This window comes from Ahaetulla prasina, chromosome 4 (genome assembly GCF_028640845.1).
Source record: "Ahaetulla prasina isolate Xishuangbanna chromosome 4, ASM2864084v1, whole genome shotgun sequence".
NCBI lineage: Eukaryota > Metazoa > Chordata > Lepidosauria > Squamata > Colubridae > Ahaetulla > Ahaetulla prasina.
Window position 1 is genome coordinate 55,301,305 of NC_080542.1, and position 254,124 is coordinate 55,555,428.

The 254,124-nt window shown below is 38.7% G+C and overlaps 8 protein-coding genes, 1 long non-coding RNA gene and 3 other non-coding genes across 18 annotated transcripts; 5 read left to right on the plus strand and 7 right to left on the minus strand.

Moving 5' to 3' along the window:
* The first annotated feature begins 1,684 nt into the window (after positions 1-1,684).
* Positions 1,685-14,185, plus strand: TMEM106A (transmembrane protein 106A). 2 transcript variants are annotated; one of them, XM_058180164.1, is made up of 8 exons: positions 1,685-1,953; positions 5,628-5,870; positions 6,232-6,295; positions 6,466-6,625; positions 10,337-10,477; positions 10,565-10,608; positions 12,241-12,294; positions 12,771-14,185. In XM_058180164.1, the coding sequence occupies exons 2-8, from the start codon at positions 5,645-5,647 to the stop codon at positions 12,865-12,867; spliced, it is 786 nt and encodes a 261-aa protein (XP_058036147.1). In that variant the 5' UTR covers positions 1,685-1,953; positions 5,628-5,644; the 3' UTR covers positions 12,868-14,185. The 2 variants fall into 2 exon arrangements, with proteins under 2 accessions (XP_058036147.1, XP_058036148.1); XM_058180165.1 differs by lacking the exon at positions 1,685-1,953 and having other exon boundaries at positions 5,738-5,870; positions 6,237-6,295.
* A 502-nt stretch (positions 14,186-14,687) lies between these two features.
* Positions 14,688-23,985, minus strand: LOC131196815 (uncharacterized). The gene is made up of 3 exons (XR_009154828.1): positions 23,866-23,985; positions 19,992-20,100; positions 14,688-16,027 (listed from the first exon to the last, which is right to left on the minus strand). It is a non-coding gene; the product is annotated as an uncharacterized LOC131196815 (long non-coding RNA).
* A 1,197-nt stretch (positions 23,986-25,182) lies between these two features.
* On the plus strand, positions 25,183-28,986 carry ARL4D (ADP ribosylation factor like GTPase 4D). Its single transcript, XM_058183467.1, has 2 exons — positions 25,183-25,321; positions 27,242-28,986. The coding sequence occupies exon 2, from the start codon at positions 27,296-27,298 to the stop codon at positions 27,890-27,892; it is 597 nt and encodes a 198-aa protein (XP_058039450.1). The 5' UTR covers positions 25,183-25,321; positions 27,242-27,295; the 3' UTR covers positions 27,893-28,986.
* A 62,557-nt stretch (positions 28,987-91,543) lies between these two features.
* PCGF2 (polycomb group ring finger 2) lies at positions 91,544-143,634 on the minus strand. Of its 3 annotated transcripts, XM_058180444.1 has the most exons (11): positions 139,152-139,424; positions 118,466-118,601; positions 112,112-112,208; positions 105,417-105,472; positions 105,060-105,110; positions 104,861-104,969; positions 103,007-103,055; positions 102,260-102,358; positions 99,743-99,823; positions 96,436-96,660; positions 91,544-95,221 (listed from the first exon to the last, which is right to left on the minus strand). In XM_058180444.1, exons 1-11 carry the CDS (start codon positions 139,203-139,205, stop codon positions 95,201-95,203), a joined length of 978 nt encoding a protein of 325 aa, XP_058036427.1. In that variant the 5' UTR covers positions 139,206-139,424; the 3' UTR covers positions 91,544-95,200. The 3 variants fall into 3 exon arrangements, with proteins under 3 accessions (XP_058036427.1, XP_058036425.1, XP_058036424.1); XM_058180442.1 differs by lacking the exon at positions 139,152-139,424 and adding an exon at positions 143,427-143,634 and having other exon boundaries at positions 91,544-96,660; XM_058180441.1 differs by having other exon boundaries at positions 91,544-96,660; positions 139,152-139,423.
* Positions 143,635-151,587: 7,953 nt separating this feature from the next.
* TRNAN-GUU (transfer RNA asparagine (anticodon GUU)) lies at positions 151,588-151,661 on the plus strand. The gene has a single exon. It is a non-coding gene; the product is annotated as a tRNA-Asn (tRNA).
* Positions 151,662-157,150: 5,489 nt separating this feature from the next.
* On the plus strand, positions 157,151-163,836 carry PSMB3 (proteasome 20S subunit beta 3). Its single transcript, XM_058179780.1, has 6 exons — positions 157,151-157,297; positions 159,134-159,318; positions 161,295-161,402; positions 162,109-162,286; positions 162,808-162,902; positions 163,525-163,836. The coding sequence occupies exons 1-6, from the start codon at positions 157,295-157,297 to the stop codon at positions 163,571-163,573; spliced, it is 618 nt and encodes a 205-aa protein (XP_058035763.1). The 5' UTR covers positions 157,151-157,294; the 3' UTR covers positions 163,574-163,836.
* A 5,139-nt stretch (positions 163,837-168,975) lies between these two features.
* Positions 168,976-199,454, minus strand: PIP4K2B (phosphatidylinositol-5-phosphate 4-kinase type 2 beta). 4 transcript variants are annotated; one of them, XM_058179778.1, is made up of 11 exons: positions 198,739-198,878; positions 194,709-194,806; positions 187,194-187,239; positions 185,238-185,334; positions 182,733-182,885; positions 181,092-181,238; positions 179,332-179,370; positions 176,130-176,243; positions 174,977-175,235; positions 173,207-173,310; positions 168,976-170,114 (listed from the first exon to the last, which is right to left on the minus strand). In XM_058179778.1, the coding sequence occupies exons 2-11, from the start codon at positions 194,758-194,760 to the stop codon at positions 170,034-170,036; spliced, it is 1,092 nt and encodes a 363-aa protein (XP_058035761.1). In that variant the 5' UTR covers positions 194,761-194,806; positions 198,739-198,878; the 3' UTR covers positions 168,976-170,033. The 4 variants fall into 4 exon arrangements, with proteins under 4 accessions (XP_058035761.1, XP_058035760.1, XP_058035758.1 ...); XM_058179777.1 differs by having other exon boundaries at positions 187,194-187,251; XM_058179775.1 differs by lacking the exon at positions 187,194-187,239 and having other exon boundaries at positions 198,739-199,454.
* A 23,943-nt stretch (positions 199,455-223,397) lies between these two features.
* On the minus strand, positions 223,398-235,697 carry CWC25 (CWC25 spliceosome associated protein homolog). The gene is made up of 10 exons (XM_058179781.1): positions 235,546-235,697; positions 234,028-234,200; positions 231,902-232,138; positions 229,955-230,024; positions 228,854-228,972; positions 227,677-227,731; positions 227,256-227,410; positions 226,739-226,822; positions 225,817-225,978; positions 223,398-224,257 (listed from the first exon to the last, which is right to left on the minus strand). Exons 1-10 carry the CDS (start codon positions 235,561-235,563, stop codon positions 224,143-224,145), a joined length of 1,188 nt encoding a protein of 395 aa, XP_058035764.1. The 5' UTR covers positions 235,564-235,697; the 3' UTR covers positions 223,398-224,142.
* Positions 235,698-241,390: 5,693 nt separating this feature from the next.
* Positions 241,391-246,776, minus strand: SPMAP1 (sperm microtubule associated protein 1). Its single transcript, XM_058183409.1, has 3 exons — positions 245,267-246,776; positions 243,874-243,973; positions 241,391-241,586 (listed from the first exon to the last, which is right to left on the minus strand). The coding sequence occupies exons 1-3, from the start codon at positions 245,471-245,473 to the stop codon at positions 241,429-241,431; spliced, it is 465 nt and encodes a 154-aa protein (XP_058039392.1). The 5' UTR covers positions 245,474-246,776; the 3' UTR covers positions 241,391-241,428.
* A 142-nt stretch (positions 246,777-246,918) lies between these two features.
* RPL23 (ribosomal protein L23) lies at positions 246,919-250,844 on the minus strand. The gene is made up of 5 exons (XM_058183408.1): positions 250,772-250,844; positions 249,912-249,995; positions 248,602-248,730; positions 247,542-247,655; positions 246,919-247,047 (listed from the first exon to the last, which is right to left on the minus strand). The coding sequence occupies exons 1-5, from the start codon at positions 250,782-250,784 to the stop codon at positions 246,965-246,967; spliced, it is 423 nt and encodes a 140-aa protein (XP_058039391.1). The 5' UTR covers positions 250,785-250,844; the 3' UTR covers positions 246,919-246,964.
* On the minus strand, positions 248,799-248,932 carry LOC131199008 (small nucleolar RNA SNORA21). The gene has a single exon (XR_009155245.1). It is a non-coding gene; the product is annotated as a small nucleolar RNA SNORA21 (small nucleolar RNA).
* Positions 250,845-253,026: 2,182 nt separating the features above from the next.
* On the plus strand, positions 253,027-253,098 carry TRNAC-GCA (transfer RNA cysteine (anticodon GCA)). The gene has a single exon. It is a non-coding gene; the product is annotated as a tRNA-Cys (tRNA).
* The last annotated feature ends 1,026 nt before the right edge of the window (positions 253,099-254,124 follow it).

A 254,124-nucleotide genomic window follows, 5' to 3' on the forward strand; every position in this document is an offset into this window, starting at 1 on the left:
CAAATTTCTGAGACGATCCGGTATTTGTACAAATTCAGAAACATGGCATAAAAATACCAGTAATCTTATTTAGGGTCTGATATATACTACCATATAACTTCAGGAACTTAATCCCAGATCAAATAAGGGAGGTTTCTGTTGGATTAAGTATTCTGGAAAGGATCTATTAAAAATTATGAGGAGAGGGATAATTTTGACAGACCGCCATCAAGATGAACCTCTTGACATCTGAATAAACCTCATTTTTCCTTCTTGGAGCCACTGCCTTCAGCCCAACTCTAGGAAAGTAAGATGCAAGACTTTAGGCAACTCCTCCTTGTTGCTTCTGTACTTCCTTGCATTATAAGCAAAAGCCTGTTACTCCATCTACACTGTAATTACCTGGGGGAAACTAGTTTGAAGATCAGAAATTAAGTACAGGCTAAATCCACCTCCCTAATAGCATTTGGAATTAGGAGGGAGAGGCAGCCTAGTACTCCCACTTGCACTTTCAACAAATGGGCTTCCAAGTGAGAGGACCTTCAAGCAGGAAAATGCTAAATTTTATTTATTCAGGCTTATGAGTGCAAATCCTGTGGAACCAAATGGTAATTCTAATGTGAACATTTTAATTCTGGGAACATCCAGTGGATTATTTTGAGACCCTAACATAACTTGGTTTGCCCAAGGTGGGTCAATTTATTTTGGCACATCTCTGATCCTGAAAACACTATTAAGGAACATTAATGGTTTTGAGGAGAGAACTACTGCCGTTTTACCCTGCCTGAGGCCAAATGCTGAATAGAAAGTAAATTGCAAGAGAAATTCCAGCTACATTTACCTTCCAATTTCACCTAAAAAAAACCCTGCAATCGCGCAGTGATTAGAACAATTGCAGTAGAATCTGGAACGAGGAAATTTACCAAACGCATTGAAAAACCACATAAAATCCAGAGAGCGTATTTACATTCTGAATTTAAAATGAAAGTGAACCAGCGTCTCAGAACAGAAAGCGTTGCGAACTCAGACAAATTTTAGAAAGATCTCTTTATAAATGGAGACAAATACTAAGCGATGGAAGCACAATCCCCATTCAGTGGAGTCTCAGAATTACACAAGCACTTCCTTTCACACCTTTCCAAGGACCAAAACTAATATAAAACGCGGAAGGTAGACGCTCAAGCACGTAGCGTGGGTATTTACATTAAGCCACTCCTTTCATTTAATGCGACTCGTTTATGCCGCGCCTGTACAGCGGACTGTGGCATGGGCTTGCAGCGCATGGGAAGGGTTAGGTTGGTTAAGCTACCAATTTGGGAGCTCTTTTTTGGGAGGAAGAGCTACTGTTTTAACGGGATTCACTTCCATACAATTTTGAAACGGATTGATCTGTTGCAAGGCTCCAATCCTCAACGATATAAGGGGCGTGCATAAGAGCACAAAAGTGCCTACCGTTCCTGTCCTAATGTTTCCTTTCATTATATCAAATTAATAAAATTATTACATACTTTTGCTCATATATATGCTTATATGATATTTTGCTGATTTATGTTGATGCTTGTGTATACTGTTGTGACAAAATAAAATTTAAAAAAATATTTACTTTGGAATATTTCCAAGAACACTTTTGAGTGTCGAATAAATAAGCGTAAAGAATCACGTTGTAAATCACAAGGTTCATTTTTTCAGTCAGTGTTTAACTTTGGTACCTCCCATTCCCGGAAAAAAAAATGCGGATCTGAATCTTTGCTGAGTCTCGGGGAGAAAAATGCACCTTAATAGAACGACTGAAAAAGAAGGGAAGTGACTGTTGAGGGTGGAGCTGCTTATTTCCCACCTCTTGCAGGAGGGTGGGAGTCATGTGAAGGGACGAAGGCTGGCACCATTGTAGTATTTTTTTTTCCTGTTTCATGTGTATCATTGGCTGGGGAGTCCTAAAGATTTAGCGCCCGTCTCTGGCCTTGGCGGGATACGGTGAGCACATACTCTCCTTATGTTCTCCTGCCCCTTGAAACCATATTGCACTGTTTTCTCCCCGCCCACCCCCTCCCTCACCGATTTATCTTCCGCTTCTTTGCTTTTGTTCTTGTTTTCTTTTACTTTTTTACCCTTTCTGTCTGTCCGTCTGTTTTTCTGAAATCTTTTGCTGGGCCTTTGTAAGGACTCAAAAACACTTTATTTCTCTGATTTCATGGCCAACTTCTTTTAGAAGAGTGATTTTTAATATCAATTGTTTTGCAAAGTAATTTGACATTTAACACCATTATGCTAAGCAGAAAAATGCCCTGTTGGGAGAACAAGAGAACTTGGGTGAATTTCCTATTTGCTTGGAAGCAACCAATGAGGGTGATGTTCCTTGTGAAGCAAATTCATTAATTTGTATTCGTTTCAGATTGCATAGTGGAATGAGAAGGCAAAATTAGGTCCAAGATGGCAATCTATCAGCTACTGTTTTTAGCAACATTTCTCAGACATGAACAAGAACTCATATAACTCATATACTCGTATATTATATACTCATATTATATATGATATAATTATATATTATATTATATATTTACTATTATATACTCATATACTCATATAACAAGAACTAAGGGGCATGCATAAGAGCACAAACGTGCCTACCGTTCCTCTCCTACTGTTTCCTTTCATTATATCCAATTTATATAGTTATTACATACATACTCATATATATGCTTATATATTATATAGTTACTTCATGCTTATGCTTATATATACTATTGTGACAAAATAAATAAAATAAATAAATAAATATTAAAGCATAAGCTTTGCAGCTTATGGATCCTAGAATGCTGTGCATATATAATTCTCACGATTAATTTATAATTAGGTCTGTTGTGCAAAACCTAAACATTGGCTTAATGGGGAAAAATTTAAAGCAATAAGTTATGTAAAAACAGCTTTGGTTCATTGTTTTTTTTTCCATCTCATAATTGGTAGGCACACCTCTTTGTCAGCTGACCCCCTTCTGCCCTTTCTTCAGCAATTTGATAGAATCAGTAGTTGAAACTTTTTACAATATTGTTGTCTGCTAATATTTTGAAGTTAGCATATATGTTAAAGGTACAAAGCAGTATTGTAGAGCTCTTATTAGATATGCAGTCTGACTTTCTAAACCATCTTGAAAAAATATGAGCTAACTGTCAATGTATATAATAGCTGTTTTATTTTAAATATAAAACTGAGTTGTTTCAAGTGTAGATAGCTACAAATGATAAACAGAATCAATTATTTACTGTGCTTTATAAAATGTTTATAGAAGACTAATTCAAAGACAAATTATCTACTTAGCTAAGTTTTTATTTTTGTGAGCTGCTCAGAGTTGTGTTTAAGATGGAAGGCCATAAAAAAACGTTTAAATAAACAAACAAAATCTTGAGGTAAGAAGGGCAGCCTATAAATTTTATAAACAAATAAACCTAAGTTTAGGATCAATTAAAAAGCACAAGAGTAGAAGTTTCAAATTCATCAATCAATTCTTTGTCAATGGGATAATACAAAAATAAAAAGTTCAGAAATTAAGTCAAATGCTTGTCATGAGGTAATTAAAAATTAATTAAAAAAAAAAGAAATGATGGGACTGAATTCAGTAGATGATGGCAATATTAGTGTCAGGTTTACAGCTAGCATTCAGGAACAAAATAACTGCTTCCTCTGAGATAATTAAAAGCCATTTAGTTTTTAGTCTGTGTTGTGACATGAGTAAAGTCCTCAAGCTTCTGACCAGCTAGAAAGTAGAATTTAGAAAAATTACAATTTTTGTATCAGCAGAAATGGAACATAATTAAGGATTCATTAGGTTATATAGACAGTCAACTAAATTCTATCTCTAACTCTAGTTGTAAAGGAACAATACTTCAGAAAGAGAGCCCTCTTAAATAGAATAAAATTATTTTCATTCAAATGTTGGCTTTCTCCTAGGAATCAATCGTTTTTCCAGAAAGGTTGCAAGGCACAGTACAATGCAATCCATGATTACACCATAATCAAATGGAAAATGCCTTTTCTGTATATAAATGAACTTTAGGGGGGAAAATTATTTAATTGAAAGAGATTATTTTTGCAAAGTGGGATAAATTCAGAAAAGAATTTTGAAATAATTTGTACTTCTTTGTGTTATTTATTTATTCAGATTTTTGCCAATACATTTGAGCTAGAAAAAAATAGTTGGAGCCATGTTTACCTCCAAGTTTCCTTCTGCTATAATAGTAGTTTCTCTCTTTTTTTTTTTTTGAATGCAGACAGAAGAGCTAAAATGTTATCCCATTCAGATATTTTTCTAAAAATTTGGAGAAATTTCTAAAAATTTGGAGAATTTTTAAAAAGTATTATGTGCATTACAATACCTTTTCTTTCTTTTTCCATTCTCTTATCAACCTTGCTTCTGCAAAGTATGGTGTTAATTAAGTAACCAATCTTCATAGAGCAAACTTGAATATCTTGACAATGGCTGGGAATCTTTATCCTTAGCAAATGCTATAAATTGTCTTAGTACTCCTGATGCTTAGCCCTGCTGGAATCTTTGGGAGTGATCCTGAGATCTGGCTTTCTCTTCTGTCAGGTAAATGCCATGCCCACTTAAGTTTCACCGAAGAATTTTTTTTCCAAAAGCTAGATCCCTGTATTCTAACTGTTGAAAGAAGTAGAGTCTTAAAAATAACAATACTTAGATTGCAATCTACGTAGTATTTTTTTAAAAGCATAATGATAAAGAATCTGTTCTGGAAAACTCAGGCGATTTCTCCTCACTCCTCAACTTTGTATCTCTGGGTGTGGGCATCTTCAAGTCCATGTTGACTCTTGATAATTACAGTTTTCTTAATAAGATTTGGGAAATGATTTGCGATTCCTTTTTTCCCAGGGCTAAGAGTGTGCCCAAGGTCACTCAGCTGGTTTTATGTCTCACACAAAACTAGAATTCGTGGTCTCCTGATTTCTAGGCTAATGCCTTAATGACAATGCCAAACTGGATCTCTTTTTCCCCATTAATATATAACAAATCTGAGACTAGTCTTAAGACTGGAAATGAATACTCACTCAAGGTCAAAATGATTCAAATGTTTCTTCATTTCTTTTTAAGTTATTGCAAGTTCTCATTGATACAATCAATGCTCAACCCCGAAAGCCACTGGGGTTTGGGTCTGGCACTTTCCCTCAGAGCAACATACCTTGAGCACCTGTATGAAAGACAATATATAAATCTATTCAATAAATTACATGAAAAACAATGGTGTACTTAGTAAACAGTTCTCAATTTTTCAAAGTGTTTCTGCTCTTGAAACAAATATTTATTTGAACTTAAAACACCTGTGCCACTCACAGGACTGAATTAGATGAGCTAATTGCATCAATTTTATTATTCCACAGATTGATAAACTTGGGCAGGATGATGCTTATGTATTAATAAAATTTCACTGTTAGCTGAGCTTAAGACATACCTGAATGCAATGAATTCCTGAAATGTGGGGAAGCTTTAGAAAGGAAAGGTATTTATGTAGAAATCACTAATTTTAAATATGCTTTTCAAGATTGTCCGAGTCCTAAACTCAGGAATGAAGTGCTGCTTTATAGAATCAAAAGTCCTTTTTGTGCTCTGATTTGTTAATGCTGCTTGTTTGCACCAGAGACAGTGTTATGTACAATGGATACAGCCATCTTGTGGTTCAAGAACCTGTTTACCAGAAAGGAGACAGAAGAAAGCAAATCGATTATTCAGAAAAATTCATACGCTGAGAATGAAGCACCCCGTTATGCCAGCATTAATGGAGCAGGTGCTTCTGAGGTGTCTTGTGTTCCTTGTGGTAATCACACCAATCAAGGTTTTGTCACTTGTCCTACTTGCCAAGGCACTGGAAGAATCCCCAGAGGTAGGTATATTTTCAAGACTAGTTTTACACAGGTGACCTGGCCTTGTTGATTGACATTCAGAGTCAAACCAGCCACCCTCCTGTTTTCTGTATTGTTTAACCAAGAGATGCATTAACTGGGCTTAATTGTACTAGTCTATAGAGCTGCTTTGGCCGGATTAAAATTGCTGCAGACAGACAGGCAATTCTTACGTAGCTCTTTGCAATGAAAATAGCAAGACCAATACATAGTGTTTTGCACAAAGGAAAGCTTTTATTAAAAGGACAGATTTCAGCAGTTCTGGCAGTTTTGTGTTTTCCTAAAGATTTGATTTTCCAGACTATTCCCTCATTTCTCTCTCTTCTATTGTCCTCCTTCTAGAGCAGGAGCAACAGTTAGTGGCCCTCATTCCATATGGAGATCAGCGGCTAAAGCCTAGACGGACGTAAGCACAGTCTTTTTCTGCTAAAGAAATTTCTCCTCATTTTCTTCGTCTGCTTCATTCTAGTGGAGTTATTGTTCCCATTTGTTAGAAACTGCTATCAGCGATTGCTGTGTATGTTGAGGTGGGAGGCAATTCTGCTTTCACTAACTGCCTGTGATCTGTTTTGGCAGGAAGCTGTATGTGTTTCTCACAGTAGCCATTTGCCTGCTGACAACTTGTCTCATGATGTACTTCCTGTTCCCACGTTCAATTGCGGTACTCCCCTCAGGTCTCAATGCCTCCACCATCTCTTTTGACAATTCTACTTCCAGCATCATCCTGAATATGACTGTAAGTTCAAGGAACAGATTGACAGAAGAGTGAGTTGGGGAGAGACATGGACAAAATTCATCTTATGAATCTTTTTTAAAATTCATCTGAGATTGAATATAATTTGTGTGCTGGCTATAGGAAGCAGGGAGATAATATTGCAGGGCCACAAGCTGAAAAATATGTCAATTCTGATCTGGAAGCCTCTCTTTTGTCCAGTTTCTATAACAGGTAGTTGCTCATTTTTCAAGGAAAGCTTGGTGAATAGGGTTAGAGATAATTTTTGTCAGAAGATCTATTTTAAGACTGAACACTGGTGGGTAGAATAGTTGTTGGGATAAACTTTGCTCCCAAATGAAATCTTAATCTTTTAAAACAAAATAATAGATGACTGAATGAGATTAAAAGGAATAACGTTTAGTCAGTCTCTATTTCTTTTAACCCAGACAAAGCATTTCACTGGGTTTTGTGTGAGCATGGTTCAATTTTTCTTTAATCAAAACTTGAAATCTGCAAATAGAATAGAATAGAATAGAATTGAATTGAATTGAATTGAATTTTTATTGGCCAAGTGTGATTAGACACATAAGGAATTTGTGTTGGTGCATATGCTCTCAGTGTACATAAAACAAAAGATACCTTCATCAAGGTGCAACATTTACAACACAAATGATGGTCATAGGGTACAATTTAACACTTAATGATACAACACTTAATGATAAGCATAGGGTACAAATAAGCAGTCAGGAACAATCAATATCAATATAAATCATAAGGATTACCAGCAAGTTACAGTCATACAGTCATAAGTGGAAAGAAATTGGTGATGGGAACGATGAGAAGATTAATAGTAGTGCAGATTTAATAAATAGTTTGACAGTGTTGAGGGAATTATTTGTTTAGCAGAGTGTTGGTGTTCAGGAAAAAAACGTTCTTGTGTCTAGTTGCTCTGGTACGCAGTGCTCTATAGAGTCGTTTTGAGGGTAGGAGTTGAAACAGTTTATGTCCAGGATGTGAGGGATCTGTAAATATTTTCACGGCCCTCTTCTTGATTCGTGCAGTATATAGGTCCTCAAGGAAAGACAGGTTGCTAGCAATTATTTTTTCTGCATTGATAGATTAGATTTCTGAATAGATAGCATTCAAGGAGAAGGAAGTAACTATATAACATAGTACAAGTTCTAAAAAGCTTGTGTCTGGCCACATGGTCTCTTTTTTAAAATGCTTATTTTATCATAAGTTTCATCTTCAAAACATTGTCACTGGTTAACACACTATGGTTTGATCTTCTCTAGGAGAAGATTTTAAAACTAGAATGAAATAAAGGACCTAGTGCAATGTCTGAATCCAGCATATATGATCCAAGAATTACATATGATACTCTCTTTTTTTTTTTTTAAAAAAAGGGACTTGTGTGGCTCTTGATGGTACCGTTCCAGAAGATATATTTCAAGGCACAATAAAATAAATACATGGTTAATAAAACATCAGGAATTTGTTTCCTACTCAAAAGGGCTAGGGCATGAACAAGGACCTCTATGTTTGTTGATCTCTTAGATCATTGCTAACAAATCTTCTGACAAAAGGAAAATCTAAACATTTGCTATCTAAACATAATTTGTGTTGCAGTCAAAACATGGGGGGAGGGGTGGCTTTAGTGTTAAGCAGTAATTCAATTTATTTTTTTCAGCAGTACTTTTCTAAAAAGTGCAGAACAGCAGTACTTTTCTAAAAAGTAAATATTTTGAGTACTCTATATATGAAGTCTAAGATAATATTCTGAATGCCTAGACATGTATTCATTCATTGAAAATGCCTCAGAGTTGAGAGCCAAATTAATTCTTGTCGCCAAGATGATTGATTGATTGATTGATTTAAATAAATCTTTTATTTATATAATATTTATATAATATATTTATATAATTTATATTTACATAATATATTTATATAATTATTTATATAATATTTATATAATATAATCATTTAAATAAATAAATCATTTAGATGATGCTCTTCAGATATTGCAGACTATGGCACCCATCAACCTAAGCTAGCATAACCTGTTGATTAGGTATAGAAAACTGTAGCCTAAAACATCTGAAGAGCTTTTAAATTGCCTGTACCTGATGAAAATACCAGAATCAGAATTTTTTTAGGAAAGAAAAAATCAGCTTATTAAATTCATATTTTTATTTTGGGGAAGAAGAAAGAAATTGAACTTAATTATTTTTATTTAAGGAATAAAATATAGTACATATAATCTATTATATTGGCAGGTCAATCTTACTGAGTATTTTCAATTATCAACATCATATTCTTAATCTTTGTTCAATATGTTACGTTGTGCAGTAAGTATACAATATATACTCTGTCCTTGTTTAGCAACCACAATCTATTCCTTAAATCAGAAGCAAAATGGTCACTAAGTGAATATGTGACAGAAAAAGGGTGGGAGGGAGAAGGTGGGGGTGTGGGAGGGAGAGAGGGGCAGAGAGAGAGAGGGGGAAGAGAGACAGAGAGAGAGATGATTGCTGTTCTTTCATGCAGCAAAGCCAGCATTACTCTGGCACTTGGTCATAATGCACACATTGGTTGGGGGGAATTATAAATCCAAAGGAATATCAGATCAAGTGTGCAAAGATGAAATTGCAATTCACATAAATCTTTCTCCCTCATTGTCATAACCTGCATAGACGCATATCATCAGCATTTGTACAGCAACTTAGTAGCATACCACACCCAAACATAAAAATGTATGTTGCAGACATTCAAACAGCATTATGCTACCAAGAAATAAGCACAATATTATTCGTGTGTAGAAATGCAAATGAATGTGCTGAAGAATACAGAAAGGACCAAGCAACTGGTCTTCTATAAGCCTTCATCTCATGGACAAGATGAAATGGATCAAAAGGAAGCTGTTCTTAATTTTTTTTTTTTTTTTTGGTTGTTAGTTGCGAAGTTGTGTCCGACCCATCGCGACCCCATGGACAACATTCCTCCAGGCCTTCCTGTCCTCTACCATCCTCTAGAGTCCATTTAAGCTCACTCTGACTGCTTCAGTGACAGTTCATGTTTATTTGTACCTAAAAGAAGCAGGGAATTCACAAGGTTTTATACAATCACCTGCCAAGATCCACAGCTTGGAATAGTGTCACAATTGTAACATACACCAAATATAAAAACATGTCAATTCAATGTTCTGAATAGAGTCTTTTATGCTAGTAGAGCTGCCTCCTGCAGCTCTTAAAAAGTTAGAGCTAAATTTAGTGACTAAAATAACATAGAAAAACTTTAATCCACGACCAACTTGCTACTTGTCCAGATCACTATCACACAATCATTGTATTTTTTCCTTTTGCATTCAACCACTCATCCCCATAAAAGTGAATGGCTACCTACTATATAGATGCTGTACTGGTTAAGACAGGAACCACTGGGGTTTTGCAGCACTTCAGAAATGATTTCAAAAAGGTACGATCTTTGGAAGAGACCTGCAGATGTGGACTGTGTTTTAGCTCCTGTGCACTTTTGAATTAAATCTGAAACTTTGCACAAACCTGAAAACCATGCAATGTTTCATCATGTTTTGCATTATATCTTAAAAAGTAGTAGCAACAGAGGCAGAGTAGGAGCCTCTTAAGGGCAAAAGTTCTGGAGTTTCCTTTTATGAATGCAGACAGTGTGCCAATTTATCACTTTTTCCTGACCACCTGTCCTCCTTCTCTTTAGAACATATTAAATGTGACAAACAACAATTTTTATCCTGTGTATGTGGCTGAGCTTGGCATTGAGGTCTTGCATAAAACGGTGGTGATTGGGAAAAAAACTTTGATGACTCACTTGGATATCAGGCCTTTGCAGAGTGCCCAGGTGAGGACTTGAAGGGGTTTGCTAATTTGTCTGAACACAAACACGAATACACTTTGCAGTAACTTTCTTTTTCTGATATATTTTTAGATCCTTTACAGTGTCTCGAGTACAATCATGGATACCAACACTTAGTAAGTATATCTCCAAGAAATGATCCTGCAGTTAGCTGATTCATTTTAAAATAATGATGTCAAAAGTGAAATTTTATTTGTTTTGACAATTACATATCCATCTTTTAAATCAACTAATTGATAGACTTCTGTGTTGCAGAACTAATGCTTCTAAAATATTTGAAGGAAGGAAGTTCTTTTTTCTCTTTTGATTTATTTCAAAGCAGAAAAGACCTAATTCTAGAAGATCATCCATAATGCTAATTTCCCTGATTAATTTTGGCAATATAGAATTGATTATCCCCACTGCAGTAATTTAAGATAGCCAACAGAACTTCAGATGAATTTGAAATCCAACTGTATTTTAAAGTTGAGGGTTTAAAAATAGTTAATTTGACTAAAAATTGCTTTTTTAACATTCTGACATAATGTTTAACCATAATGACTAATCCATATTTAGTCAACAAAATAATAATCCTTAGCTGCAACAAAATCAACTGTTAAGACTTTAGATGGATATACCTGCAGTTCTCCAGAATAGATTGTTGTGTTCCTGCTCACCCCCATCAGGGCAGTATTAAGCTACTTGACTCCTATGTATAAGTTGGCTGGAAATTATGCCATCATAAAAAAAAATCTTTTCACATTTTAATCCCATCCTCCACTTCGTTCACTTTGATGTATTTGTATTTTCTTACTGAAGCATTGGTCCCAATTGTGGGATTTCCTCACTTTGTTTTTGCCCCCATTGCTAGAATAACAGGCACGTCATTTTTCTTTCCTTTGGTGGGTGTTTAAGGACATAAGGATTTCATTGATACACTGACATATTTCACTTCAACTCCTGTGCAGTACTTGAACTTCAGTTCTTGTACAGTACTTGATATTTTCCCATTTGATGCCTTCATGGGTCCAGTAAGGAAACAAACATGGTTTTATCATTGTTCTTAATACTTAAACTGAAAGGAAAAGGAAAAACTCTTGTCCATTTCACCCCATAAGAGGAAAGAGAACTCCCCCATTTCAGCGCCATCAATGAGCTTGTAAGAACTCATGCAAGCATCACCAATTAACATTTATTTCTGTCCCTTGGGATGTAAGGGGAAACTAGCAAGCTCTAGTCAAGTTAACATGGTTAAAAAAAGGTCCACCTTTAAACATTCCATCTGTGAATTGTTTAAAAATGCCTAGCTTTTCACATTTCCACTGGTGAACTTGTCTGTGAATGTGTTTATGGGTGTCTATACACACATACACAGACTAAAAAGTCCAGCCTTTCACCATTCCATAGTCTAGCAACCCAGCATGAAATGGTGGCTGAAGCTTGGTTGAGGATGATACGTATTCCTGCTCTTAAGAGATATTAATGGCCATCGGCAAACTGGTTGTGCAGATCAATCCTTAAGGATTTTTCTGGTTATTTTCCCAAGATATTTTCATTTATGGATGCCAGGACTTGAACATACAAATTTCTGGGTGCCATTGACCAAAAGCTTTCCACTAATATGGAATATACCCACTTCATCTGTAAAATGTAGGGAAACTAGTCTAATTCAATACACTCCATAAAGGAGTATTAAAATACAAAGTGAATTAAAGTATGATTTTGCATGTGCCACATAATAACAGTGAAATTCCCATTCATTATTTCAGCAAAATTTGCACATGGATCAAAATAAAGGTTCACAACGTTCTTTTGCATATACAGTAAGTTTGATTCTCTTTTCTGTTTTGTTCTCCCCTTATGATAACTAACTCTTGGTCCAGTATTTGTATCTTTTAACCTAAAATCCTAATGGTTGGATGGTCGATTTAGTCTGTAGGCCAAATATTTCATCCTGCTCAAATGAGGAGCATACTTTTAATCAAGAGAATCTTCTCTAACTTAGCTAGCTGTTTCACTCCTCTTGTTTAATCATTTCATCATATCACTAATCAATGTCATTAATGTACTTTTCTATTGTGTTCACTTCTTTTTAAAAACCCAATACTGGTTCTCTCAATAATGACTAATAAATTTCCAGAGCTGTTGTTAAATTTACATTCTCTGTCTGTCCCTTATCCTCCAAAATATACCATTGAGAACGAAGTCTGGGATATAAATTATTGGTAGAAGTGACAAGGAGATATTGTATTTGTAAACATTTTATTATTACCAAATTCCTATTTTTCTCTCCCACCAGAGGTACACTGACTTGTTCCTATCTCTCTCATTCGGAGCAACTCTCCTTTGAAAAGTATCAGTATGTGGATTGCAGAGATGGTGTCCTACTGTCTTGATTCTAAAGTCTCTCATGGCTACAGTAGAGTCCTGGAGGAGCTTCTTTTGGCTGTGTCTTCAGTCCCCTTCAGTGAAATTGCAGTAGCATCTGGGGACTTGTAGTGTGGGAAGAAACTGAAGTTTTGATTCTTTATTGTCAGTTCTACAAAACAGGGAGATGGCTATGGTACCACATTCCTTTTAAGATAGCATATGATGATGCTAATGGACTAGCAATATTCTAAAAACAGAACGGCACCTGACTGCAGAAAACAGAATGCAAGAAGAACATGCTAACATGAGTCAGTTATGCTTCATATTAGAATTTGAATGGACTTAGGCTGCATGGATCACCAAGTGGCTGCTGAATTTGCCCTGATATCATTTATTTCTTTTGGAGGTTACTGTCTGGAACCGGGATCTGTAAATACAATGAAATTTACCACTGTAAATTTTATTGGAGGGCTGGGAGCTGATCTGACGCATTCTCCTTTTCCCAGAACTATCTTCTCCCATTCCAATATAGGAGAAGGAAAACTTGAACTTTTTGAAGGTGGCATTACCATTAAATTAAGGTTTTACTTCTTCTCCCACTAGATTTTCCCCTGTTCATTAGTTCTTAATTCAGAGCTAGTTCATTAGTTCTTTTATAAGTTGTAGGAAAAAGAAAAGGCTTATGAAGCCAAAATAATTGCTCTGTTCAAATGCTGCTTTTCTAAATGCGGAACAACTTGCCTCCAGAAGTTGTGAATGCTCCAACACTGGAAGTTTTTAAGAAGATGTTGGATAACCATTTGTCTGAAGTGGTGTAGGGTTTCCTACCTTGGCAGGGGGTTGGACTAGAAGATCTCCAAGGTCCCTTCCAACTCTGTTATTCTATTCTAGTCTAAATCTATTTCTACTATAGCTTTATTTTGTTTTTTTCCCCTAAACTTTAACTTTTTAAAAGCATAGAATACAAAAAAGCAAAGAAAACATTAAAAGGTTTACTCACTATTGGAGCTAAGAGATGAATAAAATCCTGAAGATATTTTCTCTTGGAGGAGTATGACAATTCATATACAAAAAACTGTCTGTAAAAAATGATTATGCCTCGATAGAATTGCTGGCCGTTAAAATTAGGTAGGTTTGAAGCAAATTATGCAATGCTACCTGGTGATAATATATGGTAGGGAAGACAGGTGGATAAGAAAAACCGGTCACTGGAAAAGGCAGTTATTTACCCATCTTTTTAAAGAAATACTTGTACAATACTTCCTAAATTCTTTCAAGTTTGGTTTCATTTGATATTCAAACTATTTATTATAGCAGTGTAGAGCAGAGGTCTCCAACCTGGGCAACTTTCAGCCTGGCGGACTTCAATTCCCAGAATACCCCAGCCAGTTCCCAAATTCTGGGAAATGAAGTCTGCCAGGATGAAAGTTGCCCAGGTTGGAGACCTCTGGTGTAGAGTAAATAACAGGTAGGTTGAAAAAGAAGTATTTTATTGGGATCTAATGATTCTTTCCCGGCTGCACTTCTTTTTTATTATTATTATACTAATAGATTAGAGACCAATAGTTTATTTTCTTGTTCAGTATGATCTGATTTCCTCTTCATTCTTTTTCTGAATAAAACTATTTTGCTACAAATAACCATGAGACAAATAAGAATGTGTACTTGGACTCCTTCCTTTTGGCTTTTCTGAAACTAGAATTGACAATGGGCAAATTAAAAATCATTGACCAAGACTGTGAGATGGGTGGTTAGTACTTTAAAAAAAAAATATTAAGCACCAACCCCATAGTCAACCAGAAGCAATAAAGTGGGCAGAAGAGTGTTGTGGTTTTTTGGGGTGGGTGGGTGGGATCAGTTACAAAATTCGTTCAGCTGGATTTCTTGGTGAAAGCCTAGAAATGGAAATGGGGAAGGATTTTTCTGGATAAAAGCCTGCTTCTGTTTTTAATTTCTGTTTTAGTTTCATGGAAAATTACAGAATAGCAATGTCTCAGCAGTGCTAAAAGGCTTAGCATGACAACTTAAATCTGTCCTACCAGATTCTTTCCCAGTCTTTTTCAAACCTGTTCCCCAAAACAAAAGAGATAACAGGCCAGTTTGGGCTGTGGCTAAAAGTTTCAGGCAGAAAAGTGGGGAGAGGTCATAGCAAAGTTTCACACAAAGGCAGGCACTGTGGATCTGTGACTCCAGAGAACTTTTATTAGAAGACTTCCCGAAAGATTAATCTTCACTGTACGCTCTGGCAGACTTTTCAGCTCAGACGTGCGGCATTTTGTCCTGCAGCAGTTACAGAACAACATTTCTCCATACAGTTTTCAGCTGTATTGTTGTTACCACTGTTGTATGTAGTCTAAAGACTAGAAGAGAAAATATAGCTCATTAATCCCTAATTCAACACCGCACCCCATCCTACCCAAAGCCAAAGACATGCCAGTCAGAGGAACAGAAAGGCAAGTTGCATTAATATCCCACCTAACGTTTGGTGCAGACAAATCCATTGAGCTTTACAGCAACACCTATCTGTTGGCATAGTGGATAAAAGGTAGTATTCTCCATAGCCTGGAGTTCAGTCCTGACGGGGCGCAAACCTTCTATCCTTCTGAGGTTGGTAAAATGGGGACCCAGATTGTTTTGAGCAATATGTTGACACTATAAACTGCCCAGAGAATGCTGCAAAGCACTGTGGAGTGATCTATAAGTCTGTGCTATTGCTGTTGCTATAGCTATTGCTATTTGTGCGGTCATGTGGACTTTGGCAACAACATGCCTTTTGTTCCCATTTACATTATTAGGCTTCAAGGTGCATTTAAAACTTCAGCCAGGATTCGGTTATGAAATGGGTCAGGGAGGTTGTGAGCACTATTCTAGAAAGAAAAATCCTGAAGCAGATGGACAACAGGGAAGCAGGCATGTTCCCTTTATATGGGAAGTAAAGGTCATAAAGAAAGCTGAATATCTAGGTTATCCAATAGCACTTTAAAAAAATTGCAGCATTCCTGAACTAGACTGAAATGGGTCCCATTTCAGATCTGGGGATAAATAGGTTTCCAGCAGCAGATTTTCCATGAAGGGAAGAAAAACCCATCCTTTACCTCTGTCATCTTACCGTGTATCTTTTGAGTAGTTTACCGCTTTGACTTGGAACATGCTCTGTCTGGCATAGGCAACGATCCTGTGTGATCTCTGCAAATAAGTAAATTTATTCAGGCAGTACAGAAGTTTCATAGATCATTCTATGATTACTTCTTTCATATATACAGGTGAAACTCAAAAAATTAGAATATTGTGCAAAAGTTCATTTATTTCAGTAATGCAACTTAAAAGGTGAAACTAATATATAAGATAGACTCATTACATGCAAAGCGAGATTGTTCATGCCTTGATTTGTCATAATTTTGATGATTATGGCTTACAGCTCATAAAAACCCCAAATTCATAATCTCAGAAAATTAGAATATTACATGAAATCAATAAAACAAGGATTGTACATAGAACAATATCGGACCTCTGAAAAGTATAAGTATGCATATGTACTCAATATTTGATTTGGGCCCCTTTTGCATCAATTACTGCCTCAGTGCAGCGTGGCATGGATGCTATCAGCCTGAGGCACTGCTGAGGTGTTATGGAAGACCAGGATGCTTCAATAGCGGCCTTCAGCTCTTCTGCATTGTTTGGTCTCATGTCTCTCATCTTTCTCTTGGCAATGCCCCATAGATTCTCTATGGGTTCAGATCAGGCGAGTTTGCTGGTCAATCAAGCATAGTAATCCCATGGGCATTGAACCAGATTTTGGTACTTTTGGCAGTGTGGGCAGGTGCCAAGTCCTGCTGGAAAATGAAGTCAGCATCCCCATAAAGCTAGTCTACGGAAGGAAGCATGAAATGCTCCAAAATCTCCTGGTAGATGGCTGCATTGACCCTGGATTTAATGAAGCACAGTGGATCAACACCAGCAGATGCAATGGCTCTCCAAATCAACACAGACTGTGGAAATTTCACACATCTTGCAGTGGGTGCCTCTCCATTCTTCCTCCAGACTCTGGGTCCTTGGTTTCCAAATGAGATGCAAAAGTTGCTCTCATCAGAAAAAAGGATTTTGGACCACTCAGCAACAGACCAGTTCTTTTTTTCTTTAGCCCAGGTAAGATGCTTCTGAGGAGCAGCTTGACAGGATGAATACGACATTTGAAACCTGTGTTCAGGATCCGTCTGTGTGTGGTGGTTCGTGACTTCAGCCTCAATCCACTCCTTGTGAAAGTTCCCAACACCTTTGAATGGCCTTTTCCTGACAATCCTTTCCAGGCTATGGTCATTCCTGCTGCTTGTGCACCTTTTTCTTCCACACTTTTCCCTTCCACATGACTTTCTATTAATGTGCTTTGATACAGCACTTTGGGAACATCCAACTTCCTTTGCAATTACCTTTTGAGGCTTTCCCTCCTTATGGAGGGTGTCAATCATGGTTTTCTGCACAACTGTCAGGTCAGCAGTCTTTCCCATGATTGCGATTCCTACTGAACCAGACTGAGACACCATTTAAAGGCTCAGAAACCCATGGCAGGTGTTATGGCTTAATTAGCTGATTAGAATGGGACACTTTGAGCCTAGAATACTGAACCTTTTCACAATATTCTAATTTTTTGAGATTGTGAATTTGGGGTTTTCATGAGCTGTAAGCCATAATCATCAAAATTATGACAAATCAAGGTGTGAAATATTTCGCTTTGCATGTAATGAGTCTATCTCATATATATTAGTTTCACCTTTTAAGTTGCATTACTGAAATAAATGAACTTTTGCATGATATTCTAATTTTTTGAGTTTCACCTGTAGGTGACCACATTGCAAATATAGTAATGATAATTGGAGGTGCAGGTAGGAGTGGGGAAAGTTTATATAAAGCCCAGAGAATGCAATTTTAGGCAGATTTAATTTGTAGCATCTCTGAGAAAAGAAAGTCTAGTCATTATCTTAGCAGAATTATCTTATGGAACTCTGCCATCCTTTTTACTTTACCTATCTGTTGCATGATGATGTTATGAGGTTTCCTTACACATCTCGCAAGGTCAGCACAAACTATTAGAACATATCTATCAGAACTAGTTTTGTGTAGTGGTTAAGGTATAGAAACTAAGAGATTGTGACTTCTAGCATTGCCTTACGCATGAAGAAAGCTGGGTAACCTTGGGCCAGTCACTTCCTCTCAGACTTAGCAAGGAGACAAACCACTTTCAAAAATGTTGCCAAGAAAACTGCATGGACTAGTCCAGGCAGTTGCCAAGAATGAAGACTGACTTGAAGGCACAGACAATAAATTAGTGCATAGTGGACCAGCACCATCTTTTAATATCCAAGAAATAAAGTTCTCTTTCTGAAAAAGATGTACTTGGTAAAGCTATTCACATGGCAAGCTTATCTACAGTTTTATCTAATTAACTAAATTTCCTGGTTTTGTACAGCATACTGTACTCCATTACATGACCCCATACTAGATTCATAATAAACGTGATATGTTAAAATATGGTTCTCTGATATATGGATTATTATTGTATTGTGTAAAACTCAACTAAATAGCAGGACTATTACTTATATTTAACTGTTTGAGCTCTGTGAGCCTGTCTTTTCACTTTGCTGATGGAAAATAAGTCAAACTTGCTCTCATAATTTTGAATTAAAATTTAATTTTACCAATATAAAATATATAAGGTAGAACTAAAATGGTAATTCCAATTGTTTTGAAATATGACTTCTATAATCCCTGTGTACTTGTCTGGGATTTCTGGGAATGCTAGTCCAGATCATTTTTTGCAATGCTTAAGTGAAGAAGAGAGGTAAAGCAAAGCATCTCATTAGAAGTTTTAAATTACAATTCTACCACCTTTTGCTGTTGGCACTTCTGGTTGTGTCAGAAGGAGCTAGAATACACAACATCCAGAAGCACCATATTACCAAACCAGATGCACAGGTATCTCACTGTTGTATTTGGGTTAATCAAACACTTCCTTCCCTGCAATGTGTCAGTGTTCAGGCTTAGAAGTGTCACTACACACCTAATAATTCTTGTTGGTATAAATCTCACAGCAAGTGCTTCATAATATAATAAAACAATGTAATATGGCCCCTTGTTTTGGAAAAGGTTGCTGGATAACCTGCTGCCTTTGAAAATTTTATGCAGAAGCCTCCAGTTAAGTGATTGATAAGATTTATAAATAATTCACAGTCTCTATGGAAATTAATGTAGCTTTTATGTAAGAAATCTATTTGTTATTATCTTAAAGAGCTAGCAAAGTAACAATTTTGAATAGCCTCTTACAACTTGGAGAAATAGCTCATAGAGGGCAATTCATACACTTCAAATGTAGCTATTTTCTATATTGGCCCATACAAATGAAACGGGTACAAATGTTAACCAACTAGCTTTCTGACTTTTAGCTTCTATTAAAAGCTTCTACTAAAATCAAATCAAATCATGTTCTAAAAATTACTATTTTGTTTTTCTACTAATCCTACACTATACTGAAAATGTATTTATTGGTAGAGCAGATTTATAGCAATTTGACCTGCTCTTTAGCATTACCTCAGCCTTTGTAACTACTACTGTACAATTCAGTTCATTTATTTTATTGAGGTCAATTCTTAAAAAAATAGGTGCAAATATTTTCTCTTGTGAATTTTCTTGGGATGTGGATTAAATCAATTATAGGTAATCTGATTTAAATTGTCAATACTAGCATACTGTGCTGAAAAACAAATATCATAATGCAACTAATAATTGCATACAATGCATAATTGGAAAACTATGTTTTGAATGTTACCATCACAAGTTATCAACATTCCAAAACTACCTCTAGCTCAAAAAAATTGCCTATCCTTACTGTATACTCAAAATCTATCCCAGTCTTCCCCATTCTCCAGATGGAGTGTGACAGAATCCATATCATCCCAAACAAGCATACCATCAATTATCTTTGCTGGGGAGGATGGGTGTTACTGTCTACCTTATGTGCAAAGTCCACGGCAGTTCAAAAAATTATTCTTGAAATTTCTTGGGTATTATTTTCTGAAGGAAAAAGTAAGCAAGCTTTCTTTTGTACTTATCTGCAAAACAGTCTTTCCCCTTCTGTGACATATTTTAAATCCTTTACCTTTCTGTGGCAAATTCTGAGGCGTCATGTTGGAGCACAAAAGGACATTGGAATTTTGGGTGCTCTCCTTTGAAACTTGCTGCTGACTTTCTTCAGAGATTCTGCTCTCCTATGTCCATCCCAAAATAAACCCCACATACATGAGAATTGAGAAATTGCATTTCTTGGCAAATGTCTGTTCAAATTCAGATAATGAAATCTAATAGCAGCCTTCCTGGTGCTTAGGAAGGAATTGCCCACAGGGAGTTGCTAATCGAAAATATTAGAATGGTAATTTTGATTGCCTATTTGTAGTTGCTCTCTTAAATCTTTTTGACCCCTTTGCCCAGGTCTGCCAGGCACCATGATTCATTTAATTTAAAAATGAAAATCTGGGATGCTGTAAATAAAACATCTCACATAAAATGGGATATAATGAAGAAAATGGAGGGGTAGATAAGATGGTGAACAATTGGCTTCCTGCTAAATGGCATTTTTTAAAGTTGGTTATGAGAGCTATTTATGAAGATACAATCAATCCTGCAGGTTAATAGTGTTACTCAAATTCAAATGTAACTAATCATTTTTTTAAAGTTGCCCATTTTTGATAAGGTTGCTTGATATTGAAATGGTATATACTTCCTAGCCTGCCTTTTGGCTCCTCCACCCTTTTCCATCTTTTGGAAACCTCCTGTTCTCAGTTCTTCACCTCTGTTGTTCTGTTGCTGTTTAATTCAATCTACATTTTTCCCTCCTGTATTTTTATAGATAGTTTTAGAAGAACTGATACTACTTTTTCTGAAATTATCCTCAGTTTTCTACATCCCATGTATTTCATTATTCTTCCTTTCTCTGATCCTAATTTCTTTACCATATGGTTTCAGATTATGTTTTTCTTTAGTGCCTGGCACTCAACTTTTCTTTAAGCCCCTCTGCCTTCAGGTTAAACATCTGGTGTTTTCCCAGCCCACATCCAAAAAATGCCAGGAAAACAAAATGCCAGGTCTGCTATGAGCAAAGCACATGTACTTTGCTTTGGAGACAGAAGGCTTGTCACATCCCTAGAATCACAAGATAAGTCACTAAAAACCCTGGCATGGCATGGGCCTTTCCACACCAACACAGCCAGGAATAATACTAGTGTAAGTCAGAAAACAGGTTGACCCAAGTGTTTCCCTACTTACACCTAACCAAGATGCAAATATATCCCAGCAACATTTTGTTCTGCCACATTCTCAGGATGTTGTCTTAGTTTCATCCATTGCCTCAGTCATCTGTATAACTACTAAAGTATTTCGTTAGTTTTAAGGTATATAAAACTAGTCAGGCTTTCTCACTATCTTAGTAATGACGGTGACAGTAAACAAAGCAATAGAGGTAGAAGGAATCTGCAGGGGATTACAAATGTCAGGCTGGTTTTGTTTCATGCCACCCAAAGAGAGGTAGAAAATACTAACTCAGCATAGTACTCTAAGATGGGGAGGGGGAGTTTAGTGAGCAAATCTCATCAGTCAAAACAGTTTATGCAGATATTTTGTCTTTTTTAAATAAGCCTACTTTATGACACAGATAATAGGAAAAGATAGGGAAGCTGTTCTTTTCTGGATCTCTTGAAGTCAGAGTATTACAAAATGCAGTAAAACTCTTAAAAATATCACCCGCTACAGCAAACCCCCTTCCTAGGCTGAAGGAAATCAACAATTGGCTGATGACCTGAACATGTTTAACTGCAGGTTTGAAAGGAAACTACAACCACCTATCTCCACAACCCCCATCTCAGATAAACCAACAACAGCCAAGACTCCTACAACTGACCCCATCCCATGGGGTTCACAACCCCTAGTGATCACAGAAAAGGAAGTGCAAGGCCTATTTCACAGACAAAAGCCAGGAAAAGCTCCAGGCCCAGACAAGGTAACTCCTTACTTAAAAGTCTGTGCTGACCAATTGGTCCCCAGCTTCTTCAATAAATCGCTAGAGGTGTGCTATATTCCTTCTTGCTTCAAATGCTCTACTATCTCCCAGTGCCGAAAAAGCCCACCATCAAGGAACTGAATGACTACAGACCAGTTTCTCTAACATCTGTGGTCATGAAAACCTTTGAAAGGCTAGTGCTGTCCCACTTGAAAACCATCATAGATCCGCTATTAGACCCCTTATTTGCATACTGAGCAAATAGATCAACAAATGATGCTGTAAATATGGCTCTGCACTACATCTTGAATCTCCAAGGACCTATGCAAGAGTCCTCTTGTAGACTTTAGTTCAGCATTCAATACCATCATTCCAGACACTCTTCTAAGTTAAACCAGCTAGAGGTACCTGAACACACTTGTAAGTGGATCACAAGCTTCCTAAAAAACAGGAAGCAGCAGAGGAAGCTAAGCAGAATTAAGCAGAATCCCCTTGAAAGTCGCCAAGCTTGAAAAACACTAAGCGAGAATCATGGTCGGTGTTTCTGAACTTCGTTAGCTTTAAGATGGGTGGGCTTCAGCTCTCAGAAACCTGGGAGTTGAAGCCCACCCGTCTTTTAAGTCGCTGAGGTCCAGTAACACTGGTCTAGCTTTAAGGGAATCTTGGCCCAGGCTTAGCACTGTTCCAAGGATCAACTGCCTCCAGAGGGGGCAAATTCAGACAGGAGTGAATGCATGTCACTACGTAGATTTTGCACATCCCTGGGGGATCCATGGGGGAGCTCCAAGCTTGGAATCACAACATTATTGCCCAGATGACTGGTTCTAGGTTCTACCATATCTCAAGGTCTACAGCTAACATCAAAAATGTCATTAAAAAAGTACAAGGAATGTTCTTTCTGCCAATTCAGAAAGCTCAAACTGCCCAAAGAGATGTTGATCCAATTCTTCAGGGGAATTATTGAGTCTGTCATCTGCACCTCCATAACTGTCTGGTTTGGTTATACAACCCACAAGACAGACACAGACTTCAGAGGATAAAGTAGAACTGCAGAAAAAACAATGGCTACCAACCTGTTTTTGTGGAGGACCTGTATATTGCATGAATCAAAAAGAGGGCTGTGAAATATTTACAGACCCTTCACATCCTAGACATAAACTGTTTCAATTCCTACCCTCAAAATGATGCTATAGAGCACTACCCATCAGAACAACTAGACACAAGAACAGTTTCTTCCTGAACACCATCACTCTGCTAAACAAATAATTTCCTCAACACTGTCAAACTATTTACTAAGTCTGCACTACTATTAATCTTCTCATCGTCCCCATCACCCATCTCCTTCCACTTATGACTATATGACTGTAACTTTGTTGCTTGTATCCTTACAATTTATATTGACTGTTCCCTAATATGATTTGATTGCTTATTTGTACCCTATGACAATCATTAAGTGTTGTTAACACTTTATGATTAACCCTTATGATTAATCCTTTTAATCCTTTACCATCTAACCATTTACCATTTAACCATTAACCCTTATGATTCTTGATAAACCTATCTTTTCTTTTAGGTACACTGAGAGCACATACACCAAGACAAATTCCTTGTGTGTCCAATCACACTTGGCTAATAAAAAGTTCTATTCCATCCTATTCCATTCCATTCTATTCTAAAAGCCTGGACCAGAAGTACCCACACTTAAGACAGGGTAATTTCCATGGGGGCCCTCCTGCTTAGGTTTGATCTGCTTTAAAGATAAAGATATGTATTATAAGTCATCACCTATCTTAGTGCTTTCCAGAGCTTATCCTACAAATTTCGGGAGTTTGAAGAACGTTTAAAAACAGGCAAGGCCTCCAACGATCAGGAAGTTATTCGGTCCCTCCATTTTACTCGCGTCCACCTAATCCTCCTGGCCGCCGCCCCACCCCCCACTCTGCCACTTTATCTGTGCAGGACTTTCCCCCACTCCGACCACCTGCATCAGTCGCAACCGGTGTTCCATTATTATCTGCCTGCGGCGCGCTTCCCAATGGTAGGCAGCCATTCTGCAACGTGCTATTCTGAGGCTTAGCGAGAAGAAACCACCCTCTTTGGTTGCAGTGACAGAGGCCCGGCAGGTGAAAACTCACAATGCTCTGATGCCGGGCAACTCAAGAGACGCCAGCCGCTCCTTCCTGCACGTAGCACAATCGGCCACCAGAGAGCAGCGAAAACCAAGAGACCGGTTTTCCTTGTACTTTAAAGCGAGGAGGGAGATGGAGAGGATGGAGCATTATGGAAACAATGGAAATCTTAAAAGTCCAGATCAAATTCGAGGAGCGAGCTGGCCAAGGCAAGCTCCCCTTCCGAAGTTTCCGCTTTGTAAGTCTTTTTTGTGGAGTTAACAAGAGTTGCGCACAGTGTGGCATTACTGCCAGTTCAAACCATGGGTCTAGTAAGGACCTTTAAATTTTCGTCTCACTTTGCTGGGGAAAGAAGTAGTGACTACGGTTGCTCAGGAGGGTAAGTAAGGTATTATGCTAAGCACATGTTTTTGAACACTGGATCATGATTCCTCCTCAACCTGATCGGCTTGCGACCCTCTTTCCCAATAGCTGTGAGAGTTATTATGGAAATCTTGAGTGCCTCCGATGGCGATTCGTTGCGAAGTAGAAAAGTGCAGACGTAAGTTTAGGAACTACTTCATACAAAAACGGAGCCCCGTAGAGTCTTCTAGGGCAGCGTTTATACCCAACCCAACCCAACTCATTAGGCTGTAAGCCATGGTTTACGGCTAAATGTTTTCGAACACAGGCAGGCGGTCTGTAACTCGGAATTCCTTTGAATAGCAGCTGGTCCCCAAATTTCGGGTTTGGGAGAGCGATTTCCCAGGGATGAATCCGCTTGCCTCTATTCTGGAGTGTTGCCTGCACCCCGATTTCATGCCTTTCACAAGCGAGTCGGGACGACTTTTCACTTTGAAGTAAAACGGGCAGTGAATGCCCGATGTAATAAACTATACGACTGATGGGGGGTGGAATCAATTTTGCACACCTGCCCGGGGACACGCTGTGGCTTTATTTTGCTCTCTCACATAACCTCGGGTTAAGGTACAGATCTGGGAACTAAAAGTAAATCATGCCGCAAGGATGCGCTCAACCCTCGCATCCCTCTCAAACAAATCCTGGACCGAGCGGAGTAGGAGCGAGAACTCTCGCGAGCCTTTAGTCGGCCCTCTCCTGCTCGCGCCTCCAGCAAGGTTCCGCCCCTTTGCAGCCATCCACGCTCCAGACAGGCGCTGACTGGTGCCGAAGAAGCCCCGCCTTCTTTTCTCCGCGACCGCAGCTTCTCCTTCAGAAGCTGACAGTTGGGCGCGTGAGGAGTTTCTGCAGTGCCGGCTGGGTCTTTGCGGACTGCGGGTGTTCAGTTGTCAGCTTGGATCCTTGATGGAGGTAAAGTTCTTGTTAGGCAGATTTGAGTTTGGTCTGGATTTTGGCGTGTATTTTCAGTACTAAATTAATTTGATGTTAGAAATTGAAAGAGAGTTGTAAATTAAAAACTCACCGGAATATATGAGGAATTGTTTCTCTCTCCGGGGAATGATTAAGGACCACACTTTCCCTCGCTCAGTGGTTGTTATCTAAATCCAGGACGATGGCTCTAAGGAGGGCATCTTTTCTAATGTTCTAATGTACACTGAGAGCATATGCACCAAGACAAATTCCTTGTGTGTCCAATCACACTTGGCAAATTAAAAAAAAAATTCTATTCTAAATTCTATTCAGATTCTCTATAAGAAATGGGCAGCTCAGAGATAAAAGATTTGGATCGCTTGCGCCGTCTCCCGTCGCCTACCTGCCTCTTAGAAGCTGCTCCGTGAGATTTGCGGCCAGGTCTCCTTAAAGTAGTTTATAACTAAGGCAACAAAAAGACACCTCCCCCCCCCTTTTTTTTTTTATTGTAGGAAGAAAGCAAAAAATAAAAAGCTCCAGGGAGTAACTTTGTGTGCAGGTCCCTTCTCCGATGCATTTATGGGCTGAAAGTTTGCCGGTCCACGTTTTTAAATTGCAGTCTTAATTATAAAAAGGCTACTGTCGTCGCCTGCAGTTGACAGAGCTAGGTTTGAAGCCTACATTCTGTCTGCTTTCTAACTTGCTTTTGGGTGCAGAGCTTGCTCTTTCTTTGTATAGTTAGTGGGGGAGTCCAAGGGGCTAGATTTTAGCTGAGAGGCATTTAACATATATATCTAAATTCTGATTATAATGTCCCAGTCCAGCTGGATTTAGGAAAGAAGGGAAAATTTATTCTTCTGATTATATGTAAATATCTTTTCCTCCTATATATAAGGGTCCCTGATTCCTTTTAAGGGCAATAATGCAGCGGCTATCATATTAAAAAGCATGATACAGCCTTGTTTTATAGTAAATTTTGTGTATTTTGAAGGCTGACTGGAAAATTCTTCTTGGCAAAAATTGATTCCTGTTTTCAGGTTATGAGTTAACCAAAATTGGAGAGGAGCTATTACTTAATTCTGACTGATTCTTATCTACTTGCCTTTATGTGGATAAGAGATTGTCCTTTAGAATAATAAAGCAAAAATACTTTCTGGTACCCTAATTTTATTACATACACTAAAACCTGTTTGGATTAAATTACATTCATGAAATTTTATATAGTAGTAACATTTTTCATAAGTTCCAGTCCATTTGATCAGAATGGATTTAACCTGGATTTGTTAGAATTTAAGGTGCAAGAACACATTTTGTTTGTGAAAAAATGGAATGTATATATTTTGAATAACTGGGAAAAATTTATATGCAAAAAAATAAAGATCAATCATGTTAGCCATAAACATTCTAAATTTTGTTATAGGCTAATAATTTTTAGGCCAACTCAAAAGCTAGAAGCTTTGGAGATCAGAAGATTCTTTAATGTGGATTGTAAAGAAGGATCTTACTTTAGGAATAGTCTTGACCAAGAATTTTCAACAGAATCTGTGGAATCTCAGCATTTCCTTTTTGTTGCAAAGGAATGCCACAATAGCTATTCTGTAGGTGGCTTCTTTATTATATGTCAGGTCAATGTAAAGTTTGGCTTATGGTATTTGAAAGTTCTGTTAATATAGATTTATTTTGGCTATCTGAAGAATATCCTCTATACATGATATAGGCCCTGAAGAAAAACTACATCAGTTTTGCTCTTAATATCCAAAATAATGGACCCTGCATATGTGGTAAACACTAGGATGATGAAGATTAAAATTAATCTTTAGACATGATCCATGCATAGTTAGCTCAATACAAATACCGTATGCTTTCATGCGTTTAAATTAAGTATTAACTCTAACTCTTCTTCTTGTCACAATTTCTTAGCTGCAGTGAGTAGTGATCATCTATTGGTGCTTTTCAAGAGTCAGTGTCAATTCAATGACTATGGGGAATCAGTTGGCACCTGTGCCTCCTTTCCTGCCTCACTTGCAGGCTCTGCATGTGGTCGTAGTTGGATTAGATGCAGCTGGCAAAACATCTCTGCTTTACCGTCTGAAGTTTCAGGAATTTATCAAGAGTGCACCTACTAAGGGCTTCAACATGGAGAAGATCCGGGTGCCACTGGGAACCTCTCGCATTACTTTCCAAGTATGGGATGTGGGTGGTCAGGAAAAGTTGCGTCCTCTCTGGAAATCCTATATGCGCCGAACAGATGGAGTTGTTTTTGTAGTGGACTCAGCAGAGGTTGAACGTTTGGAAGAGGCTCGAGTTGAATTGCACAGAATTGCCCACTCCTCGGACAACCAGGGAATCCCTGTGCTTGTGCTGGCCAATAAACAGGATGTGGCTCATGCACTCTCTGTAGCTGAGGTAGAGAAGCACCTTGGCTTACATGAACTGTACACTTCTACACTGAGCCACATCCAAGGTTGCAGTGCCATTAGTGGACTAGGCCTACAGCCAGCCCTGGAAAAACTGTATGAAATGATTCTCAAACGCAAAAAACTCCTTCGCAATGGTAAGAAGAAATGCTGAGAAACAATGTTTCCACCTGGACAAACGTTAGTAATCATTCCAAGCATGATTCATGGCAACTAATGAACCAAGTCTTCAGTTTCTTCCTTGGTGGTTTTTAATTATTGGACTAATGGATTGTTGAATATCTAAACATTTATCATGTCTACTTTCCTGTTACCCTAAAGAGAATGAGCATCTATCCAGATTGGGGAAGGAGAAACTTTTTTCAAAGTAGTGGGTTGTGCTCTTTGAGTTCAGCAATCCTTTCATAATTAATTTTACCTTTAAAAATATTTTCTAGGGTTCTTTTCAAAGACACTTGTTTTTTTACAGAAAGCATAACTTAAATAATTAAACAAATTGTTTGCAGACTTAGGTAAAGTATCTTTGTCATCTTCAATATATTAGTCAGGCAACTGGAATGTGAAGGGGCTACTAGCTTCTTTGGGAAAAAGCAAGCATCAGATGGTATTTTCTGGAAGGACCAGTAGCATTTCACCTACAGCAAAGCCCTGCTGGACCTCAAGGCACTGTAGATATCATCACTTAGTTTTCACATTTGCAGATTACATGAACAAGAAGAATGAGGAAAAGGCAGCTGCAACTGTTTATATTTTCTTGAATCGTTCACTTATTCTAATTATGGCAGTCTCTATTTGTTTTGTTTTTTTTAATAAATGAAACAGCCAACTCCTCCATCTCCTTAAGAGCACAGTATGCCTTATTCCTAGGTAGGCTAAAGCTTTGGCATAGTTCATTTTAGAAATAAAATATTGGATATAGCTTTGCCTGAGAGGATGAATTGGCTTTGAATGTTATGTTTGGAGAGAAAGGTAAAGGGACAGAGCGGTTCATGTAATGAGAAGACTATTAGTAGCTGTAAAATTGCAGGTGTTTCTGATAATATTTCACATTTCCAAGTACAACTATCAGAAGACTAGATTTGGCACTTGGCTTATACTTTGACAAGAGTTTGAATTGAGGCAGAACTTCCAAATGAATTTTTCAATGCCTAGGTTCCTCTTATACCGTAAAGAGTAATTTAAAAAAGCAAAGATTGTTACAGGAATAAAATGCATCTGCATATGATTAATAAATTCTTTTCAGTGTGATTTTATGTGTGAGTTTTTTGAAAACATTTTCTATTTATCTTTACATTTCCTTTGCTTTAGTATAGAAAATTAAACATAAGTATAATGTTTTTCTGAGCACATGATCACTCCAGTCAGGCAACTTATATCTAGGCTGAAGGGCAAAGGGAGCAACATCCTTAGGTACAGTTGTGCTTCCAGTAGTTCTAGCTTCCATCAGTCAGATCAAGTAAAATTTTACATGATCAGTTTTGAAATCAAAAGAAATGTACCATCTAGTAGCTTGATGCAATACTACAATGCAATTGGTAGAAACATCACTTTCCAGATGCATTTTGCAAAAACATTTATGTTTATAGTGAAGATAACATTAATTCATAATTTAGATTAAGTGCTTTTACATTATCAAAAATAAGTTGTTTTGCTGATGGATAAGATTTACATTTGTGCTTATTCATTTTAAATTGGGCATATCTTGTACATTTTTTGCAGTCTACAGTGGCAGTTTAACCACTGGCTCCAATTCTTGCTGGATTGTTATTTGGCTTCAGCTGAAATTATTTCTTAGTTTATAGTAGGTTTTTATAAGTTGATACCCTCCCAAATATGTTGGATAACTTCCTTGTAGGGTAGAAATTATACCTTTTTTTAGCTCTAACATATCAAAGATGCCATTAACTTGGAAATGGTTACTGAGTGGGAAAAATCTTTCAGTAAACATCTTTTTCAATTACCCACATTACATTCCTGCTGGAATGAAGCTCACAAGGACTCCTGAACATATATTTTAAAATACTTAATTCCGTCCAAAATTATATATACCTCTTCCATTTGCTTCTAAATGCTTCAATTGTGGACATGAGAGAACGGAACAGTGCAGGAAAAGACTTCTCTTTCCAAAGAATTTCAAAATGCTAGAAGTGACCTGTTGAGATGGATTTTCAAAATGAGATACCCTTGTATACACCTAACTTGAAGTTTAAAAAATACATTAAGAAGGCTACTGATACATTCATTTAAAAATTAGTAATTTCACCCTTTGTTCCAGCTCTATAAGAAAAAGCAATTGTGATTTATACAATGGTGAAGTGATAGCTACTTGGTTTTCTTTTTTGATATGTGTTTTCCTTTTCCTTACTGAAGAACCGCAATGTGGCATTATTAAAACAGGTTCTAAAGTCTAAGAAAGCCCCAATTCAAATGAGGCCCTTTGTGTTGATTCCCTCATTTTCCCAATTAGCATCCTGAAACCATTTTGGGATACAGCGTGCATCTCTCAACCACTGAGCTGATGCCATGTACAAAGATGAGAGTGATAGTACAGTACCTCACTTCTTGAGGGTATGATTCAAGAAACTGCTACACCTGTCTTTCTGATACTGCACCACACCAAAAGCTAAGAAGTGGTTTCGGGTTTCTAATTTAAGGACAGCCAAGAGCAACTCTTTTGTTCACAGTTCTGTGACTTTTAACCAAAAGGAATTTTTGTGTAGGTTTTCCTAGAGAGCATATTCTATCAAAATGAGAATTATTTATGAAGAATAATGCTTCAGGAGGAGGAAGAATGTACCTAGCACTGTGCAGAATACTTTTAAAAAGAATTCTCAAATTTTCAAAACTGAGTGCCTGAAAGATCCGCTGTCAAATAGTCAAGAGCTTGGTTCAGAACTTGGTAGCATCCTCACACAGCGTAGGTACTTTCTCCTTGGGGCAAATATAGGAGAGAAAGCATATTTCAGATGATTGCCCAGACAGGCACTGCCTTGCAATGCTCAAATAAGGGGGTTGAGATGGGACGCAGTAGCTGGAGCATAAGATAATTTAGGGCAATGGGTTTAACCCTGCCCCAGAACACTTATATAAGTGCTTTCCAAATCCAGTCTGCTCTGGCACCACTCCCAGGATTAGCCTTGTTGACTCATGATCCTCCTATGCAGATGTTCCGTCTCTGGTATGCAATCGGTTCAATGCTAAAAAGCTGCCTATACATGCTTTGTAGTGCAGGTAGGGAGATAGATGTATCTTGGAAAACAGCTTTGAAATGTAAGACTGTCCATATAAGGAAACAAACAAATTGGGGTATTTTTTAAAGTGCCAAGTGATATTCATTAGTTAATTAGTTCATCAGCCTCAGATTTCTTAAATTGCAGCTATTAGCTATTAATATCTAACAGTTCAAATTTCTGACTGTAAGTGTGGAAGGGTGGATTATTTTATTTATTTTTAAAATTAAATAGATATGGGAGGCAAATAGTTACTGGCTGTTACTCTGCAATTGGTAACATTCTGCATGAGTCTAGCATGCTCTGCTCTATACTTAAGTGACTTCTCAATCCTAGCATTATGGGCTTTGGCATAAAAAAACAAAACAAAACTGGTCTGTATATTTAATCCTGGTGAAAGGAAGCCCCAGGTAACTTCCGTAGGGCAGAAGGAATGCTGAATTCAGCTATGTGGAGGAAAAAATAACTACAAAGTAGTTTCTTCTTAATTAATTTCTTAGGTTGGAACTGCCTTCCATCTTCAACCTCCACCCACGTCCATGTTGTCCCACAGTAATGGGAAGGGGGCTGCAGGACAGCCTGTTTCATGAATGAAACTGCTTCTTCAGAATATGAGAAGTAATTTCTAACTAGAAGTGGAATTCTGTATGTGGAATATACTAAGAAAAACTGAAGTTAGAGACATTGGTGAATTATTTTTTCTCTCTTCCTTATAAAAAACTTCATGCCAAACCCAACAACATTCATCACTGATTACAGAAAAGTATGTCAGAGAGGAATCTAGGGTGGAATACTTCCTTCCATCTGCAAGCTTTTCTTTTTGAAGGGACGAATGTTCAGTCATATTGGAAGCAATGCAGTCCAGATAGACATTTTCATATTCATGAAACAGTGAACATCAGTAAAACCAGAAGTATAAGTTGTGATATAATTTTATGATGGTTAAACCTGACTCAAATGCTGGAAAATCCAATATATCCAATAAATTTCTAAAATCCAATTGGTCATGCTCTGAACTTCAGTGAAAGTTCAAATAAAAGTGTTTAAAACTAAAGCCCTTTAAAAATGTTGTCTCATCAGTAATGACTCCTGAACTTCCCTCTCAAGATTTAAGACCATATATGCAAAATCCCCTAATAACAATGTTTTAAAACAGTTCTCAAATTGCAAAAAAAATGCTTCAAAGGAAGAAGTTTTTGATGCTCTCAAAGTTTTGATAGATACAGGATAGTGACTAATAACAATGTAAAGATGGGGGTGGGGGTGGGAGGTGGGATTTAGCTATGGCAGTTATGGAAAACTCTATTGGAAAGCTTCCTACAGAATTTGTGTACTGTTACATCATCATCATCATCATCATCATCATCATCATTATTATTATTATTATTATTATTATTATTATATACATTGTTGTTGTTGTATTATTATGTAATTGTATTATAGTATTTCTATTAGAAAGAGGTGGAGAAGAGAGATTGGATATGCTCACAAGACCCGCTAAGGTAAACCACTTGCTATGTAATGTGTGCATGTCATGCTCCATTTTAGCCAATTTTTGTGACTTGTAATATATTTAAAATCTGAAACAGATGTCATTTAATTTTTCTGGAATCAGGACTTGTAATCTTCCTTACAAGAAAGTCTTCATTTCTCAAAATCTCAAAAGTCATGTTCAAAATATAGTTAAAGTGACTTCTGTTGCTAATGTCAGTGATGCACATATACTCCTCTTGTAATCTAATGTCAACATTTTTGACCTGTAACAGAAAAGGGCTGTGGCCGGAAATGATAGGCAGAAATTGTTGACTTCTTGATTTGATCTGCTTTTATCATAAAGACTGAAACTAATATTGAATATACTACAGCCTACATGAAATAACAGCAAAGCAGCATCTCATCCTGGTGGTGTCCAGATCGTTGGGAATTTTGCAACTTGGTAACTCATCACATCTGATTGCCACCAGCTTTGGAAAAGCTGCAGTGAAGAGTACCTCTAAGCACCAAATTTGGTAATGATAGCAACCTGCCAGCACCCTTGGCATGCAAGAAACACAAGGCTTCCTGTTGAGAGGGTTGTGATTTGCAACAACCTTCAGATTTCCTTATATCAGACTAGCATCTCCTCTCAGGGAGTGTTTGTGTATGTGTGGTTGAAACTTGGACCTTGAGATGAGCTGCGGGTGTTGCCTGCAAAGTGTTATCAACCGTGTCTCTCCAAGGACAGGTGTTTGTACAAGCAGGCTCTGCATCTACCATGAATTTAGAAGAACTGTCATAGGAAATGTCTCTTTTGCAAATGTGCAGCTACCTAGGAAGGGATGATGGAAAGAACTTGCAATCCTTTCTTAGTGTTATGTTCCTCCTTGAAGTCTGATCATTCATCAGTCCAGCAAAGCCAAATCTTTCAGATTCCTGCATTAGAAACAGCAAAAGGTTTTTTCAAAACCTCCTGGCAAGAGAACGATCAGGAGCCATAAAGCATGCTGCTGCTGCTATTGCTACCACATCCCTACACAATGTCTCATGCACAGCCTAATTTCAAAGTTATGTGTGGAAACACTGCAGAGTCTTAGAAACCAATTGGATCTCCACCTTTCCCCTGTTTCCTAACCCTGCCCCAGCCTATTGGCACCCCACATTGCCAAAGAGACTTCCTTGCCCCAATGTCAAGGAGTAGTTTTAATTAGTGGGATGCTATCAGATAGAAGTTGCTCAGGCAAGAATGGCAGGAGGTGGTGAGAGAGAGATAGGCTCCTCTGTCAGACATGGAGAAAGATGAGCAAGATGCAGGAATGCAGCTGCACGTGTTAATTATAGTTTCGTGTGCCATTACCAGCTGTCTTCCCACTTGCAAGGAAGGAAATCTTCACCTACAGAGTTACCTCAGAAGCCACTTGTTGCATATTTGAACAGTGATTGCTTGCATTACACAGGCAGAGTCATAAAGTATTAACCAGGAGAAGGATAATATTAATGCATAGGTTGTATTCTCAGAACACAACTAATTAGCCAACCACATCTTAGAAGATTAATATATATTTTCAACCCATGGGAACTGTTTATGGTTCTGGATGTCGACTAAACCCAGAAAATTGAATTAATTGACTCAATCGTGATCATGTAAAAGTGAGTTTTATGAATCAAATAACCCTGGCAGAGTAGCAACATATAGATAGTGTGATGTATGGTTAAGATCTAATAAATATAAATAAATAAATAAAGATGTTGAATTAGGACTTGAAAAAAAATCAAACTCCTGGATAATTTGGCTACGATTACTGGAGAAGGCTAGGCATTTGGACAACTCATTCAGATGGCATAACAGGCACGGTTTACTAAATTAATTCAATTTTATGGATAGCACAACATATTGACTTCTATTGGCTAAATCACAAACAAGGTAACCACATTTCAGTTTAAAAGTATTGTGTGAAGCCAGCATATCTCTCAGCTCAACCTAGTTATTTGACAAGGTAGAGGGGAAGGTAAGCTCCATTTATGCTACCTTAAGTTCATAGAGGAAAAGCCTAATAAATACACATAGTTGTAAATGTAATAAATAAATGACATGAAAATGCTATATGCAATATACAGGTAGCTCTCAACTTACACCAATTCATTTAGTGACTGAAATTAAAATGGCACTGAAAAAAAGTTACTTATGATTTGTTTTCAAATTTCTGATTTTGCAGCATTCCCATGGTCATGTGATCAGAATTTGGGCACTTGATAACTGGCATGTATTTATGACAGTTGTAGTGTCCTGGTGACGTGATCATCACTTGAAACCTTCCCAACTGGTTTCTGACAAACAAAGTCAATGGAAGAAGCTAGGTTCCCTTAACATGATTTACTTAACAGCTGCAGTGATTTGCTTAATAACAAAAAAAGCAAAAAAGGTTATAAAATGGGGCATAACACACCTAACTGTCTTGCTTAGGAATGGAAATTTTGGGCCCATTGTAATTATATCTTGAGGATTACCTGAACAATATTAAATTCTTAACTACAAACAAGGCATTGATGGCTGGAATTGTTGAATTGTATGTAAACAGAGAGTAAAGCCTGGAGCTTAGGCTTCACTTAAGTCCAGGTTTAGCCAGATATTAGCATACCTGTTGCTCATTGGTCCGTTTAGCATACCTGTTGCTCATTGGTCCGTTTGAGCAGTGGGAAATTAAAGCAATGTCAGTGGCTAGACTGCCGGACAGCTTTCTTTAAAAGAGCCCTGCTAGCTAGCCTGGCAGAAGTTTTTCCAAGCTGCAAATAGCTGAAGTTACTTGCTGGAATCTTGCGTCATCTTTCAACTCCCATACTTAACAGGAATAATTAAGAAACCTTTTCTGTTGAAGAATAAAACTACTGAACTTGAACAGGCACAACTTTCCTTTTAGAAAGAAAACAAAAATTGGGTGATTTAATTATTAAGTCAATTAATTACCAGAATATGGCTTGCTTCTAGTACTAAGATTGTCAAATTTTCACCTGACCCCCTATTCCTATATCAGCGACATCAACGGAAGAGATATAAAAGCCAAGATGCCAGTCATGACCATGTTATCAAAGTTCTACTCCCTTTTTTATGTTATTCATATTGTATGGATCCTCTACTAAAGGAAACAGAAATATTAACAAGGGGGTTCAAAAAAGTCAAGATGGCAGCCGCAACAATCTCTACCCCCTTTGTCACATGCAAAATAAAGAACATAAAAAAGGGGGTAGACTTTGATCACATAGTCATGGCTGCTGTCATGGCTTTTTGCCCCTCACCCCCATTGATGTCCCTGATACAGGAACGGGGGGGTGGGGGTCAGGTGAAAACTTGACAATCTTAATATTGTAAGTAATCTATATTTTGAGAGTTGTACCTGCTCAAGTTTGGTAGTTTTATTCAGGGTCAACACCAAGTCATCAGCAAATGCCCTTAACTTACTATATAAATTTCTTTTTAAATTTTTACTCCGATTCTTGCAACATGTCTTACAGTATATCTCTAGTCAATATTTTCAATAATTAAAATAAGGAGGGGGGAGCAATAGGCATCCCTGTCCTGTCGCTTTTTTTTGTATCCATAGTGTTTTGTTAAATCTTTATTGACAACTATTTGTGGTTTCTGTGAAATATAAATCTTTCTTATCCACTTAATAAAATTCTCTCCAAAATTCATATCTTCCAAAATTTGAATAGGAAGGCCTGTTTCAAATTGACAAGGTCTTTCTCTGTGTCTAAGAAAATCAGTGCAGTTTTTTTCATTATGTTGGTCGAGGTATTCCAAAATGCCGACTTTTTTTCTGCATCAGATATATAATACACTGATTCAGAGGACTTTAAAGATTAATATACAATTGAAACCAGAACTTTTCCTCTTAGAACTGATGAATAAACAATTGAGGGAAAAAGTGATGGACCTCTTGACTTTTTAAACCCCCTTATTGGAAGAAGGCAATGACAAACCATTTTTAAACTATTGTTTTTAAGAGAACCTTTTATTTGATGTTTCCTGTTGTATAAACCTCATTAGGGAAGAATACAATTTCTTCTGCTTAGGAATTACAGAGAGATTCAGTTTTCCCATAGCTACAACAAAAACAACAAAAGACTAGAAAGGGAAAGAGAGAAAAACTATCACACTGTCGTGACAAGATCTCTAAAGCACCATAGAATCTGTTACCAGTTGAAGCCACTGCCCATTGTGAATTCCTTTTAAATGAGAAAATTAGAATTGCTTCTTCCTTCCTGAGCAAAGAGGAAATGGACTTGAGTTTCTGAGCAAGCAATTTTTTCCCCCACAAACTGCGAACAACATATTCCAGGATATCAACTGAAGATGGTGATGAGGAAATGGCAGGAAAGGCATTAATGGAGAGTGGATTCTTAAAAAGAATCCAAACTTAAGGAAAAAAGATAAACCATAGTTTTTCTAGAGGAAGAATTATTGTCCTGTAATAATTAATTCAGAATGTAATCTTGAGATAACTTAGAGCTTATGAAGGATAAAATTGAATAGATTTTAACTTCTGCAGCTTTATCTTTTACTATTATTTGATCAGATTTATTTCCATTCCTGCTGTGCTGTATAGTTTTATCTGCCAACAACTGCAGAAGGGATTTTAAATTTATTTTTCTGGTAACACTTCAAAGAATCCAAAACATGCCATTGGGCAATACTTTTATTTTTGAACAAACTAATACAGAAAAAAAATAGGCAAGCTTTCAGTTGCAGTAAACAGGATGGCAAAAGCTAGAGCAGAAAAATAACAAAAACAAGTTAATTGATATTTACATGAGCTTTTAGTTGGAATTAGATTCAATAAATATATTAGTTTTAAACTGAATATCTGTATGTGATTTGTTCTTGTTATAGAGATTTTTTAGAAGGGCAGGCTTAGATGAAGTTGCAGCGAGACGACGTGATAAAGAAATTATATAGCTACTTACTGGGTATAAAGTTGGAAGAGGAGCAGATAAAGGAGACAATGATAGCATGAGTGAAAAATTTTGGTTACATGATAGAACTATATAAGTGGCAGAAATTGTGGGATAGGAATTATAAATTAACAATGTCAACTGCATACAAAGAGAACTTGTATAAGATGTTTTATAGATGGCACCTTGCACCAGCGAGGTTGGCAAGGATGTTTAAAGATAAGTCAGCAAAATTTTGGAAGTGCCACCAGATACCTGGATCTTACTATCATATGTGGTAGACATGTGTAGACGCGAAAAAATATTGGACAAAAATAAGGACATGGTTGGAAAAGATGACAAAACAACACATTGAGCTAAAACCAGAAATATTTTTGCTGGGGATTTTACCCGAAAGTTATAATAAAGAGAATAATTTTTTAAAATTTCATTTTGTCACAACAGTATACACAAACATCGACATAAAACAACAACACATCATATAAGAAAAATATATGTATAAGCAAAAGAATGCAATAACTATGTTAATTTGATATAATGAAAGGGAACAATAGGACAGGAACGGTAGGCACATTTGTGCTCTTATGCACGGCCCTCATAGTCCTCTTAGGAATGGGGTGAGGTCAATAGTAAACAGTTTTTGGTTGAAGATTTGGGGATTTTGAGTAGAGACTATAGAGTCAGGTAATGAGTTCCAAGTGTTAACAACTCTGTTACAGAAGTCATATTTTCTGCAATCAAGTTTGAAGCGGTTGACATTAAGTTTGAATCTATTGTTTGCTCTTGTATTATTGCGATTGAAGCTGAAGTAGTCTTTTACAGGAAGGATATTGCAATAGATGATTCTGTGTGTTAAACACAGGTCATGTCGGAGTCGGCGGAGTTCTAAGTTTTCTAATCCCAGGATTTCAAGTCTGGTGGCATAAGGTATTTTGTTGTTTACGGAGGAGCGAAGAACTCTTCTAGTAAAATATTTCTGGACTCGTTCAATTGTATTAATATCAGAGATGTGGTATGGGTTCCAGATGGATGAGCTGTATTCAAGAATAGGTCTGGCAAATGTTTTGTATGCTCTGCTTAGTAGTGTAGAGTTTTTGGAAAAGAACCTGCGTCAAATTAGGTTTACAACTCTTAGAGCCTTTTTTGCTATGTAGTTGCAGTGGGCTTTGGCATTTAGGTCATTTGATATGAAAACTCCAAGGTCTTTGACAGGGTGGGGGTCGTCAGTAAGGTAATGTCCATCAAGCTTGTACTTGTTGTTTGGGTTCTTTTTTCCAATATGCAAGACTGAGCATTTGCTGGTTGAGATTTGGAGTTGCCAAGTTTTGGACCAATCGGATACAAAGTCAAGATCTTCTTGAAGGGTAGAAGAATTGTTAGTGGTATTAAATAGTTTGACATCGTCAGCAAAGAGAACACAATAACTTGAGATAAGGTCACAGAGATCATTTATATATAGTATGAAGAGCGTTGGTCCAAGAACACTACCTTGGGGAACGCCATCTTTGACAGGAACAGGATTTGATAGAGAGTTGCCAATTTTGACCACTTCTTGTCTGTTTGACAGGAAGGCATTTATCCAATTGTGAAGAGGTCCTGAAATGCCATTTCAGTTATTTATTATATAACTTATTTAGTTCATGTTCTAACTGCAGCTAGAATTGTATTTGCACAACATTGGAAAAGTGAAGAGATTCCTATTGATGGGAAGATGATTAGGAAAATATTAGAATGTGCAGAAATGAACAGATTAACACTAGCAATTAAGGAGAAAGAACAAACTGAATATTTTATGATATGGGAGTAAAAAGGGGAACAGGAAATAAAGGAGAAGGTTAAAGAAGAATAGAAAATATGTTAAAATAGAGGTATAAATAAGATATAAATTGTTAGCATTATGGAGGATAACTATGTATAATGTTAATATTATTGTATTTCTACTAGAAGACATGTTAAGAGGAAAAATGAATAGGCCTGTAATGTTTAACTGTTTAACATACTATAATTTTAAGACTAGAGAATTAATATTAATGTAAATGATGTTGTAAATGTTGAAGGTTGTTGCACAGAGATATTTGAACCCAGATGACAAAATGTTTAAGGAAAGATTATTATTATTTTATTATTATTTATTGGATTTTTATACCGCCCTTCTCCCGAAGGACTCAGAGCGGTTTACAGCCAAGATAAAAATGACAACTATATACAAATAAAACAATAAATTAAAAAACTTATTAGACATATGGCCGAATTAAAACAATTAAAATAATAAAACCCTATAAAATTTATAAAATTATATCAAATATTAAAACTATTAAAATCCTATTAAAATCCTATTAAGATGGAATGAAAAAATAAAAAAGAGATCTTTAAACTTCTATGTAACTTTTACTTATTTATTTATATCCAGCTTTATTCTTTTAATAAATAATCAAGGTGGCAAATATGTTAATATTTCTTCCTCTTCCTATTTTTCCCAAAATAGCAAGTCTGTGAGATAGGTTAGGTTAAGAGAGAATAACTAGCCCATTAGATTAAACTGATACTATATATGTATCATGATAATGATGATGATGATGATGATGATGCTATCATCTGGGAAGAAAAACATAAAGTCCGCTAGTTCCAAAGGCATTACATCAGGAGGGCACTTTTAGATATTTGGCTTAAAACTAAAAGAAGTAACTATATAGCGGTCCCTAATTGGATATCGGTAGTAGAAATGCTCACACGTCCTAACCTTCTCAAAATAGGAGAGGCTGTTACATATAAAGAATTATTAAATGTGAAAGGGGAACTGAAATCAAGGTACAAATTAAAGGAAGAAGGAATTGAATTAGAATGGTGGGTATACCTACAAATACAGTCTAAATTTATGAAAGATAAAAAAGAAAAGGGCATAAAACTAGAATCATCAGAGTTGGATAAAATTTTATTAAATACGGAGGGAAAGGCCATAAGAAAACTATACAGGTACTAATTAGAACAAGACATGTTTGAAGAGCAAGTCAAGGAAACCATGATAATCTGGGGTAGATGTTTTGGGTACAGTATTGATCTGGATAACTGGCAAAATTTATGGGGAAAAAATATTAAAATTACATTGCCAGCCACTTACAAAGAAAACTTGTACAAAATGTTTTACAGGTGGCACCTCCCACCCACAAGATTGGCAAAAATTACTAAAAAATATTCTTCAATTTGTTGGAAATGTGAAACTGAGTTAGGATCATACTATCATATGTGGTGGGAATGCCAAAAAGCAAAAAAATTCTGGCAGCAAATAAGAAGCTGGTTAGAAGAGATGTTAACGGTCAAAACAGAATTTTTCTTATGGGCATGATGGATGGCAAATACAATAAAAATGTTACCTACTTAACATTGCATATATTAACTGCGGCAAGATTAACATTTGCTCAAAAATGGAAGTGTAAAGGAATACCCTTAGAAGAAGAAGTAATGAACAAAATCTACAACTGTGCAGAAATGGACAGACTTTCTCTAGAACTCAAAGATAAAAGCGAATCAAGGTACTATGAAGTCTGGAGTAAATTCTACGACTGGCTTGAGAGGAGGAAAAATGCCAAAAACAAGACATAATGAGTGTCTGAAATGTATATATCAATGTATATTGTACTTGTGAGGGTATAATAGATTTATTAAATATGCATATAGTTGTAGGAGTAGTAGTAATATAGTATATACCTGATATATAAGGAACTAGGAGATATGTAAATTTGTATATAGACAGAGGCATATATGATATAGTAACTTGAACTTGATGTAAATGTTAGAAACCAGAGACATGGAGCAATATCCATTGGGGTTTTTTTTAATCTAATAAAAATTTTCATAATAATAATAATATTGTGGGACTTTTGAATACAGACAGATCATCATTTTGAACACAACACGCCAGATATCATGGTTATTGAGAGCCAAAGTGTACAGTTTATTGTTATCACTGTCCCCGGAGACGCCAGAGTCAAAGAAAAAGAACTGGAAAAAATCATGAAATATTGCGATCTGGCCATCAAAACTACCCGGTTATGGATGAAATACCTAACAGTGATACCCATTGTCATCGGGGCACTTGGTATCATGTCGAAGAATTTTACAAAACACATCAAGAAATTGCAGCTTCCTGCAATAACACCAGTGGAACTTCAAAAAACTGTGCTGCTCGGAACATCATATATTTTAAGAAGATACTTGGTTGATACCTAGGAGGCTGGCAGCAACTTGTATCAGCCATTAGCAATGGGTCAATGGTATTTGTGACACATTTTTAAATATCCAGTTGACTGAGTTTCATGTTTAATGAATAAAAGAGATGATAATAATAATAATAATAACAACAACAACAACAACAATAATACAATACATATAATAAATAATATATCACTGGGATTTGATGTTGTGCCCTTTCTTTCAAAATACACTTACTTAAATTAATTTCCATATTATTGTGAAACAATAAAAGAGATTAATTGACCCAGTCAAAATTAGATGCAGCCATAAAAACATACGGTTATGTTTAGAGTTAGATTAACTCAGAGAGCCAGTTTGGTGTAGTGGTTAGACACCAGGCTGGCAACCATGAAACTATGAGTTCTAGTCTTGCCTTAGGCATAGAGCCTGCTGAGTCATACTGGGCCAGTCACTCTTTTAACCTAGGAAGGAAACAATGGCAACCACTTCTGAAATCTTGCCAAAAGTATTTAATGAACCTTTTCAGGAAGTTACCAGAGTCAACACTGACTTGAAACATCCCCTCTCCCCTGCCAAATTCCCAAAGACTAACTCTATAGCTCAACTATGTTGTAGAAGAACTTACATACAGTATATACATACTTATCTAGCTATGATGTGGGTAACATTATGGTAAATGTAGAAAAGTTATAAATAATAGATAATTTTAAATAATAATTAAAGATGTAAGAAAAAGAATTATATATAAATCTAATTTAAACTATTCATTACAACTCTCCAAACATTTTTATCTTTGTAAATCATCTGTCAGGGTTTCAAGTAACACCCCCAACAAAAGAAGACTCCGAGGCTTGAAGGTCCTCAACGTTCCATTTTATTAGAGATGTCATATTGGCACATCTGGGAAAACCCGAATCTGAAAGTTTCCAGATTTTCCCCACCCAAAGGAAAGTCTAAGTCCCTGCCCAGCACCCACAAATCCATCACATGGTCCAATCAAAGCACCATTCCAACTGGAGATGCCTCCCAGCCACACACATCCAGGTGCAGGGCAAGATGTCCGTGACTCTCTGTGAACGGAATGTTATTATGATTGTTATTATGATTATCACCCCTGCTCCTACAATCCCACCTCCCAATTTCCCACAGCAGTAAATGTGGCAGGCTTGAAGGCCAAATGCAAAAGATAGCTTCCAGGCCTGACACCATCCTTGCTTTATCCATATCCCTATGCTTTACATTCACTATTCTTTAAACTTATCTCTTTTTTCCTGAGGATCTGATTACCACTGCTAATGACATCTGTACTAGCATTTGCAGATTTTAAAATGTTTCCATTTTCCCATCTTTAGTAAACATTCTACAAAGGTACATAGATTCATCTACTTTTCTTTAGCTTTTTGCTATGTATAGTATGTATAACCTACAATCATGCACACTATTTTTCCTGGCAATCAGAACTTAATATCTGTTTCATTTATTTTCAGATTCATATCATTATCTCATGTAATCCACTATTTACTGCAAATTATTCAGATCCTCAGTCAACAACACAGCACTATTTCATTCCAAGGTGCATCCACACACAGTCCGCAACATAACAAGTATTCTTTACACATTTATCCATCAATATCCTAAGTAGCCAAAAGGACATCATATACTCAGTGGTGAAATGTTGTACCATTTCCTAAAACTTTCCATTATTTTTAGCCATCATTTCTAGCCATCATATACCGCCATTATTTAATTCAGCAACAAAACTTTATTTCCATATTCACAAAGAATAATAAAGAATTCAACCCTATTCTCTTTGTCCTTTCTGCACTTTCCCTAAATCAAGAAATTCTATAAATTGATAAGAGATTAACATTAAGAAACAAACAAATATTTGATCCAGGATCAATTTGGATTAATTTTTGGGATGATTTGGAACTGAAGCCATGGTAAATTTTCTACGAATTGATCTACAAATTGAGTACCAGTTTGTTAACAGAGGGTTTTGGAATTTCAATCTTGTCTTTCTTTTATTATCAATAATTTTATTATTTTTATATAATATTTTTATTATTATTACTTTTACTGTTAATTGTTTTGCTATTAATATAGTGTACAGATGACAGGCTAACAATTTGTAAACAGATTTAGTATTTTAAAATTCTTTTGACCTGTTTTGCAAGGGGTAGAAAATGAACATTGTTGTATTATATTAATCAGCATTCAACTAGAGTGGATATTATTTGTGTATATGTTAGTCTTTTTTTAAAACACTTTTTAATGATTTTTGTGTTTTTTTCTTCTTTTGTCCTTTTTAAAAAATATTTCAAGTGTTTTAACTCTCTTTGAATGAACTAGGTATTATACATGCACACATACTCAAAATTCTGTAAATTTTCTTAAGTTCATAAAATTCTCAGCAATACATGGAAAAAAAAATGCCCAATATAAAATTGCACTGTGGATTCTGTTTTCCTTTTGAACAAACTAATCTTATAGTTTTTGTTTTTGTTTTTTTCTTTGGTATAGGAAAGCAATCCTATCACTCTTCCAATTGTCAGGCACAAATATAATCCTCACATCCTTGCTAAATAAATCACACTGCTACTCCATGAGTTCTATCTAAAAGCAAACCTAATATCTGATTGATCTACTTTGCGTATCAGTTTTTCAGAGAAGAGTTTCAGAGAAAGTGTTGCTGAAAAAGCAAGTCTCTCTATTACAAAACTCACTGTGAAGCCTGGCAGCATAGAAGACACCACCCAAATATAGATTTCAGCCTGCTTGGTTAATGGGAAGGAATAAGAGACTAAATGGCAAAATTATCCTTGTGCTATGAGATATTGTGCACTTACTAGAAAAATAGGTTAGGAACTTTCTATTACCAAGATGATGATTTTTAATCCAGGTATATGTGTGTGTGCTGCCAGTAAGAAGATTTGAGTGGGTTCCTGGTTGATTGAATATAAAGTGTTCTGGGAATAAGGCTTATGTATGTTGTAAATAAGTGGGTTTAATAAAGGACAAAAATGTGGAGGTGATTTTGGGGCTATACTGCAGAAGTAGTTGAGCTTATAAACAAAGAATTGTATTTCCTTTGGTTCACATGTTACAATTAGTTGATTAATTGATTATGTACCATCAAGTCAATGTTCACTCAAAGAAACTATACTGTAAAATACATTTTCTCCATAATGATCTCCCTAATCTGGCCATTCAGCTTTTCCAATTGTGCATTCACACTAATGTAACAAGTCTATTTGCTGTTGGTCATCCTTTCTCTTTTCTTCCACCTTTTCCACCATTAGATCCTTCTCCAGAGAACGTAATACTTAAAATTTTAAACAAAGGAACCATTTCCTAAACAAGATAACATACTTCTATTACTTGCTTCATTAACGTAGAGCATTTGCAAGAGAGAAATAATGGCCTAGTTCAGATAGTTATTAAATCCACTATTTCAAGTTTGGCCTTTGCAAACCAATACTGTAAGGGAGTGGCTGCTCTCTGGTATTTCCCAAGACTTTCGGTAGCTGTCAGCTGCTTTTCTTTGAACCAGAGTGTCTTCTCTTACATTCTACATGCCCACAATGGGAGCCTAGCCACGCTGTTCTTTCAGTCAATGACTGACCGTCAGCAGTTCCTCTCTTTTTAATTTCCTGTTGTTGCCTTTGTATTTTGCTCTCCTCTGAAGAGCATGTAGCTGAATATTCAGATGCTTTTAAATATGGGATAGGAAATCCCAATCACAAAATTTCTTCAGCAGCTAAGAATACAATGATGTTTAGGAATCTGAAGGCCAAACAATATGATGAGTTGAGCCTCAACCTCCCATCTAAGAACAACGTAGGATGGAATTTGTGATACCTGCAATAGGGGTTTTGTATTATTATTGCATTGGCTAATTAACATGGGATTTCTTGTATTTAATTTTGCCTTATTCAAATGAATTGCTAATAATTTGACAAAAGCCTTAACCTTCAAGAAGAATGTAAAAAGTCTCCCTTTTAGAAATTAGGACTGGCAGAAGTATTTGATACATTGTAAATAAAACAGTTTTGTTTTTAGCTAATGAATAAAGCAAGTACAGGTAGTCTTCAACTTAGGACCACAACTGAGCCCCAAATTCATATTGTTAAGTGAGACAGTTAAATTAATTTTTCCCCATTTTACAATCTTTCTTGCTAAAGTTCAGTGGTGGATTTCTGCTGGTTCGCCCCAGTACCTGCAAACCAGTAGCAGCAGTGGCAGGAGGCTCTGCCCATCCACCCAGTCGTCATCACAGATGATCTGCGCATGGGCAGAAGCGCTGCGTGCACGCACTGTCACAGTTGCAAACCGGTAGCAAAGGTAAGTGGAACTCACCACTGCTACAGTTATTAAATGAATCACTGCAGTTGTTAAGTTCGTATCACAGTTGTTAAGTGAATCTGGTTTCTCCATTGACTTTGCTTTTGAGAAGGTCACAGAAAATAATCGCATGATCCCAGGATACTGCAAACGTTATAAATATGAACCAACTGCCAAGCATCCAAATTTTGATCACATAACCACCAGTGGTGGGTTTCGCTTACCTTTGTTACTGGTTTGCTCATGCTCATGCCACTTCTGCGCATGCGTAGAACCTTCGCGTGCTCAGATTGTATTTGATGATGTCCGGGCAGGTGGGCGGGGCCTCCTGCCACCACTGCTATCAGTTCGCCTGAACCGGGGCAAACTGGTAGCAACCCACCACCGACGACCATGGTTGTAAATGTGAAAAACAGTCTTAAGTCACTTTTTTCAGTGCCATTGTAACTTTGAATGGTCACTATTGTAAATCAAATATTATCTATATGCAAATCCAGCCTTGAGAAAGCACTCTGAATGTATTTTACCCATACCCATTCTGACCATTTTTTCCTTGCAAATGTTTCTTTTACTTTTATTCAGAATATCTAATTTTTAATTGCCAACTGACATTCAATAACTCTGGGTGGTTTACAATTGTTGAAGAACAAAATTGTTAAGGACAAAATCAAGATAGAGATCTTCCTCCAAGATAGAACAATGATGGCATAGAAACTAAATCTGAAGAGGAGCAAAAAGAAGAAATTACATGTGTTAATAATGTTGCAGTATTAGGGGACTGCTTATAAGGGTTTAGGAATGACAAAAAACCCTATGGCCTAAAGAGATGCATCTCTACCAAGCGATAAACCATAGTTTATAAATCCTATCAGCTGGATTCACATAACATGTTATGCTAAGATGTAATAACATTAAGACTTTGTATGATCTATGAATCCAGATGAGAACTGAACACTTGAAGCCCTGACAAAATGATTCTTCTAAACTGCATCGTTGTTGCTACTGAAACTGCAATTAACATAAAGATTTCTCTCTCTCTCTCTCTCTCTGACACACACAACACAATTAACAACACTCAATTTGGCTGGTGTCTCAATCACTCTCTGTCAGCTTAACCCACCTCCAGGTTGTTGTGGTACGGAAAATAGGAAGCATGCCTCATAAGTCTAAGTTAATATATATATATATTATATTATATATAATATTATATATATATATATATATATATATATATAAATTAGTGAAAGACTAATTTGTTCCTCCCATGAAGGGTGCAACAAAATTGGCTGAGAGCCTCACAGGCTTTCAGAATAATGACTATGGGAGGTTTAATTGGGAATGTCACTAGCATCAGGCTGCTTTTATCAGCCACAGGCTTTTATCCCCCATCACCATCAACAACTCCCCCACTTGCCCTCCCCTCCTTCCTCTTCATATGCCTTCCCAGCTGTCTGTCTGAAGAGGCTGCTGGTAAAACAAAAGTCTGGACTCCTTCTGTACTTCTTCCAACTTACTAGGTCACATAAGGTCATGTGGGAAGAGTGGAAAAACAGATGTTCTTGACAGCTGCTGCAGTGTCTGGGGAAAACCTTGACCTTACAACCTGTCCAGACAATTTCTTTATAGCCTACCTCTGTTTCACTTCCTTCCCCCAATTCCCACTTTATTCTCTCCCCTTCCCCTCTTCTCATCAGGAAAAGCAATGTTTATAGACAAAGAATAGAATGACTGTGCTTGAAGATATGCCCCAGCTAAAGCAGTAAGAAATGGCAATCTCATTTCCAGCTTTTTTTTTTTTTAAGAAAAAAAATACCTTTGCTTCAGGTAATTTAAACTCTAATTTTGTGGACCCTAGGCTAGGGAAAAACCTTCTGTTTTCTTCTTTACAGCTGTACCCTTGGAGGTAGAAGGTTAACTTACTAAGCAAAAAACATAAGAGTTCTTAAGAAATACGGCTTTTTGCCCTGAATGAAGTTTCCTGCACAGGTGGGTCACTAATGCAATTGGAAAGCTGAACCCCTTTACAATATATTTGTAACAAGAAACAATGTATTTGCAAGGGTCCTTGCTAACTGCATTGAAGCCAAAACGGCAGTATCTGTATTGTAATGTCACTACACAAACTTCTTATATACTCTATTTTTTTGCTTCCTTCTTCACCACTTTACTGGACATCCATGAGTTTGTGATTTTCATTATAGTCATTTATGCAGTTCAAATTGAATTTTTGTGATTGAAAAAGAAATTATGGAGCAAAAGGTAGTTGAATATCATTATCATCCCTACTCATTTTCAGGATTAGTAATCAATTAGTAATCAGTTTGAAGCCTGGCCTAGCTACAAAGATATGTGAAGGCTATTATTTTAATATGCCAATTTCTTCTCTGTCCTTACCTTTCTCCCCAAAAGTCTAATTACAGTTAAATTACTGTCATTTGTTCATACCCCACTTGGATCTATAGCCCACTCTTCTCTTTTAATTGCTGCAATTTGTTGATGAATACAATTTGAAGCAAGTTCCCGATGTGAGACAAGGATCAATTAAATCTGCATCAAGCTGGGATGCTGGGGGAAGGAGGCGATCTAGGGGGAAGTGGGGACTGGTCCTGTTGCCAGCTGTCCCTTCTGCTGCCCCTATTCCTTCCCAGAAGAAGAAAGCTTCCATAAAACTTAATGTATTCATAAAATCCTGGGAACACTATGCCAGTGAATAGAGAAATTTACAATAAAAATATGTGATCTGGTCTGTTATCAGACAGGTGGAATTAAAGAAATCCATTTTTTTCACCTGGTTTTGTAGAATAGGAGGCCAGATTAAATTGCTGGAGATATGGAATTGCAGTGATTCTTACAGGAAACAGGTCAGAATAATCAAGATGGGAAAATACATACTGTATATGTAATGAAAGAGCAAGCCTGCCCACTTTTAATATGCTTTATTGGTACGTACCTTTCCCCGTCTTCTGCACTTGGACTAACAAAATAAAGGCTCATTTAAATATCGCAACTGCCTGCTGAGTCTGCCTGCTGAATGCTGGTAAAAGGAGGCTAGGGTGGGGGGAAAGAGAAGAGCCGATGGAAATTGTTATGTATTTAAACTTTAGGAGGGAAGTTTGGGCGGGAACAAGCACGTTGCTGATTGGTTGATGCCACAGCCAAAATAGTATTTAAAGAGGGGTTTTTGCTGTTGGTCTTTTGCTGGGTCACAATAAACTAAAGAGCTGTTGTCACTCATGTGGTCTCCTGCCTCGTTATTGCCCAAACTTAACATTGGCGACGAAGGTGGGTGTTGTGTCTTGCCCGCTCTCACCGCAGCCGGGGTCTGCTTATCTGCTTCCGAACGCTGAAGAATGTCCTCCCGGCCCCAGCCCTGGCTCCATGCCTAAGCAGGCTGCAGAGGAGGGAGCACCCCCCGGCCCCAGCCCTGGCTCCATGCCCAGGCAAACGGAGCAGCTAGACCCCTCCCCCTCCTCCACAGCATGTGAGCCTGAGGAAAGTTTATTTCCAACAGCTGCTGATTGGTGTGACCCTCGCATCAGAAGACTGGATAGGCGGAGGCAACAGAAGGAAGGGAGGGGCAGGCCTTAATGAGTGCTGAGTCATGGAGCCACACCCCATGGCCTATATAAAGGATCTGCTTTCTGGCAGTCTCTGAGTCAGGCAAAGTCGAACTTATCTTGCTGTAAGTCACTTTCTGTCTCCTGCCTGCTCTGAGGACTTTGCTAGGACTTTGGGCAGAGCTGCAGAGGCAAGCCTGATTCGGATTTCCCTGACCTGGCTGTCAGCGGAGGAGTGGGACACGACAGTGGGATACTGAGGCAGCGAGACCAGGAAAAGAGCTGAAGGAGCACGGATTCGGAAAACCCAGCCGGTATCGGAAGCGGTCACATAGCCATGTCCAGCTATACACCGCCAGCACCATTTGACCCGGCCAAAGAGAAATAGGGGTCGTACATGGCTCATTTCGAGTGTTTCCTCGAAGCAAACGAACTACAGGGAGTCTCGGACAATCGGAAGCGGGCTTACTTCCTAAGTCACTGCGGACCAGAGGTTTTCGATACCGCCGAATCGCTGTCGGAACCAACGCCGGTACAGTCAGTGCCATGGCAAACGCTGCAGACAACACTGAAGGCACACTACGCTCCGGTGCCGTCGAAGTTTGTTCAGCGTTTCGAGCTAAGACAGCGAGTTCAGCGAGAGGGTGAATCGATAAGCGTGTACATGGCCGCATTAAGGAAAGCCGCAAACCACTGTGAGTACCGGGATTTGGATGACTCCCTACTGGAACAACTCATTTGTGGGGTCCGGGACATTCGTTTACAGAGGAGGTTGCTGTCCAAAAGCAACCTAACCCTGGCCCTGGCCCTGGACGAGGCAAGGGCACACGAGATGTCCACCAAAGTGGCGGAAACCCTACAGAAACCGAACACACCAAACACCGGCACGAAAGCAACGCCAGTCCACAGCGAAGTCGTCGAGGCCGAATCTGAGGAAGAGGAAGAAGAAGAAGTTTTCCATACCAGGCGGGCAGAGAGAGGCAACCGGGACGAGTGCGTGAGCTGCGGAGGCCAACACCAACGACAAAATTGCAGATTCAAGGACGCAATTTGCCGGTGGTGCGAAAAGAAAGGGCACATCGCACAGGCCTGTCGAGCCCCTCAACCGTCCCGCCTAAAATTCAAACCGGCCAATCAGCAGAGCGCTGGACCGATGAAACGGCCAGGGATTGGCCCTTCCAAAAGAGGCGCGAAATTGAACCAAACAACTGTACGAGTGGGTCACGCATCAACGCGAATCGAAAAGAAGATATTCACACAAACGCACATCGAAGGAGTGCCATTTAAAATGGAGGTGGACACCGGATCGTCGATCATGATCATGTTCTGGGACACCGTCGCGAGGAACCTGCTAGAGGTCGCGAGACGCCAACTGCAAACCCAAAAGCTGAGAGTACAAGACTACCAGGGAAACCGGATCCCTGTTCGAGGAGTCACGTCCGTCAAAGTGAGATACGGAAAGTTTAAGAAAACTCTATTGATCACCATCGTAGATGGAGACCTTCCAAGCTTGCTAGGCCTGGACTGGTTCAGAGCCCTGGGGATGGAAGTGACCGGGGTTCACAGAAACGGAGTCACCCTAAAGGATGAACTGCTGAAAGAGTTCGAGGATGTCTTCCAGGACTGCCTGGGCAAGTACGTGGGGACCCCTATTTCGTTTAATTTAGACCCCCAGGTGGCTCCCATTAGGTTAAAGGCCAGGAGGGTCCCCTTCACCCTTAAGCACAAGATTGACCGGGAGTTAGACAAACTAGTAAACCAGGGAATACTAGTTCCCATAGACCATGCCAAATGGGAGACACCAATTGTAACTCCAGTCAAGCCGGACGGATTGGTCCGGATTTGCGCTGACTCCAAGGCAACGCTTAGCAAAGCATTGCAAAAGAGCGCATACCCCGTTCCTGTAGTGCAACACCTGTTGCACTCATTGGGACAAGGGCAGGTCTTCGCCAAACTCGATTTGGCCCAAGCCTACCAACAACTGCCCGTAGAAAATGACACAGCCGAGGCACAGACGATCGTAATGCATCGAGGCTCATTCAAATGCACTCGACTCCAGTTTGGAGTCAGCGTAGCCCCAGGATTGTTCCAAAATCTAATGGAACGTCTATTACAAGGAATACCGGGGGTTGTACCATATTTTGACGACGTACTAGTTTCAGCAGAGAACCTAGATGAGTTAGGGACCAAACTACGGAAAGTTTTGGGCATTTTCAGGTCTGCTGGACTTAAGGTCAAGCTCAACAAATACCAGATAGAAGTTGAGTCAGTAGAATTCCTGGGTTACCAAATAGACAGAGAAGGAATCCACCCCATGGAGAGCAAAGTGCGAGCCACCAGGAAGGCTCCTGCTCCCAAAAATAAGGCTGAGTTACAGGCATTTTTGGGGCTTATGAACTTTTACGCAGTCTTCTTGCGAGATAAGGCAACAGTAGCAGAGCCGCTGCACAAGCTATTAGCAAAAAAGACTGTGTGGTCGTGGGGCAAGGCTGAGGCTAGGGCATTCGAGGGTGTTAAGAACCTATTGTCCAGTGATAGCCTGCTATTCCAATACAATGGGACATTGCCACTAGTGCTAGTCTGCGATGCGTCACCCTACGGGGTAGGGGCTGTCCTCAGCCATAGGTTACCGAACGGATCGGAAGCCCCCATCACATATTTTTCACGTACAATGTCAGCAGCAGAAAGAAACTACAGTCAGCTAGATAGAGAGGCCCTAGCCATAGTTTCGGGAGTTAAAAAATTCCACAAATACCTATTGGGCGACATTTCGAAATAGTAACAGACCACAGACCACTATTGGGACTTCTAGCGGGGGACCGCCCAACTCCGGTTGCATTATCACCCAGAATGACCCGTTGGACTATCTTCCTGGCAGCATACTCGTACAAATTGTCCCATCATCCAGGAAAGGACTTAGGACACGCAGACACTTTGAGTAGATGCCCCTTACCAGAGACGATCGAAGACCCGACCCCAGGGACACCCATCCTACTAATTGACTCTCTAGACTCCGGCCCGGTCACTTCTAAGGAAGTGACTAGGGCATCTTACAGAGACGTTATTATAAGGACTGTAATCGGTTGGGTACAGAGGGGATGGCCCAATACACCGGGAGATCGTTTCAAGGACTTTACAAAAAAACGATCGGAGCTGTCGGTTCAAGGGGATTGTCTGTTATGGGGGGATAGAGTGGTTATTCCAGAGAAACTGCAAGAAAATGTGTTGGAACTGTTACATGAGGGGCACCCGGGAATTGTCAGGATGAAAAGCCTGGCGAGGAGTTTTGTGTGGTGGCCACAAATGGATAAAGATATTAGCGATAGGGTAGGAAAATGCCAGGCCTGCCAAGAGTCAAGGCCACTACCCCCAACAGCCCCCATAAGAGAGTGGGAGAAACCCCAGGGTCCGTGGTCCAGGATCCATATAGATTTTGCCGGACCATTCCATGGGCAAACCTTTTTAATCGTGGTAGATGCATTTTCAAAGTGGTTAGAAATTCTGCTCATGAAATCCACAACAGCCGAAGCCTTAATTACAACGTTGCGGCACCTTTTTGTAACACACGGATTGCCGGACACTCTGGTGTCCGACAACGGCCCGCAATTCACGGCTACCCATTCAAAGGGTACTTAGCAGAAGAGGGCATCTGACATGTCCTCTCGGCGCCTTTCCACCTGGCGACGAACGGACTTGCAGAAAGATTCGTTCGGAGTGCCAAGGAAGCGCTATCTAGAATCACCCCCGGTGATTGGCAAGCCAAAATCGATACCTTTCTAGCGGTACAACACAGGACCCCCTGTGTAGCCACAGTGCGCAGCCCATCCGAACTATTAATGGGTCGGAAACTAAGGTGTCCCTTAGATCAATTAAACCCAACATATTCCCCTGACAGGTACCAAGGCATCCACGAAAAAACCAGGGAAATGACAATGGGTGATTTAGTGTGGGCACATAACTATAGTGAAGGCCCAGCATGGCTTAAAGGAACAATCACTGGAGTAACCGGCCCAAAATCATATATAGTGGATCTGGGGGATGGCAGAGTATGGAGGCGCCACATAGATCAATTATGTAGAAGGGTACAAAACAAACCAGAAACCGCGCAACCAGACTCTGACTACCCAATATTTGAACCAACAGCTAACTTAAGCCCACGGCGATCGGAGGACTTATCTGAACTCGAAGAAGTCCAGCGACGCCAACTGGTTCCTCCTGAAGACTGCAGGGACGACTCTGCAAATAATCCAGGGCCAGAGGGCCCAGAGGAGGAGCTGGGAGGAACAAACAGTCCCTCCGACCAGCTCGACTCACTCCCAGAGAATGAATTGCGCAGGTCAGAAAGAGTTAGGAGACGCCCTGTCTACCTGCGTGACTACATGGAAAAATAACATGCAAATTCCATGCAAAGTAGTGGCTCAATGCGTTCTGGGAGGGGAAGAGTGTTATGTATTTAAACTTTAGGAGGGAAGTTTGGGCGGGAACAAGCATGTTGCTGATTGGTTGATGTCTCAGCCAAAATAGTATTTAAAGAGGGTTTTTTTCTGTTGGTCTTTTGCTGGGTCACAATAAACTAAAGAGCTGTTGTCACTCGTGTGGTCTCCTGCCTCGTTATTGCCCAAACTTAACAGAAATGCCCCATTTTCCACCTCCATTGGGCTGTCTGTGGCATGCTGGATCAGGATGAGGAGGTGTGGGGGGGAAGCAAAAAGCCTACTCGGTCCATATGTACTCACCAGCATGACAGCGAATCTCTCTTCCAGCTCGCCAGTTCGGGCATTGGGTGCTTGAGAAGTAGATTGTTTGCCCTGAAATCAGTCTGCTGCTCTTACAAGCCCAGCTCTGGCTGCAGCCGACCATTGGCCAATTTTCTTCCAGTGCTTGTGCAGGGAATCCTGGGAGTGGCAGCATATTGTATGCTTTTTACTTCAAGTAGCCCAGACTGGAAAACACATAGCTGGGGCAGAGGAGTGGTCCCCTTAACAAGGTCCAAACTACTGGTGCTGCTGCAAGTCTGGATTCCACGCACGAGTGCTGGAAGTCCTGTATTCCAGCCACACAGAAGGCAGGCAAGCTGGCTGGGCCTTGTGGGAGGCAGCTAGGCCGGGATTCGGGCAAGCTAATCCAGCAGCAGATCAGGGCAGCTCAACTGGGCCAAGCGGAGAGCACCGCATGGGATGCAGCCAAAGGCAGGCAAGCTGGCTGGCCCTCAGAGACCATGTGGTTGAGGCAAGCGAGGGAGCCAGATAGAGAGCAGCAGCAGCTATGCTGGGCGAGCAGATGAGATGAGGAGTGACTGGGCAGGGCGGGGTGGGGTAGGCAGCGCAGTGCAGAATTTTAACAACCGGTTCACCCAAACTGGCTCGAACTGGTTGAATCCCACCACTGATGCCACTCCAGTTGGAGACCACGTCCCTCCAAAGTTAATAGCTTTTTATGTCTCAAATGTACACATTCTTTCACCCAGACAAGTGCAGAGGCCTGGTAATATAGCTCCCAATCTGGCAACACCCCTTTCAGTTTAGTATCTTGTAGCAGTTTCAGTCTTATTCTTGCTTTTTTCTCTTCCAGATATATTTTAGTATTGTTTTGTTTAGTTCTTCAAAGTATTTTTTTTTCTAACTTTATCAGAATTGTTTGAAATAAGAATAACAGTCTCGGTAAAATGTTCATTTTTATTGTAGCTATCCTTCCTATCAACAATAGATGCAGGTTTTTCCATTTCTCCAAGTTTAATTTGATTTGTTGCAGCTGTTTCATATAATTATTTTCTTTTATAGTTGCGCATCTTGCTATTAGCTGAACTCCTAAGTATTAACTTTCTTAACTATCTGAATATCTATCTTCTCCACCAACTCTTTTTTTTTTTGTTTCTCTATGACATTTTTAACTAGTATTTTAGTTTTCTCTTTATTCATTTTAAGTCCTGCATCTTCACTGTGCTCTGCTATTATTTTTATTAACTTGGGTCCAGATTCTTGTGGTTCTTCAAAAATAAATATCAGTTCATCTGCAAATGCCTGTAGCTTATATTCTTCTGTTTTTATTTTCATTCCTTTTATTTCTGAGTCTTGTCTAATATTTCTATTTAGTATTTCCAATGTTAATATAAATAGCGGGGACAGCAGATATCCTTGTCTCATACTTTTTTTATGTTAAAGTTCTCGGTCATATCCCCATTAACCATCACTTTTGCGTTTTGCTTGGAATATATTGCCTCGATCATGTTAACAAATTTTCCCCCAAAGTCCATATATTTTAATTGTAGTACCATAAATTGCCAATTTATGTTATCAAATGCAAATTTGTTTTTCAGAATGCATTTCATAATATTCCAAAATCTTCAAATAATTCTCATATTATTCTTAATGCCTTTTAGGTAAAAATCCATTCTAGTCTGAGTGTATAAATTCATTCAGGAATCTTTTTAATCTTTCTGCAATTATTGAGGCATATATTTTTTAGTCTGCATTTAATTCACTGTTTTAGGTACTTTGGGTAATTTAGCTTTCTCCAAATATTGTTTTCAAGAACAAGGCCTTGATGGCACTGTGGTGACTGCCATCCTGACTTTTTTTACCCACATTGGACATCTTTGTCTTGTCTACTGAAACTTTGGAGTATAGTTTTCTCTCACTTCCCATCCTGAGATCTGAGCCAAAATACATATCATGATCATCAACAGACAAGATGATCTGGGACAAATCAGACAAAGTCTATTTTCACAGCTTGCATCTTGTAAAGATTTAATGGAAAGAGCTGCAAAACTGAAGTAGGAAGACTTTTAAATCTCCTCAGCAAAATATCAAGTAGAAGGAAAACAAAAAGATGTAATTGAGATATTTAGTTTTAGACAATATTTCAATAGGTAAAAATCAATAAGAAACAAAATTGTGTAGACTTTGCGCAGGACTGGATTAGTTTTTAAATTTGTGGGTTTTTTAATGGGTTTTTTATCATTGATTCTAAATTTTAATTTCGGCCAATTGAATAAGTTTTTTAATTGTATTTTAATAGTATTTATATTGTAATATTATTGTCTATTTTATCTGGCTGTGAGTCCTTCGGGAGAAGGGCGGTATACAAATTTAAATAATAAATAAATAAATAAATAATAAATTTATGTAAAGGATGGATAGAAAAGAGGAAATCATTTTGCTGTGAACAATCTTCTTGGCAGACCTTCACAGACTTCAACAATGGGCCCTATCCAACAAAAGGAGATGTAATGTGGAAAAAAGCAATGTTTTAGGCAAGAAAAAACAAAGGTACAAGTACAGATTAGACAAAACCTGGCTCAAAAACAATAACTGTGAGAGTCCTAGTGGACTCTCCACTAATATGAGCCAGCAGTGTGCAGCAGCAGCCAAAAAAGCCAACGCAATCCTAGGCTGCATTAACAGAGGGATAGAATCAAGATTACCTGAAACGTTAGTAACCCTTTATAAAGCCTTGGTAAGACCACACTTGGAATATTATATCCTGTTTTGGGCACCACAATATAAAAATAATATTAAGACTCTGGAAAGAGTGCAGAGAAGAGTAACAACGATGATTAGTGGGCTGGAGACTAAAGCATATGAAGAGCGGTTGCAGTAACTGGGTATGGCTAGTCTAGTGAAAAGAAGGCCTAGGGGTGATATGATAGCAATGTTCCAATATTTGAGGAGCTGTCACAAAGAAGAGGGGATCAATCTATTTTCTAAAGCACAAGAAAGCAAAATAAGAAGCAACAGCTGAAAACTAACCAAACAGAGAAGCAATCTAGAATTTAGGAGAAAATTCCTGACAGTGAAAACAATCAACCAATTGGGACATCAAGATCATGCAAATTGTCCATAACTTATTGTGTTCTATATAATCAAAAGCTTTTTTGTAATGGATAAAGCACATATAAAGATCCTTTCGATATTCACATGCTTTTTCCATAATTCATCCAGTATTAGCAATGTGATTCTTGAGTGCTGCACTCCTTTCTAAAGCCAATTTGTATATCTGGCAACCCTTGATCGATGACATGCCATCGCTTTTCTTTACTAATGAAATAAAACAGATCTTTTCTAGTCCTGAAGCCATTCATATATAGTCCACACTCTTGACAGAAAGCAGTGATAATGTTAACTGGCACTGTCTTAGTAATCCCGCAGGTATTTCATAAATATCTGGGGCTTTCCAGTTCAAGTTGAGTCTGAATCTCAATTTTCCTTGTCAGAATGAATCCAAAGAAAAACAGAGATTGTTGCCTCAGGCAATGCCAATTCTTATCTCCGAAATTAATTAAATTATATTTTACTGTTAAATTTGTGGCTTTTAATGTCTTATTTTACATCTTCAAAATTGAATTTCTACTTAAATAAATTATTGTATTTTTTCCTAAGAAAAGAAATGGGCAAATGTGTGGGTCAAAACAATGTGAAAGTCTAACTTGGCACTTTCTCTTCTAATCATGCCATTGCAATAAATGCATAAATGCAATAAGACATTTATGATTCACTTCTGATTTTGCCATAACCCTGGAGCATCACTTCCTCTCTCTGAACTGGCAACAAGAAACACAAAACACAAAACACTGACTGTCCAAGACTGAAAGAGTCAAACATTTATAATAGATTGGGGACCCATGTTTTAGCACAGGATTTTACAAGCTTAGGAAATTTAAGATGTTCAAATTAACTCCCAGAAATTTCCAGGCAGCACGCAGAGACTTTTTATAGCTGTTCTTGCAAGTTTGGTAGTGAAAGGAAACTAGAGCTGACACTAAATCAAACTGAGAAATGAAACATACATTGTTTTATAATTTTACTTTCAAAATGATACTAAAGGCAGTTAATCCTTGATCTGTTATTTGAGTAGGATGTTGATTAAATATCATAGAAAAGTCACTCTGAAAAGGAAGACATGATGAAAGAAAAAAGGAAAATAATGAGCAATGCTTAAAAAAAAACACTTAAATGCATGCTCATCTTTAAAAATCCTTTATTCTTTAAAGAATAAAGAATAATGTTAGATGTGTACTCATCAAATCAATATTGGAGTATAAAGATGCACCCTTTACAGATCTATACTCACAAAACCTAGGGAGACTTTTCTTCTGTTCTTCACATACAGGTAATCCTCAACTTATAAACATTTGTTTAGTGACTGTTCAAAGTTACAACAGCACTGAAAAAAGTGATGTAAGACTGTTTTTCACATTTAACGACTGTTGCAGCATCCCTATGGGTTACATGATCAAAATTTGGAAGTTTAGCAACTGGCATGTATTTACGACATTATGATATCCTCGAGTCATGTGAGCACCTTTTACGACCTTCTGACAAGCAAAGTCAATGGGGAAGCCAGATTCAACAGCCATGTTACTAACTTAACAATTGCAGTGCTTCACTTAACAATTGTAACTAAAAAAGTCATAAAATGGGGTAACTTACTTTACAGTTGACCTGCTTAGCAATGGAAAATTTTGTCTCAGTTGTGGTATTATTTCGAGGACAATTGTACAGGCCACAATGTATTCTTTTCTTTTCCTTTCATTTTCTGATCCTTTTTCTTATTAACATAGGATTTGAGGCAATAAACTATCCTGGTTGGAAATGTCTAAAATTTGCATTCTGGTACTCGTTTTGCCTTCTTTGTAAACTTCTTACCTACTGAGACCCTAACCTTATCAGCATGTAGAGTTTCGAAGTTACCCAAATCAGTTTTACACCTGTGTGTACTCTTACTGCCTCCCAATTCCTCCCACTGTATACTGCCATGTTCAGGTTGCAAAAACATGGTTGGCCAATAAACGGCAGCAAGGAGATATTAAGAAAAAGGCTAAAACTGAAATTAAATGGACGATAATATAAAAAATAAAATTAGGTTTACATTCTGATCAAGTATATGCTTTTCCCCTGCCCCCGCCTTCAAAGCAGGAAGTGTTCTCCACACAGTTTTCACTACTAATCGTTTTAGGATGCATACCGAAGTTCCTAAAATGTAGGGAAAATATGAATTTCAATGGCACAATCTTTGCTTTGCATATGCAGAGTATCAGATGCATTCTTACTTCTCCAGGAAAGGCTAAAAAAAGGGGGAAAACCAGGGAACTGTCTTCTGATCACAGTTTTTGTTGTTGTTAATTGGAAAGTCATGTCCGACCCATCGTAACCCCATGGACAATGTTCCTCCAGGCCTTCCTGTCCTCTACCATCCTCTGGAGTCCATTTAAGCTCACGCCTACTGCTTCAGTGATTCCATCCAGCCACCTCATTCTCTGTCGTCCCCTTTTTCTTTTGCCCTCAATCTTTCCCAGCATTAGGCTCTTTTCCAGTGAGTCCTTCCTTCTCATTAGGTGGCCAAAGTATTTCAGTTTCATCTTCAGGATCTGGCCTTCTAAAGAGCAGTCAGGGTTGATCTCCTCTAGGACTGACTTGTTTGTTCGCCTTGCAGTCCAAGGGACTCGCAGGAGTCTTCTCCAGCACCAGAGTTCAAAGGCCTCGATTCTTTGGCGCTCAGCCTTTCTTATGGTTCAGCCTTCACAGCCATACATTGCAACTGGGAAAACCATAACCTTGACTATATGCACTTTTGTTGACAAAACGTGATCAACTGGAGAAGGAAATGGCAACCCACTCCAGTATCTTTGCCATGAGAACCCCATGGACAGTACAAGAAGGAAAAAAGATATGACACCGGAAGATGAGCCCCTCAGATCAGAAGGTGTCAAATATACTACTGGGGAAAGCGGAGGGCTAGTACTAGCAATGCCAGGAAGAATGAAGTGACTGGGCCAAAGCCGAAAGGACGCTCAGCTGTGGATGTATCTGGTGGTGAAAGGAAAATCCGATGCTGTAAAGATTTTTTTTCCATAGGAACCTGGAATGTAAGATCCATGAATCAAGGCAAGCTGGATGTGATCAAACAAGAGATGACAAGACTGAACATCGACATCTTAGGAATCAGCAAACTAAAGTGGACAGGAATGAGCGAATTTAATTTAGATGACCATCAGGTATACTATTGTGGGCAAGAATCCCTCAGAAGAAATGGAATATCCTTCATAATCAATAAAAGAGTAGGAAAAGCAATACTGGGATACAATCCCCAAAATGACAGAATGATCTCAGTTCGAATCCAAGGCAAACCATTCAATATCACAGTAGTTCAAGTCTATGCCCCAACCACTGGTGCTGAAGAAGATGAAATTGACTGGTTCTATGAAGCCCTACAGCACCTGATAGAATTAACACAAAAAAATGATGTTCTTATCATCATGGGACATAGGAATGCTAAAGTAGGAAGCCAAAAGATTACCGGAATAACAGGCAAGTTTGGCCTTGGAGTACAAAATGAAGCGGGGCACAGGCTGATCACAGTAGGCTAAATTGAATGTATGTTAATATATAAAGTTGGGCATTATTCTTGACATAATTGAGTTCACGGCAACATTTTTAAAGCAGAAGCTTTCACAAGTGAGTTGGCAGATTTGTGAAAAGGGTGGCATTGTCAAAAGATATACCAAAGGTATAGAAAAGATAAACAGGCAAGCAAATTGCATGCTGCAAATAAAAATTGCAATCTCTTCCTATCCTCATGCATATTTGAAAAACTGCAGATACCTATCACTAAGAAAAAGCAAAGTCTGAGTAATTTTATAGAAATGTAAAGTGGAAGCAACAAACATAATCTCATTTTGATGCAAGGCAAGACAAAGATAGACACAGCTGCCTTTTCTGTATCCTTTTGTTGAAGTTGACATATTATACTAATTAGCTTTTAAACCACACATATAATGAGTCCAAATGTGTACTGTTGGCCCCTTTTGTCCTGTTTATGAAATCCTGCATCTTTGCATTTCTTCCTAACATTGACAGTGATTATTGGTTAGTTTTATTTGCTGGATACATTGCTGAATAGTTTATGATTTGCTGAAGAAAATGCTGAATTGTTTATGATGTATCTTGGTCTTGGTATTTAATATGTGCCTTGCATCCTCCTCACTCTGGCAAATAAGATACTGAAAAAACAATATGATCCAGAATGAATATACTGTGGGGTCAGTTTGATGAGCTCCAGACAGATCTCAGACATGTATTTGCCAAACAACAGTTCCTTCTTTTCTCCTGTTCTTCAAGCAGTTAGAAACTATGAGTTCATACGCAGATCAAACTACTTTTCTTGAATAGTTTCTATATAGTACCACAGACAATAAGAGTTCTGATATAGGCAGAATTTTGTTTGTTTTTATCCCACCTTTATTGTTTTTAGAAATAATTAAAGGCATTTAATTATTTCTAAAAATAATTATTATACTTTTCCCATACACAATCATGTGAGATGGGTAGAGCTGAGAGAGAATGACTGGCCCAAAATCACCCAGTATATAAAATTTATGGGACAATATAAAGCAGGTGGCAGTCATGGCTAAAAAAGGCTTTGTACAATTTTGGGTTGTACACCAGTTGTGATCTTTTCTGCATCAGAGTCCCCGCTCAGTCATTCAGGCCCTAGTCATCTCATGGTTGGACTATTGTAACACTCTCTACTTGGGGCTACCCTTGAAGAGTATTCAGAATCTACAGTGGGTGCAGAGTGTGGTAGCACAGGCAGTTCTTGGGGCCCAAAGAATGGCTCATATAACACCACTGTTCCTTGAGCTGCATTGGCTACCAGTCTCTTCCAGTCTACTGCAATTCAAGATGTTGGTAATCTTTTTTTTTGTTGAAAAAGTTTTACAAAAATTTTTCCCCATACATCTCCCCTCCCCCCAACCCTAACCCTTTCCCTCACTCCTCACTCCTTCCCCTCCCCCCCGCCTTCCCAGAGCAAATACAGGATTTCGTATCTAACAATCATAAGCTAAAATACGCTAATTAACATAAATTCCCATCCATCTTCTTGAACCTCAACTCCCCTTTTCCATAAAAAAGAAGGAAAGGGAAAATGTTAATACTAATACAATTACAATTACAATTACATTCTATTCATTTAAAAGCTAGTATTTTGTTCAGTCCAATTTAAAAAAAAAAAAAATCAAACCATCTCCATTATATATATCTTTCGAGAGTAATCTTTCAAATACGCTGATAATTCTACCTCCTCATCTAAATCCATTAAGTTTAAAGTCCAATCTTCTGTAATAAACAATATTCCATCTTCCAATGTTGTAATATCAAAAATTATTCCTCAGTATACTTTGTAATCCATCAATGTATATCCATCATACATAATAATAAACATCATCTTTTTAGGTTATATAAATTTAACATTTACCTCATATTCTTCCCCATATTCCCCACACTATAAATTTCTAAACATTTCACACCCCGTTTATCATAGATGTTGGTAATCATTTTTAAAGCCCTTCATGGCATGGTTCCAGGCTACTTGCAGGAATGTCTCATCCCACTGGGATTGGCCATTCCCACCTGTTTTGGCAGAGAAGGCATGCTGCAAGCACCAAGAAAACAGTAGTACAATAACCCACTTCTGTATTTTTATTTAAAAGAGGAGGTAAGTGTATTGTGCAAATCACAGGAGTTGAACTCAGTTTGAGGAAGGGTGTCCTTTTTATCAGAAATAATCAACATCAGGAAGCTGGGATCTGTATCCTATCAATTCTGCAATAAGTGAGAGGGGAATGCTTCCAGTTCGGACTAGATCGCTCGATCCAGCAGTGATGGCAGCAGGTGGTTCGGAGAATCGTTAGCAAAAATCCTCCCGCATGCCCAGCTGAGCCACGCGATCATCAGAGGTTTTTTTTAACTTTTAAAAGCATTTTTTCTTCGGCAGAAAAAATGCTTTTAAAAATAAAAAAAAAGTTGGCCACGCCCACCCAGTCACACTATCCCCCCCAACCAAGCCACACCCACAGAACCAGTAGTAACAAATTTTACATTTCACCCCTGAACCAATGCCATGGTACCAGTGGTGGGATTCAGCCAGTTCGCACCACTTCGGGAGAACCGGTTGTTAACTTTCTGAGCAGTTTGGCAAACTGGTTGTTGGAAGAAATCATTAGGACAGAGAGAAATGGTTGTTAAATTACTTGAATCCCACCACTGCATGGTACCAAGAGAGTTGTGATGGCTCTGATCCAGTCCATATACATCATCAAAGAAGGTAGGAGAAGCAATCATGAGAATTGATTAGATTAGGTAAAAACAAGATATGTGGAAGGAAAATCTGCAAGATAACAGCTGAGTATACAACATCTTGATTAGTCATTGGTGTATAAAGCATAGATTATGCTCTGTAAGGGGAGAAGGTTGTAGAAATTGGTTTTTTATTTACATATTTTCCCTGGTCTGTTCCCCACCCCTTTCTCTTTCTCTCTCTCTCTCTCTAATTCCCAACTTTTCAATTTCCTCCAACTGTCTTTCATCTCTCTCATTTGAATCTTAACTCTTATGGCAGATCTCAGGGCAGTTATCAAATGGGAGTCCACATGCTGTATTCTAAGCAGAATTTCAGTCTCCTCTAATCAGCAAGTTGAGGCTATGAGCTGTCTTTATTATATGTTGTGGGTTACATAAAATAATTCAGGTGGTAAATACATGTTTAATGTTGAATTGATTTTTAACCCTTTAAGATGGAAGGATGAGAAAGCATACTCAAATTTCAGCAGTAATCATCTTATTTGCTAAAAAAAATGAGTTCCTCAGCTCTCAAGAAAAGGAACATGGTAAAGGAGTTTTTGTTTAAGTGGCAATCTCTATATTATAGAACAATTATTTAGAGATCCATGGTAATAGATTGAGAAGCACCAATTTAGGGAACTGTTCCTGTTTGGAGGGGAGAATGTATATTCTTCTTTTTTTCATCTATTTTCATTGCTCAAGTTCAGTAATTTTAAAATATTAGATTTCTTTCCCCACTGATATTTATAATCAGCTCTAATTTCTGCTCTTGGAATTCTTTAAAAAAGCACTCATTCAGAGTGAATCAGGAACAGATCTTCACTAGTCCTTGACTTATGACTACAGTTGAACCCAAAATTTCTGTTGCTAAGTGAGACATTTGTTAAGACAAATTTGCCCCATTTTACGACCTTTCTTGCCACAGTTGTTAAGTGAATCACTATAGTTGTTAAGTTAGTAACATGATTGTTAGGTAAATCCCGCTGACTTTGCTCATCAGACGGTCACAAAAAAGAGTTCACATGATCCCAGCACACTACCTCTGTCATAAATATGATTCAGTTGTCAAGTGTCTGAATTTTGATCACATAACCATGGGATGCTGCAATGGGCATAAAGGTGAAAAAGGTCATGTCAATTTTTTTCAGTGCTGTTGTAGCTTTGAACACAGAATGGACTGTGATAAGTCAACTCCAACAACAGGAGATTCTAATTATAATTGTCTTAATGTTTCTCTTCCTCCCTCCTCTTTATCCTGACATTTCATTCCCATTGCCCTACAACGTCCTCTTTCAATAAGAGTGCTAACATTAGCAGACATCATCTAATATTAAGGTAATTTGGAGAAGAAGGATTGAAAAAAAATTTTTTTATATTAGGGCAAATTGCTGAGATTACTCAAGTCCCAATATTCCACAAATATAGAGAAGTTAAAAGGAATGATAATATATCACTGGGATACTTAGAGTTCCACAGTAGAGTTGCCCTGTTTGAAGCAAAAACAATCCTCTTTAATTGCAAAATGCCTGATTCTGGCAATGTTCCCCTCTTGCTCTGCCTGAGTTTTATCCTTGGCATCCAATGTTAAAGAACCATTGAAATAAAAAGGCTTTGAAAATAGTTTTAACACCACAGTGCCAATAGCAATTTATTCTGTTCTTGTGGGGCTGCTGTCTTGGAAGTAGAGACCCAAAGAGACATGAAGAAAGAAAGAAGAAGAAGAAAAAAACTGATGGGAAAATGTGTTTAAAACCACTTCCTATCTAGGGAGTCACCAAGACAGGAAGGACAAATATAAAGGGGAGGAGGCTCAGCTCATAATAATGGATGTTATGCAGTTGCCTCAGGAAATGACAGGGCCCTGTTACCTTACTCACACCTCCCAAATGACTGGGTTTGCCCATAAGACATTGCTGTGATCTCACACCCCGAATTACAGTCCTGCATGCCTTGAGATAAAACCTTTTTAATTACACACCCAATCATGCTGGAGTCAGAGGGCAAAAGACATGCCAAACTGGCCTTCCCTGGAATGGGGTGATAGTGAGGAAGGGGGTGGAGTGGGGGAGAGCCCATCCGCTTCCAGGATACACAGAAAGTGCAGAAAATAATTACATATGGAAAGAATTTGGGGAGGGAGAAAAACCAGTTTCCAGCACATTCTCCTACTTTAATCCAGATGCTACACTTCCTTTTTTCCACAGCCTTTTTCATAAGAATTGCTGTATAGGTTTACCCCCAAAATATTGTTTTGTGTGTGACTCGTTTGATTTTTATTTCAGTGGGCACTGCAGAGGAAGAAGGGTGCAAATAACATAGGTTGAAAGGAAGTTTTTAAAGTTGGCAATCATTTTGAAAATGATTTTGTTGTTGTTAAAGAGTACAATAAACTAATCCATTTCTAATTCCAGGCAGTTTTTTGGCAAGGAAAGGTGAGAAAAGCAGCAACAACAAGAAGTACAAGGAGATAATGTTTCCAGAGTTAAGGACCAAATGTTCTGTCTTCTTTGACCTTCCTTGTCTAAACATAGCAAGAAAGAGTCAAGATAAATCTGAGGCATTTTAGAGCTAAGATTTCTCTGTAAAATATTATAATGAATTCGGTCACAGATATGAAAAAGCCATTTTAGGTATTTCTAAGAGGCAACCTAATTAGTTCAACAATTAGTTAGTTTGGTATCATAGAATCAGTCCTAACCCACCATATAGATTATATCAGAGGTGTTAAATGCACTCATGTCGGAGCCATATCGTGATGTATTGTGATATTTTTTGGCTTTGTGGAGCAGGGGTGGGGTGTGGCCTGCGTGGGCCGTATGCAGCCTGCGAGCCACTAATTTGACAGGCCTGGACTGTATGGAGTTTACCATCTCACTCTGTCCTTGATGACAATCCATTTTTCTTCCACACTTGGGTTTTCTGAGTTTCCAGGAAGCAAGTGGGAAAGAAGAGTGCAGCTGATATGAAAAGAGACAGCTCAGATCCAGTGTAATAGCTGTGGAAAGGAGGTGGTTTGAAGGACTTCATCTTAATTTGCTTACTATAAATCTACCTGTGAATATATTCTGACAGTTTTCAATATTTTGTTTTTGTCCAGAAATCCAAGTCCAGAAATCAAGACGGATAATGATGATTCTTTCAAGCAGATTTCTTTATTGTTCTACACTTATATTTGAAGCACTCTACATCAAGCATACCCTCTGTTAGGGAGGAGCTTTCTTCATCCTCTTTCTCTCACACAGAATATATGTAGTTCTCAACTTATGACCATAATTGAGCCCAAAATTTATGTTGCTAAATAAGAAATCTGTTAAGTGAGTTTTGACCCATTTTATGACTTTTCTCGCCACATTTGTTAAGTGAATCACTGCAGTTGTTTAATTAATAACACAGTTGTTAAGTGAATCTGGTTTCCCCATTGACTTTGATTGTCAGAAGATCGCAAAAGGGGATCACTACAACCATCATAAATATGAATCAGCCAAGCATCCAAATGTAAATCACGTGACTCTGGGGATGCTGCAACAGTCAATAATGGTCTTAAGTCACTTTTTTCAGTGCCATTGTAACTTCAAATGGTCACTAAGTGAACTCTTGTAAACCGAGGACTACCTGTTTCTGGACAGAACAGCCTCTTATTCCTCTGGAATGCAACCCCCTTTCTTCCTGCTGCTACTACTACTAATTCCATCACATTTTTTAGCCATGATTAGCATTAAAGTTGCATTATTGAAATCCATGTGTTTCTTGTTCCTGGATTTGCCAGCTATCTGTGGCTTGATGAGTTGCTTACTTTCAAGCTGATGTGGGCTTGCTACTTATAGCTAGGACTCTTTCTTTGCCACCATTCTGTTTTTTCCCCTGAAATTGCTGGGCAGCGGCAAAGAAAGAAATGAAAGACATAGGCCCCTGTCTTGTTTTGTGTAACTCAAGAAGAGCAGAAATGTTTTACTGTAGAAAAATTTCCTGCTTATGAAGGACTAGTACAGAGCAGCCTTTGTAGAGCAAGAACAATAAATATGGCCTATCTTCCATACTATATAATCAGCCCTGGAACTAGCATTTGGTGTTGTTTGTATTTTCATGCACTTGCGCATGTCTAGAATAGAATAGAATAGAATAGAATAGAATAGAATAGAATAGAATAGAATTTTATTGGCCAAGTGTGATTGGACACACAAGGAATTTGTCTTGGTGCATATGCTCTCAGTGTACATAAAAGAAAAGATACGTTCATCAAGGTACAACATTTACAACACAATTGATGGTCAATATATCAATATAGATCATAAGGATTGCCAGCAACAAGTTATAGTCATACAGTCATAAGTGGAAAGAGATTGGTGATGGGAACTATGAAACGATTAATAGTAGTGCAGATTCAGTAAATAGTCTGACAGTGTTGATGGAATGATCTGTACTAGGTACAGTTCATGACACTGTTCATGTCCTAGTGTTTTGTCTTTCTCAATAGAAACTAGCACACAGATGCTCTTTTCTTAGACTTCACTTCATTTCGTGATTATCCCAAAAGTATTTTTCCAAAAGGCAACTGGATATCCTTGTTTTTTTCCTTGAAAATGTTTCGCTTCTTATCCAAGAAACTTCTTTGGTTCTCAGAAGCTTCTTGGATGAGTAGTGAAACATTTTCAAGGGAAAAAAATCAAGGAAATCCAGTTGCCTTTTGAAAAAAGCACCTTTGGGACAACCATGATCTAGCTGATTGAGAATCTTCACAGATGATTCTTGATTACTTCTCCAGCACATTATCCATCTTTATCTGATTTTGAGCCAAGAAAAAAAAATGTTTATTGTTTTCATTTCTTCATCATTGACTCTAAATTTATGGAGCATCCCAGTTGACATTATACTATATAATGTATACTATATAAAATATACTATACTTTGTCTTTTTATTGTGTAGAAAGTTAGCACTCACTCCTCTCCTAGAAGAATGAAATATTTTAGAAAATATTAAAAAGGGCAGAAGATTATTTCCCTGGATAAGAAATGGAGAAACCTGTTTTAAAGAAAGCAGCTTCCTGCCTCCCCGCCCCCCTTTGTCAATGGGTCAGAGACAGAAACTCACTCCCCCCCACCTTTGTCAATGGGTAATTAAGGCTTCAGCCAAGCTCACTCAATCCCCCCACCTTTGTCAATGGACCATCATTTGCAACACAATAGGACTCATCTAGAAACAGAAACTCACCACATGGCAAGGCTCAAGCAAGCTTGAGAGACAACCTACAACGTTAGCTAAGACCCCTAGACCACCTGGGAGTTTGACAACAAATCAGGGTACATTTCTTATACAGGAACAGGAAACACCAAGGTGGGGTCCTACAGAGAGTATAAACTCTGGCACTCAGCATCCCTTCTGCCCTTCGACCTTCTACCCTCTTCTTCTCTTCTTCTCCTTTCCTCTCTGGTTCTTCACCCAACGCCTTGAACATGTGACCACCATTAAACCATCTTTCCAAGCAGTCTCCATGTTTCCAGTGTCTTTGTCCCCACTTGGAACTGAACCCAGATGGATATTTCTTCCAACAATTGTTTAACATTAATCCAGGGTTTTTTTGTTTTCTATTTGTTTACTTTCATAATTTCTTCAAAAATCATGTTTTCTTTCCCAAAGCAATATTCTCTATATATTTCAGATATTCTGATGCTCCTATTGTGAATTGTCTTTTCTTCCAATCCTGCCATTTTTTATAATATATTTTCTATATAAGTAGATATGGGGATATATAGATATGCATTCTTGTTGCATTTTTTCCTCTCCCTATTTCTCTAAATTAATTTTATATGATGTTTTATGATTCATTGTAAAAGTTTCTCAGAATTTTCTGATGCATTCAATAGTCTTAATATACACATTTTGCAGAATGTACACATGAAAGCCCTTCCTCTAAACACAAACCACATTTTTATGTTTTCTTGCTTTCTCTATCACCCATCTTATGTTAGCTTTCTGATCTTTCACTCCTTCCTTTTAAGGTATCCTAATTCTCATTGAAGCTATTAACCCTTCTTATCACATCTAAGCGGCATCATTAACAACCTTGTCTTGCATATATGCTCAGGTTAACTTCCTGAAGTTCCTTATCAAATGGCAGCTCCAATATATCTGGCTAAGGAATTGTGTATATCAATTATGCACCCCTTTTTTTAACATCTTGTCCATCTAAGACTTCTACAGCACAGGTACAATTAGCTCATCGCTTTGTGACATTTTGGGCCTAATAAAAATATTGAATCTTGTGGCTTTTATATGGGGGGGGGCAGACATTATGATCAGGATTAAGCTGAAAGTAATAAATCTTGTAATTAACCTGCCATCTATTTATAATATATTTCTCAATTTACTGTTGTGGTTTAGCTTGAAACAAAAAGGAATTTAACGTTTATTGTTAGTTAGTTTTAATTGTTCAGTCGTGTCTGAATCTTGGTGACTTTATAGGCAAGTGCTCTCCATGCTACCCTATCAAGTTTAGGTTCTTTCAGTTGTTGGAAGTTCATCTTTATATCAGTTTTGATATATCAGTCAAGGGAGTTCTTTGTTTGCCCTTTCTTGATCCACTAACCATTCCGAGCATCATTGCCTTTGCCAATGAATTTGTACATATAGTAAATCAGATGTAGTCTTGAGATTCTGGTTTCTAGTGATGTTTCTGGTTTTATACGATTCAGTACCTCTTTGTTGCTTGTTCTGGCTGTCCATGGTATATGCCATAATTTATGCCAGCACCACAGTTGTTCTGTCTCTAAATCCAGTGTGTATATCAGGTAACTCTTGATCAACAACAGTCTGTAGCCTCTGTTGAATGATCTTTAACAAAAACTTGCTTGCATGAGAAATCAATGCAATCATATGATAATTGGAGCAGGTTTTGGATAGTCTTTCTTTCTCCATGCCCATTCTAATTCCCATCCCCAAAAAATGTTTGGTTCTTTATTAACTGGGCTGTCATCATTGTCACCTTGATGGTAAGTCAAACTGCTTTAGACCCGTCCATATGTTCTTTCCATCTGTTCTTGATCTTCTGCTGGTCACTTAGTATATTCCTGTTGCAATTTTTAACAATTTCTTGCCATGCTGAAAAGCTGGATTGCTTTTCACTATGGCATACAAGTCCTTAGTATGTCCCTTCCTGTTAGCTTCTTTCAGATGTTTGAAACTGCTTCTCCCATTGCCTATTTTTGTCTTTACTGGCTTCACATTGGAAAATTTTATTCAACCTTTTAACTTTATCCTTTTTACCTTTGGCTTTGGTTGATCAACTATTTCGATGGTGTCATCATATAGCCACTTTTTCGTTCTCTTTGGTTTTTGGCGTGACATTTAGTTTCCAGCAATTTCCATGATGTTATCTTGGATCTCTTACCACTGTTCACTTGGATCTCTCCCTTCTAGATACAATGGTTCAAAAGCTATTCTTAACTTCTATGATGTACAAAGGTCACATGTTGCTCACATTGAGTTTGGAAGGATAGTACGCTTTCACTTTGCACAGTTTGAAATTCAATTTAGTCACTAATAGCTGATAGTTTGCGCTGCAGTCAGTGCTAAGAAGTGTCTTAACAGATGCAGCTGAACCTTTCCAGCATTGTTGACATAAAATGAAGTCTATCTGATTTCAGTGTTATCCATTTGGTGCTTCTCCTTCACATGGGGACTAATGACATGACAATGAACCTGAAAACAATGACAAGAGATTATGAACAGCTAGGTAAGAAAGTTAAGGACTTACAAGCACAAGTGGTATTTTCATCTATACTTCCAACAAAAGGCCAACATCCCCTGAGGGAGCAAAGAATTTTAGAAATGAACCACTGGAGAATTGGTGCCATCAAGAGAATTTTGGATTCCTTGACCATGAAGGGTCATGAAGGGTTCTTTGCAAGACATGGACTGCACCTCACAAGAACCAGGAAGAATGTATTCAGAAAATGATTGACTCATTTTATCAGAATGGCTTTAAACTAAAATTGAGGGGGGGGAGGGAGATAATCTTTATGACCTTTAGAACCTAATACTGAGGTTTCATTAAAACCTTGGTATTGGCAAAAACCATTAAATAAGGACAACCAACCAAATAAGGAGATAGAAAGTGAAGGGAAAGCAGAAAAACTTTAAAGCAAAGATGGAGATGTAGGGAGCATACCCAGGGTCAGCCACAAATGCCTATACACTAATATATAGGTATTTACATTATTTGTCAGCCACAAATGCCTATACACTAATGCTCAACGTTTAGGAAATATACACAGTGATGTATACTACAGGCCACCCAATCAAGCAGATGAAATAGGAAAACTGTTTGCTAACCAGTTAACAAATGTATGTAAGAAACACACCACAGTACTAATGGGGATTTAAACTATCCTGACATCAACTGTGAGAGCAACTCTGCAAAAAGTGGGAGGTCAAAAAGGTTCCTGACCAACCTAGATAACAGTTTTTTCATTCAAAAGGTAGAAGAGAGATTTAGAGGGACAGCTATACTGGATCTCATTCTTACTAACAGAGAAAAAGTGATAGAGGGGATTGAAGTTGCAGGAACTTAGGGAGAGAATGACCAGGTCATAATAGAATTCAATATAATACAGACACAAGCAACAGAACATAATCAAACCAATGTTTTAGACTTTAAAAGAGCTGATTTTGACAAACTCAGAAAAAGCTTGGAAAGGATGGATTGCCTTGGATGAAAATCTTAAAGGGGAAGCTAACTCAAGAAGGTTGGGAAACTCTGAAAAATATTAATATAAAAGCCTAATCCAGCTCAACACCACTGAAAAAGAGAAATAAGAAACCCAAGAAAAAAACAATATGATTATACAAAGAACACTCAGACAAGTTGAAAGAAACAAAAGGGTAAATAAAAAAAATGAAAGAGAGATAGATAACTAAGGCAGAAACCAACAAATAGCCCAAATATGCAAAGACAAAGTTAGGAAAGCTAAGGCTCAAAACAAAGTAAGACTTGAAACAAATATCAAAAATAACACAAAAAGTTTTTTTAAATCATAAAAAGTCAATCAATCAGTCCACTAATGGGCGATGATTGCAAGGAAGTAACGACCAGTAGAGAGAAAGCAGAACTGCTTTACTCTTTGCATCTGTCTTCACACAAAAAGATAAGTCGACCCAACTCTTTGTAAATGGCAGGCTAGGAATGCAAATTAAAATAAGCAAAAATAATGTAATAGAATGCCTGTCAACATCTGCTCTAAACAGGTTCAAATCACCATGTTTTGATGGATTACATCCCAGAGTTCTGAAGGAATTGGCAGACATGGTCTTTGAACTACTGGGCCACTAGTGAGTTCTTGGAGCACCAGGGAACTACCCGAGGACTGGAAAAGAACTGATGTGCTTACCATCTTAAAAAAAAGAGGGAGGGGGGGGAACAGATCCAGGAAATGACAGACCAATCAGCCTGACATCAATACCTGGGAAGATACTTGGTATACTTGGATTTCAGTAAGGAATTTAACAAAATAGACCACAATCTACTTCTTGGCAAGCTAGAAAAATGTGGGATAGACATCACCAGATGAATTTGTAATTGATTGACAAACGGTACTCAATGTGTAGTGCTTAACAAAATTAAATCCACATGGAGGGAGGTGGGCAGTGGCCAAGACACCTACTGCTAATCAATGCATTAACTTTAAAATCAGTTACTTTATATTGACTACTCCACCAACAATCAAGCTACCATATTTTGTATCAGCTGCAGTTTTCAGGTCATCTCCAAAAGCAGCCCATTAAATTACATTATATTAGTCCCCAGCAGAACACATTCCTATAAATGTGCTGATAAGGGCATATTGAAATATAATCCCCACAACTTCAGTTACATATGATTAAGTGATAATATACCTGTCAAATCAAGATTAATAATGATGCAAACATAAGAAAATAAGTTCTTCTCTGCAAACGTGAATCATTGATCCAAAGCTCTTACCACTTAGGAAACTGCCAGTAGGTTGGAAAAAAAGAGGAAACACAGAAGTTCTTATATATTTTTAGGCTCAAGTTACTATAAATTCTACCAAAGCATATACAATAAAATGAAGAATAAGATTTTGCTGGGTAAATATAGGCTAATGTGCAATATTTGTTTTATTTATTTATTAATAAAATTTATATATCACCTATCTCATTGTCTTAGTAAATATGGCTTACAATATAAAAAACTATAAAAACTGGATTTCTTTTGAAGCTTGGCTCAAGGCATCGGTTGGAACCCTGACAATAACATCCTTACAGAAAGTAACAAAAGTTAAAAAGGCAGGAGAAAGTGCCCTCAGGCCACAAACTGCCCCCAGATTGTATATCACTTTTGGATCCTGCGCAGGTTGAGAAAGCCAGGTCTTAAAGTTCTTCTGACAGAATTTAAGAGTGGGGATTATGATAAAATCTATATAAAGCCAGAAGCTCAATTTCATTTTAACCTAGAGGAACATAAAAACAAATAAAAGGAATGAAATGATGCAACTATTTCCCACAGACAACTGGAATGTGTTTAGGGTGTGAGTCATTGCCACAAGGTCAGGTAAGCATTGGTCACGAAGCTTGTGATCTTCCCATGTTAGGCCTTTGAATTGTCAACATCAAGAACCATTAAAAACGATCTGTAAAGATCTATAAATTCCAATCAAAATAGCCCAAAGGGAACAAAAATAGGCGTATGCCAAAATTCAAATAAAACTTATGACCATACAGAAACAAGAAATGAGGCATTAAGGATTGATAGCACAGGGTAAGAAGAAGCAAAGATGGAAAGCTTTAAAGTAAACTACAGAACCAAACACAAAGTAATGACACACAGCTATTACCCAGCAGGCCAGTAAATGGATGACTTCAAAATGAAATATGTATAGGTATTATCTCATAAGGACAGGGGAAAGTTGAAGTAAGTAAACAATTATGTTCATCAGAAAGTAGATCATAATTACTTTTCTTAAGCCCAAGAGTTTTGAAACTTTGCTGATGGGAAGCTACTGCTCTTACTTGAGACCAGTGGTGGGTTGCTACAGGTTCGCTCCAGATTGGGCAAACCAGTAGTGGCGGTGGTGGGAGGCTCCGCCCACCCGCCCAGACTTCTCTGTGCATGTGCAGAAGTGTCGCACGTGAGCGCGCGTGTGCCCATGAGCAAATCTGTAACGTCCAAAATTGAAACTCACTACTGCTTGAGGCAGAGAGTGGAAGAAATTGACTGAAGCTGAAAAATCCAGGGAAGGTGGCAATATAATTAAAAAGTGATAAATAAGAAAAACGCACCTCTTTTCTTTCCTATATTGAATAATGGGGACCTTCTCTATTACTATGGAAGCCTAGAGAAAAGCTAGCACTAAAAATGTGTTGGAATGGAGAAGTAAGAGCTAGAAAGGAACTTCAGAAACAAAATTTATAACCCTGGTATGGATAGTGATATTTGAAGTGCCATTGCTGTTTTTATCAATGATAAAATCCATGCTGTTTCAACTTTATTATTCAGCCTTCTATTATGTTGTAATAAAAATTTAATCAAATATTGGAAGGATAATGTCGTTTGCAATTTGCTCATGCAAATGATATTGTAATACAAAAATACATACTGAAGATCCATAAACAGTTTGAACATTTGTAAAAGTCTAGAATCAACTGGTTATTTTAGATCAATAAAACTATTTCTTAGACTTGTCTACGGAGATTCTCATCATCTAGGTTATGGTTGTCCCAAAGCTGCTTTTTCAAGAGACAACTGGACTTTCTGTTTTTTCTTTGAAGACATGTCGCTTCTCATCCAAGAAGCTTCATGCACATAGTCTGACCTTGGCATCTGCCAAGTAGCCCATTAAAACTGCTGTGGGCATTTTTAACAATTTAGACCAGAAAAATGCACAAAACATAGTTGTGAGGAACTGCTCTTAGACTGAATTCAACTTTAGTCCACTTGACCATCAGATCTGACCTCATTTATTTTAATGTTCTTGTATCTCCCTTTTGTGTGTGTGTGTGTGTGTGTGTGTGTGTGTGTGTGTGTGTGTGTGTGTGTGTGTGTGTGATTATTCCAACAGGAAAACTTCTGGACAGGTTTTGTCTCATTTCAGTTGGTGCCACTAAAGGAATTGCCCACTCTGGAATATAGGATTATGTTAATAGACCATTTTAGAGTTAGAAGCTGAGTAATACCAAACTTAGGACCTTTCTAGTCTGCGTCTCCCAATGTCACAAATATATCCATGTAATATTTTTTTTTATGTGTAACACAGTATTAAGTGAATCTGGATTCTCCATTGACTTTGCTTTTCAAAAGCATATTCTGCAAGCATATTTTGCTTTATGGTCACGGACATTATCTTCCAGGGAAATTATGTCAAACTGAACTGCAGGAGAGAGGAGTCACCTGGATTCAACAGAGGCATCAACCGAAATAAGGCCTGGTCATTGCTGTTCTTGTAAACAGGGATAGTGTTCAGTACCAACTGTTTGTTGAATTAGGGTAGGTCTTTAAGTCACACTACAATAGTGGTATAGTGAAAATATATTTATTTGTTTGCTACAACACACTCTAAAGCAGTGATGGCTAATCTTTTTCTTGTGTGCTGAAAGCACATGTGTACAATGCACCTCCTTGCACATGCGTGCACGATCTCCTGCCCCCGATTTTTGGCCTCCCTGCAGCCTCCTGGACCCAAAAATGGGCCGTGGGGAGATGCCCCCACCCCCCATGCATGCACATGTGACCTCACCCTTACACATCCATGCACGTCTCCCGCATGCACCCTGCCCCGCACATCCCAAAAATCAGCTGGCCGGCGGGAAGTGCACACGCATGTGCGGTGGAGCTGAGCTGGGCGACAGCTCACCTGCCCGCAGAGAGGGCTCTGTGTGCCAGCTGTGGCACACATGCCATAGGTTCGCCATCACAGCTCTAAAGTAACTTTCGGCAGCTTACACATTTGGATTATAACAAGGCAGTACAAAGTGTAAACAAAAAATAGTACATAGCCATATATTAGGAGGGTAACCAACTCAGAAGACGTAAACTATCAGAATAAGCTACCAGAGAGTAAATCATAACATCTAGGAGTTGGGTTTTCAGACAATTATAAAAACTGACTAGGACTGGCCTGGACTATTCACAATTAGAAGGAATGTATCCTGTTTGGCAGATGCAACTACAAAGAACTTGAAGTCCCATAAGGTTACCATGCTTTATCAAAGGGACCTAGAGTGCATAAAATCTATCAGAATTTACTAGATGGGCACAAACAACAATAGAAAGACAGAATATAAACCATGTTGGATTATATAAATGATAGCCACACCTTAACCATGCATCTCACAGAGAAAAGATGTTATTGCAGGAAATGCAAAAGACATCTTTAATTACTCAGGTGGTCATATTTTTGATCAATTATACCTCTAACTGGTTTTTAAGAGTAGCTCATATAGAGCATGTTGCCATAGTCCAAGTAAGAGATGAGTAAGGCATAAATGACTGGGAGAAAAGCCTCCAATCCAAGAAAGGATGTAACTGCCATACAAGATGTATTTGTGCAAAAGTCCTTCCTGGCCATAGTTTCCACTTGTGCACATAATAGGAACTAGAATCCATGAGGAGCCTCAAATTATATATAAGTTCTATCTTGGGAAGCATGCCCTGTTTTAAATGCTTGAAAGGAAATTTCAGTAAATTTTATGATGTACTATAATATAGCCTAATGCTACAAATATTGATATGCCTTTTTTTAATTTGCCCAGGAAAACTAAACAGCTAATCAACTATTGCCAGCTTCCAATAGCTACAATAAGTAGTTTTGTAGGCTGCCTGCAATGCCTAATCCTCCTTCCTGGGGATTGGATTATGGATGAGCTCAAATTTCATCATCCCTTCATCCACATGAAAAATATAAAAAGTAACTTCCTAATATTTCTGTCTCCTCAGCCCATGTTTTTTTCTATGTACATTTTTGTGATTTGGTTTGCACATAATAATTGCTTCTAAAAGCTGACTCTCTGAAATTCCCAGCAAGTAAGCCAATATTCAAAAGTTTTGCTGAGGGTGACTGTGATTGTGATGACATGACAGCAAACCTGCATTCAAAAGCTTTTCAGAATGTAGCGATGGCAGCAGAAAATTTGCTTAGAAACGCATAAATGAACTGAAGGGTATGGAGTTCACTTCCTCAATAAGATGATAAACCTCAAGAGAAACAGAGCGAGGGAGTGAACATACAATATTTTCCCTGATTTCAGAGAGAAAATCTGTACTGTACAGGGTTGATGCTGAATGTGTGATCTGAAAAGCAGAGGGGATAGTGGGTAAGGAATCCTTGCCCAGGAAAATGGTCCCCTTTATGGACTGCAGAATTAGCATGGTAGGAGAATGTCAGTAATGTGTTTTTCAAAGGGACTGCATCTAATCTCTGATGGGCAATCCAATCAAGGAGGACTAAAAAGAGGATAATTTTGAAGGAGTTAAGCCAGGGCTAGTCAACCTTTTTATACCTACCGCCCACTTTTGTATCTCTGTTAGTAGTAAAATTTTCTAACTACCCACCAGTTCCATAGTAATGCGCTGTGTATTGTCGTCTGCACATGCCTCTCGCGCCTCATGGATTGGGTTTCGGGAGAGGCGCCGGCTACCAGCTCTGCTTGTCTGTACTGCTGGGTGGTGTGGGGGGAGATGCGTGACCTATTCTGGGACGAGGCTCTTTTGTTTGTGGTCGCACTATAGCGCCATTTAGTTTCACTTACGTAATGTGAACTAAACTTATGCGCGGGCGATACAAATAGTATATTTTCAGAAATTTAAATATATTTTTTTATTTTTTATTTGTCACAACATTATATACAAGCACATACAATGATAGGAAACAATAGGACAGGAACGATAGGCACTTTTGTGCACTTATGCACGCCCCTTATAGTCCTCTTAGGAATGGGGTGAAGTCAATGGTAGATAGTTTTTGGTTGAAGCTTTTGGGAGTTTGAAAAGAGACCACAGAATCAGGTAGTGTATTCTAAGCATTAACAACAACAAAAGTCATATTTTCTGCAATCAGATTGAAGCGGATTAACATTAAGTTTGAATCTATTGTTTGCTCTTATATTATTGTATAATAATATTATTATATAATTATAATTATAATTATAAATTATTGTTGTTGTTGTTGTTGTTGTATATAGAATAGAATAGAATAGAATTTTATTGGCCAAGTGTGATTGGACACACAAGGAATTTGTCTTGGTGCATATGCTCTCAGTGTACATAAAAGAAAAGATACGTTCATCAAGGTACAACATTTACAACACAATTGATGATCAATATATCAATATAAATCATAAGGATTGCCAGCAACAAGTTATAGTCATACAGTCATAAGTGGAAAGAGATTGGTGATGGGAACTATGAAACGATTAATAGTAGTGCAGATTCAGTAAATAGTCTGACAGTGTTGAGGGAATTATTTGTTTAGCAGAGTGATGGCCTTCGGGAAAAAACTGTTCTTGTGTCTAGTTGTTCTGGTGTGCAGTGCTCTATAGCGTCGTTTTGAGGGTAGGAGTTGAAACAGTTTATGTCCAGGATGCGAGGGATCTGCAAATATTTTCACGGCCCTCTTCTTGATTCGTGCAGTATACAGGTCCTCAATGGAAGGCAGGTTGGTAGCAATTATTTTTTCTGCAGTTCTAATTATCCTCTGAAGTCTGTGTTTTTCTTGTTGGGTTGCAGAACTGAACCAGACAGTTATAGAGGTGCAAATGACAGACTCAATAATTCCTCTGTAGAATTGGATCAAGGCAGCCTTCGTCGGCGCCATCTTAGTATATTATTATTATTATTATTGTCATGGCGAATTTTATGAAAACCAAATGAAAATGTTTTTAAATAATGCTATGAAAATTTTTTAAAAAGTCAATTAAATTAAAAAAAAAAGGAAAGTGCTTCAGTATCAGACAAAACCCCTACCGCCCTCCATGAAAGCTGGAACACCCACTAGTGGGCGGTAGGGACCAGGTTAACTACACTGAGTTAAGCTGAAGATTTCAGCTAGCCCATTACAAAAGATGTTTGGATGAGAATTTTCCTTTTTCATTTTGGAGAAAACAGCCTTGGGAGAAAAAATATTAGTATGTTGATTATACCTATAAGCTACTTGATCAAATCAAATAATATTTTTGGATGTTCTGCTTGGGGGAAAACATTTGTGAATTACCATAAATTAGAAAGTATTATATTGAATCAATATATATTTTTGCCATTATACTCCTTATTTTGAATGCCATGGAAACATGGGACAAAAGATAGTTTTGTTAGCTTTGCTATCCATGATTTAATGAAGGTATGATGGGGGGGCGCAGGTGGATTATAATTGTGGCTCCATTAAATAAAAGGGAGCAATGTTGACAGATCTGGCAACCAATAGGACTTAAAAAGTGTAAAAAGTTTGTTGTGCCCAGCCTAGCAACTCTTCCATCCATCTCATTGTTTATATTGGTGTGTGCACCTCCATGCTAATAGGAATGAGGGGATCTGCAGATAAGTGGTGGGTTGCTCCTGGTTTGCCCTGGTTCGGGCGAACCAGTAGTGGTGGCAGTGGGAGGCTCCGCCCACCCACTCAGATGTCATCAAAAACACTCTGCATATGCACAGAAGCACTATGCACTCATGAAGTGAGCATGCATGCGGGCATGCTAACAATAGCAAACTGGTTGTGCTGGGATTTGAATCCCACTATTGCTGCAAATATTTCATATCTGAAGGTGGCCAGGGCATTTAGATGGTTTGAATGTTTCTGTGCAATCATCTCAAGCATATCTGAAAAAAAGAAGTATTCAATTCAATGTTTGTCTGGAACTAAAAAATAAACAAGCTAAAAACTCTTTTCAAGAGTGGCTCCCTCACCTAAATTAAGCCCTGCTGCTCCCAAGAACAGGCATGTATAAAAGAGTGTGTATTGTGTGTGTGTGTGTGTGTGTAGCTGTTTATTAAATGTATACAACTCTCAGCAATAAGATGGCTCTGGCTGATTGTATAGCCCTATGATGGCGAACCTATGGCACATGTGCTACAGGTGGCATGCGGAGCCATATTGGTGGGCACGCGAGTGTTGCCCTATCATGTGCACTGGAGCTGTGCAGGCCAGCTAATTTTGGGGCCTTCTGGGTCCTCCAGAAGTCAAGAAATGGGCTGTTTCCGGCCTTGGGGGGGGGCATTTTCACCCTCACCTGGCTCCAAGAAAGCCTCTGGAGCCTGGGGAGGGTGAAAAAAAGGCCTACTGGGCCCACCGTGCTATCATGTGCCAAAAGCTGGGGGAGTAGGGGGCGGTCATGCATGCATGTGTGGGGCACATTGAATTATGGGTATGGGCACTCACGTGTGCGACACCCCCTGCACTCCCTCCGCTTTTGGCATGTGAGCCAAGAAAGGTTAGCCATCACTGGTATAGCCCTTTACATATGTCTGAAAACCAGTTCTCAGCATTTCTGACTATTGTTCAGAGTAGTTAAGATTGCTGGGACAATTATATTAGCAACCTGGAAGAATCATAGTTGGTCACCTGTTGTTACAAACTTCTGGAATGCTTTGAAGTGTTGGGTTTTGTTGCCATCATGTGGCCATAACCTGATATTGTAGCTCTTCGTGTTGCTATTTGAAAGTTTTCCTGATCAGAATGGGACAGATCTTTTTTTTTCTTCCTTCCTTCAAATGATTTCTTCACATGTGTTTTTGCCAAGACCTCCAGAACAAAAAAGTAACGTGTGGCTGGGGAAGTGGGTAATAGCGAATTTTTTGAGGCAAGTCGCCCAAAATAAGAAGGCAGCTCCTTCCATCCAGCTAGGAAGCAAGCAGTGGACTGAGTCTCAGAGGGGATATGAAGCCCCTCACCAAAGCCTAAGGTAAGCTGAGAACAGTGAGGGCAGCAACCCCACCTTCCCCTTTCCCAGCCAGGGGGAGGCAGAACAGGGCAACTGGACTTCTGAGAGGGCCAGTGAAGGGCCCTCCCTGCACACTTGCCCTCAACTCTTCAGATTGAAGAATCTCATCTCACGGGGTGGGAAATGGGAGTGAGACACAAAAAGCCAGGGGCTGCCTAGCATTTTTAAGGCATGGGAACCTGCACCCTGTTTGGAGACAACAGGACACTGTTGTTCATTGTTGGCACTTTTGCACGACTCGGTCTCTTGTTGCCTTGAATGGGAACTACAGGTGTAAGAAAAAATAAGCCCTCCCCATCTCCCATTAAAATGCAAGTGGATTTCATTATTAATTGTACCCAATGATTGCTTTAGCTTTGCTTTACTGCCTACCTGGGGGTGGGTGGGAGTTGGGAACAGGGCCTTCCCTTCCCCAGCCTTTCAGGAGATGGCTGTTGCCTGTTGTGTCCTGCCTGGCTCTGCTCTGCATCCAATTCTGTCCCAGAGGATCTGGGCACAAAGGAGGGCCAGGAAGGATGCAATGAGCAATGGCAGCAACAGAAGCTGTTGGGTGGAACCCAGTGCCTTCCCTGTTGGGGTAGCAGAGTGCTGTGCTGCCCCCGGGAAAGTGCACGTGGAGGAGAGGAGCTGCCTATTATACCGCACAGCTATTTATCCCAATAGCATGCAACTAGCCCAACTAGCATGCGCAAGTATGGCGGTTTGTTAGAGGAGTCGGAATCGGCGTTGGAGGTTTTCCCGAGAATGGTGGACTTTGGGTGACTCACCTAGCTGCTCCTGTCCCCGGTATGCTTTACCATCTTTCTGGCTGCCGCAGGAGAGGTTTTTTGTTCCTCTCGGATTTGTGGCGGTCGAGAACGGGCCAAGGGAAGAGTGGCGGATTGGATGATGGCGGCCATCTTCGGGGCGCGAGGGAGGCCTGCTGTTTGCTGCAGGCTCCGGCCTTGATTTCGGCCCGACTCCAGCTGCGGCATCACTTCTGGCCCGTTTGCCCCATCGGCGCTTTGTTGCGCCGGGCGAGGCCCTGGTGGGCCGCGAGGCGTCTTTTCCAGCGGCGTCCTCTGCTTCACGATTCCATCGGTGGTGGGCGTGGTGGAGAAATCGACAACGGACATCGACGGTGGGGACTGTGATGCCATCCATTTTGTATCCTATGGGTTTCTGGACTGGACTATGGATAGACTGATAGTAATTTCTACCTTATTAAGATCTTTTGGTAGGAACTTTATCCATAGGTTTAACCATGGAGGCTGTCGGTCTACCTGTTTTTGGTTTTATCATCTTTATTATCTAGTTCCAGCTTTTATTCGTCCTATTTGTCAACTGGACATCCATTGGAGGTTTTATCATCTGCTAACGTCCTACCACCTGGGACTGTGTCATCTTACCATCCTTCACCAATTCGTACTTTTCTATGCGTTACGCTGCACATGAACTTTTGCGCCTGCGAGGTGCCCCCGCCTCGCAGGAATGGCCCGCTTCGTTACCAAGGGCCGGCCTCAATGACGGGTCTTGGGACCGACAGAGGTGGCATGCGAAGAGGAAGAGCCTTTAGGGTTTTTTAGATAGGGTATTTTTAAGGGATGGGAGGGAAAGGGCGGGTGTTGGGGGAAACCCGTCGGGTGGGGGTCCAGTTCCTGCGTATGCTCGTGGCGGTAAGTTAATAGGTCCGAAGGTCACGGGGGGAGTTTGTGTTCCACTGGTTGAGGGTGGTCCTATTTCCACGGTAAGGGGGAGGGGCAGATATGGCGGAAGTGGGGGTTCATATCGTTCTATGGGGGCGCGCGCTCGATGTTTGCAGGCGGTCGCGCGCCCCGAGCCCTCAGACTTCCCCCATTCCCCGGATGGTCAAGACCCTCAGAGCCTGGGCCTTCGACTGATGTTGTGCAACGCACAGTCCGTGCCAATAAGGCCCCCCTAATTTATGACCTTATCCAGGGGGGTGCCGCGGACCTTATGGGCGTTACGGAGACCTGGTTGGACGCAGAAGGGGGCGTGCCCCTTGTTCAAATGTGCCCGCCGGGTTTCCGAGCATTCCATCAGCCGAGGGCCCAGGGTAGGGGTGGAGGGGTGGCGGTTGTGATTAGAGAGAGTATGGAGCCGAGGGAGACCACTGTACCTCAGATTGCCGGGTGTGAATCCCTCTTTGTGAGGTGGGGTCATAGATGTCAGATGGGTTTGTTTGTCACGTACCTGGCTCCTTGCGGCGTGGCAGCAGCCCTGCCCGAGCTCCTGGAGGAGCTTGCTGGAGTGGCGGTGGAGACCCCCAGACTTATTGTCATGGGGGACTTTAACTTGCCATCGACCGGCTTGTCATCTTCAGCTGCTCGGGAGTTCATGGCTTCCATGACGGCCTTGGACCTGACTCAGGTAGTTGATGGCCCTACTCACAGTGGGGGTGGCACCCTGGATTTGATTTTCATCTCTGGTCAGTGGTTGAAGGATCTGGACTTGAGGGATTTAGTCATTGAGCCTTTGTCATGGTCAGATCACTTCCTCCTTCGCCTAGACTTTCAGACCGCCACTCAACACAGCAGGGAGATGGAACCAATACGTTGGTTCCGTCCCAGGCGCCTGATGGACCTGGAGAGGTTCCAGACGGAGTTTGGGCCATTTCCTGAGGGTCTGGCTCACGGCTCGGCCGAGGAACTTGTCGCAGCTTGGGAACGAGCCACGGCGGGGGCCTTGGATCATGTCGTGCCTTTGCGGCCTCTGACCCGGCGTAGGTCTCAACCAGCTCCCTGGTATTCAGAGGAGCTGAGGGAGATGAAACGCCGGAGAAGACGCCTAGAGAGTTCCTGGAGGTCCAGTCGTTCGGAGGCTGATCGGACACTAGTTAGGTCCTATACTAGGACCTACCTAGTGGCAATGTGGGAAGCGAGATGTTGCTACGTCTCCTCCCTCATTGCGTCAGCAGATAACTGCCCGGCCGCCCTGTTTTGGGTAACTCGCTCTCTCCTTCAACAGGGAGAGCGGGATGACCCGTTGCAGGGATGTGCTGAGGAGTTTAGTGGTTATCTATACGACAAAATCGTTCAGCTTCGGGACGGTCTGGACCAAAATTGGGTAGATCCGGGTGGGATGTCTGAGAGCTGTCTTGTTGAGGTTGTTTTGGATGAGTTTGACCCTCTGGCTCCCGAGGACATGGACAGGTTACTGGGTAGGTTGAATGCCACCACATGTTTACTGGACCCGTGTCTCTCCTGGTTGGTGCTGGCCGCACAGAATGTGACACGAGGCTGGCTCCAGGGGCTTACAAATGCTTCTTTGTTGGAGGGGGTCTTTCCGGCCGCCTTGAAAGAGGCGGTGGTGAGGCCTCTCCTCAAGAAGCCTTCCCTGGACCCAGCTGTGTTAGGTAATTATCATCCGGTCTCCAACCTTCACTTTGCGGCGAAGGTTGTAGAGAGTGTGGTGGCATGTCAGCTTCCCCGGTACCTGGAGGAAACCGTCTATCTAGACCTGTTCCAGTCCAGTTTCCGGCCCGGTTACAGCACTGAGACGGCTTTGATCGCGTTGGTGGATGATCTCTGGAGGGCCAGGGATAGGGGTTATTCCTCTGCCTTGGTCCTATTAGACCTCTCAGCGGCTTTTGATACCATCGACCATGGTATCCTGCTGCACTGGTTGGAGGGATTGGGAGTGGGAGGCACCGTTTATCGGTGGTTCTCCTCCTATCTCTCCGATCGGTCGCAGACGGTGTTGACGGGGGGGCAGAGGTCGGCCCCGAGATGCCTCATTGTGGGGTGCCTCAGGGGTCGATTCTCTCGCCCCTCTTGTTCAACATCTATATGAAGCCGCTGGGTGAGATCATCAGTGGTTTCGGTGTGAGGTACCAGCTGTACGCTGACGACACTCAGCTGTACTTTTCCACACCGGACCACCCCAACGAAGCTATCGAGGTGTTGTCCCGGTGTCTGGAAGCCGTACGGGTCTGGATGGGGAGAAACAGGCTCAAGCTCAATCCCTCCAAGACGGAGTGGCTGTGGATGCCGGCATCCCGGTACAGTCAGCTGCAGCCTCGGCTGACTGTTGGGGGCGAGTCATTGGCCCCAATGGAGAGGGTACGCAACTTGGGCGTTCTCCTGGATGGACGGCTGTCTTTTGAAGACCACTTGACGGCCGTCTCCAGGAGAGCCTTTCACCAGGTTCGCCTGGTTCGCCAGTTGCGTCCCTTTCTAGACCGGGATGCCTTATGCACGGTCACTCATGCTCTCGTGACATCTCGCCTGGACTACTGCAATGCTCTCTACATGGGGCTCCCCTTGAGGAGCATCCGGAGACCAGGTAGTTCAGAATGCGGCTGTGCGGGTGATAGAGGGAGCCCCTCGTGGCTTCCATGTAACACCCCTCCTGCGCAGACTGCACTGGCTGCCTGTGGTTTTCCAGGTGCGCTTCAAGGTTTTGGTAATGATCTTCAAAGCGCTCCATGGCATAGGTCCGGGTTACTTACGGGACCGTCTACTGCCACCGAATGCCTCCCACCGGCCCGTGCGCTCTCACAGGGAGGGACTCCTCAGGGTGCCGTTGGCCAGGCAGTGCCGACTGGCAACGCCCAGGGGAAGGGCCTTTTCTGTGGGGGCTCCCACCCTCTGGAACGAGCTTCCCCCAGGACTTCGTCAACTTCCTGACCTTCGGACCTTCCGCCGTGAGCTTAAGACACATCTATTCATTTGCGCAGGACTGGACTAGATTTTTTAAATTTTTAAATGTCTAAATTTTAGATTTGGTTTTAAATTGGGTTTTATTGTTTATATGTCTATTTTAAATTTTGGCCTATATAATAAGTTTTTTAGATGAATGTTTTACTTTGTATATTTATTTGTTTTTTATATGGCTGTACACCGCCCTGAGTCCCTAGGGAGATAGGGCGGTATAAAAGTATGAATAGATAAATAATAAATAAATAAATAATAGCAAATTAGTTGGAGACAAATGTCCCTCTGTGAATCACCCAGGAGAAGGGGATGAGGGACCAGTGGCAAACAACCAGTAGTGGGGGGGAAATGCCAGTGGAGGGCCAGCTGAGGATAAACGCTCATGATGGTTTGGCTGTGGTGGGGGACTACATGGTGAAGTGGGTGTGGCCAGGCAGCCATGTTCAATTGTCCTAGACAGTTCCTGCTTGGCAAGCTTTCTGTGTTGAAAATCCTTGGAAGATGGGCTAAACCTAAATTCTAAAATTTAAAATGCAAGCCGTATTTTTCTCAGTCATGATCTTCTGAAAACAATGTGATATTCAATTCAGCGTTGATAAGGGTACAACACATAAAATCAGAAGGCTTATTTATATCCAATTTATGTTTAAGAAAAAGGTATTATTCAGTCCCTGACAGAAACAAAAAGGTCATCACCATTTATTGTATATTTCCTGAAGCTACTGATTACTACCCTCTAACATGGAAAGCAACTGAATCTTAAATAAATTAAATGGTTTAGTGAGCAGGAAGTAGTGCAAGTAAGGGGTGGGGCTCTGATCAACTGCCATCTTGATTCCACTTGCCATCCACAGACACCCCTAAACCTGTGGGGTCTTTTTTCTATTACTTAGCAGATATAATAATTTGGCAAGATAGGGTGAAGCAGAGTCACCAATGGACCTCAGATGCATGATTTATGGGGCGTGCCTTATGGATCAGCCAGCCTCTCCAAGCAGGGGTGGGATCCTACTGGTTTAACAACCGGTTCGTTAAGCGTGCATTTTATGCGCGTGCTCTGCTGAATGTGCACACATGTGCAGTTTGGAGAAAACTCACCATCCGCATTGCTACCGGCAAGGAAAACAGCTGAGGCTGGCAATCCACTCTGCTGTGCCAATCAGCTGTGCTTTGGAAATGGAAATATACGTGTATATAATGCAGGGGCTGGCAGGCGGGCCCATTTCAAAATCAGGACCAACCGGTTCACTCACAGCTGAAAGTCGAAGCTAACGGTTTACCCGAACCTGTCTAAACTGGTAGAATCCCACCATTGTCCCCAAGTTATGGATGAAGACCTTACTGAACTTTAAAAACCAATGTAGGCTTTTCCCTAGGCACTGGGGTACAGATGTTGATAGAACTTGATGTGTATTGGGATCGAGGAATGACTGAGGCGACTACGAGCGTATTGGTAAGCAACCTTAAATGAATAACACAAACTTGGAAAAACCTGGCATGGACCTTGCGTTTGACAGCTCTTATATAACAAGCTGTCAAACAGGAGAGCCAATCAACACACTAAGGATTCCCGCGCATGGGGTTGCCATGCGTCTTAACCAATAGGAGACCGCCTCTATTTCTCAATGTGGCTCGCTGAACACAACAGAACTGGCAAAGGGTGATTAGTGGGTAGATGTGAATTTTATTCCCAAAATTGTTTTAAACTGTCATTTTATTCTACAATATTGTGCTTTTATTTTGTTAGCCACCCTAAGTTCTTTCTAATAGATGGGTGGCCATACAAATTTGTTTAATAAATAAATCCTGCCTCTTTTTATATTTTAATACTTTTGTTACAATAACTCTTTTAATCATCTTCTCTTCAGAGTTAGGCAAGAGGAATCTTACTACATTCTTTATTAGGAAATTCTGTTCCCAGAGAATATATCCTATTGATTCGCCATTGTTCTCCTCGCCATCTAGCCCCATACTAAACTCAGTGTGGTCCTACACACTCAACTGGACAGATGTTGAATCTGGCTTTTCAGGTTGAGATAAATATTTATTTATTTATTTATTTGTTCAGACTTTTATACCGCCCTATCTCCCTAGGGACTCAGGGCGGTTTACAGCCATATAAAAATATAAATATATACAAAATAAAACAGTAAATTAAAAAACTTATTACACAAGGCCAAATATTAAAATAGAAATATAAACAATAAAACCCCATTAAAACCAGATTTAAAATTTAAACGTTTAAAAATTTAAAAAATTCTAGTCCAGTCCTGCGCAAATAAATAGATGTGTCTTAAGCTCGCGGCGGAAGGTTCGAAGGTCAGGAAGTTGATGAAGTCCTGGGGGAAGCTCGTTCCAGAGGGTGGGAGCCCCCACAGAGAAGGCCCTTCCCCGGGGTGTTGCCAGTCGGCACTGCCTAGCCAACGGCACCCTGAGGAGTCCCTCCCTATGAGAGCGCACGGGTCGGTGAGAGGCAATCGGTGGCAGCAGACGGTCCCGTAAGTAGGGGGGAAATGGCTATATCCCACTCTCTGCTGGGATTTAGACTTACTGGAAGAGAAACAAAGGTGGCTAATATGATTGGCATTGTACCACTGTTTTCATTGTTATAGTATTTTGCAGAAATAATTGTTTATATCAGTACTAACCTTCCTGTCCTGGTGGATACAACAATGGCCTTTGTATCATCTTATCTGAGAATGCAGACAGAATCTTGGACATCATTTGAGACAGACGTTATGTGTGCTCGACCCTTGTTTTTTCTGAAGGAAAGGACTGAAGCCAAAGTGTGAATCTCTTATGCATCAAGAGAAAGCCGTGACAACTTTCTTAAAGAACCCTTTCCTGAATGCCTCATTTTGGGATGCTTTCTAGCTGGTCACCATTATCCCATTCCTCGATTAGGTGCTGGAACATGTGGTAACTTCTCAGTTCCAGATTATCCAGTTCTCCTGGTTATGGGATTGGCTTTAAATCAGTGCTGACTGAAATTTCAGAAGTATGTCAGCAAGTCTACTGAATTTGACCCCCTCACAATATTAGAATTTGCAAAAGGAGAAATTATACCAGTTTGTAAATGTTCAACTCTCATTGGACTTCAACATTGTTAGAAGTACTAGCTTACCTTGAAAAGGTTCCTAGGATTTAGGAAGTATACCCAAGTGACACAGTGGTTGGAGTTCAATGCATTTTTATTCCCACCCTTTAGATATATACCGTATTTTTCAGACTATAAGATGCACATTAGCTTTAGAGGAGGAAAACAAAAAAAGAAAATCTGCCTCTGCCTCCCAGCATCCATCTGGTATTCGTCTGGCTAGCTTCCCTGCAGCAAACAGCAAACAGCCTGGTCAGCTTCAGCACATTAACGTAGCACCAGCACATGGCTTGTCAGGGCTCCATTCCATTGCACACATCACCGGTCAACTGAATTGAGTTGCTGCTGCTGCCAGGGAACACTGAAGCCTTCACTGCTGATTGGTGATTAGATTTACTTCCCAGAATACCGCCAATCAGTTGTTCTAGGCAATGGAGATTGCCGCAGCCCATTCTCTGTGACCCATTCACTGCTGTAGCTATGGCCCATTTGCTGTGGCCCATCATGGCCCGTTCGCCACCGCCCCGCCATCTAGAACAGCTAATTGGAGCCGCACCAACTCTTCTCCTCCCCGCTGCAATATTCACTCTATATGACACAGAGACATTTCTACCCACTTTTTTTGGGGGGAAGTGTGTATTATAGTCCAAAAAATACGGTATATATAATAGATACTAGAGCATGGGTAGTCAACCTTTTTATACCTATCGCCTACTTTTGTATCTCTGTTAGTAGTAACATTTTCTAATTGTCCACCGGTTCCACAGTAATGCACCATGTATCGTCATCTGCGCATGCCTCTTGTGCATTGTGGATTGGTTTGCGGGGGGGGGGGCGCCGGCTACCAGCTCTGCTTGTCTGTTACAGCTGGGTGGTGTGGGGAGGGATTCACGAACTCTTCTGGGATGAAGCTCTTTTGTTTGCGGTCGCACTATAGTGCCATTTAGTTTCACTTACGTAACATGAACTAAACTTTTATGCGGGCGATACAAATAGTATATTTTCAAAAATTTAAATTGTCACGGGAATTTTATGAAAACGTAATAAAAATGTTTTTAAATAATGCTATGAATTTTTTTAAAAAGGTCAATTGAATTAAAAAAAAAGGAAAGTGCTTCAGTATCAGACAAAACCCCTACCACCCACCATGAAAGCTGTCACGCCCACTAGTTGGCGGTAGGGACCAGGTTGACTATCACTGTACTAGATATGACTTTTTAAAATCTGCATCCAATTGATTAGGAATTGGGGGGAAAGCCTTCTATGCTGGAGGGGAAGGGTCTACCTTTGAAGGGTATTTCTTTTGGGGCAGGTGCAGAGGTGGGTTTCAGCAGGTTCTGACCAGTTCTGGAGAACCGGTAGCGAAAATTTTGAGTAATTTGGAGAACCGGTAGTAAAAATTCTGACTGGCCCCACTCCCATCTATTCTCTGCCTCCCAAGTTGCAGTATCCTTCCCCTGGAGTGGGGAGGGAATGGAGATTTTACAGTATCTTTCCCCTGCCATGCCCACCAAGCCATGCCCATCAAGCCATGCCATGCCCACCAAGCCACACCCACAGAACTGGTAGTAAAAAAAATTGAAACCCACCACTGGGCGGGTGCCTATTGCTGCCAAGGTGTGTTCTTCCCCTATTCAAAATGTCAGGTCAGTTGCCTGCAGTCCTGAGAAAGGCCATCATCTTCCATAGTAAGCACATGCATTATGTTTCAAATGCACAGTTGTAAGAAGAAACACATTTATTAACTAAACACAGCTCTCAAAAAAAAAACCCAACCCACCCATGTAGGTGAACAACACATTAAAAAGGCAAATTGAGGTGTCAGGGATTATGAGGAAAGAAGATGAATATTAAATAGAGGATACCCAAATATGACAATGTTAAGTAGGCAAGTCAGCATTTAAATTGCTACTTTTTTATCATTTTCCCGTTCCTGGTACCCTTCAGATTTAATGAAATTACAACTTTTATAATATAAAGGAATTATGGACATTGTAGTCTCATTACAGCACAGAAGCACCAGATTAGAGGGTCATAATACCATGATCAGCACTTTAGACTCGACCGCCACTTCTAAAATAAAACCCATCTATCACCATTTTACCTTTAATGAGCTTTTCCTCTATAAGCGCAATAGTTTATGATTATTTTGCATAACTTGGAATCTGAGGGAAAAACAAAATTTGCAACACAAAAGCCATCAGAATATTCCAGACCACAGACTGAAGGACAAAATTGTATCATTTATTACCATTTACAAACTGCATTATTGATACAAATGTTTTAACCAATAACAATATATGAATATCAGAATATATTACAGCACATTAAAACATCATATAGGTTTGCAAACATACATAGTAATTTGGTTTGTACCATATTAAAAAAAAAATACAAAAAAGAGGAAGTAGTAAAAGGAGAAGAAAACATTAGGCTTCTTAATTGCCTTGGTCAGTTTATTCAGTACATACAAAGACAGAAAAACTTTCCCAAATTCCAAGTCCAGCAACTTTTTAACATGGCTTAATGCCACTAGCAGTACCAAATTCACTCTCAGCCAATAGGATAAGTAGAAATGATCACTAGAATAAGCACAATGTTGGCCAGGGACAATGGGTTATATAATCCAACGCACTGGGTTCAGGAAAACTACTGTAGTACCACCTTACCCCTTCTGAGTCTTCAGTACCTCAGTGTGACAAAACATTAATGAATATATAGGACAGCAACTGGAAGCCCCAGGGCCAAATTCATCCCAATGGAAGACGGTGCCTTTTCCAGTTTACCAACTCTGTGGCAAGAGATGCAAAACAATTTGTCAGCAAGTTATGCTAGGGTAACAGAAGGTGGTTCTTCTAAAGAAAAAGAACTGGACTGGTGAACAATCATTTTAGAACAGTGCAGGTAATCCTGCTCTAAATTCATTTCCCTAAATATCACATGGGACTTGCAACCTCCACAGTAACAAGATTACTTATGCCTGGCATCATTATCATGTTTCCTCTGCACACACTTACACTTGACATTATGGCACTATCACAAATGATGCTGAAAGCACAAAACTTTGACACCCCCCCCCTCTTCTTTACACATTAAATTTTAAAAAGCCAAGGAAATTAATTCAAGGATAGCTACTGCTCAGCATTACTTGGAAGACAGAATAAGCAACAAGGAGACAATTAAGAGGAGCAGGTATAGAAAGAGTCAGCTTGACAGCAAAGCAGTCTTACAGTCTTGCCTCTGGAAGGGTCAGGTGGAAAAGAGAGAATTGGGGTGGGGGGTGTTCTTCTTAGGGTAGTGAGTCTTTCTTCTTATTCTGTGAGCACACATAAAGAGACAGGCGAAAGGGAAAGAATACACTGTTCTTCAAACATCATGTTGTGCAGGATCCACCAGACTCTTAAAATACACAGTAGCTGGAGAGTAGGAGCAAGTTTAAAACTGTTTTTATTGTGCTGGCAGTTGATCTGGTTCACAAGCATAGGGTAGAAAAGGAAAGACTTGAAAGGAACATACCACAGGCTGCTAACAAACCTTTTCTCTTCCTACCCATTGTATCTTTTTTCCCCCTGTGACAAGCTGCTTTCTACACTCCTGGTACAACTGAGTTATCTATGAAAATGTATTTCCAAACATGGATTGCACTTGTGCGAATAGCTGCTTTTCAGAGAAACAACTACAGGAAAAACAAAACAAAAATCCCTGGGATTTAATTTTCAAAAATAGAAAATGTGCTTGTGTTTAGTTAATCCTTCCTACTGGGAAGGGGAGGGGAGGGAGGGGAAGGGACAGGAGGGGAAGGGAAGGGAAGGGAGGGGAAGGGAAAAGCAGGGAAGGGCAGGAGGGGAGGGGAGTAGAGGGGAAGGGAAAGAAAAACGAAAAGCAGGGAAGGGAAGGGAGGGAAAGGAAAAGAAAGAAAAGGGAAGGGAAGGGAGGGGACTGGAGGGGGAAAGAAGGGAAGGGAAAAGTAGGGAAGGGGGAAGAGAGGAGTAATTCTAGGTACCATGTTTTTCTTTAAAGGGAAAGGATTGAAAGTGGTGGAAGAAGAAATTTCTTCCCTTTGGAAGTTGTGCATTTCCATCTGGCCATCTTGAAGCACAAATTAGCAAAAGAAAAGATTCCACCCACACATCCCCATCAATTTAAATCACAAATCTCTTTTCACCACCTCAGCATATTAATAAAATTTGTTTTGGAAAGGCACTGTATTTATTTTTCCAACCCAAATTTACAAGATTAAACAACATTTTTTTTAAAAAATGCAGAATGGGTTTTTATAAAGACTACAAAAATATTTCTCATTCCAAAGACTTGGAATAAGGTAATTCTGGCTTTCCTCAAACAAATCTGCTTGCTGAATCAAGGATTATAATACGATGATTACCAAGAGGCTCATAAATGGATTAGAGCGGGGTAAAGGGGAGGGGTCACACATTTCTGGATTGCCAAAAGGTAGAAAAGTAGGAAAGCTGGGAATGCAAAGACTGCCGAGCTCCAATTCCTTGAGAAAGCAGGAGGGGAGGGGCTACACCATACAGAGTGCGTGGCTGATGAGGAGACATGCGGGGTCAGAAGCCTTCTTCAAGCCAAGAAGAGAATGTGCCACTATACTCAGCATTTTAGGTAGCTGCTAATAAAAATGACAGCTGCTTCCACCACCATCAATAATACAGGTAGTCCTCAATTTACAACAGTTCATTTAGTGACTGTTTGAAGTTACACTGAAAGAAGTGACTTATGACCATTTTTCACAGTTATGACCATTGAAGCATCGTATGATCAGAATTCAGATGCTTGGCAACCGGTTCATATTTATAAGGGTTGCAATGTACCAGGCTCATGTTATCACCTCCTGCAACTTTGTGACAAGCATTCAATGGGAAAGCCAGATTCACTTAATAACCATATTACTAACTTAACAACTGTAGTGATTTGCTTAACAACTGTGGCAAGAAAGTTCATAAAATGGGGCAAAACTCAGTAACAGTCTTCCTTAGCAAAATAAATTTTGGGCTCAATTGTGGTCATAGGTTGAGGACTATCTTATTGTGGAGGAGAGGAAATCCCATGAATTAATCATTTTAGGCAGTCACAGGACCACAGAATTTGAGAAATATCTATACTATACTGTACAATAAACCAGGGATGTCAAACTTGCGGCCTGCAGGCCAGATGCATCACACACTGGTCACAGCCACCCTGGTTTAGCAAAGGGGGGGAAAGTCGCAATACAGTGTGATGACGTGAGTTTGACATCCCTGCTATAAACTGAATTCTGAGAATTGCAGCAGGAATTTCATGAATTCAGATTGTGGAAATTAATACTAATTGTGGAAATTTCTACTACACTACAAATTTAAACCACTATCAAGTATCATAGCTCTTAGAACAAGAATTATAAGGATTATAAAACTGCTTTTCTAATAAAGGTCAAAGAGTTGTAGGCAAATGATGATGAATCATTTGCCTATTACATTAGTCAGCCAAATCTGCTTAGGAAAGTCACATGGAAGTAGAGGACTTTCTGAATGGTCCCTAGCCCATTTCTAGCCAGGTCCTGGGAACCAATGTATGCAAACAACCAAGAGATCTCTGATAAAGAACTGCTCGTGTTCAAACTGTCCCACAATGTTTGGTAAGGAAATATATGACTGAAAAGATTTAAAACCAGAGAAAAGATGTACTCTGAAAATAGAGACCTTATGAACACGTGTAAGAAAGGGCATATAAAAAAAAGGTGAAGCTTCAAAACAATTATTCCAGAAATTAAGTGCTTAGCACAAGGCGCCAAGGCCACCATTTGTGGTTAATGATGTAAACTGCTCCACACGAAGGGCTAGTGATGTTATGCCAGTCGAAGGCACTGTATCCCTTCAGCTTTCAACTGCAATTCTGCATTTTCTGAACAGAAAAACAAGTGGAACATAAGAATTGATTAATTACTAGACCAAGGCCTTTTCAGACATTGATAGGATCCCCTCTTGTAACTTATTGTGTCTTCCAGCATCATCCTCCATTTCTGTGGAGATGAAAAACCTACCCTCAATATTGTTATTTTAATACGTGATCAATTGAGGATTATAGAAGATGTGGTTTTAAACCATTAACGGGGAACCTGCTGCCACCAAAGAGGCAGCTTTAGAATCTATTTCTAAGCTCCCATTTAAGAAAAGAACAAGTAATTACTATCACTATGGGAACTAGAACAGATCAACACATTCATCCTCATCCTCATTTACAATCCAACCACTAAGCTCTGCTTCCTGCCTTGACTCTTTCTCTCTGCTTATAGAAGTTGTTAACCCTTTTTCCCCAGGCCATGTTATTGTTCTGGATACAGTACATATCTACGATGTCTAGCACCCGGAACATCACAAAACAATTAGCACACTGTTGCCCTTTCCAAGCACAAAAATGTCTATTACTACCTTCTGTTTAACAGCAGCTGCGTTGAAACCAAGATCCTTAAGAGAGAGAGATAAAAATATAGGACTAAAAACTACATGATTGGAATGGAGATGCATAAAATGGACTGGTGATGGATGGGGAATGAAGTAATCAGTCTCCTGGCTTCTTTTGACGGTGATCTGACAAAAGGAGCCAGGAAAGCCATATGTGCTTCTACAAGAGCCTGGTTGATTTGGGACTGTGCATTTTTTCTCTCCAAAACTGTGCATCAAATCTCACTACAAATCAAGGACATAAATAATTATAATAGAAAGAATAACCATCATCCAGAAAGGGCTTCAGTTTTTATACAAATGCCACCATGCAGTTACAAGATCACAATTTTTATTTCAAAAATTAAAAAAAAGTGTTTGGGTTTTCTTTTTCTTACTTTTTGCATTTTTCTTAATCAGGGTCAGTTGAATCAGGTCAGTAGAAAATAAGTATGTATAATTTCCCCACCCCATCCACCACTCTCCGTATCTATACATAATATATATAAAACTCAGGAGCCAATAAAAATAATGCTCCTTTTAAGTCAAGGCTGACATAACTGGACTACCATTGACCATTGTTTTGCGCGCCCTATTGGCCAAAGGTTGCATCTGGTGACAGTTCGAGGTGCCATTTAGCATGGCACCAGTAGCAGGGTGGGTTGGAATGCTTACAGTGGTGATATTGGAGCTTGGGGAGCCATGGGAAGGTGTGACAGGACTTGGCAATGAGGAGGAGGTGGTAGCTGGCAAGGTGGCTGGGCTATGATCTTTGTCACTGACAGATTCACACTCCGAAGCCCCACTGGTGTTGGTACACTCTGAGTTGGGAAGCTGAGAAGACAGTTTTAACCTCTTGCAGGCTGGTTGAACACGATATTTCAGTGGGAGAGGGCCATTCTATTGAAGGAAAGAAAAAAGGATGTATTAGCAACTTGCATATTGTTGTTTCTTCAAAAGAAAACAATGGCAAAGAAGCACAGTAAAACATCAGGAATAAGTTTAACAATTATAAAACCAAAAAGGCATAAAAATGCAACTGTACAACAGTTAAAACATTTGTCAGTATATTTTAATACTGACTTTGTGGCATGGTCCTCCGGAAGTTATTTATCCAGTGCAAATAACCATGTACCAGAAACCATCTTATTAAATATGATCTTGCTACCGGTCCAGACATAGAGAGGCCCTGTTCCAGATTCCACCTCATGAGAGATAACAAATCCAGAAGGCAAGCTTTCCCAATAGAGGTAGACCTTGACTTGCAACTGTTCATTTAATGACTATTCAAAATTATTAGGGCCCTGAAAAAAGTAACTTACAAACCGGTCCTTGAACTAACAACATTGAAACATCCCTATGGTCAAAGGATTAGAATTGGGCACTAAGCAACTGGCATGTATTTACAATGGTTACAGCATTGCTATTTGTGGCCTTCCCAGCCAGCTTCTAATGAGCAAAGTCAATGGGGAAGCTGGATCCATTTAATAATCACGTAATTCACAACAACTACAAGGCTTTGCTCCAATCATGGTGAAAAGGTCATAAAATCGTGTATGACTCCTTTAACAACTGTCTTGCTTAGCAACAGAAATTCTGGTCCTAATTGTGGTCTTAAGCAAAGGACTATCTTTATTGGCTCTTCATGCAATGCACTATTTGCAAAGATAGGCCTGGACACGTTGCTGACTTTTAAAAATACTGAAAAACATTTTGTGTCAAGCAGGCCTTTGGCCCCTTAAAAAGGATTGTGAGTGAACAACTATATTTTAAATAAAACATCATGATTTTATACAGTGCTTAGCGCATCTACTGGATTGGGACAGTATATAACTATTGGTTGATTGGTTGATTAGTTGGCTGACAGACAAATGGATGTCCTACGCTTTTATTTAAACCCCGGAATTTTGAGAACTGACTGTAGAGAGTGTCCCATAATCACCATCACCACCACTAAGAAGACACATCTCCAAGGAGGTTATTTACCCAGTTGGGTCCAGTTCATACAGCAGGTTTCAGGGTTTTTTTTCTATTTACCAAGGTGAGGAATACGAAGCAATTTGGTACCTTTCATAGCTCACAAGCTGGCTCCTCACAAAAGACAGGATGCTTTTGCAAGACAGTGGGCAGCATACTTCATAGGTCAAAAGAGCAGCAGCATAGCTTCACAAAAGATGCTTGATGATGCCAGCGAAGAAATGGTTCAGACTAAATATGTGGCCTTTACCCTCCATTCCCCAAAAAATCAAGCACCAAAGAGAATCTAGGGTGAGGATTTATCTCTTGAATCTATGGGTCCCACAGTTCCACCTCTTCTTGCAGAGTTTGCTTTACCTCTTACATGCTCAAAAACCAGTTATTGTCTAATTTGAATAATGTTCTGCTTCTACTCAGAACCACCACATAATAAGCCAGACTTCCTAGTGTGCTCATACAAAGGCTTTCCCCAACTAAACCTAAAATATGTTTTGGAACTACTGAATGCTCTTTTTACATATGTAAAATTTTTAAATAGCCAACAATTAATGTCTATAGAGATTCTCAGTCATCCAGTTCATATTTGTCTCAAAGGTGTATTTTTTTACTTTATTCAAAAGGCAACTGGACTGTTCTTTCCTTGAGGAAGAAGAAAAAAAACATTTCCTTTTCATCCAAGAAGCTTCACAACTGATTAAGCTTCTTGGGTGAGAAGCTAACCATTGTCTTCTTCTTTCTCAAGGAAAAAACAGTCCAGTTGCAGTTTTTAAAAAGAAGCATCTTTAAAGCCCACAATTAAGTTATATGTTTTTTAGTTGGAAAGAGACAGTTTGATGTTACAGTTAAGGTGCTATTCTAGAAACTGAGAGAATGTGAGTTCCAGTCCTGCCTCTGATATAAAGCCATCTGAATGACTTTGACCCACTCTCTCAGCCCTAGGAAGGAGGCAATGACAACCACTTCCAAAACCTTTCCCAAAAAACTGCAAGGATTAGTCCAGGCAGTCATCAAGAATCAAAATTGACTTAAAGGCACAAACAAAACAAAACAAAAAATAAAAGTAAATTTAGCTGAATCTTAATTTTTTCTTCTTCTCCATTTCACGATGTCTTTGAATGGAGAAGAAAGTGCACTTATACCTAGTTATGTATTAAAAAAGCTTCTTGAATCTGGCATCCCTCAGATCTTCAATTCACAAAATTTCTACTTTCATTCCAAAGTAAGGCTAAAATTTCAGAGTTGTTTTTTTTTAATAATTTGACTTAAAAAAATCATTTTCCACCCCCTTATTTTTCTCTTCTGGGTAAAATAAGCAAAACATATGGATTGACTTTTATTCTGTTAAAAAAAAAAGTGTATTATGTTCTTCACAGACAAATATTGCTCTAAAAACAATTTACTGAAATATGATTGTATTTTGTTGTAGTTGTGATGGAATCCCTAACAGACCCTGGGGACAAAGAGAATGCCGTAAGTCTGTTACTAAAGGATTCCTCAGTCCAGAGGCAGGGCAAAGTGTACAAAAGAAATCCTTGGGTGTAAATTGATCTGGGGAATTATTTTGGCAAGCTCCCAAGATTCTGTTATATTACTTTACTTGCAATAAAAATCATTCAAGAAATCCAAGTGGTTCTTGTTTCCTGAGTCTGCCAGTTTTAAAAGACTGGACAATAGTGTATTTCATTGCAAAATCTTATGGAGCAGTTCAAAATGTTATTAGCCTTATTAAATTATGTGTAAGCAAGGTACTAAAATTATAGGGAATCGGGTTACCAACTTTCAAGAGGCTGACTAAGCTGTTATTTATCTTTCCCTTTTCTCCATTAATGAACATTTTTTAATACAGTCCCAGATCTTTTGAAAAATTTTAATTTTTTTAATTCTCATGTTGATAGGTTGAAATTTAAAAATCTGTCCAAATTTGCTCATTAGTGTGAAAATTAAATCTCATTAAGATGATGCAAGTTAATTTTTTTTCAAACAGAGCTTTTTTTTTCTTACTAACCCTTCGCCAAGGATAGATGTAAGTTATGTCCATGAGAGTGTAATATTCTTTTAGAGGTTCATCTTCATAGAGAACTTCCACCTAATAAACAAAGTTTAAGACATGCAGAATTATATGAGACAGGCATAAATTTAAATATTAAATATGGAATAAATATTAAATATGGAACCTGAATATCTCTTTTTGGTAGTAAATTTATTTAAATTTACAACTGTACAATAAAAACAAACTAAAAAGAGAATAAAAAAAGAAAGGATGCAGAAAAGAAAACAATATAAAGAAAAATAAAAAGGACAAAATAAGAATATAGAAAAAGAAAAAATATATTTCTCACCTTCTTCACAAGTATAAACAATGTTAATAACTTACCATCTTTTCTTAAAATACAACAAATGATTTCTTCTTCCCATATCCCATCTCTTATCTATAAATAAAACCTCATTATTTCGGCTCTAGTGTCAGCAAAAGTCCATTAAGTATTAGCAGGAATAACATCTATTTTAATCTTGATCAAATAAACCAATTTTATATCCCTTCCTTCTCCTATATTCTGAAACATCTAAAAATCTCGATCTTTAACCCCTTGAATTGTCCTAGAAATTGATTTATTTTCATTCTGTCCTGTCTCACAAAATTTTTCAAGTTTTAACAAGCCTCCTTGATAAATCCAGTGTAGGAAAATTATCCAGGTCACTCTCTTGTGTTGTATAGTAGAATCTGTAGCTGAAGTAAGGGGAGGAGTGAAAAGACTGGCTAGCCTTGAACTGCTGATGGAGAAGAAGTGGTGGAAAGCAAAATTTTCCTAAACCTTGCACTGCTTATCTAGCAATTTTCATAGTGAGTGCATTATTCTAGCTAGATTCCTGTCAGTAGGAAACTAGCAATAAATGTATTGTTCTGATCCATTCATTGTGTTTTCCTGGTTCCTTGCTCCTAACAAGGCTGCTACTTCTTTGATATATTTCTTTTAATTATTCAGACTTCAGCTGATTTTTGTTGTATGTCCAATGCAGTATCTTTTTCTATGTCAATCATGTAGCTTGTTGTTTTGAAATCCACTTGAATGTCACTTTCAATATTGTAATGTTAAACTTGTTCCTCTTTCATAACAACTTTTAAATGCCGTCCAACTATAAAGCCAGATATTAAGTAAATCAACTTCTAGGTTCATTGTCCAAAAATTTCCTTCAGTATGCCCAATGTTAAAATGTTTTGTTTAATTCTGTATTAATAAATTGAGTTTGAATGGCATTTTCCTTTAAAGATAATTTTTTGTTTCTTTTAGTATTCTTTAGCAGCCAATTTTTAAAGTCTTATTCTGGTTTTTAAAAGCATTCAAAATAAAAGTTTTCCCCACATTAAAGTCTTTATAATTAATTCCCAAAATTTATTTCAAATTTAATTGGACCCTTAATATGTTTCTAAATTTCTAAAATCAAATTTTTAATCATTCTTTTATTGTTTATTACAAAAAACACTCCTTCAACTTATATGTAAAACTTCTTTTGCTAATGATTGAAAGAAACTCGTCTGTTATTAAACCTTGTCATATCAAAGATTTGTAAAAGCCAAAAATCAGTTAACAAACAGTTTCTGAAAGTGATTAGAAAAAGATCTATGCAAACCCAGTGGCCTTTTAAAGGCCAAATGTAATTTGACCAAGGTGGCTACTCCTTTGTCTCCCAGAGCTCTAAAAACACTGGCGATTGTTGTCTTGAGGTCTCCTCATGAGAAACAGCTTTCTGGAGCACTGGTGGGTGATCTCAAGTCCTCTCCTTGGCTAAGAATTAATAAAGAGGCAGGTTACTTGCCAACTCTTCATTCTGCTGCAATTGTCTCCACTTTTTGAAAAGCTATCTTCAGTCCACCATGTCTTCCCAAGAAGTCCAATCCAGTAACCTGCATTTCTTAATGTCTCTCTTCCCCCTTCCCTCCCTCCACCCTCTCCTTATCAAGCTGTGAAGATAAGGAAATCTGTAAAGCACAGTTAATTCTCAGCCTAATTTCATATGGAGTTATAAAAAAAGAAATTTGGTTGAGTTTGGGAAAAAATGCATATACATATCTTATCTGTGCCACAATAATCCAGCCAATGGGTTTAGTTTATAATAGAAAACAGCCAGAGACTGTTTTCAGAGTGAATGGGATGCAATAATATTGATCCAATAGGAGAATAAATAAATTCTGGTTGATCCCATGTGCATGGAAATATTTAACTACATTGTTTTAATAAATAATTAGGAAAATGGTGTTGTATTAAGTTTTTGTTAAATCCTTAAAATAACAAATTCCATTCTATCTTCTTGATTTTGGGTGAAGAGTTAGAGAACATATAAACTACAACTCTTGCATCTTGATTTTTGAGTTTAGCCAACTTCATATTTGGAGAAGCTAGTAAGAGCTGCAGATTTGGGGTTTTTTTTACCTTTAGCTATGAAGAACTGTAAATATACAACAGGCCAGCAGCAACTTCAGCCCTTGGACCAGGAGAATGGTGGGTGCTTGCCTGAAACTTACTTTGTATTTGGAGGGAACATCCATCTTGTTCCGGAGGAACTTAGCCAGGTGCATGATAGTCATAGCAGCAGGACATCTGAGGAATCTCATGCTGTTCTTCTACAGAGGAATGTGAGAGAGGCGAGAGATGGTTTTAATTGGAGCAGCCAGGACTGCACAGCAGGAGACTGAAGTTGAAATAGGTATGGAAATTAAGGGGTGAAGGTTGAGGGAGGAGTGCAAGAAGTTCTCAGATCACAGGCAAAAGCCAGGAGCTGTAATTTGGATGTCTTTATGGTATACAGCAAAGAAACCCTGAGTTTGGAAAAAGGAGTGAGAGTCTGCAAAGGAGAGGAGGGGAGGGAAGGGAAAGGAAAGAGAAAGGCAAAATATAAAGAAACAACAGGGGAGGGGGAGGAAATATGGAAGTCATATTGATGGAAAAGAAAGTAGCAGAAACTAAAGCAAACAATGCTGACATTTGTATGCCTAGAAGCTTACTTAAGCCCCGGTTCAGGATTCTTTTTAATAATATGATTTAAGCCTAGGTTTCATATAAATATTTTTCTCCACATCTACTCCATATCCTACAACTTGTTTCCGAATAATAAAATACTAAGGCTACATAATATGAGGATGCATATTACCACTAGATGGTAACAAATATACACAGAAAACTCTAGCTGTTTGCTGCTATGAAGGTTGTCAGCCTTTAGAACATACAGCTGTTTAAATTTAATACAGAATTCACACCATGATGTACCTCACCTTATCTTTTTCTGTGTTTCCATTTTCAACAGTCCCTCTATTTTCATCTCTGAAGAATTAAGAAGACAAATGAGTTAAATATGTGTACAAATACAGATACAGTGTTGTAAAACAGAAATAAAAAATGCTATTTGTGGAAGATGGGTAGTTTATATATGCCATTAAAAAAGCCCCTACTTTATATATGGAAGATACTTAGTTCAGTAACCAAAATCTCCAAAAAGAAAACAAGTATTCTTGAAGTCCTGGAGAGATGATACCAGTCAGCATTGATAATACTGTGCTAAACAATCTAATGGTTTGAGGTGGACATGAAAACTTTCTCTGTTTTACAGGAGCAAATCCTCAGCAGTCTGAAGTCTTATTCGTCCTTTGCTTCCATTGATCCTGTATTCTAAAAAGATGTGAGAAGGAAATGAAAGTTTGTCCTTATATCATATGTTTTAGCCTTCAGCCCACTAATCATCTTTGTTATTCTTCTCTGCACTCATTTCAGAATCTGAACATTTTTTAAATAATATGGTGACCAAAACTAGTTGCAGTATTCCAAGTGTGGTCTTACCAGGGCCTTATAAAAGGGTACAAACACAACATGATCTTGATCCTATCCCTCTATTAATGGATTGCATTGGCTTTTTTGGTGGCTGCCACATACTGCTGGCTTACATTTAAGTGACTGTCCACTAGGACTCCAAGATCCCCCTCATAGTTACTGCTACTGAGCAAGTTTAATGTAATATGTACTTGTACATTTTTTTCTTGCCTAAGTATAAAACCTTACTTTTTTCTCCATTGAATTTCATTTTAGATAGGGCCCAGTGTTCAAGTCTGTCAAAATCCATTTGGATCTTGAGCCTATCTTCTGGGGTGTTGGCTATTCCTGCCAACTTGGTATCACCTGAAAATTTGATGAGTTCCCCTTCTATTCCCTTATCTAAATCATTTGTGAAGTTGCTGAAGAATAATGGGCTAAGATAGGATATCTCACTGCATGCTTCCCTCCATGTAGATGAAATTCCCTATACATATTTAGTGGTTTGTCAGCCAGTTACAAATCTATCTGGTAGTAATGCTGTCTATCCCACATTTTTCTATTTTACCAAGAAGTAGATTATAGTCTACTTTGTCAAACACCTTTCTGACATCAAAGTGTGCTATGTCCACAGCATTTCACTGGTGCTTCATTTGCCCCTCTCCCCTTAAAAAAATTATTCAGATTGTGACATTTCTGTCTTTTCATTAGAAATTTTGGAATAGAAAAGGAATGTGCAGCATATATTCTTCAAGTCTGCCTTTCCCCAAATTTCTAATAGAGGGGCAGATTTGTGGATGTGGATATGGATTTGGCTCAGGTAGCTGGCTGGCAGCATTTAAATGACCATAACTCATCTTGAAAAGGTAAGGTCTCTCCTTAATATTGAATAGAAAACCAAGGAGACACCAAAATTGAGGCCTAAGAGAAACTAAACCATGGCAAACCATTTTTACATTGTTGCCAGAAAAACTACATAATATATTTATGAAGTTACCAGGAATTGATTCCAACTTCAAAAAGACTTCAGCTTTACATTTTTGTGTGCTGTTTATGTTTTAAAATATTACAAAGTATAACATTTTATCATTTTTTATATTTTTTTATTAAAAATGTTTGATTGCAGTATAACAAAGCTAGTTTGGTCTAATGGTTAAGGTGTTGGTCTAGAAATCAGGCGATTGTGAATTCTGGGCCAGTTAAATGATACTAAACAACTTTTCAAGTAACTGAAAACAGATAAAAATATTAAAACTATAATGATCTAATGTCAGAAAAAATGTCAGCAAAATATAATTTCTTTTATATTCCCCAAAGGTTACCTGATTCCTTCATAGAATTCTATGGACAAGCTGACCGTTTCATCATCGGTTAGGTTCCCTTTATCCTGTTCTGAAACTTCACCCCTGTCTTCATTGGATCCATTGGGAACTAAACAAGTAAAGAAGGAATAAAAATGACACCTGTTTTTTAAAATGCATGTTGACATATAACAGAAGACAAATGAGGCAGACATCATACCATCTGCCAGGGGATACGCTGCATAAAAGTCACGTCGCCTCTTCATTTCATCTACAAATGAAAGCAAACGTAATTCATTTAGTGGCATCCTTCTCTCGAATTTTGCAAATACATTTATTATTCAGAAACAATTATGCAATTATATATTATAAAAAATAACTGCAATCTGGTTTGCATTAAGTCCAAAGATACTTTTCAAAATTCTTTTATCTCATTTAATAATTATGTACTATTATTTATCAACCCCATGTTAAAAATCAAGCAAAATCAAATCAAATTGCTACATTGTATTATGTCAGCTAGAAAGCTGTGTCCCAAATTCTATTCTCTAAACTCTCAGCAGTCACATATTCGTACCTTTGAAGAGTCCTGGCACCAGTTTATATACTATATCCTGTAGAGTTTTATCTGATCTGAAATAAAATAAGCAGGCTGTCAACAAAAATTTTAATTGAGAGTAAATATAAAACTATAGTAGTGAATTTATGTAGCTTGGGTGTAGGAAGAGGGTGAAGGTTCATTCTCCAAGCCTGTGGATTGGTTTCCGAAAGTTTCATTAACAGGCTAGGTAATATCTAGTAACATCTATGGGATGTCGGAAATGACACTCAGAATCCTCCAATCCCTAGGAATAGCAATAGCCCACAAACCTATAACCGCATGAAAGAAACAATATAATCTACAAACTCAATTGTAACCATTGCAACCTATGCGGGACCAACATCACATCAATTAAAAACCAGGATCCATGAGCACCAGCTAGCAGTCAAATGCCACAATCCCTTAAGTTCTACCCACACTGACACCAAACAGCACCAGCTCGATTGGAACACACAAAATCATCAACCATACTATCACAGTCATGAGTTTATCGAAGCCTGGCACTCCACAAGCAATTCCATCAAGAAACACATTGACCTACAACTAACCTACAAATCCCTCAAGATCCAAATTAACTGCACAGCCAACCAGAGACAGCACCGACCCTCAACCAACACCTCCCCAGCCCCCCTAACCAGCAGTTCACCTCCCAATGACTCTGACCTGATGTAATCTCCTTATCACAAGACCCATCACAAGACTCACTGATAATTCACATCTGACCTATCACAAAACCCTCACTTGATACATCCACACCAGAGCCCTTATAAATAAAAGTACATGACATCCCCTAAACTCCACTGAAGATGTTACCTAGGTTGGTAATGAAACATTCGGAAACCAACTTACAAAAACTGGAGAATGAACCTTCACCCTCATATAAAACTATTTAAATTCCTCCAAAAAGAAAAAGAACCTCTTTTACTGTTGTACAGATAGAAAAATGCATTTTTGTCCCTTGTGAATAAACACTCCATTTATCTTATGCAAGACTATGCAGTTTAAAATGCTAACATTTCAAATCTCACTTTAAAAACCCACTTTATTTCTTCAAAAAGATTTGGATTTGTGGGATCATCTAAATTTCTAATGATCAGAAGCAGTGCTAAGGTACATAGATCTCAGCAGTAACACACAAGATTCCTTTCCCAATCACCCAATTTGTAAAACTCATTTATTTGCTGCCCCTCTCAAGGTAACTCCTGTAATTATATCAACACCTTATAGCAATAGCACTTAGACTTATATACCACCCCATAGTTCTTTACAGCACTCTCTGGGCAGTTTACAATGTCAGCATTTTGCCCCTAACAATTTGGGTCCTCATTTTACTGACCTTAGGAGAATGGAAGGTTGAATCAACCTTGAGCCCCGTCAGGACTGAACTCTAGATTGTGGGTAGAGTTAGCCTGCAATGCTGCATTCTAACCCCTTCATCACTAGGATTCTTGTTTTCACTACTATACTATAGTTTGTTGTTTATTACAAGATTCAAACAGTATGAATTTAAGCAGCTTATAGAATAAGCATAATTAACAATAAAGTTCCTAGTGTTACCAATGGTGACATTCACTGTTCCAATGCCCCAATTACAGGATCCTTGTTCTTTTTTCCTATTCCTATTGGCCTCTCTCATTGAGTAGCACTTCAAATTTGTTGAGTATATCCATTTCCTTGCTTTTTCCCCCCTTAGAGTTTCCTCTATAAAGTAACAGTGACTATTGGTACTGCTGTCTTTACTGTTTTAAAATGGGATCAGTTAAGAAAAGCGACTGATTGATTTTTCGGGATTCCTTTGCCCTCCCTAACAGCATCATCTATTGACTTCTTAAAAATATTGAAACTGGATTTTAAAAATAAGCCTAGCTTTCTTTCAAAGTGTCCTACATTTCTGCTTATATGAAACCTTTAGGAAACTCTGATTAGGCATGTGTGTGGGCAAATCTGCATGATCTCTTTTATGAAGCTGTGAGTTTGCTGTAATCTAAGCCCAAACAGTTCTGAAGGGCAGTTTCTAATGAGTAGAATGAGAAGACTGAGTGCTAATACCCAAATAATGAGAACTGGGCAATTAATAGGAATCAGGCAGATTCCTCCCATGACCACTCAATCATTCTTGATTAAGCATCCTAAATTGTGTCCATGGCAAAAATTGTATCAAGAGAAGGGGGGGGAACCCAATGAAAAAAATAAAAATGTCTTTAAGCTGCCTCAGCAATGGACTAGGAATAAAACAAAAGCAACATCATTACACCCACTACATAAGAAATTATCAGACTATATTCATACTGTGATTAGGAGATTATGAGAAGGAGCCCTAAGTTTCAGTGGTGGGTTGCCTCCAGTACAGACAGGTTTTAAAGAACTGGTAGTAAAACTGGCGGGAGGCTCCGCCCACTGACCCAAACATCATCAAAAGTGATCTGTGCATGCGCAAAAGAGCGCACGCACAGGCATGATGTGAACCGGTAGTAAAAGTAAGTAGAACCCATCCCTGCTAAGTTTCCATTTTTTCTTGCTGTGAAACTAAGAATGCATAGAGAAATGATGGAGGACTATGCTTATTAGTTTTGTGTTTAGGAACCCAGTATTATGTGTGTGACATCTTAGAAGATTTAGAATGATTATTATGTAGGGCTTCTATGTGTAATTTAGAGAAGGACTGAAAGCAAACAAAAAAATTTCTGTTGAACAGCACTGAAGATTTGATTTAATAGGCACTTTTTATTTAGGCCAGCAGTATTCCTACTGCCTCATAATGCCACCATGTTAGCACAATTTGGCAATCCTATCCACCTCATCTAATTTTATAATACTATTTATTGCATGTATATTGACGTTGTTTTACAATTTATGGTGCACTAATGAAAGTAAGTTTGGCCAAATGGCTGCAACTGGGTTATAAGGAGAGCCATTATATTTGCTTGAGTCAATAACTCACTTAATGTACTTTAATCAGAATGCCTAGGATGCACTATTATTCCTAGGGTGCAGCAAAGTGCAATGAATCATACAGGCTTCAGACTCAGTCCAGCAGCTTCTTGGCTTGGTTCATGTGTCACACTAAATCATCATTTTATTTATTTGGGTTTGCCCAGCATACCCTGTGAACTCAGCCACTAATGGTTGACAACCAAGTATAAGATTGTGTATTCAATGTACTGAAGAGAGAAAAGAACACTTTCCTATCATTTTGCTAGCAGTTTCCAGCAGCATGGACTTATACATTGTGCCATGCTGCACCTTATCACAGACTGTTCCCACTAACTCATTCTATTTTTAAAGAAAATATTTTCTTTCTGTGTTCAATATTTTACCCACTCCAACTAGTTCAAACTGAATCCAAACTGATTTCATTGAAACCTCTGTTCAGCTGCTCCCTGTGTTCTTTCCCATCTTCTCACTTTCTCTCTAACCTAGTAAAATAATCTTCTTAACAAACTCAGAGAATTCTTAAATTAAAATTTCTAAACATCTCCCCAAACACTGAAATATGCAATGCACTATCCATCAGTGGTGGGATTCAAGTAATTTAACAACCGGTTCTCTGCCCTAATGATTTCTTCCAACAACCAGTTTGCCAAACTGCTCAGAAAGTTAACAACTGGTTCTCCCGAAGTGGTGCGAACTGGATGAATCCCACCACTGCTATCCATCCTATATTAGTTTACGTTGTGAGAAAGCAGGCAATGTAAGAATGGGTTCACAGATTATGCTTGGCCATAATGTGGTTTGAGGGTAATGTGGAAATCTAGTACTGATTTATACTGTAATTGATTGTTTCCTGATTGCTTAATTGTAGCCTATGACTATCATTAAGTCTTGATGACGATATCTTTTCTTTCATGTACACTGAGAGCATATGCACCAAGACAAATACCTTGTGTGTCCAATCACACTTGGCTATTCTATTAGAATATTCTATTCTATTCTATTCTATTCTATTCTATTCTATTCTATTCTATTCTATTCTATTCTATTCTAGTAGCAAAATGGCTCTCCCTCAGTATCATCTTTTTCTTTCTTTTCTTAAATAAATATAGGAATGTATGTCCAGTTGGAGTATCTGAAAAATTCATCTTTTCTTTTCTTTTTTTTCCCTTTTGGCCTATTTTGGTAGACTACCTTGTCTTCAGAGGTGGCCCTATTCTATTTTCATCCTTAAAATCTCTCTAACTGCTTCAAAACAGTTTTAAAAATTGTTCTGCCTCTTTTGGGACACCTCTACACTATTAATATTGAAGGCTTCTTGAAGTCTGGAATATGGAAAGCCACCAATAATAGCGAGGGAGGGAAACTAGAAGCCAGAAAGCTGCTCTAATGACACATATGACATTAATAAGATACTGCAGTTTTTCCTTGGGTTTTATTTTTTCCTCTTGACCATTAAATCCTACTGACATTTTGCTGCACTTTTAACCTGCTTGTTGATTCCCTTCACCCTTCCTGCCACAAACACATGTTTTTACATATTGGCAACATGCCTGTTTCGAGTTTAAATCTAAATAAGCAAATGTTCAGGGTGCCTTTGATGAAAAACCCATTGGAGTGAGGCTAGTAAAGTATTTCTCAGGCAGACTCAAAGTGTTACGAGATAAATTAATTTATACAGACCGTGTGCTCAAAATACACCCAGAAAGATGCATCTGTGGCAGGCTACCTACTTGGTTTCTATGCCAACCATCATTAGAGTTCATTAAGGTGCATCTGGTTTCCGCGAAAACCAGCTTCAAAGGGAATCAGTAAGATTGCCATTTAAGGCCACAAGAGGAAGAAGTGTTGGGTTGATTCAACTGTTGCATGAATATGAATAGAGATAGTTTATTAAGAAACAAAAAAAGTCAGTACTACAAAGAATTTTTACAATCAAGCCAAAGATCTAGAATTAAAAACTGCATTGTTGTTGTTGTTGTTGTTGTCCTCGTCATTACTTGTGTTTTAGCCATGTTGTGAAGATTAAAACACTAGTGGAATAATTAGTCCATTCTAGTAGCAGAAAGGAGAGCCACAATGGTTAAGGTACCAGGCTGGAAATCAGGAGATTATGAGTTCTAATCTTACCTTGGCCACTCAGGCAAATCCCTCTTACTCAGCCCTAGAATGGGGGGTGAATGGGAAATCACTTGTGAAACCTTGCCAAGAAAACTGAGGGATTTATTGAGGCAATCAACAGGGGTCAATATTGACTCCATAGAATCCCTCCTCAAAAAGCAGCAAGGAATTGGACAAACTAAAAGAGAGGCGGAGCCTCTCTGCCCTGTACAGTCTTCTGTCCCTCCATAAGTTTAGTAAAAGAAAATAAATTCATATAAATAAGATACAGCTGTACAGATATTTTGTATTTGGATAATTTATTCAGACTTTTGTCCTGGGATTTTATTTCTTAGGAAAGAGAATTCAAGCTGCAAGCATGCCTCTGGCAAGAAGTTAATATAAAAGTTCCAAGTCAAATAGATGGCTATACCATAAACCACAATTGTACTCAGGTTAAATAATAATTGTAGCTTCATGTGAGAGTTAAAGACTCATTTAAGAGCTCTGTCTGGACTATAATTTATGGAGCTCTTTAATTAATATTCTAGCTTTGCCTTATCATACAGTTTGCCAACTATAGAAAAACATAGCAAGGTTATACAAATGCCTCCTCTCTCAATATCCCTACCGACTTCTACCTGGAGAAACTGGATTTACTCATCTACAAAATGGCAGATTCAGAAACAATCTTTTTAATAGAGGACTAGCTGAGAGGAAAAGCATCCAACAACATATTTGTCTTCTGCCTGTAAGCTCCTTTGAGAATTGGACACCTGGAATGCAGATGAAATTTTGGGCTGATAGGAGAAGATATAGTCATAGCAAAAGCAGGGGAAATATCTATCATTTCTAAAGATGTCATAGCATGTCATGCTGGGAAGATTTTTCTGAAAACAAAGCACAGGGCAAAGTGAAGCCCCTTTTGTATTTTCCTGATCAGATGAAGGCTTGAAATTAGGCAGAAATGGAGCTACATAAAGTCCCCAGCCTTTACATATGAACTGGAATCCTGAATCGAAATAGTATTCACATTGGTTTGGGTGGAAATAAATTGTTTTCTGCCACAAAATAATGTTCAAGATTGCAGAGAAAGCTGAATTTGTCTTCAAACAAATGTAATACCAAGACCTCTTCAGACCATTTCATCAAATGTGAGGATGCCTGAAATGCATTGGGTCTTAAGTCTGGACCACGTGAAGTAAAAAAGAAATAGCATGCAGTAATACCCTGAATTATCTCTCAACTCCAAATGCAGAGCTGTAGGAAAGTGAAGAATTGTATTCCTGCATTGTAACATTACATAAGAATCCACTGTAGACAGTATGGTAGATGCCATATTGCAAGCTTTTCACTTACTGCTATATATTACCAACTGAAGAAATATACTGTGTGCAATTCAGGGCTGAACTGTAGAGTCCTTTATGTTCTTTGAATGTGATTGTTTGCTTACAGTTATTTAGTTACGGCATGAGGTAACTTAGTTTCATTACTTACTCTAGTAATGAAATGTCTGCAAGCAAACAACCAAATTTAGAAAGTACCAAGGTCTCCAAGTTAATATATTATTTCACCTGGCACCATCTGTGGTAATTACAAGTAATCTTAAACAAGTATAAAACAAACTGGAGTAAAAATACCTGATACTGAGAAGAGGCCTTGTTTTATGAACTTGTACATCACACATGGGGCAGTATTTGTTGGTCTCCAGGTAGCGGACAATGCAGGTTTTACAAACTAAAAAAAGAAAATAAAGCATTGGTAGAAAAGGGGAGTCACACAGGAAAATGAATCTGAACTTATGAAATGAAGAGATATCCAAACCTGGATCAAATCTGGCCTTACTATGAAACAAAACAATGGTTACTTAAGCTAGCTAGAAAATCATCTGGAGTCAAAAAAATTTCCTTTGTCTGATTTTTTTAAAATGCAGAACAACAAAGATAGAAACTTGACATGCATTGCAGTGTAGGAATAAAAATTGTCTATTCAAATCCAACCAAATGGTTGATTCATTAACCATATGCCAGTCCCAAACCCAGATAAATGGGAGGGTTATGGAAAGCAATGGTGAACATCCTGGTAAAAAAAAGCAACACCTCACCAGAACCCTTTATGGCAATAAGTTAACATGATTCAGGTATGGATACCAACAGTGGAACCTCCAGGTTAGATAGTAGCATGCAAGCTACTGGAGAAAAGCAAGGGCCAGCTTTTAGTAAGTTTTCATGGCATTGTTGGATTGTTGGAGGAAAGTCTTTGTAAAGTCCAAAAATTGATGATGCCCATAACAAAAGAGGTTGCCTACACTGTACAAAGTTGTATCACACTGGAATATGGAATGTTAGAGGCATGTCCCTTGGGAAACTCCAAATTGTAAATAAAGAAATGATTAGAGCGAACATAGACATCCTTGGCATCCTTGGCTAGTCTTGTTGAGACCATCTGGGAGGAGTTTGACCCTGTGGCTCCTGAGGACATGGAAAAGGTTGCTGGGACGATTGAATGCCACCACATGTTTATTGGACCCGTGTCCCTCCTGGTTGGTGCTGGCCACTCAGGAGGTTACACGAGGCTGGCTCCAGGGAGTTGTTAACGCTTCCTTGAGGGAGGGTGTTGTTCCCACCGCCTTGAAAGAGGCGGTGGTGAGGCCCCTCCTCAAGAAGCCCTCCCTGGACCCAGCTGTTTTAGGAAACTATTGTCCAGTCTCCAACCTTCGCTTTGTAGCGAAGGTTGTTGAGAGTGTGGTGGACGTCAGTTACCCACGTACCTGGATGAATCTGTCTATTTAGACCCATTCCAGTCCAGTTTTCGGCCCGGGTACAGCACAGAGACGGCTTTGGTCGCGTTGGTGGATGATCTTTGGAGGGCTCGGGACAGGGGTTATTCCTCTGCCCTGGTCCTCTTAGATCTCTCAGCGGCTTTTGATACCATCGACCATGGTATCCTGCTGCGTCGGTTGGGGAGTTTGGGAGTGGGGGGCACCGTTTTTTGGTGGTTCTCATCCTATCTCTCCAACCGATCGCAGACGGTGTTGGCAGGGGGGCAGAGATCGACCGCTAGGCGCCTTATGTGTGGGGTGCCGCAGGGGTCAGTTCTCTCGCCTCTCCTGTTCAACATCTATATGAAGCCGCTGGGTGAGATCGTCAGTGGTTTTGGGGTGAGATACTAACTGTACGCTGATGATACTCAGCTGTATGTTTCCACCCCTGACCACCCCAATGAAGCTGTCGAAGTGTTGTCTCGGTGCCTGGAGGCCATGCGGGTCTGGATGGAGAGAAACAGGCTCAAGCTCAACCCCTCCAAGACTGAGTGGCTGTGGATGCCGGCATCCCGGTACAGTCAGCTGCAACCGCTGCTGACTGTTTTTTTTGTTTTGTTTTTTGTTTTTACATTTATACCCCGCCCTTCTCCGAAGACTCAGGGCGGCTTACAGTGTATAAGGCAATAGTCTAATTCTATTTGTATATTTTTACAAAGTCAACTTTGTAAAAAACTTTGTTGGGGGCGAGTCATTGGCCCCAATGGAGAGGGTGCGCAATTTAGGCGTTCTCCTGGATGGGCGGTTGTCCTTTGAAGAACACCTGACGACCGTCTCCAGGAGAGCTTTCTACCAGGTCCGCCTGGTCTGCCAATTGCGCCTCTTTCTAGACCGGGATTCCCTATGCACAGTCACTCATGACCTCGTCACTTCTCGCCTGGACTACTGCAATGCTCTCTACATGGGGCTTCCCGGAGGCTCCAGTTGGTTCAGAATGCAGTTGCGTGGGTGATAGAGGGAGCCATTTGTGGCTCTCATATAACACCTATCCTGCGCAAGCTGCACTGGCTGCCTGTGGTCTTCTGGGTGCACTTCAAGGTGTTGGTTACCACCTTTAAAGGGCTCCATGGCTTAGGACCGGGATATCTACGGGACCGCCTCCTGCTACCACTTTCCTCCCACCGACCGGTGCGCTCCAACAGAGAGGGTCTCCTCAGGGTGCCGTCAGCCAAACAATGTCGGCTGGCGACCCCCAGGGGGAGAGCCTTCTCTGTGGGGGCACCTACCCTCTGGAATGAGCTTCTTCCAGGACTTCATCAACTTCCTGACCTCCAGACCTTTCGCCGCGAGCTGAAGATGTATTTATTCTTCCATGCAGGACTGGCATAAAATGGGTTTTAATAGGATTTTAATTGGGGTTTTACGATGTTATGTATTTTATATTTAATTATAGGCTAAATTGAATAAGTTTTTTAATTCTGGTTTTATTGTGTTGTATGTGATTGTTATTTTATCTGGCTGTTAACTGCCCTGAGTCCTTCGGGAAAAGGGCGGTATAAAAATTAAATAATAATAATAATAATAATCATCATCATCATCATCATCATCATCATCATCATCATCATCATCATCATCGGTGGGTTACACCGGACAGACAGTGATGAATTCAAATCAATAGAGTTTATGTTTTATTTTTCTGAAAATGATATCATCAGATGTAAAGGAGTTGCATTCTACATAAACAGACAAGTGGTTAAATGTGTTGAGAATCACAGAGCATATGGTGATCACATAATATCTATCCATATTTGAGGCAAGTCATTCAACATCACTATACCAAGCTCCAAATGTAGACTCAAATGATGTTGAAAGTGGACTTTTTACAGTGAACTTCAATATACTCTCAAGCAAATATCAAAAAAGGATATTTTTTTATATTATGGGTTGAGCAACGATTGGACTAGAAAACATCCAAGGACCATTCCAATTCCGTTATTCTGAGGACCACCTACACTTGCAACAGTTTTCACTTTCGATTTTACTAACCTTCCCAAAATCACACAATCTCTTTTGCCAAGAATATAAGCACATTTGCTATAAATCTGAATGAGAAATTGTATTCCAGTGCATAAGTGTGTAATACTAACTTCATGTCTCAAGAGTTTTTGAAGGCATCTTTAGATTACTTGCTCTTCATAAAATAGAGGTTTATTTATATCAGTAATTGACATTTAACCGTATTCAGACATACATCATATATATGATCAAATATATAAAGCATTAAATAATAAGAAGCAAGGTATCTGGTATTGTGCTAAGTGATTACTTCCCCCTCCACTCTTTTCTTATTCACTGGTTACTAACTGGCAAGTAGCATTAAATGGTTAAGATGAGAGCTCAGACTTAACTAAATCTTGGCTCATAATTTTAACTATGAGCATCTTGTCAATAGGAATCTTCAGCCTTTAGTCTAACTCATCTTTCATTGCATTAAAATCAGTGGTCAGATTCAAATAATTTAACAACCAGTTCTGTGGGCATGGCTAGGTAGGTGTGGCTAGGTGGTCAATTGACTGGGTAGGCATGGCCAACTTAATGTCACTCACGGCATGGTGGAGTGGCATCTTGCTGTGAGTGATATTGTTGGCCATGCCCACTCAGTCACATGACCGATGCTGCAGAGACAGGGCAATTTCCTACCTCCCCCACCCCTTTGCCCTTGGGCTGGCAAAATAAAAGCCCATCTAAAGAGTATTGCCTGCCTGCCGAATACTGGCAAAAGGAGCTAGGGGGGAAAATGGAAATGCCCTATTTTCCGCGCCATGCTAAATTGGGATGGGAAGATGGTGAGCAAAAAGCCTACTCAGTCCATACGTACTCATCAGCACGACAGCGAATCTCTCTTCCAGCTCGCCGGTTCAGGCATTGGCAGCTTGGGCAATTTTCTTCCAGCGCTCATGCAGGGAATCCCGGGAGCGCCAGCATATTGCATGCTTTTCACTCCAAGCAGCCCAGACTGGAAAACACATGGCTGGGATGGAGGAGCAGTCCTTCTTATCAAGCCCAAAACTGTTGCTGCAAGCCTGAGTTCCCCGCACGAGAGCTGCAAGCCCAGCTGTGGCTGCAGACATGTGATTGTGAGGTCCGGTTTTTTCCAAGGCCGGTCATAGAGGGAAACAGAGATGAGTGTGCCAGAATACTGGACTTCCAGATCTCGTGCGGGGAATCCAGACTTGCAACTCAGTTTTGAGCTTGTTAAGAAGGACGGCTCCTCCACCCCAGCCATGCATTTTTAAGACCCGGTTGCTTGGAGTGAAAAGCATGCTGTCAAGTCCCAATTCGGGACTCACCATATCTGGGGGAAGTGGGGCACGGAACTGCAACCATCGGAGCTGGTGAGTCCAACAGCGAGCAAGGCTGCAGCTGAGGTCATGGCGGGACACATTAGGACAGCACCGGCCTGAAGCTAGCATGGCCTGGCTGGGAGGACACTTGCCCCACTGGTCAGGAGGCTGCTCACCTCCCTGGCCAGTGTCGGAAGAGAGGGAGGCAGAAATGTTCAGCCAAGTCTTCTCCTCTTTCTCAGCCTCAAGCAAACAGGCACACGCACCTAATGGCACCGATCTTCTGCGAGGAGACGGTGCGTGCCCATGCACCTACCCCTCACAGAAGGTCCTTGCACTGTGAGATGTGTGCATGCTCTTTGTGTGTTTCAGGCTGAGAAGGAGACAACTTGCCTGAACTTTTCCTGCCTTGGAAGCTGCCCTTAAGTAGCAAGGACAGACTGTGGCAGCTGCCTTCCAAGCAGCTTTGGCTGGCCCGAAAAACAGGGCGGCACTGGCACTGGAATCGGCAGGCAATGGGGTGCGCGGCCACTGGAAATCCCATCCTGTTCTTCACCCTATTGCCTGCCAGTGCGGGTGCCGCTCACAGCCAGACCCAGCCAGGAGGACGGCCTGCCTTCAAAGCCGGCACTGTCCTGACATGTCCTGCCATTCTCCTGGCCTGTCATTGCTGTCACTGCCCTGTTTTTCGGGCCAGCTGAAGCTGCTCGGAAGGCAGCTGCCACAGCCTGTCCTTGCTACTTAAGGGCAGCTTCCAAGGCAGGAAAAGTTCAGGCAAGTCGTCTCCTTCTCAGCCTGAAACACACAGAGAGCATGCGCACATCTCACAATGTCAGAACCTTCTGCAAGGAGATGCAGAAGATCCTCGCAGAAGATTCCAGCACCATGAGGTGTATCTGCTTGTTTGCTTGAGGCCGAAAAGGAGGAGAAGACTTGGCTGAACTTTTCTGCCTCCCCTTCTTCTGACACTGGCCAGGCAGGTGAGCCGCCTCCTGACCAGTGGGGCAAGTGACCAAGCTCTCTCTCCCCTGGCCAGGAAATGCATGGCCGTGGAGTTCCTGGCCAAGGGGGAGAGAACATTCCCCCAGCTAGTATGGCCATGCAGCTTCTCAGCCGGCATTCAGAGGCAAGCAGGAAGCTCCGGGAAGCACGGAAATGGAGCCGCAGTGCTGGTGGTGAAGCAAGACAGGCAAGCCTGGGGAAGTGGGGGGACAAGTTAGCTAGGCCGCGAGCGCCACGTGCGATGGAGATGGGGCGGTGGCGGAGCTAGCCAGGCAAGACCAGGGATGGAAGGGGGAGCAGTGCAGTTGTGGCAGCCTAGGCCAGCCCAGGAGTCAGCACTCGGCTGGGGCATTCCGCAGCTGGGGCGGCTGGCCCAGGAATTGACTTGATCGGGGCTTGCGGCCAGGGGTGGTATTGATTTATCTTAACAACTGGTTCGCAAATGTGAGCAACAACCTCCACACGTGCCACCTTCGCACATGCGCAGCACCTTCTGCACATGCGCAGAGCTTTAAAAAAAGGACATGATGATGTCTGGGTGGCTGGGCAGAGCCTCCCCCAGCCCCAGCTACTGGTTCTTCCGAACCGGGTAGAACCGGCAGAATCCCACCATTGATTAAAATAATATCTTACTGTTTTAACTGTCACTCATGTCCAGACTTGCTAACAGTTATCTTTATTGGGAGTAAAGATGAAGAATACTTTGATAAACAGGGAAATCAAGGGACAATCTGAAGAATGGGAGATTAGCTATCCTGTAGTGAAAGGAATTTGTGTTCTGGGTGGACAACATGATTATCCTGAACATTTGAAATAGATCTTCATCAATGAGAAAATCCAGAGATTCTGTCAAGTTCAAACAGGGAGCTTTCTTATTTGATACTTACATGAATGTAAGCATTCCACAATAGTTGTGGCATCTATAAAGTAGCCTCCACATAAGGCACACATTAAGTGAGGGTTCAGCTCTGTGATTTTTATCCTGGTGGTTCTGTGCATCCTGATGAATTCAGGCAATTGTCTCTGGGAAAAAAAAAGAAAGAATAACACAAAAGTAAATCAAACAGCTCAGTCATCCTGAGAGGATAATGGTTTGGCAGAAATTTCATTTTACAAACTGATGGACAACAGGCGGCAATACTGAAGATAATAACTGTTATCCCATAGACAGGGATTATTTTCTATGATAAGATTTTCTCATCAGCAAGGATTATCTGATGTTGGACTAACATCTTTTCCACATAATCTTTGACTGGTGCTATCATATAAAACATGGAAAGGACAAAGTGATTCCCAACATCCAGAGGCCTTAAGATGTCACACTTCTGTCACACCATTCCTATTAGTACAGAAGTTCTGTCAGCTATTTTCAAAACCAAATTCTTTTTTCAATTAATAAAATCCCATTTCTCTTCACAAAAAGGAAACCCAGGTGCCTAATAAAATTCATGAAGCCAAACTGCTACACACAGAAACAACATTTATAAAAAAATATATAAAATTGGTGATTATTTTGAAACGTTAACGTAACAGTCAACTTATTTATTTTATTAGGAACTTGTATCTTCTGTTCATTACTTATTTCATTTAGCTACATGTACCTTATTATTTCATCAAATAGGCTATCTAAACACTCACACAAGTAGAAATGCAAGATATAAACTGAATAAAATTTAACAATATATAGTTATATAAACTGTTTGAAAATAACCAATTAAAATATCAATGAAGGTGAAAAGACCATGCCGCAGGAAGACAAATCAGTTCCAAGTCATAAAGGCATGCTTAAATAAGACCAGTTTACTTGTGGGCCAAAAATCAAAAATTGGTAAAAGGTTAGACAAGTGGCCCTCAGTGCTTTGTTTCCAAATTTGGACAGAACACTATGCAAGGGTTTATTTTATTATTTCATGAATTTATTCCCATCAAATTCAGAAAAGAGAAAACATATCCCTGCACTTGCACAGGGCCAGATGGCAGAAGGTGGTATTTCAAGAAAATTAGTTTATAGGTAAAAAAAATTAGTTTATAGGTAGTAAAGATGATGCAAATTTTCTTCAGAAACACAAAATAGCAAACTCTGTAGCTCTTTAAGCCTATATATCAGGTGCTGTCATTTAGTCTATAGTCAGCAACATTCTGAGTTTGCTTCAAAAGACAGCTTGCCATAGCTATCTGCAATCATTCAAGCCACCAAGAGATGAGGCTAATCAGCCAATACCATCTTCAAGGGACAAGAAGAGTTTGCTTCACCAGTCTAAGCTGAGGATTTAGGAAACTACCCATTTGTTACAGCTGATGCTTCAATGATGGTGCTTCACTGAAAAAAAGGAACTTGCCAGGGAAGCAGATAAAAAACAAACTTAACAACAAAAACAAAATACATTCTTTTTTAAAATAAAACCAATTATCTTTAGCCATTTTTATCAAAGTCAACTGAATGGGGTGAAAATTCAGCCCTCGACATTGCATTTGGATCATTAGTCCTTCTGCAGGAATTAATGGGAGGACAGATTTGTTTATTTATATCCCAGTGCTTTTGTTTTTATTATTTTTACAAATAATTCAAGGCACAAACATATCCAACACACCTTCTTCCTATTTTCTCCACAGCAACAACCAACCTGTGAGTGGGTTGGGCTGAAAGAGTGATTGGCCCAAAGTTACCCAACTGGAAATTGAATTCATGGTTTATCACTTTCTAGTCCTGGTGCCTTAATCACTAGATAGATCTAACTATAGATATATAGATTCCTACCTCTATCCATTTTCCTGATCCTACCTCCTTTTCTATTCCAGTATATGTTAAATACCATCCCTTAAATTGGTTACAAGGAGAGGTTTTTGCTATTCATGGATCAGTGGCACTTTCAAGATAGCTTAGTGTGCAACTTCCAGGTTACTGCCCTATACTAAACCTATGAATGTAATAGTCCTTTCTTTTTAAGGTCAGAAGAGAAAATAGAAGAGTTATCAGATACAAGAACAAATGCACAGTAGGCAAGTGTCTAATTACATGCTTGAGAAAGATTTTTGGTATCATAATAGTGGCACTGAGAAAGTTCCAACTTCTTTGTTATCCTGTGCCTCACCTTTTTCAGGGTTCCAATTAACCCTGAGTTTTTACCACCCACAATCGAGAAAAACACTGATATGGTTAAATAATACCATAACTCAAGTTATATAAAGGCTATTTAAAGGAGATTGGAAGGAGAAAAAGATAGGGGGGCAGAGAGCCTGGAGATGTAGACCAGGGATCCCCCACCCCAGTCCTTGGACTGACACCAGTCCATCGCATGCCAGCCACTGGACCAAGCAAACAAGTGAAACCCCATCTGCGAGATGCAGGCAGCATGAGAAACCATCCCCCTCCGGTCTGCAGAAAAGTCTCTCTCCATGGAACTGGTCCTGTGGGGATCCGCTGATAGAGACCTTCTGGTGGGAAAATATTTAATCAATTTCTGCAGCAGAAATTTCTAAACTAGTAGGTAGAATAGGTATCAGCCATGTTGTTGGCCTGAACCTCAACTGGATTATGTTCCCCAGAGCAAACTGCGGATAAATCATGCTGGAACAAGGAAGATTTTCAGCTGTTTATTTCTGCAGAAACTGTCTTAGGTTTAGGGCAAAGATCAAGCCCCCTGCATAAAAGCTCAGAGTTCTATAAAAAAAGTTTTTTGTTATTTACAACATGTCAATCTATGTGATTTCTTTCACAACTTTAGTGTTTACACTTGGTGGATTACATCTGTCTTTTTTTAGTATAAGATTACATTTTACGTGACTCTGCAAATTTCATACTCAGATCAGATTTTTAATATCAGACAGTGGATTTTAAATAACAAGCAGCCTTCTGGATCTATTCCTCGCTTCTTTTCAAATGTGGAAGAAATTCTGACTGAGGGATTGGCAGTTACGTGTCGGCATGCAATTAGAAAGCAGAAGAGAAACAGGAAAGGAGGAGGAGGGGAAGCAAGGAGGCATTTTATAAAGACTCCAAAAGCATGGAGTAAGAAAATCTGCCTTCCCCTCGCTGCATTTAACTAATCTTCACTCACTTGTAAATAAGATAGATGAACTACTCCTTTTAAATAGAAACCACTCAGACTTTTCTAACTCAGCAGCTTTCTGCTTCATTGAAACATGGCTGAACAATTAATTCGATTAATGTTCGCTGCTTGCAAATTCCAGGATTTTAGATTCAAAGAGCAGATAGAATTGCAAATTGCAATCTGGTAAAAAGAAGGGAGGAAGTATCTGCCTTTATATTAACAATCAATTGTGTAAAAATGTCACTACACTAAAGAAATTTTGTGATGTGGACTTAGAGACACTATTTATCATTTGCATACCTTATTATCCCCCCCAGAAGTTTTATTCATTCATCCTAGTTGTATCTACATACCACCCCAAGCTTGCATAAACAAGGCATTGCAAACCTTAACTGACCAAATCCTGTGGGCTGAACAGAGATATCCAGGGTCCCTACTCATTGTATTAGCAGATTTTAACAGTGCTAACCTAAACCATGAGCTGCCAAGAAACAGTCATTATGTCTCACAAGAGGCAAGAATATTTTAGACCACTGCTGCTCTATAACAAAAGATGCGTACCTGTCTCTAAAAGGGACGCGGTGGCTCAGGGGCTACGACGTTGAGCTTGTCGATCGAAAGGTTGGCAGCTCAGTGGTTCGAATCCCTAGTGCTGCCATGTAATGGGGTGAGCTCCCATTACTTGTCCCAGCTTTTGCCAACCTAGCAGTTTCGAAAGCACGTAAAAATGCAAGTAGAAAAAATAGGGACCACCTTTGGTGGGAAGGTAACAGCGTTCCGTGTGCCTTTGGCGTTTAGTCATGCCAGCCACATGACCAAGGACGTCTTCGGACAGCGCTGGCTCTTCAGCTTTGAAATGGAGATGAGCACCGCCCCCTATTAGTCGGCAACGACTAGCACGTATGTGCAAGGGGAACCTTTACCTTTACCTTTTACCGGTCTCTACCAAGAGTAGCTATGAGACACTCTGGTCACTCTATGATTCACTTTGTACCTGTTTATAGACAAAGACTTAAAATCATAAAACCAATAGTTAAAACAGTGAAATATTGGACCAAAAAGACAAAGTTAAAGCTACAGGCTTGCCTCAACTGCACAAACTGGAATGTTTTTGAAGCTGCCTCAATAGATTTGAATGAACTCACAGACTGTGATATCATATGTTAGCTTTTGTGAGGACTTGTGTGTGTCAACCAAAACTTTATGCATCTACATTAATAATAAAACTTGGTTCACAGCTAAGCTCAAACATCTATGCCATGCCAAAGGGGAAGGCTACAGGAAAGGAGACATAATGCTTTACAATCAGGCCAGGAATGTATTAACATGAGCGATCTGGGCAGCAAAAAAAAGCTACTCTGAAAAATCTGAGGATGAACAAATGAACCAGCAAATGTGCTGAGCACAAATGAACCAGCAAATGTGTGGAAAAGACTGAAGAATATCACTGGCTAGTGATCACTGGCAGACCTCCTCCCTCGTGGAAGAGAATCAGAAACTGACAGATGACTTGAATTTATTGTACTGTAGGTTTGAGAGGAAACCACTGTCAACTATTGCTACACTCTCCATTTCAGATACATAGACAACAGTTAAGTCTCGGACTGGAAGTGACATTCTGGGGCTACCAGTTGCAAGGGAACGGAGCTCTTTGACCCTGCACTGGCTTCTTCTTGTTTGTGGGCTCTGAAAAGAGCCAAAAACCTCCTTGGAGGGGAAGTGAAGCTAAGAAGGAGCATCCTGTGAGGTTCCAGGGGAGATTGCTCCGGAGCTTTTTCCTTTATGCCACAACAAGAGAAGAGGCAGCCTAAGATGGCTGCCACAAAACCAGAGACAGTTTAACTTCTAAGAAGAGTGATGGAGCAGAATTGGTGAACAGTGTCTGGAACTGGGTGAGAAGAATCCTTTTTATTTAAAGTGTAACCCAAAAGAATATTCAGGAAGAGAGACTCATAATTAATTTAAAAGTGGCAGCAACCTAGCTACAGTATTTTGAGTAAAATTTACTTTGAAACGGACAAGAAAAGAATTAAAAGAAGAAAATAGAAAATCTGTTAAAATGCAAAAGATTGGATTTTCAAATTGGACAGGAACTGGCATTGGATAGGCATTTTAAACTGCTGGAGCTATTTATATAAAAAGCTAATACTACATGTAAACTTTGGAATATTACACTAAAATTGGACAAAGAAGATTAAGATTGAAATCTGACTTAAGAGTGCCAACTGCTGTCAAAGGAAGTTACAATATACCCTCAAAATTCTTGAAAGACTTAGCTCGTGGAGATTCAAATGTAAGATTTAAAATACTTTATTACTAAAAAAAAAGACCCCTAAAATCTTCAAAATAAGATGGACTTAGCAAAGGGATCTATGAAGGTTCCATTTTTGGACATTAGAGGAATGGATTGATCTAATTTTGGGATACAAAGACTTTTGGACATTAGATACTGAATCATCTGAGAAGTGATTTTAGGTTGGAAAATAAGATTGGACTGTTAGATAAAAAGAAACAAATAAAAATAAATGATGAGTGGAATTTGGGAGGAAATCATTAATCCAGGATGTTAAGGATACTTTGACAAGATATGAGGAGATAATGAATAAAATGCAGAGAATAGATAAAAAGTTGGAAACTATGACACAAAAGACATGGAGAAATCAGGACGCTCAGGAAGAGGAGTTAATGGAAAAAACAGCTGGAAAAGCAGAATAGACAAAACAACAAGTAAAAAGACACAGCAAAAAGGAGATAAAAATAAAAATAAAAATGATTGATGAAATAAACCAAGGGGAGAGCATTTTAAGAGAAGTTAAACAGGAACTAGAAATGCAGGAAGCCTTTTTTGGGAGAAAACAAGGGTAAGAGTAGATAATTTGAAATTTAGACAATGGAATAGAGCAGAGAAGGGTGAAATATTTAAGAGGATTGGCCAAGTAGCGGAAGCAGGTAGAGAAGATCCAAGAGAGGAACATGGAAGCTAAGAAACAGGAAATCAAAGATTTAAAGTAGACGAGATATGATGGGTAAAAAAGGAAATATTTCTTAAAAATAATAGTAAGACAAGTTAAAATAGGGTTGGAAGTTTGAGAAAAGGGGATTAATGCAATATATATTTCCAAGGTGAATTAATAATAAAAAGAGAAACTAGACTCTTAATGTTGGTAATTTTGAATATGTTTGAATAATATGGTGAGGGCTATAAGAATAACATACAGAAATATTGAATAAACAAAAATTGAAGACTATAACCTAATATAAATATGGGTATTATCACTATAACTATATAAATTGTTAAAATGTAACAAATATGATTATTGATATTTTATTTATAGTAAAGGGAAGGATATGTAGAATCTGATTCACATGAAAACAATATGTTGGATTATTGAACAAAATAATAATGGAAGATTAAACATCTATATTATTATATTGGAATTGTATAACTTTTCAAATACAACTAAGATGAACATTGCTTTGTAAAAATATGATTAGAAAGGGGATATTTTTTAAATATGACAGTGGCATGATAAAAAAATTACAAAAGGTATAAATAATGATAGATTATAATTCAATCTAAATCTGTGTATTACTATTAGAACTATATGTTTTTAAAACACAAATATGATTATTGGTATTGTATTTGTAGCAAAAGGACTGATATCAAGAATATGAAAAGACTGGCATAAAAAATAATCTATTGAAATATTGAATAATTAAGGAAAGATTGTAATTCAACAAAATGTGTATTATTACTAAAAGTTTATAAGATTGCTAATTGTATTAAATATCAAGAATATTGTATTATCTGTACTAAAATGTAAGACACTGGCCACACAACGATGTGTTTGTAGAAAAATAAACTTTTTTTTAAAAAAAACAGCTAAGTCTCCTACACCCAACTCGATATCTCTGGTGATCACAGAAAAAGATGCGTGAGGTCTATTTCACAAACAAAAAGGCGGAAAAACACCAGGATCAGACAGGGTGCTTGTCTGGTCCTGGTGCTTTTGCTTGAAAGTCTGTGCTGATCAACTGCCCTCCCCACAATCCTTACCTGCCTTTTTAATAAATCACTGGAGATGTTATGTCACTTCTTGCTTCAAACACTATTATCATTCTGGGACCCAAGAAACCTTCCATCAAGGAGTTGAATGACTACAGACCGGTAGCTCTGACATCTGTAGTTATGAAAACCTTCGAAAGGTTAGTGTTGGCCCACCTGAAAGCCATCACAGATCTGCTGCTAGACCCCTTGCAATTTGCCTACCATCCAAATAGATCATGCTGTCAATATGAGACTGCACTACATCTTGCAACATCCTCAAAGAACTATTTTAGGGTCCTTTTTGTAGATTTCAGCTTCAGTTTCACAGAGAAGCTGGGAAAAGGAGGGGAAGCCTAGGCAGTCTAGATAATTTAATCAGTTCTAACTTTTGATGGATTGTTTCTACATACTTTGATTAATTTCTAGTTGATTTGGTGTTAAAACAATATTTGGTATCTTTTCCTATGAATAGGATTCCTTTTCTTTAAAAGCTTTTGCCCTGTGCAACATCTTGCCCCCCCCCACCCCCAAGTGAGATCTGCTCCAACTCTCCTGACCTTCTATAAGAAACTCAAAACCTGGCTCTGTCAGCTGGCTTGGTGCTCCAATAAGGAGCTTCACACTGGGGTTGGGTGACAGACTAATAGCAGATACTATTCTATCTCCCTGCTTATCCTGCTCCCTTCCTTCCCATCTTTTAGCTAGGGTTCTGTGTTTATTTGTTTTTATTATTTAGCTCCTCAATTTAGTCCTCAATTTATTACCATAATTGAGCCCAAAATTTCTGTTGACACTTGTTATGTGAGCTTTTCCCCATTTTATGACTTTTCTTGCCACAGTTGTTCAGTGAATCATCTAAGTTGTTAAATTAGTAACACGGTTAAGTGAATCTGACTTCCCCATTGATTTTGCTTGTCAAAAGGTCACAAAAGGTAATCACGTGATCCTGAGACATTGCAACCATTATAAATAAGAACAAGCTGCTGAATTTTGATCATGTGACCCTTGGGATGCTGTACTGGCTGTAATGTGAAAAATGGTTAAAAGTCACCTTTTTCAGTGCTGTTGAACAGTCACTAAATGAATGATTGTACATTGAGGATTACCTGTATACATTTTGTAAAATTATCCCTTTAACGTTTAAACCTGTGGTATGTTGGGCAGTCAATAAATTTAATACAATAAATAAATATATTGTCATGTAATATAAAGCTGCTGGGCTGAGTTTTGCAATAAGGAAGAAAAATCATAAGAGTTTAGCACAGTTGTAGTAACGCATACCAGTCCCATGAGGTGGCAATTTCCTAGATAAGCTGGCTCCTATATCCTGGTAATATAATAAATGCAAGTAGCTTTAAGGTAAGAGTTGGACTGTGCATTACATTCCTACTTTGACACAGGAATGTGTTTATTCAATGACTGGAATTCTTTCAGAGCATAAAGTTATTCAAAAGATTTTTCATTTGTTTTCAGAAAGAGCATAATAGCCCATGGAAACCATATTAAATTTTGTACCTGCCACTCTTTTCCCCCCCCTTATCATACGCCATGTTGAAAGAAAGAATGAAACTCAAAATGAACAGTGAAATCCTTGTAACCCATTTAGAGTTTCAAAGGTGTCTAATTTCACATGAAATAACACCACACCCATTTTTCCCCCTCAGGAGCAAGGATTTTCAGTGCAAGGCAGATGATTGCTGATAAAAGCTTGATGGCTTTTATGCAAAGCTCTCTTGGGAACAGCACAGTAGATAAGCAACAAGACAGGATAGAGAGGAGTTAGAAAATGAAAAGTATGCCTCCCTCGCCTTTCAGTTATTGGTTCTCTGAGGTTGCTTAGGTTTTTTGAGAGAAGCGACCACCTTTCCTAACTGTAGCAGCTGTAGGAAAGGAAATTTACAAGAAACTTGAAATTCAGAATTTTGTTTTGAAAATTAGAAAAGTTCAGCCCATTTATTGCAATTCTTTTTTTATTAGAGTGGGAAGCATCAAGTCTGATAGATTTGGAAAAAATGGTTCAGGGCTCTGTTTTTAATGACATGAGAACAACCAAAAAAGAATGCTTTGTGTCTTAATCAGAACACCAACTTGCCTCTCACTAGAAATTGTTTGCCTTCCTTTCCCTGTTCCAAGGAAAAGGAAAACAAATTCAGTACACACATTTAACAATAACTTGTCACCTCCTTTATAGTAGCAAGGAGTTCCCCAAACCCATGCTTTATTAAGTCTTAATTCATTAGGCAAAAGCATGTCGAACATCATATCTTTTCCTTTTCAGGCATAACAAGAAAGTATAGTTTAAGGTAAAACCACATTTGCAAAGTACTATATCTTCAGATAATAGTTTCAGATCTAGTTGCTAGCTAGAGTGAGTTTTGACATTTTATTTAAAAAAGCAGAGTAGTTTTGTTTGCTTTTACACTCAACAGATTGTTCACAGGTGGAAAAGTGGTACAAGATTTGAGATACTGTTATTTTCAGCAGCACTATTATATTGAAGCACATTCTCATTTGTAAAATTAAATACAATAATTACGTTCCTGTGCCTGCAATAGAAGATTATTTAGATGTTATTGCCTATTGTCATACTTGACGGTGCCTTTTTCTTTTCTATATTTGTTGGTGCCTCTTTCTTTCTACACTTAGTGATATGTTTTCCTTTCTAATTTAATTCAATTTTACTTGTTTGTTTTGTGATGGGGGCACTGCAGCTGGCTATTTGGGACCCATGAGCAAAGTTTTTCATGAGGACTCTTTTAGAACCTTTTAAATATTTTAACTATAAATATATTGCTAAATGAGTTTCAGACATTCAGTACTGTTAGTATTTTATCATGCCATCAATGTATAGAGCTATATTTCGCAAATTTACTTTAATTAATTAATTACATGGGGAGGGAGTAAATTTCTGTGCCAGGTTCATTTTTATCTAGTCCCCTTGTGGTCAAGTGCAAAATGTTAAAAAGTTACGCTATTTATGTAGTTACTTACCAAGCACATGTAAATTATATCTAAATTATATTAAAGTAACCACAATATATTTATAATCTCCAAGGTATGTCACAACTTTTGAGTACCCCTAATGTTTGAAAATTGAAAGTTGAAAAATTTGACAGACCCTAAATTGGCCAATAATTCATAATGCTTTTCTACTGTTTCTTTCTGCAGAACAGAGGGCCTTATACTTAGGACAAAAATGCAGTATCAAGCTCCCTCATTAAATGTTCTCTCAAATCTTTATGCAAATTTTTGTGTTGTTTACAATATGCAAATATATGTGATTTCTATCACAAGGTTAGTGTTTACCCTTGGTTCATTAGATTTGTCTTTTTTTGGTACAAAATTACATTTGTCATGTTTATTAAACTTCCCCAAAACTAACAAACTACAGACTAAAAACTCAGCAGCTAAAAAATCCTGACAATAGTAGAATTAGGAATTAATCATCTAGGAATTAATCAAATTATACAGAAACATTAGGCAGTGAAAGCTTCTTAATTCTACCATTGTCAGGAGTTTTTAGCTGCATGCCTGCAGTTGGTTAGTTTTGCAAGGAAGCTGGGAAAGATAGGGGAAGTTTAATAATTTAATCAGTTTTAACTTTTAATGACTTGTTTTTGCATAATTTGATTAATTCCTAGTTGATTTGGTGTTTAAAATATTGTGATCTTTTCTTATGAATGGGATTATTCATGAGTTAACTATAGAAGTTCCGACTTTTGTTGCTGCTTCCTCTAAGAGTTAAAGGGACATTCCCTATTGGAAGGGTTTCTTTGTTTCAGTATTCTTTATCATTTTATATTCTTAAACTGTCATCAAACTTTCCGTGTTGACTGTGAAGAACTGCCCAGTTCTGTATATTACAGTTGCTGTTTAGATTCTGAATCAATTTTATCTGTCAACCCTGGAGCCATCTTTCCAAGGCTTCCTGGAACTGTGGGAAAGGGAGCGGGGAGTAGAGATAGCAAAGGGAGATATGGAGCCAAAAGAACATTCTTTTCCCTGGGAACCGAGGACACTGGATGGGAGGCATCCAGGATGGGGAGAGAGTCCTGATTGGGGCATGTGATGGTTGTGTGTAAAAAGGGAAAGAAAATTCCCTTTTATAGCTAATAAAAAAATATAGTTATACATTGGGTGTTTTCAAAAGGGTGTGGCAGGGGAATGTGGTATGATTTTCTTTCCCATTCTCCCTCTCTTTGTTGTGAGAAATTCATTCTTCATTTGGTACCATTAAATGCAGGATGGTGAAAATTCTACTGTCTGTCTGCCTGCCTGCCTGCCTATCATCTATCTATCTATCTATCTATCTATCTATCTATCTATCTATCTATCTATCTATCTATCTATCTATCTATCCACCCATCCATCCACCTACCTACCTACCTTCCCACCTACCTCAGGCACATGAACGTAAGAGGAGACACTAGAAGCCACAACCCTTTCTGGCTTGCTCAGGCAGCTTTACTGTTTCCATAGTAACCTCTATACTTGGCAAGGAGCCAGAATATTAATACAACTTGCCAAGGTAGAAAAAAAGAAAAGGGGGTGGGTGGGTAGAGAGGAGAGAATGAGGGCAAACAGCTAAGTATTTTCAATGTCTTTGGTGTTAGCAAATTAATTTGAGATCTGCACATCTTCTGGGGCTGGATGATTCAATCTTAATAGCGTCAAATGAAAACAGAGAAAGCCCCCTATTTAAGAACACATACTGTGTGGATTTCCAATCAGTATCTTTCAAGAAACAACCATAGGGTGTGTGTTTGATTTATTATTTTTGTGGATGCAAAAAAAGCTCTTGGAAATGAGTAATGATGGAAAGCACCTATAGGGAGGAAACAAATTTCAAAGGCAGGATTATTCAAAAAGAAAACAAATTCAGACAGATATAACTCTATTAAGACAGGGAAGAAGTATTTGGATTTGTTTTGACAGGAAAATGTCCACATACTGTCAAGCTGCCTTCCAATTCTTCAATGAAAAAAGCTTTTGCTTTAAAAAAAATCAAACACATTAAAAAAAAAACATTCCTCAGTATCTCCTATGAGATTATGGTTATTGGTTTCTTCACCTGTCAAGGTAGGCATTAGCCTAAATGTACATTTTCTTTTGGAAAGACTAATTTCCTTACTAGCCACTATGGCAATCCAACTACATTTGTGCCAAAATAATTGTAATAAGGTACATAAAAGATGACTCGCTCTCCATCCCAACAAGTATAAACAGCTAAGTATCTTAACATCTACTCTGGTACTTTGGTCAAAAAAATACTCTTCTTCTCATATCTCATCCTTTATCAATAATTAAAATTGCAAAAAGTAATCTTTCAGCTCTAATCAGCAAAGGGTTTTTAAGCCCTTCCAGAAATAGTACAGGTAGTCCTAGACTTATGACCACAATTTAACTCAAATTTTTGTTGTTAAGTAAGAATTTGTTAAGTGAGTTTTGACTCATTTTAACATCTTTCTTGCCACAGTTGTTAAGTTAATTGTAATTGATAAGTTACCATAGTAACATGTTTGCTAAGTGAATCTGGTTTCTCCATTGACTTTGCTTGTTGGAAAGTCACAAAAGGGATCACATGACCTTGCAACACAGCAATGGTCATAAGTAAGAGTCAGTTGCCAAGAATCTGAATTTCTATCACATGATCATGGGATCAATAGTCGTACCTATGAAAAATAATCATAAGTCACTTTTTTCAGTGCCTTTGTAACTTTGAACACTAAATGAACTAAATGAACTGTTGTAAGTCGAGGACTACCCATAATATTTATATTTTAGTGTTCATCAAAAAAAACAAAAAACAAATATATTGCTTTCCTAAGAAATAAAACGAAAGAAATGATTCCCCAATTATAAACAGATCATTAAAGCCCCATCATTTTCTCTTTTTCCACTTTTCCTTTTCTTTATTTTTTAATATTTTCCATAGTTTGCAATCTTTAATAAAATTATTGCAGAAAAACATTCTCAACAATAGCTAATGCTGTAAGCAGCTCTACTGAGGCTCTGCAGAATGAGAAGAGTGGAAAGTAAAGGGGAATGTCACCTTTCTCTTCTCCCTGTTGTGGAGCATCTTTTTTTGAAAAATTGTGCATTTGCAAAGAGTAGCGTCAGTTTTTGGCTTCTGGGTTCTTTGGCTTCTGGGAAATACCCAAACTCAAAAGAAATAGACTATGCAAACTGTCTCTCTCCCTGTTTCTATTCCTCACTCCCTTACTTGAAGTAGCCATGCAAGGGGACAATATTGTAGTCTTCTGTAAGAAATGCATGGGAGTGAAAATATTGGCAGGAAATTATTAGAAATGGGGGGTGATCTTGGAGTTTGTGCTTCCAAGGCCTTTTTGGGGAGTGATGAAACTGATGTTACAGATATAAGGGGTGTCCGGTAATGGGATGAAGCAAAATATATTTCCAATAGAAGAAGCCAAAAGTCTATTATGGCATCCACTCTTTTCTCATTTTCTATAGAGCTGCATTTTTCAACCTCAAGAGCATGCTGGCTGGGGATTCTTTGGGTTTAACATCAACATTTAAGATCTTGGCAACATCTTAAAGTTGCCAAGTTGAGAAATACTGCTTTGGAGAATAAAGTTCTGGTTAAGGAGAACTAAGTGGGGGAGAAATAAACAACTATGAATAATGGAAAGGAGAAAAAATTAAAAAAAATTATCTAGCTTTATTTAATCCTATCTTATCTCTATCTGGAAGAGAAAAATTCAAAAGGATTTCTTTCTTGGCTTAGTAAGCAAAGTTGAATCATGTGCCGAACCATGTGACACCCAGAACATAAAACAACCGAATGCATCCACCTTATAACTGCTGGCCTTATGCAGGTCATCAAAGGAGAAAACAGAATTTTTTCTTATAATTAACCCCCTTCTTCCTACTTTCACTTCATGGGGACCAAAAACGGTAAATGTTGGATAGGGATCTTCCTACTATCTCTCCTCTACTGCATCTACAAGTAGTTCTGTCGTGATTTTGCTTTCAGGTGATGTTGCATTTACTGGCTAGTGAAAGAAGGTGATCTGGTTTCTATAGTTATGTATCTGATCCTGGTGGCCCACTGCCAATTCCAAAAGAGAATTATTAATGCTTAAATTTTACATTTTGGAGAAGGCTGCTTCTCTCTATCAATTCCCATCAGAAGGGAACTAAATGAACGGACTATTTCTTAAGCCCTGATACATTTGTAGTTAGGAAATGGGCTTTCAATTCAAAGCATGTGATTTGAATGCCAATTCTAACTTTTTCCTTTTTAAAATAAAAATTAAACATTGAAAATGAGCCAAAAAAGCAACCTGTGAGCAAGCTGGTTTTAATAAAATCCTGATGCCCAAACCTCAGAATCTCATTCATAGCACCTTTTAAATTTCTCCCTCTAAAAAACAACCAATGAGGGTCACTGAATTGCTCCTGATTTCTTTCTCCACTTTCCTCCCAGTAGCACACATGTAAACATATAATCACTATTTTCCATAACAAATTCATTCTTATTTAACATTTACTACCCAAAAGCACATGGTTGTTCACAATAAAAATAAATCATTCATAATATAAAAAGTAACAATTTTTCCATATAATAGAAGCACAACGATATTACTCTATATTCAGTACTCTATATTCAACTGTGCATTTTCTTTTCCTTTATTACTAGTGACTCTAAGCAAAAATATTTCAAAATTATGTTTTATAAAGCTAAAGTACTATAAACAGAATTTATTCCATATTATGCCACTTAGGTACAAGTCACCCGTCATATCTGAGATTAAAAATCTCAGAGGATATCCAATTTCTCCCATGTTTTAAGGATTAGCATAGTTCTGGAACTTTAATTGTTGCAATCAAATTGTTTAACAATCAAAATTTTAATTGCAAATTAAGCAGTATAAGACCAAACATGTAAGTACCTTGATCTTTCTCTTCCTCTTGGAGAAAAGAAGCAATAGAAGACAGAAAAAATTTACAATTCAGAGGGAAATCATTGGGGCTTATATTTTACCAATAAAAGTCATAGCAATAAATTATAAATCAAAGAATTATTGTATCTTTAAATTGGATCTTCCATATTTGTTCTATTTATCATTGCCAGGGAAAGTATAAACTATATTGCTATGATACATAGAAAAATATTCTAAATATGTTCTTGAAAAGAATATTCTTTTTAGCAATCTAATAAAAGTTAATTTGATTCTTCAAACTTTAAAAAATTATTAATGGTAACATTATATCTATAAGTTAATTCTAAAAACCAATTTTATTTTAAAAGACATCCATGGCAGTCGAGGTTTGCAAAAGTCCCTTATGAATTTAAACATTGTGTTACCACTATGGGATGTACTTTTGACAAAATTATCAAATTTGCATTTTCTTCACTTAGTTCCAAGCATCATTAATATCTCTGGAAAAGAAGGCAGAAGGTTATTGACCCAAGACCTCTAGTGAGTTTTACAACAAAGTAGAGATTTAAGGGACACGGTGGTTCAGTGCTAAGATGCTGAGCTTGTTGATCGAAAGGTTGGCAGTTCAGCGGTTTGAATCCCTAGTGCTGCATAATGGGGTGAGCTCCCATTACTTGCCCCAGCTTCTGCCAACCTAGCAATTTGAAAGCACATCAAAAATGCAAGTAGAAAAATAGAGATCACCTTTGGTGGGAAGGTAACAGCGTTCCATGCACCTTTGGCATTTAGTCATGCCGGCCACATGACCATGGAGATGTCTTCAGACAGTGCTGGCTCTTCGGCTTTGAAACAGAGATGAACACTGCCCCCTAGAGTCGGGAATGACTAGCACATATGTGCGAGCGGAACCTTTACCTTTACCTTTACCTTAGATATTTAAGGCTGGTTTCCTGACACACACACCCCGGCACAATGATTTAAGTATGATGTATCTGCCTTGAAAATAGCCCACACTGAACTGTGCAGCACAGTTAAATTTTGAGTTGACCTCAGAAAATATTTTATAATATTTTATACTATGTCATAAAATACTTTGTAATAATTTTTATGTCATAAAATTTTCAGTAAAATTTGCGAAATTTCAATTCCATGGGAGACATGGGTCCTGGATTTTGAACACTTTCTTTAATTTGAGGTATCTTGATTCAAAAATGGTTGCCCTTTGAGGCACTGTTTCAGCCAGCTAAGGATTACAGACATGGGAGTTTCAGCAATATATAGATACATGGTGATACATGGATGCAATACTTTATGTGCTGCATCCCAGTGTTTGGGATACATAGTCACAATATTTGCATTCCGATGACCTACAAATGGTCATTTAGCATATATTTTTAGCCAGCATGTTATGCAAATCTTATCCAGATCGTTAATTGATGGTTCAGTCTGTTAAATAGGTTTGTATTTTAAAAAGGTCATTAACTTCTTTTTAAAAAATCCCCACAACTGCAATACATGAAATAGTTTAAAGTTTTCATCGGTTGCTGGGAGTTGTAGCCTTAGGCAATAAACTAATGAAAATTGCTATAAAGAACCTTCCTTTATCAACCAAGGAATAACATACAGAAAGGTATGCAGAAAAAAAATGAAGGATTTGACCAAGTAAAGGATAGAGGAACAGTATAGATGGATTACTACATAGATTAAAATAGGAAGATGTTTCACAAAAACTTTGCTAGAAATTGTAAGAATCACTTTTTCTCCCATAAATGCCTAAATTAGAAAATAAAGATTTCCGATATCCTCAGCCTATCAATTTTATATAGTTTTCAAATATATTTAACCAACCCAGGCCCAACTTTCAAGTCACAATTGAAGAGATCAAAGAATTTTCCCCTCTAGACATAGTAATGATCTGTAAGGAGGAGACCATACCCCCAAACTTCTTTCTTGCAAGGAAGTCCCACTCAGCAGTCCCCTTGACTTCCCTTTACTGATTACTTCTGAATAAACATGCCTAAAATTATCCTGCCTCTAAACTTAGTGGATGAACATTTTGGCTAATAAAGACTGAAAAGAGTTTAGGATTGTGACTACTACCTTTAGCATTTGCCAGTCACAAAATTTTGCCTTTAAAGAACAAAATCACAGCTATAGGCTGCACTCCCAACCAGACATCAAAGAAAGCCAGGATACACTTCTTCCTTCCTAGTAGACCCCTAATTAGGCAGGAAAAGAAAACAGGTCAGGGGTTTGAGCACAATACACACAATACTTAAGGGGCAATTTAAGGAAAGTCTACTCAGAGGCAAGTGGTCCTTTGATCTCAAAGCAGTCTCCAAAGAGGCAGGGGTAGGAAGGAAACCATAGAAAATGACAGCTCTCTCTTTGTGCCTTTTAAGCACAGTTTGAAAGTATGCTTCAAAGATGAAATATTTTAGACGTTGCAGATGATGAAATGAATACGGGTACTGTACTACAATTATTCCCCCTTTGAATCAATAGTACCCTTCTGGCAGAAAGTCATGGGGCCCTAGAGGTTAGAAAGGCAGATTGGTTCAGTACCAGTCCCTGGCTTGGTCTAGGAAACTGCAGTCTATTAGAAGTGCTACTGCTCACAACATGCTTGTTTTCCAGAAACATAGATTCATCTCATTATTTTTGCTTCTAGTATTTGCTAAGCATGTTGCTGGTAAGTTGAGTTGAAAAAGAGTGATTGGCACTCCACTGGCTGAGGGTGTAGCAAAACCTAGGTTTCCCCATCTTAGACCAACATCTTGACTTCTTTCCCGCACAGGGATTGATTGTGGTACAGTACCCGTATTCATATTCATTTCGTCATCATGCAAAATCTAAAATACTTCAATCTTAAAGCATTCTTTCAAACTGTGCTTAATTCCTTATTTACCTATAGGTAAGGATATTAATTTCCAGGATTAATGTAAAATCAATACAATTTTTGTTTAACCAATGTATTTTCTACAAAATATACGTATTTTCTACTACAATATAATCAATTGATCTTAATTGCTGTTCTGGAATAACCACTGAAGTGGGATAGAACTTTTTACAGAAAATACATAGAAAATAAATATTACAAATTTAGATTTTTAAGACTGAGGGAGAAATAGCCCAATGTTGAAAACAGAGTTAAGGTTAAATTTTAGAAAGTGGGCAGGGGACTAGAAAGTGACAAAGTATTTTGGGTCAGTCAGCCAGATGCTTCACCCTGCACATCTGTTTTGAAAAAGACATAGTCCTCCCTTTGCTCCTACAAAGAATTTTGGCTGAGGCATTGATGTTATCTTTCTTGATGGGGTTAGATTTCCTATTAACAGAACCTTCCCATTGCCAACTTTGAAATTTTTTCAAATTGATAAAATACAGAAAACATTTCTCCCAAGCATGGGTTGGATTTTTTAAAAAAAGACCCTTTCCCATTCTCCCAGCTACTATAAGCCATCATCTATCTTCTACAAAGAAGAAAAAGTTAGTTTAACTTTTAACAGAAATAACAACATCCTGGGCTCAAACAAAACAAAGAATGTTTCAGTTTTCAGGGGCTAACTCAAAGAATAATAAAGGCAGCATTCTTTGCAAAACAACTGTACTAGAATTGATATTATCACCAATCTCTTTCCACTTATGACTGTATGACTGTAACTTTGTTGCTGGCAATCCTTATGATTTATATTGATATACTGACCATCAATTATGTTGTAGATCTTATATCTTGATGGATGTGTCTTTTCTTTTATGCACACTGAGAGCATATGCACCAAGACAAATTCCTTGTGTGTCCAATCACACTTGGCCAATAAAAAATTCTATTCTATTCTATTCTATAATTCATATGGTGATTCAACCCCATTCTTTGGGGATTAAACCAAATTTTAAGTGTTTTATAACACAAAATATGTTTAAAGTCACTCTTTTTTTCTTTTACTATTTACTTTTATCTTTCACTGTTCCTTTTCCCCCAACATGCATGTGTACCTATGCATGCACACACAAGCACACACACTCACACCAGAGGAGTTCTATGTATATGTAGTACCAAGGTTTCCAGGCTAGACTTCCAGGTTTGATGAAAAGGTTGTAAGCCACCAAAGGTACATTAAGAGACAATATTTTCAGTTTGCTGCAAGATTATACTCATTACTAACATCCTGAAACTTTTCTCCAGCCTGCATTATTTGAAGAAGACAGATTAAGAGTTACTCTAACAAGCCAGCAAGATCGGTGGGCAGCTGTGAATAATGTGCATGGTAGTTCAACTATCTGGGAGGCTTACACTGGGAAAGGTTTGTACCTACCCAGCCACATCCAGCTTTTCAAGAAAATGAACTGACGTTAAACCAGCATGCAACTCATTATTAGTGCTTTACCTTCTTGGATTTGGAATTATCCAGTTCTTGGTTCAAATTGTTTCTCCCACCAACACCTTGCCAAACTCATCTAAAAATTACAACTATAATTGTTCCATAAACTGCTTCAAAAAGCCTTCTTAAATATTCACCCAAATCCATACTTGCAATTAAATGCTGTTACTGTTTCCCTATCTGACCTTTTTACTCAGAAATAAACTCCCAGGGGCTGATTCAGAGTAGGCAGAGATTGCAGCTTGGTAATGGAAGCAAATGTAACTTACCCCTGTGGCCTGGAAGTAAAAAGCCCCTCCCTTGTCTTTTCCAACCAGAGGCAAGCTTGCTTCATCTAGTTTCCAAGGTGGCTGGAGATGGAGTCCCCTATCAAGTTAAAGACAACTACCTACAGGAAAGGATGGGCTTCGGAGATCCATTCACACCTTCTGGTGTTACTACTTCTTTTGTAGTTGGGTTTTGGTTTCACTGAAACTAAAAGGTTAGTTACAATCTAAGCTGCAGGACGCTCTGAACTGAGGGAAGTAGTGCCAGGATGAATTTGTTTGGGTATCTCTGAGTTACGCTTCCCCTGCTCAAACATGCGAATTTGCCAAGTTGGACTAAACAATTTATGTCCTCTTTCACAACCGAATGTGGGATGCAGAGATTACTCCCCCCTTTCAGGAGAAAAAGTTTTGTTAGAACGGAATTCAATCTTGGACGTTGGAAATGCCACCAAGAATTCGCAATGTTCCCAGTTTGCATCACTTTCAGCACTCAGAAAGGAAGAGGTCTGCCCCTGTTGAAAGGCAGAGAAGTTCCTTTCCCAGTACGATATTGTTTACAAGAAAGAAAAATGGCGCTTCACAGTCCCCAGTTGTAGGTCATCAAACTTCTGAGTTTCCATTCGCTTTTTTAAACAATTGTAACCAAGTTCAGCATAGGATGACGAAAAAGCATTTGCTTTAGACCCAGTCAAGTCGGAGATCTTCAGCCCAAGATGGTGCATATTGTCTCACACACAAACAAGCACACACTCCCCCACATACATCTCCGCAAGAGGAAAAGGGACGCCATCCTTGCACTGCACCCATTTTCTAAAAGACCCGGTTGACTAAAAATTAATTAATTGGATTTATATCCTGGAAAGCCAGTGGTAGCAATTCCGAATTTAAATGGAATTGCCCTCTGCCCTAACTCACCTGGAAAGCTGCCAGATTGAAAGGCGAAGTGCAGTCCTCAAAACCAGCAAACATACGACCCACTCCGGTCCCGTGGAAGCAAAAGTTTAACAGGGCGAGGCGAGGGGGAGGAGCCGTCTGGGCTGGTTCAGGGCCAAGGGGAGGCTGCAGAAAAAGTTGGCGCTTTCCAAACGTTTGGTCTTCTGTCTCTCCAATCTTTACCAGGGGAGACGGAAGCGGCAGCTTAGCCTGTTTGAAGGCACCCGGCTGCTCGACCCTGCCGCCCTGATAGTATGAACGTTTTTCAAAGAAGGGAAGAGACCTCAGGTCGCTGAGCCGCCTCTACCGGGAATTCCATTTGATTGAAAAATAAAATTATTTCCTCCAACGGGGAAAAAGGGGATTTGGAAAAGAGGCTAAGACTGATTTTCTTGGGCGGTGGGGGGAGGGAGGGAGGGAGGGAGGGAGGGAGGGAGGGAGGGAGGGAGAGAGAGAGAGAGAGAGAGGGAGGGAGGGAGGGAGGGAGAGAGAGAGAGAGAGAGAGAGAGAGAGAGAGAGAGAGAGAGGGAGGGAGATACTTACCAGAGTTCCGATTCCTGGAGTTTAGTGGGCGTCTCTCTGTAGAATTGTGTACCTCACCTCGACACGGACACACCCGGCGGCAAGAGGTGGCGGGTCTGACGCCGAAATGCCGCCCCTCCAATAAGCTGTCGGGCCCTTCTTTCTCGGGTACCCCCCCCCCCGTGACTTAAGCCAAAAGGCGATTAGCGGAAACCCTTCGAGGGGGAGAAAGAGCAGCTGTTTTTTCTCCCTGTGTGAGATTCATTGTCTGACCCCGAGTTCTTTCCGCAACTCTGGTAAGCTTCCGATACCAAGTCATGTGATGCCCATCCTTTCCTACTTCTAGAGGTGCCCATCTCCTATTTGCTATTTCTTCAAGCCAAGTAGGGAGTGTAGAATCGGTCGGCCAACGTGTCAGGAGACCATAGACCTGCGGCTGGGATCAGGTCCGTCTAGCCGCGCCGGCTCCAATAATACGCGGCTAGATGTATTGGCGGGAGAAGACTAAAAGCTGAAGCATCTACTCTGATTGAGCCTCCCGTTCATCACTGTGTGGACGGACCTCTCGATCTTGAAGCCCCTCATCCAGAGCATGATTACGACCTTTTCCGCAATATGTGCATTGCGCCATTTGAGAAATCAATTACCCGCCGCAAAGCCGCGATTATGTTAGCCTCTACCTCATTTATTCTTCTGGAAGAATTCAATCCGGCATTCCCGAATCTGGTGCCTTCCAATGGCCACGCAACCTTGGATTTATGGACGAAGTAGTCCAACACATCTGGAGGATATCAGATTGGAGAAAGCTGCTTTAAACAGCCCATTGTTTCCTGAAGAGCGCGCATCCTGAGTGAGTTTGACAGCATCACTTCCTTAATCAAATGTTCCCCCATCAAACCCTAAACAACTTGTTCACCTCCCTGACCTATCAATTTCCATAGGTGTCCGTCTAGAGTTCCAACCAATTCCACAGCCCTGCTTTCTGAATGTGGTAGGAGGGATAGTTCAAGTATCTGTAGAGGGTGCCAGATTGGGGAATGGTTGATCGAGATTTTTCGTTCCACCCCAGAACAGAGTACAGTAAAATTTCCGTAGCTTCTTTCCAGATCTAGAACTACCTCTTTCTTCATCTCCCCCAAACCACTATACAAGGCAAACATTACTTACACGGTTACCACTGTGTGTGGTTTTGTGTGTGTATATCCATATATGTTCACGGATTGTTTGATCTTGTGTTGGAAGGGAGGGGGGAAACAGAGCAAGAGAGAGGCACCCCAATAACAAATGAATACATCATCTATCAATCTGAAGCACTAGCTCCTACTTTTCTCCCTCAGCTTTCAAAAAACAGGTTCAGTGGTGGAATCCAATCCAAGACCTGAGGAAAATCCCAAGAAACAGATACTTTACCTTAAAGGCAACACCAGCAGGAAAAAACCCAGGGTTAGGGCTGTTAAACAAACCTATTATTCAAAGCTGAAAAGATAGACTTGAGACAACATTGGGGGAACGGTAACAAAGACACAAGAACATAGGTTCATCTTCCTTAAGCACAGAACTTTGGACGCTGATTTATTTGTGGCAGCTGGAATTTCGGATGCTTTTTTAATTTCTGGAGATACGGTTCCTTCTACAGAGAAGGATTTCTAAAAAGACTTTCTAGAAAATTCTTCCTTTCAAATTTAAGGCAGAATACTAACTTCCCTCGAAAGATTTTTTTTAAATAAAGGAGCCAGTTGGCAATCCAGATTCAAGGACATTCACTCCAATTGTACCCCCTTCTCCAAGTTAAGGTGAATAATTGAATGATGATGTTGCAGGTACGTAATTCCTTGTTTAATTCTAAATTTAAAAACAGCCTCTAACTTTTCAAAAAAAATGTGAAAGATGATAACCATTATTCTATCCATGGATATAAAAATGGACACTTATGCGTCCTTTCAATGAAAGAGGTATGGTTTCTTTGTTGAATACAAAACAAATAGAAAACAAGATCTATTTCTACTTCTTAAGTTAACTTGTTGCAACAAACAAAATATGTTTTCTATAATAAATTTGCATTGAAATTACCACTTTAGCAAAAAAAAAAAAAAGGATCGGAATCCAAGACAGGAAAGTGAATTTTATGTTCCCACATTTCTGTTAATGTTACTTTTATTTCTCCTTCCGGAATTTCCCTGTGCTGGGATTTACCTGAACTCACATTCATTTCTGGCCTTGACAGCGAGTGCGATCATAGCCCAAACAACATCTGGAGAGAAGTGGGGGGGGGGAGCAAGGGACAACAGCGCACGGCGCCCTTGAAAAATTTCCACTAGCCCCTCCCCCATTGAGCCAGATCTCTTTCACTCCTTCCAGCCGGTCTTTCAGGCAGGCACGCAGGGAGGGGGGTGTTTCTTTCTCTCGGTCCCTACTTTCCATCCTATCTTCAGCCGGCAAACCTCGCGACGTTAAAGGACAACCCTTTCTCTGCCTTATCCCGCTTCTTTTACCCCATAAAATCCCCAGGAAGTTTCCTTCGTCCCCCATTTACCACCACCCCGAAAAGCGTGTCCCCACGTGATTTAGGAATGACAGACACACACCCCTTTCTCGCTCCAGTTTAGATTTTCCAGATCAGACTTTTAACCCGGTGCGGCCCGAGGCGAACGAAAGAAAGACAGACAGACAGGCAGGCAGGCAGATCACAAAACCGTTCTGCTTCAACGCAAAGCGAAATATTATATTCTTCCTTCTCCCTTCCTTCCTTCCCCAATTTTCTCGACGTAATGCGCCATATTGTGGTTGTAGCCCCCACCTCCCGTTTATCAAATCCAACCCACCCTGGCAATTCCAAGAGCTGCGGACGACACGCTCCCCCAGCTATGGAGGTGGTTTAAGATTATGGGTATTATAGTCCGAGTGATCTGGAAGGCACGAATTTTGGAAACCAGTCTTTTTTTTTAAGAGTTGATAATGTTTCCCCTTATTCCCCCCCTCCTCGCAAATAAACCCGCGCGCATAGACACACAGACAGACGTCACTCGGGCCTAGGAAAAACTGCGCGCATACTTGCTGGCCTGACATTTGGATCTCGCAAGCTGCCTCGTCTCTTCTTGCGAGAGAGGAGAGATCCCCGGCCGAGCCTCTGATTCCAGTTTGCCGACTACAGATCCCGCCTGTCAAGGCTTAGTCCCAGTCCAGTGGGTTTTGTAGCCCCCATTGCTCTGTTCCGCTCTGCAGCAAGCGAGCTCAGTACCAGCCGCTCCGGATCTTGGCGAAAAGGTCTCTCGAGTTCAAAGGCTCTGAAAGCCCCCGGCTGCAGCCCAAAGGCACCAGCGAAAGAAGCGGAGCTGCCGCCCTGCGCCCTAGCTGCGAAGCCGGGCAGGGGAGGACGGCGAGGGGATGAGGCTCCTGTGATCCCAAGATCAGGAAATCCGAAGAGGCTACTTTGGAAAATCTTCCGCAGCATCCCTCCCAGCAGCGAATAAGACCCCCCCCCCCCCCCCGCCAACCACCACCACCACCACAACAAAGAAAGCAGAGAAGGGCTGACAAATTTCGAGAGAGAGATCGGCCATTTTGAAAGGAACACCGAGGAGTGAGGAGGGGGAAAGGAAGAAAACGGCGGACAGAAGCGACGGAATGACAAAGAGAGAAGCGAAGGGGAAGAGGAAGGGCACCGCCCGCGGCCAGCGAAAGCTCTCCCGGGTGAAAGGGGGATTGGTTTGGGAGCGGAAAGTGTTCAAGCCCTACCTGATCGTGGATCCTTTCCAGGGGCGCAGCGAAGCAGCAAAATACGGGACGGAAGAAAGGAGAGAAAGAGTGGGGGGGAAACACACCCCTCGTCCCGTTTATACTGCTCGCTCTCCAATTTAAATATATGCATATGCATATAACAGACTCCAAGCAGAGCTTCTGGGAGCAGCTGCCCCTCCTCCTGCGGCTGAACTACCGAACGAGAGAGAGGGAGGGCAGGGAAATCAACAAAAGGGTCCACCCACAGTCCTCTGGACAGAAAGCCCCGCCCCCTTTGCAGCCACGTGATCCCATTCCTTCGGGTGTTTGCCCAAGAGCCAAATCCCTTTAAAAAACAATAAGTAGAAGCGGCGGCGAACGGCAGGAGAGGAATCAACGGGTCTCCTCTGTCTCTCCGCCTCCAGACAAGACAAAAAGCAGCTCGGCAGTTCGAACCCACAAGCTACAGCCAGGCTACAGAGGCGTCAAGTTCCTCTGTCCAGCTGAAACAAAACCGAACCGGAAAGAGCAGCTATAGCTCAGCTGTACCGGGGAAGAAACAAAAGCCGCGGTTTTGGTGCGCCCTTCCCCTTTCCTCTCGTCTTTTCGCCCGGTCAAACCCTCGCGTCGGCTGGAGAAAAGAGGTGTCTGAGAAGGCGAGGAAGAAAAGAAGCGTCGAGAAGACGTTTAGGAAAATCTGCCAAACTGCAATAAAAATCCTGTAGTCTTTGAATATTGAATACACAAACACGCGCGCCTCCTGTCCTACAGCCCCAGATTAATTTAGCGACAATAAACTCTGCCTGGTTCCAGCTTTATTGAATTCTAGGACTTTTACTTGAAATCTGAACAATTGCCGCGTGAATAAAACATGCAATTTTTTTTTCTAATATAGCATTTCGCGACAATTTTGCTCCATAGGTCCAAGTACTTACGAAAACTGACGCGTTACGAATGTGAGAAAAAAACGCTAAGGAGGGAATAGTATCTGAATAACAAAATACAGTATTTCCCATGTGTCTGTATTCTTGGACTAGGGCATGTTTAGACACCGTACTCTTTACTTAACAGTAAACAGTTTTCTAAAAATCTAAATCCATACGATCCAATTGGTAAGGAACTATGATTATGAGAGAAATAACGAAAATAAAATAAAACACAAAATAGAAACACAGGTGGGGGATATTGCAAATTATCTTTCTTGACAGTGAGAAATGATCCAGCTAAAAATTAGGGACAGCAGAATACCATTCCAGATGGGTGTTGCAAACAAATGACTTTCAAAGGTAAATTAGTGAGGCTCGGAGTATACTAAAAGTAGTTTGCTTTTCAATCCGGAGTACAGGATTTCGGTTGTGGGAGTCTGCTGGGTGACTCACAAATAATCCTTTCTGGAAGTAATGATAAAAATTTTATGAGCAGAGTTAAATTTAAAATACATTAGGTTTAATTTTTTTTTTCTTATGGGCTTCAGAATGTCAGCTCTTTTTGAGAAGTGGCTGGAATTTGCTTTTTGGGGACTTTTGATTCCAGCTCTGCTTTTGATCTTCTTTTCCAGAGGATAGAAAAGGAGAGTTCAGTGGCTGTTGCGCTCAGGATGGCCTGGTCAGTTTAAAACCAACCTTCCTGAAGGGGTCACGTTTTTTTAATCCTCTCTAGTGGTAACGGCGGCGAAGAGTTTGTGATATTCTAAAATTTATCCGTCTGTGGTTCTACTGTGTACTATTCTACCGTCAGATTCCCAGTTCCATGAAAATATCCTCATATCACGATTACATCCTTCCTCGGGTGATCTGTGAACTTGCAAATGGTCGGTGCGGGCCACCTGGACTTAGTTGCTGCCTGCCTAATGGCGAAACTCCGCGCCTATTCACGCGAGTTTTTTCCGCACTACAGAGCCAGCTCCTGGGCAGGCAGGCGGATCCCTTCTTTCCTTGCTTAAGAGTCATGGCGGCGACTCAAGAACGTGGTTGGGAAGAGCAAGGCTGATTTCAGACCTATCCAGTGGCTGGTGAATGGGTCATAAATCTTGATTAAAAAGGGATAAGAATCGGAGGAATGAAAGCCACTTCAGGACTTTATATCGGCCTGATTAAAACAGATTAACTTTTTTCTTCTCAGCGCCGCTGCTACGGTATTGTCTGACTAGCAGCTGACTTTTCCCTTTCTCCGCAGTGTAGGAGCCTGGCCTCGACATCCTGCTGAGACCGCTCAGCCCTAGAGCGCCTTTTGGTAGGTCTAAGGACGCCGGGCGCAGCCAGATCCAAGTGCCGCAGCAAAGTGGGCGCGCTCGAGCTATTGCTGCTGCTGCTGCTTGGACGAACAGTCGCGTCAGCCAAACGTCACTCCTCCTGGCAAGCGTTTTTGAATGGGGGAAGCTGTTCTTTTCGCTAGCCCTCGAAGATTTCAACGGACATCGCCAAAAAGGAGATCAAAGCGAGGTCCCCGACTTGTTTTCAGAGAGATCAGTAGCCGAAAACCACTTCCTTCGAAGAACAGGGTCCCCCAGCAATGCCGGAGGAGAGGCAGCTAGTTGCTGAGGAATTCTGCTCCCCTTCTAGCTTCCCCCCTAGAAAACCAGGCCAGCGAACCTGCCTGACTGTCTGTCACGACCTCGAGACATAGAAACCACCCCTTCAAATCTTGTCACCCTCATACATATGTCTCTCTGATTCCTTCAGACCCATCTCGGACATCTCTTTTCGGTCTCCAATTGAAAGTGAAGAGAGTGGATCGGGGAGAAGCGATTCTTCCCTTCGAAGTGCCAGATTTTCCCCCAGCCGGTGCCCTCCGGAGGGCTTGGACTATTATTCCCATCGTTCTGACAAAGCAAGGGCCCGGTGGTCGAACAGTCGTTTGTGTCACCTCCCCTGATACTTTTTTTTCGGGGGGGGGCGGGAATGTCGAATCCATGTTTTTATGTTTCCCTCCTTTATTAAATCAACGGCCCCATATTTTAAAAAAAAACATCTCAGAAGTTGAAATCTTTCTGGGTCCTACTGCTTAATTTAGTTCCGCTTTTTTCAATGGGATGGACTGATGATTCGCGGTGTTTCTTCAAATATTCAATCACTATTTGGGATGCGGTCTGCCCTATCCGTAGTATAGCCCAACCGGCTGGGGGAAGGCATTTCCAGATCCTTTCGCAGACCGCCGAGTCATTTCTGACCAGAGTGACTTTGCGAGACCCACTGACGTCTCGACATCTCTATGCCTGGATCGAAAGGACAGAGCGATTAGGGGAGCGGCTGGGTAACTAAAATCTATAACCCGAGGCTTCCTTACCCTTTCTTGTTTGCTCCGTGCCGGTGCTCAAAACCACAGGAGCCCCACCTACTGTGTGAGGAAGTGTAGGTGGAAGGTAGATGGCAACCTCCAGGCAGGGACCAGAATCGTGGAGGGATCAGGAACTTGCAACAAAGCACGGCGACACTGCTGCACAAAGACAGGTGCCTGCCTCTCAGTTCTCCCCCAGCGAATAAGTGATAATTGGTGCCGATTTTTTTTTAAGCCTTCGGTCTAAGTTTTCAAATCCTGCATTTTCTTAGGTGTGCATACGGACCTGAATTAAGAGTGCAATCCGAGAGAAACTTGCTCAGAGCTTAGTCCAGGCGAGATTAGCAGAGTCTTACCGCTGGTCAAGTAGACAGAATAAAACCGCAGAAAGCCAAGGGGGCATTTTAATAATCTGTTGCTCACTGCTCCCAACACACAAGCTGTTTGTTCTCTTTCACAGGGATGCAAATTATGTAGGAAGAATTTTAGACACATATGATATACCTTTAATATATAAAGTAAAATAAAGTTTGTCCTGCAATGCCAAACTTTGCATATTTGCAAGAGACTATGGCACACGGTCCTTATACAGGTTTACAAGTTCACTGGGTTCAAGAGAGCTTACCCCCAAATTTAAGTACACCTCTGTAAAATAAGCTTTGTGATTATCTTGCAGAACTCTGTTCTATTTCCACTTGTCCTTATGCTAAGGGATAGTATAATATGCTAAATTGAATTAAGTAGCAAATCTTTTTTTTAAGATGGTGTTTTTTAAAATTTTATTATACCAAAATTTTCAGCAGATTTTTTTGCCTGTTTTCTGTCTAGAGAACATTTTTCTTTCCCACAGAGATAAAATACAGAACTAGAGACACAGTAACAAATGAAAGTACTGAAAACTTATGTCCAAATAAAATTGTTTAAGTTTTTAAAGCAAATTGTAACCAGCATTGCTTTAATTGTTCCTTCCACATTTAACCTACTTTAATATGAAGAAAACTGTAGCTGATCTTTCTCCCTTTATCTTTATATAACACATGAAATAAATTCCCCTAGATAAGAAATGGACTAGTTATATATTTATTTATTCCTCTCTTTATTATTTTTTAAATAACTCAAGCCATATGTAATATTCGTCCTCCTACTGTCACCACAACAGCAACCCCATGAATTGAGTTGGGTTGAGAGAAAGTGCCCTGCCCAAAGTCACCCAGCTGGCCTAAGGGAGTGACTTGGACTCATAGTGTCTTGTTTTCTGGCCTGATGCTTGAACCATTAGGTCAACATTTTGAGAGCCATTATTATTATTATTATTATTATTCACAACATTACTTAACCACAGGTGTTCTGATTCTGTAGCACTGCCTTTTTATTTATGTGCCTTCAAAACAGTTTTGATACTTAGCAACTGCCTGGACAATTTCCTGCAGTTTATTTGGCAAGATCTTGAAAGTTGGTTGGCCTTGTTTCCTAGGGATGAGAATGAGTGATTGGCCAAGCTGGCTTTGTGCTTTAACCTCCTGGTTTCTAGCCTAGTGCCTTTATCACTCACCAAATTGCCTTTATATCTCCAAAATAATGGTTGGGTAACACTCTAAATCAGTACTTTTCGACCTCAACAACTTAAGGTGCATGGACTTCAACTTACTGGCTAGGGAATTCTGGGAGTTAGTTCACACATCTTAAATCTGCTTAGTTTGAGCACTACTAGTCTAAATCACCAGTGAGAAAATGGCCTGAAAGTTGTTTGTAACCGATTACACACATGAGGACATGACAATTATAAAGCTTCAGTGAGAATATCTGAGAAAAAAGACACACCATTAGCAGTATGAAGCAGCAGTTCCTAATGTTATGGAAAATTTCCAGGACATTATAACAATTTTGTTTACCAAATATTTCCAGCACTACTTCCTCTTTCTCTAGAGGCAAGAAAAAGTAAGACATATTGGTTAAAACTATTGGGTGCACCTGATGAAGAATTGTATAATTCCATGCCTTTCCTTTTGTCCAGGAACATGTAGTCCAACCCTGATCAAGTTTGTCAACAAGCTCAATAAGTTTCACTTAGATGAAATAAGGTTATTTTCAATGAAGTGCCTCCAGGATTTCTGGTAAACAGGGATTTCCTTACAGAATAACAGACACAAGGTATTTTTAAGACCTCTTGGTTCCTCTAGGTTCTTGTCAAAACTTTGATATGCCAACTACTGCCAGACACGGGTTGGATATTTGGACAAAAATGGATGTGAGGTAACCCATTTTTGTAGATCAGGCTATTTTAAAGGGATTTCATTCCTAACTCTCTAACCAGTCTAAATGATTATATAGGGTATTATTTACTAATCCCATTTTAAAATACACCCATAAGATGCATCTAAAATCCTCTCAACTGCCGGTAGGACAATAATCTCTTCAGCTTTATTCTCCGATGAATCAGGGCGGTGGTGTATTTTCAGCAGAGTCCTACAGAAATATATTCTCTGGACATCTCTGGACTACAATAGAGAACATCGACTCATTGCCCCTCAGAAAACGAGAACAGCACAGAGAGACCCAGTCTTTCCTTTGAAATGCTTTTCCTCCCGCCTAACTACTCGTTTAATTTACTTGCCGATCTCGCTCCGAACCCGAGATAGTACAGTCTAGAGGAAATCGTGAAAGACTAAATTCTTTCTCTCTCCTGGCCTTGCCAATAAATAAAAATCCCACTTCACCCAACAGGTCTGTACATGAATTTTGGAAGTTGCTGTCCTGGGGATCTGCTCGACGAAAGGGGAAAGGGATCTGGAGGCTGGGCGCCGCCCTATGTTGCTGTGCCGGGCAGACAGTTTTGGAGACCACGGAGAAAGATTCCAAAGATTTGCCGAAAGGTGATGGCGGGGCAAAAGTCCTGTTACTGCCCGCATCCGGTCCTCTAGGCGGTGAGAAAAATGAATGCTCTTTGGATACATTGAAATGATTGACCTATATTTTTCAGCCTCAGTAGGAGAGGTTAGATTCGAAGGAGAAACCCGAGAGGGTTCAGGAGAATGTTGGTGGGGCAGCTGATTCCTTTTCGAAATTCAGTTATACTGTAACAGAAATTGTTAGCCCTACTTATTTCTCCTCTTTTCTTTGAGCGGGACAGGGACTCCTTTTTTCTATCCCTCACCCAAAAGACCCCCAGCCTTGGCTGTGTTCACCCGACGGCTCGGAAAAACACCTAGCGGCTGCGTTGGCACAATACGTAATTGGCTTCTTTGAATCTGGGTTAGGCTTGCGGAGCGAGGGCTTAGAAGAACCCAGCCGTTTGGTTAGTTTTCGTCTGGTCCCAAGAGAGTCGCTAAGAATTTCCCACTTAGAATCTTAGCACATTGGCTCTTGCTGGTTCTCATTAAGGTACCTCAGCAACAGCAGTCTTGATTTCCCGCGGCCCTTTCTCATTTCTGGCTCATGGAACCCAATGCCAAAATTCTTCTTGGCCAGAACCTTCCCGCCCGCCCCCTCTACCGCCTGGCTTCTTCCGAGTAAGAGTTCTGCCTAATTCTGAATATCTTGACACCACTCCGAGGGTGCCTCTCTCAAAGATATCGCCTGTCTGCTCTAAAAAGGCCCAACGACTCGCATCCAAGGGCCGAAGTGTCAAACCGCACCGAAACATCGCAAAACCAGCTGAAGAGACCAAGAGATCCCAATCTCTTGGGGATCCTTGTGCTGAGCGTGCTCAAACTGATCCAGCCCGCCTAGCTTTCGCGGAAAGGAAAGCAAGTGGAAGGGGAAAAAGAAACGCCCCAGAGGTACACAGTTACGCAGCGCCCCAGACAAATCTGGCGGCGCTTGATTTGACCCTGCAGATGTGTTGCGCGGGACGCCTCTGTCGCTGTCACGAAGCCGTCTGTCAGTTTCGGCCTCTCCGAATGTGCGGTGTTATGATAGCCGCTCTCCCAGATTAGCAAAGGGCGGCCCAGCCAGTCCGACGCTCGCTAGTGGGGACAGGAAGCGAGGCAAGAGATGGATTTTTTTATTATTATTATTTACATTTATACCCCGCCCTTCTCCGAAGACTCAGGGCGGCTTACAGTGTATAAGGCAATAGTCTCATTCTATTTGTATATTTACAAAGTCAACTTATTGCCCCCCCCAACAATCTGGGTCCTCATTTTACCTACCTTATAAAGGATGGAAGGCTGAGTCAACCTTGGACCTGGTGGGACTAGAACCTGCAGTAATTGCAGGCTACTGTGTTCTAATAACAGGCTTCTTACAGCCTGAGCCACACCGCGGCCCTAATTCGCAAGACAACTTTTCCCACTGGCAGATTTTTGCTCACGTTGGGGGGTGAAATGTCTTTTTTCAAATATTGCCACCCATTCAGAGCACCGTGGTCCTTGAAAAATGAGTATTCTCTTCTGACTCCGTGCAAATTTAAACATGCCGAGTTGCTTTAAGAAATGACCCACTGGTCGTGAGGGCTTTGTATGGAAAGATTGAAAGTTGCCCAAAGAGCGGGCAAAGCTTTCGAGCTCTCTCTCTAGCTTGAATAAATCTTTTCCAAACGGAAAACTCACAGAAACCGAGCCTGAAGAGTCCCTGTCTTTTCCGGGAAAGGGTTAAAAAAAAAAAAACCCATGTATTTCAGTGAAGGAAGGGAAGCGGAGAGACTGAGACAAGGCCATCTGCAGGACAGTTGCAAAGCACTTAAGCTCCGAAGGGGTCTCTGAACCCTGTATCTGACATGGAATCGTCTCATTTGGAAAAAGACTCGAAATCAAAAGAATCTTTTTGCTTATTTTTGTTCCACGCTACTTCATATCCCCCCCTTCTCTTCCCCATGATTTAATCTGCCTCTAGTGGCGGGATGTAGAAAGCATTTTTCAGGTTAGAAATGGGTATCTAAAGCAAAAAGAAAACATTTAAGGCAGTCTCTGTGGCGCAATCGGTTAGCGCGTTCGGCTGTTAACCGAAAGGTTGGTGGTTCGAGCCCACCCAGGGACGGGTGTCACTTTTGGTACCTGTTGTCCAAATCCAGTACCCTCTTCCAAAAGAGAGAATTCAAACTGAAAGTGTAAAGGTCCTTATAATTCTTTGTTGTCCATAGCCAAACCTATCAGCTTCTGATTGTTCCACATGAAGTGCATTTTAGTGGTAATTCTTATAGTAACGTTATTTAAAATTACTAATACACACTAAAACACTGAAAAGAAAAAAACAAGGTGCAAGAAAGAAAAAATAGAAAAAAATGGAAAATATAGTGTAATATAGAAAAAGAAATATATATAAAGAAGTGACTTCCTACTTTCATCATGAGTATAGTAACATCACCTCTTAATGGACAGCAAATATCTCCTCTTCCCATATCCCATCCCTTATCATTAAACAAATCCACAAAATATAATCATTTTAGTCCTGATGTTGGCAAAAATCCATTAAGGATGATAACAATTTAACTTTGATCAAATAAATCAACTATACATTCTTTCCTTTTACTTCTAACCATCTTGATTTTTGATTCCTTAAAATAGTGTGCTAGAGTTTGATTTCTTCTCATTTTTTTTCTTTGTCCATCTCATAAAATTCCTCAAAAGGTTTAAGAAGTCTGTTTAGAATACCCAATATAGAAAAATAATTCAGGTCACTTTCTTGGGTTATTATTTCTATATCCTGTTTAATTATTAAGATATTAGTTGGTTTCTTTCATACATTCAGTGTAACATCTTTTTCAATGTTATTCTTGCACCCTATCATTTTTAAATTGATTTTCAAATCAATCTCAATCTTGTAAGGTAAAATTTGTTCCTCTTCCATAACATCTTTTAAATACAGTCAATCTATAGAGGCAGACACACTTAAAATTTACCTGGGTCTATTATTCAAAAATATCCTTCAATATGTCTAATGTTAAAATATTTGCTTCATTTTGTAATATAAGATGAACTTGAATGTTCTCTTTAAAGATGTGTAATCTTTAGTTCTTCTAGTTCCCTCTAGTGTTCAATTTTTAAAGTTTTATTATTATTTTTAGCACACACAAACACCCGCCTCAAAATTAAAAGTGCCCTGCTAGACTTAGATATTGCACTGAGCCACAATGTACTTTGCTTTGTTTTGTGTAAACCAGCTATTGTGGTTTACACATTCACTTTTACCCAATACAATAATCACCTTCTTAATAGACAATGTTTTCAAAAGCACAGAAAAAAAGTAAGAAACTCAAATAAATTAAAGGTGTAAAATAAATATATATATATATTCCTCAATTTAGTTTAGGTGTCTATAGGTGGGAGGCCAATGCACTATGATTTTTTAATGCAACCTGTGGTTTATATCAGGGGTGAAATGCTACCGGTTCAGACTGGTTTGGCTGAACCAGTAGCGATGGTGGCAGGTATTTCATAGAACTGGTAGCGACGGCAGCGTGAGGCTCCGCCCATCCATCCAGTCATCATTATTTCCTGGTTTTAACCAGGAAGTAGCCTGTTTTTTACCCTCTGCGCATGCGCACAAGGGTTTGGGCATGCACAGAGGGTCTGTGCGGTGCGTGAACTTCCGCACTGGTAGGGAAGGTAAATAGATTTCACCACTGGTTTATATATTTGCATCTGATATTGGAACCTGCATAGAAAAGGCCAGCAGTTGTGAGATTGTTACCTATCTTCTGTTATTTTACTTGTCATCATGGTTTACACAATCTTGCATTCTTGCTTTCACCATCTCCATAGAGGGCTTCCAGTAATGCCTTTCATTCTTTCAGCTTCTCACCTCTCTCTTTTGCAGGATCTCATCCACTCTGTCTCTAAAGTAACTCACATTCCTTCAATATTTGTTGACAAGGGAAAAGGCAATATTCATCCAACAGATTATTAGCAAAAAACTGGAAATAAGATGACCAGTATATCAATGGTATGATTATTCTTGGAAATGATAAATAATGAATGGCTATATTGCTCAAAACTGGTATTGTATTAAAAATATCCCAGCTTTCCAATGGTATAGGACTATGATTGTCATAAATTCCAGCATATGTGATGCCAAAGACATACCAATGCAAAGGCCCTATTGGTCAGAACTGCTACCTTCTCTTCAAAATGGAACTTTTAATAGAGAAATAAAAGAATTATTGTTGCAATATGAAGGCCATTATTTATGGAAGAGTTCAATATAATCATCTAAAATTCAGTAGCCACCTAAAATTTGAAACACTAAAATTGTTCTGCAATTTCTGGGTGCTGAATCATTGTCTGCAAAATGAACAATTATATTGCATCTATCTTGTAAATAGCCTCTCATTCTCAGCTGTTTCAAAATTTGAAATATTAAGAATAGCTTTTAGAGCAGAATTTTTGAATCACAGCTTGATCTGCAATTTTAACATAACTATAAATTATTCTTCAGTCTTATCTTCAGTTCTTCCCCCTCCTTCTCTCTTTTCATTAGCCAAACAGGCAGTGTTACTTATAAATATTTACAAATCAAATAAAACATAAGATTTTCAGACCAATAGAAACTGAATAGCAAAGATGATATGTCCCTTTTTAGTGCTAGCTTTAATAAGGCTACCAATCTGGACTGTAACACTGCAAAAAACTATAGGTCCATGATGGTGAACCTATGGCACACGTGCTAGAGGTGGAACGCAGAGCCCTCTCTTTGGACACGTGCGCCATTGCCAGCTGCTCTTCTGGTTTCCAATGCTGGCCAGCTGATCTTCACAGGCACCGGAGTGTCAGAAAACGGCCTGAAAATGGCCCAAAAGATGGGCAAAAAACAGGCAATTTCAGGCTGTTTTCTGTGCCGTTTTCTGTGCTGTTTTCAGGCTTTTGGAGCCATTTCTTGGCCAAAAACAGGCATGTGCGCACCGACCAGTTGGTCGTTGGGTTTCCAGTGCTCCGGCACATGCACATGCATGAGAATGCAGTTTGGACACTTGGTGACAAAAAGGTTCATCATCACTGCTATAGGTCTTCTTATCCAGACTGCAACACAGAGGTACAAAAAACTATCTCTTAGCTGCCATCTGTATACTGCAATGTTTGCAATTCAAATCTACCTATGATCTAAAATGGACAGCTAACATCAAAAACGTCATCAAAAAACAACAACAAAGAATGTTCTTTCTGTGCCAACTCAGAAAGCTCAAACTGCCCAAGGAGCTGCTGATACAGTTCTACAGAGGAATTATTGAGTCTCTCATCTGCACCTCTATAACTGTCTGGTTTGGTTCCACAACCCAACAAGAAAGACACAGACTTCAGAGGATAATTAGAACTGCAGAAAAAACAATTGCTACCAACCTGCCTTCCATTGAGGACCTGTATACTGCACAAGGGCTGTGAAAATATTTAAAGACCCCTCATATCCTGGACATAAACTGTTTCAACTCCTAGCCTCAAAACGGCACTACAAAGCACTGCAAACCAGACACAAGAACAGACTAGACACAAGAACAGTTTTTCCCCGAACGCCATCACTCTGCTAAATTCCCTCAACACTGTCAAACTAGTTACTAAGTCTGCATTACAATTAATCTTCTCATTGTTCCCATCACCCATCTCCTTCCACTTATGACTGTAACTTTGTTGCTTGTATCCTTACGATTTATATTGATATTGTTTCCTGGTTGCTTATTTGTACCTTATGACTATCAATAAGTGTTGTACCTTAGAATTCTTGATGAACGTATCTTTTCTTTTATGTACATTGAGAGCATATGCACCATGACAAATTCCTTGTATGTCCAATCACACTTGGCCAATAAAAAGTTCAATTCTATTCTACTTTAATATAGCAACATTGCTGAGGTTGAGAAACATTAGTCTATATGAAAGACTTTAAAAAAAGTATTAAAGGCAGAAGGACATCTTGATGCAACTCTCCCATTGTACTGTAATTATCTTCTAACAATTTTTTACTCTGCCAGTAAATTCCTTCCTCTATCATTTTTTTCTATCCCGAATTATGGAATTACAAGATCATAAAAAAGAGTGCTTGGTCTATGGAGAATTTCAATCATCTAGTTCCAGTTCATGGATGTCCCAAAGGTACCTTTCCAAAAGGCAACTGGACTTTCTTGGTTTTTTTCCTTGAAAACATTTCGTTTCTAAGAAGCTTCTTCAATTCTTTCTATGCCAAGCCCCAAGTCTGAAAAACGTTCTATTCTATTCGGAGTCGAAGGAACAGAGGAATTGTAGATGCATACCAGTTCCCAATTACCTTTCGCTTGATTTATGGGAGTCTGACAACCAATCAGGATACTCTTCCTGTGCCCCAGAAAGGTCAAAGCTCAGAAAAATCATAAAACCAGGGAGCACACAGGATCTCAGGCCCTTTTCTGTTCAGGAACTCAAGCCATGTGATCCTGACCACCATTAAACCATCTTTCCAAGCAGCCTCCATGTTTCCAGTGTCTTTGTCCCCACTTGGAACTGAACCCAGATGGATATTTCTTCCAACACCCTGATCAAGATTTGTAGTCCATATGTTTTTGCAGTGTAGAAGTTGTAGATTACAGGATAATTTTCTTCTGAAACCAAATTGTTTATTAGAGAGTAGGTTGTTTTTAGGTGGAGGGTGATGGATTGGTTGATGATTGATTCCATTACTTTGCAGGTGATGGAGCATAAAGAGATTGGTCTGTAATTTTCAACTAGGCTGGGGTCTCCATTTTTGAAGATAGGGATGACCTTGGCTAGTGACCATAGATTGGGAAGGGAGCTGGTCCTGAAAGATTTTTCAAAGATTATGCTTAGGGGTTTTGCTATAACAGTGGAAAGCTTTTTTAAGAAGTATGCACATAGTGCATCAGGTCCGATAGATAGAGATGGTTTCAGTCTATGTAGTGCCTTTTCAACATTATCTTCTGTGAAATCTATTTGTGTTAGATCGTTGTAGTCATTATTGGTATGACTAGGGAATGTTGGGCATGAGCCATTACTGTTAATACAATCCTTATGATTTATATTGATTATATTTATATTTATATATTGATATGATTTATATTGATATATTGACCATCAATTGTGTTGTAAATGTTGTACCTTGATGAACGTATATTTTCTTTTATGTACACCGAGAGCATGTGCACCAAGACAAATTCCTTGTGTGTCCAATCACACTTGGCCAATAAAAATTCTATTTTATTCTATTCTATTCTATTAACAAAGACCGAGCCAAAAAATGTGTTAAAGAGGTTTGTTTTAACTGCTTCATCATTGCATTCTTTACCGTTAGATCCTTTTAGGGATTAAATATAGAGAATAATACTTTGAACAAATTGATAATTTCCTTATTTCCAAACAATCAAAAAATGAGACTTTCATTGGAAAAGTAAGGATGATCTAAAAATGCCGTTTAAAATTCGAGCTACAAATCCCGCGTTCATAGACTTGCAACGAACTACTCTTCATTTTATCTCTATGGCAAACAGCCATGACTCTTCATTTCCTGTACCGAGAGCCCATGTCCGGTCCTAGATTGGCAAGGGCAGCCTGTCCAATCGCAGGAGCTTATGTTGAAGTACTACGTCCTGGTAGAGGCGGGGCTTAGCAATAGCTGCGGAAGGAAGCTCGTCTTGCGGCGGACTTGTGAGCGAGGAAGGGCTTTTTCCCTCTCCCCACCCTGAGGTTTTCATCATGGTGAGTCTTTGATGGTGGAAAGAGGGGGCGGATTGAGGGGGGGGCGCGCGAGATGGAGGTAAAAAGGAGAAGGAGAAATAGCTTAAATCCGGGGAAGGATCACTGGCCACTCTCCTTGATGGCGGTGGGAGGTTTTTCTCGGGAATCAGAGGCGGTGTGCTTAAGGGAAGAAGAAGATCGTCGGGTCTGTGGCTCCAACTGTTGCTGATGGACTCCTCAGCGATGTCTGTTGTAGAAGCAGATTGCAAATTAGGATAGGGGAAGGGTGGGGGGGAAGGAGGCTTTTGCTTTCTTTCCAGAATTTCTATGGAGGCGATAGTGAAAGCATGCATAGCCTTGCGTGATCATTGCGCGCCTGGGACTTGGCCTTTCTTCTTCTTCTTCTTCTTTTTTACATCTGCGTTAGAGTTGGAGCCAGAGCCAGACTTTTTTCGCCATGCTTTAAAGCAGGGGTCCCTCAAACTCATCAGCACATTGACCCCTTTATGAAGTTTCAAATTGTTCCACACACACACGCACCCCAAACATCTATTATATGAAAATAATTTAATAAATACTAGGTTTAATAGTATTACAAATAATAACTATATAATGGATAGTCCCCCTGGGATTAATATTAACCATTTTGTTGAGAACTCTGCTTGGAAAATATAATTGTTATCAAAAGTATTCTGGACTTGATAATAGTGGTTTGGATAATAGTGGTTCACCATAGCTAATTTATATCAGAGAGATTTAAATTAAGGGCTGCTTGAATATATAGCTCAGCCTTACGGAATGCTTTCCTTCCACCTCTGAGCCAGCATAGATGCTGTTGTCTCCATTGCCAATCCAAATTGCTTCTGTTCTGCCCTGCAGCCAGAGGATAATGCTCTCATTTGCTCTGCAAGGAGATCTTGAATCTCCTCACTTTCCTAATATCCACCAATGGCATTTGCCGATCCCTGTCCTACTGGAGTTTTGTCTACTTATTTTTCAAAGTTATGTAGCAACTTAATCCTGTTGGACTCTGTCAGATAATTTATAAGGTTTTGACAAATGGCTACACCATATTAGCCCATTTATTAGAACTTGCCCTGGCTTCACCTGCTATCTTTCCCAGCCTGGGTATTGGCTGCACGAGCTAGGAGAAGTGCCAAGTGTAGGGAGAGAAACTTTTTATTCACCAGGTTTCCAAATTCATCCCTGGTTTAGACATCCAGATTATCCCAAATTGCTGATAGCCCAAGTAACAGTTTACTGATAGGGTGGGGGTTGAAGCAGCAGAGCGAAGTCTCCCTGTCCTTCCCTGTTTCTGGAGGAGGACAGCCAAGGACTGGAAGTGAGAGGTGTGGTCCACATGAGCCTTTACTGGCCAATAGACACCAGGCTGATCCCACTTTTATGAGATGATTTTACAGTACCACCAACTGTATTGGGATTTGTAGAACTATATTCATAATTGGCTAACTAGGGGTGAAAAGATTTTTAAAATGGGAAAGCTAAGGACAACTTAATGCTGTCTGAAGCATGGATTAGGAATTGGATGAAGGCAACATCATGGGAATACTGAAGCAAAAAAAAGTGCTTACTAGAGCTTGTTTGTACTGTGATTACAATGAAGTGGGGAAAAACTCATAGTCTTTCTGAACCAAAATAGAACATTTTAGCCCATTCTATCTCTGTCCAGTATGGGAGTTAAATTTTGGAATATTTTGCACTGTGGCTCAAATATGCTTATTCTAATGTTCTTCATATTCATAAGGATAAACCTTGATGTGTGCAACTTAATAGCTTCTAGTAAAAAAAGTGCTGCATTTGACATGCTTTTTCAATTAAACTTTTTTTCTTTTTTAGTCTATTATGTCCTATAATGGAGGGGCTGTTATGGCCATGAAAGGGAAAAACTGTGTGGCTATTGCAGCTGATCGCAGATTTGGTATTCAAGCTCAGATGGTGGCCACGGACTTCCAAAAAATTTTTCCAATGGGAGACAGATTATTCATTGGTTTGGCTGGTCTTGCCACAGATGTGCAGACAGTGTAAGTATTGCATTAAGTAGATATAAGCAAGAAAACTAGGATGTTCATAACAGCTATAACTAACTGGCAACTAGTTTCTTAGTTTATTCTTATTTATTTTTATTCTTATTCGAACATTGGGAAATGAATACGTCATGATTGGCCAAGTTACTGAAAAGTTGAAGCTAAATCCAGTTATTCACATCTATAGTGGTAGACAGTGAGATAAATTAGATGGTGATTTTTGAATCTCTGGGATCAATCAAGAGTGGCTAAAATAGCTCTTGGTAGACAGCTTCTAAATATCAAGAGTTTACAGAAACAAGTTAACTTCCAATGCAATGTTTTAAAGTATCAACAATATAATTACTTTCTTCACCTAAGGTACAGATAGCTATCAGCATGACTGCTTTTTTAACAATAGTTCACAGTTGCAACGTTCTTGAAAAAAATGACTTACCATCTGCTGTCAAAGTTATAAGCACTTCGCAGTCATATGATTGCAGTTCAGGGGCTTGGCAACTAAGTCACAAATACAACAGTTGCAGCATCTTGTAATCATGTGATCATGTTTTGCAACCTTCCCACCAGCTTCCAACAAACAAAGTCAATTGGGGAAATTGGACCACAGTAAAATGATCGTAAAATTGGCCCCAGTCATGTTATGACTTGTTTAATATGCTTAGTCCTAGCTGGGGTTGTACAATTCTACCCGTAAGTAGCTAAAATGAAGAACATCAATAGTATAACTTTATTGTCATTCTACATATATACACAGTATACCCATACAACGAAATTCACATAACGCCCAAAGACAAGGCCCAACATACATAACAATCCCCAAACACACCCCCACCCAAGCACCCACCCACCCACCCACCACAAATTCCCCATCCCTGAACCACCGAAACATCCACACAACAGACCAAGTAATGCTGTCCAACAGCTCACTGATGGTGGCCCTTTAGTTCATTGTTGAGTGCAATTATAGCTCTGGGATAAAAACTATTCAGAAAACATGTGGTCTGAGTTCTGATTGTTCTGTATCTTTTGCCAGAAGGCAACAGTCCAAAAAGATTGTAAGCAGGATGGGAAGAGTCTCTGAGAATGTTGTGCAACTTCCTCAAACAGCAAGATGTGAATGTCATCTAGGGCTGGTAGCTGTAGTCCCATGATATTCTGGGCACTTTTAATGATTCTCTGTAGAGCTTTTTTGTCCGCTGCAGAGCTACTCCTATACCATGCAAGAATGCTGTATGTCAGGACATTCTCAATGGTGCTGCGATAGTAGGACAGAAGTAGATGCTGAGATAGATTTATCTTCCTGAGCAGTAGCTAGGGATAAATATTTATGTGAAGCTATAAGCTTACTTCTCTGATACTCAAATTTGCAGTCTCTGTATATTCGGGGACATACTTTAAATGAACACATCTGGATAGTGCTCACCCAGATCATTTCTGCATGTGGCTTGAAATAGAATGTAAATTATTCAGAATTGTGGGTTTAATATTCTAAATTTCAATGTCCTTTTCAGAATTAAACAATGATTGCTTGTCTTTAGAACAATTTAAATGGTAATTATTATTATTTTAAAAGCTTCCAAAAAGTCATCTCTAGATTGCTTACATGAATTTCAAATTCTACAATGAAAAGTGAGGTACACCATGTTGATTGTTTAACAAAACAGAAAGGTCAGATTCCCCTGATACTCCAGAATTATAAACTGTGGTTTACTATTGGATTATTATTTTTTGCCTTGATCGTAGTAAAGGACGTTAGGCATGTAATAATGTGTTTATGTGTTAATCACATTAGTGGGAAATAACAAATTTGAAGCAATTCATATTCATCGCATCTCTATTTTATAATTACTTACAGGCACAACTAGTAGGTTTTAAACTATACTTCCTTGCCACTTGGATTGGATGGTAAATAGAAGAGAATGATCATTTTGCCTTAAAATGGATTTGAAACACTTTTGTTTTTCTTCTTACAGTGCTCAAAGGCTCAAATTTCGACTAAATCTCTATGAACTGAAGGAAGGGAGGCAAATTAAGCCGCAAACCCTAATGAGCATGGTGTCTAATCTCCTATATGAAAGACGGTAAAGAGTCAAGCATTCATGATATCTGGATATAGCTAGTGTTGTTAAAAAATAAATTTCGGTAATAGATTTGATAAGGCAATTATTTTTGAACTGAGAATCAGGGAGCCTTCAGGAGCAACTTATTTGGATGGGCACTAATTTTTAAAATTGACCAGGCTCATATAGACAAAAGTGTCAGAACTTATTCTAGGCTTTACTCCTCACGTTATTTGCGTTATTGCAAAGTTTAGACCCTTGTCATATATAGATTAAGGTATAAATATCAAAAATGGTGTATTTCTTACCTAGCACTAATAGAATCGTTGGTTTTAATCATGGCTGTGTGAAGCATACAAATTAATTAATTATTTTATGATACTTTTACTGTTTTCCACCCCAGGGTTTACTTCCTGAATAATTAGTTTGCATCAGGATTATTGCTACATTAGCAGGCAGTTTTTACTCCTTCAGATTTAGTTGAACAATAGTTCCTCTCAGTTGCATGGCTAAGATGAAGAGAAGATGGGAGTTGCAATTAAATAGCAATATTTCTCTGCTTGAGATGATAGTAGATAATCTTCAACACAAGGATTTTTTCCCCAGCTTTTTAATAGTGGAGCTAGACAAATTGTGGATATACCTTAAACCTTTTCCTAGTCATGCCAAGGATATTTATAATTTTAAAATGTAGTTAATTGTAATTATTTTCTTTTCTTGCTTTCAGGTTTGGACCTTATTATACAGAACCAGTAATTGCTGGATTAAACCCGGTCACTTATGAACCCTTTATCTGCTCCTTAGACTTGATTGGTTGTCCGATGATAACAGATGATTTTGTGGTCAGTGGGACCTGTACAGAGCAAATGTATGGCATGTGTGAGTCTCTTTGGGAGCCAGACATGGTAAGAAAAATACAGAGCTGGTCATAAGAAATATAGCAGGGTTAGCTACTTTAATAGAACACTTTTAATAAAAGCCAGCCCCTGGACTTCAAAAAGTAGATGTTAATAGGCTTTAGGTCATATGTACAAGTTCTTCCCAGTATTTTTCATTTTATAAACCTCTCCTCAGCACAAAAATTATATTTCAGTTTAAAATAGCTTGTTCATATGCTGCTTTGCTTAGAATTCTGCTTTACCCCTACATGCTGAATGCATGAATATATTGATATGGCCCAGAGAAAACTCATCTGAGAAACTTCATAGAAAATTCATACATTCTCTGTAAATACCTTAATAGAGATCTAATATGTAATTCCTCTTCCTCTCCATCCTGATCAAACTTGTTCTTTAGGGACTTTGAAAGAGACAATATGGCTATATTGTTTCGGTCCACATTCTTTTTATACTCAATACATTCACTTAAGTTTGAACAGATGCTTAAAAATAACTCTATAATTAAAGTTAACTTTTTTTTGATGCAGGAACCTGATCACCTCTTTGAAACCATAGGACAGTCCATGCTCAATGCTGTAGACAGAGATGCTGTGTCTGGTATGGGAGTGATAGTGCATGTGATGTAAGTAGAAACTGAGTGGGTAAAGATCAGTTCTAAAAAAATTATGTGGGACAGTATCTCTCTAGTTAATTTTCATGGCTGCCTAGAAAGACAATAGCTGTAATTGGCAGCAAGCAAGAGTAAGCCAGTGAAATTATTTTCCCAATTAATTTGTCCTTCCCTCTGGGTGTAGTGCTGTTATTATGGGTAACCTTTGGGAAAACCATTATGGTTATAGATACCTTTTTTACCTGTTGGTAGATAAAATTGAGATTTAATTGTCAGACAATAGAGGTAATTCTTGATTGTAATTGGGACTGGAATTTTGGTTATGACGGTCATAGGTTGATGCATCCCCGTGACAGGCTGATTTTACTACTGTTTTTATGGCAGTCATTAAGTTTTAGTTTTTGGCAAAATCAGCGAAAAATATCACAAATCATAGTTATATGATGGCAGGAAGCTGCAGCCAGTCATGATGCCTGAAATGCAGTCATGTGACTGCAGAGGAGAGTGTCTTGACATTTTACAATTGCTGGAAATGCATTGCAGGTATAAAGAACTTTTTCTGAGGCTGTTATAAATCTGAACGGTCATTAAATTACTAGTTGTAAGTAGATTCTCTCCTTTTTCTCTTCTCCAGTGAGAAAGATAAAATAACTACCCGGACACTGAAAGCTCGCATGGATTAAGTTGAATTCCTACTAAGAAAACTGATTGTCTAAAGATAGGAAATTGTACCATTAATGGAATAAACTTTTTTTTCTAAAAGCACAACTTCTTCATTTTTATATAGAAGCTGTATATATTTTATGTAGATGCTGAATTGTTTAAAATCAAAGATAAAGTGTTGCTCTGAAGATAATTTTCAGACAATGATGTAATAATGTAATCTGGCTGTCATACCTAATTGTTCTATAAATTATAAATTTAAAAAAAATGGCATCCACCAAAATTGGCAGATCTCATTTTTTTAATGGTAAATACTACTCTTGATGTAACCTGAGAAAAGTCCTGCTGAATTCAGTGTGTCCTATTGCATGGACTTTGAGTAGGTTTGGAATGGAGATATTCAGTGTGAGATCAGATCTAAAATGAGCGAAAGTGCTTCAGATCTGACTTGGTCATCTCTTTCATGCCAGCTGGAGACTGCTGAGGAAAATACCATTTGAATTCAGATAGTAGTGACAAGGTAGTCGTCAAGGAGCTGCTCATGGGTAGTGGTGCATCCCAATTTTGGACCAAATACTGTACATCTACAAGCTGCACAGTTAATGTACACCCAAAAAAGATGATACGGTCAAGGTAATGTTTGTTGAACTGAGCTCAACAAAACACCTTAATTTCAAAAGTTCATAACTGAATTTTTTTTTGATACGCTTGGACCCTGACTTGCTTTCACATTTCAATATATGTTTAAAACTTCATTTTAAAGGCATTTTGTATATCTCTTGGACCTACCATAAGACAGCTCAGATTTAGCTTTCCAAACCCACTCCCTAGTTAAATGGAAAATCTCATATTCCAAGAACACAAGACAAGATATAGCTTTGAAAACCCCAAATGCTTATAAAATAAGCAGAGGTAGGTGGTACCCTTAAATTTTTACTCGTTTCAGTGGAACTGTTTTCTAGACTAAGCTGTTGATTTCAGTTTGTTAAAAATTCTTTTGAAAGTAATAAATAGCTGTAGTTTTCAAATGTTGGGGCAAGTTCTTTTTTCTTAACTTGTATTAAAGCAGAAGGACAGCATTTAGAGGGAAGTCTTATTAATGGGGTAAGTGAACACAACTGGATTAGTGGACCTTATTTATGCAAGGGTAAGCCCATTTGCAAATAAACTGAACACAATTTTGTGGATATATTCTTGTTTCACCTGGGAATATGCAGCTAATTCTCAATTATGGATCTCAGTGATTATTAACTGTCCTTAAAGTTGTGGCCATTGTAGTGTCCCCATAGTTTCATAATTGTGATTTGGGTATTTGACAGCCAGCTTGCAATTATGATAGTCACTGCCTCTCTACTCACAAGATTACCATTTATAACCTTCGCAGGTAGATGGAAAAACTAGCAGAAGGTTGAAATGATTGTGTGATATTGCATCCAAGAATCACAACTAGCACCCACTGAGTCAAGTCTTTTAAGCTAAGCAGCTTCTTCATTCTTATAACTATTTTGGGGAGAAAAATAAAACCCTGAGAGCAGTTTTACACAAAAAAAATTCATTTTTATTTTGTTTAACCCACCTGAGAGACTTCACACCTTGTTAACATACATGCATTTCAAAACAGTGTCTCATACTTTATAAGCACATTGACTTTAAAATTTTTATTTTAAAAAAGGTATGAAAAACTTAAAATAGTTTTTATTAGTTGGAGATTCAAATTTGTAATTGCCTGCTTGCCATTATGCACCAGCTTTTATAATATATTTAAATGCCATATGATTATATATATTAATATGTTGAATATATTCATATGGTATTCAAGCATACAATTAGGAAGAGATTGATAATGGCTGGAACACAAATGTCTTGTTTCCTTTATCTTTTAAAATAGTATATGGTTTCACAATTAATACAATTTTGAAAGATTGCCTGGGATGGCATTGTACACACTCATACCAGATTCTCAAAGACTTAGATAATGAAGAAGTGCAAACTTTATTTGACCATGTGGCTTATAGCTAGCCATCAATATTTATGTGTTTATAAGATTCCATTTTCACCCAAGTGCTTTCCAATGATACCCTCCCCAAGCCCTTCCTCTACACATGAACGTAACAGACATGATTAAAGATGATTGTCACCATCTACTGCAGTTTAGCCCTTAAAAATCCCACATTCAACATTTTTTCCAGTGCAGGAAATTCCAGCTTAACTGCCTGGATGTAACCACCTAACAATATAGACTGTGGGGATACATCAATGATTGCAGTGGAAGTTACTATATACTGAACAAAAATGAAATTTTCTTCCTCAAACATGATAGCCAAAGCTGAAACTATTAGTATATATTCCCCCTGAAGATACCATAATATTTTTAGATGAACAAAAACTTCTTTTAGAATACGAGTTCCATCTCATTCTAGAATAGGGATGTTAACAAACAATGCTGGGAACTTTCCTACAATATATCTGTAGGATCCTGGGTTGGGGAAGTACATTCCACAAAACAGGAGATGAAGAAGCTAAGACTACCATCAGCAACAGACGTTCTTTGGCTAGAATGATCTAACTGAGAATGTACATGTGTAAGTCTACATGGGAACAAGACTAACACATATGCCCCCAAATCCTCCAGATAGGTCACTAACTTTCTTAAGTCAAAATCTGCTCCAAATATATATTTTTAAAAAGCTAAATCATAGCTGTACTGAAAAAGTACTTCCTTTCTGTAATGTGTTAGCTATACCTTGGGGTCATTGCAACTGTAACAAGATGTACACCAGAAAGAAAAAGAGTGGCTATTGACATTCCCTTGCATGAATTGGTGAACAAGAAATCTGTTTGATTTCCAAAGTACTTGACCTAGAAGATTGTAGTTCTATGCACCAATGGCTATACATTACTGCTAAATCTCCAAATAGTTTAGCATTCATCTGCTGCTGATCCAACATGGGCTCTTCTGCAACAACAACAACAAAAAGGATGGGGATAATTTTCAGACTAAACTGATGGATAAATTATGCCAATATATATGCCCTTTATAGGAATGAAACTTGGGGCAGAAAAGCGAATGAGTTCTAAAAGGTCTCTTGGACATACTGAATTGGAAATAAAATTGCATTGCCAGTGCTATCCTTACAGTTACAGGGAAAACATGCATGAGCTATTTTTAGAATGATGTATTTAAAGATACCAGGCAGGGAGAAATCACTGATATAGAAAATAGCAACAAGGAAGGACGAGCAAAAGACTGATCGGGTCTAGGTTTAATCACTCTGAAGAGATGGTATGAGTGCCTTTTCTCCCACATCTCTTGTAGCGTTACAGGCAATGCTTTGATCAGAATTTATTGTGTATATCATTCTCATATTGCCAGATTAATTTAATATTCATAAGAAGGGGGAAATTCTAATACTGTGTTGTGGAAACAATATTTCCATGTGATTTCATATTCTGATTAAAATTTTGGGTGTGAATGGCAAGAAACAGGAATGTTAAAAGTTGTAGAAATTCCCAGTGAATAAATTTAAAATCTTCCTATGTGGGTATAACAAGAGTTTCCCCAAAAGACATCTTTCAAACGTATAATGTCTACAAATCCCATGTTTAGTGGAGTTGTAAACTAGAGCATCTCAATGTTATTTGGTTTGGGGAAACCTGAAGTAAAAAGACTGATCACATCCCTCTTGATCTCCCCACCAGGCTTTTTCTGTATCTTTTGAAGATTTCAAATCATTAAACTATTTTTCTATTAAGCAAACACTTGAGGGAAAAATTCCACAATGGTTAGTAGAACCAAGTGTCATGTGCATCTGAGCACCACCCCAGAGCAGAGCTCAGCGACTGACTATTAAGTTAATAGAATAAAGAATAAAATGGGACTAGAGGCAAAAGCCAGTTATACTTTTGCTGATATAGGACTTTAAGATGAATTCAGATGAAAGTCTTAAAAGTTCCTGATAGAGGGCAGCATAACAAAAGGCACAAATATGGGAATAGGAGATGGCAAAGAGGATATGTGGGCAAAATTTTAGTAGTAAGGACTACTAAAGTAGTAAGTAAATAAGTCATAAGGACTACTATTACTAACAATTCAATGGCATGTATGACAGAAAACAAAATCAAATGGGGAGTTAAAGGTGAGTTTAGGGATATATTCCCAATCATTTTGAGAGATATCTGAATAAAACTCAAATTCAACATCTAAGCACAAAGTATGCACATCAAAGAGGACTTTAAACAATGAACCAGAATAGAACCAGTAGCAATTTAGATGGGTTGGGTGGCTTTTGTCAGGGAATGAAGGCAGCTGAAGACAAAAGAACAGGATGTTAAAGGTGTTAAAGAGAAAAACTTCTGATGGAAGTGGATTGAGGAATGGAGAGAGTACAGATACAGACGAGAGACAAAGGCCAGGGAAGACTGAGAAGAGAAAGTAAGAGGAGGCAAAGATGGAGAGTTTGTTCTCTCTGCCTGAGTGCCCATTATTGGTTGTTTCAAGGGTCTTCTATAAATGAATCAACCAGGCAACACATCTTTTCTCGGTTTTTTAAAACTGTGCACTGACTAATTCCTAAATAGATTAAGGTAGGCAAATATTTGTAAAAAATGTAAAAAACAGCATTTTAGGCTAATGCTTACCAATTTTAATCAAAATATAAACAAAAAGAGTTGAAAATGAAATTTCATGTCAAGACAGGGTAGACCAATTTTCTATTTTACATTGAACTTCTAAGTGCACCATTTCCTTTGCGTTTACAACCTATTAACACCCATATCCGTGCCTGCCTTTTGAAATAAGTTCCTAAATTTACATTAATTTTATGATATAGTCATAAAATTGGGAAAGCTAAACACTGGTTTCTAACAAAAGAAATCTGCTTTGAAATCTAGGTGAAAAAAAAAAGAACTTTCAAATCTCTAATTTATAATTTAATTTATGCCTTAAGAAAATCTTATGGTATGTACAGCATATTCCATGATTTTTAAGCCTTGTAAACTATTATATGACTTTGGAATCATGGAATGCGTTATGCTTTTCCATATTTTTTTTTTGTTCATAAATATGAAAAATCCCATCTGAAAGAATACGCATACTTGAGGACAACGAAGAAAGAAAACAAATATTTACCTTACTCCCAGAAAAGATAGAATCCACAAAGCAGAAGGCACAGGACATTAACACCCCAACAATCACATACAAAAAAAAGCATGTGTAAGAAACAGATTCAGAAAGAATAAGCAAAGTGTCTTGATTGCAAGTTGATGGTTCATAATTTGCCAAATCCCTCTGTAAAAAAACAAACACCTATAAAGAACCCATCCTCACAAGAAGAATACTGAAAAAATGGAATCAATGAATTCAAAATCTTCAGTTTTGACAAGTACGGTTGTGAAATCCAACATTAGTCTGTAGATTACAAGAAAAAGTTGTAATTCAAATGAAGCAAGAACTTTTAAGAAAACTGAGCTAGTGCAACTTATTCCAAAAATCTGGATTAGCAGGACAATTTGTCCTAGTGGTTAAGAGCAGTCACCTTCAGCAATTTATTATATTTTTCCCATATTCTCAGACTAGATTCTTCCCCAATGGAATGATCAAAAGCTAATATTTCTAACACAATGGTTCACAGCATAAGATGATACAAAGAAGTGGTATCTTTTTTTAAACAGGAAAATATCATTTTACAGCATTTACAACCAGATCAAGGTATAAAAGTTTGAACCATGAATAATTTAGCTATGTAGATCATTATATTAGAGATAACTTAATCCAGGTTGTAATCCAACTCAGTACAAATGTATCTGCATAAGGTTATCTCCCTTCTTCATGATCACCACCAAGAAATTGTATCATATTTCATTAGAAATGTGGATTCTTCTGAAACTTTTTTTCTCCCTTGATTGCATAAAATTTTAAGCAGCCATCTAATTCCCTCATATTCTCATCTTTTTTTGAAATAACAATGCAAAAAGAAAGTGGGATATCAAAAGACCAGAAGTAAAAAGTCTTTGTTCAACTAAATGGCTTTCCTTAATCATTATAACAGTTCTAGTCCTTGAAATGACAGGTCATCTCTTGTCCAATCCTTAGAGAAAGCAACAAAGAGAATTTGTTCTGAGTGAACAGTCATAGTTCAATTGAAGGAAACCATCATTTATATCTTCTGTTATGTGTTCACATTAACATCTGATCATTTGGAGACTGATGCTTTTCAAAGAAAAGTGCAAATCTTAACACTACTTTATTCCTCAAGTTTATGTTTGGATATTTATTGTAGCAACCAAAATAGAAGAAAGTAATAGTCTCATTTTCCACCAGGTTTGGAGGCCCACATCTAGAGGTTAGTTTTCTGCTAGGTCAGACTGTCATTACACACTCACAGAATATCATATCCAGCAGACTGGGCTGCATTCCTGTAGAACTACCACCCACCCTCTACTATTCTTCTCCCTCCTTTTCTGCCAACAACAGGAAGACAACTATGTCAGGATATTGGACATAAATTCATTGAAGCGTTTTGAATATTGTTCAGGATTGACAGTGGAAATTTCTGCTCCAGCCTGGAAAACAAAACAAAAAACTTAAAGCACATACAATTTCATTCAAGCATTAAAAGTAGCATCAGTCATTTCTTTAAAGAGATTGCCCCATGTTTTTAAAACTCTGAGAAGTAACAAATGGCTCTGTACCAATTCATCCTCTTCAGAATCTGAAGGAGAAAAGGGCTTACAATCTACATGGACATTTATGAAGAAAAATTGCTCAGCTGATGATATTTCAAACATCGTCTGACTATCCTAGCCTTTTAGCAGTAGAGAATGCTCTCCAGGCCCAGTTGTTGTGGCTCCAGCCCCCACCCCCGGACCTGGCCCCCTGCCAGAGAGTGACTCAGAGAGTGAGGGGGAAGGGCCGTCAGGGCTCCCTTCTCCCTTCCTGGCTCAGCTCCAGGAGCCAGAGGCAGGCCAGGTGGAAGAGGTGACAAGGCCTCTGTCTCCAGACCCAGCTGAGGACAATCAGTCCTGGTTAGATCCCAGGTTTTGTAGACAAGAGAGGCAGGAACAACAGAAGCAGGGGTGAGGCAGGCCTAGAAAGTGCTGAGTCACAGAGCCACACTCCACAGGGTATAAAAGCAGGAGGGGCTGCTATACTGCTTCATGACGAACAAATCAAACTGCCTAGAGAGAACTTGAGCTGAAGTGCTGTTTATTCCTGACTTCCTGTTTTTTTTAAAAAAAATTATTTATTTATTTGAATTTATATCCCGCCCTTCTCCGAAGACTCAGGGCGGCTTACACAGTGTTAAGCAATAGTCTTCATCCATTTGTATATTATATACAAAGTCAACTTTTTATTGCCCCCAACAATCTGGGTCCTCATTTTACCTACCTTATAAAGGATGGAAGGCTGAGTCAACCTTGGGCCTGGTGGGACTTGAACTTGCAGTAATTGCAAGCAGCTGTGTTAATAACAGACAGACTTAGTCTGCTGAGCCACCAGAGGCCCACACCGGCATCAAGAAAGATAACAGAAAAACCTTGGCAGACGCTCGCTGGGTTGCTGCCAGAGCTGATAGCTGCCGTGGACTCAACTGCCGGCTAATTGAGCCATTTCTCGTGCCTCCCGGACTGAGGTGGGGGACAGAACACCAATGCTGTTTGAATGTTCCATGGGGCAAGGCTCTCTTCCTGTGTTTCTGCTCAGTTTAGAGAGTGCCAAATAATCACCTGCAGCAGAGAGGCAGAACATCCAAACAGGCACTTATATAGCCACCAGAGAAATGTGGTTATCATGTTACCACAATGTAATTGTGGTTACATCCTCTCTCTCATGCTTTTTGCGCAGGCAGCGGAACAACAAAGGCACTTGCCTGAAAGATGATGCAACCTACTTTAGGATTATGGAAAGAGTAGGACTGCCTCCCCAACAGTGACTTAATCACCTGCGCAAAAGTATATTGTTACAGTGTTCAATTAGAATGAAGGGGCTAGAGGACAGAACAGAAAAAACCTGGGATTAGCATTTTTATTGGAAATAAATTATCAGGAAACAAAGAGTCCTCTTAAAATTATTGCTAAGGCAGATGAAAAGAAAAAAAAAGAAAAACTGAGCAGAAAGGCACTGGATCATGCCTATTTGAAAAGGTAAATTGGACTGGAAAATTAGGATACATTATTATCTTAATAGCCTCAGCTCTAGCTTCTGAATGTTCCAAAGATTCTTCTGCATTAATTTCATACTGATCCTCATTTAGCATTTTGTAACCTATGGTTTTGGATGACGAGGCCCTGATGGACAGTTCTGAACTGGACAGTTATTTAAGAAGTAAACCATGTACACTGGCAAGAGATTCATTGAAAGGAAATATTTTGTGAATGGTGGTAAAAGACTCAGTAATTGACAGAAATAGAAGACAGAACAACAACAGAAAAATAATATCAAAATGTATCTTTGGGTGTGGTCATATTAAAATAGTCCTGATATATTTACTTGGAAGCTGCGGAATGGTGAGAAAACAACCACCAAAATGATTAGAATATGAAAGACTATAATGTACCCGTGTTTCCCTGAAAATAAGACCAGATGTTATTTTCTTTTGGACCCCAAAATTAGCACTAGGGCTTATTTTGGGGGAGTCTCTCCCCCCCGCCCCATGTACGGGAGGCTCACTTCTTCTGCTTGCTTGCCACGCAGCAGGCCAAACTCAGTGTGCCAGTGCCACCACCGCAAAGCATTAGGGGTGGAGCTGCCCTATGCGCCCCATACCAGCTTATCTCAGGGCCCTCACAGCCAGGCCACCTATGTCACACCCTGACATCTGCCTCACCTCACAGCCATGGTAAAAGCACACCGCTTGGCCTCCTTTTCCATTGCAGCATCGAGCAAGCACAAGAAGTGGGCTGGTGGCCACGTAGACTCCTGCTGCACATGGTTGCCAGTGCTGCCACTGTGAGACAGGTGTCAGGGCGTGGATGGCCTGGCTATAGGGGCGCTGAGGTAAGCCAGTGCGGGGCATAAGAGGCAGATCCACCCCACCTCACCTTGTGGATGCAGCACCGTGAGCAACTAGATGGAATGGCTGGCTGCACAGACTCTTAAGTAGGGCTTATTTTGGGGTAAAGCTTATATTAGGCACACACATAAAAAATATGCTAGGACTTATTTTCGAGAAAAGTCTTATTTTTGGGAAAACAGGGTATCTTACTTAAATGATAATTAGAATGGTAATCAATTACACTTGAACTACTGAAACCTAGTATCTGTTTTAGAGATAGACAAGCCATGGTTCTCTGACTGGATGTGGCTTTTATTTAACAAAATTTCTATTCCAGCTTTTCATAATTTTTTGCAAATTCCAAAGCCCTTTACAACCAGAATTCCTGAAAAATTGCTATCATTTTGAGTGATATACACATAAAAAGTGTAGTATAACGAACAAGTATAATACACTGAAAGAAAAAAATAAATAAAAAACCCATGGAAATCCTAGCCCCATCAACTTATACATGAAATGGTTGCATCCTTGCCTCCCTTTCACAATTTTGGATCACTGCTCAGCCAGCTGTGGCTTCAGGTGTTCTGAAATATATTATAAAACGTGTTATTGCTTGGCTATGCATAATGAGATAGATGCAAACAAATAGTTTTTTCTTACCCCATGTTTCACAGTTTTGGCAGCATGCGCTGCTTTTTTCTTTGTATCATAAGGTGTAAGGATATCTATAATTGCCATGAAATATACTTCCTTCTTAGGGGCACCTGGTTAAAACAAGATAGAGAAATTTATTAGTATTGGAGGATGCAGAACTATTTTTAGGGTTTGCTATTCTTATTGAATTGCAAGAATAACTAAACCACTCCAGAATTTTTTTACGCTAAATAAATGATCCAAGAAGTAGATTTTTACTCAGCAGATGCTTCAGGCAACACATAAAACAGTGAAAACATTGAGGAAGCAGGGGAAGAAGTGGATGATTTTATTATATGCAGAGCAGTTTTCTCTTCAACTATGGTAGACTTGAGAGTATGTATTTTTTAAAAACTTTGGAATATAGATAATCCTCAATATAACAGCAGTCATTTAATGCCCATTTGATATTACAGTTCTGGAAGCACTGCAGTTGTGCATGCACCCCAGCTGCTGTTCGGGCCTCTGGTGCACATGCTCACAATTCAGGGGGCCTAGCTGATCTTCAGAACTCTCCTGCGCATGTGTGCGCATTTGTGCATGTGTGCAAGAATACTGGTGTGCAGCATGCGCAGATGGTGTTCGCACATGTGCATTGCACACATGAAAACCATGCACATGCACAGATCGTGTGATTGCATATGTAGCGCATGGTGTGTGAAAGCTTTGCACATGCGCATATGGTGTTTGCGTGTGTACATTGCACATGTGAAAACCATGTACATGCACAGATTGTGCGATTGTGCATGCAGTGCATGGTGTGTGAAAGCTGTGCGCATGTGCAAATGGTATGGTTGCACACACAGCGCATGCACAGCTCGTATGAAAGCTGTGTCCATACATAGATAGTGTGGTTGCGCACGCAGCGCATTGGGAGGAACTCCATGTTAGTGCGGATGGCACGCACACACACGAAGCACGCAAAGCACGTATCTGTTCGGTACTCGGTGAGTAAAAGGTTCACCCACCACTGACCTACAGGCATAGTGAATACTGGACAAAGCTGCTAAAGGGCATGAAGAACTTCCGGACATTTATGTATTAGAGAAGACATCCAAATGATCTTCTCTATGCCCTGGCTCTCAAATAGACACTCCTACACTTTACTATTATTATTTACTACTATTATTTACTATTATTAATATTAATATTATTAATATTTACTATTATTAGCCTAGGACGTTGAGCTTGTTGATCAAAAGGTCAGCAGCTCGGCGGTTCGATTCCCTAGTGCTGCCATGTAACGGGGTGAGCTTCCATTACTTGTCCCAGCTTCTGCCAACCTAGCAGTTTTGAAAGCACGTAAAAATGCAAGTAGAAAAAATAGGGACCACCTTTGGTGGGAAGGTAACAGCGTTCCGTGCGCTTTTGGCGTTGAGTCATGCCGGCCACATGACCACGGAGACGTCTTCTGACAGCACTGGCTCTTCGGCTTAGTTGGCAACGACTACACGTATGTGCGAGGGGAACCTTTACCTTTACCTTTACCCTTTACTGTGGCTGCACACTATGAGGAAAATTAAACTGGAAGTCATGTTTGTAATTAATGCAACTTTATTGCATGCACTGTTGTAGTTCAGGGAGTCAAACAGTATTAAAATTTCCAAAAAGTGGAGAAAATAATGTTGATTCAAATAACCGCCATGTATCAATAAATGCTTACAATCAGACTCTGGCTTTCACAATTTTACATTTGTCTTCCATTCCCACTACCAGCATCCAGATCTCAATACTTACTTTCATGGCTTTTCATAGCATAGACATCCACGGATGGATCAAACTCCCCAGGCCCAAAGAAACGTGGGAAGTTGAGAAGGTTACCAGGACTGTCAGGTGGTGTCCCATAGGAACCAATTGGATTCCCACCTATGCCATCATTCTCACATTCTTCATCTTCTGCCCGGTTTTCAACTTCCATCTCTTCTTGCTCAGCTCGATCAACATCATGAATTCCTACCAGCAAACTGTAATCCATGATTTTCAGTTGTGCAAGAAACTGGAAGCCAACAGAAAAAAAAATCCTTCTCATTTTCAATGTCTCTCATCACCTCTGGGATTTGAGTTAAGCGATCTTTCGTTAACTTGGCACCAGCTCCAAGTATTAAGTCCCATAAATCTCAAGGCATTTTTACATGATTGCTTGAAATTCTTGGGTTTACAGAGTTTTAGAAGGAAAATATTTTTAATAATTTTTGTGACTTTGCAGCTTACTTCATCAGATGCATAGAATGGCTAGACTGATGTAGAATTTAAAATGGGATGAGGTGGAAGGGAAGACTAACTAATTATGCCCGTGCAGGTTACATATCAGACAGATTGCAAGTACCGAATCAGTTAACAATTGTATGTAATATGTTAAAGAAACCACTGTTTTTGCAGAAATATTGCGTAAAACTATGAGTTCAGCACTCTCTCATTCAATGATCCTGAACTTTTACAAAATGGTCATTTTAAGATCTTTTGTACTTTGAGGTCTGCATTCTATTTAAATTTAAATTGATTAAACAATTTAATAAAGCTTCTTAGTCACAGAAGGCACTACCAAATTCCTTCTGCAATGTGTAGGAGTAACACTCACTTTTGCTGAGCTTAAGTTATGGAAAACTTAGTTTCTTCTGTTGATCTTAACTTATGGAAAACTTACTTAACACGAAGGAGGAAATCCCCAAAGTGAATGCAAGAGAAATAAAACTCCTCTGTCTGCTTTTTTTAAAAACAGATTTTCAAATTAATTTAAATTCACTTTAGAGTCTGAGACAGAGTCTACCAGACATCTCTACCTTATCTAGTTTTTAAAGAGTTTGAAAATTATTGTAACAGTGGGAATTCTGTCACTCCCACTTCTTAGTTATGTCCCAATTCCCAAAAATCAACAAGTTAGCTATCCTACCTCAACATCTCGCTTCAATTTCTCCAGGAAATTTTTTTTACATTCCTCTCCAACATGGAGCTTTTGGCCTTCATTTAGAAAATCGTTGTCTTTAAAGGTTGGTAGATCCTTAGCCTAGAGAGGATTGAACTCAAGTAAATGCAAAACATTGCTTCCATATTTTACAATCCAAAGCAGTTTAATATACTATTTGCTGAAGTTGGGGCAAAGGCAATTCCAATTAACTGTGAGTAAATAATTTTAAAAATTATGAAAATATTGGTGACAAACTGCTGGACTAAAAGTAAAAGTTTGTGAGAGATTGTGGGAAGGAAGTAGAGAAGGATTGCAGGTTATGTCAGAAGAGCAATATAGCCCAGTTGAAGAAGCATTTCAAAAAGAGACTCCTCCCAGGAACTGGTCTTTCCATTCTGTTGTCAAGCCACACACAGCTGGCAAACCAAAGAACCAAAGCCATATAGATTTCAAGAAGATGTATCTGTGATAAAACCAGAAACTTTTAAAGGCAATGCCTACCACGCCTATACTAAATTAACTATGGTGGAGTGTCTTTAAAAAAAAAGCCCCATCTTCCTAACCTATGTATGTTCTTTATCTGATGGGACTACATAGTAAGGGCATTTTTTGGATTCCTGGATGATGTCGTCCATTTTGAACACACACACACACACATCAAGTTTTCCATAATGAGAAAGGCTGTAAAACTCCTAATTCAGGACAAGGACAAGACAGTTTTGTCCTTGTTTTCAGCAGTTTCTGTTGTTGTTATTGTTGGACAAGTTCCTGCAGTTTTATCTACAAGAGTTTTTAGAAGTGGTTTGCCATTACTTCCTTCTTAGGACTGAGAGAGCATGATTGGCTAAAGGCAGTGGTGGGATTCAAATAATTTAACAACTGGTTCTCTGCCCTAATGATTTCTTCCAACAACCAGTTTGCCAAACTGCTCAGAAAGTTAACAACCGGTTCTCCCGAAGTGGTGCGAACTGGCTGAATCCCACCACTGGCTAAAGGTCATTCAGCTGGCTTTGTGCTTAAGACAGAACTGGAATTCATGGTCTCTTGTTTTCTAGCTGGTACCTTAACTGCTACACCAAATTGGTTTTCTGTTACCAATTAAGTGATTAGGAAACATATTTATTGCTCTTGAAAGTGCTGTCTCTACTTACAGTATTAACTTCAGATTCAGATTTCAATGACATATACCAACTTTATCCAACCCTATTGGCTTCTAGATTGCTTATGTCCAACAGTACAATAGTATTTCAATGCTTTTATTCTGTAACATTTGGATGCCTTATTGCCCCACCTCAGAATGAGGTTGCAAAAAAACAATAAAATAATAATAATTGAAGCACTTTCCTTGTTAAAAAAAAGGCTGGCTTCATGAAGCATAGAACTTTTAAGGGTCTATATGCTATGGGATCACACTAATATTAACTGGGGCAAGAATCTAATCTAATCTAATCTAATCTAATCTAATCAAATCAATCTAATTAAAATAATTCATTAAAAATATGGTGGCAATAGTAACATAATTAGAGGCTCAAAATAGCAACAAAAGGAATAAACTCTGTTTTGGCTCTTCACATTTATAATCATGGATGCTTATAGGTGGCACATTCAGCCAACGTAAGGTCTTCAGTGGTCCCTTAAAGTGCATCCCAGATCTCCCCTCCAATTCTTCCATTTCCTACTTTACTCCTTCCAACTGTGCTTTCTCTTAGTGCTAAAAACTGCAGTTTCCACTTTCTGTCTCAACTAAAGAGTCCAGAATGACTTCTAGAGCTGTTTGACAGCTGTATTCATAGTGATGTATGGAGTGAAATGCAAATAATTTTGAGTGACCATATAATTTATAATACAGGTAGTCTTTGACTTATGACCAACTGCACCTGGAATCTCGAGCAAAGTGGCTGTTAAGCAAGATGTCACTTCATTGCTTCACTCAATGACCACACCTTCGGTACTCCTGACTGTGGTCATTAAGCTATGTCACAGGTCGTTAAGTGGACAGATAAGATTGCCCCAGGGGCATGAGACAGGCCTAGGAGATCCAAGCCACACATGAGTGTCTCTCAGCTCTGAAATTGTAAATTCTCTCTGTTGAAATCCAAGCAGGATTTTCAGCCCCTGAGGAGAGAGACAACTTGTATCTAAGGAAGTGGTATAATGTACTGTGATGGTTAAGATGGCATCCTTCCCATGGCTGTCTCAATTCAAACCACTATTGAGTGAACAGTCATAAGTTGAGGACTACCTGAAGGAGAGAAGGTCCAAAGGAAAAAATGCTGTTTAAACTGCCTTTGTCTGTGTCTGTATTGTTCTCAATCCCAGCAGGAAGAATCTCTGAATAAATGTATTTTGAGGAATCTCAGAGGCAGACACACTGGCAGTTTTTTGTTTATAACTGGAGAGCCACAATCAATGTTTGCATGTTTAAATGTATGCCTGGCGTACATGCTTGTCTATAGAGGAGAAATGGAAGGAGAGAGGATATCCACTTTTGACTGATGTCTGAGTTTCTAATAATCTTTTATATGCAAGTCTCAACACTAAAAGGATATCACAGCCTGGCTTACAAATATTCTACCCCCAAACAAGAGCTTAAGCCATACAGAAGAACAGAAATGTTTATTTTGATAAGCACTAATTGTTTTAAGAACTAGTTAATGCTTATTTTAATATTTTATCAAGCTTCTAATGTTATGTATTACTGCCAGATTCTATTAAACTTTGATGCTTTTATATATGATTTTGATTATCAAATTCAGTCTTTTTTTTTAAAAAATGCAGCTTCTTTTTAAAACCAAAAAATAAACTTAATTGAAAAAAGAATGCAAAGTCATCATATGAAGGATAAGAACACAATCATTTTATGCTCTTTCCTATTTCTATCCCATATATGTTGCAAGGTAGCTACCCAAATGCAATTTAATGCATCTTCTCAGCCCCTCAATACGTCACTTTCCTCTATTATATAGCACAGGCCAATCCTTCCTAAACTGCCACTTTCCAAAACTCTGCTGGACTACAATTCCCATCATTTTTCTCTGGGAAGATATTGGGTTGGGTTGCGGACTTGTATAACATAGGACCTTTTGTCTAATCTTGTTAGAAGTACTGATACAGAAGTAATATTTTATAGGTTTATTCAAAACACGAAGATTTTTATTTTAAAATTTTCTCTAACTTTGACTTTTACCTTTTCTTTGTCGCTGGCTTCTCTTGCTACTGTTGAACCCTGGAGTAAGTAAAAAATAGAAAGTGATTATCTATTTAAAGCCAAACATTTTTTAAAAAAACCTGACTACACATCTATATATTAAAGGCTAAGTCAATGCACTTTTCTTTGTCTTATTTACTCTAATTTCATTTTCTAAGCATTTAAACCATAAAAAGGTTGTATCTGGGAAAATATTACACTCCCCAGAATTGAATACATTAAGTCAGCTTTACTATGGTATGTTAGCTTTAACTGATGCTGCACAGAAAAATAGGACCTCTGACCTCTGAGATACTTTCCAATTCTATGATTTAGAAATGACTTATTGAAGGTCAACAGTCTCCTTCTCATTTTTCTAATGTGATCCTCATAGATCGCATGGATCCGTTAGGATCACATTATGCTCTCCCCCAAGAAGGCATGTATTCTCCATGGCTGAAGACAGAATACTTATACAGACAGATAGCAAGATTCAAAGAACATGCTAAATCTGATCCAAAATAATAAAATAGAACTGCTATGTTTATAATACGTCCAATAAATGAACACATTATGGCTCTATGAATAGCCTAGGGCTCATACAATGTACTAAAACAACACCTGAATTCTTTCATCTCAGTGAACCATAAACTAATTGCCTTAAAACTATCACAGTGTTTGATCTAGGAAATCAAGTACATCTATGCAGTACTGTATGAATTTTTTTGGATGTGTAGTACAGGAATATATATGCAATAATATTTCACATTATATGCAAACAGAAGTTGGCAAACAGTCATAAGATTACCTAAAACCAAAAGATTTCCAAAGAATTAGTCTAAAAATTTCTGAATAAGTCACAGTTATTCAAAAGAAAATATATACTTTACTCTCCAATGTCTTTTAGCAATCCAATTTGGGGAGGGAGATGGGGAATACCAGATATTATAATACAATAATATTATAACAATATAATATAATATTTCTATACTAGCAAATCACAGGAATTAAAAACACTAGGATACAACTAGTGAACACCAAATCTCATTTTACATAGAAAATCTGGAAAATCTGGAAATAAATAATAATGTTGATAGCTTTCCTCTTCCAGCACAAAACTCCTACTGAATCAAAATCAACACCAGGCCTAAATGTTTCAGTGTAGCCATGGTCTACGGGACTCAGCCCTCAAAGAAAAATTATACAAGGAAACCAAACCATGTGAATATAAAAGTAGTCTTTGACTTATGATTACAATTGACCCAAAATTTCCATTGCTAAGCAAGACAGTAGTTAAGTGCGTTTTGCCCCATTTTATGACCTTTCTTGCCAAGGTTGTTAAGTGAAACACTGCAGTTGTTAATTTAGTAACACAGTTGTTAAGTGATTCTGGCTTCCCCATTGAATTTGTTTGTCAAAAGGTCATTAAAGGTGAAACTGCAACTGTCAAAAATGTGAACCAGTTGCCAAACATCCAAAATATGATCATGTGGATGTTGCAATGATCCTAAGTGTGAAAAATGATCCTTTTTCCGTTTTTCAGTGCTGTTGTAACTTCAAGTAGTCACTAAACAAATGGTTGTAAGTAGAAGACTACCAGTAGTAGCCATGTGAATTACACAGAAATAGCATTTTTCAAATGATACCTTACTTTTTTCACAACTCCAAGACTCAAGTATCCACTTATAATTCTTAAACTTACAAGCATGCACTTTTTTTGAGGCCAGAATGGGATACTGTTAAACTTCAGAGATGCTCACCTTGAGATCGTATTTTCGATGCACTGTCAACCGGTGACTAAATACATTCCTGGTGACTACCATGTAGGTTTCCACACCATCTACGGTAAGCCTGTACATGCCAAGAAACTGGGGTAAAAGTGTATTTCCATGACATTCTACAATGAACTGAAGAGAATAAGGAAAAAAAGGAAAGAATAAATAATCAATTAGTGTAGTCTCAAAACCGCCAGGTTTTTTGGGATTGCCACAGAAGGATGATTTAGAAGGGCATCATCTGAAGTACTTTTTAAAGTATCAATATTTCATAATATAACCTGGTATACTAAATTATTTCTAATAAATGAAACAAAAAAGACAAAATCTTTTTACTTTGTAGAATGGTTGAGAAATATGACATTGATAAAGCATAATTGCTTTTTTTCAACAGTTAATCTTAGAAATAAGGAATATAGTTCTGAGCCTTATTTTGCCAGAATGAAAGTATAATAACAAGAAAATAATTATTCTAGCTACATTTTTCTAAACTCAGATCTCTTAAGTTATCATGAAAAGCTAATTTTCTGCAATCTTCTAATTATTGCCCTAAAACTTTCACTGTCCTGAATAGACCAATCTCCCTCTATTCAACTCAAGTATGATCCTAAGAGTTATCCAATAGAGACCATTGGTTTAGAACTCTTTGATAATACAACTAGAATGTCCTGAATGGAGAAAATAAATAAAAATGAAAATGAATTTCAGGATAAAATAAATGAAGGATAAAGAAAAAAATATCCCCATGATACACAACAAAATCTGTGCATCTGGGTGGTAAAAGGGTTTAATGGAGCTTTTTCTTTTGATATCTCATTTCCTCTATTTGGAATGTTGCTTCTTCATCACAAGATATAAATTAATTATGGCAGGTCTTTCCAATAACTGGAAAGTGGAAAAGAAATTGAGGAAAATAACTCTGGGCACATCCGTACCTGATAATCTCTTCTAAATAAAAATAGTGCAGCAGATGATTCATAGGTTATGCATGCAATAATCTCATAAACTAGAAAGAAACAATCTCTTTTTTCAGCTTCTTCTTTCTCTCTGGCTGGGAGAGAACAGGAATATTTCTGTAGAAGTCTCCTCCAAAATATGAGCATCTGCTAAAATGCCTACCAAAACAGGTATACTTTCTTCCTATATATCTCTCACCTGCAGTACTGAACTGTAAAATTTGTTACTATTGGTTCTGTGGATGTGGCTTGGTGGTAGGGATGTGACTGGGTGGGCATGGCCAACTTTTTTTCCCCTTACTTTTAAAAGCATTTTTTCATGATCAGGCAACTCAGCTGGGATCGTCAGAGCCTTTTAGAAGTATTTTTTTACAACCTCTTCAGCCGAAGAGGCTCAGCTGGCATTGAAAAAATGCTTTTAAAAGGCTCTGACAATTCCAGCTGAGCCGCACGATCATCAGAGGCTTTTTTTTTTACTTTTAAAAACATTTTTTTTGGCTGATGAAAAAATGCTTTTAAAAGTAAAAAAAAACCCTCTCATGATCGTGCAGCTCAGCTGGGCATGGAGGGGGGGCAGGGATTTTTGCTATTGGTTCTCCAAACCACCTGCTGCCATCGTTACTGGATCACGCGATCCGGTCTGAACCAGGAGCATTTCACCTCTGCTCACCTGGTGGTATTTCTTTAGAATGTTGTGCATCTCTGCAACATCTTCACTTGACACTGCCTTGATGACAAACCGCCGGTCATAAGTGGTAAGGAAGCGAACGCCACACCGCCCGTGGCTATCACTGTATACCGGAGCACTCCGGGTCACAGAATTCTGTGTGGAGATAAGAGAAGAAGAAAATCCATACTTGGAAATGATGGGGAAGAGAAGAGCAGACCAACTGGATATGTCACACTTGTACATTTGAGAGCCCATACCTGATATTTCTGTGTTTCTGTTTAGACACAGAAAAACCAAGGGCAGGCAAAAACCAGAGGGAGTAGGAGTGACTTCCAACTTTTCTGTCAGCTTCCCCAATGAGTTTTCTAAAGGAATCCGGCAGGGACCATTGGACGGCATCCCTTCCATTTTCAGCAGGCTAGTAAGTAGCTGCTGCTGAGTGGGAGGAGCAAGGGATTGTAAGACTGGATGAGAACTGTTACAGAACATCACAAATAAAAATCATGTGACCACAGTAGCAGCCAATAGCACTGAAGCAACCACAACTTCCCCAAATTTCATTCCCTGTGGAGTACTGGACTTTTGGACACATTCTATAAGTTAGCCTATTAGAGGCTGGTTCAAAAACTATCTCCCTATGATGTATCATCTCACCTAATTAAAGGTCAGGTCAATGAGATTTTAATACTATATAGATGACAACTAAAAGGTATGGGGAAGAAAAGTGCTAGGAACATTGATGGGTAAGTTAGCATACAGATGACATGGAGAAGGAAATCAAAGAGAGCAAAGGGAAGTCCTAGGACTTTCTCTTCTCATGTTGCAGGCCTGAATTTGTTTTGGTTGAAACCCAAAACAGGTCATTCCAGATTTTAGTTTGGCTGAACTCAGCCCACTCAAAATGGTTCTGCTAAACCTTTGTGCCACAATGTAAGGGGCGTGCATAAGAGCACAAACGTGCCTACTGTTCCTGTCCTATTGTTTCCTTTCGTTATATCCAATTAATATAGTCATTACATACTCATACTCATATATATGTTTATATATTGTACAATTATTTCATGCTTATGCTTATATATACTGTGCGACAAAATAAATTTTAAAAAATGTACAGGTAATCCCCGGTTACGAGCGTTCCATTAACGAACGTTCAAAGTTATGCAATAAGCACCTCCTAACGTTTATGAACAAGTCCCAAAACTACAAATCTTGCAGCACCATGGCAGTTGTTCTCCCTTATGAACAATGGCAGACGCTCTGCAACATTCATCCTGCACATTGCTGGCCAAAATGGAGGTTTGGAGGGGCAAATCCACTCCTCAAGTACTCCATTCAGGCCTCCAGAGGCCTCAAGAGGCCAAAAAGGAGCTCAGATCTGCCCCTCTGAAGCTCCATTTCAGTCCGTAACGTGCCAGGCGAGGCCTCTGGAGGCATATTGGAGGGGTGAATCTGTCCCTCCAAAGCTCCATTTTGGCCTGAAACATGCCGGGCGAGGTCTGCGCAGACCTGAACAGAGCTGTACATGGCTGAGAGACTGGAGAAGAGACTGCTTGCTAGATCTTTGCACTTTAAGTGACCCTCTGAGGCAGGTTAGCTGGAGGAGAAAGCAATTGTGGAGAGCACGAGGTATTTTAGTGGGTTGGGGAGGCCTTGGGTGGTCTTAGGCAGTGGCTACTCCCCCATGCCCTTCCCCACCCTAAAATACCTCATGTGCACTTAACAAGCCTCACTTTCGATTAGCGAGTGCATGAGTGAAAGGAGTGAGTGATCCTGTTCAAGGTACGAGATTTGCTCCCACAAATCCTTAGGTTATGAATGGAAAGGACAAGCTCCAGTACATTCATAACTCAAGGACTACCTGTATTTGTTCTGTTCATTGAACATTTCTTCACATCAGGAGTCCCCATTCCCTGGGCTACAGCCCACTACCAGGCCTTGAGCCATTCTGAACCAGGCTGCAGAAGTGATGGGTGAGTGTGTGCACACTCATTTGTGCAAATAACAGGCAAACACATGCATGCACTCCATTTGTGTAACTGGCAAGTGTGCGTGCTCGCTGCTTATGCTAATGGAGCTGCATGAGTGCGTACATGCTTGCTCACCACACACACAGAAATACCCCCTCTCCCCACCACGGGTCCACAAAGCCAGAAAGGTTGGGAAACTCTGCTTTATCTATTCTTTAGAATAAGTTTCTGTTGTCCTCTTTTTTAAAACTTCTTCCTCATGTCTTTGTATGTTTCTTTACTTACACTTTCACCATCCACTCCCCAAACCCATCTTTTTTTTCTATCTGCCATTTTTTTCAGCCTGGTATATTTTAAATATACAATCTGTTTGAAGGAAAATACAAATACAATCAATATAATAAATAATTCAATCTGATTCACTGACATCAGCTATTGTTGCACAGGATTAATTTCCAATAAACCCAGAAATACTTTCATAGCTCAATTATTCATATAATTGACATAGTTCAATAAAAACTATTAGTTTGTTCTCTACCTGATAGTCCTGATCATCAATCCCAAATCTTTCCCGGAGATTTCGGAATACCATTGGACAATACTCTTTAAATTTGAAGCGGCTTGGGAGATTCTCTCTGAAAGTAGCCAAAAGGAATTGGTGATTTAATACAGAAAATAGAATAGAAAATTAGAACAGAACAGAATTCTTTACTGGGTAAGTGTGATTGGATTCAGGAATTTGTTTCTGGTGCATAAGCTCACAATGTGCATATAAACAGCAAGTAATAGATCATAGGTCATAATTATATTTATATATAATTATAATTATAATTCCAATCATTAAACAAAAGTTTCAAACAATAATTGATAAATTATAGGAAACCAACAGAACAGGAAAGATGAAAATATGAAAAAAGATGAGAAATGAGACAGTGCTGTGTTAAGTGTTCAGCAGAGTGATGGCACAGGGGGAAAAAGCTATATACAGTATCTGGTTGTGCATGCAAGGCTCTATAGTGGAGTCCTAAGGGGAGAATTTCAGGATTTTCACGATGTGAGGGGTCTGTACATATTTTCTCAATCTTCTTTCTGGTTCGTGCAGTATAAAGATTTTCAGTGGAAGGCAAACTGATTGGGATCGTTTTTGTACATTTTGTCATTAACTATCCGTTGAAGACTATGTCTGTCCTGTTTGGTTGCTGTGCAAAACCAGACAGTTAGAGAGGTACAAATGACACTCAATAATTCCTCTGTAGAACTGCATCAGCAGATTCTTTGCAATATGGGTTTCTGATTTGACATATGAAAAACATTCTTTCTTTAGAATGTTCTAATGTTCTAATGTTAGGTGTCCATTTCAAGTCCTTGGAGCAGAAGTGGGTTTCAGCAGGTTCTGACCAGTTCTAGAGGACCAGTAGCAGACATTTTCATTAGTTTGGAGAACTGGTAGTAAAAAAATTTGAAACCCACCACTGCCTTGGAGGTGTCCATTTCAAGACCTTGGAGATAACAGAACCTAGAAACTTGAAGGTCTCTACTGTTGATACTGTTGATATTAGTATGTAAATGTAAAATTTAAATATACATGCTAGATTATTATTATTTGTTAAATTTATTTGCTGCCTATCTCACCATGCGGCTACTCTAGGTGGCTTACAATAATAAAAAGAAATAAAAATGAAAGTATAAGCAGAACAGAAGTAAAATAATAGAATAATAAAATAAACAACAAAAGAGGAACACAATGAGAATAATACACGAATATGGTAACCAAAAAGATAAATGAGTGGGGAGCAGAGAGCATTCAATAATTGAATAATAAGCATTCAATATTGAATACATATTCATGTATTCAATAATACATGAATATGGTAACCAAAAAGTTGAATGAGTGGAGAGCAGAGAGTAAAGGTGGGAAGAGTAGGTGGAGTTTGCCATCAATCTAGCAGCCACTTCCAGCCTAATCTCTACATCTCCAGTGTGGAACTCCCCTATTTGTTTCTCAGGCCAACCAGCAGAGCCAGATCTAAAGAGAAATGGTATGACTGAGAGTATATCTTAACACTGTATGTCTAGTTCTACATTTTTCGTACATAACTATTTTTTTAAATGTGTATCTACAATACATTATGTGATGATGAATTCAGACTTCACTAGAACAATGTTCTCCCAGATATGTTGTAATTCTGATTATGTTGTCTGGGAATTCTGGAGCTGTAATGCAACATAGCAGTTCAAAGACATTCAATGAAAATCAGGTTGGATATATGACTATTGGCTCCCTAATCAAAAACTGTGATTGACTGCTGCTGACTGCTTACTCTATAATGAAGTTATATTTGTTAATACTGGCACTGGCTTAAGAATTAAAAAAAATCTAAGTGAATAAAAAGAAAGGTAAAATGATACATTTTCCACTATGACATTAGAGAAAGATTAATCAGGTTTAATTGAAGCAAATGAGTTGGTTAGTAGCAGTTGTAGAATTTCTGACCTCATATATTGACTGAATTTCTGAATTTCTGACCTCATATATTGACCTAGGAAAGAAACTAAAATTTATGGCCAACAGTTAATTTTATAATGTACATATAAAGGCAAAATTGTTCAAAGTCTTCAGTAATTCATGTAGCATGAAAATAAATGTTTGTCATTTCACTTCCTTTTCTTTAGGAGGATGAATAAATAATAGTTTTATTCCACCTTAAATTTAAGGTTGTTTTTCTTTTCATGTCAAATTACATTTGTCTTTTCATGATCAGTCCTAAAATTTTCCCTTCATTAGATTAAGATTTGACAATCTCTTCTGGGGACTAATAGTAGGAGGATTAGATTAAATCTACTCAAGAAGTAATCATGTTGGATCAGCCATCTGGATGCATTTGGGAAGCTCACAAGCTTGGATTGAAAAGCAATAGACCCTTTTATAGTGACTTTCCACAAACCTGTTTAAGGCACACAGCCAATAACCATAAATATTAGTAGCCTCTGATCCTATGTGTATTTGTTCAATCTTTTTTTAAATAGTTTGACTGACATTAACACAACTAGCAAATTTCAGATTATGCCCTGCGTGATTATGCCTCCTGAATATGAAAATGTGATTCAAATATACAAACATCTCCTTTTTCACATAACCGAGGCACAGTATTTCTAAAAATTTTGAAGCCTTTTTTCAATATTTCTGTACAAATAAATGATATAAAATGTGATTACATCCTAAACTAAATAGAGTTCAACAAAACAAATAAGTCAAAAACATTTTACATGTCCTCCAATTTATAGAGGAAGATGATCTATTTATTTAAAACAAGTTTTTATTGATTTTTTGTTTCCCCCCATCACACATACATGATTTATAAACAGAGTATTGGCCATATCATATCTTATACAATTCAATATATTCAAATAAACTTTACTTAGTTACAATTTTTGCCAGAATATTCTTTTTTCATAATTTTTATTCATTTCCTAATATTTTCCTTGCTCATTTCATTAAGTCACATCTTCTTTCGCCCTCAAGTTCTAATTTCTCCATTTTTATTAGTGTTCATTCTCTTTCATTCTTTTTTTTTAACTATTTCAATTTTTATCCTAATATATTCAAATATATTCAGGGTTGCCTTTCTGAGGAAGATGATCCAAAGCTACATAATTATGTGTGGCAAAAGTATATGAACTTGTGCTTTCAATAACTGACGTGACCTCCTTGGACAGCAATAATTGCAACCAAATGTTTCTGATAATTGTTAACCAGTCTTGTATATTTGCTTGGAGGAAGTTTAGCCAATTTCTCCTTACAGAATAGCTTCAATTTAGGGATGATGGGGGGCTTCCTTGCATGAATTTGCCCATTCCAGGTCTTTCCACAACATTTCTATAGGATTAAGATCAGAACTTTGACTTGGTCATTCCAAAACAACAACTTTCTTCTGCTTTAATTATTTTTTGTTTGAAATGCTTGTGTGTTTTGGGTCGTCTTGCTACATGACCCACTTTGTCTTGAGCATCAGTTCATGACATATACCCAAACATTTTCCAGTATACACCCACACACCCAGTCTCTGTATCTGTTTTTAAACTTGGGTGGAGAACAGATCATTTTTAGCTCATATTTCTGCATAAACAGTGAGCATTCAAAAAGATTCACAAACTTTTAAACATTTATTTTATTAATATAATAAATATATATTTATTAAACATTGTATAATATATATTTCTATCATGTTTCCCCTTACCTTCCTTCATTCCAAGCTAAAGTATTTGAACAATTGTGGCTTTTTCTCAGCAAGATGTTATTCTGCCCCCCTAGTTGTTTTTCCTGCCCTATTTTGTCTCTTGTCTAGTTCCAAAATATTTTTCTTAAGAGTGGTATACAATAGTCCAAGTATACTCTCATTGAAACTTTGTATGAGGGCATTATTACACCACATTAGAATAGAATAGAATAGAATAGAATAGAATAGAATAGAATAGAATAGAATAGAATTGTGTTTGACACCCGTGTAATATGCGGTTCATGGGGCTACTCTTGAAGATCACTTGGAAGGTATATGTAGGAGATGACCAGACTAAACCCGAAGGAAGGGTCAAACATATCATCAGTCATGAATCCCTTCACAGCTACAAGAGATCCAAGTCTAATCCACCTTGAATTCCTGTGACTCTTATCTACCACCAATTTGCTTGGGCCGTTCAGCTTGCAATAAACATTTATACCCATTTGAACTGCCTGGATCTCCTCATTTCCTTAGCGCTTGATGGTCCAGTGGTCGAGAATCCAGTTGTGTGGGCAGTAGGTGTGCATGCTTTATTATGCTCCTGTGAGCCATTGTTTATTAGCAGTCTTCCAGGTACAGTTCAACATTAACATTAACATCAACATTAACATTCAACATTCAACATTAACAGCTCTATTTGCAATGTTGCCTAATAATTCCATGCATGGAATCTGCCTGAGGGGTTCCCTGTCAAATACTTATCTAATGTTTATTAGCAGTTTATTAGCAGTTCATTGTTTATTAGCAGTCTTCCAGGTACAGTTCAACATTAACATTAACATCAACATTAACATTCAACATTCAACATTAACAGCTCTATTTGCAATGTTGCCTAATAATTCCATGCATGGAATCTGCCTGAGGGGTTCCTGTCAAATACTTATCTAATGTAGTACAACTGCCAGAATGATGCAAAGAGTTAAGATTCATCTCTATAACATTTCTTGATAGGAATGATCCTTCCTTATCTGCTATTCTAAAACATACTGTCAATATCTATAAAACATTTCCTTTCTGTAAGATCAGGGTAATAAAAAGTTATATTCTGTATAAATAGTAAGGCAGACTATTTACTTTGCCTAAGGTAAATTCCTTCTAATGTCAGGAGGCTCCTATATCTAAAATTCTTATTTGATTGATTAAAATTCTTTTGATATTTCCCTAGATAAGGTAGGTACCAGTTGGAAAATATTATCTCCATGGAGGACAAATGATATTAATCAATTGAATAAACATGTTAGTGTGGTGTAAAATTAAAATGTTAGACTAAGACTGGGGAGATTCAGAATCAAATCATCTTTAGCTTTAGCCATGTAAGCTCACTGGGTACTTTGGACCAATTTCTCTTTCTCAGACACCTACTTCACAAAGGTGTTGTGGGGAAAACTGGCAGAAGTAGTATGGGATGATTGTACATTGTCTTGAACACCTAGAGGAAAGGTGGGATTACTTAAAAAATAAATAAACCTTTGTTTAAAAACTACATGAAAAGCGTTATGCATAAAGAATATAGCCAAAATCTGAGCTGGCTACTGGACTGAATGAACACCACAATCACAATTGTAAAATTATTCATTTTTTAATTAAAATACTATGATGCTGTTTAAAAGACAGAAGCTACAAAAAGCAATTTGGTGATTTCATAACAGTTGTCCAGAGCTCAAGAAAGAAAGACTATTTGCAGCTAATTTTGAAAGAAAAAATAAAGCGCTTCTTCTAATTTGCAACTACTATATATTATCTCAACTACATTAAATTGTTGGAAGACTTCTGAAACACATCCTGGGTGGTTCCACAGATTCTGATGTTCAAATCTTATGTAATTGCTAGAGGTAAGTTCCAAGCAATTTTAATGGGAAATATAGGCTAAAATTCCTTCTATGATCAGGGTCTTGATGAGGCAAAAATGTAAATATAATTGTGGGTTATGTTGTTGTACATGTAAATGTCCAGAAGGGTCTCACAAGGTGAACAGGCCATTATGGATACTGCAAACTAACACAGATCACATCTGCCAACCTGCATTGCACCATTGTGGCAGATTATCGTTTATTCCTTCCACTAATACAACCTCAAAAATGGTTCTTATTCCCTGGAGGCCCTACAGCAACAGCCCATGGCAGCAGAAAGACCTGCCCGAAGGCAGAGGATGCTAAGAATCACTGGATTAAATCAGGCTGTTTTTGGACTTTGGACGCAGGAATGGTCAACGTTCGAACAATGAAAACAGATGCTTGACTAGAAGAATTGCTGCCTGAATATGCATTGGGATATCATTGGATTATGTGAAACACAATAAAAAGGTCAAAATTTAGTTGAACTTGATAGGACTGGGTATTTACTCTACACTAGAGGTACTGAAAATGGATGATGTGGCGAAATTGGTTTTTTCATCAACCAAAAGCTAAAAGAATCTGTACTAAAAATTCAAAGTATATCAGACAGAGTAGCCCAATGCATCATTCAATTGAACAAACAATACAAGCTTCAAACCATCCAATGTTACATGCCAACTATAAGCTATAGCGATGATGAGATTTTGAAGAGTGTTATGATGATGTGGCCCGCCTTCAAGACAAAGAAAAATGCCAATACCAAATACTAATAAGTGACTTTAATGCAAGAATAGGAAGAATAATACCTGGAGAAAAAGCAACTGGCTTGTATGAAAGTGTGAACGAGATAATAGAGGCAACAAACTAGTAGGTTTTGCTAAAGGACAGGAACTTTATATCATGAATTCATTTTACAAGAAAAAAGCTATCAGAACATGGCTATAGAAGAATCCATCTGGGTACACAAGCAAAGTTGACTACATCACATCAAGTGATAAAACCATATTCTGCAATTGTAGTGTCATCAATAGAATGGTACAAGCTAAAGTGAAGATAAACTGCTGAAAAAAGCATATAAAATGATAAAGACATCATGAAAAACAAAAAAATAATGACCGATAAGCTGTTAGTGCTATAAAGTGTATAAAATAAAAGTATATATAATAAAATACATAAAATAAAATGCCATAAAATCAATGAAAAATAGCAACGATTGAAATGCTGAAAGCTAGTGGTCACAGTTTACACAAAATACTAGCAAAACTGTATTTGAGATGGCCCAGAAAAGAAAAAATACCCAGTGCAGAGAAAAATGCTGAAGTGATTCTTATACATAAGAAAGGGCTCCAGGTTGATTAAAAAAACTACTGCCCAATAAGCTTTATTTCAGTTGTTTACAAGGCTTTACCAAGATAATAGCAAAAAGAATATTGAGAACATTAAATGATATACAACCAAAGAAACAGGTAGGGTTCAGAAGTGGCTACAGCACAATGAATCACATCCAGGTTGTTCAGCAAGTCTCAGAAAGGCACAAGTACACCATGCCTCTGGGCATGGCTTTCACTGACTACAAAAAGGTGTTTTTTTTTAGTATTCCAGCAAGCAATAATTAATGCATTGCTCAATCAAGGCGCAGACACTTACATAAACCTACTACAATGAATATATGAAAAAACAATAGTGACAATTTGCCTTAATGATCTTAAAGTAGAAATCAACATACAATGAGGTGTATGACAAGGTGATACAATATCACCATCTTTTTCTCAGCATGCCTTGAAGAAGTATTTCGCAAACTAGACTGGGCAAAAGATGGAATAAAAATCAATGGTGCCTATTTAAATCACTTAAAATTTGCAGATGATGTTCTCTTCTCACAAGACCCAGAAGAGCTACAGAGACACATACAAGAGCTGCACAAAGCAGGAGAGCCATTTGGCTTAAAAATAAACCTGAAAAAGAGTCAGGTTATGTTTAATAAATTCACCAAAGGAAAAAAAATTATCTGCAGAAGAACTAGACGTAGTAGACCACTATATATACCTTGGCAACAGATTTTAATGGAAGGTGATACAATAAAGGAAATTGAAAAGCGTGTTAAATGTGATTGGCTAAGCATAATTTTCAAGAACAAGCTCCCCCTATACCTGAAGAGAAAGTTTTTGATCAGTGTTACCTGCTCTAACATATGCTGGTGAAACATGGACACTAACCTCACTATGAGTCGTGGTGGAGCAGTGGTTAGAATACAGTACTGCAGTCTACTTCAGTACTCAGCCTCCCATCCTTCTGAGGTGGGTAAAATGAAAACCCAGATTGTTGGGGGCAATATGCTGACTCTGTAAACCGCTTAGAGAGGGCTGTAAAGCACTGTGAAGCAGTATATAAGTTGAAATGCTATTGCTATCAACATATAAGCTACAAGTGATGCCATGGAAAGATACATGCTTAGCATTACAAGACAAGATAGAAAGATCTGCACATGGATTAGACAATAAATGAAAGTATACAATATTATTAAAAGAGTGGAAGAATTGAGATGGAAGTGGGCTGGTCACATAGCAAGAAGAACTGATGGCAGGTAGACAAAGGCAATCATAGAATGGATCCCACTTGATAAAAAGTGTCCATGAAAAAGACCTAAAACAAAATGGATCGACGACATCAGCAAGTATTATGGGCCCAGTTGGCAAAAGGAAGCTCACAATTGTATTGTTTTGAAACATGCGGAAGAGGCCTTCATACTGCAATGGATACACAATGGCTAAAATGATGATAATGATGATGATGAAGATGATGAAGATGATAGGCTATTAAAGAATAATCTTTATATCTACAAAACATTCTTGATCCATTAAAAATTATTGTCCAAACTATACATATTATTCAAATTATACTAATGGCATTAATGGAAAAAATTAACAAACATCTAATTATTAAAAGTTAATCTAGGTTGCCTGACAACTGTAATCTCACCAAAGGTTAATACGTATACTTGAGATTGTCTCTTTCAAAGCATATTAGAGATGAGTCAATGATGCCACCCTCACCCCTAATGTGTATATTTCAATCCTTCTCTGAAGTCAAGTCTGCTGTCGAGGATCAGCATTACTGAGTGTCCATCCAATTCAGTTCTCCCAACCTAACATTTCTAACACTGGAATCAGTTTGCTTTCTATTCTATATTCAAATCTCAAAGTTTGTCCAGATGTAAAATCTCCATTAATATTTACAAACTGCTTTTCTAACAAGCATATTAAAATAAAAAAGGCCATAGATATACAACTAAAAAAGAATTTAAATCCCAAAAGGCATAATAAAAACAGAAGTAGAAAAAAATGTCCTGTAAATTACCAGCTAGCTTTAAAAGCCACAATGAATAGTCAATATGGCTTCTAAAGTACACAGAGAGATGCATCAGAAACAACATTAATGCCTTTCTCCCTCTGCAAAGCATTGTAACCTAGTATTTCTTTGATTTCTACTACACTGTATCAAACATAACACACAGAACGGATCTAAAGAATAGGGAGGCATAAAGAGAGGGAGATACTTCTTAAATATCTGGTCTATCAAAATATAGTAATACTTGAGCAGTCAACACATTTGGTACAGAAAGTATTTTATCCCCTATGTCCTGCTTTTATCAGAAAATGAATTGTGGTCCCCAATCATATCCTTTCATGGCTGGACATAGAGAACATTCAGACAAAGGAATCATGCTGAGTTCAAGTTACCCTTTTATAATAGTTGTGTTTCTTTCATGTCACATTGTCTTCTGCAACATTCTGATTCATGTCATTATATATTCATAACAAGTTATCTATTCAGATACTGAAGTTAAATGGGGAATGGGGGAGTATATCTTAATCAAAAATATTTATTACTCACTTATTGAAAAGATGATTGTCCACTTTAATCTTGCTGTAGGCTTTAAAGTCATCTGGCATTAACATAACAGGGACAGGGACATTACTCAACTCATTAATCTGCAAAAGAAATGCAACATCTAAACAGGATGTGAAGGGAAAAAGAAAGAAAGTCACCTGAATTATTGGAATGTACAATAGTAGAGCCAATAAATCCCATTAATGTTTACTGGCAGTTTTAACATTATTCATTTAAGAAGAAAGCACAGTTATGTTTTATGAAAGGGGTGATATTTATTGAAAGAAGCAATCATAGGTATCTGAGTGCTCTAGGCTACATCATGTATGTACATCACCATCACGAGCAGTTGCTATCTCCAGTTTGCATAATTTATATGACAGGGTAATGTTCCTCTTTCTCGGTCTCAGTTTTTATTCAGATAATTATTTATGTCTATATTAATAATTTCAGGTCTGTCCTAATCTCATACTTTTAGTTAATCATCTGATTGTATTTTGATGCTAAGATGTGTTTGAAAGTATGGTAAGCACTTGCTAAAATGTTATTTTTTTTATTACCGTGTTTCTCCAAAAAGATGACCCATCTTGAAAAGAAGCCCTATCACATTTTTGACTGCCTGCAATCAAATTAAGCCCTACACACAAAATTATCCCTAATTAGGACCCCGCCCATCCCGGGATGCAGTGAGTGGGGTGAGGCACACAGGTAAAAAATAAGCTAGGGTGGGGATAGGAGGGTGGAGCTGCCCTACTTACCAAGCCTCACACATCCCGACACCAGCCTCTTTCTTCTGTGGCCGCTTGCCACCACTCGCATGCATCGCTCCAGCCTCTGTTTTGCCTTCAGATGCCTGCCGGAAGGCATCTGAAGACAAAACGGAAGCCAGAGCAATGCATGCGAGTGGTGGCAAGCGGCCACAGAAGAAGTGGGTCAGCAGTGGGCTCCTGCTGGGTGGGACTGTTGGTGCCACCACCATGAGGTAAGTCAATAATTAAAACCCCCTAAAAAGAAGGCCTAGCTGTTTTTTCGGGTGTCAAAAGAAAATAAGACCAGGCCTTCTTTTTGGAGAAACATGGTAGGTTGTTTTTTTCTCAACTTCATATGTGCTATATTACATATATATTTGTTATTTGGCCAATAATTTTCCATCAGATAAATCATTAAGTACTAAACAAGATGATAGATGAAAAATATATTCAAATCTAGTTGTCAGGCATTTTTATTCAATATTATTTATTGCTACTGCAAAAACAATATATGGTTTTTCCCACAATGTAGCATATAAACAAACACCTATCAGTAAATAAAGTGACTTGGAGAAGATATTTTGTTCGTGTAAATAATATTCACCAAACATTCACAAATTCACTGTAAATATTTACCAGTGACTTCAAAATAATTAAACATATTGCAACTGCAGTTGCATGAACCAAATTTTGTAAATTTTATTAATTTTAAATGGGGTTTTTAGTTCATGGCATATTTTAATTTTTTCAGGCTAATTTTAAAATAAGTTTTTTAAATTGTATTTTAATTTGTATATTGTATGCTTTATCTTGCCTGTACACCGCCCTGAGTCCTTCGGGAGAAGGGCGGTATAAAAATCAAATAAATAAAATAAATAAAATAAATTTAACCATCTACACATTTTTTTTCTTATTTCCCCTAATGCAGGATCCACTTTTTCAGATCAAGTCAATGTTAATCCATTAAGAATTGACTGACTCATTTGTTGCCCGATCCTGCCATTGTGGGCTGAAAGAGAAGTCAGCTTTCATGTCTAAGACAGGAGTAGAACTCACAATCTCCTGGTTTCTGGCCAGTTGCCTTAACCAGTAGACCATATTCTCTGTCAGTTAAGTACCTACAGATAAATCTTGCTTAATTTCTATTTTTTAGCAACAATGGTACTGAACAAAGAGACTTATTACTAGTCCTCAATGTTCTGTCTGTTGCAACATTCTCATGGTCATGTGAACAAAATTTAGGCCCACTTGGATCCATCTTAATTTACAACTGCCCACTTACCCACTGCTGCTAGTTGGCCCTACCTGCTACTATATTCATTACACCATAAATCACTACTGCACTGACCAGGGCCTAGTTTTGCACCAGTGTAGCTGAAGTTACTCTTATGTCCCACCCAAAGCCCTTTGCAAAAGATGTCTGGCATATAAACAAAAGCCCCAGCATAAAAGAACTCTTCTAGCCAAATCTTCTTTCACATGCCAGGCTTATTTCATGAAAGAAGGTCCCAGCTGGGGCAACTGGGGCATGAATGAGGCCCAGGTTGGCATGCGAACAGAAATCCTGGCTGGGGTGCGAAAGAAGTCTTGGCTGCACTGGCCAAAAGAAGGAACTGCAAAAGAAGGCCCCGGCTGGTACTGCAGTAATGTAAGATGTAGGGGTAAGGATTGGGTGGTTGTGGGAGCTAGAAGTAGCCAAAAGGGGAGAGATTAGGGAAAAGATAGGCAAATAAGGGGAGTACAGGAAGTGATAGAGGAGGCAGTCCCTTACCTTACCAAAGCATGGAGAGGGGAGGATATAGTTGGGAATGGCTTGGATCAGGATGGGTCCTCCCCTAACGACCCGTGAAATTCAGTTAATGACAGCAATGGGAATTTCCAGGCTTGCCAGTGCTAAGCAATGTAGTCATGTGATGTTACACGTCATGACTGCATCCCTTAACAACATAAATTCTGGTCGCAATTACCATTGTTAACCACAGACTACCTGTGTGGTTGTTGCTAAATTATTCCCAGCAAACTCAGGGAGCATGATTGATTATAAAAATACTGGAATTTGTAGTTCATCTACACCATAATTTCCCATTCAGGTATGTACATATAATACCCAACAGGGCTTGTAAGACTGATAAAAATATATATCTCCACTCCACTTGTCAGCACTGCTACTATTGAAAGAAATATTCTCAATTTCTTTGGGACCATCTTACTAAGTAAAGCTTGTGAAGTTTGTCGGTGAATATTTTTTAGTAATCTTCCTCTAAACTGCGACTTTTCAGATATTCTGGGGCTACTAGTTGACAATGCTCACTAGGATTTCTAAGATGTGTACAGTTCTGTCCCCGGACTCTGAAATGGCAAAAGCTTTTTATTGCTTTGTTAAACTGAGACAATACACAAATATATTCAGGCAGATTCCAACAAAATGATTTATCATAATATTTATAGATATTTAAGAATTATATAGTATTGTTCTGGATATTGAAAAAATTTCCATCTGTTATCGCTTCTTAACTCAGAGAAGTTACGTTCCTGCTTTATGAAGATAGTTATCCAGGCAAGTAATCATTTAAAATACAGAAAATCAAAACTCATCCTTGGTAAAGAATATCCAAAAAGGGATTTACTGAACCCAGATGACAACATAGGTTACAAAAACCAGAATCTGCTGCTGAGAATTTGAAGCTACAATCCTATATGCAGAACAGTGTTCCTAAAGAATTGACTTCTGAATAAAAATAATCTCCTGGTTTGTTCTAAAAACTAAAATTGTGAAGCAATCCTGATTTTGAAGGAGAAGGGCGATTCAACAAAAATGTTGCTCCTCCTTAAATCAAGTTCTTGAAAAGCACAGCTTTTTAAAGAATAGGTACCGTATAATACACACCCACCCACCCACCCGCTCCAGTTCCACCAAATTCCTTCTCACATGTGTGAGAAGAAAGGTGATACCAAAGAGTCTATCTTCTATAGAGGAAGACTTGGAAATTCATTCAACACAGAATTGCATCCCCTTTGTAATTATTTTAGAAAATTTTACCTGCCGTCCATTTTTAAATGATACTTTTCTCTACAATTTTCCAATATTTGTTTTCAGGCAAGATACGGAATGTACTATATAAATACCAAAATAAAGATGTTTACCCTGTACCTAATAATCAACGCAAGAGATGCTACATAATAGTTGTAAGAAGAGACAAATATTCAACAGCAGGATGTGCCTCTCTAGTTGACAGGTCTTAAGTTCAAAGAGGTGGGAGGTGAACTGTGTAGTTCTTGCTCACCGTGTGGTTGACTCCCCACATAAGGACACTCAGGAGCGGTTCAGAGGCTCGGAAGAGTTTCACTTTCTGGCAGACGAAATGCTTCTTCTTTGTCTTGGTCTTGGAAGCACTGAGGGCAGCACCTATAGCTGAGCCAGCGCTTGCAGCCGCTGTGCCTCCAGTACAGTTTGAAGCCATGGCAGAGAGAGAGAGAGAGAGAGAGAGAGACGGGTCCTTGGGGCTGCTTGAACAAATACCGGCCTCTTCCTAAAAGCAGAGTTTTTTCATGCCTCTCCTTGGGGCCCTCCGACCTGGGCACTCATGTCAAAACGGCTCTCCAAGGGAAAGGACCAGACTTCTGCTCCTTCAGTACTCCAGCCGCTCCTCACTCTTGGAAGATAGGGACCTCTATCAGCTCAAAATGGCACCAGTGGGTACATAGGCTGGTTAGACTCGACACCTCCTGGCAAGGTACCACTAGAACCAGCCTCTCATTATTGATACCACCATGGATACCTTTTTAAACTTGAAGTGGTGCTTCTTCTTGCCTTTTTTCCGACCTTCAGATTACAGCGGGCCGTTAAAGGCACCGCTTCTATTCTTCTCCGCTCAACCGCGGTGGAATATCATTCGAATCTGAGGTACTTCTTTAATTCTCCCTATCAGTTCCCCCAAAATGGTACCATCCAGCCCTCCCTTTTCCACCTAGACTGGTCCCAGTGCAATTAAGTCAGCCGTATCCCTCACCCACCCACCCACCCCACATTTAAAAAAAAAAAAGCGTTCACAACGGTACAACCTCCGCTCCACCCGTCGTCCTTCCGTTCTTTTTTTTCCACCTAATTCAGCGGAATAGGTAGGAGATACACACAGGTACACATGCACACGCACCAATCACAACAGTACCACCCACAGGCACACACCCTTCCCCTCGTTGCAAGCAAGAGTTCCGTTCAGAGAACCGGGCACCACACCACAACTCCCCTTTCACATCATAGTTAGATCCAAGCTCCACCCCCTGTCAGTTATCGCATAGTAATGTCTACCTCCCACCCCAAGTGAGCCTAACCTTAACCCCCCTTTACAACATGGTTCGATTAGTTTCATCCGCTGTGAATATATCGCCCCACCCCACCTTCCCCCCCCATGCTTCCCTTTCCGTGGTTTGTTCCACCGCAGAACAAGTTGTGCCATCGACTCCTGCGCAAAGGAGGCGTCAAGATGGCGACGAATAAAGGGAGGGGAGAGCGGAATGTTCCATTTCTGTTTGAGAAATTGAAGGAGAAAAGTATTGTAGTAACAGGTGATTTTAAAAAAAGTCAAGAAATTATGTTGTGACAAAGCAATGTGGTTTGGATTAATTTTTTTTTAAATAACGCGCAATTAACAAATTCACTAACTTTTTCCTTTAATTGCCTTTCTTGAAAAGATAGTTTGTTCCGAAGAGAGTATTGTATCAAATAGATTTGTATTTCTCCGTTTTACGGACCAAATAACTAATCAACAACGGAGCACCTAGAGTTATGAATGAGAAATTATGACTGTATGTCACAGAAGCGTTCTATTTTTGAGACAGCGCCACCTCTGGTAGGAGAAGGGGTTGCTATAAGAATAAGTGAAAAAAATATTCGGTTTTCTGCAGAATATCCAGCCAGTAGTTTAATTGCTGGTCGCTTTCTTCCGTTTTTTGCCGGCTTAAAAAGAAAAACAACTAAACTAATGAACATGTTGATTGGGTATACATATTTATGGTTTTTTATTTTAGATAAAAAACACGTGTCTCTGTTTTGTTTTGTTTTGTTTTGCTCCATATGGGGTGGGGGACGTATCCCACAAAAATTAGAAAAAAAGTTAAAAAATTTTTCCTCTACCCAAAGTTTTGGGTAGGATCGTTTTTTACAAAGTCAGGATATATTACTTCTATTACTATTATTACCACTACTATTATAAAGTCTTATTCAGCAAACATGAAACTCAAGTCAACTGAACATTCAAAAATGCATCACAAATGCCATTGACTGGTGTTGATGGTCGATAGGAATTGCTGCCAGCATCCTACTCTGTTTCCCCCAAAATAAGACATCCCCTGATAATAAGCCAAATTGGGCTTTTGAGCACATGCCAATAAGGCCAAGCGCTTATTTCAGGGTTAAAAAAATATAAGACACGGTCTTATTTTCAGGGAAACATGGTATCAACCAAGTATCTTTAAAGATGTATGATGTTCCAATTAGTCCAGTTTTTTGCAGTTCCGCTGGTGTTATTGCAGGAAGCTATAATTTCTTGATGTACTTCATAAAATTCTTGGACGTGGAACCAAGTGCCCCAATGACAATGTTTCATCCATAATTGCATAGTTTCGATGGTTGCGATATTTCATGATTTTTTCCGGGTTTTTTTCTTTGACTCTGGCTTCTCCTGGTACAGTGATATCAATAAATTGTATGCTTCGGTTTTCAACAACTGTGATATCTGGCGTGTTGTGTTCCAAATGACGATCTGTCTGTATTTGAAAGTCTCACAAGATCTTCACCTTCTCATTTTCGACAACTAGGATAAATTACTACTACTATTACTAGTATTGTTATTGTTGTTGTTGTTGATTTAATCTTCAATCCGATTCACATCCTGGGACTTGAAAAAATTAATAGTTCAAGTCATAACCAAGAATCTTAGAGCAGGGGTGAAATACTCCCGGTTTGGACCATATCACCCAATCCGGTAGCAATGGCGGTGGCTGGTTCAGAGAACTGGTAGCAAAAATCCCTGCCCCCCCTCCCATGCCCAGCTGAGCCACGCGATCATCAGAGGTTGTGGTTTTTTTTTTACTTTTAAAAGCATTTTTTGGCCGAAGAAAAAATGCTTTTAAAAGTTAAAAAAAGCCTCATGATCGTGCGGCTCAGCTGGGATCATCAGAACCCTTTAAAAGCATTTTTTCTACAACCTCTTCGGCCAAAGAGGTTGTAGAAAAAATGCTTTTAAAAGGCTCCTCTGGCGATCCCAGCTGAGTTGCCTGATCATCAGAGGCTTTTAAAAGTATTTTTTTCAGCCTCTTCGGGCGAAGAGGTTGTAGAAAAAATGCTTTTAAAAGTAAAAAAAAGAGAAAAAGTTGGCCACGCCAACTCAGTCACATTTCTCGCCACGACCAAGCCATGGCCACAGAACCAGTAGTAACAAATTTTACATTTCACCCCTGCCTTAGTGTTGTTAAGGTAATGTCTGAGTATATAAGCAGTTCCAAGTAAGGTGAATTTTTGTGCAAAGTCAAAATATTCAGATCTGATAAGTTCAAAATTTCCATCTAGGCAACACTTTGGGTATAGCTCCAAGGGCTCCTATTACTATTGGTACGACCATTGATTTCTTCCTCCACAACCACTCAACTTCAATTTGAATATCGTGGTATTTCGTTATTTTTTCTAGTTGTTTCCCTTCAATTTGTTCATCACCTGATCTTGCGATACCAATGAACCAGACTTTTTTCTTTTGCATAATAGTAATGTCAGGTGTGTTTTGGGTCAGATGTCTGTCTGTTTGGATTTGAAATTCTCACAAGATCTTGACCTGTTCATTTTCAAGAACTTTGTCAATTTGGTGTTCCTAATTATTTTCACCCCATCCCAACCAAACTTCTGGCAAAACTTCCAATGCATGATTTTGGCAACTCAATCATGACACTGTAGATAATTGGTTTGTGAGATTTTGCTGCAGCCACTACAGTGCAAGTCATCTTCTAACATAAAATAAAGATCGGGCCGTCTTCCAGATGCTATTCTGTGTATTAGAATTTGTGTGTATTGAGTTCACTTTTACTAAGTGTGCTGTGGTTAAAGTGTTGTAGTGCTTCTCTTCGTCCAGTAGATGGCAATCTTTTTCCCAAATCCAACATTAAGCAGTTGATCATCAATAAATCCAGGGGCTTAAAAATACAAATAGACAAAACAATTTCTCCCAAAGATCACTTTTCAAATTGTTTGAGCTTTTTTTCAAGCTTTCTGTGTTTTATAGTTTACCTTGGGCTTCTTTTGCTTCTTAATTTTCTGGTTTTTTCCCCTCTGTGTGTTAAGTCGCCACTATCTTAGGTTTAGGAGTTATCTTTTAATATTCTTGTATTTACATCAGCTCTGTAATGTAAAAGTTGGTAATGATCTCACATAGTTTTAAATTTCTGTCCATAAACCGCTCCAGCACAAATCTTGTGGCCACAGTTGTCCCAGCTTTGTTGCTGCCAAAAATGGCCATCAGACCTGCTGCCATTTGGGAGAGCTTGCTTCAGACCTAGCGAGGAAACTGTGGATTCCTTGTGGTCAGCAAAGCGCCTCTCCTTCTTTCACTGCCCCTACAAGGCAGCTTTGATCCTGTAAGGTCTCCAGGCAGCAATTACCGGCTGGATTTCGCAAGGCTCAGCGGAGCTCGCTATTTTCTAGCCATTCTCGCCATGACATCAATTGGAAATCTTTATGTATTTTGTTGAAGTAGCTTCCTTGACTTTGTTGTGCAATGGATCAGAGGCTTCAAAACTCCTAAGTACCGTGTTTTCCCAAAAATACAACCTATTCAGAAAATAAGTCCTAGCTTGATTTTTTGAGGTAAACCTACTCCAAAAATAATCCCCCTCCCATATTTTTCTGCCGATCCTCCTTTCCTTGGGGATGATTTATGCCAAAACATGGATGTGCCTGTGTGCAGGGAATCCCAAGGACAGGAGGTTACCTGAATACAAGAAAGAACTCCTACCAAGTCAGCAGCAGTGTCTGAATCAAAACAAAGCGCTGCAAGTCCAGGATCCCTTCTCATTTGTTGCCCCGTTTTTGGGAAGCATTCACTTCTGCCAATGTTAGGGTATTCAGATTATTTCCTGGCATGTTTTGGAAGGGAGAAGGCACAACTGCTATTGCCCATGTTGGGGTTTGCACGGCGGCAGTGAGGGACTGCAGGAATCATTTTTATCTCCCTTCCAAAACATGCTGGGAAGGCACTGGAAGCAGGCGGAGGCAGAGGGTGATCCGATTGAACTTCTCTGTGTGTGTTTGTATGTGGTGTGTGTGTGCATGCATATGTGCACGTGTCGTGTCCCACTCCTCCTCTGATGGCCGGGTTGGGGAATTCCGTATCAAGCGTGGCTGCAAAGCCTCTGCAGCTTTGCCAAAGTTCTGTCAGAGTTCTCAGGGCAGGCAGGAGACCAGGATGTGACTTCAGCAATCCAAGTTAGATTTGCCTGACTCAGAGAATGCCAGAAAGCAGATCCTTTATATAGGCCATGGGGTGTGGCTCCATGACTCAGCACTTATCCAGGCCTGCCCCTCCCTTCCTTTTGCTGACGTCGCCTCTCTATTCTCCGGAAGCGAGGATCTCTCCAGCCTCCAGCTGTTGGTAATATTAGCTCATGACTGGCTTCACATTCTTCAGGCTCACTGTGGGGGAGGGGTTAAGTTGCTCCGTTTGTCTGGGCATGGTGCCAGGACTGGGGGCTGGAGGCACGTCAGGCCATTCGTCTTGCTCGGCCTGTCCAGGCATGGTGCCAGGGCTGGGGCTGGAGGCATGCCAGGACATTCTTCAGCACTATCAGCATCTGGCAGGAGATAAGAGGGACCCGGCTGCGGCAGGGGGAGCGAGCGAGGCACAACAGCACGAGAAAGAGAGATCCAATCCAACATTGGGAGAGTTACCATGTACCAGGGCTGGTGGCGGTGTGCTGTCTCTCTCACACACACAAGCATACACAGAAATATTCGATCGGATCACTGCCTCTGCCGGCTGTCGGTGCTGTCCTGGCATATTTTGGAAGGGAGAAGGGGTAGCTGCTGTTGCCCATGCTGGGGTTTGCACAACAGCAGTGAGAGACTGCAGGATTCATTTTTATCTCCCTTCCAAAACATGCCAGGACAGCACTGGCAGCAGTCAGAGGCATGGGGCCGCCCACTCTATATCCAGCAGCTGCTACAAGCACATTTCAGGAAAGAGCCATGTTTAAGCATTTCTCAATCCAGCTGTGTGGAACAGAATCAAATGCTTTCTTATAATCAATCCAGACCATGAACAAACTTGCTTGTCTTTTTTTCAAATTCTTAAAAACCAGTTTATTAATCATCAGTCTAAGATGGAATAACATGGAATAAGATGGGAAAAGGTACAGAAGTTTGATAAAATCCACTTTTATAAATATAGGATGAGCTAGACAAATACAGACAAATGTGCATGTTTGTAAGAGCAAAATTTCACGCATAGCTTTGCCACAGAGCAGCAGGAAGATTATAGCTAACCGTAAACTGCTTGACAGGAAATTTACATAGATTGAAAGTTAGATAGCTTTGCAAGACACGTTTCCTGTATTTTTAAGTATAAAGATGACTGTGTCAGAACACCTTTTTGTTCAGTATTGCTTGTCTTCTTTAATGCTGAACCTGCGCATGATTAAACCTTTTCTGTTTGATCCCGGAATTCCTTGTCAGTCCTTTGAATTCCATAACATTCTGGCAACCCAGATGGGACTGACAGGAAGAGGCCGTTGACCTTCCAGACAGACTGCCCTGGTGGGTAAACCCCTGTCCCAGCGTTTGAAAGCTCCAAGCCGGCTCCGTAGCCCTTACCTACGAGGAGACTTCATCGAAGGGATAGAGGACACGCCCATCAGTGAAGCACTCCAGTCAAGGATCCTTTGAGGACAAACAGAATTGGGTCTCCAGTCCGCGGACCAAGAAGACAGCCTGCAGGCGAGTATATATAAGAGAGTGTTACCCCAATCACTTTTGGATTGGGAAAGGGGGACTGATCCTCCCCCAGGAGACAGGTGGTCGTGCCTAAGTCTTCAAGTAGGTAGGATTGTGTGGTGGGTTAAACCATTGCAGTTTCTATTGGTGACCCTTGGGTCTCGGCCGCCATAGGTCAGCGGTAGTGTTGTTAGGATGGGTGGGAGTTGCAGTAAGGAAGGAGTCCGGAGGACCCCCTTACAATGTATGTTAGACAACTTCAAGTTAGGATTTCTGGGATATTATGGAGACCCCCAGTGCGACCCTGATACTCTGCGGAACCTTTGCTGCAATGAGTGGCCTAGCTTTGGCGTGGGCTGGCCAGAATTCAGGTCTCTGGAACCAGAACTCGTGTCATGAGTTCATCAGAGAGTAACAGGGGATGGACATTGGGATCATTATCCATATATTGACCAGTGGCAGATAAATATCAAGGAGAAACCAACTTGGCTCAAGAAATGTCAGGTAGACAGTGCAAAAATCTATTTGGCAAGGGCTAGACAACAACAGTCCAAATATAGGTCAAATAGGGAGAAAAAGTCCATCTTAAGTCAAGAAGATAGGGAGGACTACTATAGACTCCCCCGCTTATTCTACCCAAACAAAACCAATAGCCCCTACAGCTATTAAGATTGAACCGATCACTGTACAGCCAGAAACAGTTGCTCTGAAATGTAACAAAGACAAGAAGAGAAGAGCCTCTGAGTCTTCAGTTAGTTCTGATGAGTCAGTATCAAGTCACACTAGAAGTAAAACCAAGTGAAATAGGACACTAAAAACCATAATTACCAAATTTTGCCTGGAAACACACTTAACATGGATTGAAGTCCTACCCATGGCCATGTATGCTATCTGAACAATGCCTCGTACATCCCTCAAACTGTCCCCATTTGAGCTGCTATATGGATGCCCTCCAGTGTTGTTTTCTCCTATTCAAGGATATCCAGATTTGGGACAAAAAAGGGAAATAGGGGCCCAAACACTAATCAAGCAATTACAGTTGCGTAGCAACCAAGTAAACAAGTTAAGAAATTATGTCTTAGAGCAGGTTTCACCCCCAGCAATGACACCAACACATACCTTTAAACCAGGAGACATGGTGTGGGTCAAACTTTGGAAAGATGACTCCCTGATACCTAAATGGAAAGGGCCCTACACTGTTATAATGTGCTCTCCATTAGCAGTTAAAACCCTAGAAGGGAAAAGCTGGATCCATTCGACAAGACTTAAGGCAGCAAAAGACTGTGATCCAGTAAAATACCAGGTGCAGAGAACAGATAGACCCCTAGTACTGAAATTCACTAAAAAGCATCTTACTGAACCTGACCGGAAAAGGGTTCTCAACGTACGATGCAAAGATAGACTCTGCTGAATCCTACCGGCAATTGATTCTCTACGCACAGTCTGAGACAACAAGCCTACAAGGTGAATACAGGCATAAATATTGAAGAACCCCAAAATCGTGCCCTGTTGATTGAGTGTTTTATAATTCAAAGTACCCCTGATATCCGTGCAAAATTGCAAAAGACTGAAGGAGCATTAGGCAAGAATGTATCCGAGATAGTGAAAATAGCTCAGAAGGTCTACAGGAATAGAGACAGAGAAGTTACCCTTGCCCCATTGCACAAACAATTCAGAATTATATAACCAAATACTTGAAAGCTGGCATTTTATATATTCAATCCCCTTGTAACCATTATCAGGGATTGATCCTCCAGGCCTTAGAACAGGCAGAGAAACCACCAATGAAAATGTCCAAGCCCTCTTTAATAACACAAGAGATTGATCAGAGTCCTGAAAATGCCCGTATGTTAGCAATGCCCTTCATATCACAAAGTGCCCCAATATTAAAAAAGAAGCCTCAGAAACAGGAAAGAGCATTGGGCATGATTATGAGTCAGTTGATGGAAATTACACGAAAAATCTACGTAAATAGAGAGAAGGTGGAAGAGAAGAACAAAGATGATAGGATGCAACGAAAAGCTGAATTGCTGGCAGTTGCACTGTCAAGTAGGTCCAGAACTTGGAAAAGAAATCAGTACTAGTTGAAAATTCACATGGGGGACTTAAGCCAGATAGGGACCATGTAGCTGTGTCAAATGGTGGGGGACCTGAAAAAGCAAATACAAGAAATCCAACAATATTGTGTGTCCCTCAGTCCACCTTTTTGACTATCCCCAGTCATAATATCTGAGTAGGAGACAGAATAAGGGTAAAGAACTAGAAAAGAGAAAACCTGAAACCTAAGTGGAAAGGATCGTGTACTGTGGTTATATGTTCTCCACTTGCAGTAAAACTGTTGGAATCCAAGTCCTGGATTCATTACAGTCGAATTAAGCCTGCAGTTGATGAATAATGGGAAGGAGAACAAGACAAAAGCCGTCTTTTAGTGGTGCACTTAAAGAATCGCCCCTTATAACTGCCCTACTGGCAATGGATAGGCAACATACGGGGCAGAAGAAGCCTTGCTGAATCACTCGGGAAGCTGATTCCCTGCGCACGGCCGAAGAATTTGGATGAGGAAGACACCATGAAAAAGATTTAATATGTTTTAGGAAATGCGTACTCGAACATATGCAGCTATAGTAGCAGTAGCTTTGGCTGTAGTGAGCTTGATTGTGTTACTTGTGCTTTGCTGTGTAGGACAGTTATTCTTTTGGGGTCACCCCCAACCCAAAAGAACTGGTACTAAGTCAACAACCATTGACTGTGATAGCGACGAGTTCGACACTCCTGGGAGTGGGGACTCTGGGCTGCTGTCCTACTCCTAGGTCTGTGGACATTGTATATAACAAACAAGGACTGGTTTTGTGGGCTACCTAAGACTGATCTTGCCCCACAAGTCACATATACTCCCAAACCCCTTCCTGACGTGGTGATTTTTGGTCTAGGAAGTGAATAAGATCTTGTGAGAGTAGAGAGAAGACAATCATGACCTTTCTGTGGCTTGGGATGTTACTGGCAGGGAGCCTACTGATGGTTCCCAAGGTTGTGAGAAGGCCCAAGAAATCTTCCATGCCCTTGAAGGAGGATTCGGTGATGTGGAGCTGGACAAAAACAGGTCATAGAGTGGGATCACCTTGGATCAGGTCCGCTCTCGCCAACGACGTATCATTTCTGATAGGTGGCATAGATACCTACCTAGACCCACTCCTAGGCCTAAAGAGAAGCTCCTGACAATTCCTGTGAAGGGAGGAGTAGACAAAAGGGAGGAGAACGGGCCTTTGCAACAACTGAGAAAAGGGGATTACCTGTTGAGGATCTTGGAATTGGGACTTAGCCTCGTTAACCAGCCTGACCCTGCCTTGGGTCAAAAATGCTGGCTATGTTTGTCGGCTGGTCTTTCATCCTATCATGCTGTTCCAGTTGAACCAGATCTCTGGGCCAGAACCAAAGCCACAATATTCCTTGAGAAAGACATTGGAAGGAGAACCAATGGGGCAGCGGCTAAATTGCAAGGAGACTTTTATCATGCATTCAGGAGACTGGGAGTGAGCCGCCTTCCCCTTGTTGGCCCAATAGCCGTTGGTGTGGAGATTCTAGGCTCACCCACCTTCTGTGTGAAGAGACATCAAGAGGCTGGTATTCCAGTAGGATCCCTGATAGGAGAACAATGTCCATCAGAAATACGCCTTACTCATAACATACCCCTTATGGATGTAAAATTAACCAGGGGTATGTGTCCTTCTGCCCACCACTTATTTCAACAAAAGGTCTCCTTCTCACAACCACCACTTGTCTCCTTCACGAGATGGGGAGGATGGAATCTGTCTTTGGAAAATTGCCCAAAAATATTTCAGCCATCTCGACTCCCTATCTGGCTCTCATTCATGTTAAATCAGGTTTATGTATCCTCTTTCCCCCTGGAAATACCACCTCCAGGTATCTTTTCGAAGGTCCAATTCTCAGAAATAAACAAAAGAACCCTTCACTAGAAGTCCCATTACAGCTGTTGACTGGCATGCTAGTGGCAGGGACTTTTGGGGTTTGGACTAATGAAAAGAACCACCAAGCTCATGCCTTTTCTATGAATGTAGGTGTATGTATCGGGGGAAATGGAGTTTTCTTCTTATGTGGTGGCAATGCATATTTTTGTTTGCCTACAAACTGGCTCCAAACCCCTTGATGAAGATGATGATTCTGATACAGGAACATATGTGCAACTAGAACCCTGGGAATTGCAGAGACTGCCCCCAGAAAATGGGAATTGAGGGCCATTCATATGTATCATTTACCCCTTTCTTCTTATTGAAGTATTCTCAACCTGGGTTGATTATGTTATGCTACCTATTATAAGGTTGCTTCACTTATCAAGATGTTGTAAATGCTCCAACACTGGACATTCTTAAAAATCATCTGTCTGGAATAATGTAGGGTATCCTGTCTGGGCGGGGGTTGGACTAGATGACCTGCAGGGTCCCTTCCAAATCTCTTAAGACTTCTGCCACTCTTCCTGTGCAGAGCAGAAAACAAAAGAACAAAGAGTTCTGTCTCAAAGCAGCACCTCCACTCCCCCGCCTCTTTATGCACTGAGAAAGACCGGAAAGAGCAGAGTCTTACTTGGTTATTGTATGCTAAAGAAATGAATAACATGGAATAACATAGAATAAAAAGGGAAAAGGTACAGAAGTTTGATAAAATCCACTTTTATCAATATAGGATGAGCTAGACAAATACAGACAAATGTGCATGTTTGTAAGAGCAAAATTTCACACAGCTTTGCCACAGAGCAGCAGGAAGCTTATAGCTAACCGTAAACTGCTTGACAGGAAATTTATTTAGATTGAAAGTTAGATAGCTTTGTAAGACACGTTTCCTGTATTTTTAAGTATAAAGATGACTGTGTCAGAACACCTTTTTGTTCAGTATTGCTTGTCTTCTTTAATTATAGTGACCAGACGTCCCGCTTTTGGTGGGACAGTCCCGCTTTTTAATAATTTGTCCCGCATCCCGCGGCATTTCAAAAAAGTCCCGATTTTCCCCCCCACTCCCATTCTGAAAATGGGAGGCGGCAACGCAAGAGGAGGAGGAGGAGAAGGGAGAGTGGCGGAGAAGGGGGCATGAGATCGCCCGCTGCCTGGAAGAGCCAAGAGGAGAGCCGAGGAGAGCCGAGCCTGCCTGGAAGAGCCAAGAAGCAGCAGCTGCTCCTCCTCCTTCAAACAGGTGGCAAGACTCAGCGCGCGTGCGCAGCCCCCCCTCCCCGTCAATGGTGTCCCGCTTTGCCATCGCTGAAATCTGGTCACTTTATCTTTAATGTTGAACCTGTGCATGATTAAACCTTTTCTGTTTGATCCCGGAATTCCTTGTCAGTCCTTTGAATTCTTACATAACAAGTTGGTCTTTGGTTCCTCTTGAATTTTTGAAGCAGTCTTTTTGTTTTATAGAGAGCAAATCCTTGTTTTCCAAATATTGATAAATTTGGTTTACAATAATGCCTGTAAGTAGTTTGTATGTTAGTTGTTGGCAAGTGAGTTAGGCCTGTAGTTTTCAGATTTATTTCCCTTTTCTAAATCCTTCTGAATCAAAACAGTCCTTCTAGTTGTTAGCCATTTTTCACTTTCTGTTGTTTCCAGAACCTGATTTGATTCGGTTTGCTGATCTTGCATGCAAACGTGTTCGCGCTTTCAACCAGAATCCATGCAGCTTCTCTAAACCAGGGGCACTCCAGTTTTTGACCTTCTTTGCTTGTTTTTGCACCATTTCTCTTGTTTTTTTTTGTTTTTTTTGTTATGTGAACATCTTCCATTCTAGTTACTTTTACAATGCTTTCAACCTACTTGACTCCAATTTGCATTCCCATTGTGCTTCTTGCTGTTTTCCCACAAGTTCTGCCAAAATTTCAGGGTATTTTCTTTGTTGGGCTTTTCACTTGTGGTAGCACCATGTGCACTGTCATGGTCTTATAGAAATGATGCTGGTTCGCTCAAAATTGTGAGTTTTAGCTGGAACTGCATTATTCGGTTATCATATCGCTTTATTTTCTCTGTAGTAGCTACGACTCTTTGTTTCAGTTCTTCAACCACAACTGCAATTTCCTTGTTTTCCAGGTCATATCTTGCGGTCAGGCTAATTCTGTTTTTTTTATTCTTCAGCTTTCCTTGACTCAAATTCTTCAAATTCCTTAAATCCAATCAAATTTTCTTTATTTTTAACTCCCCGCAGATTTTCCACTTTGGTTTTCCCCTTCTTAATTGCTTAATAATTATTAATATTAATTAATTAATATTTATTAATAATTACTATTATTACTTAAAAATTGACCATCTACTTTAGGCAGTTCACAACAATAAAATATAAAGAAATAAAAAGAAAATTTGAACAAAGCAAAAATACAAAAAAAATAGAACAATAAACAAAGGGAAAAGAAAACAAAGAAAATGCATTGATATGACTAGTATAAAAAGATGTGTGAATGGGGAGCAAAGGAGGGATGGAGTCTGCTCTCAATCCAGCAGCGACTTTCAGAGTAGAGCTCCCCCATTGGGCTCCAGGCCAATTTGCAGAGCCAGTTCTTTAGGCTCTCATGGAAGGATAGGAGGTTTGGGGCAGATCTTACCCTGTAGGGGTAAAATGTTCCAAAGGATGGGTGCTGTGGCAGAGAAGGCTCTTCTTCTGGATCCCAATAATCAGTGTTCATTGACCAATGGGATCTATAGTAGGCCCTCTTTGATGGCATGAATAGGATGGGTTAGTCTTAGTGGGATGAGATAGTTCATCAGATAGTCTGGACCTATACCATTAAGGGCTTTAAAGTAGGGGTAAAATGCTCCCAGTTCAGACTGGATCACCTGATGGTGACAAGTGGTTCGGAGAACCGGTAGCAAAAATCCCTGCCCCCCTCCTCTTGCCCCAACTGAGCCGCACGATCATCAGAGGTTTTTTCTTTTACTTTTAAAAGCATTTTTTCTTCAGCTGAATGTCGGCTGGTGACCCCCAGGGGGAGGGCCTTCTCTGTGGGGGCTCCTGCCCTCTGGAATAAGCTGCCTCCGGGGCTTCATCAACTCCCTGACCTCCGGACCTTTCACTGCGAGCTGAAGATGCTTTTGTTCCATCGCGCAGGACTAGCTTAAATGCAGTTTTTAATGGGGTTTTATTCTTATTTTAGTTTTTTAGGCCATAAATTGAATCAGTTTTTTATATTGTTCTTAACTTGTATTATATATATTTTATATGTATTTTATTGGCTGTGAACCACCCTGAGTCCTTCGGGAGAAGGGCGGTATACAAATCGAATAAATAAATAAATAAATAAATAAATAAATAAATAAATAAATAAATAAATAAATAAATAAATAAATAAATAAATAAATAAAATGCATTTAAAAGTAAAAAAAAAGCCTCTGATGATCGCGCGGCTCAGCTGGGATCATCAGAACATTTTAAAAGCATGTTTTCTACAACCTCTTCAGCCAAAGAGGTTGTAAAAAAATGCTTTTAAAAGCCTGTGATGATCAGGCAACTCAGCTGTGATCGCCAGAGGAAAAAAGCTTTTAAAAGGTTCTGACGATCCCAGCTGAGTTGCCTGATCATCACAAGCTTTTAAAAGATTTTTTTTCAACCTCTTTGGCCAAAGAGCTTGTAGAAAACATGCTTTTAAAAGTATATATATATAAAAAGTTGGGCACGCCTACCTAGTCACATTAAACCCCCCCACCAAGCCATGCCCACAGAACCTGTAGTAACAAATTTTACATTTCACCCCTGCTTTAAAGGTCATAACCAACACCTTGAACTGCACTCAGAAGGAGACCGGCAGCCAGTGTAGTTTGCAGAGCAGAAGTATACTATGAGCCATCCTAGGGACTCCAAAGACTTCTCTCCCTGCCACACTTTCAAACAGTTGAAGCTTCTGAACGGATTTCAGGGGTAATCCCATGTAAAGCAAATTGCAATGGTCCAGACAAAAGATGACCAAGGTTTGAATAATAGAGCAAAAGAAGCCAAGATCTAGGAAAGGTCGCAACTGGTACACAAACCAGAACGGTGCAAAAGCTCTCCTAGTCACCCCCATCACCTGCTTTTCAGGTAGGAGACATGAGTCCAGAAGAACTGCAAAATTGTGAACCTGGTCTGAATGGGGAAGTTCAACCTCATCAAGAACCAGAGATGACAAAACCTTGGATCCCAAGGCTCCATGCACCCAAAGTCACTCAGTCTTGCCAGGGTCTGGCAAAGTCCATTTCCCCCCATCCAGGATCCCACACCTCCAGGCATTGCAAGAGGACAGAAACAGTATCACTTGGGGCACCTGCTGTGTTGATGTAGAGCTGAATATCGCCATTATATTGATAATATCTCAACTTATGGTGACAGATGATCTGACTCATGGTTTCATGTAGGTGTTAAATAGAAGAGTAGAGAGTACCAAGCCTTGCAGGATGCTTTGAGTGTGGGTGGAGGAGGTTTCTTTCATTCCCTATCAACACTGATTGGGACCAACCTTGGAGAAAGGAGCTGAATCGGTTTAAAACTGTGCAACCCAGCCAGTGGTGGGATTCAGCCAGTTTGCACCACTTCGGAGAACCGGTTGTTAACTTTCTGAGCAGTTTGGCAAACTGGTTGTTGGAAGAAATCATTAGGACAGAGAATCGGTTGTTAAATTACTTGAATCCCACCACTGAACCCAGCCCCAATTCACGAAGCTAGCCCAAAAGGATATCATGGTTGACGGTATTAAATGCCTTTGAGAGAGCAAGAAGGGTGAGAATAGTTGCACTATTCATATCTTGTTCTTGCCAGAGATTGTCCATAAGTATAATTAAAGTTTTTTCTTTCCCATAGGCAGGCCTAAATCCTGATTGAAAGGTGTCCTGAAAATCTGTTTCATCCAGGACTCTCTGGAGCTGGCAAGCAACCAAGCAACTGCCTTTTCTACAACCTTCCCTAAAAATGGAAGATGGAAAACTGGACAAAAATTGTCAAGGCAGGTTGGATCAAGTAATGTTTTTTTTTAAGAAGACAAACCAGAGCCTCTTTAAAAGGGTATCTCTCTTGCAGTGAGGAATTTATCACTGCATGAACTCTACTGCATCCTGGAATTTATCACCAGTCCAGAGGGACAAGGGTATTTGTATTGACAGTGCAGAAGACCCTGTCCACTTCCTTAGGATCAGCAGGGTTAAACTGTTCCCAAATTGCTAGGCAAGATGTCTCCCTAGGCATCTCATAAGGAGCTGCAGCATACAGCATACAAGGATTCCAACAAATCATTCTGAACAAATCAGAATGATTTTATCTAACAAGCAACAGTAACAGAGTTGGAAGGGACCTTGGAGGTCACCTAGTCCAACCCCCTGCTCACGCAGGGGATCTGTACTAGGGATTTGAACTGCCGAACTTTCTGATCAACAAGCTCAGTGTCTTAGCCACTGAGCCACCTAGTCACCTAGTATTCAACAAATTTTCCTCAGCCATTGAGATGATTGAGTCCCCCTCACCTTGCCTAGGAGAAATTGGATGATTTGGAACAGGGCCAAGGAGCAAGACTCTGCAGATGCAATAATAACAGAGCCGTATTGTTTTGTTCAGTTTTTATCGCCATGAGATAGACCTTAATAGCGGCTCTTAAGAGGCCTTAATAGTATCTAGTCATCCTTTATCTTTCTCTAGGGGTACTCTTGAGCAGTGGTCCCTCATATTTTGGGCACCAGGACCAGTTCCATGGAAGATGTTTTTCTGTGGATTGAGGGAGCATAGTTTCATACACTGTCTGGATCCCACTTTTGTGTGAATGGGGTTTTGCTTGCTTGCACGGACCAGTTCATATGGACCAGTGCCAGTCTGCGGCCCAGAGGTTGGGTAATCCTGCTCCAAACCTCTCTTAATTTGTTTTAGAATTCTCAGTTCCTCCATGAACCACAGAGAACAATGAGAGCAAATGCCCAAGAGGTTGCATAGATGCAATCTTGTCTAGACCCTCAGTGGCCTTTTGATTCTAGGCTGTTAAGGCTTTGGCAGGACAAAATTTACCGTGTGAACTCTTGGATTGCCAGACAAAAGCAGCTGCCAAGAGATGTGGTTGTTTACAACTCGAAGAATGAGAAATGCAATTCTGCAAGGATCCTATAAGGGGGGGGGGGAATTAAGGTAGCTGGACAATAAATTTTAATTTTGAAAGAAATTCCCCCCAAAATGCTGAAAAGCAGAAAAGAATATGCATTTCTGGTGGAGGAGCTTAAAAAAGGCAGATTGAATATAGATGGGATATCCCAGTGGGGATAATTGTGTATTATGCAGGAAAACCACATCATCTTAATACAATTTGGAAAGCAAGAGACTTTTATGCTAATGTATTGAAAGCTGGAAGCCCATCATCACCAGAATCTAGAAGAAGGGATGTTGAAGAAATAAGAAAAAGGGAAGCAATGAAGCATGCACAAGACCAAGCTGCAGTTATAGTTATGGAGGAAGATTCTTTACAAGTGTTGGATATATCTAAAGGGGGAGAAGTACCAAAATGAGGAGTAAAAGAACAAAGGATGATGAGAGCAGCTACTAAACGTAAGGAACAAGAAGTTAAGCTCCAACAAACTCAAGTGGTAGAGGCTACTAAAACAGAAGCTGTGGGAGGAGCAAGACCCAAAGAAAAAGCAGAGTTACATTGGGTGTTCCAGCTTCCGACTGCCAAAAATGGCAACTAGTTTTTAATCCTGGAATGTTAATAGTTTAAATTCACCATAGAAGAGAAGAAAAATATTTCATTATTTGAAACAATTTAAAAATGATATAGTTTGTTTACAAGAAACACATATTAGATCTTTGGACCAAAAATATTTGATTAACTCAAGGTTGGGTACACATTTCGTTGCTTCGGCTTCAGAGAAAAAGAATGGCATTGTTCTTTACGTAAAGAAAGACTTAATAGCAACATTAATTGAGACAGATAAACAGGGAAGATATATTGCAATTGAACTGTTATTGGAAGGGAAAAAGACACTTTTAGTTGGAGTATATGCTCCTAATCAACAACAACAACAAAAATTTAAATTCGTACATAATAAAATAATACAATGGGATTATAAATCATATATATTAATGGGTGATTGGAATGGAGTGTTGTATACCCGGAAAGATAAAAAAGGTTTACCGAATATTTCAAGTCGTGCAAAATTGCCAAAGGCTTTTTTTGATATGATGAAAGACCTGGAATTAAGAGATGTTTGGCGTGAACGTAATATGGAAGAGAAGGATTTTACTTTCTTCTCTGATAGACATCAATCCTTTTCTAGGATTGACTTTATACTAATTACCAATGATTTGTTCTCTAGGGTGAAGAGAACCAAGATATGTGCAAGAATTTTGTCTGATCATAGTCCGGTTTGGATTGAATTTGAATGGGGAAAGGGAAGAAAATCGTGGAGACTGAATGAAAATTTGTTTAAATATGAACAAAATATAGAAGAGTGTAAAAAACGAATGAAAGAATTTTTTATTATGAACATGCAAAATGGCACATCTATTGAGATAGTTTGGGACGCAAGCAAAGCTTTTATGAGAGGTGTACTTATACAAATGAATAATAAATACAGAAATAGGTTGCAAAAAAAAAGATTAGAGTTAGAGGAGGAAATTAGAAAGAAGGAACAGTTACTTATAAAGAATCCAGAAGACAAGAAAACAAAAGAATAAATATCTTAAAAGGACAGTTTAATACAATGACGGCAGATCAAGTGGCAACTAATTTACAATATGTCAAGCATAATAATGGTAATGAGCCTGGAAGGTGGTTAGCTTATTTAATAAGAAAGAAGCAGAAATCACATGTGATTGGTAAAATAGAATATAGAGGTAAAGAAGTATTTCAACAAAATTTGATTTAAAAAGCCTTTTTAGAATTTTATACAAAATTATATGCTGGAGATTTGATTAAAGATATAGATACAGAAAGATACTTACAAGAGCAAGGTATATGTGAGCTTACAATAGAGCAAAGGGAAGAATTGAATCAACCTATCACCTCAGAGGAAATAATTTTAGCAATTAGACAGCTCAAAAATGGGAAAGCACCCGGAACAGATGGTCTAACGGCCGTTTACTATAAGAATCTGCAAAATAAAATGGTAGAACCGTTGAAGGAATTACTTAATAGAATACAATTAGGAGGGGAGGTGCCTCCCTCGTGGAGGACGGCTTTTATTTCATTAATACCAAAGGAAGAGCAAGATTGTAATAAACCGGAAAATTATAGGCCAATATCATTATTGAATACTGATTATAAGATTTTTGCTAAAATATTAGCAAATAGATTAATGCCAGTTTTGTGTCAAATAATTCATACTGATCAATCAGGATTTATTATGGGTAGATAAATGAGATATAATATGAGATATATTGTAAATCTATTAGAATATTTGGAAAGGAACAGCCAAGTCTCTGCAGCGCTCTTCTTTTTGGATGCCGAGAAGGCTTTTGATAGATTGCATTTTTATTTAAATTAATAGAAAAAATGCAATTTGGAGACTATTTTATACAAGCAATTAAAGCAATATACCAGAAGCAGACAGCACAAATAATAATTAATAATAGCTTAACAGAGTCTTTTAGAATTGAGAAAGGGACAAGACAGGGATTTCCTTTGTCTCCATTATTGTTTATTTTAACTTTAGAAATCTTATTGAATAGATTACGTGGTGCAAGCCAAATAAAGGGAATAAAATTAAACATCAAGACTATCGATTAAGAGCGTTTGCAGATGACTTAGTTGTTACCTTCTCTCAACCTATTCATTCTGCTATATATTTGAAAGAGATAATTGAGCAATATGGTAAGATATCTGGATTTAAAGTGAATGAACAGAAGACTAAGATAATAAGTAAAAATATGAATATTAAACAAAATGAATTGGAAAGAGTAACTGGATATAAAATAGCTAACAAGGTCAAATACTTAGGAGTATATATCACAGCATCGAAGGTGAAATTAAGAAAACAAAAGAATAAATATCTTAAAAGGAGAGTTTAATACGATGACGGCAGATCAAGTGGCAACTAATTTACAATATGTCAAGCATAATAATGCTAATGAGCCTGGAAGGTGGTTAGCTTATTCAATAAGAAAGAAGCAGAAATCACGTGTGATTGGTAAAATAGAATATAGAGGTAAAGAAGTATTGTGGCAGAAAGTACAGAGGGAGATGGAACATTGGAAGAACTTACAATTATTCTTACTGGGAAGGATAGCAGTAATAAAAATGAATGTTCTGCCTAGGTTTTTATTTTTGTTTCAAATGATACCAGTACTTAAAAAGGATGCAAATTTGCAGGAATGGCAAAAAGGGATTAGTAATTTTATCTGGATGGGTAAAAAACCGAGAATAAAATTAAAGATAATGCAAGATATACATGAAAGAGGGGGTCTAAAAATGCCGAATTTGAAATTGTATTATGACGCAGTTGTTCTTTCATTGATTAGTGACTGGTATAACTCAACAGAGGAAAGAACTTTGAATATAGAAGGTTATGATTTATTGTATGAATGTCATGCCTATTTATTCTATGACAAGAAAGTGGATAAGATTTTTAAAAGTCATATTCTTAGAAATGCTTTGTTAAGGGTGTGGAAGAAATATCAATACAAGCTACATTATAAAATACCAATATGGGTAATTCCTAGACATACGATAGAGAACATAAATATAGAACAAAGGCAAGCTTATAAAGAACTTCTTTTTGTAGAAAAGGATAAGTTACAACTAAAATCCTTAAACAAACTCAGAGATGAAGGCATGAATTATACTTGGTTTCAGTATGGACAGTTGCAAGCTAGATGGAGATTAGATGAGAAAATTGGTATTATGCAAAATGAGGAAAATTTGGTAAAACAAATTAGAGATCAAGGTCAAATGCATATTAAAAGGTTGTACAAATGTATTGATAGAAAGAGGCTCAGAAACAAAATTAGTTAAGGATTGTATGATAAAATGGGCACAAAATATTCAACAACCTATAACGATGGAAACGTGGGAAAAAATATGGGTTAGAAATGTCAAATTTACACAAGTGCAAAGTTTAAGAGAGAATTTTTATAAAATGTTTTATAGATGGCATCTAGACCCTAAAAAGTTGGCATGTATGTATCCAAATATGCAAACCAAATGTTGGCGATGTGAATGTGAGGATGCTACTTATTTTCATATATGGTGGACTTGTAAAAAAATCAAAGCATTTTGGATTAAAATATGGTGGATTATGCAGAATATTCTGAAAAAGAAGATAAAATTTACTCCACAGTTGTTTTTATTGGGTATAATTACAGATTGTACAGTTATAGAGACTAAGTTGATTCTAAATTTAATAACAGCAGCGAGACTTTTGGTTGCACAATACTGGAAGAGAGAAGATTTACCTACGATTGAAGAATGGACACTTAAAGTATCGAACTTAGCAGAAACGGCAAAAATCTCTGCGTAATTGAAAGAACATTCACAAGAAAAATATGTATTGGAGTGGAGAAGGTGGATTGATTATGTTCAAAACAAGTATTGGACTAAAAAGTACCAAATAGTCTATGAATAATGTTACGAATGGTATATATTAATGTATATGTTTAAATGGGAAAGGGGAGTTAAGGGGGTGTTGGGAGAGCATGTATATGAGGCAGATTTTTGTGATATTTTAGCTTATGATTGATAAATGTTATACCCTGCATTTTGTTCTGGGAAGTCTTGGGAGGGGGGGGAAACGATGGTTTAAAAATTTGTTCTTTGTAAAAAAAATTCCAATAAAAAAAAATACAATAGCAACAAGCTCACTTGATTCTGGCTTCTATGACAGTTCACTATAACCAACTCACCGCAGCCAACTTGCCATGGCCACTCACTATGGGACAAATCACTTCCAGGCAAGTTACACTAAAATGAAAGAAATGGTGGAATAGAATCATTACAGGATGCCAAGAGGGACAAAATGAAATATGAATGACAAAAATTATTTTTTTATTTATTTTAAACAATCGAACTGTTAAATTGTCCTGCGAGTTGCCCTGTTGCAAGTTGTTTTATGGCAAGTTGGCCATGGCGAGTTGGCCACAGCGAGTTGATTGTGGCGAGTTGGCTGCAGTGAATTGGTCAGGGCAAGTTGCCCCATTCTGCTTATTCCATGAGTCTAGTAACAAAATGGTTTCACAACAGAAACCTGGGGAGCAAGGCCCTTGAAGCACCTTCTAATGCTAAGAGTGTAAGGAAAGACAAGAGGAAGCAACAGAAGATGCAAGATCAAGTAATGAGACTACTGTGAGACAGGTCCATAGACATGTCTGACAGGATGTGGTGAAGACTTGATACAATAAATACAATGACCCAGGTTACACCACTGCTTGATGAGATACAGACTGCTCATTTGCTTCTGGGTGCAGTTCAAGACATTAGACAAGCCCACTCTACTTGTGTTGTAGAGGAGGCCTGCTGAGGATCCTGTCAGTCAAGGAACTCCAACTGAAAGAATCCAGAAGAACCTTCTCTGCTGTAATGCTTGTCCTCTGTAACATCCTGATCCCAGGTAAAGTTGCCCCCCGCTCCGCATCTTTTTACAAGGGCTTGAAGATGTGGGTTTGCTGGTTGGCTTGGAACTCCAGTAGAGGAATTTGTGACTGGAGGCGGTTGTCGGACTGACTGACTGACTCCACTTCCCCCCTGCACTTCCTGCTGCTCCTCTGTTCATTTTTTCATATTGTCGTAACTTTCAGTGTTTATTTTTATGAGTTCATTCCTTTACTGTTGCATTTTTACATTTTTAAAATCACTTTTCTATGTAATTGTTGTAAGGCACCCAGAATAGCTCTACTGCAAGATGGAAAAATAAATTTAACAAACAAATAAAGGCTGTGCCCCGGCAATTAGAAAGAAAAAAACCAATGATTTTTCTCCCTGATTACATCTACATAAAACTATCCAAATCTATAAGCAGGTGTCCTAAACTCTAACAATCAGTCTGGCACCCGTACATTTCTTGAGTGTTATTATGAGCAAACAAAATTACTCAGTTTCTTCTTATACTTCATGTCATCATTTTGGAGAAGTTATTTAAGGTATGTACCATATAATTTGGTAGAATTCAGTTTCATGACTTGTCTCCTGAGGAAAGTGCTGTCTGATTGTGACTTTTTTCATTAGATCCCTATCCAGCTTTGAAAATCACTAAGAATCATTCAGGCCACTATTTCTCTATTATAGATAAAATTGCCCCGTAAGAGGCCATGGATTAACAAGCCTTCACTATAGTCATATGATTTTAACATCCACCTGCCAATAACCAATATTTTATCTGAAGTGAGGCCAATAGGAAAAAGTTGAAAACATTACATCTCCAAGAGCTATTAATGAAATGGATCATCTTGATCTTTTCCCAGATTTGTTTTGGCTGACCTGTTGAATGATTTGTAATGATACAGGGGAAGCTAGATTTCTTTGCAGATTTTGATGCCATTGAGCATTTTAGACCATTTGAGGAAACTAGGGTCACGGAGACATTCCTATGTTGTTTCTGCTCCTGTTTTTGGGGACACAAATAGAAAGCAATACTGTAATTTTTGCTTGACCACTTTGGAAAGATCATGAATGGAGATTCTACAAGGTTCCAACTTCTCATCCATGTTAATGTCTATATGAATCCATTGTGAAGAATCATTTGTAATTTGGAGTTAAATTGATAGCAGTACATATCACTGACTTAAGGGCTGTCTTGTATAGAGATCTTTCAAAGCTATGATAATGCTGAAAAAATAATTTTATGACCAGTTCTCACACTTACAACTGATGCAGCATTCCAGTCATGATTGCCATTTATGCACTTCACAGCTGGCTTCTTACAAGCAGAATCAAGTAAATTGGGTGTAAAACAATGAATCAAGGTTAGAAGGTATGTTTCAGGATTTGGGGAATATATCTGTTATTTTTTTCTTCTTAAATAGGTTTGCTATATATAATTGTCCTGAATCCAATGCAGGCATAAATGGCACAAACTTTTTATCAGCTTTGGCTGATGCAGGAGGTTCATCTCTATATGAATGAGTGTTTGCTTTGGTGAATTATGTACTGGTAGTCTCATAAAGGGACTACTGCAAAGTATTCATTGTGTTGCAGCCTTTAAACTTGTTTGCAAACTACAACTGATCTAGAATTGTTTCTATGAGTGATGAATGGGATCTTCTTTGGTCTTACATTAGTTTAAATGTTGAGCTCTTACAAACCTAAGCAATTTTGCTGGTTGCCCAGATTATGTATTAAAATTTACAGGGTGTAGGCCTATGCTTCTTTTAGGCCCATTTGCTCCATTCAGTATCGCACTGTTAGTTATTAAAGGGGCACCTTTTACAAATCCTTTCAAAGAAGTTGTTGTTAACAATTTGTTGTTAATTAACAACCTATCCAACTTTTTCCAGAGCCTGTTCATATTATCAATAAATTGCTATCTAAAGTTAAACTGGCCATTTCCTTACTAGAGTTTAAAACAGAATTTTCCAGCTTTGCAGACCAACGGGAGGAGGGGGGGGGGAAGATGGGAGGGTTCAGTGCAAATGATGGGAAAGTGCGCACACACATGTGCATCTCCATTTGTGCGAGTGGCAGGCACATGGACACACACTTACCTGCTGTTCATGCAATTGGGGATACATGTGCGTTCACACTCTTGCCATTTCCACGGCCCAGTTCTGAGTGGTTCACGGGTTGGTAGTGGGCTGTGGCCTAGGGGTTGGGGATCCCAGGTTTATATTTCCCCAGGCCTTTTAATGTCCTTGTTTATCTACTAGTTCTTAAAATTTTAAATATATAATTGGTATTTTTACTGTACCTTGCAAGCTACCCAGAGCAGCTTGCAAGGTACAGTAAATATAAAATGCAGAATGTAAAAAACCACAAATATTTCTAAATATTTAAAAATACCACAAAAATACTAAAAAGATACATAAAGATATATACATATATTAAATGCCAGCTAGACATACAAAGGTGAATATTTACATATCACAAAATAATATATGAAAGATTGCTGTCATAAAGTTTTGTCTGTTCCCTTTTGCCTATTAAGAAACTTTGCTTGTTATAGAAGCTCTTTTAGACAACAAAATGTTCATATCTCCAGTAAAAAAAAAAGAAAAATATTATTCTTTCCTTTTAGGAAAGGGATTTTCTTCTACAGCAAGCAATATATCTTGCCTCAAATAAAGTGATGTTAAGATTCTGGAGAGGAAAGAAACTGAAAAACAGAAGTGTACGCCCAGTTAGCCTGGACCTAAGTATATTATATTTTAAGAACATAAAAGGCAGAGAAATTATTATTAGACAATGAAAACTTTTGTAATAATTATTCTCTTTGAAATATCACTAAAAATAACAGAATTACTTGTTCTGATTCCATCTTTCAGTGGGAAGAGGAGCAAAACTCTTATAATCTTTTTATAGCACTATATTATAAAATATAAAAGAAAAAGGCAGAACATATTGGTCTACAAGGAGTATCTCAAACTGTACATATTTAAAATACCTTAATTTAAAAACATTGAAATGGAATATCACAGTGAACTCTCTTGTGCTATCTAGACCAAAGAAAAAATAACCTGGCCCATGGAGGTTTCCTGAATGGTCAGTTGGTCCTCAGGAAAAAAACAAACAGAAAAACAAAACAAAACAAAAACAACAATGTAAATCCTTAGTGGGCCAGTGATACGATACAAAACAACTTCATCGATGCATGAAGTTTTTTTCCAGAGCTGCTGGTGTCCTTTGGATAGAGTGAATGTTTCTCTTCACCCTGTCTTCAAGCGAGGAAGTGGATGCACTCTCCAATTTTATATTACTGCAAGTCAAAGAAATAAAGAAGAGCATTAAGAATTAGAAAAGCGTCCATTTTGTCCCACATAATGTTTTTCACTAAAAAAAAACCAGAAAACAAAAAGGAGAAAACAGAATATTTTTAAAAAACTGTTTAAATGCCCTTCTGCATAATATCTGGGGTGGGGGCATTGCAAAACATGAACTCTCTCAAGTCTAAAAAGGAAATCTTGTTTTCATTTTTTTTCTGTAGTCATTAATGCATGCATGATTTTCTGCATCACTCTTTATACATAAAAACTTTCCTCTTCCTATTCAAGATAGTTCTATGCCTCTGTAGTTTCTCCCTTATACCCAGATTTTTACCTAATCCTTACTAAGATCATATTATCCTAAAGTAGTTTATAAACATTATTATAGTTCTACTCTTAATATATTTAGGCTAATTCATATACAAATAGCCAACTCTGGAAAAGGCTGAGGAAATTATTGAAATTCTGCAAAGTATTTAAAAGGGATTCTATTGAAAGTGAAACATCCCTTCCCAAATTCTTAGAGAAACTCCACCTTTTGGAAAGCTCACAGAACTGCTTTGAAGACTCATCTGCATTTGCCACTTTACTGGCTGTTCCAATAGCACCATCTACATCAGGGGTGTCCAAACTTGGTCCCTTTAAGACTTGTGGACTTCAACTCCCAGAGTCCCTCAGCCAGCAAAGCTGGCTGAGGAACTCTGGGAGTTGAAGTCCACAAGTCTTAAAGGGACCAAGTTTGGACACCCCTGATCTACATGCATATACAGGTAGTCCTCAACTTACAACAGTACATTTAATCACTATTTGAAGTTACAACAGCACTGAAAAAAGTGACTTATGACTGGTTTTCTGATGACTGTTGCAGCATCTCCATGCTCATGTGATCAAAATTCAGATGCTTGGCAACTGACTTATAACGGTTGCAGTGTCCTAGGGTCATATGATCTTCGGTGAGCTTCTGACAACCAGGAAGCCAGGTTTACTTAACAACTGTGTTACTAACTGAGCAATTGCAGCAATTCACTTAACAACTATGGCAAGAAAGGTCGTAAAATGGAGTAAAACTCACTTCCCAACATCTCGCTTAGTAATGGAAATTTTGCATTCAATTGTGGTCATAAGTTGAAGACTACATGTAGTCAGAGAAACTAGATCACTGTTTCTCAACCTTAGCAACTTTAAGATATGTGGACTTCAATTCTCAGATTCCCAGCCAGTATACTTGCAAGGGAATTTTGGGAATTGAAGACCACATTAAAGTTGTTGAGGTTGAGAAACACTGAACAAAGTATGAAACTTCCAAATGTGTCTGTTTTAAAAAATTAAGGAAAATATTTCCTCCTTATATCTAATACTTTGGTAGGTGAAACAAGCATACAGCACAAAAAGACTCTCAAACTGAGATATAGGATGTTGCTGCTTTATATCAAGTGTAATGATCATTTGACTATTTTAAGGAAGACCGAATAGGACTTTCTGTTTTCAATGTATGCTGTTCCAATTGAGCTATGGCTTCTTTCCCAATTTTAGAAGGAAGGTGGTCACTCACTGTATAAACTTCCCATTGGACTGGCGAAGTTTTTCTAGAGCTTGCTCTCTTTCTTCTTCTTTTCTATGTTTGTTCACATTGTTTTTTCTTTCTTCTTCTCGCCATTTGGCATTCTCCATCATTTCTTTCCGTCTTTTCTCCAGCTCTTCTGCAGATAATTTTCTGTTTAAAATAGGTTTAAAATAGGCTAGTGGCTTTTCAAATGATAATCATCATCATCAACCTATGGAGTAATCTTTCTCTTGGTGGAGAAAATAGGGTTCTTAGAGCTATGATTAAGTGATTACTTAATAGTCAAAACACACCAAGTGCCAGAATAGTAATTAAGTTTTTGATTCGATTAAGTTTTCAATTCAAGCTAGAAAGGATCCTACATTCTTTACATTTCTGCAACACGTGAATCTTAAACAGATTTATACCTTAAATCTGATGTAATTGTTGACTGCATCCAGCGCATCAAAAATATTTAATGATTTCCAAAGTGCTTGGAAATTAGCAGGAAGCAAGTGCGTAAACTGAGCTCCAAAAGTGCTTCCCCTCCCCCAAAGGAAACTGGATTTTCTTTTTTCTTAGGGGAAAAAAAAGCACCTTTGGGACAATCATAACCTGGATGACTGAGAATCTCCATAGACATGCAGAGATTGAGGCTCAGTCCTTAGTAATGTAGATCATTCACCCATCAAATTGGAAGAGATTGATCTTATAAAGTTAGACATTTGGTTTTTTTTAAATATTGGGCAATAATGATAATGATTTTTTTAAATAAGAGGAAATTGCTGAATCTCATTATTTTTATAAACCATTTCATTTAATTGCTAAGCATTAAAGCACGCGTGTTTTTCAAAATATTCTGCCTGCAATGCATTATACAGCTATGTCACAATCCACTGAAAATACACCAATACCATACCCATTCACATACCTCGAAGTCTGGGGTCTTCTATACTGGTGTTCCTTATGAAAATTTTTGTATTCTGTTTTTGCCTTTTGTTCCATACCATTGTCCCTGCAATTCAAAAAAAATTTTTCCTCCATGAAAATAATAATTCATCATTAATATTTTTTTAGTTTAAGCTGTTCTACTAATTTTTTATCTTATACTACCAGTGACTGCACTTGCATTTTCAACCCAGTGACTGCACTTGCCTTTCAAATGACTAAGAGGACCAACATCCCAAATCAAGATTTGGAGGTGGTGGTGATTCAAATATTAAATTGTTATTAATTTAAATAATGAATATAATATTCCATATATTCTGAAAATATTTACATTAAAAATTACAATGAATAGATGCCAGAATAATGATCTTTCAAGTATTCTCAGTCTTTACATTTTACTGTATGCAAAAACCTCCTAATTTAAGGTTTGAATAATTCCACAGCAATTAAGATAACATCTCTCTTAGAAAATGAGAATTGGTTGCCCAATTTTTGCTTACTGTTTACTGTTTCTAGGTGATCTTGATCTCTTATGTCTGCTTGATTCCTGATTTGTGTTCTTGCTGACATGCCTTTCAGGAGAATGGCTTTGTTGCTCTGATCGTAAACTCTGTTGGAGTTTATGGGATATCCTTTCATGGCCACTATCACGGACCTAATATTATGAGAAAAATGCCATTTTCTTAAAAGAGTTTACACATCGAAAAAAATGCTTTATTAGAGAATAAATATTGCTATATTAAACTGACTGCACACAGATGTGACTGTGACTATAAAGATATTGGCAGTTAATCTACATTAGCAAGGAATTCAATGACAATACATGAGTTTGCATATGTCATGACTTAAGTCAAACTGGCCCCAATAAATAGCACCTCTATTTTATATTGTATAGTAAATACTACAGAATACAGTACGTACTTGCAATCCATATCCTGATCTTCTAGGATGAAGAAGTTCTACTTTCTCTCGTGACCTAAAGCAGAAGAAAATTAAATTCTAACACTTCATCAGTGCGATAGGTCTAAGTCCCTTGTTATTTTAAATGTATATGTAGCATACATGCCAATTCCAGCCCATATGAATAGAAACCCAGCATATACGGACACTAGCTCAAATATGAAATATATCATTTGTGGCTCCTCTGGGATATACAGAATGATACAACAGTCTCTATCAAGATACACTGCCCCCTTCACAATATAGTTAGTCCTCGTTTAATGATAACAGGAACTGGAATTTCTGTAATTAAGTGATGCAATTATAAAGCACAATCTCATGTGACCCATCACTTAGTAATAGCAATCCTGAGTTCCCATTCCCATTGTTAAGTAAGGATCATGGGTTATTAAAAGACGACTTCCTTGCAACTTCCTGCCAGCTTCCAAGAAGTAAAGGCAATGGGAAAGCCTGCAGGAAGTTGCAAGTTCTAAGCAGGCATGTGGACAAGTAAGTGGCTGCTGCAGTGTGAGCAAAGCAGGTAGGTGCTGCAGAATGTAAGGAGCACAAATAGCTGCTGCAGCATGAGCATAGCTAGGTGGGCATGCACTATTGAGTAAGGTCAGGGATAGGCTGCAAATGGGTGCACTCTAGAGTATTTTTGTATTCTACAGTTGGGTTCCTCAGGAGAAAAAGTGGTGGGAATGACTTATGGGAGTGACTTGCAACTTTTCCTTCTGGCTTCCCTAATTATTTTATTTATGGGAAACTAGCAAGAAGGTTAGTGGTAATCATGCGACCATGGGATACTGCAACTAATGATATTTTAAGTGCAAAAGCATTGCACTTATCATTTTAAGTGCAAAAATGCCAAGCATATGGTTGTCAAGCATAGGGATTGTGCTCACATGACCGTGGGGATTAAGATGGCCGGAACTTTGAGAACATGTTATAAATACCACTTGTTCAGTGTCTTCATGATTTTGAAAGGTTGCTAAATGAGTGATTGTTAACCAGAGACTACCCGTACCACCTTTAAACACCTCTAAAGAGCATATATTTGTGAGGGACTGAGTCCCATTCTTTTCTCTGCAATTATGAACAATAGTCAAACCCAAGTAGGCTGAATGAATAAATGTATACCATTTATAAAACATACTTAGTTTTAATCTCTTCATCTTCACCACTACTGGAATTATGGTGCCTATGTTTCCTGTGTTTCCTTTTCTTCTTCTTCTCTTTCTTTTTCTTCTTCTTCTTCTCCAAACTGCTTTGCAACTGGAACATTTGAAAAAGGAAATACGAGTTTCATAATAATGATCAGAGTTTAAAATATGATTCCAATTCCATTTGGCTAACAGGCACTTATTACAATTTTGACAGCATATTTATGGGCATGCTCATAAAACGGCTGCCATAGAAGGGCCAGTCACAAAGCACCATTCCTCAATATTCTTGTATTATCTTAGAAAACTTTATCTTTCAATTTTTTTCTGATACTTTTCATGAAGATGTTAATGAACATTTTGGTTGCCATAAGAAGAGTGAAGATTTAAAGCATTAATTATATTTGGAATAATTTTTTATCTTCAGTAATGTTACTTAGAAATCTTACTCCAGCTACAATCTTGTACAAGATTAATTGGAAAAACTACATTCCAGTTTGTACTAATTTCTAACAATTTTTGTTGTAAATACAGCAACTATTAAAAGACTTTGAATTTGATTGGGCAACTGTTTAATATTTTGTTGAGTCATTATTTCTGCACATTATTCTCTTTCTCTCTAAACCAAGTTCAGCAGAGACTAAATTAAACTTTGCACTCTCTTTATAGCCTTGGAATTACTTTCTCTCTAGCTCAAAAAAAGATACTCTGAACTCCCAATTTTGTCCATAATAATTTGATATTGATAAGTTATATCCATCTTAAGTTATTTTTATATACTTTTATCTACCTTTTTTATATACCACTCAGATGGCAAGCATACTTAATACTCCTGCCTTCTCCTATTTTCTCTATAAGAACCTTGTAACATGAATTGCATTGAAAGAGTTTAACTGGCCCAGTCAGGCAGCCAGTTTTCTATGCCCAAGGCAGAACTAGAACTTCGTCTTCTGATTTCTATGCCAACACCTTAACAATTACATCAAACTGGAAAAAAGCCCCACTGAATTTTCCTCAGTATATGTAAGATTGTCATCATAGAATTCAAAACCATGTGGATGTTTACATTCACAGAGCATTCAACATTAGCATACCAATTCTTTGATCTTCTTCATTTTTACAGGATTGTTCAGAACATCACGTTTCTTCTCTTCTTCCCTCTTCCTATACAGACAAAATATTAATTTATTAAGTAATGTTCATGTGAAATCCTCATATTCTATGTCAATACTATTATTAAATCTGTGATTAGAGGTTGACACCTATGGTCTTCCACAGGTATTAGATTCTATCTTTTATCAAGACGTGGTTGGTTTTATTTATTTTGCTTTTACTGATGATAAATGGAGTTAGATTATCTTATATAAGACGAGTGACCACATGGGTTTCCTAATAAATAGTTAGTTACAGCATCTGAAAAGTCATAAATTGCCAATACTCAATCTATAGAATTAGCATCTCTGATCAAATTTAGCACAAAAATGTCAGAGAGGCAATGTAGACGTTAATGGGATTAATTGGGGTTTTTTAAAGTGTTAGTATCAGGGATACTTCAATGCTTTCATTTTATAAATCATCCAGGCCATCCCCTCACTTACTCATCAGCCATTCATTTTTTATTTATTTTATTTATATACTTTCTGCCCTTTTTTCACACTGAAAACAATCCTAATTACCTTATCATAAAAAGAGGGTCTTCCCGAATCTTGCTAGCCATATCCAAGGCAGAATTGGCACCTGTGGAGGCAAAGATAGAGCCTGGCAGAAGGCCAGTCTCAGAAGAACAGCCGCCCTCCTTCTCCTCTGTTGTCTCGAAGACATACTTGTCAACTGGGCGTCCCATAAGGTATTCATCTCTGTTCACCATGCCACCTGGTCCTTGGTACATCCATTCCAACTTTTCATCTTTTTTTCTAATTTATTTGGAAGAAAAGATATAAAAATATATTTTAAAAAAACTTTCAAAGTCAGAAGAGATGATGATGCAAATTAAAAACAAACAAACGAAGAATGACTATAATAGGTAAAGCAGTCTTAGAGCAGAATATTTAAATTTCTTGGGGGCTGAGGTTACAAAGAGGATGACAACACATTACACATGTAAATAAGTCTAGAATTTGGGATGAGTTAGGGGAATGCTAAATGCAAGAAATAAAAATTTAATTCCTGGATGGGAGAAAACAAAAGGCTCATGAACACATATTGGTGATATTCTTATCAAGATCATAATTTCCCCAAGGGTGATAGAAGTGAAATATAATTGTTAGAGGAAGAGGTACATTTTATTTTTCCAATGATCTCCATAGTTTTATCAAAGGAAATTAATATTAATTAAAATATATTTTTCTAAATTGAATTAAAAAAAATCTTTATCAAGAAACATTAGATTTCCAAATGAGAATTTTGTTTCTGTAACTATCCACTTTTTAATTCTTGAATGAGAGAAGTTCATCAATTTGGTTGCTAAGAAGTCAAATGCTATCAAATTTTAAGTACTATATTGGATGATAAGGTCAGTGTTAAAATCTCCAAACTGAAATATACTGAAATTTCAGACTCTATCCCTTCAAATTTCTGTCTTAAAATATAATTTGGATAATGGATGATGGCAGTGACAAGGGAAATGCACTTTACATATACAGAACAGTATCACCTTTAATTAGTTTACGTTCTAGAGTTTCAGTCTAGAAGATGCTATGCTAAAGTCACTTGCAAACCAAGGTATTATGCACAGATCATATATATGTATACATATAGATCACTTAGAGATAGTTGAAGATGGTGGCAATACTATTTGCCTTGTATTTCTTTTGGTATTATGTTAGCTGAAGTATGCTTTATATCTTTATCTTTTTATCTGCAACAAGTTATGAAACCAATATAGTTGCAAAAAAAGCTTAATAAAGATCCAAAAAAGAGAACACATAGTAAATAGAAAGAGAGCCAAGTCTTCAAATAAGGGTACAGATAGCTAACTCACAAGTACAGAAATGGTACTAAGAAAGCTAAATCTCAGAATCACTGAAAACAATCCTAATTACCTTATCATAAAAAGAGGGTCTTCCCGAATCTTGCTAGCCATATCCAAGGCAGAATTGGCACCTGTGGAGGCAAAGATAGAGCCTGGCAGAAGGCCAGTCTCAGAAGAACAGCCGCCCTCCTTCTCCTCTGTTGTCTCGAAGACATACTTGTCAACTGGGCGTCCCATAAGGTATTCATCTCTGTTCACCATGCCACCTGGTCCTTGGTACATCCATTCCAACTTTTCATCTTTTTTTCTAATTTATTTGGAAGAAAAGATATAAAAATATATTTTAAAAAAACTTTCAAAGTCAGAAGAGATGATGATGCAAATTAAAAACAAACAAACGAAGAATGACTATAATAGGTAAAGCAGTCTTAGAGCAGAATATTTAAATTTCTTGGGGGCTGAGGTTACAAAGAGGATGACAACACATTACACATGTAAATAAGTCTAGAATTTGGGATGAGTTAGGGGAATGCTAAATGCAAGAAATAAAAATTTAATTCCTGGATGGGAGAAAACAAAAGGCTCATGAACACATATTGGTGATATTCTTATCAAGATCATAATTTCCCCAAGGGTGATAGAAGTGAAATATAATTGTTAGAGGAAGAGGTACATTTTATTTTTCCAATGATCTCCATAGTTTTATCAAAGAAAATTAATATTAATTAAAATATATTTTTCTAAATTGAATTAAAAAAAATCTTTATCAAGAAACATTAGATTTCCAAATGAGAATTTTGTTTCTGTAACTATCCACTTTTTAATTCTTGAATGAGAGAAGTTCATCAATTTGGTTGCTAAGAAGTCAAATGCTATCAAATTTTAAGTACTATATTGGATGATAAGGTCAGTGTTAAAATATCCAAACTGAGATATACTGAAATTTCAGACTCTATCCCTTCAAATTTCTGTCTTAAAATATAATTTGGATAATGGATGATGGCAGTGACAAGGGAAATGCACTTTACATATACAGAACAGTATCACCTTTAATTAGTTTACGTTCTAGAGTTTCAGTCTAGAAGATGCTATGCTAAAGTCACTTGCAAACCAAGGTATTATGCACAGATCATATATATGTATACATATAGATCACTTAGAGATAGTTGAAGATGGTGGCAATACTATTTGCCTTGTATTTCTTTTGGTATTATGTTAGCTGAAGTATGCTTTATATCTTTATCTTTTTATCTGCAACAAGTTATGAAACCAATATAGTTGCAAAAAAAGCTTAATAAAGATCCAAAAAAGAGAACACATAGTAAATAGAAAGAGAGCCAAGTCTTCAAATAAGGGTACAGATAGCTAACTCACAAGTACAGAAATGGTACTAAGAAAGCTAAATCTCAGAATCACTGAAACAAGTGAAAGCTGCTAAAAATGGGTTTCCTTAAGGAAGACAGAATTGATATATTGGCTGCTCAATGACAATGAAAAATATTAAGAGGTAACAATGAAAATGCAAAGCTATTTTGCACTCAGTTATCTGTAATGAGAAGATAAATGTTCCATCAGGCAATTGTGAGAGGCAAAACTGACCCTGCAAGAACAAATCCTGTTAAATTTTAATCAGTTAAATCTTCAGATCTAAATGAACTGAATTTTAGGATGGTTTGGCTAAGTCTTCAATTATATTTTCACTAAGAAATCCTAGAGAACTGGGGAAGTGCTAAATAACTAGAAGATGGAATGGTTTTAAAATCTTTAACAAGCTAAAAGGCTATTCTAAAGCAGATAACAATAACTTATAAGTACTTGTAAACAATTAGCAGAAGTTAGTATGGAAATATCAAGAACACAGAACTTGTTTGAATATTATATCATTTTGGAACTGAATAGTTTTAAGCATTATGGGAATGTGGAAGACATAGTATTTTTTTTTATTTCAACAAAATTGTTGACAAAGGCAGATTCTGACTGAACATTCAAAATAAATTAATATTGTAATAAATAGTTCAATAATGGAATCAATTATCCAAAGATGTGATGTTTCCCCTTTGCTTCAATTCTTTAAATAGAGACTAAACAGTCTCTGTCAGAGATTCTTTAATATGAATTAGTGCAGAGAATTGATAGCCTAAATAGTTTTTTCCTGTGCTACAATTCTATGTTTACAAACCAGTAATTCCAACATACTTGACAGCGCCTACATCTTCTGCATAACGTTGCATTTCTTCTCGTGCTCGCTCTTCATGCAACTCCCGTTGTAGCTCTTCAATTTTCTTCCGTTCAGCTTCATGCTTTTGTTCCGCTTTCCAAACTTTTTCCACATTACGGAGGGTTTGTGGATGCCAGCTTTTTTTAAGATTCTATAGACAAGATTAAGCATTTAAATTTACCTTGATTTAATCTGAAAACTTGTTCGGCAAAAGCTGTACCAAATGTCAAGTATCAACCAGAAAAATATATGAATGCAAACTTCAGTGAACTAAAACTAAGTACATAGAAGTTTTTGCTCCACATTCATATTATTATTCAAATAATTCCCTTAATTTATACTTTACAGTAATTGTTCTATAACAGAATGGCAGCTAACTCCACAACACATACATCTTGCTTCAACAGTCAATTTCATATCATTGATTTAGAATAGCACACTACAAGTTTTGGACTGTGGGGCTATTCAATTTATTTCCTCCGCTCCAAATGAGGTTTCCATCATCTGTTAATTTGTACATTAAGAGCATGTTGAAGGTCCTATACTCACCAACTAGATTTGCACATCATAGAATGTTATGTTTTTCTTACTGTAGAAATGGTTGAATATACCATTTGAATATTAACTGGGTTCATCATATACATTAAACCAGAGGTGGGTTTCAGCAGGTTCTGACCAGTTCTGGAGAACTGGTAGCAGAAATTCTGAGTCGTTTGGAGAACCTGTAGTAAAAATTCTGACTGGCCCCATCCCCATCTATTCTCTGCTGCCTAAGCCCCAGCTGATCAGGAGGAAATCGGGATTTTGCAGTAACCGCCCCCTGGAGTGGGGTGGGAATGGAGATTTTACAGTATCCTTCCCCTGCCATGCCCACCATACCCACAGAGCCAGTAGTAAAAAAATGTTGAATTTTTTCATTAAACCATAAACCATGGCTTGTAAACAATGGCTAAGGTACCACAAATTGCTAAAGCAAAAGTAAAGATTATGTATGAATTGGCGATGCGTGAAACAGTAGCTAAGATGTAACACTTCGAAACACTAAACAAACTAGATGATGACTTAGTGATAAACCACTCAGCTCGCCATAAAGATGCTCTTTACTTCTAGCAAGTGATTAAATTGAAGACGGTATGATGCTGTCCCTACCCCGTTTCTTCTGAACTGCTTTCCATAACTCTGAATTCCAGCTGAGCCTTTCCCCCACCACAGCTCTCCCACCTTTAAATGCGTCCTTACATTTCAACTGTATAATTGTAAAATTATGTATGATATAATATAGTATATAATTTACATTATACGAAATATCCCTATATTTTCATCCAGATGTGTACATAGGAAGTGAGCCCGGGTGGAGATAAGAAATCGGCTTTTAGCTTCGATTAACTCAAATTCAAGGCAATTCGGGCTAGTCCCAATTCTCGATTCCCTTCTCACCCACCCCCCACCCGCCGCTCTCCACCTCGGCTTCCCTCCATCCCCTCCATTTTCCTCACCAGATCGCCTCCCCCCATGGCGACAGCTCGATCTCCTTTGCAGCCCCTGCAGCCGCGACGCAGCTCCTCTCCTTCGGCTGCTGAGATTAGACTCGGCGCGGAGTGATGACGCTACATTTCGGCCCTCTCTCAGACGTCGGTCCTCTCGAGGCGGAAGTGATGGGTTTAAAAAAAAGATGTGTATAAACCTTCCTCTGTCGAATCTGCAGGGGCTTTTTTTTCTCTGTGGGGAAAATTGATAATATAATAATATTATAATTATAATTATAATATTATATTATAATATCCTGATTATAATATTGATAAATGATCCTGATACGTCAGACTGCAACGCATCATCCCTGGCTCAACTGTCAGACTCACGTGATGATGTGAATAGTAATATAATATAGGGAAGGAGGCAGGCTAAAGGAAGATTGTGCCCATCTCAGTTTTATTCAGTTTGTAAGCACGTGGGAGGAAATATCTTGCCTTTGATCGATCTTTAAGTCAGTTCAATCGCTGTGATACTTCAGTCCATCCAGAAACTTATTTTGAACTACCTATCAACCTAGCCAGAATTCAACAACCAGAGTTAGGAAAAATGTGAAGAAAATAAATTCCCACAGGGAGCAAGATAGCAAAATGGACACATGAAAGGATTAACCAAATACAGGTAGTCCACAACTTACAATAGTTCGTTTATTGCCATTCACAGTGGCACTGAAAAAAGTGATGTTGGAAGAAAAAATCCAGGTCCAGTTCCAAGCTGGGAGAAAGCTGCTAGAAATAAAATGGAGGCTGGAGGCTGATTGGAAAGAAAAGTTCCCTTTACTGATGAAGCAGAACCACCAACTGCATATGATTCTGGGACAGCTGACAAAATGGGAGTTTAGGGTGGGTGGGATTTCTGGATTTTCTGGATTCCTATTGAGACAAGTAGGGATGTTGGGTGGCTCTTTAGCAGGGGTCCCCAACCTTTTGGACCTCAGGGACCACTGTTCATAATTTTAAATCCCGCAGATCACTAATACGAATCCAGCGTGCCGCTTGCTGAAGTGGCTGGACTCCCAGTGATGGGATGGGGTCCTTCAGGCACTGTCCCTCCTCTCTCTCTTTTTCTCCCCCCTCCCCTCTCTCTCACACTCTTTCTCATTTTCTTTTCCCTCTCTCCCCCCTCTTTCTTTCTCTCCCACTCTCTCTCAATCTCTTTCTCTCTCCCCCCTCTCTCTCCCACTCATTCTCTCTCATTCTCTCTCCCCCCTCTCTTTCTCTCTCTCTCTCTCTCCCCCACTCTATCTTATTCTCTCTTTCTTCCCCACTCTCTCTCATTCTGATTCTCTCTCATTCTCCTGGAGGAGGAAGAGGAGGAGGCAGGCAGAAGCAGGAGGGGGGCGGAGTGCTCCAGAAAAACAAGGCGCGCCAGGAAGGACCGCTGCCTGCTGCACCAACTTCACAAAATTGAGATGGGGGGGTTCGACACTTAATGCAAGACATCCCCCTTCAGGACCCCCCCGCACTTCTTCCAAGAAGGCGGTGCTCTCTCTCTCTCTCTCTCTTATTCTCTCTCTCTCTTATACTCTCTCTAATTCTCTCTAATTCTCTTTGTCTCTCATTCTCTTTCATCCTGATTCTCATTCTCTCTCTCACTCTCTGATTCACTTTGTGTCTCTCTTTCTCTCTCTCTCTCTCTCTCTCTCTCTCTCATTCTCTTTCTCATTCTCTTTCATTCTGTCTCTTTTTCTCTATTTCATTTTGCATGGCATCAGCATTCTGTCTCGATATATTTGCCCAGACGGTGGAGCAAAGCAGCCCTCGTCTTCTGCTACTTGGAGGTGTAAGTGGTGTCTGATCAGGGGAGCAGCTGGATTTTGCTCTCCATTGCGGACCCCAAATCGGCCCCCTGCAAGCTCTTGTCTCTCAAGGAGCCCGGCCGAAGTTTCCCGCACCGCTTCCGCGAGCACTCCTCGAGAGACGAGAGCTTGCAGGGGGCCAATCTGGCATCTGCAATAGAAAGCAAAATCCGGCTGCTCCCCAGAGCAGTCACCATTTACAACTCCAAGTCCCAAGCAGCAGGAGACGAGGGCTGCTTTACACCACCAGCTGGGCAAATATACCAAGGTGGAATCCTGATGCTGTGCAAGTGCAAGTAGTCCTTCCCTCCCACAGCTTCCAGCCATCATAATTGCTGCTTCAGCCTGCTTGTGCCACAGCTCCTCCACCAGGGTGCACCGGCAAAAAGAATTCTCCACAGACCACCAAAATTTTCTCACGGACCATCAGTGGTCCAGAGACAACCAGTTGCTGACTGCTGCTCTATAGGTAAAAGGGAAAATGCAAATTCTAGATGTTTGTCAGAGCTAATTTTGTCAACCTTTTGTTTGTTGCTTATCTGAGTTTCTGTCATGACCCAGTTTTTCTGAATGGATTACCAAATCTGCATTTCTAAAACCTGGCCTCCTCAGTTTCTGCTTGGGGCAGGGAAACTGGGGCTGGTTTCTGCATCCCTTAAGGGTTTTTTCTCCATTTCTCCTTTAGGGGAAATATTCTATCCTGCCTTTTTAATACTTCCCAAAATACTTCATTCTTCAGGCGGTGGGGCTTCCCACAGTGACTAATGACCATTTTTCACAGTTACGACCTTTGCAGCATCCCCATAATCAGGTGATCAAAAATTCAGATACTTGACAACTGGTTCATATTTATGACTATCTAAGTCTTAGAATCCCCTTTTCCAACCTTCTGACAAGCAAAGTCAATGGGGAAGTCAGTCACTTAACAATCGGGTTACTAATTTATCAACTGCAGTCATTCACTTAACAAATGAAACAAGAAAGATCATAAAGTGGGGCAAAGCTCACTTAACAAATGTCTCACTTAACAACAAAAACTTTGGGCTCAATTATGATCATAAGTCAAGGATTATTTGTAGACTAAACCTTGAAGTATCTGGTTCACAGTGGTCTTTATCAGAAGATTCCTATGGCAACTTATTGATGTGTTTTTCTATTGAAGAAAGTAACAAAGGGTAGGAAATAATCTGAGATTTGTTAACTATCAATATGTATGCTTACATAATGTATATACAAACTTATGTATATGTATGTCTGCATCATTTTCTCCTCTTTTTTGAAATATATAAATATCAATGCGTCCATCTCTCTGGTAATGGTGTCTCATAATTCTAGGGAGAAGACAAGCCCTCCAGTATATGCTGAATAATAAGCACTGCAGAGAGCTTTGATTATTGGTTTTGGCCATTCATTTTGATTCCATCACGAATGGCAGCACCAAGACAGAAAAGTTGTTCTGGAACACACTACTATTCCTTCAATTCAGCTTGCAGAGACCCCTGAAAGGACTAACGGTAATAATATTCCCTCTTTTTTTTATGGTACATTTCCTTTGACTTTGAAGTCTATTCTTTGCTGTCATGGCTAGTGGAAACTTCATAGTTTTGTCACAGTAGCAATGTGTGTTTAGAGTACAATGTTTGTCATTCCTACCATTATGATCAGGATGGTAAATAAAACTAGACATGAAGCAGTGGGAGCCATGATGTCCACAATGTTGTGGCTTGAGAAGGCAGTCACTAGGTGACTGACTGACTAGGTGGCTCAGTGGCTAAGACACTGACTTGTCAATCAGAAAGGTGGCAGTTTGGCGGTTCGAATCCCTAGTACAGGTCTCCTGTGTGAGCAGGGGGTTGGACTAGATGATCGCTAAGGTCGCTTCTAACTCTGTTACTGTTACTTTATTGGCAGGAGTGGGCTCATGACATATTTATTCATGGCTAACTTAATCCAAGATTTATTCAATTATATTTTCTTGTATATATTGTTATAGAAAAATATATTAATTTACCCAGTTAAAGAAAACCAACAAATAAAAAGAAAACTTTATTTATTAAAAGCTTAAGAGCAAAAAATGGATATCTCTTTCAGTCAATTCAAAGAATAGAATTTTTCATTAACTTTAACACCTATGCAATACAGATTCGTGGTATATATAGATTGACTAAAGCAGGGTTTTTCAGCCTCAGATAGGGAATTCTGGATATTGAAGTCCATATACCAGGAAACTGCTGAGGTTGAGAAATACTGGATTAAAATATTCACACTAGGCATCTATAAAGTGAGAAATGACAAGTTACTGAAGTACAGTATTGATTTAGTTAATCTCTCCTTTCTTATTTGCTTTGTACATGACCCATTTGTTTATCCTTTATATCTACATGCTTGCTTAACTATAATAGCACTGGGCTGATTTCCTCTCCATTTCTTTATAGAAAAACAATAGATGGATGGAAGCATAAACTAACCATCTGAACTGTGTCCAACAATGCAAGAGGCGAAAATGTTGTTCAGTACTGTGCTTAGATTTAGAGTTCAGTATGCCATGTGAGTATAGCTATTGTGAATTGCTTGTCTGTCGATGGCTGCCATACTGTTTGTGATGTTGCTAATACTACTAGAGATATGGCTGGTAGATTCCTGTTTACAATTTTGGAAATGATTCTGTGTATCTGCAATTGTGGTTTCACGGCTGCAATTTAACATTAACTTGTGTTCCATGAAGTTTAAATGGCCATGAATACAAGTGTATGCTGTATGATTCATTTTCAGCGTGCATGTTTGATGCATATTATTTTTTATATATTAAGCAGATCTTAATGCCAAAAAATATATCTCAGATAATACTAATAGGTATCGTATAGCTGCCCCTGCTTCTATAGTATTATTTCTGAATCACTATTGCCTGGTCTAGGAAGCCCTCCCCCAGATTAAAATATTCTTTATTTTAAAATATTAAAAAGAGGCAGGATAGAATATTTCCCCCAAAGGAGAAATGGAAAAGATCTTAATAAAGGCAGAAACCAGCCCCAGTCTTCCTGCCATAGGAAAACAGCCTCAAGCAGAAGCTTGAAGAGGCTGGTCTTCTGGAATGTAGATTTTGTATCCATTTAGAAAGACTGGGCCAATCTATCCATAGGCAAAGAGACTCCAAATAAGGAATGGAATTAGGCAAACTGACAATAATAGCTTAGACAAACCTAGGATTTGCATTTCCTTTTGCCTGTAGAGCCAGCCATGACCCAAGGAAATCTGACAGCAGCCATTAAAATATTAAAGGACACATTCTTACACAGGAAGAGCCATCTCAATCACAAAGCCCCAAAAAATTTATAAAAGCCCATCTATCTCAATCCCATTTAGTGAGCCACCCCAGAAATATGCTGCTGTCACTAAAGTTTCTTTCCTACAGCCTGCGTCTTTCTCCAGGCTTGGAACCAGACCGGATTTTTCTTCCAGCACTAGTCACTCTAGTACATAGATATTTTTCTATCAGAGTTCATATGCAAGGAATAGAAATGATAGGAATGATAAACGGTTCAATAGTTAATTAAAAAGATTCAGATTTGCTATTCAATGCTCGTTGAAACCCAAAGTGGTATACAGTTATATGCTATAAACCCAAAGCTGGCTGAGGAACTCTGGGAGTTGAAGTCCACAAGTCTTAAAGGGACCAAGGTTGGAGACTCCTGCTATAACATAGTTAATCTGAACCCATTTTCTGCCCCAAAAACAAAAGTCCCAAAGCACAAAATATACAATTAAGTCACTTTTGTCACAGGCAGAATGTTGGGTTACCACTTTTTTCCTTCCCCAGCTTGGACTACAGTACAGCTTTCATCCTCCCCCAAACCATCACATCTAGCATGCCCAGTTAGGAAAATGCTGTCCTAATGTAATCTTCTGCCAAAATTTCCCTTCCCCACAAGCAACAAACTTTTAAATAAGAAATTAAAAGTATTTTATTATTTTGGAAAAATCAAGAACAAACAAAACATAGGAAGAGCATTTAAGTTAGAAGAAGAGACAGATTGATATAATCTGATGTTCTTCAGTGGATGGGTAACCATGTTACTTCACCAAAACAAGAAGAGCGTGTGCGAAGATCTGGAGTGTTGCGGCGATAGCCATATCGGCCGTTCCAACCTGTTGCTGGCTTTGTACCCATCAAATATAGATGGTGACCAGCCACTTGCTCAGGAGAGTGACCTGTATAAAAATAAATAGTAAAGATCATCAAAAATACGTTGAATAACTATTTTGGAAAATACAACCTGTATTCAAAAAAACCCCATTTTTATTACAGTATTTATCTCTTAATGCTTTTTCTTCAATAGCTGACTTGTTTTTCTTTTACTTTGTACAACCTAACTGCCCTATCAGCAATGGATTATTATACCCTAAATATCTACTCCCCCCACCATTTCCACTCTATAATCTCTCCAAAATACTTTGAAAATCACAAGTTAAATTTCATTTCTGTGGCCTTCAATGGGAGAACCTCCAGAGATGATTATGATTAATCAGTGTTCTTCTCCACCCAACCCAAAAACAAAGAACATTGCTCCATGTCCTACCAGCCACAGCAGTTCTCATAACAAATGTCATCTTGATCCACATAAATGATAAGTATATTACCAGCCTATTCTTCAATTCACATTTTAATTTCATGCTCTGTGAATTTGGCTCCCTATGTGTAAAATAAATAAGTGGAGGAGTATCAAGGTGGAGACCTAACAAGCTTTAAATGTATTCTTAAATTATTATATTTAAGAGCCCATATGAGTTATGACAGGAAAACTGGGATGGAATATAGTGAGGGGGATTCCTAGGAGGGAGGAAGTGTATTCTAAAGGAATAAGAAGCAACTCAGCCTAGATATTGTATGTGAAATGATGAGAGTGAAGAAGTCCCTCCCTAATGGTTCACAGAGTATATTGTAGATGCAAATAGTCTTCAGTCTAACAAGGTTTTGTATATAGGTATGAAACAAAAAACTCAGCTTGGAAAAAAATGGCTATGTGTTATTCTTAATTTTGAGCCTGACATAAAGCATAGTACATGTAATTTGCTTTACTTGCCACCAGGAACTTTATTAGTTTCAACCATTTTTAATCACTCATTGTTTACAGCAGGAGTCCCCAACTCCCAGTCTGTGGATCAGTACCGTTGGGAACCAGGCCTTGCAAGCGGTGTGCGAGCATGTGCAAAGCTTCATTGTGCATGTGCGACATACCACATATGGTTTGCGTGTGTGAAACCATCCTCCCTCCCCTGCTGCTACCACTGCCAATCCATGAAGCCAGAAAGGTTGGGGACCACTGGTTTAGAAAATCAATCAAATATGGTAAAAATTCTATAATAAATCTTAAACTTATGTATAAAACTTATTTCTAAATAACATCAATAATCCTCAGTAAGAATATATGGAATAGCAGCTTTCAATTTATTCTGTCCAATTCTGGGCAGAGTCATTAATATATTAATACAATAACAAACAGGTACGTGTGATTTTTTTGTGATCACATATTATTAATTTTAAGAACATTATGTATCTTGTTTTTTCCCTTGTTCCTAGAAAAATATCGAGAAGTTTTACAGAGTCAAGAGCACAATTAATGTAGCATTCATTTTCAAAATTCGTTTAGTCAGAAACTCGAAGTCTCATCTTTTAAAAATCCTACTCTACAGCCCTCAGTGACATGAGTGAAAAGGAGGCAAAGTGGGACATTGGCTTATACAGTTGGACTTGTATAAGCCAATGTCTTGTATAATGACTTGTATAAGCCAATAATTCCTCTGGGGATAATGCTTTAAGCCAGAGAACCTTAGGAAGGCTCAGTGATTTTGGGGAATGTCTACGCCTAGGGTTTGCTTGTTTTTTGGGGCTTTCTTTTTTTAAAAAATAGACAAAGTGGTATCACTCAAAATTTGCTATGTTCATTCAAACAGTATGTTCATACTTTGTTCATGCAAACAAATGGCTAGTCCAGGAAAAGCTGGATAAGTTTTTGTCACCAAAGGGGGCACACTATCAAAACTTCCTCCGTTTTGTTCCTTTTCTTGCTGATATAAGCCTTCAGCAGGCAACTGTGGTTCCAGGGCATAAAAGAATTCCTATCATATACAGATTAACATTTAAGTTTCATTTGCAAGGGAGGAAATTGTTCAAATTTGATTTTCATTTTAAGGAGTTATGATATTGTATCTTCCTTAAGCCACAAGAGTCTTCTGTTCCTAATACTATTTGGACTGTCTTCCTATTACTAATCTGTTTGGCATGCCCACTGCTTATTTTAAACATGGAGTTTAATTTAATATATATTTAATTTAATATATATTTATTAAAACATCTAAATAGCTTTCACTTGTGCCATGAAATGTAGTTTCAATAAGACATTATCATAGTTCCTGAATCACTTTAAAAGTTTGGAAGATAAATAATTACTGGTGAAATGAAAGATAGAGAAAGAGATGGGTACAGCACTTCATTCACCTGCTCCTGCCCAGTTTCTCCTGTTCAAATACCTCTGGCCTGGCCCATAGATATGGAAATAGTCCACTATCCACCCATCCCTAGAGGTTCCACCACGAGTCTGTCAAACAAAAGAAAAATGAAGCCCAATTAATTCAGTTTAAAAACAAATGAATATGCACGGATGGTAGATACAGAGTATGAGAAAGAGGAAACTGGTTTTAATTTTTATCATTATGGAATATTTTTTGTTTTTCTTAAATATGATGCAATGAGAAATGTCTACAGTGAGATCATAAAGAGAGTTGTGACATCAAGCCTGAAGACCAAACATTCCAGGAAAAGAAAATCTAAATATTGGAAGCATGATACATTTACACTTACCGGTAATAGCTTTCTAAAGCGAGTGTAATGAACAAAATATCAGTCTGGGCCAATTTCTGTCCAAGGAACAGAATGTTGTTGCCCACAATTTCCCATTTCTCTTCTAAAAAAAAATCAAGCAGCTCTGTGCAAGAGTACATAAAAGAGGAATATTCTGTACTAAAATTTAGAAGGAACCAGCATCTGATAATTTGGAAGCATAAAGTTTTTAATTGGACTTTCCCCATATTTAATACAGGTTATCTTTATACCTTCTAGACTAGATGTAAGGCAGATTGTATTGTTATTTTAGACACGTACGTAAGTTTATTATTTGGGGAAAAAAAATTTTAGTTGGGGAATGTGTTACTCTGGATTATCAGAGTAACAGGCCAATATTTTGCAATCAGAGCCATATTTCTTATGTTGATTGCCAAGGCAATAATATAAAAGCTGTATTTTCAGAGGTTTCGTTTTGGTTTTTAGGTACTCTTTTGGGTAGAGTTCTACTTTAAATATATTGAAAGTAAAGGTAAAGCTTTCCTCTGTCTAGTCCTGTCTTAACTCTAGGCTTGGTGCTTATCTCCATTAATGTTATCCAAAAAAACTTCCGTGGTCATATAGCTAGCATGACTATACACCGAGGTGTATGGAATGCTGTTACCTTCCCACCAAAGTAGTATTTATCTACTTGCATTTGCATACTTTCAAACTGCTAGGTTGGCAGGAGATGGGGCAAGAATAGCAGCTCACTTTGTCACATAGTGCTTGGGTCTCAAACTGCCAACAGTTCGACAAGCCCAATATCTTAATGCCCCACCTCCTTTAAATATATTAAGCCATTCAAATATTTTATGTATCCTTACTTGATCAATTTCCCAGAGGAATGTATTGAAAAATTGATTTCAGCAAGTTTTAAAATATCACACTATCTACAAGTCATAAGAACCTGGACCATAGTCTAGCATATTAAATTGCATTAAGTTGTATCTCCTAGTCCTGCTGCTCATCTACTCCATTGATTTCCATTTCAAGTTTCAAATGCCATTACCTGCTCCGTCTTTTTTAGCAGTGATTTGACCACTGGAGATGAGAAATAGCTAGCAGCATGGATATCTAATTGAGCATTATATGGTGGCAATGCAGACCACAGCTTGGGCAGAATGTGAGCATAGCTGCTACCAATGGTATCCACTGCCACACCATCAAGGATGAATTCCTTTTGCTTTTGTAGACATCTCCGTGTAATACAAGTCATGATTAGCACAAGAGAAAAAGCCGACTGTCACACTAAACTACTAATCTCTCGCATCATACCACACCATATATATATGCTACCTCTCTCCTAGCAACTCTCATTATTACCCTACTAGAGTCTCTGTGATGTTATCAAGGGACAATTGTTCCCTAACAACCTGAAGCTGGCATACCTTTTTCATTTCTGCAGTTTAGTAGAGTTCACTCAATATTAACCCTTAGTTTTATATTTGTATTAATCTACCATAGTTCCTGCACCACAGAAAACTTTAAAAAAAATGGCTAATCTACATTTAAGTAACATACTTAATTTTTTTTTTCATACAACATACAACTTGCCCTTCTGCTTTGAGAATTTCCTTTAGTGCTGTGCAGCTCACAATTTCCGATACATGAACTGTAATGCAAGACACAATCTTTTTAGACGTATTTATGAAACAAAGTAGTATTGTAGCCTAAAAGAAATGAATAACCAGTTCCATGTTTCATAGACTTCATTCATGTCAGTGAAATTGCTGTCAGATTTTAAGTTCCCACTTTTGAATTAAATAGCGTAAATGGTGCATAGAGAAAAGTACATACCTTTCTGAATTATTGCCAGATTCATATATTGCCGATTGCAATTCAAATTAGGTATTCTGTCTTTTAAAACACTCCAAAGATTATGCACTGTATAGTGCGATAATTATGTTTTATGAACATAACAATATTACAATTACAATACAATTTATGGTTGTATTGTCCTATGCTGGTTAATTGTTCAATTTTTTTTAAAAAGGTCACATGGGTGTATCTTTGTTAAGCTTTCTTTCATTTAATTTGCTCAAATGATACAATCTGCTCAACTTTACTCAGTGGGAAAGGCAGGGCAAAAGACAGCCCAACCAGCATGTCATTTACTATCCTGCATAACCTGGGGATATTCCTAGCACAAAAATGTACTATATTCAGCTGGGGCATGAGGGCCTTTAGTGAAATCAGTGTTACTGACATACATGTAACATAATGTAAATTACTTAGTAGAATTCTATATATTTATAATTTTAAAAATATATTGTTATACTTTATGGCAATTAAAAAACATCCAAAAGGAGTTAGCAAATCATTGGACAACCACAGAGCAAATAACTCTGGTATCTCCTTTTGTACATAGTCATAGTTACAGTATACCTCTTCTGTGTTTTGAATAATATTATACAAATATGGTTCCCCTTCACCTATTTCTAACCTTACAACTTTTTAAAAGATGGAATTAAGGCTATCCACTGACCCAAGAAATCTTAATATACAGCAAAAATGAATTTGCACCAAGATTTATTAAAACAGCACATCAAAGAGTATGAGTGTTTTTCTGATTAAATATTCTGTCACATCCATATCCAAGCTAATTCAGCATGTCTGTTTCTTTCCTTCCCTATAATACGGAAGATATTCACACCACAAAACTTTGAGCCAATCACTTTTATTTGATTTTTACAAAGAACAAATATATTTATGCAATACTGCCAGCATTGGAAGCAATTCTGGGCCATAGATCTGCACACTCTTTGGCTACAGGGCCTGTGATAGCAGAGCCTGGAAAAACAAACAAACCAGAAGTATTACTTAGCAGCAGCACCATCATAAAAACAAATATCTACATTTATGATCAACTGGAAATACCTTGACTTTTTTTCATGAAACAGAATGATTCATGTGGTTTTGATTAGAAAAGTATCATGAAGAGTTTACTACAATCATAAACTAAAATATTGTAGTTTGCCGCAAAAGAAATTGTAAACTTCTATTTTTTCTTTTTAATTCTTTCTACACTTTTGCTTTCCTTGTTTTCTTTCTTTGTTGCTTGCTTCTGCTCTTTATTAGTTTGTGCTAGTTTTGTAAAACTTTAATGAGTGCTCAAGACATTTTAATAAGTCATTCTACAGCAATAAGACCATTCCAGAGGACTAGCTTCACTGTGAATTACAATTCTAACTCACAGCAATAAGCTATTAATAATACAGACTGAATATTTCTGCAAGAAGCAAAATATGTTCTTTTTAATTTTGTGGTCCCATCAGCAGCAATACCTTTCATTTCTCCTTTGTTGTTTACTATCACTCCTGCATTGTCTTCAAAATATAAGAATACGCCATCTTTTCTCCTGTATGATTTCCGTTGACGAATCACAACTGCTGGATGCACTATGAAAAAGTTCAAAATCAGTAGTTTAGTATGCAATACCTAAATTTGAAATCAATTTCTTTAGAGTTGTTATAAAACAGGACATTTTGCAACTGAAAACGATTAAATCAACCTTATTAAAATGAAGATCCTGGCAGCATAAATATAAACTATAAAACCCTAAATCCATGTATGTCAGAAAAATTAGAACGAAAACATGCTCTGGGTAGTATTAAATTCTTTATGATTTACTGGTATCACAACAGTTAAGTATGTGCTTACACCATTTAATTAACAGCACTTCAAAAATACTCGCTCTGGAGAGATCATCTCTTAGGCCTCTAGCTATGATTCTGGTGCTCAAATAAGATTTCTAATAGACAGAACTTTAAAGTGTATGATTTTATTTTATTATAAAACGTTCACCTTTTGGGTGGAAATTGGAAAAAAAATAGTCTTTCATATTCTGAAAACTGAGTGTTATTGTTTGAGGAAGATAGATAGAATACATATGCATCACTACAGTATTTCTGGCCTTAATTATATTCTATTCTGGCCTAAATTAATGTACTCTTCTAAAATAAAACCCAAACTAGATATATTAGTCTAAAAATGAATTTCCCAAAGGAGAAATGTTTTTTCAGAATATATGAATTTAGAAGATGGAAACACAAAAATCCAATTTATAAATTAATTTAAGATAAACCTAAACTAGATTCCATCCAATGTTAATCATTTAGCGCAAAAACACTTTAGTTAAGACACAACTAATGTAGATCACATCAATATATCTACCACAAGGATCACTGTGTCCAACTGTCTTAACTTTACTTTTAATGCTGAAAATGTTAGGTAAGTAATGACTAGTTGATCGTAACCATCGTTTCTTCCAACAGCTTTTCTCTTACAGTCCCAAAGTAGTAACAAGATTGTAAATCAGTGCATCTTGTTTATTATATCACTCACCCTTCTTTCTCAGCTCTGGCTTGCCTTTCTTGACAGTAGCCATTACCATGTCCCCCACACCTGCAGCTGGCAGTCTATTCAGACGCCCCTTAATTCCTTTCACTGAGATTATGTACAGATTCTTGGCTCCTGTGAAATAAAGGAATTATTGCTGTTAACGAATACTTTGTATCAAAGTTATAAAGACTTCTCGTATTTTTTGTTACATTACCGATTGAGGAATATCAGCACAAGCTGCAACCTCACCCAAAAGTAATGCTGTTTCTTTACCCTTGCACGACAACTCCCTGGGTCATTGGAAAACAGACCCAGCAAGTGCTTTTTGAAGGGAAAAACCCATTGCTTCTAGTCTGCATCATTTGTTCTTTTAGCATGACTGCAATGGTACACAACTGAACTTACTAGGATTTTTTTCAGATGAACTGGATAAGGATAATGTCAGAGTATCTCCTGTTAAGATTCTGAACTGCAAAAAGTTAATTCAGGGAATGAAAACCTTTAATATGTATTAGAAGGGAGGTAATAATTTAAGATGTATGTATGTATGTATGTATGTATGTATATGGCAATTTAAAAATGTCAAAACTCCTGCCTGTTTTATTTGTCCCATTACTATGCTGTCATAATCAAACTTTCTCAATTTTTATGTATAAGGCTGGTGCCCTCGCTCTTGTACAGAAGACAGCAGCTTGTGGATTTGTTGTTTTGATACCTACTACCCTTTCCTCAGTGTAAGAAATTAACTCTCACAAGTATTAGCCAGTATATTTTCCACTAGAATAAAGCACCCAAATATCATCCAACCCAAATTTAATCACATTCTGAATTATTTTCATTCTATGGAGATTAAAAATCTACAAAAATTTATTTTAATCTAAGAAAAATGTTTAGTGATCTAGATTTTGTAGTAAATAATTGAACTAACGAATGTTTCTTAATTTATGTACTACATTGTTTACCACCTAGGGTGTTTCATGATGAACAGAAGCTCCATCCAATTCCAGAAATACCTTCCATTATCCCAAAGTAGAGGAAGCATTAAATATGATCTCCTACCATGAATGTTACAATTGTCCACAAAGCTTAAATATTTACCAATCCAACATTCAGGAGACTGATATTAGAACTAGCATTTCCCACCTACTTCAGGACTGATTATGTTGTTTAATCAAGGAATTGAAAGAACTCTGTTGCCTGTAAGCTGCTCTTGGGAGCTCTTTTGGCTAAAGATCAGTTTAAAAGTGCTTTAAGAAAACTCCCAGACTTGCTGCCCATAATTATTTATTCAAATTAACCCAATTAAGACATACCTGTATTATCCGCACAGTTGATCACAGCTCCCACTGGGAGACCAAGTGAAATGCGAAATTTCGCACCAGACGAACCACCACGTCCTATTAAAAAGGCATAGGATGAAGAATGTTTTATTAAAGCAATAAAAAATATGCCAATACCTACCAACTTTTTTTTGATTTTTGAGTCTTCAAATCAGGTAAATTTCCCCCTCACTAAAAAATCACTATTTTCCATATTGTGGAATTGTTGTTCTAATAGTTTGAAAAAGTCCATTATTCGGAGCTAAGCAATTAACTCTACTGATTTATGAAGCCCCTCCGATCTCCATACCGTGATTTTTTAAAAAAAAAAAAGGGGGGGGAGTTGCATATCCCTCATCACCCAAATGGGCAAGCATAAATAATTCATTTTGTCCTCTCAAAGATCTAAAGCAGAGTTTCTCAACCGTGGCAACTTTTAAGACGTATGGACTGCAACTTTCCATTGGGGAACTCGACATATCTTAAAAGTTGCTAGTTGTGATATATTAAATATGGAACTACAATAGAAATAAAAAGGGGACGATGATAAAAGTACGCCGTCTGGAAAAGATCATGCCGCAAATATTATTATAGTAAAATCTTACTAAAGCAGCTGAAGTTACAACTGCACTGCTTTCCAATCAACTTCTCACCTTCCCGCCCTGAATGGTTTCCTCAAATCCCACGAACCAAAAAATATTGTTTTTGAGCTGGGTGGTCAAAAATGTTCATCTCGTCAGAGACCTAATTTTCACCCATCAGTAATCCCAATAGAGCGAGCCTAATATCTTCCCAAACAAGAGCGATGAAGGAGGATTTCCTTCCAGACCATCTCGCGGTTTAACAGGCCTTACCTCGCTTAGACATCTTGCTCAGGAGGTGGGGAAAAAAAAGAGAAAGACAGCGCAAGGCTTGCCGGGATAACTAATACGTTTTCAAAGTCCCGTGTCACGTGAAGCGACCTTATCATGTGAATGCCGGAAACGGATATAACATGAACCCTACTTTTTTTTTTTTATGGCTAAAGTAGTATTCTGTTAAAGGTGAATTTAGTCAGAGTGCTTTAGCCGTTTTTTAAAAAAGGTTGACTTTGTAGTTTAAGTCTGTACATGTTTATTCAAAGAAACGTCCTCTTTAAATACTTTTAGTTCATCTACCCCGTAGGGCGATTCTGAACTTGTATTCCCATATAACCGAACTTAATTTTATTTTAAAAAGAATATTCAAACTCAGTCGGTCATTTTAAAATACTGAATCCTAATTATTCGAATCCTGATAAAAGTTATCCTAAACAATGTGGCTTTAATTCGAGTTAGCATTTATAGTGCCAAAAAGAGTACCTAAGCTAATATTTTGCAAAAATATAAGGAACACTATGACAGCTTTAAGATCAACGATACTGCTATTGTACAAAATTTAACATTTTGAAAGTGAAATGAGGAACAGGAAATAATATTTAAGGAAAAAATAAGGCAGGTTAACTGAAGTGTTGACCAATATTTGAACAGCAATTTAGGCACTATTAAACTGCTGCTTGAAACAAATTGCATTGGTTCAGACTCTTGGGTTGAATTTGTGTAACAAAATAAGCTAAATGTGATTGAGTAATTTGTAGTTCAGTATGTTACGAAACATGTACAATAATTTTTATTTTTTATCTGTTATATTATTTCCTCTTTTTCTTCCCCAATCCAACAATAGCTGTACAAATTATATTATCAGGACTACACTTGAAAATTCGAGGAGGATTTGAGGCTGATGTTTTTGATGGATTTTTAGAAGCATCTGAGGAGGATCATGACCAGGGTGTTTAGATGAGGGAATAGAAGGGGAACTCGTCAGATCTCGTCAGATGACACTAAACTGGCAGGAATAGCCAACATCCCAGAACATAGGCTCAAGATCCAGATGGATCTTGACAGACTTTAATACTGGGTCCTATCTAACAAAATAAAATCCAATGTAGAGAAAAGTAAGGTTTTATACTTAGGCAAGAAAAACCAAATGTATAGGTACAGATTGGGTGAAACTTGGCTTAATAAAAGTAACTGCAAGAGGGATCTTGGAGTCCTAGTAGACAGCCACGTAATATGAGCTAGCAGTGTTCCGCAGCTGTCAAAAAAGCCAATACATTAACAGAAGGATTGAATCAGGATCATGTAAAAAATTAGTGCTGCTAAAAATATGTTGGGACTCTGGAAAGAGTGCAGAAAGGAACAACAAGCTTATTAGTATGCTGGAAGCTAGAACATATGAAGAACAATGCTGCCACAAAGAAGAGGGAGTCAGCCTATTCTTCAAAGCACCTGAAGGCAAAACCAGAGGCGATGGATGAAAACTAATCAAGGAGAGAAGCAACCTAGAACTAAGGAGAAATTTCTTGTGAAAGTGTATTGGTTTGCCTTCAGAAGTTGTGGGTGATCCATCACTAGAGGTTTTTAAAAAAGAGATTGGATATCCATTGGTCTAAAGAGTCTTGCTTGAGCAGGGGATTGGACTAGAAAATCTCCAAGGTCTATTATTCTGTTATAATGAAGATGTAAATTGCAGTAAGTGTATTACTGGTTGTTAAAAGACTGTCAAAGTCCATACTTTCCATGTATGTTGAACTACATACATGAAATCATAACCATAATTTCCATTTGCTATGCTGGTAGAGATTACTATAGCCAACATTTTCTTTGTAGATTATTTTTACAATATAATGCCGAATGCTATATGGAATCTTATGCCCTCCTTTTATATGTTTAATGAGCTTTTCAATCCAGCAATCAGTACAAGTTCTCAGATTCAGTCTCAGGAAATTACAATTTAAATGGTTGCCTTTCCTGAATAGTCAAAATCAAACATATTTAAAACACTAAAATATATAAGTTTTTCCTATCATCACTAAGCAGAAAAAAAAATCACTTCTATATATTAGTGACCGAAGTGAAAGCAAGAATTTTTCAGACAAAAAATGCAAACGCCAAAACAAATTGTTTATATTAATGGGTGGATTGTTTCCAAATACTAATTAACAGGATTCAAAATCTTCCTATTGTAAAAACAGGGCTAGTTTCTCTTCTCTCTTTTGAAGAGAAACGGTAGCAAGCGAAAAATAAGCCAAGGGGGTATAGCTCAGTGGCAGAGCATTTGACTGCAGATCAAGAGGTCCCTGGTTCAAATCCGGGTGCCCCCTCAATATTTTTTTTTTTGTTCAAAATTCAAAGCAAGCAGTAATATTCACCGACCGGAATTTAGGAACAACGCAGAAGCAATTTATAAAACATATAACAATTTATTTATCTACATTATGTGCATACATGAAACTAATTTACGCAAATTGCGTAACGGGAATCTCGGCAGCACCGTATACGAGCAGCTCTAAGTTCTTTAAAACCACCAATCAAACTCGAACAAATCGTTTTTAATTTACATAATTACAAAATCGCCGGGATCTATATATATCTCAATATCACTAATCCGGATGCAAGAGACCCCACGTGCAGTTCTGTCATGCTAAGGATAAAATCAGCTCCGCTCAATGAATTACATATCGGCGTTTTTGAATCTGAACAATCATAGGATGTGTGGAATTCCATATTCGACATGGCTGGAGGATTCTGGGAGTTGAAGTACAGGAAACGTCTTAAAATTGCTCGGGTTCTGAAACGCTGCAGGAAGCCTTCCGACCCGCTTCCGAAGCCAGGGTTGCCTCGCGCAGCACACTCACGTGCTCCTCCGCCGCGGGCAACGATTGGTCGATCCAGTCCATGTGGTTGGGGAAGTGGCAGGCACGCCGCGCGACTCACCAAGAGCAGCAGCGCCGCCGTCCTGCAAAAATGGGGGCGGAGCTGATGAACCAAGCCCCGCCCTTCCTACGCCACCACTGTTTTGTCCTCCTTCCTGATTATGAGTGGAAGCTCCTGACGTACTATTTTTATTTTAAATCTGAAAAGGTATTAAAGGAATAAGTTAAATTGTGAAGACAGAGGGACATGATCAAAGTATATATGTGTATTTTAAAATGTAACAATTGCATGCAGTTTAATTCACAACTATAGATAGTTCTCGATGTATGACCACAATTGATCCCAAATTTCTGTTGCTAAGCGAGACAGTTGTTAAGTGAATTCCCCCCCTCCAATTTTATGATATTCTTGCCACAGTGGTTAAATGGATAGCTGCAGCTGTTAAATTAGTAATAATTAGTAATTATTAAATT

What these genes read in the sequence shown, in the direction of transcription:
- TMEM106A (XM_058180164.1), top strand. Translation starts at nt 5,645, where the DNA reads ATGGATACAGCCATCTTGTGGTTCAAGAACCTGTTTACCAGAAAGGAG. An exon ending in GGCCTTTGCAGAGTGCCCAG is followed by an intron (nt 10,478 to 10,564) that starts GTGAGGACTTGA and finishes ATATATTTTTAG; the next exon opens with ATCCTTTACAGTGTCTCGAG. An exon ending in ATCATGGATACCAACACTTA is followed by an intron (nt 10,609 to 12,240) that starts GTAAGTATATCT and finishes TCATTATTTCAG; the next exon opens with CAAAATTTGCACATGGATCA.
- ARL4D (XM_058183467.1), top strand. Translation starts at nt 27,296, where the DNA reads ATGACTATGGGGAATCAGTTGGCACCTGTGCCTCCTTTCCTGCCTCAC.
- PCGF2 (XM_058180441.1), bottom strand. Translation starts at nt 139,205, where the DNA reads ATGTTTGCTGGTTTTGAGGACTGCACTTCGCCTTTCAATCTGGCAGCT. An exon ending in AGCGTATCCCCTGGCAGATG is followed by an intron (nt 104,970 to 105,059) that starts GTATGATGTCTG and finishes TTACTTGTTTAG; the next exon opens with TTCCCAATGGATCCAATGAA. An exon ending in ACATCTATCCTTGGCGAAGG is followed by an intron (nt 96,661 to 99,742) that starts GTTAGTAAGAAA and finishes TTCCTTCAATAG; the next exon opens with AATGGCCCTCTCCCACTGAA.
- PSMB3 (XM_058179780.1), top strand. An exon ending in CTCTTTGGGAGCCAGACATG is followed by an intron (nt 162,287 to 162,807) that starts GTAAGAAAAATA and finishes TTTTTGATGCAG; the next exon opens with GAACCTGATCACCTCTTTGA. An exon ending in GGAGTGATAGTGCATGTGAT is followed by an intron (nt 162,903 to 163,524) that starts GTAAGTAGAAAC and finishes TCTCTTCTCCAG; the next exon opens with TGAGAAAGATAAAATAACTA.
- PIP4K2B (XM_058179775.1), bottom strand. Translation starts at nt 198,915, where the DNA reads ATGGCTTCAAACTGTACTGGAGGCACAGCGGCTGCAAGCGCTGGCTCA. An exon ending in TGTGGGGAGTCAACCACACG is followed by an intron (nt 194,807 to 198,738) that starts GTGAGCAAGAAC and finishes TTTCTTTTGCAG; the next exon opens with ATTAATGAGTTGAGTAATGT. An exon ending in AAGCCAGCGACAAAGAAAAG is followed by an intron (nt 176,244 to 179,331) that starts GTAAAAGTCAAA and finishes AATCCTCTCTAG; the next exon opens with GCTAAGGATCTACCAACCTT.
- CWC25 (XM_058179781.1), bottom strand. An exon ending in GACCCTCTTTTTATGATAAG is followed by an intron (nt 230,025 to 231,901) that starts GTAATTAGGATT and finishes TTGTCTGTATAG; the next exon opens with GAAGAGGGAAGAAGAGAAGA. An exon ending in AGAAGACCCCAGACTTCGAG is followed by an intron (nt 225,979 to 226,738) that starts GTATGTGAATGG and finishes TATTTTAAACAG; the next exon opens with AAAATTATCTGCAGAAGAGC.
- SPMAP1 (XM_058183409.1), bottom strand. Translation starts at nt 245,473, where the DNA reads ATGACTTGTATTACACGGAGATGTCTACAAAAGCAAAAGGAATTCATC. An exon ending in TGCTAAAAAAGACGGAGCAG is followed by an intron (nt 243,974 to 245,266) that starts GTAATGGCATTT and finishes TTTGTTTGACAG; the next exon opens with ACTCGTGGTGGAACCTCTAG. An exon ending in GAGAAACTGGGCAGGAGCAG is followed by an intron (nt 241,587 to 243,873) that starts GTGAATGAAGTG and finishes ATTTTTATACAG; the next exon opens with GTCACTCTCCTGAGCAAGTG.
- RPL23 (XM_058183408.1), bottom strand. An exon ending in CAACTGTGCGGATAATACAG is followed by an intron (nt 248,731 to 249,911) that starts GTATGTCTTAAT and finishes TTTATTTCACAG; the next exon opens with GAGCCAAGAATCTGTACATA. An exon ending in GCCAGAGCTGAGAAAGAAGG is followed by an intron (nt 247,656 to 248,601) that starts GTGAGTGATATA and finishes ACTTTTTCATAG; the next exon opens with TGCATCCAGCAGTTGTGATT.